This window comes from Synchiropus splendidus, chromosome 8, assembly GCF_027744825.2.
Source record: "Synchiropus splendidus isolate RoL2022-P1 chromosome 8, RoL_Sspl_1.0, whole genome shotgun sequence".
NCBI classification, from domain to species: Eukaryota; Metazoa; Chordata; class Actinopteri; order Syngnathiformes; family Callionymidae; genus Synchiropus; species Synchiropus splendidus.
Window position 1 is genome coordinate 6561374 of NC_071341.1, and position 281231 is coordinate 6842604.

Sequence of the window (281231 nt, forward strand, 5' to 3'; positions counted from 1 at the left end):
ACACTTCGAAGATATAATTCTTCAATAGTTTATTCCTGGGTGTTGCTCTTTTTATTTCCGGGCGTGTCCTGGTGCTGATGTCACAACCGCTCCCAAATTGTCAGCGATTTATTTCGACTGCAAGAAAGTACCAGGTTTCTGAGCACAGAAACAATGATTACCAGACAAACACTGACAGAAGAAGTTGTCTCACAAATTCACACAATATTGAAGACTTTGGTCACAAAAACCAATGCTAGTGTTCTAATAGTAACCGATATCATTTCAGAAGTGCAAACCTCTAAATGATAACTGATAACTGAAAAATAAACTGAGGCAATAAAAACTAAATGTGGCTCTCAATTACAGAGATATTCAAGTACATCAAGAGAAGAACGTGTATTCTACAGTATGTGTACTCTTAAGCATTATGTACTTATATTTGATCAAAACAGAGAGAGAAAGATAATGTGGAATGTGGGTCAGAGAGACGGTGTATTTGTGCTCTGATCAGAATCTTGGTGGTCTTCCCTGTTGAGTTTAAAAATTCAAATGTTAATATCAAGAACCATCTATTACTACATCTCTTTGGCCGCTTGCTGGGTGGATTAACGCTGCGACTGAACTCAAGTCCCTGGATGGAGGTTCGATGTTGGTTTGCTGTAAAATGTGTCATTCTACTAATCCATATATTGATTCTTAACTTGTGTGTCTGTTAATGTCTGTTAATATGACATATACCATACAGTTTCTTTCAGACATTATTATTCTAATATTATTCAGACAAGCTTTATAATAGGAGCAAAACTGTCTCGTATCTCCAATGTTGTTTCACAAATCATGACAAACAATAGAGAAGCGTTCCAGGCCACAATTGAAGCACGTTGCTCTTCCAGAAGACCTGAGATATGCTGCGAGCTGACAGCAACCATGCCACGCCGATTTGCAATTGGCAAAATCAAAATAAGTAAAAGCTTGAAATATATTGATTTGATGACTATTTATCTATATAATATGTGCCTTTCACCTTTAAATATGAGTTACAGAAATGCTTGCGCTTTTTGAGGATATTCAAATTTTTTTAGTACAAGTAACATCCGACTTATGACCTGCTCGTCTTATGCCCGCACTTATGACCACGGCCAGCAGATGTTTTTTTTTTTTTTAATTCAATGTCTGACAATGCAGCATGGAGCAGCCCAGCAACACGTACGACAGTTACAGCAGCACAGTATCCCAGCATCTCACTCTCACACGGCCATCTACCACTACAGTAGTACCTATGACCCTCGCGTCGACTATTTTGAATGGCATTCAATTTACGTCCAATCTGACTTACGACAGGTTGGTCGGAACCGATCCCGGTCGTAAGTCGGATGTTATTTGTAATACTACTATGATGACATTGTATGTTTCTTCCACTGTTCATTGCTTTGGAGCACGGTTTTGGTTTCAGTTGTTGACTTGACTTATTTTTGTTATTCTTATTATTTTAGAATGGATTCTTCTTCTGGGATGATGCTCATCATTTATTTATTTTGAAGCTACCTGTATAATTCAAATTTGTATTGCATATTCACAGTCAAACCTCATTCGGAGTTCAACTATCAGTGCGAGTGTGCACATCATCACGTAAAAGCAGGTTGGTTAACTAACTTGGATAAAGGTAGAAGCAAACCATTGTGTTGAAGAAACACTTCCTTCACAGTGTGTACCAGAACTTAAGTACATCAAATCACTGCAGCTTCCTCATTCTTCGACAAACCCATGGGTTTGTCTTGAATCAACATCTGCTGTTTCCTCATACTGATGTACTAAGTCCTGGGTTTGACCTTGAAGGCCACGTCATATGATTTTAAATTAATGAGTTCCAATCTTGTTATTCGGCGGTGAGATATAAGTCAGAGAAGGCGTAATCAGAACTTCAACAGAACCAGCTGGAGACTCGACAGATCACAGCTCGGTGAGTAACTTCACTTCCCGTCCTTACTTTTTCCTGGTTTCAATATTGCTCTCACACTTGCTACCGTCTCTTCCAGTTGTGTTGTAAGCCTCGTTCTTTTTCTTTTCATTAATTTATTTACTGTTTTTAAAAAAAATATTTAATTCAAATCATGAATTTAAAAAAAAAGTGAAGAAATCCAGTTATTACCTATTACCATGATAAATCCTGTTATCTTCAGATTTTTTGTTTTAAAAGTGGATTTTTTGTGTTTTTTTGTGGATTGTTTCTTGCAATTGTCATCCTTCTGATGATCCACACCCTTCAAACTGTTCAGCTTTTTAACATGTTCGCTCTGAAATTATAATACAGAAAGAATCTAATTCAATTAAAATAAATAAATAAAGCAAAAAACAAAAACATCGAAAAACTGTCTTTCAGGACTGGAGGCTTAAATGAATTGTGTTTTTTTCTGTCAATCATCTCTCTCTGTGTTTGATTTTCAGATCATTTGATGCATAAGTTATTAGTTTTGAATATTTGGACAATAAAGGATATTTGATCATTGTTTACTACAATAAACATTTTCTGTAGTAAGACACGAGCGGCTCATTACGTGTTGTTAGTTTGCGTCAAGGTGCCAGTGGATGACAATGAAGACCAGGAACCTCCTCTGCCTTCTTCCCCTTCTCCTTTTCCTCATTTTGAGCCTGCAAACTTCGGCATGTGGTGAGTCCCTCAGTCTTGGTGTGAATCATGTTTATTTGCATTTCTGTTGTGATCACAGTGACGAATCACGATTGTGATTTGCGACACTAAACCTGCCATGCCTTTACAGTGGCCCAGTCAGAGCAGACACCCATCACCATCCGTGTCACTGACACCCTGACAAACACCCCCAATAAGACCTACTCCACTTACGTGAAGTATCGAGGGATTCTGCTGGGAGGAATGAGGAGACTGCAGGAAACCACCAACAACTTCACGTAAGGAACATGAGCCTTGGTTTCATTTGGGTTTCCACATTATGAACACTGGTCCCTCCCTGTTGGCACATGCCACTAGTTTCCAAACGTCTATCGTGCCATTGAGTCTGCGGTTGTGTGTGTCAGGTTCACCTACTCCGAAAATGCAGACTATGGCCCGTACTTGGAGAGTGTCAACGGCCTGGCTGGGAGTGACTCGAATCAGACCTACTGGGAGCTTCTGGTTTCTACAGAGTGCGACCTCATTCGTCCTAATGTTGGTGAGTCAGGAAAGTTTCTGCTCTGACTCTGATCCAATTTTGACCCACCTGTGTGAATTTATATTGCAGGTATTGGATGCTACATTCCAGATGCAAATGATATGATCATCCTCAAGTACAGAACATGGGGGTGACCACAGTAAAAAATAAAAGACGGCAGAATATGTCGGTACAGTTACATGAGAATCACATGAAACTGATCAGCAAAATCAGCATGAAAGTTTCTTCCTGTATCCTGTAAGTCTTATAAAGTTGTGCTGATCATTTTTAGTCAAACTACCTTCAGAGCTTTGATCCAGCAAGCATTAAATATTCTCTTTTAGATTGTTCGATGCAACAATTGATTCTGAGATGAGCAAGTGAAGGACCGTCGCTGTTTTGACAACTAGATGGCCTTGTTTTTCTTATGCAGGTCACACACTTATTTCTCTTTAAGGTTCTGTTTCAAACCCTGAAAATGTAAACTCTGATTAAAATACGTTTTCCACACATTTCCTTCCTTCTTGTTTTAAATGATAAAATCTATATTAGTTAATCGGCATGGCTCGAATGCCTCCACGCTATACGCTGAATGTAATACGCTGCAACTGCTGTCAGTACTAGTATTGTCCCACATCTGCGATCTGCAGTAGCTGATAAAGGTGGCTTTGTAACGAACTTTGGTTCAAATAAGGCAGTGGTCAGTAGAGGGCGCTAGGCCGCCCTCCCACCACTGGTGTCTGAGAAGACGTTAGAAAATGAAGAAATAGATATGTCCGTATTTTCAGGGAGCAAGATACATATATTGACAATAAGTTGTTCCAGTCATCATTGTGTCATATCATTGACTACCTAATGAAGTGAAGAAAAAAAAGCAGACATGAATGTCATCTGAAGCTTCTGGTGAGTGCCATGAATGCCACCTGTCAAAACTGTTAAATAGCTTGGGAACACAAATGTCTGATGCCATTCCCACATTCTTCGACCGACAGACAACTTGCCAGGTTGATGGCAAAGGTCATGAGCTGAAGCCAAGAATCTGCCATCTTAGGCCCATTGACTTTCATGATTAATTTATTATTTCTAAACCACACAGCTGAGTTGTTTTCCCTTCTGATATGTCACAGCCGCTTCTGTCTTATTTGGACAGTGGTCCGGCCATGATTTGAATGGGGCACGATGTAGAGCATCAGGTTGTGACATCATACTTTGAAGTTGTCAATCGTTCTTAGCTTTGTCCAGCGTGTTTCTCTTTTTATTTCCGGGCGTGTCCTGGTGCTGATGTCACAACCGCTCCCAAATTGTCAGCTATTTATTTCGACTGCAAGACAAGAGCACGTATCTGAGCAATGGAACAACAATTACCAAACACTTACACTGACATTGTTGTCTAACAAATTAAAACAAGATCATTTCAGAAGCGCAAACCTTGAAATGATAACTAAGTAACTGAGGCAATAAAACCAAAATGTGACTTTGAATTACAGAGATGTGTATTCTATGTGTACTCATAACCATTATGTACTTACAGTATAGAGAGAGATAGATTGTGGAACGCCTCAAGGTTCATTTCCGGTACATCCCAAACTACTCAGCGTACTTTATAATGTGATGCTCAGAAAGATACTGAAAACATTTCAGCCAATACGTATCATCAGTGTTACATAAATCATGTCAAACTCATGCAGGGAGACGACTCCAGTGATCATGTGACGTTCCGAGTTGCATCCTCCAAATATAGTGGACCTTGAATGTTGACTGAGGCCAGTTCATGAGCCCAAGTAGCCGGTCATCAGCAGCATCCACAGACACAAGGCAGGAATCAGCACAGTGTGATGCAGGAGAGAGTCTGTGGCTCCACGGCAGAACTTGAACTTCTCTGAGGGGGAGAAGCAGGATAGGTGAGAGTCAACATCCACACCACACATGCCTTTCTTCATTCTTTTTTTCTGCTCTTTAGACAGTGTGTCAGTGGATCAGTCCATATCTTCTATAGACACCTGTACGAACAAGAATACTTTTTGTACACAAATTCCCTACTATATATTATCCCAGATAAAGATGACTGTCCCAAAGGTTCTTTTTAATCTAAGCATAAAATGTGATTCTGCATAGTTCTCATTCATAAAAGCAGTGGAGAAAGAACACACCAGGGGCAGATTTTGGATTGATGGTAGAAATTGAGTACATTTAATGTTTTTGCTCAACTGTAGTTGACGGAAATGTGCTTCTCCTCAATTCGGCCTCTTCGAGTCAGCGTGCAGGTGAAGTTGCTAGTTTTGTTGGCGAACAGCACGGGATGGTCCGGATAGTGGTAGGTGCACAGCCCCGTCGATTCTTTGGACGTCAGAATGCCTGATGACGATCGGATTTCACAAATAAAGGAGGGAGAGCCTTCACAGAACGTATAGCCGCACTTCAGCCTGAAAGGCATCAAAATCAAGGATTGATATTTCATCGTTCACTTTTGCTTTGGTCTTATGAGACGATTGGGTGACAGTCTGGTCAGAACCATTGTAGTCTTCCAGTCTGTTTTTGACTTTGAAATTTCAAGTTTTAATATCAAGAACCATCCATTTGAGCACGGCCTCCACTGCGTCTCGTCTCACTACTTGCTAAATTCTGTGACTGAAAACTAGTCCCAGGATGAATGCTAAATACAGTGATGACGCTGCATGAATATAAATATTTCTTTCCCTGTTTAATGATTTGTAGGGTGTTCATCTGTTTACAGAGGCCGGAGGATGGCGCTCTGAACTTTAAAATCTATGGATTTAAACAACTCTTAGGATGAAACCCCACATTATTTTTCAAACAATAGCGCCACCTACTGAGCTCTTAAAGTGACGACACTGTCAGCCTCCTCAGCCCACCGCTGATCTGCAGAGAGTCTGCCATCAGACCAAGACCTTGATGTCACTGGTATTGTTATCATGCAGTTGTTTCAATTTAAAATGCCAAGATAAGTTTTGATTCGAGTCAAATGACAGATCACCTCCACTGAAACTCCATTGACTGCATTAATAGAGAGGTTCCACCGACCTACCTGAGGCTGTTGTTCTTGACACATGATGTAAATATTCCAAAATCTCCTTGTCTTTCAGCAGAGGAAGAGCCTGTAAAAAACAAAGGGGCAGAAAAGTTTGTGTGAACTAAGATGTGTACAAAAGTGCTCCGTACTTTATCAAGTGAGGATGCAATGACTTGCTACAGTGCTTTAAACAGTCAAAAGTAGTATGTTTTGTCCATTTATATACTGTGTTCTCTTTTAGTTTTTTTTTTTTTTTTTTTTGCAGATGCACCATTTTTTCATGTACACGTACAGACAGTCACGGTAATACAATTAAGGATTGAAGATGTCCCACCAAAGAAGACGACAGTGACATAAAATCACTTTTTGACTTCTCTGGCATGAATACGTTTGGCATTAAATCAAGAAGTTAAAGGAAAAAAATAGGCTATTTTGGAGCTGCTGGAGAGTGACGGCATATTGATGATTTTACAAGGCACTTTTTCTTGTCTTCATCCGCATCATATCATTTCTTATTATTTTGCCATTATCCTGACTACCTTCATGCTCCTGAACACATAGTGTTGAAAAGAAAAAGGAGAGTGACTGATACTAAATGTGCTGTACTGGCTGAAGGGCCTTACAGAGTGTTGCCTCTGAAGCCAGAGACTTGGGTTGTTCTCACCACGGATGCACACACTATATTATTAATGTATTTTGTGCCTTTTAAAGGACAAAAATCCTTTTGATTGAAGTTTTAGAGATTTTTTGACACAATGAATATGACACTGTAACATTCCGTTGTATTCACTGATGCAACAATAAAACTGAGTTCATGTTGAGCTACAACGGTGCCACGATCTGAGGGTCAGTCAAGAGGCTGAAGCCAATCTGCCCCAAAGCAATTGTCACAATGGAACACTTGCATTATCGCACACTGAAGTCACATGGGTCTAAATCTGAATCACCAATTTAAGTCGTAATACAGTCAGCTTCACGTCTTACTGGGATTCTCTTGGTCCTACTTTGCAACACCATCCTCACTCAAACTTGACCATTGTGGCACGTCCATTTATGAGTCAACGTGTCCTAGTTATCGTGGAGATGATCAGAGATAATGCTTTGCTACTGTTGGCAGAAAATAAATTGATTCTTTAAGCCATTATCCAGACCAATTCGTTGAAATTGGATCATTTCCTGCAGCTCACTTCTCTAGAGGCACACTAGAGAGCCGTGGCACACTGGCTGAAAAACACCGATCTTGTGACTGATGAATAAAAGAATGGTGTTCAACCACTTCCAAGTCATTTGCTTTTAAAATAAGGCTACATCTACCTGCTGCATGATTTCCTTGGTTCCCAAAGCCCATTGTCAAGGCTCATGGGATGGATGGCACACGGCAATGGATAAATAATGCCTCTTCATGGAGCAACTTCTGCAACATGTGTTTTGCATTCACATCCAGATCCTGCATCTGCGATCATCTGCAGGCTTTTCTCTTTTTCTTTCTTTAGAGTCGCCAGTGATGTTTTCGCGCTGAAAATAAGGTGTAAAAGTGTGTGGTGATAGGAGATGAGTGGGATGCATGTAATATCTCATTGGTGCTCGGTCTGATGCGATAATGGAAGAAAAAAAACAAACCATAATGGACTGATGCAACTAGAGTGCGTGTGGACTCAAATAGGCTGTGGCTTGTAAATGATTTGACATCACAAACCTCATAAATATGTGTGAAAGTTGTACTTCAAAAGTGTATGTGCCGCACGTTTCGCTGGATAGAGGCCATTTTAAGATGGCCCACATATAAGTGGGAAGGAATTCCGGTTATTGTTATTTCTGGTCATTTTCTGTTTTCAAAACTGTGGACAGTAAGAAGCCTATGATGCCGTATGAGAAGAATTCATCCATTCCTCAGAGAGTTTGGTTCGCTCACTGGTTAGCCAGTGACTGGTTAGGCCAGAGAGCAGGAAGTGGCCAGTCCAAATCCTAGGATGGACCCTTGGGCGTCTCTCAGAAAAGCTGTGACAGACATTTACCCAGATTTTACAGACCTTCATGTTTTGGAGGATGCTTCAACATCAAGGGTGCAGCTGAAACTAAGGCCATGGTTGATGTGATAAGCTTTTTGCTGGTGAAGTCCCAGCAGATTTACTGAAGACTGACATTTGCATGGACCTAGAATACCATACTGTAGCTACACAAATGGGTCTCAAATAAGCGGCAATCCTTCTTAGAATTCCAGTCATCAGGAGTGAATGATGTTGCTGGACCAAAAAAAAAGGAAAAAAAAAAAGAAAGACAGAGCGGGGAGGAAAGGGAGGCTTTTTAATCTCTCAAAAGCACGACAGAGGAAATGCAGAGAAAAACAACAAGTATGTGTACGCAGGAGGGGAGGGAGTGGGCTGTGATGTACCAGTGACACAATTGAATCTCTAAAATGTGATTACGCCCCGTCCTGCCGATTGATGGGCTTGTTAGTGAAGCCACTGTAACCTCTGATTCTACATGAATGTACATCCACCACCTACTTTTAAAAATACTCAAAAATGTGCCGATGCAGTAGAGGAAAATAGAAAGAGACCAAGACTTACCCAGGAAGAGGAAGAAGAAATATGCGTACATCTTCTTGCTCTGTCTGATCGTGGAAGCAAAGTTACAGTGAATTAGCGGCGGCGATATTTCATCCCTGATGTCATCATCAGAGCATCATCCTTGTGGTTGCACTGGACACACATCAGGAAGGCAGACGTGCGTCTCTGTGGAGTGCAGCTATCAACAGGCTTTTAGACTCACCAGACCATTAACTCATAGGGAGTACAGGCTTTCTAAATTCCATTTATGTGATCACTAACTTATGGTTTCCATACAACATGACACCTATTTTAAATCAGGCGACTGGTCAGACACTTGATCCAACAGGTGTTGAACAATATTTCAAAAACAGTCATTCAAGCTGTGGATGGAAATAGATTTTAGTCCATTACCTGTTCTCTTTGTCTTCCGTGGGAAAACGGCTGAGAAACTACAGAAGCAGTGTGATGGGCGAGGCAGGGCATGATCATGATGCACACAGTTGGACTCAAGCCAGATGGGAGGGTCGGGGAGGCGATACACTTAAAGTGCACCTCTGTGAAAACCAATCGGTTGTTCCCAACTGAAATCGCTGGTGAAAAATATATTTAAAAAAAAACAATTTACAATTCGGGAAATTAGATGAGTTTATATGAACTGTGTTCTGTGGCTGCTCATGGATCTGTGCCTCCCAGTGGCTGGGCCAGAGGTAGAAGTTGAATTGGTCACTTGCAAGTCACTTCCATATTAAATGTTATGAGAAGTGACAGCACAATTTAAACTGCACTGTTCAGGCCAGGTGAATCAAGTATCATCACACACCTTAAATGAGTCACATTTCTGAAAGAGATGGGTTTTATTTCATTATTTATTTATTTTATTATTTATTATTTCAAGTGCCCTTCCTGTTTTGGCGCTTACTCTCGCTCTCCTGCTTGCTCACCCACCAGCTGTCTGCAGTCTCGACGAGTGCTGGTGCAGGTCACAGACTGACTCGGTTGTTTTGAGGGATCTTGCTGTTTGGCTACGATGACTGATGTCACCCACGCAGGTACTTTAAGGTATACCCACAATTGACAGAATGTCACAGCTTCAACAGTCAGTTTTGTTGTTTTGTTGTTGTTGTAAGCACCACCATTTTGTTGGCAAACAGGCTGTGGCTAACATTTGAAATGGATTTTATTTCAAATGATGATGATTTTTTTTTTATGTCTCTATTGGTAGAACTTGATAGTAGTTCTCTACCTTCACTTTCTTCACTTTCTCCCATGTATATTTAAAATTCTCTGTACTGCTGACAGTATTAAAAGACAAATATGAGAGATTGAGAGGAGAAGATGCAGATACTGGTTGAGGAGGAAGATTCGTGAGTGGAAGAAAGTGTACTGGGAGAAGATGGAGCAGCAGCAGAAAGACACCAGAGGAGGCTGGAAGGGCCTGAAGACCATCTCATGCTCAGACCAAGACTCTTAGCGCCTGTTTGACCAGCTGCCTGCCTCCAACCCCGCCCAGTCCTTCATGCTGCAGCCTCCATTGTGAGCTACAAGTCCCACTGAGCCTACACCCTCCAACATCGCTCCCCCTGTACCAGCTTGCACCTGACTCTCACCCAGGTGAGGGCCCAGCTGAGGAGGATCAAGGTGAGGAAAGCTGGATGTCCAGACAGCATCAGTTCCAAGCTTCTGAATTCCTGTGTGGACCAGCTGCATGGAATTGTCCAGCACATGTTCAACCTGCGCTTGAGGCTGAGCATCGTCCCTCAGCTGTGGTAGACATCCTACCCGAAGTAAATGGCTACCAAAGGCCGGTGGCTCTGACATCTCATCTGAAGAGACTCATCCTTGCCCACTGGTGAGCTCCTCGATGGACCTGCTGCAGTTCGCCTACCAGCCTGGCAGTGCCTGAGAAGCCAACTCCAGATCAACAAGCGTAAAACCAAGGAGCTGGTGGTGGACCTCTGCACCTGCACAGGTGAACATCCTGGGTACTGATGTCAAAAGAGTGGCATCAAACTGGACTGGACTGAAAGCAGGGATGCTCTTTTGAAAAAGGCGGGCAGCATTATGGAGAGGGACAGAAAAAGGCTAGGCAGACTGGTGAAGAGGGGCATCTCAGTCCTGGGCTGGTGGAGGAGGTTGGAGACAGGAGGACTGTGGGCAAGCTGTCATCTATGAGGGCCAACTTGTCTCACCCCCTCCAGGAAACTCTTGACAGCACTGCGCAGCACCTTCAGTGGCAGGTTGATCCACCCTCGCTGCACGAAGGAGTGGTTTCATCACTCCTTCGTGCCCATTGCTGCCAGGTTGTCCAACAGTCAAATCTAATGGGACTGATGACCAAAATAAAAACATCAGCCAGTCATATGTTGTCACTCAGTTTCCAGTTCTTGTTCTATTGGGGAATAGAACTGCCCACAGTGATGTAGGTCTACCTTCTCACCTCTGGTAGCATCACATCAAATAAAGTCTAGAGGCCAATTTCCCCTCTTTTTATTGGGACAAAATAACATGAAGTATTCAACATTTCAATTCTTCAATGCAATGACAAGTGCAGACACGACATAACATCATGCATCATCGTGCATCTCATTCAAAAGCTATTTTCTTAACAGTTTATCACTCTGTATTTCTCAAATACACTTTGCTGCGTGGAGCTGTCAATATGCAACTGAGTTGCTGATGTCATAGTGACCGCATTTGGGTCAGTTCTGTCTTGAGGACAGGAATGAGGTCGGCCATGTTGTCTGCAGTTAGGTACCTGTCGGTGAAGACGGCAGCAGCAGACTGATGTGACATTTACTTCCAATTGAAAATGATTTTTTTTTTTTAATTGTCACCAATTTTTCACCGCTCCCAAAACAATGCTTTTAGCAACACTGTCATCTAGTGGAGTGGTGTATGTGAGTAGGTTCGCTGTTTGTGGATCATCTTCTGCGCATTTGTGGATCTAGCAAAGAGTGTCTCTAAAATACGCCAGTGGCGAATGTGTGTAAATGCAGTTCCACAAATGAGTCTCATTTATGTACTTTTGTTTTGCAAATAAAAATGATATATTCACAAATGCAGTATTTGTAAAGACCAACGTATGAATTATAAATGTCAAATTTTCATTTGTGGATATCAAAACACAAGTGCAAACCACTCACTACTTTTGTTAATATTTATGTAGATGGATTGAATGTGTGAGTCCACAAAAGCCATGAAAGACAGTTTGGATTTCCATTAGTAGTAGTAGTAATAATATGTCCAGAATCTGTGCATGACATGCTGCCGCTCGATCGAACAAAGGCATGCCGAGTCCAGAGAATTTTTGGGTACTTAATGCAAAACAAAAGGACTCTACCATGGCTTCCTTACTGACTTCATGACTATTTTTATTAGCCATTAACTTGATGGTTTTACTTTAACCATAACACTGATAATGCTGATTTGTACCCGATTCCATTGTGCTGCTGCTATGAAGTTTGTGCCATTGTCCAAAGAAAATGGTAAATCCTCCACATCATGACAGCAGCTTCCGTAGAAGAGGAAGTAATCCTGAAGGACCATTGTGTCTTCTGCTTCTATTGAAGGCCAGGAGAGGGCTCTGTCCAAAATCTGGCTTTTGTATGAGAGTCTGTTAAGGCACTCATTCCTTCTTTTCTTTCTAGACTCCACCATAATCTCATACGCACACAACCATACCCCGCCCCTTAGATGCACTACCATACAGTCACACACACACTAGTATACCCTCCTACATGCACTACCATACAGTCACACACACGCTAGTATAGCCTCTAACATGCACTACCATACAGTCACACACACACTAGTATACCCTCCTACATGCACTACCATACAGTCACACACACACTAGTATACCCTCCTACATGCACTACCATACAGTAACACACACTAGTATACCCTCCTACATGATCTAACATACAGTCACACACACACTAGTATACCCTCCTACATGCACTACCATACAGTCACACACACGCTAGTATAGCCTCTAACATGCACTACCATACAGTCACACACACACTAGTATACCCTCCTACATGCACTACCATACAGTCACACACACACTAGTATACCCTCCTACATGCACTACCATACAGTAACACACACTAGTATACCCTCCTACATGATCTAACATACAGTCACACACACACTAGTATACCCTCCTACATGCACTACCATACAGTCACACACACACTAGTATACCCTCCTACATGCACTACCATACAGTAACACACACTAGTATACCCTCCTACATGATCTAACATACAGTCACACACACGCTAGTATAGCCTCTAGCATGCACTACCATACAGTCACACACACTAATATTCCTTCTTCCATGCATTATCATACAGTCACGCACATGCTTGTATAGCCTCTTTCATGCATCGCTTCTGTGTTAAATAAAAGATCTGAATGACAGTGAATGTAAGACAGAATGGTTCATAATGTGAATGAGAACAGTAGTGTGTGTTCGATTGAAACGTAAGGGATTTTGAATTGAACTCAAAGTAGTACCAGCATCTCAGTTCCCGATTCACCAGTGTAACTCTCTCAGCAAGGTGGCTGTGTATGGCTCTTTAAAGAGCAGAGTCAGAAAGTGTGTCACTCATGGCAAGTTGGTGGCATGATTATGCCACTATTTATGTGTTGTTATACTTACAGTGAGCTGGCCTATCTGCCAGTGATGTCATTGTGATTTGTTCTATTTATCCACCATGCGCCTTAGAAGCCAATCCATGGTTAAATCAGTGCCAGGAAGAGAGGGTCGATCTACTACAGCTTCACACAAAATAGATAAGCTGCATATATTAAATGCCACAAGAGAAGACTGTGACCGTTCTGGAAATTTGGGGGTCAGAGTACCACAAAACACAAGTCCAAACATTCTCAGCCCATATGTTTCTCATGATTTTATTCAACGATTACATCCCAGACGCCATTTACAGACAGTTTACATCCATTGGAGACACACAAAGAATTGTCAATCTGTAGACTCGGTAAAGTACAGGTGGTGGGCTCAGCTGGGCACTGACTGGAGGGGAAACTTGAAGTTTAATCTGCTGCAGAACACAGATTATTATTTACATTTTTCAGTTAGCTTGCTTTTAACATTGCTCTGTAACACTTGTACTTTCAATGTGCTTCAATTACCTTTTTTGAGAGTATACTCAGTTAAGAACTCGTCAGCTGAAAGATAAGAAAATCCAATGAATAAATAACACATCTCACTTCATCCTTGTTGAATTTCCCAATAAATTGCATTGGTGAAAATCTTCAGTGCAGTTCTGTATGCCATGGAAAGCTGTGTTTGTGGTTTTCCTATTGTGGGTCCATCATGTCATGGAGTCTCTAAATGCGAGTTGGTGTCTCATCTGTCGTCAAAAATGTTGCATGCTTAGTGGTTTATCATGTCTCTTTGTATTTTTGTCTAGGTTCTGACAATGTACTTTAAAAATTACTTGATTTTTGGTTATCATTCGCGCAGCTCAACTATAATGCACCTGCAAACCAACAGCTCACCGACTCAGTTTCACTTCTGGCATTCACCTCGGACACACTGACTGCCACCTTGTCTTCGGCCACATGTAATTCTTTGGATCACAACCTATTCCTTTCCTTGACTTTGTCTCCTTCTCTGATCAACAGCCAACCTTGTCCTTTGTCCTGTTTCTTGTCACCTTCAAGTGAGACATGTGCTACAACTGCCTCTTCTTTGCGCATGGGTTCCCATTAAACCCGTCTCTTCATGTGGAGCACTGAAGATATGTGTGTGGTGGCTAACGTGTATGCAGGAGGCAATCAAAAGTTCCACTCCCACCCGACTGCCAGCAGACTCTTATGTGGGAGTGTCTTTGAATGAAGTAAACCCCACCTATTCATTGCGCTACAAGGTGTGAACTGAGGGTGGCACTCTCTCTTCATACACAAAGCACAGAGTGACTGGGTAAAAGTGTATAGATGTGTCCACCAGCATGTGCACACACTCCTCTGTTTTATTGGTGCTGCAACCAAATGTCTCCTTCTCCTGCGATCTCATCCCTAAATAGTCTTGATACTTGTCTGCCTCTGTTTCCAGGCAACAGTTTTCTCTGTCTGCCATCATTAATTGTTTTTGAAGCATAAAATTAAACTCAAGTCTGGTACTTGTCTGGTAGTAGTCGTAGATCTTCACGACTGCTGGCTTCAGGTTCTCAACTGGCACGTCCTGTAGGATATGCAGGCTGTGGTGGATGGGAATGTCTTTGGGCAGCTGTTGAAGCAGAGCATGACACAGTTACGAGTCAGTCAAGGAGAGAGAAGCAGATCCTGTGAGAGTCTGCCTTACCTCCTCCAAGTAGATCAGGACATGGTCATCTTCATGCTCCACACGGTCCACCAGAAGAGCCTGTCTCAGCTGAGGACAGATTTGATACCAACATGAAATGTAGGTGGGAAAGATTGAACACCTAAAAGTGCTTGCTGCTTACATTCTTCAGAGTTTCAGGAGCAGGAGAAAATCCTGAGAGCAATTTGATGTCGATGATCACCATGTTGGTGGAATTCTGCTCTCCATTATACCTGGAAGGAACCAGAGGGCCGTAAGTTGCTGCTCAGCTGAACAGAGAAGAGTCACTGCTCAGTGTGGCCACTTACAGCGACGTCAGACTCAGCTTGAGCTTCGATCTCAGTGAGTTGGACTCATCCAAGACTTCAACTGAAACTCTCAAGGTGGAAGGGATAACTGGCGTCGGGACATTGTAATGGACAGCAAGCTGGGACACAGACAGAAAACAGCTCAAACTCAAAGCAAGTTTTTTGACAGCCATCAAGTCAGAAGATGGGACAGTACCTGGGCAGACGCACAGGCTGTGCCCTTAACCACCAGGTTGTGTTGTCCTGACCAATGTTCCAGCATCTTCTCCTGGTAAAGCAGCTTGTTGTCCTGGTTCACCTCAAAGAGCAAATCTCCTCCAGGAGACTGGAAGGTGACAGAGCTGGAGCCAGCAGGACTGAAAACCAGTGTTGAGTAGAGAGCCAGAGCCTGCAGGGCCACCACTGTGTCCTGCAACACACATTCATGGAGACACCACTTGAGAGGATGTCACACACTCAAATACATTCCTGCACAACAAGAAAACATACTCTCAATAGTCTCAGCCAGGAGCGTCTGAGGCTCTCAAAAGAAATATTCTCACTTCAGACATGAGCCAGCATGGTTTGACATGCTCTGAATTACAGCCACACACCTGAATGGTTTTAAACTAGATCACAGTTGACAGAGAGTTTTTGGAGCAGTACACAACTTGACCATTGGAAAAGGTTGTGTGGATAAAGCGTGCGCACCAGGGCTTCTTGGTTTTACCTGTGTGGAGGAGAAACCTCCATAGTAGTTCTGCTGTCTTGTCAGCCACCTGACGATGTTGCTGCTGTAGCCCAGATCTTCAGCGGAGGGAGAGGAGCTGAGTCTGGCCAGCAGCACGTAGGAGCTTATCTCCACAGACAGAGAGGATGATTTGTCAGTGGCATCCTGCTCCCAGTGGAGGAAACCACCTGCAGAAGAGGAGCCCAGATTCCTCTAGAACAGTTGACGTCCTTGACTGATAAATGTATTATTTTCCTCCCAACTAAAGAGTCTCACGAAATGAAAGATCATGAGGTCAGGTGGAAGATGACCAGAGAAACACTCACCCTCCCTGACAGCGACCTTGTCAAGGTGTTGGAGCAACAGATTGCGAGTCTCGACGTCTCCCGCTAAGGTGAAGACGTAAGCCATCAGAGCTGTGGTGTAGGTGTTGCTGTGGTCATGGGTGGACTGCCTCAGGCACAGGAGGCTCTTCTTCACAGCCTCCTCCTGTGGCACATGAAACCATGAAAAATAAGTTTTATAACTTTTTAAATCATGAGTGAAAGCATGGTCAGGATTCATGCAGGCATGCAGACACACACTCTCACACCACTTACATCCTCTTTGGCATTGATCTCCAGGAAAGCAGCAGTAATGTAGGCACTGAGAGTCACTTCATCAGACACTCCACCCTGGGAGGAGAACACACCAACATCATCAGTCTGCCATAACCTGACAAGCACGGTGACACGGCACCTTCATCCTGTTGTTGAAGAGTTTTCCAGACTGTTGGAAACAGCCATTTTCCTTCTGCATGCTCTTCAGCCAATTCTTGGACTCTTTAATCTTCTGAGGGTCGATGTAGACGAAAGACTTTGCTTTGGCGAAAGATCTCACCACAAATGCAGTCAACCTGATGAAAGATTCAGTTATTTATAGAAAATCAATAGCAGGTATCCACAAACATTTTACACTCCTCTCATACCATGTCAAAAATCATCTCATGAGAAGAGTTATATTCAAGTCCAAATACATGGTTTAAATTGCACATTGACTTTTATGACAATCAGGTCACGTTGGCAACTTATCCAGATATTGCTCATCGACCAGTCACCTTCTCTGACACCACAGTGTTTATAGATGTTGAGAGACTCACCAAGTATTCCCAGTTCCAGTGCCAAAGGTGCTGTATGCACCGTTGCGATGCTTGTAGTTCAGTTGCCTCTGGTATCCTGCCACCCAACACAAAAATAAGTTAAGCAACCATATGTCTAAAAAAGCATACTGGCCGTCGATTGGTCTCCCATGCTGGAATACATTTGTTTATTTTTAAGATTTCCACAGCTGTGTCTTCAAATGAAAAACCACCAGTAGTTATTTATCTTCCTCCTCTCTTAGTCTTGACCACAGTTCACCTTTGATCCTTGCAGGTCCTATCACCTCCAGAACAGCGAATCATTGCTGACATCAACCTGCTCTTCTCCTGCAACAGAGATAACTGGTCTCACCGCTGGTCAGGAAGTTGGTGGCTTTTTCCTTGATGTCTGGCTTCAGCTGCTGGGTGTTTGACAGGTACTGCAGGATGTAGATGTTTGGTGCCAGCAGAGCCATGTTCTGCTCCCCACATCCGTACGGCATCCGCAACAAACCATCCAGGTTTTGCATCGCCCTGCCCAGGATGTCACCTGCACAGAAGGTGCTCATGAGGCTTAAAATCACACGAATATCACAAACATATTGAGATGATGCGCGAAGTGAATGTTTAACCAATCCACAAGTTTAAAGAATTTACCAAGGACAGACACCACAGCACGAACAGATCCGTCAATCACATTCTCAGGAAGTTGAACGGTAACTTCCTCCTTCAGTTCACCTCCTATTGACACAAAAATCATTAAAAGAATTTGTATAGTGTAGTTTGCAACACAATCAGCATCTTATCCATCATCTTTGGACACAAACATGAACCGGCTTTTCTGTGACAGATCGACCCCTAAAGCTGCTCAAGCATCAGCCATTCCCCCCACCCCATCAAGAGTGACCTTGTGTTGGACCACATTTATTTCCCTTGGGTTTTAAGAGAAAAATTTACTCTCTCACCAAGTGAGCCCAAATGTATTTTGGTATCTGACGGGGCATTTATTTGTGTTGCACGACCTACACCGCGGCACTCACAAAACCCTCATGTAGTTCAGGACAGCTAAAAAAAAAAACAGAGTTAGCGTAATCCTCTGACGTTGCTTTGCTGAGATAAATCAATCACATTAATGCAGCTGAAAATATAAATATTGATACTGGTCCGCCATTACATGAACACAGCATACAATTAAATGAGTCAAACAACTTTCTTGACAGAAGATGTTTACAGGCTCACAGTACAATGGCCTCCAAAATGCCTGTGCACAAGCCTGACAACAAAAAAAACTGTTTTCGATTAAACTTTACACTTAAATGGAAAATATTCATTGATGTTAATCTTAATAGGAAATCCTCCATGTTGGACTTCTGATCGGCATTAAATGCAGAGACAGGGGGGTTCGGAGCATGTGCACCGGTGCATATTATGTTTTGAAGTTAAACGTGATTTAAAATCTCAGAACAATATTTTGAAATTTCTTGACTTAATTCCTGTTTGAATGACCATCTCAACTGCCACTTGACCAACACACAAGTTTGGTGGCTCATTTGGTGCCATTTCATAGCGGTGCCACGTGGCACCACACGGTGCCACTCCAAAATCGCATTCGGTGAGAGTCGGGGGAAAGAAGCAAATTGACCATATGACCAATGAAGTCAGAGTTGTATTTTGGACATTAAAGCGCTCAATTCGTGCTCCTGGAGCTCTGGGCTGCAGCAGCCACTGGCAGAGGTGAAAAGCCTACGCACAGACAAAAACATGAGACAGCATGAGCGCTTTAATGGAGATAAATCATCTGAGTTTCCATTGGTTTAATTGGTTGGTTTAGGCAAGACTCAACATCTTGGCAGCATGAAGCTTGGTTGAACTCCATACAGACACTGTATCGTTACTTAAACGGCAGGGTTCTGAGTGTGTGAAAAACATAGCGGATTATAGTCCAGATATTACTGTATAATAACAGACAAGTTCCATGAACTGTAGTTCCATGATGAACTGACCATTGGGGCAGAGGAGATAGTTGAAGTTCTCTGTCATCTCTGTTCCCTCAGCCTGGAGAACAAGCAACGCAAGTGAGTTTTAATCTGTATTTTCCGCAGGTCATTCAAAATTGCTCACCTTAACAATGAGGGACCGTGTGACCACATCAATACGGCCCTTTTCGGGCACACTCACAATCTCATTGTTGCAGGAAGTATGGGAAGTCACAGCTTCAGCAGTGACTGTGATGTTCACAGGTCCTATGGAAACACAACAAAGGGTTGAAACATGCCTTTTCCCAGACCTGGAAAATATGAAACCCTACTTCACTGGGAAAAATGCAGGCCAGCTAGTGGGCCACAGAGGATTACAATGATCTTATGAATCATATTATCACTTACCCAAAGAATTTGCGGAGAAAGCCCAGCGGAGAGTCTTGCGCTCGTTGCCACATAGACAGGACGTGTACTCCACACCAGAGTATGGAGTGACTGTGTATTCGGTTGAAGGTGAAGGATATGCACCAATCTGGTCAAGATGGAAGAAGTGATTTTTGAGGTTTGTCATGTATGATGATGGAGGTGTCATGTATGAAGATGGAGGTGGAAGAAGTTACCCGCAATGACATTGAAAATGATACATTAGACTACAATATGTCCTCACAACATTTGTTGCCATGGAATTAATATAAGGCGCAAGACAAGGCTTTATCACATGCAGCAGAGACAGACGGTTCAGGTCTGCCTGTGCTGAATCCATTCATATTTTGTCAATATAAGAATGAAGTATAAAATAATTTTTAAACTGGAATGCTTCTGCCTCGCAGCAATCTCTGCACCTGGGTGTGTGCATCATGCCTGAACACACGCCATTGCTTGTAAAATCCAGTAATTTCATACACATTTTAGCACAAGTGTTTCTTTTTGCGAACATGTAAACATGTTTGTACAATCTTTTGTAAGGTTGAACTGTTCATATATCAGGAACGAGGAATAAATAATATGGTCAGGCTGATCATGAAAGAGAAATATTTCCAATTGCATTTATGTTTTGTGTGCTTTTGCCGTACAAAATGTTCATGTGATGTTGGATGATGGATCTGAAGCTGTTTTGACTGTTGCTGTATTTGCAAATTTTTGTGTTTCTGACTGAGATTTTTTGGTGAAGTGTTGAAAGTTTTGAAAGACAAGCTTGTAATGGACACAGCACTGTATCTTGTCGCCAGATGCAGATGATATTGAGGTTTACAAATGTATCTTTTTATCTGAGAGATGGCCGGAGGACACTTAATGCCCAACTGCTAACATTATTGTCAAAGGTATTTCAAAGAGGTCGAACAGCTTTGATCTTATTTTGTCAGTCAGATAGATGGCTAAAGCAAACACAAAGATCAATGGAATAATGTTGTGATTTACCATGATGCAACTATCCATGTAGTTGAAGATGGTGGCCTTCAGGTCGAAGTTTTCTCCTCGAATGATGGAGTAGGGCAGAGAGAGCTCCACAAAGAAAGGCTGGAACACGGTCAACTTTTCGCGAGGAGCCAGGCCGAAACCCTCAGGTGACAAGCAGAAAGCCTCTGTCTCCCACGTGGTGATGGTGTCTGGGACTGTTACTGGAACGTCTGCGCTACCGGACTCTCTGTTGAGATAGTGAGCTGGTTTTCAGATGTTCCCTAAGATCACACAGTCACGACTCACATGTACCACGCATTTTAATGAATACTGCGCTCCATCTCTCACAGTATTAACCAGTCAAACATTTGTTAAACTCAGTCGATTCTGCTGAGTCGCCCCTTCAAACACCAGTGGACCACATCATCTAAACCAGGCTCACCCAACTTCCACCAGGTCCCATAGCCACGTCTCAGGGAAGAAAGTACGGACAGTCACGATTGGTGGCCGACCGCCGCCATAGTGACTTGATCCCACGTAATGCATTCTACTGACTTCCGGCAAAATGCCTAAAACAAATCATAAATAGAAACCTTCATGAGGCCACGGAATGTAAAAGATAAACACAACTAAAGGTCTTGCAATATAATTTCTCACCAAGATCTAGGCGATACAGTCTTCCTTTAAATGACATACACAGAGGTATTCGGATGAACAAATTTGTTGCCATCTTCAGACCTACGTTCTAAAAAGCCAGAGACAAATTATGCAAATAAGTAGACGCAAAAGAAATACATGTTACACTTCAGTATGTCACTGCGTGAAAAGAGCACCTGGAATACTGTGAAAGCATCGTCCCTGTCGGGGCCAGGGTAAGGTAAGATGGATCGCTTTGGTCTCACTGGCAGACAGGCCTCTGGGTCTCTAATATCATAAGGGATGTGGCTTGCTTTGGTGAGAGGCAGCAATTTGAAGATCTTCCATGAAAGTAGAATGACATGAATTAGATGAACACATGTTCAAGCAAGGCACAGCCGAAAACGGGAGAGGAGGGTGGAAAAGAATCTGTGTGACTGGATGTCTTCAAAATAATAATGTTGCTGCTGGTCTAACAATGTCCTTTTATTCCACAGCAAGTATAAACAGCTGGTACTGGAACTTTCAGCTGGAAGACCAGCTGTGGAGATGAAATATTTTAATACAGCCAAGCAACATTTTGACACTTGGTGTTAAGAGCGTTGCTTATTATATTATAAAAATGATAAAAACCTTTTCTGCATCCAAAGTCTCCCCGGGTCTCTCGATGAGGACGCTCTGGTCAACAGCGCTCACACCACAGAGTGAGTGGGGTTGGGCCTTCATTTGCAGGCTGCCCTGCTCTCCAGGTAAAGGTGAAACCATGGAAAACCTCAGGGACGCCTGGAAATCAAGTGATAGAAATCAAGACATGTAAAATGAAGCTTTGACAAAAAAAAAGAAATAAGCAGACTAACTACTGAGCGAATGAATGACAACAAAGGTAATTCTTTGTTGTAAAATAATTGTATCATAAAGCAATTTGCCTAAATCAAAGTAGATCCCCACAACAAGTCCTGAATGAGTGAGGGCAGAGACCATGAGCTGACAGGCTACTGCCCTGTTGCTAGATGATTTGAAATTCAGTGATTTCTCCCCTATCGAGTCTGGGATACCAGTTGAACGCTGTCTTCTCATCACATACTGCCAACAACCTCACTGTTGTTTGCGTTCCTTTAACGCCCCACATGGAGCTATACTCACTCATCACCCCATTTGACAAATACTGTATGTTCATGTATCCCCTGTCAACCACTAGTGTCACATACAAATATTTCCTTCCGAAGCTAAATCTAAATCTAAATCTAACCAATATTCCATGTTTATTACTTTAATTCATTCATGGTTAATGCATGAAAAGCATGAAAGAACCCAGGCTTTATACTCACTGACCTTGTTATTGAAGCATTTCTGTGTGGAGAAGTCTTCACTGTCAGCTATCACCGTCTCACTGGGAAGCACCGTATAAGCCACAACTTGGACGACAGGGGCCATGTCTGCGGTCACGCTCAGCGGGAATGTTATCTCACCCTTAACCACTGCAACAGGAACACAGCTGTAACCTTTGCATCTCTGATGTTATGTCCACTTTCAAACAAGATACAATGTTCTCACCTGATGCACTTGGAATCATAACCTCCTTAACTCCTTGCATGACAATGGCTCCTCTGGCTAACACCTGGAAAAAAGGGGAACTTCGCACTCAAATAAAAATGATGATGAAAACAATGCCCAGGACAGATTCAATAGAAAATATTTTTTTTAAATGAACTTCATAACATGTCTGAAAAAAACTCAACTCACCAGGTATACAAGAGTCGCAGAGCCTTGTGCTTCTCCAGCGATGGTGTAGTGGACGGAGATATCTGTGTCCTGGTCACACGGAATATCGTCTTTCTTCTTCTGAACCTCCAGAGAACTCACAGACTTTGTGTCCATGGAAGGTGATCGAAACATGGACACAGTTTGTTCTCCTGACTCATAGAATGGAACTCTGTGACCAGGAGAGGACAGAGACGGTGTGCTGCTGACCTGTATTAAAGAGCATGGAAATATGACACATTAGGTGACAATTTCAATCATTTGTATGCATCACCTCTGAAGCTCTGAAGACGCAGTGTTGACTTCTTCTACTTTTGCAGTGTAATAATGCAATATGGCAAAAAAAAAGATGGGTCTATGCCTTAGGTCAGGATTGTTTTCACAGAAAACTCTGAGCTTTAAAAGACTTTTGGCTCTGCTCTTTATTGAGGCCATGCTTCACCTAACCCCGACCTCCATCTTTCTTTCGCGTGACCCACTGACCACGCAGTCAGGATATGGCGAGACGTGTTTCAACTGGAGGCCTCATGCATCAACACGTAACGTCCACATTCCCAATGTCAATATATTACACCATGGGAGTGAGGATGTGTTGCTAGGCGTCTCAGCGCTCAGTACGATTACAGATCTAACTCTGGAACAACATCTCAATCTGTCACTGAGTAACACTGGTAAAGTAAATATGTGTCGAACATTATGAAGCAGCAGTCTGTAGCCACAGATAGACAGAGCCTGCCATATGAGGTGACATGAGACATGATATGATATGAAATTTGAACCACCAATCTACAAGTTTCTAAACAACACAACGAAATTACAATAATTACTTTTGGCTTTACAAGATGGACAAGCTCTCCAAAATTACCATTAAAAGTTCATCCACCTGTCAAACAATGTAGAAACACCAGCGTCGCGACTGTCAGTCAGACTGGTGACTCACATGGAGGTGCAAGTCCTGTTTGCGGTCGTCTGTGCTGATGGAAAAGGAGGCGACACCATCGTGGTCAGTCGTGAGATTCTGGAGATGGCGTGAAGACCACCTTACACCCTCAAACAAGTACAAGGTCACGTTGGCCATGGGGGTATTGTTGTAGTAGACACCCTTTACCTGTTGGACACAGAGCAGAATGTCAATAAACCAGGCAGGATACTGGTTCATTCAGACTTTTCAAACTTTTGCTCAGCCATGTCAAAGGAGCCAATGTCAGCATGATGAGAGACTCACCTTTCCCTCAACGGGTGACCCCTGGTGGAAAATCTTGGGCGTGTCAATAAAAGACAACTTTCCAATGGCATAAGAGATTTTTAATCTTTTGCCTTTTTCCCGAGAAATTTCTGTTGAAGGAGAGTGTATTTTAGGTTTCTGGTTACACTCAACTGAAAAGAGAAAAACCAAGCAAATTAGAAAAGAAACTTGCCTGTTCCCTCTTCTTCCAGCTTGGCTCTGATGTCAATATCTTCTTGAACAGCCTTTTCAGCCAGTTTGGTGAACGTTGACATTTGTAAAGTAAAAGAAGCGCAGCCAGTCTTGTCAGTCTGAAATGGAGATGAAGTGGAACCTGGTGTTTTAATCGGCAGAATGTTGTCCATGTCTAAGTTAAAGTATTAAGTATTAAATTATTAAAATGAAATCAACCCGAAATGTTTCATGAAATATTCTCTGAAAATGTTATATATTGACTACTGGTGGTGTGGATTGATCATCCAGCGTGTCATGTGAACACATGATAGCAGCATTTGTGGTTGTGAGTTGTCTCTCCGGTGGAACAATGTAGATCCAAAAAAGGGAAAAAAAATATAATTTGCCAGATTAAATGTTGAAATATTTAGAAAATGTGTTTTCAGTTTACAAATCTCTTTTGAGAAATACCTGTTTTGTCTCCTCGTGGCATGGTATGTCATGGAGTAAGTAACGGTTCAGAAGGCGACACACTTTCACCGTGGCAGATCCAGGCACAGGTTGTCCATATGTGTACCTTAACATAAACAAAAGAGATGTATTCCACACACATCACACATCGACCATGAACCAAGACGAAGTGTTCTTACTTCCCACAAACATCAAAGCTGAAGCTGTCCTGAACGATGGTGACTTTATCGGATCCTTTTAACGTTATGTCAAATTTAGGTAGAACTGGGGATCAAATATATTTGTCAGAAAGTGTTTGCGGATCAATTCAGGGCTTTAATATCACGTACCATATTTTTCCACCTTGAAGCTATGTTCTGTTCTCTGCCCGTCAGCAGTACTCACCACTAGACGGTAGAAACCTTCACGTGCCTCAGAGTTCAAGGCGTGTGAGAGCTGCAGTATTGTGCCGCTTGCAGTTTGGTTCAGCCACTGGCCAATGCGGTTGCGGTTGGAGTCCTTGCATTAACAGAAGTTGTGTTTCAGTTCTCCCTGTTTTTGAAGGATGAATCTAATTCACCTCTCTTTTGTTGCAGATTTTTCCCTAGTCCTTCTGTGTATTTCCCGGTTCGTGTTTTGGCTCCGGCGCCTTCAGTTCCTGTCTTCGTCGTCTGTGTTTATTGTAACTTGTCTATTAAATTTCTTAATTTAATCTCGTTGTCCGTGCCTTCTGTCAGCCTGCAATCATCTGCACCTGGGTCACTTCTTAGGCAATTATGACAAATCCTTTCTTAAACTGATAAGGCTCATGAATCCGTCTATTGTGAGACTTCATTTTGTCCACTTGAGGCCACCGTATTCTCTGGTGGTGACGCTTTCCATTCCCGTTTTAGACTTTAGACAATTCTGGAGGTTGTTGTTTATTCACAGGTGGAGACTGATTCTGTTCCCGTTTTGACTTTAGGCTGCATCCCATTCGTATTGGCACTGCCGTTTATTTGTATTAAAACTCATACCTGTCAATCCTCTGCGTTGCCTCTCGTACTTTCTGCTGTCCTGTCATCTCTAAGGCTTGTGAGAAAAACCATATGTCGAGAATTTAATCCCTAAAAGCCTTGTTATTCTACCTGTTGACTGCGCATCTGTGGATGAGTGTTTTGCTCACATTTCTGTTGTGTTCCATTTTCTCTCGTGCTTTTATTTAGTCATTGCCTGTTTGGTTCTGTGTTTCCGTTTCTTTGTTTTTCCCCAGCTTTCTGAGCGACAGGGCTATAATTTATTTGCTAATCAAGCTAGCATGGATTTGAACACCTTGGCTCCAGCTCGTGTCGCCAGATGGTTGCTTCGTGTCCTCAATGAAAATTCTCTAGACCCTCGCTTCTCTCGTGCTCCTATATTTCCAAATTCTGTGCGTGACGTTTTCTCTCAGCTGCCTCCTTAGTAACTGTTGTTCCTCCATTTTCGTTTTATTGCTTCTTGGTGCTGACAAGTCCCTCCTATCACACACCAACTCCACACCGCTGTGTTAAAGAAGCTGCCGATGATATATGTATGTCAGTCTTACCTGGAGTTCGATGATTTGGTACTGAAATGGAAGAAGACACAATGTAAGAGTCACATCAATCAGTGTTATGGCTACACAGAAGCAGATTCACGAGACTCAGAGAGTTACTGCTCTGTCACTCTGGTGCGGCTTGTTTCAGCCAACACCTGATTGGTTAAACAGAAAACCTGCACCAGAGTGAACCTCCTCACAGATTTACTTCAGGAGACGGTGGGTGCAAACTCAGGATAACCAGCACAGTCATATTGAGCTCTGCATTACATAGATTGCATGAACATTACAGACAGTTTGTGAATTTAAAGAGATATCAACAGCCGAGCCACTCACCATCTGTTTAGCGGGTCTAAACTTGATGTCCATGGAGACAACTCGGAAGTACACTAAAAGAAAATGTTGTTGAAAATGATCAGAAAACGATGTTCTCCTGCTTCCTTCCAATTGTATTGATCCAAAAATTTTATAATTTTCCTCTATCCCAAATCTTTTCATGGAAATATTTTAATATTTGGATTCCTGTTTAGCCCTGTGATGGCCATGGTGTTGACTTCTTCTTTGCAACATCAACATTTAAATCACATCGAAAAGGGTTGAAATTCTCTTTGCTCCACATGCTTATCACTGTTAACGTCATTTTCTGTCCTGCACACGTTCACTTGCCTCAAAATGATTCACACTGGCACAATCTCGGGAAAACATTTATTTTGTTTTCTGTGGTTATCTCAAGATGTTCTAATGGAATAAACTCATTTGTTAAGTAACAATTAAAACGACTTAAAGCTTCTTTCCAGAAGAGTATAAATAGCGGGAAAATGTGTTGTTCTGTTCTCACAGACATAAGACATAGGATACAAAGGAATTACAAGAATAATAGCTTTTGTAAATGAAGAATCTAAAATAGAATGTTTTCTGTCATATGGCTGGAATAATTTTCAGGCCGAGTCTACCTGTCTGTCCAGGGAGGTACAGCGGCTTGTCCGTCTGGATGAACGTCACAGGTTTGTATGATTTGATCTTGACTTTCCTCACTTCTCTGGAGTAAAAGGTTTTTCCCTGGACCACAGTCTCCAACATTTTCACCGCCTCGTCCGCCACTACAGGAGCCTACGAAAAATAGGCATGAAACAGAGCTTTTTCTAGACGAAATAATAGAAAAATGCAATTTTGAGCTCTGACCTTGAAGTCGACACATTTCTGATAATCAATGTCCGTTGTATCTAAGAAGAGGGTGGTGTTTTTCTCATGTGACTGTAGAGTGACTCTCATCTGCAGAGTCTCGTTGGGCTGCATGAGGTTGATGCAGAATCTGTTTGTGGCTCCCGCTTCAAGAACCGCAGGTATGGCGACCATGTACTGCCTAAAACAGTAACAAAGCACGTAATGATATGTAACTATCTGGAAAAACAAATCCATCGAACACTGACAAATTATACTACGTTACTTACGGTCCTGCCTCTATCTGACCAAAGCACACCCAGCTCAGGAGAACACACAGTGTTCCGGTCCATGACTGGATCCAGAGACGACCCATGGCTGAGTGGGACAATCCTCAGATTCGGCATCAGCTGAATAACATCTGTGGTCAAAGAACGTCCCACCTCTTGATCACCATCCACCCCCTGAGGCCTTAAACAAACAGCTGAAATTGACTGTCGGGTAAGAATGCAAATAGTGACTGAAAAACATCAAATATTTGTCAATAAACATTTCTGAAAACCTGAACTTACTGAAACTGATTTTTTTCAATTCAAAACATATAAAACTTGATTCATCAACTTGCATGTTATGCCATTGGGACAGAAACTGCTCAGACTGGGTGACAGTGGAAACAACTGTGTGGTTTTGAAACAGGTTCATTCATCCTCTATGTGCCCCACACAGTTCTGGATTCTGTTAATGACTTTGTTGTTGATACTGGTCAAAATATATCCTGATGTGGAATAAGCAAAAAAAAATGTAGGTTTTAATTTACATTACTTAAAATGTAACATTTGGCCAGCAAGAAATAAGGACAATGTAGTAATAAAATATCAGGAAATATCTCATTTCAAGACGAGATAATTTAAAATGTAACTTTTCACAGTCTCTAAATAAGACACAGACTAAAAAAATGTAAAAAGAAATCACATCCATTTACATTTATTTGACAATCAGTTTTAGCCGCAATGAGTCAGGGTTGTTCTTTACAATCAACTTAATAAGATATATGAAAGTCAAGCCCTTGTATTACAGCAATTCTTTTCATTCATTGTTATATATTTTCTTTTCATTTTTGCCCATCCTTCTTTCCGTAGTTTTGTTCATCAGGTCTGAAATGCCTGCTTCTGTTGTATTCCTCACCACAAAATATTTCAGCAACTGTTTACATATGTATACATATGCATATTTTTGTTTTTGTAAAAGGTGGACGCCTAGTTACATTGCAGACCTAGTCACCTGCTGAACTAGAGTGGCTGCAGGGGAGGCCAGTACGGGGTTCCAAGTGTTCTTATGAAAATTTTTTTTTGTTGTTCCGTATTAGACTGTATTAAATGTAAAATCCACACCTTGTGTTTCTCTTGGTTGTCTTCACTTCCACAGGTGGTTTCAATGGAGTTCAGTGTATTAACCACGACACATTACACAGCTAGCTTCAGATGAACTAGTTCCTGCCCTTTCACCTAGACCATGATGGATGAGACTCCGTTGCACAACTGCAATAATAAAATATCAAAATGGCTTCCATACAGAACCTGAATACACACACAACACAATACAAATCAGTCAGAACTTTTTGGAGAAGTTGGAAAAGAATTCTGCAACAACGCCCTTTGTCCTGTGAGGGCTTCATTAGCAAACAATCCTTCGCCCCAATGATCTTTTTTCAATAAGCAAACCAGTATTGATACTGTTGAGACACAGCGGATGAGTCACACACCATTTGTCTGGTAAAAAAATTAGCAGAGGAAGCAAAAGTTTAGTGCTGCAGCTCCATCTTGTCAATCCACAAGGCCTTCATGCTGAATTATTGTGGAACCATTCCATGACCCTGAGGTCTTGAGGAGATGGAGATTGTCAGTGCCTTTACCTCAGGGGAGAGCCAGCGGTCCTCAAAGGGCTGGGGTGGCCCAGGATTTGCTGGATCACCAGCAAATCCTGGGCCACCTGATAGGTCTCAAGGTGTCCTCTTGATTGGTTGGAAAAAAGACCTGCACCCACTGCAGCTCTTTTGTGGAACACTTTGTCCAGCCATGCCTTACCTGATCATTTGGATTTCTGGCGTAGGAGCTTCAGCCTGACAATCTCTGGAACAAGGCAAAGGTCCAGCAGGCCAACGATGTTGTCTAATGAGTGACTAGAGGACGTACACCCACCCTGAACCATCAGTTCATCGCAACCTGCACCAACCAGATGCTTACAGAAGCTGTTAAAGTACATCCACCTCAATGTACATTGGATGACACCCACAGATCACTCACGTGTTCACAGATGTGTTGTTGTCAGGGTGTTGTGGCAGTTGCAGTTGGGGGAGCATCAGTGGGATGATGTGAGAGAAATGTCAGTCAAAGCACATCAACTGCTGGGTGCAGATGTTCATCTATCTAGCGGTAAGACACCTGACGCCTCATCTGTCGTAGGGTGAATTCCAATTACTTACCTTAATCCTCAATCCTCTATCTTAACCATGAACCTCATAACTCAAAACCAAGTGGTATTGAACACAAATAGCTGAGGTTTAATTGCATTTTGGGTTCTCATCTCATTTTCAGTATTTTTCACTTCTGCTGCCTAAAATAACTAAATATTTGTTTTGAATTTTTATTGTGGCTCGATCACTGCGACTTCTGTGATTTGTAAGTCGCTCAAAAAATTGTGGGCATACGAAAGTGGTCCTGTTGAAATACAACACTAAATCGGTGCACGTGTAATTCAAGTTGAATCAAAGTGAAAATCGAAAACAAGCCTTTGTGACGTCACTGGAGGTGGATCCATTAGAATGCAGGTGAAAAAGCTTCAGTGTCAGAGGAGAAACGCAGAAGCGCTACTATGCCGAACCATGACAGCTGGATGTTCTAATGGTGCCAGTGAGCATATACATGTCACCTTTCCTTTCTGAGTGTTTTATTTTGTTGATTTCCTGTTTTCCCCTGTCACTTCCTCACTCCAGCAATGGCGCCCAGCTGGAACCACTCCTGCAAACAGTGATCAGCCTAAGAAGCTGCTAGTTCCAGCTTGTGGCATCACATGGGACTTGCACACTTTTTTGGTAATTTGCTAGTTGTTTCTTGTTGGTGTGTGTGTGTGTGTGTGTGTTTCCAAACCATTGAGGGTTTTTTTTCCTGCTGTTCAACAAGCACAAATGTCCTTTTTGAGCGCATCTAACTGTGGCCATTGTGATTGCAGCCGCTGCCATTTCTACCCTCTCACTAGTTTAACTTGTAGATTCTTTCTAGCCTTGTTTCTCCATCTTTATCTTCCCCTCTGAGGCAAAACACAATCAGAATTCAGGACTCTTTTCAGGAACTCACATGCCCGGTGTTGTGACTTGAGCTTGTATGGAAGTTAAAGGTGGTGGTTGGACGAAGGATTTACTCAAAACAATGGTCCAATTCGCTGTCAGAGAGTCTGAGTGCTTGACCTCCCCGACCTCTGAGCTGGAGGCTGGTACTCCGCTGTCAGCGTCTCAGTCTTCTTGTCTTTCTTTTTCTATGAATCCAAGTGTGAGAAGACTTCCTTGATTTATTTAAAAGCGGGCTGCAGGTGGCGCTGGAGTGGTATTTTAGTATTTCAGTGGCATTATATTTAATAATATGAGCGCTTGACAAATTTATACACACGTATGCGATATAAGTACATCAGCTGAAGCAGTGGTACTATTGTGTATCAGCACCCACCCAAAACGGAAAAGCTGATATGAAATGCCACAAGAGAAAACTGACTGTTCTGAAAGTGAATTGTAAAATACACCAAACACACAGTGAACACTGATGACACAGATTTTTATTTCCCAACTATTTCACAATGCATTTACAGAGCGTTTATCTGTAGAGTCGCACAAAGGGGTGGAGGACTCGATGTTTAACCTGCACAAGAACACAGATTATTCTTCACTTTACCTGGAGGTATGGAGGGGCATCAGTGAAAGAAACATATTCAATGTGGTTTAATTACCGCGTTTGAAAGTATACTCCGTTTTGAACTCGTCACCTGAAAGAAAAAAGAAGTAAATCAATAAATAACACAACTCCTTTGTCAAAACCTACAAAGAAAGCTGTTTATGAGAAGGCTGATGGATGATAGCAACCTCAAGTCCCCAATCTGATCCTCAACAATGAGACAGTTCTTTCCCTGTACCTGTGCTCCCACAGCTGCGTGAGAGTCTGTTGATCCTACTGTTTGTTGCTTTTGGTTTCTTTTCACAGGTTTGTGATTAAATGAATGTTTCTAGTATATATCTAGTAAAAGTATATAGTCTAGGTTTCTAGACCAGATATATTGTCAAATTGTGAAATGAAAAGTCTGGTACTTGTCTGGTAGTAGTCGTAGATCTTCACGACTGCTGGCTTCAGGTTCTCAACTGGCACGTCCTGTATGATATGCAGGCTGTGGTGGATGGGGATGTCTTTGGGCAGCTGTTGAAGCAGAGCATGACACAGTTACAAGTCAGCCAAGGAGAGAGAAGCAGATCCTGTGAGAGTCTGCCTTACCTCCTCCAAGTAGATCAGGACATGGTCATCTTCGTGCTCCACACGGTCCACCAGATGAGCCTGTCTCAGCTGACGACAGATTTGATACCAACATGAAATGAAGGTGGGAAAGATTGAACACCTAAAAGTGCTTGCTGCTTACATTCTTCAGAGTTTCAGGAGCAGGAGAAAATCCTGAGAGCAATTTGATGTCGGTGATCACCATGTTGGTGGAATTCTGCTCTCCATTATACCTGGAAGGAACCAGAGGGCCGTAAGTTGCTGCTCAGCTGAACGGAGAAGAGTCACTGCTCAGTGTGGCCACTTACAGCGACGTCAGACTCAGCTTGAGCTTCGATCTCAGTGAGTTGGACTCATCCAAGACTTCAACTGAAACTCTCAAGGTGGAAGGGATAACTGGCGTCGGGACATTGTAATGGACAGCAAGCTGGGACACAGACAGAAAACAGCTCAAACTCAAAGCAAGTTTTTTGACAGACATCAAGTCAGAAGATGGGACAGTACCTGGGCAGACGCACAGGCTGTGCCCTTAACCACCAGGTTGTGTTGTCCTGACCAATGTTCCAGCATCTTCTCCTGGTAAAGCAGCTTGTTGTCCTGGTTCACCTCAAAGAGCAAGTCTCCTCCAGGAGACTGGAAGGTGACAGAGCTGGAGCCAGCAGGACTGAAAACCAGTGTTGAGTAGAGAGCCAGAGCCTGCAGGGCCACCACTGTGTCCTGCAACACACATTCACTTGAGAGGATGTCACACACTCAAATACATTCCTGCACAACAAAAAAACATACTCTCAATAGTCTCAGCCAGGAGCGTCTGAGGCTCTCAAAAGAAATATTCTCACTTCAGACATGAGCCAGCATCGTTTGACATGTTCTGAATTACAGCCACACCTGAATGGTTTTAAACTAGATCACAGTTGACAGAGAGTTTTTGGAGCAGTACATAACTTGACCATTGGAAAAGGTTGTGTGGATAAAGCGTGCGCACCAGGGCTTCTTGGTTTTACCTGTGTGGAGGAGAAACCTCCATAGTAGTTCTGCTGTCTTGTCAGCCATCTGACGATGCTGCTGCTGTAGCCCAGATCTTCAGCGGAGGGAGAGGAGCTGAGTCTGGCCAGCAGCACGTAGGAGCTTATCTCCACAGACAGAGAGGATGATTTGTCAGTGGCATCCTGCTCCCAGTGGAGGAAACCACCTGCAGAAGAGGAGGCCAGATTCCTCTAGAACAGTTGACGTCCTTGACTGATAAAAGTATTATTTTCCTCCCAACTAAAGAGTCTCACGAAATGAAAGATCATGAGGTCAGGTGGAAGATGACCAGAGAAACACTCACCCTCCCTGACAGCGACCTTGTCAAGGTGTTGGAGCAACAGATTGCGAGTCTCGACGTCTCCCGCTAAGGTGAAGACATAAGCCATCAGAGCTGTGGTGTAGGTGTTGCTGTGGTCATGGGTGGACTGCCTCAGGCACAGGAGGCTCTTCTTCACAGCCTCCTCCTGTGGCACATGAAACCATGAAAAATAAGTTTTATAACTTTTTAAATCATGAGTGAAAGCATGGTCAGGATTCATGCAGGCATGCAGACACACACTCTGGACCACTTACATCCTCTTTGGCATTGATCTCCAGGAAAGCAGCAGTAATGTAGGCACTGAGAGTCACTTCATCAGACACTCCACCCTGGGAGGAGAACACACCAACATCATCAGTCTGCCATAACCTGACAAGCACGGTGACACGGCACCTTCATCCTGTTGTTGAAGAGTTTTCCAGACTGTTGGAAACAGCCATTTTCCTTCTGCATGCTCTTCAGCCAATTCTTGGACTCTTCAATCTTCTGAGGGTCGATGTAGACGAAAGACTTTGCTTTGGCGAAAGATCTCACCACAAATGCAGTCAACCTGATGAAAGATTCATGAGGCACTGATGGCAACACAATTCTCACGTCATGTCCTATTTATTCGAATTTAGTTTTAATTTGTAATCACAATATCTGTTGTACCCCCATGAGTCACCTGTGATCTTAACAGACCTGCCACACATGTTGGAGACCACAGCATCAACTGCCGTGGGTCCTCTGATTCTGAACTTCCAGCTACGTAGAGCAGAAGTAGGGAGAGAGACTCACCAAGTATTCCCAGTTCCAGTGCCAAAGGTGCTGTACGCACCGTTGCGATGCTTGTAGTTCAATTGCCTCTGGTATCCTGCCACCCAACACAAAAATAAGCAACCATATGTCTAAAAAAAGCCTGCTGGCTGTCGACTGATCTCCCATGCTGGAATACAGTTGTTTATTTTTAAGATTTCCACAGCTGTGTCTTCAAATGAAAAACCACCAGTACTTATTTATCATCCTCCTCTCTAGGTCTTGACCTGAGTTCACCTTTGTTCCTTGCACGTCCTATCACCTCCAGAACAGCGAATCATCACTGACATCACCTTGTGACCCCAAATCCAACCTGCTCTCAGTATTAAGTGCCCCTCTCTTCTCCTACAACAGAGATAACTGGTCTCACCGCTGGTCAGGAACTTGGTGGCTTTTTCCTTGATGTCTGGCTTCAGCTGCTGGGTGTTTGACAGGTACTGCAGGATGTAGATGTTTGGTGCCAGCAGAGCCATGTTCTGCTCCCCACATCCGTACGGCATCCGCAACAAACCATCCAGGTTTTGCATCGCCCTGCCCAGGATGTCACCTGCACAGAAGGAGCTCATGAGGCTTAAAATCACACGAATATCACAAACATATTGAGATGATGCGCGAAGTGAATGTTTAACCAATCCACAAGTGAGTTTAAAGAATTTACCAAGGACAGACACCACAGCACGAAGAGATCCGTCAATCACATTCTCAGGAAGTTGAACAGTAACTTCCTCCTTCAGTTCACCTCCTATTGACACAAAAATCATTAAAAGAATTTGTATAGTGTAGTTTGCAACACAATCATCATCTTATCCTTCATCTTTGGACACAAACATGAACCGGCTTTTCTGTGACAAGCAAGCAAGTGCACAGATCGACCCCTAAAGCTGCTCAAGCATCAGCCATTCCCCCCACCCCATCAAGAGTGACCTTGTGTTGGAGCACATTTATTTCCCTTGGGTTTAAAGAGAAAAATTTACTCTCTGACCGAGTCAGCCCAAATGTATTTTGGTATCTGATGAGGCATTTATTTGTGTTGCACGACCTACACCTCGGCACTCACAAAACCCTCATGCAGTTCAGGACAGCTAAAAAAAAAACAGAGTTAGCGTAATCCTCTGACGTTGCTTTGCTGAGATAAATCAATCACATTAATGCAGCTGAAAATATAAATATTGATACTGGTCCGCCATTACATGAACACAGCATACAATTAAACGAGTCAGACAACTTTCTTGACTGAAGATGTTTACAGGCTCACAGTACAATGGCCTCCAAAACGCCTGTGCACAAGCCTGACAACAAAAAAAAAAGCATGCTATTATTGTTTTCGATTAAACTTTACACTTAAATGGAAAATATTCATTAATGTTAATCTTAATAGGAAATCCTCGATCGGCATTAAATGCAGAGACAGGGGGGTTCGGAGCATGTGCACCGGTGCATATTATGTTTTGAAGTTAAACGTGATTTAAAATCTCAGAGCAATATTTTGAAATTTCTTGACTTAATTCCTGTTTGAATGACCATCGCAACTGCCACTTGACCAGCACACAAGTTCGGTGGCTCATTTGGTGCAATTTCATAGCGGTGCCACTCCAAAATCGCATTCAGTGAGAGTCGGGGGAAAGAAGCAAATTGACCATATGACCAATGAAGTCAGAGTTGTATTTTGGACATTAAAGCGCTCAATTCGTGCTCCTGGAGCTCTGGGCTGCTGCAGCCACTGGCAGTGGTGAAAAGCCTACGCACAGACAAAAACATGAGACAGCATGAGCGCTTTAATGGAGATAAATCATCTGAGTTACCATTGGTTTAATTGGTTGGTTTAGGCAAGACTCAACATCTTGGCAGCATGAAGCTTGGTTGAACTCCATACAGACACTGTATCGTTACTTAAACGGCAGGGTTCTGAGTGTGTGAAAAACATAGCGGATTATAGTCCAGATATTACTGTATAATAACAGACAAGTTCCATGAACTGTAGTTCCATGATGAACTGACCATTGGGGCAGAGGAGATAGTTGAAGTTCTCTGTCATCTCAGTTCCCTCAGCCTGGAGAACAAGCAACGCAAGTGAGTTTTAAAATCAATTTTCCGCAAGGTCATGGCAATTCACAAATGCTCACCTTAACAATGAGGGACCGTGTGACCACATCAATACGGCCCTTTTCAGGCACACTCACAATCTCATTGTTGCAGGAAGTATGGGAAGTCACAGCTTCAGCAGTGACTGTGATGTTCACAGGTCCTATGGAAACACAGCAAAGGGTTGAAACATGCCTTTTCCCAGACCGGGAAAATATGAAACCCCACTTCACTGGGAAAAATGCAGGCCAGCTAGTGGGCCACAGAGGATTACAATGATCTTATGAATCATATTATCACTTACCCAAAGAATTTGCGGAGAAAGCCCAGCGGAGAGTCTTGTGCTCGTTGCCACATAGACAGGACGTGTACTCCACACCAACGTATGGAGTGACTGTGTATTCCGTTGAAGGTGAAGGATATGCACCAATCTGGTCAAGATGGAAGAAGTGATTTTTGAGGTTTGTCATGTATGATGATGGAGGTGTCATGTATGAAGATGGAGGTGGAAGAAGTTACCCGCAATGACATTGAAAATGATACATTAGACTACAATATGTCCTCACAACATTGTGCAAGAAAAGGCCTTATCACAAGCAGCAGAGACAGACAGTTCAGGTCTGCCTGTGCTGAATCCATTCATATTTTGTCAATATAAGAATGAAGTATAAAATAATTTTTAAACTGGAATGCTTCTGCCTCGCAGCAATCTCTGCACCTGGGTGTGTGCATCATGCCTGAACACACGCCATTGCTTGTAAAATCCAGTAATTTCATACACATTTTAGCACAAGTGTTTCTTTTTGCGAACATGTAAACATGTTTGTACAATCTTTTGTAAGGTTGAACTGTTCATATATCAGGAACGAGGAATAAATAATATGGTCAGGCTGATCATGAAAGAGAAATATTTCCAATTGCATTTATCTGTTTTGTGTGCTTTTGCCGTACAAAATGTTCACGTGATGTTGGATGATGGATCTGAAGCTGTTTTGACTGTTGCTGTATTTGCAAATTTTTGTGTTTCTGACTGAGATTTTTTGGTGAAGTGTTGAAAGTTTTGAAAGACAAGCTTGTAATGGACACAGCACTGTATCTTGTCGCCAGATGCAGATGATATTGAGGTTTACAAATGTATCTTTTTATCTGAGAGATGGCCGGAGGACACTTAATGCCCAACTGCTAACATTATTGTCAAAGGTATTTCAAAGAGGTCGAACAGCTTATTTTTTTCAGTCAGATAGATGGCTAAAGCAAACACAAAGTTCAATGGAATAATGTTGTGATTTACCATGATGCAACTATCCATGTAGTTGAAGATGGTGGCCTTCAGGTCGAAGGTTTCTCCTCGGATGATGGAGTAGGGCAGAGAGAGCTCCACAAAGAAAGGCTGGAACACGGTCAACTTTTCGCGAGGAGCCAGGCCGAAACCCTCAGGTGACAAGCAGAAAGCCTCTGTCTCCCACGTGGTGATGGTGTCTGGGACTGTTACTGGAATGTCTGTGCTACCGGACTCTCTGTTGAGATAGTGAGCTGGTTTTCAGATGTTCCCTAAGGTCACACAGTCACGACTCACATGTACCACACATTTTAATGAATACTGCGCTCCATCTCTCACAGTATTAACCAGTCAAACATTTGTTAAACTCAGTCGCCTCTTCAAACACCAATGGAACACATCATCCAAACCAGGCTCACCCAACTTCCACCAGGTCCCATAGCCACGTCTCAGGGAAGAAAGTACGGACAGTCACGATTGGTGGCCAACCGCCGCCATAGCGACCTGATCCCATGTAATGCATTCTACTGTTTTTCCACAAAATGCCTAAAACAAATAAATAGAAACCTTCATGAGGCCACGGAATGTAAAAGATAAACACAACAAAAGGTCTTGCAATATAATTTCTCACCAAGATCTCGGTTATACATTCTTCCTGTAAATGACATACACAGAGGTATTCGGATGAACAAATTTGTTGCCATCTTCAGACCTATGTTCTAAAAAGCCAGAGACAAATTATGCAAATAAGTAGAAGCAGAAGAAATACATGTTACACTTCAGTACGTCACTGCGTGAAAAGAGCACCTGGAATACTGTGAAAGCATCGTCCCTGTCGGGGCCAGGGTAAGGTAAGATGGGTCGCTTTGGTCTCACTGGCAGACAGGTCTCTGGGCCTCTGTGGCTTGCTTTGGTGAGAGGCAGCAATTTGAAGATCTTCCATGAAAGTAGAATGACATGAATTAGATGAACACATGTTCAAGCAAGGCACAGCCGAAAACGGGAGAGGAGGGTGGAAAAGAATCTGTGTGACTGGATGTCTTCAAAATAATAATGTTGCTGCTGGTGTAACAATGTCCTTTTATTCCACAGCAAGTATAAACAGCTGGTACTGGAACTTTCAGCTGGAAGACCGGCTGTGGAGATGATATATTTTAATACAGCCGAGCAACATTTTGACACTTGGTGTTAGAGCGTTGCTTATTATATTATAAAAATGATAAAAACCTTGTCTGCATCCAAAGTCTCCCCGGGTCTCTCGATGAGGACGCTCTGGTCAACAGCGCTCACACCACAGAGTGAGTGGGGTTGGGCCTTCATTTGCAGGCTGCCCTGCTCTCCAGGTAAAGGTGAAACCATGGAAAACCTCAGGGACGCCTGGAAATCAAGTGATAGAAATCAAGACATGTAAAATGAAGCTTTGACAAAAAAAAAAGAAATAAGCAGACTAACAACTGAACGAATGAATGACAACAAAGACAATTCTTTGTTGTATAATAATTGTATCATAATAATAATAACATATTATTATTGCGCATCAGATTTCTGTGTTCTGTAAAGCAATTGGCCTAAATCAAAGTAGATCCCCACAACAAGTCCTGAATGAGTGAGGGCAGAGACCATGAGCTGACAGGCTACTGCCCTGTTGCTCGATGATTTGAAATTCAGTGATTTCTCCCCTATCAAGTCTGGGATACTAGTTGAACGCTGTCTTCTCATCACATACTGCCAACAACCTCACTGTTGTTTGCGTTCCTTTAACGCCCCACATGGAGCTATACTCACTCATCACCCCATTTGACAAATACTGTATGTTCATGTATCCCCTGTCAACCACTAGTGTCACATACAAATATTTCCTTCCGAAGCTAAATCTAACCAATATTCCATGTTTATTACTTTAATTCATTCGTGGTTAATGCATGAAAAGCATGAAAGAATCCAAGCTTTATACTCACTGACCTTGTTATTGAAGCATTTCTGTGTGGAGAAGTCTTCACTGTCAGCTATCACCGTCTCACTGGCAAGCACCGTATAAGCCACAACTTGGACGACAGGGGCCATGTCTGCAGTCACGCTCAGCGGGAATGTTATCTCACCCTTAACCACTGCAACAGGAACACAGCTGTAACTTTTGTATCTCTGAGGTTATGTCCACTTTCAAACAAGATACAATGTTCTCACCTGATGCACTTGGAATCATTACCTCCTTAGCTCCTTGCATGACAATGGCTCCTCTGGCTAACACCTGGAAAAAAGGGGAACTTCGCACTCAAATAAAAATGATGATGAAAACAATGCCAAGGACAGATTCAATAGAAAATATATTTTTTAAATGAACTTCATAACATGTCTGAAAAAAACTTAACTCACCAGGTATACAAGAGTCGCAGAGCCTTGTGCTTCTCCAGCGAAGGTGTAGTGGACGGAGATATCTGTGTCCTGGTCACACGGAATATCTTCTTTCTTCTTCTGAACCTCCAGAGAACTCACAGACTTTGTGTCCATGGAAGGTGATCCAAACATGGACACAGTTTTTTCTCCTGACTCATAGAATGGAACTCTGTGACCAGGAGAGGACAGAGACGGTGTGCTGCTGACCTGTATTAAAGAGCATGGAAATATGACACATTAGGTGACATTTCAATATTGTATGTATCACCTCTGAAGCTCTGAAGACGCAGTGTTGACTTCTTCTACTTTTGCAGTGTAAAAATGCAATATGGCAAAAAAAAGATGGGTCTATGCCTTAGGTCAGGATTGTTTTCACAGAAAACTCTGAGCTTTAAAAGACTTTTGGCTCTGCTCCTTATTGAGGCCATGCTTCACCTAACCCCGACCTCCATCTTTCTTTCGCTCGACCCACTGACCACGCAGTCATGATATGGCGAGACGTGTTTCTACTGGAGGCCTAATGCATCAACACGTAACGTCCACATTCCCAATGTCAATATATTACACCAAGGGAGTGAGGATGTGTTGCTAGGCGTCTCAGCGCTCAGTACGATTACAGGTCTAACTCTGGAACAACATCTCAATCTGTCACTGAGTAACACTGGTAAAGTAAATATGTGTCGAACATTATGAAGTAGCAGTCTGTAGCCACAGATAAACAGAGCCTGCCATATGAGGTGACATGAGACATGATATGATATGAAATTTGAACCACCAATCTACAAGTTTCTAAACAACACAATAAAATTACAATAATTACTTTTGGCTTTACAAGATGGACAAGCTCTCCAAAATTACCATTAAAAGTTAAAACATCCACCTGTCAAACAATGTAGAAACACCAGCGTCGCGACTGTCAGTCAGACTGGTGACTCACATGGAGGTGCAAGTCCTGTTTGCGGTCGTCTGTGCTGATGGAGAAGGAGGCGACACCATCGTGGTCAGTCGTGAGATTCTGGAGATGGCGTGAAGACCGCCTTACACCCTCAAACAAGTACAAGGTCACGTTGGCCATGGGGGTATTGTTGTAGTAGACACCCTTTACCTGTTGGACACAGAGCAGAATGTCAATAAACCAGGCAGGATACTGGTTCATTCAGACTTTTCAAACTTTTGCTCAGCCATGTCAAAGGAGCCAATGTCAGCATGATGAGAGACTCACTTTTCCCTCAATGGGTGACCCCTGGTGGAAAATCTTGGGCGTGTCAATAAAAGACAACTTTCCAATGGCATAAGAGATTTTTAATCTTTTGCCTTTTTGTCGAGAAATTTCTGTTGAAGGAGAGTGTATTTTAGGTTCTTGATTACACTCAACTGAAAAGAGAAAAACCAAGCAAATTAGAAAAGAAACTTGCCTGTTCCCTCTTCTTCCAGCTTGGCTCTGATGTCAATATCTTCTTGAACAACCTTTTCAGCCAGTTTGGTGAACGTTGACATTTGTAAAGTAAAAGAAGCGCAGCCAGTCTTGTCAGTCTGAAATGGAGATGAAGTGGAACCTGGTGTTTTAATCGGCAGAATGTTGTCCATGTCTAAGTTAAAGTATTAAGTATTAAATTATTAAAATGAAATCAACCCAAAATGTTTCATGAAATATTCTCTGAAAATGTTATATATTGACTACTGGTGGTGTGGATTGATCATCCAGCGTGTCATGTGAACACATGATAGCAGCATTTGTGGTTGTGAGTTGTCTCTCCAGTGGAACAATGTAGATCCAAAAAAGGGGAAAAAAATGTAATTTGCCAGATTAAATGTTGAAATATTTAAAAAATGTGTTTTCAGTTTACAAATCTCTTTTGAGAAATACCTGTTTTGTCTCCTCGTGGCATGGTATGTCATCGAGTAAGTAACGGTTCGGAAGGCGACACACTTTCACCGTGGCAGATCCAGGCACAGGTTGTCCATATGTGTACCTTAACATAAACAAAAGAGATGTATTCCACACACATCACACATCGACCATGAACCAAGACGAAGTGTTCTTACTTCCCACAAACATCAAAGCTGAAGCTGTCCTGAACGATGGTGACTTTATCGGATCCTTTTAATGTTACGTCAAATTTCGGCAGAACTGAAGACAAAATATATTTGTCAGAAAGTGTTTGTGGATCAATTCAGGGCTTTAATATCACGTACCATATTTTTCCACCTTGAAGCTGTGTTCTGTTCTCTGCCCGTCAGCAGTACTCACCACTAGACGGTAGAAACCTTCACGTGCCTCAGAGTTCAAGGCGTGTGAGAGCTGCAGTATTGTGCCGCTTGCAGTTTGGTTCAGCCACTGGCCAATGCGGTTGCGGTTGGAGTCCTTGCATTAACAGAAGTTGTGTTTGAGTTCTCCCTGTTTTTGAAGATTGAATCTAATTCACCTCTCTTTTGTTGCAGATTTTTCCCTCGTCCCTCTGTGTATTTTCCGGTTCGTGTTTTGGCTCTGGCGCCTTCAGTTCCTGTCTTCGTCGTCTGTGTTTATTGTAACTTAATTTAATCTTGTTGTCCGTGCCTTCTGTCAGCCTGCAATCATCTGCACCTGGGTCACTTCTTAGGCAATTATGACAAATCCTTTCTTAAACTGATAAGGCTCATGAATCCGTCTATTGTGAGACTTCATTTTGTCCACTTGAGGCCGCCGTATTCTCTGGTGGTGACGATTTCCATTCCCGTTTTAGACTTTAGACAATTCTCGACTTTGTTGTTTATTCACAGGTGGAGACTGATTCTGTTCCCAGTTTGACTTTAGGCTGCATCCCATTAGTATTGGCACTGCCGTTTATTTGTATTAAACCTCATACCTGTCAATCCTCTGCCTTGCCTCTCGTACTTTCTGCTGTCCTGTCATCTCTAAGGCTTGTGAGAAAAACCATATGTCGAGAATTTAATCCCTAAAAGCCTTGTTATTCTACCTGTTGGTTTTTGACTGCGCATCTGTGGATGAGTGTTTTGCTCACATTTCTGTTGTGTTCCATTTTCTCTCGTGCTTTTATTTAGTCATTGCCTGTTTGGTTCTGTGTTTCCGTTTCCTTGTTTTTCCCCAGCTTTCTGAGCGACAGGGCTATAATTTATTTGCTCATCAAGCTCGCATGGATTTCAACCCCTCGGCTCCAGCTCGTGTCGCCAGATGGTTGCTTCGTGTCCTCACGGAAAACTCTCTAGACCCTCGCTTCTCTCGTGCTCCTATATTTCCAAATTCTGTGCGTGACGTTTTCTCTCAGCTGCCTCCTTAGTAACTCTCGTTCCTCCGTTTTCGTTTTATTGCTTCTTGGTGCTGCCAAGTCCCTCCTATCACACACCAACTCCACACCGCTGTGTTAAAGAAGCTGCCGATGATATATGTATGTCAGTCTTACCTGGAGTTCGATGATTTGGTACTGAAATGGAAGAAGGCACAATGTAAGAGTCACATCAATCCGTGTTATGGCTACACAGAAGCAGATTCACAAGATTCAGAGTTACTGCTCTGTCACTCTGGTGCGGCTTGTTTCAGCCAACACCTGATTGGTTAAACAGAAAACCTGCACCAGAGTGAACCTCCTCACAGATTTACTTCAGGAGACGGTGGGTGCAAACTCAGGATAACCAGGACAGTCATATTGAGCTCTGCATTACATAGATTGCATGAACATTACAGACAGTTTGTGAATTTAAAGAGATATCAACAGCCGAGCCACTCACCATCTGTTTAGCGGGTCTAAACTTGATGTCCATGGAGACAACTCGGAAGTACACTAAAAGAAAATGTTGTTGAAAATGATCAGAAAACGATGTTCTCCTGCTTCCTTCCAATTGTATTGATCCAAAAATTTTATAATTTTCCTCTATCCCAAATCTTTTCATGGAAATATTTTAATATTTGGATTCCTGTTTAGCCCTGTGATGGCCATGGTGTTGACTTCTTCTTTGCAACATCAACATTTAAATCACATCGAAAAGGGTTGAAATTCTCTTTGCTCCACATGCTTATCACTGTTAACGTCATTTTCTGTCCTGCACACGTTCACTTGCTTGAAAATGATTCATACCCCTGGCACAATCTCGGGAAAACATTTGTTATTTTGTTTTCTGTGGTTATCTCATGATGTTCTCATGGTATAAACTCTTTTGTTAAGTAACAATTAAAACGACTTAAAGCGTCTTTCCAGAAGATTATAAATAGCGGGAAAATGTGTTGTTCTGTTCTCACAGACATAAGACATAGGATACAAAGGAATTACAAGAATAATATCTTTTGTCAATGAAGAATCTAAAATAGAATGTTTTCGGTCATATGGTAGGAATAATTTTCAGGCCGAGTCTACCTGTCTGTCCAGGGAGGTACAGCGGCTTGTCCGTCTGGATGAACGTCACAGGTTTGTATGATTTGATCTTGACTTTCCTCACTTCTCTGGAGTAAAAGGTTTTTCCCTGGACCACAGTCTCCAACATTTTCACCGCCTCGTCCGCCACGACAGGAGCCTATGAAAAAAAAAAAAATCTCAAAAATCCAACAATAAAATAAATAAACAACCAAAGAAAAACACAAGAAAAGGTGTCACATTTTGAGCTCTGACCTTGAAGTCGACACATTTCTGATATTCAATGTCCGTTGTACCTAAGAAGAGGATGGTGTTTTTCTCATGTGACTGTAGAGTGACTCTCATCTGCAGAGTCTCGTTGGGCTGCATGAGGTTGATGCAGAATCTGTTTGTGGCTCCCGCTTCAAGAACCGCAGGTATGGCGACCATGTACTGCCTAAAACAGTAACAAAGCACGTAATGATATGTAACTATCTGGAAAAACAAATTATACTCCGTTACTTACGGTCCTGCCTCTATCTGACCAAAGCACACCCAGCTCAGGAGCACACACAGTGTTCCGGTCCATGACTGAATCCAGAGACGACCCATGGCTGAGTGGGACGATCCTCAGATTCGGCATCCGCTGAATAACATCTGTGGTCAAAGAACGTCCCACCTCTTGATCACCATCCACCCCCTGAGGCCTTAAACAAACAGCTGAAATTGACTGTCGGGTAAGAATGCAAATAGTGACTGAAAAATGTCAAATATTTGTCAATAAACATTTCTGAAAACTTGAACTTACTGAAACTGATTTTTTTCAATTCAAAACATATAAAACTTGATTCATCAACTTGCATGTTATGCCATTGGGACAGAAACTGCTCAGACTGGGTGACAGTGGAAACAACTGTGTGGTTTTGAAACAGGTTCATTCATCCTCCATGTGCCCCACACAGTTCTGGATTCTGTTAATGACTTTGTTGTTGATACTGGTCAAAATATATCCTGATGTGGAATAAGCAAAAAAAAAAAAAAAAAAAAAAAAAAAAAAAAAAAAAAAAGTTTTAATTTACATTACTTAAAATGTAACATTTGGCCAGCCTAAATAAGACGCAGACTGAAAAAATGTAAAAAGAAATCACATCCATTTACTCATTTTTAGCCGCAGTGAGTCAGGGTTGTTCTTTACAACTTAATAAGATATATGAAAGTCAAGCTTTTGTATTACAACATTTCTTTTCATTCATTGGTATATATTTTCTTTTCATTTTTGCTCCTTCTTTCTGTACTTTTGTACTTCTGTTGTATTCATCACCACAAAATATTTCAGCAACTGTTTACATATGTATACATATGCATATTTTTGTTTTTGTAAAAGGTGGACGCCTAGTTACATTACAGACCTAGTCACCTGCTGAACTAGAGTGGCTGCAGGGGAGGCCAGTACGGGGTTCCAAGTGTCTTATGAAAATTATTTTTATTAATATTTATAAGTAACTCTGTTAAATGTAAAATCCACACCTTGTGTTTCTCTTGGTCGTCTTCACTTCCACAGGTGGTTTCAATGGAGTTCAGTGTATTAACCACGACACATTACACAGCTAGCTTCAGATGAACTAGTTCCTGCCCTTTCACCTAGACCATGATGGATGAGACTCCGTTGCACAACTGCAATAATAAAATATCAAAATGGCTTCCATACAGAACCTGAATAAAACACAATACAATTCAGTCAGAGCTTTTTGGAGAAGTTTGTGAAATTCTGCAACAACGCCCTTTGTCCTCTGTGGGCTTCATTCGCAAACAATCCTTCGCCCCGATGATCCTTTTTCAATAAGCAAACCAGTATTGCTACTGTTGTGACGCTGCCGATGAGTCGCACACCATTTGTCTGGCAATAAAATTAGCAGAGGAAGGAAAACATAGAGTTGCAAGACCATGGATGAACAATGAAGACTCAAATGCTGTTGCTGAAAGTTTAGTGCTGCAGCTCCATCTTGTCAATCCACGAGGCCTTTGTGCTGCATTATTGTGGAACCATTCCAGTCCTGCTTTTGCTTTTTTCCCCTCTGTTCCTTTGGCACACGGCTGGAGCCGATTAACCTGATGACTTGTCTACAAGAACACCTGGGCTCCAGCAACGTGTGCCAGACCGTTATATTTATTCCCATGATTTGTTCCCAGTGTTGTTCTTCGTTTCCATGTTCCCTGTGATGTGTCCACTCGCTCCTGTGTTTTTTGGACTTCTCGTTCCCCTTGGTAACTCCTGGTTCTCGTTGTTCAGCTTCTTGTTTTGTGTGCTAGCTAGCTCATTTAACTCCCGGTTCAGTGACGCTTTCAGTTGTTTTCTTGTTTAATTATTAAATATTATTTATAATTCCCTCCTGCCTCCTGTGCCTATAACCACTTGCACTTGGGTCCTACACCACGTCCCCTATACATGGCTTTAGCTCCGTCGTCCCTTCGTCTCGTGACAGTGTCCTCTTGATTGGTTGGAACAAAGACCTGCACCCACTGCAGCCCTTTGTGGAACACTTTGTCCAGCCATGCCTTACCTGATCATTTGGAGTTCTGGCGTAGGAGCTTCAGTCTGACAATCTCTGGAGCAAGGCAAAGGTCCAGCAGGCCAAAGATGTTGTCTAATGAGTGACTAGAGGACGTACACCCACCCTGAACCATCAGTTCATCGCAACCTGCACCAACCAGATGCTTCCAGAAGCTGTTAAAGTGCATCCACCTCAATGTACATTGGATGACACCCACAGATCACTCACGTGTTCACAGATGTGTTGTTGTCAGGGTGTTGTGGCAGTTGCAGTTGGGGGAGCATCAGTGGGATGATGTGAGAGAAATGTCAAAGCACATCAACTGCTGGGTGCAGATGGTCATCTATCTAGCGGTAAGACACCTGACGCCTCATCTGTCGTAGGGTGAATTCCAATTACTTACCTTAATCCTCAATCCTCTATCTTAACCATGAACCTCATAACTCAAAACCAAGTGGTATTGAACACAAATAGCTGAGGTTTAATTGCATTTTGTTTATCTCATTTTCAGTATTTTTCACTTTTGCCTAAAATAACTAAATATTTGTTTTGAATTTTTATTGTGGCTCGATCACTGCGACTTCTGTGATTTGTAAGTCGCTCAAAAAATTGTGGGCACACGAAAGTGGTTCTGTTGAAATACAACACTAAATCGGTGCACGTGTAATTCAAGTTGAATCAAAGTGAAAATCGAAAACAAGCCTTTGTGACGTCACTGGAGGTGGATCCATTAGAATGCAGGTGAAAAAGCTTCAGTGTCAGAGGAGAAACGCAGAAGCGCTACTATGCCGAACCATGACAGCTGGATGTTCTAATGGTGCCAGTGAGCATATACATGTCACCTTTCCTTTCTGAGTGTTTTATTTTGTTGATTTCCTGTTTTCCCCTGTCACTTCCTCACTCCAGCAATGGCGCCAAGCTGGAACCACTCCTGCAACCAGTGATCAGCTTAAGAAGCTGCTAGTTCCAGCTTATGGCATCACATGGGACTTGCACACTTTTTTGGTAATTTGCTAGTTGTTTCTTGTTGCAATGTTAGTTGGGGTGTGTGTGTGTGTGTGTGTGTGTGTGTGTGTGTGTGTGTGTGTGTGTGTGTGTGTGTGTGTGTGTGTGTGTGTGTGTGTAAACCACTGAGGGTTTTTTTTTTCCTGCTGTTCAACAAGCTCAAGCTTTTAGAGCGCATCTAACTGTGGCCATTGTGATTGCAGCCGCTGCCATTTCTACCCCCTCACTAGTTTAACTTGTAGTTTCTAGCCTTGTTTCTCCATCTTTATCTTCCCCTCTGAGGCAAAACACAATCAGAATTCAGGACTCTTTTCCGGAACTCACATGCCCGGTGTTGTGACTTGAGCTTGTATGGAAGTTAAAGGTGGTGGTTGGACAAAGGATTTACTCAAAACAATGGTCCAATTCGCTGTCACTGATGACACAGATTTTTATTTCCCAACTATTTCACAATGCATTTACAGAGCGTTTATCTGTGGAGTCGCACAAAGGGGCGGAGGACCCGATGTTTAACCTGCATAAGAACACAGATTATTCTTCACTTTACCTGGAGGTATGGAGGGGCATCAGTGAAAGAAACATATTCAATGTGGTTTAATTACCGCGTTTGAAAGTATACTCCGTTTTGAACTCGTCACCTGAAAGAAAAAAGAAGTAAATCAATAAATAACACAACTCCTTTGTCAAAACCTACAAAGAAAGCTGTTTATGAGAAAGCTGATGGATGATAGCAACCTCAAGTCCCCAATCTGATCCTCAACAATGAGACAGTTCTTTCCCTGTACCTGTGCTCCCACAGCTGCGTGAGAGTCTGTTGATCCTACTGTTTGTTGCTTTTGGTTTCTTTTCACAGGTTTGTGATTAAATGAATGTTTCTAGTATAAGGAAGCATGAGACAGTCAAAATATCTTGTGCAGTAACTTAAAGTTGACTTTATCTTTAGGAATTTGTTACATGACACGTGTGTGGCAACAAATGTTTGACAGAGAGAAAAAGAATCAAGTATCATTGTTGTACTGCAGTACAGTCAATTGTATATGTCTGAAACCATGTATTGATGTCTGGTTGCCCCAAATGTTGAACTCATTTCTACAACCCTGGCGACAGTGACGGTGTGCCATCACCTCGGGTTACATCGTCTCATGCTCCAGGTGAATAAGCCTTGTGTTTGAGATGACGTCAGATCGCCATTTGAAATTGCACTAGTTATCCAGTGTGACTGCATGTGTGATCAAAGAGGTTGCACTTCACCACTGAGTTTAAGTTGAGCACTTATTAGAAAAAAAACATGTCGTAACAGATTTTCATGTTGAAATACTCTGAAACAACTCCAAAGTTTTATATGTTTAGCGATGAAAAATAAATGTGTTGAACAATAAATAATCGTTCTGAAGCATAATATTTATGACCACAAAAAGACAAAAGTATAGGTACCAGCCGTCAGTAGTGTAGTGGCTCAAACATGAAAGGTACCCATCCCTACCAGTTCCTCTTCTTTGTACATCTGTTCCTAAATGTGTGCCCCTTTAAAGTGTCTCTGCTTGGGCATCTACGTATGAGACAGCCAGGCACGTATCTCTGAATATGTCTCTGTTCTCCGTTGTGTGTCTTTGAACGGTACTGTCTAAATCTCAAACTTGTGGCCCCCATGAAGTCGAAACAAGTATATAGTCTAGGTTTCTAGACCAGATATATTGTCAAATTGTGAAATGAAACTGAAATGAAAAGTCTGGTACTTGTCTGGTAGTAGTCGTAGATCTTCACGACTGCTGGCTTCAGGTTCTCAACTGGCACGTCCTGTATGATATGCAGGCTGTGGTGGATGGGAATGTCTTTGGGCAGCTGTTGAAGCAGAGCATGACACAGTTACGAGTCAGCCAAGGAGAGAGAAGCAAATCCTGTGAGAGTCTGCCTTACCTCCTCCAAGTAGATCAGGACATGGTCATCTTCATGCTCCACACGGTCCACCAGAAGAGCCTGTCTCAGCTGAGGACAGATTTGATACCAACATGAATTGAAGGTGGGAAAGATTGAACACCTAAAAGTGCTTGCTGCTTACATTCTTCAGAGTTTCAGGAGCAGGAGAAAATCCTGAGAGCAATTTGATGTCGATGATCACCATGTTGGTGGAATTCTGCTCTCCATTATACCTGGAAGGAACCAGAGGACCGTAAGTTGCTGAAGAGTCACTGCTCGGTGTGGCCACTTACAGCGACGTCAGACTCAGCTTGAGCTTCGATCTCAGTGAGTTGGACTCATCCAAGACTTCAACTGAAACTCTCAAGGTGGAAGGGATAACTGGCGTCGGGACATTGTAATGGACAGCAAGCTGGGACACAGACAGAAAACAGCTCAAACTCAAAGCAAGTTTTTGACAGCCATCAAGTCAGAAGATGGGACAGTACCTGGGCAGACGCACAGGCTGTGCCCTTAACCACCAGGTTGTGTTGTCCTGACCAATGTTCCAGCATCTTCTCCTGGTAAAGCAGCTTGTTGTCCTGGTTCACCTCAAAGAGCAAGTCTCCTCCAGGAGACTGGAAGGTGACAGAGCTGGAGCCAGCAGGACTGAAAACCAGTGTTGAGTAGAGAGCCAGAGCCTGCAGGGCCACCACTGTGTCCTGCAACACACATTCATGGAGACACCACTTGAGAGGATGTCACACACTCAAATACATTCCTGCACAACAAGAAAACATACTCTCAATAGTCTCAGCCAGGAGCGTCTGAGGCTCTCAAAAGAAATATTCTCACTTCAGACATGAGCCAGCATGGTTTGACATGCTCTGAATTACAGCCACACACCTGAATGGTTTTAAACTAGATCACAGTTGACAGAGAGTTTTTGGAGCAGTACACAACTTGACCATTGGAAAAGGTTGTGTGGATAAAGCGTGCGCACCAGGGCTTCTTGGTTTTACCTGTGTGGAGGAGAAACCTCCATAGTAGTTCTGCTGTCTTGTCAGCCACCTGACGATGCTGCTGCTGTAGCCCAGATCTTCAGCGGAGGGAGAGGAGCTGAGTCTGGCCAGCAGCACGTAGGAGCTTATCTCCACAGACAGAGAGGATGATTTGTCAGTGGCATCCTGCTCCCAGTGGAGGAAACCACCTGCAGAAGAGGAGGCCAGATTCCTCTAGAACAGTTGACGTCCTTGACTGATAAAAGTATTATTTTCCTCCCAACTAAAGAGTCTCACGAAATGAAAGATCATGAGGTCAGGTGGAAGATGACCAGAGAAACACTCACCCTCCCTGACAGCGACCTTGTCAAGGTGTTGGAGCAACAGATTGCGAGTCTCGACGTCTCCCGCTAAGGTGAAGACGTAAGCCATCAGAGCTGTGGTGTAGGTGTTGCTGTGGTCATGGGTGGACTGCCTCAGGCACAGGAGGCTCTTCTTCACAGCCTCCTCCTGTGGCACATGAAACCATGAAAAATAAGTTTTATAACTTTTTAAATCATGAGTGAAAGCATGGTCAGGATTCATGCAGGCATGCAGACACACACTCTGGACCACTTACATCCTCTTTGGCATTTATCTCCAGGAAAGCAGCAGTAATGTAGGCACTGAGAGTCACTTCATCAGACACTCCACCCTGGGAGGAGAACACACCAACATCATCAGTCTGCCATAACCTGACAAGCACGGTGACACGGCACCTTCATCCTGTTGTTGAAGAGTTTTCCAGACTGTTGGAAACAGCCATTTTCCTTCTGCATGCTCTTCAGCCAATTCTTGGACTCTTCAATCTTCTGAGGGTCGATGTAGACGAAAGACTTTGCTTTGGCGAAAGATCTCACCACAAATGCAGTCAACCTGATGAAAGATACCATCGCTTCTGAATTTTCTCATGAGAGTATTGATAACTCATCTTCATCATTTTACATTCCTCACCATCTGTTGCCATGATATGAGAAGAGTAAGAGAATCATGTGAACTTGACAATTCACCAATTCACTCACAGCCTCTGGCACCACGGCCTTTATAAATGTTGAGAGACTCACCAAGTATTTCCAGTTCCAGTGCCAAAGGTGCTGTATGCACCGTTGTGATGCTTGTAGTTCAGTTGCCTCTGGTATCCTGCCACCCAACACAAAAAACAACAGTCACACTATTGTTCTGTGACTACAAGTGAGGAAATCTCCAGTCATGTCAGGATGATAATCCTGAGACGCTTCATCGGCAGCACCTTGCATATCAAGCTGCTTGTGGAACTATATATCGAACACTAAAAAAGCATCCTGGCCGTTTATTAGTCCCCCATGCTGGAATGGATTTATTTATTTTTAAGATTTCCACAGGTGCGTGTCAGGCTTTCAGCTAGGATTTTACAAAGCCCCGCCCTCAGCCCATTCACCTCCCAACACACCATGTCAACGGCTGACTCAACAACTTGCTTCGTAAAAACAAGCTGCAAACATCTATTTGTACAAAAAGTGATAGAAACAAACATCTGAGTCAAATAGGCGTTGACAGAGATGAACGCAGTAGCTGTTGCCCCAGTAACACTTTCAGATACAGGGGTCTCCTGGGCAGCTGTTTTACAAGACTGACCGATTAATAACATTTTCACACATTTAAACATTTGTTCATTCAAACTAAATATATATGAAGGCTTGCCTCTTGATGACATAAATAGAACCACTTGAATTTTGAAACTATTTGGCTTGCATTCAGCAAGCTCAGTGTGCTATGTAGCAAACCACACCACTCCCCAGCGCAGCTCACTGCATGCCACTGGGGAACAGGAAAAAAAACAACAAAACAAAAAAAAAACAGCAAAATACTCATATGATTAAAAAGCTATGAGCTAACTGCAAGATTACGCCGGCCAAGCTACGACTGCAAAAGGATCGCCCACCCAGCTAAAAACCTGCTGTGTGTTCAAATGAAAAACCACAAGTACCTATTTATCCTCCTCCTCTCTTAGTCTTGACCACAGTTCACCAGAACATCGAATTGCTGACATCAACCTGCTCTCAGTATTAAGTGCCCCTCTCTTCTCCAACAACAGAGATAACTGGTCTCACCGCTGGTCAGGAAGTTGGTGGCTTTTTCCTTGATGTCTGGCTTCAGCTGCTGGGTGTTTGACAGGTACTGCAGGATGTAGATGTTTGGTGCCAGCAGAGCCATGTTCTGCTCCCCACATCCGTACGGCATCCGCAACAAACCATCCAGGTTTTGCATCGCCCTGCCCAGGATGTCACCTGCACAGAAGGAGCTGTGTGAAATGAAGCTTGTGGTCGTCATCTTTAACTTTGATAGTCTGCTGTTAGGTGACAGAAGTTTGGTCGCATAAAGGTTCATTGTTCATTCACAATAAAATCTTGTGCAGAATTGAAGAAACATATGACAGTTGACTTTTTAGGAATACTGCCAACTATATAAATGTGTTCCAAAATTGTTTTGAGTTGAAGGAGCAGTGAGTTTACCCAGGACAGACACCATGGCCCGAACAGATCCCTCGATCACATTCTCAGGAAGTTTAACAGACAGTTTCTCCTTCAGTTCACCTCCTATTAATGCAGAAAAAAAACATTATTACTCACATTGTCCATTACCAGCAAATTGGTGCAAGTACTTTTCTATACTGTCCAGACAAAAACACAAATTAAAAGTGCACCTGTATCAATATACTGCATTCACTGACTTTTTAACTCATGAATGATTTCATCACAATGACCAATAGATCATTTATCACATTGTTTAGATTACCAAATCATTTCTAAAATGAAACCTTTATGTTCGACATTCGTGCCACTGCTTTTCTGAAAAATTAAAAAATATATCTCAATATATTTGTTATATTCAGACCACCAAATGGTAAGATGTGATGAGACGTCGTCCACATTAAATTATTTCACAGATCATGTCAATATTTTCACTAAGGTCAAGTTTCTCATGACATGGTGGTTCCATGAATGGTGAACTGACCATTGGGGCAGAGGAGATAGTTGAAGTTCTCCGTCATCTCTGTTCCCTCAGCCTGGAGAACAAGCAACGCAGGTGAGTTTTAAATCTATTTTGGGCAAGTTTATGGCAATTCAAAAATGCTCACCTTAACAATGAGGGACCGTGTGACCACATCAATACGGCCTTTTTCGGGCACAATCTCATTGTTGCAGGAAGTATGGGAAGTCACAGCTTCAGCAGTGACTGTGATGTTCACAGGTCCTATGGAAACACAACAAAGGGTTGAAACATGCCTTTTCCCAGACCTGGAAAAAAGAAACCCTTCTTCACTCACATTACAATGATCTTATGAATCATATTATTACTTACCCAAAGTGTTGGCAGCAAAAGCCCAGCGAAGAGTCTTGCGCTCGTTGCCACAAAGACATGACGTGTACTCGATTCCCAAGTATGGAGTGACAGTGTATTCCAATGAAGGTGAAGGATACGCACTAATCTGTTCAAGATGAGAGGAATTTTGAGGTTAGTCATGTCCGACAACAAAGTGCATGAAGTCACCTTTCATGACATTTAAAAAATAGACGCCTGCCTTTACTCCATCACGACAACGTTTGTCACCATGGACCAACACAAGGAGACAGTATGTACTGTGTAGCACTGCAACAGCACCTCCGTCTGTGATGGTCTTTATATTAATCCAGCAAAATAGATTTAAAATATTTTCAAAATCGGAATGTTTCTTTTTCACAGCAATCGCAGAACCACAAGTTTATAGTTACCTATTTCTGTCCAAGGTTATGTGTGCGATTTCTCGCCCACTCTGACACCCCTAGGCGGAAATGTCCTCCCTGACTTTATGCTATCTGGTATATTTATTTGTTCATTTTTCAAGCCTATTTCATTCTTTTACATGAGGTTAATTTTTCTGTTTCTACAGTGTTGATTGTGTTGCTGCTTTGTCTGTTATGGGTTTACCCTGCCGTAACAACCCAAAGTTCCCCATTGAGGGAATAATCTAAGAAACAATGTGTGTTGGCTTAAATGGACTAATGTTGTTACTAAATGTGAATGTCATCTGAAATATTTACCATGATGCAACTATCCATGTAGTTGAAGATGGTGGCCTTCAGGTCGAAGTTTTCTCCTCGAATGATGGAGTAGGGCAGAGAGAGCTCCACAAAGAAAGGCTGGAACACGGTCAACTTTTCGCGAGGAGCCAGGCCAAAACCCTCAGGTGACAAGCAGAAAGCCTCTGTCTCCCACGTGGTGATGGTGTCTGGGACTGTCACTGGAACGTCTGCGCTACCGGACTCTCTGTTGGGATAACGGGCTGATTTACACAACTATGAAAACATGAAAACCACGAAAACACAATATAAATGTAGCCCCCATGAACCGCCTATAGAGCCTGCTTTCATTTAAACTTTCATATCTCAGAGACACAACGTACACGTAATTACTGACAGCTTCCACCTTGGCCAGCCAGTCGACCTTATCATTTATGAGGTGTATTTCTCATGTTGGCAACCCAATCTGTATGACTAAATTATTTCCCTGCTTCCAGTCACGACTCACACTTGGAGAGTTTTGTTTCGTGGCATGGTTATCAGAGTGCAAGGGATACCTCCCCAGAATATTCCCTTATTTTCACTTAAGTTCTGTCCACACAATAAGGACCCATCCACCATACAATTCAAATAACATTGAGTTCCACATCCCATAACATTAACAAGTATATCACAACATTTGCAGAGACACATCATCCAACATTGAGATTAAAACCAGGCTCACCCAACTTCCACCAAGTGCCATATCCATGTCTCAGGGAAGAACGTACGGACAGTTTCGATTGGGAAAGCAGCTCCAATAGAACCCATCGGACTAGCTGCAGGAACCATTTCCAAGTCCATCGCCAAACCATCTGGAGCAGCATGGTATCGCATATGAATTCCTGAGAAAAGGTCAAAAAAGCAATTCATGGATACAAGCCTTTATGTGGCAGCAGTTTGCTAACAAGAGAAATCAATACATTTGTCATAAAACAATGAAATTTCTCACCATGACCTTGGTGATACTCTCTTCCTTTAAACAGCAGACAAGGAGGTATTTGGATGAACAAATTTGTTGCCATCTTCAGACCTACGTTCTGAACAGCCACAGACAAATTATGCAATTATGGAGTAGATAAAAGTTACGTAAACGTGTTCAAGACAGGTGAGTTAACCGGGTACCTGGAACACTGTGAAAGCATCGTCTCTGTCTGGGTTGGGGAAAGGCATGATGGATCGCTTTGGTCTCACTTGTAGACAGGCCACAGAGTCTTGAACTTCATAAGGGATGTGGCTTGCTTTGGTGAGAGGCAACAAGTTGAAGATCTTCAATGAAAGTAGAATGACATGAATTAGATGCCCAACACGTGTTCAACCATAGAACAGCTGAAAACGGGAGAGAAGGATGCAAAAGAATCTGCGTGACTGGATGTCAACAGCAGAACTGGTTATTGGCATTGTCAGTCCAGTATATTGAAACAAACGGTCAAAGACTCCAAAAGCTGATGAGGATGTGGATTAGCCCAAGTACAGTACGCAGAGAGCTTCATGGAATGGGTTTCCTTGGCCGAGCAGCTGCATCCAAGCCATACGCCACCTAGTGCAATGTAAAGCACCAGATGCAGTGGTGTAAAGCAGCCGCCTCGGGACTATAGAGCAGAGGAGACGCCCTCTCTGGAGCGATGTATCACGCTTTTCCATCTGGCAATCTGATGGACCGGTCTTCGTTTGGAGGTTGCCAGGAAAACGGTACATTTCAGACTGCATTGTGCCAAGTGTGAAATTTGGTGGTGGAGGGATTATGGTGGGGAGTTGTTTTTCAGGAGTTGGGTTTGGCCCCTTAGTTCTAGTGAAAGGAACTTTGAATGCTTTCGGACACCAAAACATTTTGGACAATTCCAGTACCCTCAAAGTAGGGTCCATAAAGAGTCTGGTGAGGATGAACCTGAAGGGCCTGCACAGAGTCCTGACCTGAACCCAATAGAACACCTTTGGGATGAATAAGAGAGGAGACTGAGAGCCAGGCCTTCTCCACCAACATCAGTGTGTCACCTCACCAATGCTCTTCAGGACAAATGGTCAGAAATTCCTATGAACACACTCCTCAACCTAGTGGACAGCCTTCCCAGAAGAGTTAAAGCTGTAATAACTGCAAAATGTGGGCCGACATCTTATTGAACCCCATGGCTCAGGAATAGGATGGCACTTAAGTTCATATGCAAATACTGACCAAATACTTCTGGTAATACTGTGTATACTGTAGTATTATAGTATTTACTGTAGTATATATATGGGATTTTGAAAAGAAAAATGACCTTGTCTGCATCCAAAGTCTCCCCGGGTCTCTCGATGAGGACGCTCTGGTCAACAGCGCTCACACCACAGAGTGAGTGGGGTTGGGCCTTCATTTGCAGGCTGCCCTGCTCTCCAGGTAAAGGTGAAACCATGGAAAACTTCACGGACGCCTGGAAATCAATGCAAAGAAAATAGTTTACAATAGGTTTTTTTTTTGACAAAAAAAATTAAATAGATAAAATTCAAATTAAATAGATAACCACAAACAATTTTGTGTCACCATGAATCTAAACTATGTCTTCATTCTTGACCTGTTAATGGCACACACCTAACTCTGGCGCTGCCGTTCCTGTTTTGGTGTGTTCTGACTTTGTCATTCGGATATGTGTGCCTTAAGTTTGATTTGTGATTCTCTGTGAGATAGTACTGACAGCTACATGCTTCTGTTACCTTAGTTCACTGTGTGAGTTGGACCACCACAAGCAGGTTTGTTTGCTCTTTATTTTCTCTACCATGTGAGAGTTCTGACCTCCACGTTATTATATGTTCTATTTACATATATTATACGTTCTATTCTCATTGGCCTGTTAGACAAAAACAATCATAAATCACCAATGATGTTGTGAGACATGAAAACACGATGATCCACCGTAAACGGTGCCAACTACTGTACTTGGACCACACAAACAAATACTCGGTGCAGGGAAAAATACATGACACAAGTTTAGTTTCGGTCATGACACCAAGAAGCGCGCAGCTAACTCATTTTAAATCGTGTTGTGAAGTCTTAGGACCGCAACTCTGTCCGGCATTCAATGCGGAGGTGGGGTGCTCGGCGCTTGCGCACCGATGCGTATTGTTTATGTTTCAAAGTTAATAAATGCAATTCAAAGTCTTTGAACAATATTTAGAAATTTTGCTGGAAGTTCTTTTCACTTTCTCAACTTATTTCCTGTTTGAAAGACCATCTCAACTGCATCACAAAAATAGAATTAGATCCTATTTCCAGTGGCGCAGTGCGGTTGCTCGTATGGTGTGAGTCATTTGTGCATTTTGAATTCATTATGTTTTATTGCCACTCAGAAAACGTGATTGGTATGAGTCCATGGTAAGGGGTGGCGCTCCTTAAGGTTCCATTCTTCAAATGTCAATTCATGTCGCCCCGCGCATCCAAACATCAATCTTTTTTTTTTATGTTACAGTGTCATACTCTCAGATTTACAGGCTAAAAAACCTGACTAAGTTTTGGATTTGAGGTATATCAACTCAAAGATTCGGTTTTATTGGTGGTCAAACCATGTACGACATGAAAGAATCCAAGCTTTATACTCACTGACCTTGTTATTGAAGCATTTCTGTGTGGAGAAGTCTTCACTGTCAGCTATCACCGTCTCACTGGGAAGCACCGTATAAGCCACAACTTGGACGACAGGGGCCATGTCTGCGGTCACGCTCAGCGGGAAAGTTATCTCACCCTTAACCACTGCAACAGGAACACGGCCGTGACTGTTGTGTCCACTCTCATACACCGTACACCTGATCTCTGCTCACCTGGTGCACTTGGAATCTTAATCGCCTTAGCTCCTTGCATGACAATGGCTCCTCTGGCTAACACCTGGAGATAAAGGCATTTGACAAACAATTGAAAACGATGGCAATATTTGAAAATTGCCGGGGGCAGATTCTAGAGATATAATTCAAAAGCATTAGACTATGGATGGTGTCCAAGGTTGTACGGTGATGGATGAAGGTGGATGATTGGACCTTTTTATTCCTATCTTTTCAATCTTAAATGCTCATGTGAGACTGTGAAATGGAGCTGGCTTTTTTTTTTTCATCATCCTACATTTTTCATACATTTTATACTGGTTTCCTAATTCCAATGAAGTTGGATGACAATTCCATAAGCAAACTGAAGGTAGAGATCACATGCAGTCGCCTTAAATGTTACTTATTAACATTAAAGAAAATAGTCAACTCACCAGGTATACAATAGTCGCAGAGCCTTGTGTTTCTCCAGCGATGGTGTAGTGGACGGAGATTTCTGTGTTCTGGTCACACGGAATATCATCTTTCTTTTTCTGAACCTCCAGAGAACTCACAGATTTTGTGTCCATGGAAGGTGATCGAAACATGGACACAGTTTGTTCTCCTGACTCATAGAATGGAACTCTGTAGCCAGGATAGTCCAGAGACGGTGTGCTGCTGACCTGTATTAAAGAGCAGGAAGGTGGGGGCTTTAAATCTATATTTTCATTCACCATTTTGTATGTTCACCTTTTAAATAAGGAATCAAAGTCTATCTATCCTGTGAAACAATGTAGAAACACCAGCATCAGTCAGACTGGTGACTCACATGGAGGTGCAAGTCCTGTTTGCGGTCGTCTGTGCTGATGGAGAAGGAGGCGACACCATCGTGGTCAGTCGTGAGATTCTGGAGATGGCGTGAAGACCACCTTTCACCCTCAAACAAGTACAAGGGCACGTTGGCCATGGGGGTATTGTTGTAGTAGACGCCCTTTACCTATTGGACACAGAGTACAGACATGTGAAAATTTTCAATGAATCAAGCAGGGCTATTATGACTGGTTGCATCATTGCATTCAAACTCTGGATTCTGTTTTCAAATGTCGTCTGACTTTACCATTGCCATCATTACAGAAGCCAGCACTGCATCTGACGCTGACACGTTGACACGTCTGTCAACTGTCAACTAGACATTCATTCCAATGCATTCAAACAAAAAGCAATAAAACTGTACCAAGGCGCTGTAATACACCACCTCACTAAGAAAGGGCTCACTTTCCTTTGCGCTTGGTTTTCAGCAAACATTTGTATTCGCCTGTAATTACACACTTGGATACACTTGTCTCACATGATCATCAATCCGAAGATTAGTGTGATTTCTTTCTCTGTTTTTATGTGAACATAAGAGCTCCACTAACTTACACACTGAACTGCGCCGACATCTGGACATGTGACTCAGTTTGCTTTTTTTTTTAAGTTTTGTTTAACCTCATGATGCGTCCGTGTGCGATGTTTGATCTTTTGAAACCAGTTGTGCAAATGCCACAGCGCCCATTTTAATCACTTTTTTAATGTTAAAGTGAATGTTTTAAGCATGGCTGAAACTAATCCTTGATATCACTTTGAAAATAAAAAAAAGAGAGAACAATGTTTATGTGAAAAAACACTTACTTTTCCCTCAACAGGCGACCTTTGGTGGAAGATTGTCGGTGTGTCAATGAACGACAACTTCCCGACGGCATAAGAGATTTTTAGTCTTTTGCCTTTTTCCCGAGATATTTCTGTAGAAGAAAAGCGTGCAGTGCAATATTGACAATTAAACACAACTCCAAAGAAAAAACATCAACAGTTTTTCATGCCTGTTCCCTCTTCTTCTAGCTTGGCACTGATATCAAAATCATCTTGAACAGCCTTCTGGTCCAGTTTGGTGAACGTTGACATTTGGAAGGTGAACGAAGCACAGCCAGTCTTGTCAGTCTGAAATGGAAATGAAGTGTTTTAATCAGTGGAATATTGTGTGTTTTTGTCATTTCATGCTTGTTGATGTATAAATATTAGGAGTCCAAATGACTGAAGGTTAACTGGTTTATAAGATAAAACTGACGAAAGAACATTTGATTCTTTACCACAACTGGTTTTGCTTGTACTAAGGTCAAGTTGTGTCGATCACTTGAACTGAGACTCTCATATTGTGCCCACAAGACTACTTCTTGAATATGTCCGATTAAGAAGTCATATTTTGATACTTCTGAATTTTAAGTTTGATGGATAAAGAGTTAGGTATTATACCTGCTTTGTCTCCTCGTGGCATGGTGGAGATATGTCATGGAGTAGGTCTGAATCATGAGCTGAATACGTGTAACGGTTCAGAGGGCGACACACTTTCACCGTGGCAGATCCAGGCACTGGTTGTCCATATGTGTACCTTAACATAAACAAAAGAGATGTATTCCACACACATCACACATCGACCATGAACCAAGAAGAAGTGTTCTTACTTCCCACAAACATCAAAGCTGAAGCTGTCCTGAACGATAGAGACTTCATCGGATCCTTTTAACGTTACGTCAAATTTCGGCAGAACTGAAGACAAAATATATTTGTCAGAAAGTGTTTGCGGATCAATTCAGGGCTTTAATATCACGTACCATATTTTTCCACCTTGAAGCTGTGTTCTGTTCTGTGCCCGTCAGCAGTACTCACAACTAGACGGTAGAAACCTTCACGTGCCTCAGAGTTCAAGGCGTATGAGAGCTGCAGTATTGTGCCGCTTGCAGTTTGGTTCAGCCACTGGCCAATGCGATTGCGGTTGGAGTCCTGTTTTATTGAGGGAGGAAGTCATTTAACATTTCCATTTCTACATCGTATTACATCCGCATCCATCACATTTGCTGCTGACAATGCTGATCGGTGGATTTTATAGTCATTTCTACTTCCATTCCTTCAGTTTCTGGATAGGACGAGAAAATATGTGTTGTGATTTGCTTTTATCTTCTTTTTGTTTTTGTGTGTATCCAAGAGCAAGACCTGCTGATGATGCTATATCTGAGCAAATCATCGATTAAAACTTCACCAGCTTAAATGCCTCATTGTTCCTGTGCTGTGTAGCAGTGCAACTCTTGTGCAGGTAATGTGGCTCCATTGCATTATTCACGTTTAGTTTTTCTTCCTTCATGGATCATGTCTTTGGTCCTTAGGTTAGCTAAAATTGAGCTCATTTTTGAGGCTGTTTGAGGCCATGCGTGCACTCAGGATGTCCCAATCCACAGTTTTTCACTACCAGTCCCTGAATTTCAGTGACTACTGATAGCGATATTCCAAGTCAACTGCAGAGCTGTTTACATTATAACTATGATTATCATCATCATTAGTTTTGATTCTGCATTCGAACATTTGAAGTAAGTTTCAGACTATAGAATGGAGTCAGGCGACCAAGTAATCTTGTCAACATGGCCAATCCAATCTTGAAACCCCGGAAACCCCTCTGAGCATTTCTTACTGATAGTCAACATGTATTGACCATTGAGGCCAACATCAATTGTGTGTGTCTCTGTGACCCTGTGATGTAACACGACCAACATATATAGTTATCAAAGAGGCACCTGATCTCGAGATTTATTGTGTTTACATCTGGGACTGATGTGGCGTTGCTCTCTCTCGCAGCACCGCTGAGAAATGAGCAGCACAGCGGCTGCACAGTGAAAGAGTAGCGGCATTCACAATCTTAAAATTGTGATTTCAGTCAGAATACGATAAATCGGTTGAGGAGACGGAGGATGCATGAGACGGAGGATAAGAAGACATCACTGCTATTCCAATGTTCTGTTCAGTTCATGTTTGGTAATTTCATCATTCAGGAGAGGAAAAACGTATTTAAAAGGTCTGAGCTACGTCTTCACGGGAGCAGAGAATGTGCCCTGCTGTAAATAGATAGCAGTACTTGCAGTGATTCTGTTTAATTTTGTGTCTTGAATGTCTGCGGGTGTACTGCTTTGACCTTTCCAAAATCCTTGCTGTCACACACAAAACTCTACACTGCCGTCTCATTGAAACTGTGGGTGATATAAGCCAGTCTTACCTCCAGTTCGATGATGCCGTACTGAAATGGAAAAAGAGACACAATGTTAGCGTTAACACATCAGGCTTGTGTTGGAAACTGTAGTGGTTTGATGAGACCAGAGTTTGAGATCAGAGTTTCTGCATTTGCACAGTCACAGTTTTAATGATGATTTTAGCCGAATGTAAACAGATCCAGAGATTTAGATCAGGGGGCGGGGGCGCTCAGGTGACCTTTAACCTGAGCTTGATTAACCTCGGGATCAGCAGGGCAGTCGTATTGATCTCGGCATTGCGTAACTTGTGTTGTAAGGTATGAAGACTACAGTGAGTTTAAAGAGATCAAGAGCCGAGTCACTCACCATTTGTTTAGCGGGTCTAAACTTGATGTCCATGGAGACAACTCGGAAATGCACTAAAAGAAAATATTTACAAAGACAGTCAAAATACGATCTTCTCCAGCTCCTACTAGTGTGTATATATATATATATATATATATATATATATATATATATATATATATATATATATATATATATAAGCACATCCTTCTTCGACGGTATGTTGTTATTTTGTGTCAAAGTCATGTCTGGATGTTAATATTCATGTTTTGTGACTGGAAAAGCTGGGATTATAAAGTTGTCGTTGCTCTTTAGCTATAAAACTTCACACATTCACCAACCTGATTTCCCAGTGCTACAGTATGTTGTACCATGCTGTGAACAATGGAGTAACTACTGCAGCATCTTTTTGTTTTTAAATTGTGACCTCAATCAAAAAGAGCATGATGAGCAATGTTTGCTCCTGACTTTCAGCTCTGTTGGAGAATCTGAATAGAATGTGAATGGGTTGAATATACCGTCACACTGCTTTGCATTTCCGGAGGATTATGTCACTGTCATTCCTGTGCTGCACATGTACCTGTCTGTCCAGGGAGGTACAGCGGCTTGTCCGTCTGGATGAACGTCACTGGTTTGTATGATTTGATCTTGACTTTCCTCACTTCTCTGGAGTAAAAGGTTTTTCCCTGGACCACAGTCTCCAACATTTTCACCGCCTCGTCCGCCACGACAGGAGCCTATGAAAAATAGGCATGAAACAGCTTTTTCTAACAATAAAAAAATTAAAAATTTCAATTTTGAGCTCTGACCTTGAAGTCGACACATTTCTGATAATCAATGTCCGTTGTATCTAAGAAGAGGGTGGTGTTTTTCTCATGTGACTGTAGAGTGACTCTCATCTGCAGAGTCTCGTTGGGCTGCATGAGGTTGATGCAGAATCTGTTTGTGGCTCCCGCTTCAACAACCGCAGGTATGGCGACCATGTACTGCCTAAAACAGTAACAAAGCACGTAACAATATTATATAGGTATCTTAAAAAACACATACAAATAATCAACATGACAAATAAACTTACGGTCCTGCCTCTATCTGACCAAAGCACACCCAGCTCAGGAGAACACACAGTGTTCCGGTCCATGACTGAATCCAGAGACGACCCATGGCTGAGTGGGACGATCCTCAGATTTGGCATCAGTTATAGAGCATCGACAGTCAAAGTAGGCCCCACCCCTCAATCCGACTCCGCCCCCTGGCCTCTTGAACAAACAGTTCAAACATACTGTAGGGTAAGAGAACAAATGTCCGCAAGATTAACTGGCAATATGTGCATGGACATTTATTTTAAAAAATGATATTTTAAGCTTTACTTTTTTTTTAATCATTGACTAAAGCTTTGAGTCAATGATTACGTTTCAAGTGAAAAACAGACTAGACTGTTAGCTCTTTATTTGATCGCATTCCTTGTGGTCCGTGTCATCAAATATCTGATGAGATTATCTTTCACCAGACGGCTCGGAGTCTCTGCCGTCATGTCGGTGCCTCAGGGTAAAATGTCATTCAGAAACCAAAGCCATTCTGTTTTGCAGCGCATGACTAGCCCAAGGAACACTCCACTCTTGTTTAGGTCGAAACCAAACCAGCCCACTGAAAAAAATGGGACGCCTCCAAACACCACCGCTTGGTGCACTCGGTTTGTCTTTGACTAGAAATGAATCTGATCGGCCGCAAGACAGCGCCGTCCGTTTCTCAGCCTTTGCCTCTATGCCTTTGGTGGAAATGAGGGATTGGGGTCTTCAATTCAAGATCACTGGGGTTTAGTTACAATCTACAAATGGGTTATTTTTACCCAAGGTTAGGTTAAATATTTTGACCCAGCTGATTGAGTCACTTGGAGCAGGTTTTAGGACTGACACTGGCCGCCATATTGGACACTTCATTTCAGCTTCCTCATCTTCACTGGGACACATGACATTTGTGATAGTGACGACCAGCAGGATTTGAACCATCAACCCTTCTTGTTGTGAGGCCACAACACCCACGACTTGCTCCACTGCTCTTCGGATGTGCAAGCTTTATTTTACGACCAACCTAATGATTATTTAATAATAATAATTTTATAGCCATCTGTATACAAGTACAATCAAGGTGAAGCAACATTGATAGAAAATACAGTGCACTTGCACAGCAAGCAGGCTGCAGGTGCTATTCCTGACTGTGGTAGTAAACCCCCAGCAAATTCAACAATCATTATAAGTAGGATATGACCAACAGTTTTGTTGAAATGAAGTACTTTTTTTTTTTTTTTTTCATTGACAGCTGTGCTGGGCTTCTGCTGACATAATAGATGAAGCATGCAAAACTCATTTTATTGATCTACCTTATGAAACATTGTCACGATACGCAGTTACATGAGGCAGCCGTTAGAATATGCATACGCATGTCACAATTTCATACAGAAAGGATAAACACCATGGTTCACGGTTGTCATAAAGCACTGCTTGGAGTTTGTGAAGTTTGTGAAATTTTGCAAGGCTGCCCTTTGTTCAGTGTGGGCTGAGTTTGCAAACAATCCCTTTCTGTCCCAAGAAGTGTTCTTATTCAATCAGCAAACTATTATTGATAAATATGTCATACAAGGGGTCACAAACTGGTAAAAATACCAGAAAAAAAATACAGTTGTAACTCCATGGATCGCGGTTTTCTGTCTCCATCAGTGAAGACACAAGTAGTCTTTTATTACTTTGATTAAAATGTCTCAGGTTAGAGCAAACATAACTGGGGCGACAAGAGAACCAAGGACATCAGACAGACTATTTGATTTGGATATACAGTACAGAAGGTAAACACTAGAGAAGGAGGGTTCATTAGTGTGTGAGTGGGTTGGTGTGTTTTTGGCGAAATTCAAACAGTAGAGGAAAGGAAACATTAAAAACATTACATAAGAAAAGTAGTCAACATTAATCCCTGATGCGCTGTGGTTTGGCGGCACTTTCTACCAGGCGACAGGTTCCACTGGACCGTGGAGCGAAGGTGATCTCAACAGAAATGGCTGGTTCCACCAGACACCTCAATGGCTGCGCTGGGGAGTGGACTGATCCACTATTCACAGCGAGGGGCCGCATTTGTGGGGTTTTTTTTTATTGATTTATAACCACATTTGCAGGAACTGCCCGTTTAATATAGATGGATGTATTATATACAACTGTATGTTTGAGTGTCGTGCTGCATCCTCTATCCCTCTTAGCAGTTCAACTAAAAGTTTATTTGGACGTCTCATATATTTGGGGAGAAAAATTATCTGTCTGTCCAGCAAGATAAGTTCACTACAAGTTTTCTTGAATTCAGATTGGCATGACTAGAAATGAGATGATTCCAGGGGCTGTAAAATGAGTAAATTAATAAGAACAAGAATTGTGCGGGTATCAAGCTAAAATCTAACTTGTGACACAACAAAAATACAATATACTAAATGTGCGCATAAACAGCATAAAATATCGGGTTGTAAGGTGATATTGCAGATTGTAATCTAATTTGAGATTTCATTGAAAAGTCCAGCCAGAAATAATGAATTTATGTTAAAGCAAGATTAATTATCTATGCACTATGTAAATCTAAGTTCTTTATTGTTAAGACACACTTAAGAACCAGACCACACTGTGATGTGGGACCTGACATTGCTCTGTTGGTTTACATACCTCGCTGATGGTGCTGTGCAGAACTAAAGTGGGAGGGCTCTAAAAAGTATAGGTCAGGTGGCAGTGAATACAACACAAGTCGCTCCCATATTCTGCAGGGCTGCCAACTCTCACCCATTTGGAATGACAAGTATGTCACACTTCCCCTGTTACCCTGTGAATGACTGCATATGTGAGATATTTCCAATGTCAGTGAGGACTAGGAGAGTGCAATAAAATAAAATAAAATAAATTGACTGCAATACTGCAAAAAGGAAACATGATTAGACTCTGAACAACGTTCCCTCTAATTTTTCAAGTGTCTGAGCACACACAAACTCTCTATGCGGTCTCTTGGACCATCGGTGGACATCAGCTGTGGTGACTGCTGGAATAGCTTATAAGCGTTTAAAGCATGATGGGGATTCAACAATTTGCATAATTCACATTGAGGAATGGGAGATTTTTGAAATTAAAAAATTAAAAGAGGTCGTAATAAAAGCGTTTCAATTGTCTTTGAATTGTCTTGATCACTACATAGTCAATAAACCGAATGAGATACAGTATATATTCAAAATATGGATGTAGAATCTTTGAATACAATAAGTAACTCTTGCCGTTAAAGTCACATAACACCATTGTTAAAGAACTTCGAGCAGCATTTACAAATATTATTATATCTGTCTATTGTGAGACTTAATTTGTCCACTTCAGGCCACCATATTCTGTGTCCGCCGGCCCTTGGAACAGTGCGCCTGTGTGGATCAGGCGAAAATGAACGAGGAATCTTTCACTGAACGAATTGTTACGTAATTTCTTCACCAGACTAGGGTGTGGTCTCTGAAACCTGCACTGAATCAGTCCTCTCCCACGTTTCTCTCTCTCCTGTACGTAACTCCGCCACATGCATCATCCCTCCCTCCCAGCTGACTCAGTACTTACGCACATTTTGACCATCCATGAGCGACTTAATGATAAATCGGCTCCTAAACATCAGCGAGCTCCAATTGTTCACTTCATATAGGGTGCCCTTCTGGAAGTGGTTCATTCCATTGTGTATGTAGCAGTGTTACACTCTCTAAATACTCTGTATGGCGTGTGCTGTCCGCTCCCACAACCTGCTCATCGCGCTTCACCGGAGGAGAAGTGGTAAATGCGTAGTGTCTTGATGGTAAGAGGGTCCATAGTCCAGGGATATATTACAGTATTTCACATTCAATGCAGCATAGATTTTTTGCACGCTGAGACCGTATACGGAATACCAGCACACACTGAAAGCCTGACTGTGCTGGCTTCTAATGGGACAGTTGATTTAAATGAAGTGATGGCGAAATGACAAAAACTGATTTTTCACCCCACACATATGTACACACTCCCTCCTCCTTTGTTTGATTGGGATGTTGCAATCCATGGTGTTGCAACTGCATTTTTTTCCTCAGCTCTTTTGAATGCAACAACTTTATCAATAATAGTTCGCTTACTGAAACGAACACTTCTTTGGTAAACATGGGGAGGAGAAGGATTGTTTGCATACTAAGCCCACGCTGAACAAAGGGCAGCCTTGCAAAAACTCTTCCAAACAATGTTGGACAGTTGCAGCAACCACGAACCATCAAGATTTTCATCTTCCAAGTTCTCTGAATGTATAAAATGTCTTTGATAATGGCTGCTTATTGCTGCCATGGTTTAATAGTGTTCAGTGTCAGAGTCAGTTTTCACATTCCGACAGTGTTATGTAACCAGAATGCAGAAGATTCCACCGTTCTGGTGGTGTCATTGTCTGCGGAGCTCAGAAAAGTTTGGGATCCAGTTCTTGTATTGACTCATCTTGCTGACTCTATATAGCTCCAAAGGGACTTTTGTTTAAAAAGAACCTGTTTTGACTCAGACACACCCTCCTAACTGGTTCTTCTGGCACTTCTTTTTCGTCCTAACAACCCATTCACACACCCATGGCATCAGTTATCTTTCATCTAGATAAAGCGCAGCCAAGATCTGGATACGCCTATTGAGTCAACATGTGATGCTGAAGGTTGACTCTGTTAAGAGGTCACTTGAAAATGTTGATATTTGACACATTAGGTATCGTTAGGTCTGTCACGGTTTAGGACCCAGAAGCGGGAAACGGAGCAGGGTTAGATTATAACTATGGTATTTCATCCAAACAAAACACTTATAGGAAAACGCAAACGGAGAGTGAGGACAGAGCTAGACGTAGAAAGGACTTGATCTTGACAACTACACAAGATGTGACCAGGCGAGATGATGACTTGACTTGAAGACTGCACTTGACAAGGCAAGACAAGACAATGACTTGACTTGAAGAGACGGGGTGTGGCGATACTGTTACTTGACATAGAGACTTGACTAAACTTGACCAGATGACAGGTCGGATTTAACTGGACAGTGACTGACAGATGACTAGACCACATGGGAGTCGACCAAAGAATTTAGTGACTTGACGTGGAGACTTGTCTTGACGGAGCAAGACAATGCCATGGATTGACTACTTGAGACAGGACTTGACCAAACAGGTTATTGATTTGACGTGGAGATATGAGTAAACTTGACAAGGCGATGGTGGCTAGAGGAGGACATGGTGGCAGGAACACAGAAATTGTTCCAAAAAAGGACCCACGGCTGATGATAATATTTTTTGTTTTTTGTCTGCAAATGATAAATACCCTGGAATCTGTTGGTATCTGACCGACTCATTCAATTGAAACGTAAAACCAAAAGTTTGTTTCTTGTTTTTCTGTTGTCATTCACCACTCCCACTCCACTGGCTTCCTCAGCCGGTGATCCAGGGCAGCTGTCTGGACTGCATCAAACTCACTCCAAATCCTCTGTCAAATCTGAACCACACATTCTGAATTGCAGCTTTCCTTTCAGCGTAGTTTTTCTGAATGAGGAACACGTGAGCCCACCACAACCGTGCTCATTTTTGCCACACCGGTTGTCATAGACCTATTTTGCTGCCAGGAAGAGGCTGTGAAAAAAACATCACACTTTTCAAACTAGGCAGGAACTGGGACAGCATATACCTCTCTTCAGAAATATCTTATTTCCATCCACGCTATATTTAATCACCTGACACTATTGGCTACATGGTTTCCATCAACTGCCTTTGTGTCCATAATAATCACAGTGCAATGGGCCACTTCGGGCAGCAGGTGGCAGTAGCGTCACAGAGCACCTAACAGTTACAGATGTATATAGGAGGCTGCCGCTCAGTATATAGATAACAAAATCATGCACATTGATATTATTGTCAAGTTGATTTATTATAGCGATCCAATTGTATGTTGTGTTACTTTAAGTTAAGATGACCAATTTCTGTCTCTTGTAACTGGAGCTGGTCAGGTGGTCGGATGCGCCTTTCCTCTTATTGAAATAAATCCAAACAAACCCACCAAAAACCAAGTCACTTCTAAGGTCGCCCACTCCCTGCCAGCTCTGAGAGTGAAGTACGCTGTTGGTTTTTCTAGTTATAGTCTAAAAAAAAAACCATTGCACTAGCATACAATGAGAGCCCAAGTACATAACTTCTGCCAAAGCAACATCCATGTGGTTGATGTTGTCTACTGTACAATGGCAGCAATTATTTTCTCCCCTGAATGCAATTGCTTTTGCCACAATAGGTCCTGTTTGTGACGTATTAACCGCTTCATTGCTCAGCACATCCTGCTCCACTTTGCCTTTGTAGATGTAGTGGACACAGATAGTATTGGATTGGATAGGTCATCCCTGATTCCCTGCACTGAAAGGGAAAAACACAAAAAAAACTTTGGCAATTGCATATATCATTTTATATATAGTATTTCTTAAGTCTAAAAACATATTTTACTTCCATTTTAATAATTTTTCTTGTGGAATTCCTCCACATTTTCTCAACAATTGAGCCTGTTGACTGAACCACATAAAGATTGCTGCTTAAGACTGCAATGGTGTTTGCTAGGTTTGCTTGGCTTACTTCAGTCCACCCCCTGGTAAAGCCCCATACTTAGTCAACCCTACCTGTGACAGACAAACCATTGCATTGGGTCGGACCTGCTGAGAAAGGCATACACGCTGCTACTCTGACTGAATCCAGCATTGTTTACACAGTGCCAGCATCACAACCGACGGAAACCGGCAACTTTTCGGACAGGCCTCCAAAGTGGAAATGTTTGCCTGCTCTGGCTTCTGGCGTGAAAACGCTGCAGCTGGAACGCCGATGGGTTTACACCCATGTCAGTGTTCAGCTTCTGAACAACCCGCATCAGCAGCATGACACAGATCAGTGAGTGAATGTACTTTTGGATGACAGAAAGCCATCGGTTCACCACTAAGATATCGCCCACCTCATTCGTCCCTGCTTCAGTCTCCATAACAGTGCACCCAGCCATGTTTGTTGAGCGACGTCACAGGGAGTGTTTTACCTACCTGCTGGAACGGACTCTTGGTTGTATATGGAAACAAAATTGTATTGATATTTATTTTCTGTACTTATTTTTAGTATACACAAAATGCAAACACCATCTCTTCTAGAGAATTATATTGGTTGTAGATGGTGTTGGTGACATATCAAATGAACATCGAACTGCAGTGAATCAGGAATCAGGAATCAGGATCAGCTTTATTTGCCAAGTATGTTTAACAAACAGGGAATTTGTTTCAGGCCAATGGCGACTCTATTTTCAATAAGAAATAGAAGAATATATATTTACAGAGAAACAGACACAATAATAATAATGAGCAAAAATAAAAAAAATAAAAAAAAACACTGTGCAGACTGGACGTGCAAAAAGCAGAAAAAACTGCGGTGTGTTGGATAACTAAGTGTTCAATATGGTGAGTTTTTGCTTTCGTTTTTTAATAGTGCACAAATAAAAAATTAAAAAATGGCTCCTCCCGCCATGCTTTTATTTTGTCAGTCACTTCGTGCTCCTGTGTGTGTTGACGTCTTCGGCAGCTGGTTGACTGACGCACCTCCACCTCTTCAGGCGAAGCGGGAGGTTGACGCTGCGCCAGATCGTGAATGTGTCTTCATCGTGGTAAGCTTTGGACACCCGTTCTGAACATTCTGCTTCATCGTGTTTTTCCTTCCTGGTTTGCCCTTCCTCTTTTTTTTTGTTTGTTTGTTTGTTTTTGTTTTTTTTTGCCATAGCGCCTAAAGAAAGTTCATACGAATATATGCTTCGTCGCGTCTTAGTTCTTCGTCAGATGACAGTACAAATGTCACGGAGCCAGCCACCCGTCCGTCACCGTGGCTGTAGTTTAGAGACATTTCACCGCTCGGACTGCTGGCAACTTCACTTGCACCTTCCGGCATGTCTCCGCCCCCTCTTGAGTTGCCACGGTAGCTGCCAGTGCCAGCGTCTGAGCCCATGACGCTGATTATCCATCTGCTTTGAAAATGCCCCATCTGTATGTAATAAATAGTCTTTGATATGTTTTCTAATATATATATATATATATATATATATATATATATATATATATATATATATATATATATATATATATATATATATATATATATATATATATATATATATATATATATATATATATATATATGTATGTATATGGAAATAGTCATGTGCTATTGAGAACAGCATGCTTCACGGTCTTTGTTTTCGCAGTGATTCCCAAACCCAAGCAATGAAACTATCAGTGATAAAAAATATAAACCCAAAATATCAGGGTTAAGTATATTTGAAGTTGATGTTGTCAACATTTGTTTACTCACTCCACAGTGTGTTTGAGCTGTTTGTTTAAGGCCTCAGGGGGTGGATGGTGATCAAGAGGTGGGACGTTCTTTGACCACAGATGTTATTCAGCTGATGCCGAATCTGAGGATCGTCCCACTCAGCCATGGGTCGTCTCTGGATTCAGTCATGGACCGTAACACTGTGTGTGCTCCTGAGCTGGGTGTGCTTTGGTCAGATAGAGGCAGGACCGTAAGTAACGGAGTATAATTTGTTTTTCCAGATAGTTACATATCATTACGTGCTTTGTTACTGTTTTAGGCAGTACATGGTCGCCATACCTGCGGTTCTTGAAGCGGGAGCCACAAACAGATTCTGCATCAACCTCATGCAGCCCAACGAGACTCTGCAGATGAGAGTCACTCTACAGTCACATGAGAAAAACACCACCCTCTTCTTAGATACAACGGACATTGATTATCAGAAATGTGTCGACTTCAAGGTCAGAGCTCAAAATTGCATTTTTCTATTATTTCATCTAGAAAAAGCTCTGTTTCATGCCTATTTTTCGTAGGCTCCTGTAGTGGCGGACGAGGCGGTGAAAATGTTGGAGACTGTGGTCCAGGGAAAAACCTTTTACTCCAGAGAAGTGAGGAAAGTCAAGATCAAATCATACAAACCTGTGACGTTCATCCAGACGGACAAGCCGCTGTACCTCCCTGGACAGACAGGTACATGTGCAGCACAGGAATGACAGTGACATAATCCTCTGGAAATGCAAACCAATGTCAAAGCATGAAGGATCTGGCCCTTTTTGATTCTATGCAGAGTCTCAGACAAGGGATGAAAGCCGCAAGTAACCATGGCATATCAAGTTCTTTTTGTTTGAAGTCGTCTTCCAAAAAACGATGCAGAAGTTGGGTCAATATTCAGTGGTTACCTCCATCGTTTACAACTTGGCTTTACATCCGGCAAAAATCATCGGGGGGGACATGTGGAGTTTCCAAACTAAGCAGTGGTGCCATCTACAAAAGCCCTCTTTTTCCAATAGCAAAACATGAATATTCAGACCTAAAAAGTTCAATACAAATTGATGACGTGACCACTTAAGCTGCGAATGGAAAGGAATGGCAGGTGTTATCCTTCAAATATTAATGATTATGACAACTTTTTCTCATTGCAATGAAAAAAAAGTTAACACCTTGACTAGAATTGGCCTTGGCACGTTGTGAAAAAATAATGTCCTTGACACAAGACCCAGAATAACATGGACAATTAAAGAGGAAGCAATGTATTTTCGCATTGAAATGAAATCATTTATGAATGTATACAACTGGAAGGGAGCTGGGGAACATGGTTTTTTGACTGCCATTTTCTTTTAGTGCATTTCCGAGTTGTCTCCATGGACATCAGGTTTAGAGCAGCCAAAGAAATGGTGAGTGACTCAGCTCTTGCTCTCTTTAAATTCACATTGAAACCCATGGTATTGTTACATAATGCAGAGGTCAATACGTCTGTCCTGGTTACACAGAGCTTAATCAAGCCCAGGTGAAAGGTCATCTTTGTACCCCAGGGCCTCTTTCGGTAAATTTGTGCTGATGTCGACATTTTGTGTTGATAAGTTCACCAACCTTAGTAACAGTGAGTGTCCTCATTTCGAATTATTCTTCAAATGAAACCTCAGCAAAAGTTGTAACTGAACAATGACTGAGAAGAGTGTCATGAAACCAACACAAAGCCTGATGTGTTTGTATTAAAACACTAACATTGTGTGTCTTCCTCCATTTCAGTACAGCATCATCGAACTGGAGGTAAGCCCGGCTTATATCACCCACACTCATGCAGTGCTGTACATGATACAGAAGCTCTTTTTTCACTGCCTGCAGTCCGATTGGTTCCAAAGATGTTTGAAGCAGCATTTCGGCAGAGTGAACTTGTGATAAATGGCAAATAAATCACACATTTTGTGTCTGTTCTGCTACTGAAAGGAAGATTGAATCATTAGAAGATGCCTGTGCAGGTATTCTAAAGGATGTTCTTGACAGTATCTGTTATGTTGGGTTGTCAGAGAAAAAAAGTGTTGTGTAATAATAGATACAAAATGCATGATTAATTTACCAATAATCGCGAATAAAAGCCCTAAATTTAAGTACTGAAAACGGTATCACAATGTAGTTAAAATAAATATGGGACAGATGAGTGACGAATGTGTTAACTTTCAATATGGACGAGAATGTAGGATGTAGACCAATGCAGACGCACATGAGAGGAATTTCCTCTGCTGACAAAATTCTTTTTTTTAAATTGAGTGACTAAGAAAAATAAAAATCCACTTATCATTTGTTTTTTTTGATGATAAAATTAAATAAATCTTTTATATTTTATTTTTTTACAGTAGAGACGAGATTTGGCCCACCTTCTTCCATGAGACAGAATTTGAAATTACAACTGATCGAATAGCTAACAATGGTCTCGTTGCTTCTTTGTCCATATTTTAAATGCCTTCCTCTCTCAATAAAACAGGACTCCAACCGCAACCGCATTGGCCAGTGGCTGAACCAAACTGCAAGCGGCACAATACTGCAGCTCTCACACGCCTTGAACTCTGAGGCACGTGAAGGTTTCTACCGTCTAGTTGTGAGTACTGCTGACGGGCAGAGAGCAGAACGCAGTTTCAAGGTGGAAAAATATGGTATGTGATATTAAAGCCCTGAATTGATCCGCAAACTTTCTGACAAATATATTTTGTCTTCAGTTCTGCCTAAATTTGACGTAACATTAAAAGGAGCCGATAAAGTCACCATCGTTCAGGACAGCTTCAGCCTTGATGTTTGTGGGAAGTAAGAACACTTCTTCTTGGTTCATGGTCGATGTGTGATGTGTGTCGAATACATCTCTTTTGTTTATGTTAAGGTACACATATGGACAACCAGTGCCTGGATCTGCCACGGTGAAAGTGTGTCGCCCTCTGAACCGTTACATCTATTCCAGTTACGATTCAGACGTACCCCATGACATATCTCCACCATGCCACGAGGAGACAAAGCAGGTATAATACCTAGCTCTTTATCTTTCGAACCTTAACTACATAACATGAGACATTTTAATCAGGCAAATTAAAGTAGTAGTCATTGGTCTGACAACTAACAAACACATTTCTTCAAATGACATTGTATGAATGGGTACAAAAGTGTCACATACCCGTAACACGAGACTTGTACCGGTAAATAAATTGCACATATGCGTAACTCCACACTGTATTTGTAACCACAAGGCACATATGAGTAAAAAGATCTGTAATCTGTATGCGGACTTAATGTTTTTTCTACCGCACGCACACAAATCTTCAGTTACAAGTGCAAAGCTGTAGTGAGAAGGGAGAATAGCTCTACGCAACCACGGCTTGGGAAAAAAAGAAAGCCACACACATGCACATTTTTGCACCTCTTTTTGGGGCTGGACCAGGGACAGTTTACATTGGTGCTGGGTCTGCATGTCATTTGCATATTGGTGTAACATTCATTGTTCAACAGTGTTCGATGAAGGCCATGCACCATGGCGAATATGTCGAATTCCACTTCAAAACGGCATCTGCAGATCGCCAATCCAACCAATATGAAGTACTTGCAGGCATGACGTCACGTCCAGGTGCGCAGTATCTCTATCACTGCAGTGTTGCATACCCGAGAATCAACGGAAGGAAACATGACTTACCTGAGGTTTTGAAGTGGAATTCAACATCTTCAACATGGCACACAAGCTTCAGCGAACACTGTCAATCACTGAACGTAACGTCCAATGTACAAATGACATGCAGACACAGTACAAACTCCGCCCCTTCCCACTCCCTTATCATCCCCTCTGCCCCCTCCTCGCCTTGCACGCCAAAACAGTGTCACCTTGAAGAGAACCTGAAACACAAACATTGAAACTGAAAACCCGAATATTGGCCGTAAAAAAAAGCATGACAAAATTTTAAATGTAAAAAAAAAAAAAAAAAAGATATTGAAAACTAGAACAGTATTAATAGTATTAGTAATAGTAATAGTAACAGTATTTATATATATATATATATATATATATATATATATATATATATATATATATATATATACTCTGAGCACTCGGAGCATTCCCTTAACACACTTCTCTTTCTCTCTTACTGGCAAAAACAGCCTTAGCTAAGCTATTTTGTATTTGTGGATATTTTGTTTATGTTTCGCTATGAAATCACAGGGAAATACATTAATCCACAGCATTGTGCCAATTAAAACACCTGGTTCCACTTCATTTCCATTTCAGACTGACAAGACTGGCTGCACTTCTTTTACCTTGCAAATGTCAACGTTCTTCAAACTGGACCAGAAGGCTGTTCAAGACTTTTTTGACATCAGTGCCAAGCTAGAGGAAGAGGGAACAGGCAAGTTTCTCTTTTGTTTGTTTTTCTCATTTCAGTTGAGTGTAATCAGAAACCTAAAATACACTCTCCTCCAACAGAAATTTCCCGGGAAACAGGCAAAAGATTAACAATCTCTTACGCCATCGGACAGTTGTCTTTTATTGACACGCCCAAGATTTTCCACCAGGGGTCACCCGTTGAGGGAAAAGTGAGTCTTTCATCATGCTGATGTTGGCTGACCTCCAAAACAGGAGGCGTACAAGCCAAAAGAGGATGTTTCCAAGTGAATTGTTTGAGATTGTTGTCTCTGTTGTCTGTATCTGCATCCTGCCTGGTTTATTGACATTTAAATGTCTATCTACTCTGTGTCCAACAGGTAAAGGGTGTCTACTACAACAATGCCCCCATGGCCAACGTGCCCTTGTACTTGTTTGAGGGTGAAAGGTGGTCTTCACGCCATCTCCAGAATCTCACGACTGACCACGATGGTGTCGCCTCCTTCTCCATCAGCACAGACGACCGCAAACAGGACTTGCACCTCCATGTGAGTCACCAGTCTGACTGACAGTAGTGACCCTGGTGTCCGTTCTCACAGACACGCAAATGTCTTTACCTCACAGGGTCTCTATCTTTAGTTCCCTCCACAGATGACGGATACATCACTGAGGCCAAGTCATTACATTTTTGGTTCATCTGGCCAGATAACAGAGACAGAAGACATCTGATTTGATCAGATGAGCTTTCACAAGGCCTTCTGTGTTACTTGTCTGGAGGAATAGGTCTGTCTTCCTGCAGTGTGTAGTGTCCATTGGACTGTCTGTCCTGAGATATCGCCACCATCAGAGACCTGATTCACCAGAATAGCCCTTTGGTGACTCTTTTTCCCTTCCCTCACTCTCTCGCTGGCCTGCACAGGTGTCACCTTTGGCTTCCAACCATGTCCTCTGAGATTCTCCACAGAACTTGTATTCATTAATAATACTGAGTACTGCATCCACTGGAACTAGAAAACATTTAAATAGCCTTTTCCTGATCCAGATCCTCAGTTACCTCCTTTGTGTGACTGTCCACGAACTAACTACAGAGAACTAACTAACTACAGAGATCTAACTACTTTCACCTGTTGAATGGGTTAAAACAAATGGACATTACAAATGTGTTTTAGTTCAAACATAAAAGACTTTTTTCAACAATTATGCATCTCATTAAGATACTTTTGTCATTTCCAATCAAGAAAATACTTGATGAAGAAAAGTAACTAAGTGAAAAGGTGCCATTGGTATGAAATATTTTATTGTCATCTGTATATTTCTAATGGCCCCCACCTTTCTACTCTTTAATACAGGTCAGCAGCACACCGTTTCTGGACTATCATGGTCGCCGAGTTCCATTCTATGAGTCAGGAGAACAAACTGTGTCCATGTTTCGATCACCTTCCATGGACACAAAGTCTGTGAGTTCTCTGGAGGTTCAGAAGAAGAAAGACGATATTCCGTGTGACCAGGACACAGAAATCTCCGTCCACTACACCATCGCTGGAGAAGCACAAGGCTCTGCGACTCTTGTATTCCTGGTGAGTTGAGTTTTTTTCAAACATGTTCATCGGAAACGGCACATAAAAGACGGGTTCCAATAACACAAACAACTTATGTGATCGATCACATTCACTTTGTTTTAAATAAACAGGTAAAACCTTTGGTAACTGGAGGGTGATTACATGCGGATGGGGGATGGCTGACTATCATGACTGTCAGTTTGCTCATGACCTTGGCATCCCCTTGGCTGAGGAGTTTATAATAAAGAAAAAATACAGATTGACAATAAATTAACAATACAGAGATTTCTGTTATTTACAGGAGGAAGATGTTCATTACATCACTGTGCAGTTATGGATGCCTTTGATGTCATACACTGATAAAACAAGGATTTTTTAAAATTTCATTTTCCATTCAGTTTTTTTTTGTTGTTCTGCCTTGTCTCTCCAGGTGTTAGCCAGAGGAGCCATTGTCATGCAAGGAGCTAAGGCGATTAAGATTCCAAGTGCACCAGGTGAGCAGAGATCAGGTGTACGGTGTATGAGAGTGGACACAACAGTCACGGCCGTGTTCCTGTTGCAGTGGTTAAGGGTGAGATAACTTTCCCGCTGAGCGTGACTGCAGACATGGCCCCTGTCGTCCAAGTTGTGGCTTATACGGTGCTTCCCAGTGAGACGGTGATAGCTGACAGTGAAGACTTCTCCACACAGAAATGCTTCAATAACAAGGTCAGTGAGTATAAAGCCTGGGTTCAAACTAGTCCTAAGGGACCACATCACATACTAGAAGTAAATGAGTCTAAATTTTTACTTTTAAATTTTTGACAATAATATTACAATATAGTAAAAGTTCAATTTGGATTTCATGTTTATTTTTTATATTATATATATTTTACTGATGAAACATTTTACATGTTTTGATTATAAAAATGTAAAGAACCTATTTCTAATCATCTTATCGCCTTGTCTTCTAGGTGTCCCTGGACTTCACCATGGTTTCACCTTTACCTGGAGAGCAGGGCAGCCTGCAAATGAAGGCCCAACCCCACTCACTCTGTGGTGTGAGCGCTGTTGACCAGAGCGTCCTCATCAAAAGACCCGGGCAGACTTTGGATGCAACCAAGGTGAAGTATTACATCACAACTCATGCTGTGTCTCTATACGTTGAATCTGCATTCCTGGACAGCTGTTGATGCTTGCTGTGGAATAAACAACAGCACACAAAGACTGATGCTGGGAAGTTCAGCTATTTCACCATATCACTTTCTGTGGCGGTGCCATCAGTTATTGCATTGTATAGTTAATCTCATGGTTTTGTTCGCACCCTTTGCTCCCGTTTTTCAGCTTTCTATTAAGCACTGTGTTTGAAATTTTACTTTGAAGATCTTCAACTTGCTGCCTCTCACCAAAGCAAGCCAAGTTCCTTATGATGTTCAAGACTCTGTGGCCTGTCTGCCAGTGAGACCAAAGCGATCCATCATGCCTTACCCTGGCCGAGACCAAGATGATGCTTTCACAGCATTCCAGGTGCTCATTTTCCTGATATCAAACACGTTTACTCAACTTATAATAATCAATATTATGGTTTTATAAAATTTCTTTTTCTTTTTTTTTTGTTTCTGTCTTCATAGAATGTTGGTCTGAAGATAGCAACGAATTTGTTTATCAGAATTCCACCTTGTCTGTTATTTAAAGGACGAGAGTATCACCATGGTTATGGTGAGAAATTCCCATATTAATAGAAGTCTGTACATGCTGTCACATTTACGCTACTAAACAGTTGCTAAATTCAATTTTTTTCCAGGTATTCAATATGGATACTATGCCCCAGAGTTAGCCAGACTGCAAAATATGGACATGGGTGGATTTGGTACAAGAGGTTTGGCTGGAAGTCCCCCACCAATCGAGACTGTCCGTACTTTCTTCCCCGAGACGTGGCTTTGGGACCTGGTGGAAGTTGGGTGAGATTGGTTTTAACTATGTTGGACAATGTGTTCCTTATGCATTTGAGTCAACTAAGTTATCTGTTGAACGACTGCTGGACTGGTTATTATGCAATGTGGAGCTCAGTATCATTAGAATTGTATGGTGTCTGTGACACAATGTTGGACAGACTACGGAATTATATTAATATATTAGGGAATATTTCAGGGAATAACTTGCACTCTGATGATATGAACTATTTCAGACTAACATTTGTCACAATAATTTGTTAAAATTATTGAATTGTAATTTATTGTCTAATTTCTTGAAGTTGCTATGCACATTGTCGTCATACAGGGTTAAATAAAATAGTCTCATAATAGGAAGGAACCAGAGGAAAGTCGGCAAGGGCATGGTAGTTTACCGAAAGGGAACCATTCTGAATAGATTGTGTGACATAAATAAATATTGTATTTCCATGGTGTACTTGTGTACCATCTTGGATCTGAAAATCTTCTCGCTTCCTCAACAGAGAGTCCGGTAGCACAGACGTTCCAGTGACAGTCCCAGACACCATCACCACGTGGGAGACAGAGGCTTTCTGCTTGTCACCTGAGGGTTTCGGCCTGGCTCCTCGCGAAAAGTTGACCGTGTTCCAGCCTTTCTTTGTGGAGCTCTCTCTGCCCTACTCCATCATCCGAGGAGAAAACTTCGACCTGAAGGCCACCATCTTCAACTACATGGATAGTTGCATCATGGTAAATATTTCAGATGACATTCACATTTACATTTACCCCTCAACATTATTCCATTTAAAATGTGTCTGTCAAGCAGAAAGACACATTAGTTATGCTCGCAGTAGATATTTTATGGCAGCTTTGAGCTTCCAGAAGGAGAACCAACGCACAAGATCTTCAGAGTGTCCTCACCTCGGCCCCGACCCTTGCAGTAGTCCAAAAATATCACAAAATACCATGTCACATGGACAGACGTGATAATGTCATTAAATAATGAGATATATTATAGAAGATGAAGATTAAGATATAATCGCAAAACAACATGTTTCTGCCCCAAAGATCTCACTTTCTATCGCAAACTTCACTTCTACAGAAACACGTCATGATGAACTATTCCCAGAGTAATGTGTCTATCACAAAATGCCCAACACAAAAGAATCAGTATTATTGACAGTTTTCAGTGTTTATTAACTGTTCGAGCCTACTTATAGTTGTGCTTCCTGTGAACAAGTTGCACTAACTTTTCTGTTTCGCCAAAATTAAAATGCAATTTGGGTCTTTTACCACGAGGGCAGTGTGTTTGGGAAATGTAGTACGCACCTAGGTGCAGTGATTGTTGTGAGATAGAAGCATCCTAATTTTGAAAAGTATTTTAAGTCTCTGTGCTACATTTGTGGAAAACTGAGCCAGAGTCAGGTAAAGACCAGCACAGTCTCTAATGTGCATGACAAAGCACCTACTCTCTCTGTGGTTGTTCCACAGTGACAAATATTATCTTGAGGATGGATTGCAGGATTATATATTTTTGGAAATATTTAAATGCCATGTGATTAGGATGGAACTAATTCAGAAAAATACTAAGCAGCTTTTTCAAATACTCACGTACAATCTGAAGCTAAAGCCCTTTATTGTTTTCATATATGCCATTTCAAGCCTTTGTTACTGCCCATGGTTGTCACGGTGAAGTCAAAGCCCACGTTCAGAGACTTTTTCCACCTGTGTCTCTCTGAATTAGCCAACCAGGGAAAGGGCTCAATTTATATCAATTATTTGACAAAGAAAACAACTATTTTAGATTGTAAATCAAGAGCCAAGCCACGGACCGTCCTGTGTGGAAAATGTCTTAACTGTGCATTCTATGTGCAACCATGGATATAAAAGCTCCCAGAGGTTGAAGTCTAAATAAAAGACTAATCTCAAAATTCACATGTATAAAAATCTCCTCCTTGATCTTGACCAGATTGGTGCATATCCTTCACCTTCAACGGAATACACAGTCACTCCATACTCTGGTGTGGAGTACACGTCCTGTCTATGTGGCAACGAGCGTAAGACTCTCCGCTGGGCTTTCTCCGCACATTCTTTGGGTAAGCAGAAAGGTAGTTTGTAAATATAATATAAACCTCTGGACTGCATTTTTCCCAGTGAAGTGGGGTTTCATATTTTCCAGGTCTGGGAAAAGGCATGTTTCAACCCTTTGTTGTGTTTCCATAGGACCTGTGAACATCACAGTCACTGCTGAAGCTGTGACTTCCCATACTTCCTGCAATAATGAAATTGTGAGTGTGCCTGAAAAGGGCCGTATTGATGTGGTCACACGGTCCCTCATTGTTAAGGTGAGCATTTGTGAATTGCCATAAACTTGCTCAAAATAGATTTAAAACTCACCTGCGTTGCTTGTTCTCCAGGCTGAGGGAACAGAGATGACAGAGAACTTCAACTATCTCCTCTGCCCCAATGGTCAGTCCACCATTCATGGAACCACCATGTCATGAGAAACTTGACCTTAGTGAAAATATTGACATGATCTGTGAAATAATTTAATGTGGACGACGTCTCATCGCATCTTATCATTTGGTGGTCTGAATATCACAAATATATTGAGATATATTTTTTAATTTTTCAGAAAAGCAGTGGCACGAATGTCGAACATAAAGGTTTCATTTTAGAAATGATTTGGTAATCTAAACAATGTGATAAATGATCTATTGGTCATTGTGATGAAATCATTCATGAGCTAAAAAGTCAGTGAATGCAGTATATTGATACAGGTGCACTTTTAATTTGTGTTTTTGTCTGGACAGTATAGAAAAGTACTTGCACCAATTTGCTGGTAATGGACAATGTGAGTAATAATGTTTTTTTTCTGCATTAATAGGAGGTGAACTGAAGGAGAAACTGTCTGTTAAACTTCCTGAGAATGTGATCGAGGGATCTGTTCGGGCCATGGTGTCTGTCCTGGGTAAACTCACTGCTCCTTCAACTCAAAACAATTTTGGAACACATTTATATAGTTGGCAGTATTCCTAAAAAGTCAACTGTCATATGTTTCTTCAATTCTGCACAAGATTTTATTTTGAATGAACAATGAACCTTTATGCGACCAAACTTCTGTCACCTAACAGCAGACTATCAAAGTTAAAGATGACGACCACAAGCTTCATTTCACACAGCTCCTTCTGTGCAGGTGACATCCTGGGCAGGGCGATGCAAAACCTGGATGGTTTGTTGCGGATGCCATACGGATGTGGGGAGCAGAACATGGCTCTGCTGGCACCAAACATCTACATCCTGCAGTACCTGTCAAACACCCAGCAGCTGAAGCCAGACATCAAGGAAAAAGCCACCAAGTTCCTGACCAGCGGTGAGACCAGTTATCTCTGTTGTTGGAGAAGAGAGGGGCACTTAATACTGAGAGCAGGTTGGATTTGGGGTCACAAGGTGATGTCAGTGATGATTTGCTGTTCTGGAGATGGTCAGACCTCCAAGGAACAAAGGTGAACTCAGGTCAACCCTTTGGCGCCGGTGGTTTATTGCTCTTTGATAATACAATCTTAAAAGTTTGAAAAGATGAAAGCAAACTGTAAATGAAAAGACTCTTCCGTACCAGCTTCCATAACTGACCATTGTGCCCAAAAGCTGGTAAAACACACAGCTGTAGAAATCTGAAAAAAAGATAAAATAAGGCCATTCCATCATGGAAGACTGGAAGATGGCCAATAGGTTGTTAAGTATGAATATGTGGTTGCACAAATTATCATGTTGACATGACTGGGGATTCCCTCACCCGTAACCACAGAACAATAGAGGCACAATTTCCCCCAGAAGTTTGAACGTTCCTGGGAAAAACATTTTTTCATGTTGGGTGGCAGGATACCAGAGGCAACTGAACTACAAGCATCACAATGGCGCATATAGCACCTTTGGCACTGGAACTGGGAATACTTGGTGAGTCTCTCTCCCTACTTCTGCTCTACGTAGCTGGAAGTTCAGAATCAGAGGACCCACGGCAGTTGATGCTGTGGTCTCCAACATGTGTGGCAGGTCTGTTAAGATCACAGGTGACTCATGGGGGTACAACAGATATTGTGATTACAAATTAAAACTAAATTCGAATAAATAGGACATGACGTGAGAATTGTGTTGCCATCAGTGCCTCATGAATCTTTCATCAGGTTGACTGCATTTGTGGTGAGATCTTTCGCCAAAGCAAAGTCTTTCGTCTACATCGACCCTCAGAAGATTGAAGAGTCCAAGAATTGGCTGAAGAGCATGCAGAAGGAAAATGGCTGTTTCCAACAGTCTGGAAAACTCTTCAACAACAGGATGAAGGTGCCGTGTCACCGTGCTTGTCAGGTTATGGCAGACTGATGATGTTGGTGTGTTCTCCTCCCAGGGTGGAGTGTCTGATGAAGTGACTCTCAGTGCCTACATTACTGCTGCTTTCCTGGAGATAAATGCCAAAGAGGATGTAAGTGGTCCAGAGTGTGTGTCTGCATGCCTGCATGAATCCTGACCATGCTTTCACTCATGATTTAAAAAGTTATAAAACTTATTTTTCATGGTTTCATGTGCCACAGGAGGAGGCTGTGAAGAAGAGCCTCCTGTGCCTGAGGCAGTCCACCCATGACCACAGCAACACCTACACCACAGCTCTGATGGCTTACGTCTTCACCTTAGCGGGAGACGTCGAGACTCGCAATCTGTTGCTCCAACACCTTGACAAGGTCGCTGTCAGGGAGGGTGAGTGTTTCTCTGGTCATCTTCCACCTGACCTCATGATCTTTCATTTCGTGAGACTCTTTAGTTGGGAGGAAAATAATACTTTTATCAGTCAAGGACGTCAACTGTTCTAGAGGAATCTGGCCTCCTCTTCTGCAGGTGGTTTCCTCCACTGGGAGCAGGATGCCACTGACAAATCATCCTCTCTGTCTGTGGAGATAAGCTCCTACGTGCTGCTGGCCAGACTCAGCTCCTCTCCCTCCGCTGAAGATCTGGGCTACAGCAGCAACATCGTCAGGTGGCTGACAAGACAGCAGAACTACTATGGAGGTTTCTCCTCCACACAGGTAAAACCAAGAAGCCCTGGTGCGCACGCTTTATCCACACAACCTTTTCCAATGGTCAAGTTATGTACTGCTCCAAAAACTCTCTGTCAACTGTGATCTAGTTTAAAACCATTCAGCTGTGTGGCTGTAATTCAGAACATTTCAAACCATGCTGGCTCATGTCTGAAGTGAGAATATTTCTTTTGAGAGCCTCAGACGCTCCTGGCTGAGACTATTGAGAGTATGTTTTCTTGTTGTGCAGGAATGTATTTGAGTGTGTGACATCCTCTCAAGTGGTGTCTCCATGAATGTGTGTTGCAGGACACAGTGGTGGCCCTGCAGGCTCTGGCTCTCTACTCAACACTGGTTTTCAGTCCTGCTGGCTCCAGTTCTGTCACCTTCCAGTCTCCTGGAGGAGACTTGCTCTTTGAGGTGAACCAGGACAACAAGCTGCTTTACCAGGAGAAGATGCTGGAACATTGGTCAGGACAACACAACCTGGTGGTTAAGGGCACAGCCTGTGCGTCTGCCCAGGTACTGTCCCATCTTCTGACTTGATGTCTGTCAAAAAAACTTTGAGTTTGAGCTGTTTTCTGTCTGTGTCCCAGCTTGCTGTCCATTACAATGTCCCGACGCCAGTTATCCCTTCCACCTTGAGAGTTTCAGTTGAAGTCTTGGATGAGTCCAACTCACTGAGATCGAAGCTCAAGCTGACTCTGACGTCGCTGTAAGTGGCCACACTGAGCAGTGACTCTTCTCTGTTCTGCTGAGCAGCAACTTACGGCCCTCTGGTTCCTTCCAGGTATAATGGAGAGCAGAATTCCACCAACATGGTGATCATCGACATCAAATTGCTCTCAGGATTTTCTCCTGCTCCTGAAACTCTGAAGAATGTAAGCAGCAAGCACTTTTAGGTGTTCAATCTTTCCCACCTTCAATTCATGTTGGTATCAAATCTGTCCTCAGCTGAGACAGGCTGATCGGGTGGACCGTGTTGAGCATGAAGATGACCATGTCCTGATCTACTTGGAGGAGGTAAGGCAGACTCTCACAGGATCTGCTTCTCTCTCCTTGGCTGACTCGTAACTGTGTCATGCTCTGCTTCAACAGCTGCCCAAAAACATTCCCATCCACCACAGCCTGCAAATCCTACAGGACGTGCCAGTTGAGAACCTGAAGCCAGCAGTCGTGAAGATCTATGACTACTACCAGACAAGTACCAGACTTCAGTTTCATTCCACGCTTTGAAAATGATCAGAATTAATGATGACAGACTTCTTGTTTTTGGATATTTGTGTGGGTCATATTTGGAGAAATGCATACACAGAGAGAACTGTTGGTTGTCAGATGCCTGGAAACAAAAGTGGACGAATATGAAGGATTTTAGAGATGATATCCGTCTAGTAGGTCACATTCATTGAAACTCTATGATGACCAAAGGATGTGCACTAGAGATACAAGAGCAAGAACACATACAAGTCTTAACTTGACATTCAGAACTGCACTTGAGACTTGAAGCACAAACAACGTGAGATAAAATAGGTGAGTGTTCATATATAGTCCCAAATAATTTTGACATGTCAACAGATCCACAGAGATGTACTGAGGCATGAGTTTGTCAGAGACAGTCATGGAAGCCAGCAGGTTCATGGACCAGACGTCCAGTGGACTTTTGATTCATATGTGATCAATATCACACCACCTTCACTGTTAAGAATCCCATTTGGCGCTTGGGATTGTTTTCATCGATCGTCCACTCCTATGCATTTTTTTTTGTTGTACTGAAAAAATATATTTGGGAAACGTCACAAACTTGGAAGAGGGAATTTGTATTAATGTATTAATTTATGCCTTTTTTTGTTTCAGGTGATGAGTTCACAACAGAGTATACGTTCAAACAAGGTAATTAAACCACATACAATATATGTGTGATAACACAACATTTATTTATTTGTGAAAGTTCATTTATTGAAGTACCTCCTCCTCACACAACCCTACCCTGAGTTTCACTGGACAATGTCAATCCCAATCTGTGTTCTTGTGCAGGTTAAATATCAACGTTCCTCTCCGGTCATTGCCCTGCTGAACCCACCAGCTGCACTTTAGTGAGTCTAAAGTTTATTTGTGCAACTCTGCTGTTTATCTAAACTCTTGTTTGTCTGGGACTTCATTCTCAAATAAAATCATGCGGAAAAAATAGTTTGGAGTGTGTTTCGCAGCACTGTGATTGACTCACAGACTTCCACAGCAGTCATATGATCTTATCTTGCTGATGCACATCTGTGCCAGTACTGAACTGATAACAGCAGTGTGGCACTGACTGGGGTTCCATGCAGAGAGTAGCCTCAGCCACCGAGTCCAATTGCATCATTTTCTTCCGGTTTGCGTGCAGTGGAGATAAGTCAAATGACTGAATAATGCACTACTGCAGTGCACTACAGCACAAATCTGTGCCACCTCTGTAAATAGTATCATTCATCTACGAAATTATTTTAAGTTCACCTCTGCATTACATTGTATTTGTGTTCACATTAAAGAAAAGAAAAATTATTACAAGGCGGCAATCCCCGAACCCGGTGGTGGACACCGAAAGTAAGGGATGCCGTCAGGCTGAAGAAGGAGTCCTATCGGGTCTTGATGGCCTGTGGGACTCCTGAGGCAGCTGACGTGTACCGGCAGGCCAGGCGTGCCGCTTCCCGTGCAGTCTTGGAGGCAAAAACTCGGGTCTGGGAGGAGGTCGGAGAGGCCATGGAGGAGGACTATTGGTCGGCCTCGAAGAAATTCTGGCAAACCGTCCGTCGCCTCAGAAGGGGGAAGCAGTGCCTCACCAGTGCTGTTTACAGCGAGGGTGGGAGACTGCTGACCTCGACTGGTGATGTTGTCGGGCGGTGGAAAGAATACTTCGAGGGTCTCCTCAATCCCGTCGTCACGTCTTCCACTCAGGAAGCGGGGACTGAGGACTCGGATGGCTCTCTCATCACCCGGGCCGAAGTCACCGAGGTTGTTCGTAAGCTCCTCGGTGGTAGGGCCCCGGGAGTGGATGAGATCCGTCCGGAGTATCTGAAATCCCTGGATGTTGTAGGGCTGTCGTGGCTGACACGTCTCTGCAACATCGCGTGGCAGTCGAGGACAGTGCCTCTGGATTGGCAGACCGGGGTGGTGGTCCCCCTGTTTAAGAAGGGGGACCGGAGGGTGTGTTCCAACTATAGGGGGATCACACTCCTCAGCCTCCCGGGAAAGGTCTATTCCAGGGTACTAGAGAGGAGACTTCGGCCAATAGTCGAACCTCAGATCCAGGAGGAACAGTGTGGTTTTCGTCCCGGTCGTGGAACACTGGACCAGCTCTATACCCTCCACCGGGTGCTCGAGGGTTCATGGGAGTTCGCCCAACCAGTCCACATGTGCTTTGTGGATTTGGAGAAGGCGTTCGACCGTGTCCCTCGCGATGTCCTGTGGGGGGTGCTCCGGGAATATGGGGTGCGGGACCCTCTGCTAGAGCCTGTCCGCTCCTTGTATGACCGGAGCAGGAGCATGGTTCGCATTGCCGGCAGGAAATCAGACCTGTTCCCGGTGCATGTTGGTCTCCGCCAGGGCTGCCCTTTGTCACCGGTTCTGTTCATCACTTTTATGGACAGAATTTCTAGGCGTAGCCAGGGGTCGGAGGGGATCCGGTTCGGGAACCACAGAATTTCATCTCTGCTATTTGCGGACGATGTTGTTCTGCTGGCCTCATCGGACCGGGACCTTCAGCATGCGCTGGGTCGGTTTGCAGCCGAGTGTGAAGCGGCCGGGATGAGGATCAGCACCTCCAAGTCTGAGGCAAAGGATGAGATCGCGGATACAAGCGGCTGAGATGAGTTTCCTCCGCTGGGTGGCTGGGCGCACCCGTAGAGATAGGGTGAGGAGTTCCGTCATCCGGGAGGAGCTCGGGGTGGAGCCGCTGCTCCTCCACATCGAGAGGAACCAGCTGAGGTGGCTCGGGCATCTGATCCGGATGCCCCCTGGACGCCTCCCTGGGGAGGTGTTCCGGGCATGTCCTACCGGGAGGAGACCCCGGGGAAGACCCAGGACTCGCTGGAGAGACTATGTCTCCGGTCTGGCCTGGGAACGCCTCGGGATCCCCCGGGAGGAGCTGGAGGAGGTTTGTGCGGACCGGGAAGTTTGGGCTTCCTTGCTCCGAATGCTGCCTCCGCGACCCGACCCCGGATAAGCGGCAGAAGAAGGAAGGAAGGAAGGAAGGAAAATTATTACATTACATTAACATTGTTTTTGTATGTAACAGAAAAGACTTAAAGTGCATATATATGCCTGAAATTTAAAAAAAATCATGAGTGGATGTGCAATTACACTTTATTCTAGTACTGCAAAAAAGTATAGTATTGCTGCCTGTGCCTGGGTGGGTTTTCTCCGGTTTCCTCCCACAGCCCAAAGACATGCTCGCTGGATAAGCTAAGATAAGACTTTATTAATCTCACAAAGGAGAAATTCAAAGGAGCCCATAGAATGCACTGTGGGGTGCAAAAGGTGCAAAAATAAGCAAGTGGTGCGTGCAACATGTTGGTGCTCTGTACATTTCACAGTATCAGACAAGGTGTATATGGCGATGGTTGCTGGTTACAGGTTGTCAGTAGCAGCTCCTCCACAGAGTCCAGTGCACAGCCCAGGACAGAGCTGGCCTCCTGACCAGGTTCTTATGTCTCTTCCTGGCTCACTCTGTGCTGCCCGTGGCCCAGCAGATAGACACATAGAAGAACGCTGAGGCTACCACAGAGTCATAGAAAGTCCTGAGCAGAGGTCTACACACGCCCAAGGACCTGAGTCTCCTCAGAAGATGGAGGCGACTATGGTCCCTCTTGTACAGTGTGTCTGTGTTGTGGGTCAAGTTCAGGTTATTGTTGAGGTGAACACCCAGGTACTTGAAACTGTCCACTGTCTTTAAAGTCCTCCCCCTGGATGTTCACCAGCACATGTGAATGTCTACTCAAGTCCACCACCATCTCCTTCCTCTTACTGGTGTCCAGGCACAGATGGTTGCGCTCTCACCAGTCCACAAAGTCTATGATGACAGAATCGATGTATATATGTATACTAAGCTTCTGAAATCAGTAAAACAGATCTCATTCCATCAACAACCAGCCTGCTTTTTAAATAAATAATTTGGCTGGATTACTGCCGTGGTTCCAACAGAAAATCAATTAGACCTGAGTAGACGAGACCTGACTCGAGTAGACCTGACTAGAGTAGACCTGAGTAGACTAGACCTGACTAGACTAGACCTGACTAGAGTAGACCTGACTAGAGTAGACCTGAGTAGACGAGACCTGACTAGAGTAGACCTGAGTAGACCTGAGTAGACTAGACCTGACTAGAGTAGACTAAAATAGACCTGACTAGACTAGCCTGACTAGACCTGACTAGAGTAGACTAAAATAGACCTGACTAGACTAGCCTGACTAGACCTGACTAGAGTAGACCTGAGTAGACTAGACCTGAGTAGACTAGACCTGACTAGAGTAGACTAAAATAGACCTGACTAGACTAGCCTGACTAGACGAGACCTGACTAGAGTAGACCTGAGTAGACTAGACCTGACTAGAGTAGACTAAAATAGACCTGACTAGACTAGCTTGACTAGACCTGACTAGAGTAGACCTGACTAGATTAGACCTGACTAGAGTAGACCTGAGTAGACTAGACCTGACTAGAGTAGACTAAAATAGACCTGACGAGATTAGCCTGACTAGACCTGACTAGACGAGACCTGACTAGAGTAGACCTGAGTAGACTAGACCTGACTAGAGTAGACTAAAATAGACCTGACTAGACTAGACCTGACTAGATGAGACTAGACTAGACTAGACCTGACTAGAGTAGACTAAAATAGACCTGACTAGATGAGACCTGACTAGATGAGACCTGACTAGACGAGACCTGACTAGAGTAGACTAGACTAGACTTGACCTGACTAGATGAGACCTGACTAGACGAGACCTGACTAGAGTAGACCTGACTAGAGTAGACTAAAATAGACCTGACTAGACTAGACCTGACTAGATGAGACTCGACTAGACTAGACCTGACTAGACCTGACCTGAATTCTCAGTAGCTGCAGCTGTATTGCAAAGCAGCTACTGAGTATGTTTGGTAGTTGACCGCTGCAGGACCAGTTGCCTCATTTAAAAGTGAAGTGAGTGGTTGAAGGTTGGTCTGAAGGAACATCTTAACCTGTGGATCATCCTTAATTTCAGTTGCTATCATGATGATCAATATTTAGGTAAATTCAAATGTTTGACAATGTGGACAGACACGTTATATCATCCACATGGTTCAGGGATTTGATAAAAAGAGGAGCAGTGATGGAGAATTTTGAATCTGATGTGGAAGTGTGTGCTGATATAAAAGGTTTCCATGGTGACTTTAACAACTGCATGAGTCATGGAACAGACAGTCGCTGACCTCTGGCTTATTACAACATCCTTTAAATGACTGCATTCTCGCGAGTGCAAGATGAAGGTTGACCCCTGTTATTTATGCTGCTCAGCTGGCATGACTGGAAAGTTTTTAATACAACAACGCCAAAGAATCGAAAACTGATCTGAAACTAAATTTATATATGAAAGAAGGATATAGACTGACACCAGGTTTCCAACTGTTTATCCAGGGAACAATGAGAAGGGGCTGTTGTTCAGTAAAAGCTTGCATTGATCCGGCATGGACAGATGAACTTCGCGACTTATGGACGGAAAATATAAACGACCATGGCTTGGTGGATCAATCGAGCCATAAAGAAAACCCTTGTAAAAATGCGACACCTTGCACGAGCAAGTGGAAGGACAAAATACTGTTAGGTAGCCAATACCCCCACCTTGTGGACATCAGGCGTCTGTACATACACATTGCTGTCACAGATTTGGTCATTGGAAAGATCGGCGTGTATAGCGATTGATGTACAATCTAGCAAATCGTATTCATTCGTTGACCAGACTTTACCAATTCAATTTTTCCGGGCTGCTGGGAGGCTACCGTGAGATTCCGAGCAACAGAATGACGTCATGACCCAAAGACAAATATATTATTTGTTGATGATTTTCACCTTCGCATTCCTCAAGTGTGTCGCGCGGTTTATTTGACGACGTCAAAAACGATCCGAATGCAGTTGAGTTTTAGCTCGCGGTGACGTCACATCCGTAATGCTGGGGGAAGCGCAATGACAGCTGGTTTGTTTTTATCCACAGAAAACACAAAGTCAATATCTGAAGGTATGTTGAAGCCATTGCTTCTACTCTTGCAAGAACAAGTTGCTTGCTTGTTGCTGTTCTACGCGACTGAATGATGATGTGAATCGCTGCCATCCGTGGTCCGTCTCTGGTTTCATCGAGCTGCAGTTGGGGGTCAGACTGATGCCGAATCTGGACCCCGGACACCGCTGAGTCCTGCGCGGATGTCAACAACCTGCATCCGCCATTCGCAGGCCACCACTTCAGGATGTGTGCTATATGCTTTTGTGCAAATATATACTCTCTTTTCCTCATATCATTCGTTTATACTTTACATTGACAGACCAAACCTCTTTAGATATTAAGTTCACGTTACACTCAAACGACGAGCGCCTCGGGATTTAACGTACAGTAGCTATTAAAAAAAATGCAGAGTCATCGTGACATAACCAATTCATCGGCTTTAATTTAACCGAAGTGATGTTTTTGTTTTTGTAGTAAATTTCGTAATTTGTTTTCATGTAGCTCGATGTTGCCGCCATTGTTACTGACGGAACTGTCGCCCGTCCACATCCTTCATAGCTACCGATTTGAATATGAATACCATCCGTATAATCGTTTACCACTGCTTTAATGTCAACGAAATGTTAGCCGATATAAAGGATTACCTATATATATTCTAAGACAACCAGTGGTTGCGACTAAAGCGACAGTAGTATTTATTAAAACGTGTAAATACTTAAATTATGGGGCTTTCAAAGCGGAGTTTGACATTATGACTTTCAGGACTTCAAGACGAAAGCAAACGGAAAGTCATCTTTCGATGTCAATTCTATTCTATATCGAATTTATTTATTTATTTATTTTTTAATACAGCCAAATCGAATACACACAAATAAAAACATAATGGAACATTTTCATTATTAGCCCCATCACCCTGTAAAGTCAGTGGTCAGTCAATTTGTTTTTGTATCGTCTTTAAAGCCATTTGACATTTGAAATTGTATTCATGGCTTTGTCGGATTCATTGTGGGGCCACACAAAACCATTGACACTTCTCATCTCACCCACCTCACTTGTCTCTCGAGTGAGTTGGACTGAATTTCACACAAATTTCTTGCAGCTAATCTGAACTTCACTTTTTGTATGTTCCAGTTCAGGTTACTCAAACATGCTTGACGGTTCCGAGCTCAACCCCCGCCACGTTGTCCTACTTTTTTATGAACCTGTGTCAGTTATATTGATATTGTAAACCAAACGTGAAAGATAAGGTGGTCTTTGACCTTGTCAATGCGCCTGTGTCACGTACACTACTGTTTTCCTGCCGACTCTGTACAAACCCTGACAGCTGGCCAGAGATACACCAGGATTTCTAGGGCAAGGGCAGGAGCTGGATAAATAAATTAAAGTGTCTGTGGTTCATAATTCAGAAGGCATCTCTGAATTTCCCTTTCAGACTGCCAGCAAGGAAAAGACTCTGGTGGAAGACAGTGGTCAACTCAAAAGTTCTGCAGGTAAGAATGCTCCGTTTCCTGGCTCTGTTTAAATGGTGGATTTGTTTTATTTTGGCTTTATTTAATTGAATTGTCTTCTTAATAAAATGTCCAAATATGAGAAGGTGAAACTTGATTAAGAACAGTTGAAGACCCCATCTAAAATGACTAAAATGGTTCTCTTGTATAAACACAATAATGGCATTAGATTAGATTAGATATTCTTTATATGTCTGATGTGTGATGTTCAGGTTGAAGTGCTTAATATAGTCTTTTTATTTTTCATGAAAAAGATTTCTCAAAATATTTCTAAATAATAGAATAATTCAGAGAAAAGATTACAGGTCAAGTACTACATGACTTGCAAGAAAGTGTTGAATATGAATAAATTGTGCAGTGGGTGTGTTCAAGTTTGAAAGTACTTTGACAGATGGCAAGGTTTAATGCCGAACATACAGATTTGCTGATCCCCATGTGGAACAGAAACTCAACGTTTGTGTTGTAGCTCCATCTCACTTCCTGAATTTAGTATTCAACCATTCAACCAAATAAATGTTCTTTCTTTGATCCAAACATTTATCAGAACAACCATAATGTATTAAAATGAATAACAACAGCAACACTGATCATTAGGATGTCTGACTGACTAATATTATGACTGACTGACAAATATTTGTGGAGTCAACAATGGTCTGGTTCAGCTTTCATTATAGCTCAAAATATCAGTGGTCTGGATTGTTTTTAAGTTTAACCACTGCCTCCAGTAAAGGGCTGCAGACTGAATTTGTTTGGGGGATCAGATGTTATTGTTGATGCTTTGTTTTTTTTTTGTTTTTTTTTGTTTTTTTTGTTTTTTTTTTTTTTAATGTTGTTTAAAAGTTGTTCAGGACAGATACAGCTTTGTCAGGATTGGGACTGTCATTAGATTGACAGATATCTTGCAATATGATATGTATCCCGAAACAGTGGTGATACGATACAATAGATCAATGTTTTCTTACACCCCGAGTTTGGATTGTTAGGATGATTAAAAGCGTCATCCAATCTGTTGTTTGCGATAAATTGTTGAAAGTGAAATGCTACTTTTCCAAAACCTATGTGTAAGTAGTGTTGGAATTGTGTGCTTTGTGGAACACATCTAGAGAGGCTCCATAATAAAAACAGGTAATTTGTAAGTTCTATGACTTAAGTTATGTGATTTGGCCTAAAATATGTACATTGGAATCAGAAAATTTAATGAAATGGTGCCAATAGAGTTGATGAGAGAATGAGTGTAGAAGCTGGAGCTTGTTTTCTTTTCAAAATAACTGCTTTAAGAATTTTAATTTTGCATTTACAGGAGATTAGTACATGGCTTGTCTGTTTTTTTGGTCATTTAAAGTGAAGTGGGTTTTAGCCTTCTTTTTTTTTAGAATCATCATCATACATTTCCAGAGAAAAGTTATCACCTTGGATGTCTTTTGAGTTCAGGTTTCCTGATAATATCGTTGCCTTTTTTAAAGATATGACTTGTGCTTGCCAAGCAAATATTGCTCTTTTTGTGCAAATAGATCACCAATATAAGTGAGCAAACACAAGACAATGCCCTGCAGTTTCATTGCCAAAACAGCGGTAACATTATTAATATCAAACAAAACAAAGTAGTTGAGGAAAATACTAAGAAACCAATACTAGGTATCAGGTCATGGTTGTGATTGAAGATTAACTTTAAGGATATCTTCTTTCAATATGTTTGTGGCAAGATACTTAATCTGGAAAAAAAGTAGAAAAATATCTGTATACACTTAATGACCATACCAATATTGACCACACAATTGATTTAAAATTAATTGTTTTTGTCAGCTCAAGTATTGTTAGTTGATCAACATTTTTTTAATTGACTTAAGTTCTTCCACCCTTGTTTTCTCCAGATACAGGAAGATGCTGGATTTTAGATATTTTAGATATATTTCTCCAATCATCCTCAGTAATATTTATATTGACTAACCCCATTTTGTTTTCATGTTCAATGTATTTTTCCCCTTGTGCTCCATCAGCCTTGTACACAAGGTTGAAGTTTTTTTTGTTTTCTAGTCTTCAGTGACCCCGATTATGACTCGTAATATTCCACGTTCCTTTAAACCGTTTTCATTTCTCAATTATATTAGTCCCATATTTGCAGATATCTAAAATAATCGTCATTGGTTAGAGAGTATTTTTGTATAAAGTCTTGAAAATGCATGATTTTACCATTTTTATCACTGTATTAAATGTCTTCCTCGACTGTGATAAATTGTTATGTTTCATACACTATCCAATTTGACAGACTGTATCTATCTGTTCCTTCTCTATCACCTATCAAGCTTTTGCTTGCTTCCTTTGTACAGTACTTGTGAATTATTATACTGTAATTTCCTCGAGCACAGGTGTTGGGAATGTTAAAAGTCTTGATTTTAATTCATATGAAAAAGAAATACATTTGCAACAAATTGACTATTTTTTCCTCACTTGACTCCTGAAGTTTTCTTGTTGACTCTTGGCCAGCTGAAGGGGAGGCTGTGTAGCCATGGAGCCACCAGTGGAGAGTGAAGGTCGCACCTTTGTAGAGGTGATCAGTGAAAAGTACAGCCCCGAAAACTTTCCGTACCGTCGAGGTCCTGGGATGGGAGTGGTGGTGGTTCCTACTGCTAGTCCCCAAGGATCTCCAATGAAGGGTAAGAGTATGATGGTCTGTGGTTGTCTGGACAGAAACAAACAAACAAAAAGTCACTTCGGCAACAGATGTTGATAGAAAGCTGCAAACATTTTGAAGCAGTCAGGCACACTGACTTCTCAGGATTTATTCAGCTTCACACAACGGTTAACTTTTAATATTCTTCAATTATGATGTTACTGGCTTATGAAGTTGCTTATATTTGAAAGCCATTAGGAAATTGTCTACTTAAACTACGCATACCAAACCATGGAAGCGTGTGCATTGTCTTTCATAATACTTTCTTTCCCTGCGATTTTCCTCCACACTCAAGCAGACAGCCTTTACTTGTGAAGAAGATCATCCACAAGCCAGTTTTGAAAGGGGTCAGATGTGCCTGTCACTTCGGAAGTGCTTTTGTAGATCAGATTGCATTTCCTCCTATTTTTCTTTTTACAAAGAGGGTTGTCATGTGATGACTTCAGAACATACTCCAGTCTCAATCCCAGTGCTCACCTCTGTCAGTACAACATATCATCATAACTCTCTCATGCATTATTCCATGTTATTTCCTCCGCCTCAGACAGTACTCATGTTGAGGGAGGGGTGGCATCCCCCTGAACAAAAAAACGATCCCCCACAAGTGGTGGTCATCAGTCCAACGCCTCTTGCAGCAAACTACACCCTGCTCAAAACACACCCGACTATAGCCCACTACACCCACTATATTACAGTGGAAACCAAAGTTACTCCCGAAAGCTCCGTCGACATTTCCCCTCCCACAGGCGTATGCAGAGATATTTGGGGAGCTGGTGATCTGGCCAGAACAAAGGGCACACATCGCAAACATACTGCTATTGTTGTAGTCAATGACCTAACCTTTTATTTGTCTGTTTTGACAAATATATTGTAACGTCCTTCGAGGACCACGGCTTTAATGGCTGGTTTGTGCCCGGCCTCAGATTTTTTAATTTATTGCATGGAACTGATGAGAGAGAAACTTCTTTCCTCAAAAATCTAAGAATAAAGGGGCTATTTGTGTGTGTCCCACAGCATAACCCCCACCATTTCTTTTGGTGATAAGAAATTGATCCCCACAGCATCCTCTGTTGTTTTTTTTTTAACTCAACAACTGGCTACTTGTTTTCGACAACATTGGTTTGTCAGTCTTGTCCTGATTTGGATTCAGTACTTCCAGTAAACAGATGATTCCATTTTGTGAGTGATCCATATCCGTATCACCATCTGGATCCAAAAAAGATTTTCTTTGTTGGCAGAGGTTTGCACTCGCTGAGTGTGTTTTTTTAAGTATTAAAAATGCATAACAACAACAATAAGAAGATCATATATTCTAATATGATGCATAATAAGACCATATATTCTAGGTCATGTGATCATCGCAACATGTACTGCTATCTTTGGGCATACAATCTACTGTGTTCAGTTTATAAATCAAAAGAATGTAGAGGTTGACGGGGATAGTGGTGAAACTAAAGGTGGTGAGTTTTAGTACTTGCTGTGCTTCAGCCTTAATAACAACAGAACAAGATTCTGTGGTAAGAATCTGTCTGACTTGCTCATCTGAGTATTTCTGTTGTTTCCAAACAACAGACCGCCTGAACATGCCCAGTGTGCTGGTGTTGAACAGCTGTGGAATCAGCAGGGCTGGTGATCAGAGTGAAATTGCTGCTTTCTGTTCCCATGTGATGGAGCTGGACCTGTCTCATAACAAGCTCAAGGACTGGCATGAGGTGCTGTCTCTGGGTTTGTTGGTTTACTAATGCCTACGTTCATTCCATGCAGACACTGTCGGAGCTGAAGTTCATGGTCATGTGTTGTATTTCAGATCAGTAAAATCATCTCCAACATCCCCAACCTGGACTTCCTTAACTTGAGCTCTAACCCCCTGGCGGGAATCCCTCTTGAGCGACGGTGTGCTGCAACCTTTTCCAAGGTCCGACGACTGGTTCTGAACAATACCCAAGTGTCTTGGGACACCGTTTTGCTGCTGACTCGTGAAATGCCGGAGTATGAATTCATTTGGTTGATGGTGAGTGGATTTGCTATCAGTCCAGCAAAGTTTGAACCCTTTGCTTTGCTGCCTCCCAGGTTGGAGGAGCTATTCTTGTGCCTGAATGAGTACAGCATTGTAAGTGCCCCCAGTGTTGCCTGTCCAAATCTTCGTCTGCTTCACATAAACGACAACAGCCTTCAGGACTGGGCCGAGGTCAGGAAGTTTGGTGCTATGTTCCCCAGTCTGGACACTCTGGTAATGGCCAATAACAACCTGGCGTCCATCCAAGACAGCAAAGATATTCTCCAGCGGCTCTTTCCAAACTTGCGCAGCATCAATCTCCACAACTCAGGTCAGTATCCATCCAGTTATCTATCTATCTACAGTATCTGTCTGTCTATCATGACCAGCTCAATGATCAGATCAAGCGTGTAGTAAGTAGCTTGATCTATGGCGGCTTGAAGTGGACACAAAGTATGTCACACTTGAAAGGGATTCATGAGAAAGGATATTTACAGAAGTAAAAAAAAAAACAGTGACATTTGACTGATAACATTTAACAAGTCTGCGTGGCATATGCTTTTATTGTGGTCTCATTTAAAGCAAAACACATTATAATCATCATATCCATCACTTCTCAAAACAAACTGATGCCCTTCTATTCAACTCTTGTTGAACTCTTATAAATCTATCTAAATAACATCTACCTGCCACATCATGTTGTTCCTCCATTTTTAATACAAAATGGGAAAGAGCACTAATGTTTTTTGCAACATTATTTTGAAATGTCCTCCATCCTCACAATAATGGTTCCTTGAGCTCTGACTCCCTTCACTAACCATAAATCTCATTGTTTTCTTTTGAATATATTTTAAATCCCTGCTGTCTCACCATTGTCAAGTTAAGTTTTTATTCTCTCATTTTGTTTGATTTTGGTGTGTTTATGTGCCAGAACCCAGAAGCGTTGTGAAGATTGGCGATTAACCATTGACAGTAGCTGCTCCTTTCTTCTTTTATCAACATTTAAGGAATTGAAATATATACATGTGACTTGATTCAGTGATGGAAACAGTAGTGTAGGACACTCTTCTTGTTAATAAAATTCCTGCTTGCCTAGAATTGTCCTGCCCCCCACGCAACCTCCCCCTCTCACAGTGGTTCCATGGTGTAATGGTTAGCACTCTGGACTCTGAATCCAGCGATCCGAGTTCAAATCTCGGTGGGACCTGACCTTTTTTTTTGTGATTAAAATTGTCCAACAAAGAATTAAATAAAATAAAATACAGTCTGTTTTACTGTAGTTTACACTTCTCTCTTCAGTGGGGTCTTAAAGGTTCTGTATTACGCCAACAGAGCTGTGGACACAAATAGACCGAGAGAAGAAATCCCTTAACTCCTGCTACTGTAACCTAAAATAAAAATATTGGATGCTGACATTTGTGGCAAACACAGTCTTCAGGATGTGGCCATCCAAGCACACTTCGCATGTGGCATCAACGGCCGTTGGCTTACAAATGTTTATATTATTCAACAATACACAAAATTAAATCATTACTGTGTGAGTTTTTTGTGAAAACAATTTGTTCGCCATTTGTGTCAGCATCGTCTGTCTTATGCTGCAGGTCTAAATAAATGGGAAGACATTGAGAAGCTGAACTTCTTCCCGAAGCTGGAAGAGGTTCGGCTGCAGGGGATTCCTTTGCTGCAACCATACACCAATGCTGAGCGACGCAGCCTCTTGATTGCACAGTAAGTGTCTGACGCATTAGATGCCATGTGCCGAAGGAAAGGCAGCCATCATGTCTTCCTCTGCAGGCTACCCGCTATATCACTTTTGAACGGCAGCGTGGTGAATGACAACGAGAGAGAAGATGCAGAGAGGTTCTTTATACGCTACTATGTGGACTATCCCGAGGAGGCTCTACCTTGCAGGTAAAGGAGCATGGATGCCTGACTGGAGGAAGTGCCACACGTCAGATGAAGGAATGTGTATGTGGAGTTTTTGTACTAGGGTGTTTGTACTCTATGTAGTGGATTTTTAAGATGTACCAAAATTAGGATTCAAATAAAAATTCCACATAATAGTTTAACCTTTTTCCCATGTTTGTTAGTTATTACATGACTGTGGTGCAGGTAGTTACAGTCAATGATATATTTAAAATAAATAGTGTTACATAGTCTGTCCCCTGTTTAAATGAAGAATGGGGAATCTTAAATTCTTTATTATTTTTTCCAGTATCAAAATAGAGAAGGCTTAGCTTAGATCTGTTAAACATGTTATACATGCTCCTCATTGCTCCAGATACCACTGCCTGGTGAACAAGTATGGCAAGCTGGAACCTCTGGCTGAGATTGATCTTCGACCTCGGTATCACGCCCAGGTGGAGGTCCACTGTGAGGGAAAAGTAGAAGAGGTCAGTAAAGAACCGTTGTCCTCTTTGTCAAATAAACCATCTCTTGAAGGGGAAGTCATTTAATAGTCTCCCTTCTCATGCTTCACTTGTTTGAGGAGCAACTGTTGATAATTCTCTTCACAGGGAGCGTGTTTTGAATACATGTGTCAAATGCCAGAGTTAGTGGAATGTGGTGTTGTCAGGCCGCTCCCCTCACCCCCACAGAGTGAGGCTCATCTGCATTGTGGTCCCATGGTGTAATGGTTAGCACTCTGGACTCTGAATCCAGCAATCTGAGTTCAAATCTCGGTGGGACCTGAATATTTTCTTTAAGAACAAGAGCAAGTCATAGTCACTGCCATGATCTTATCTTTTGGTGGTGTTCTGTATTTCTTTGTTTCCTCATTCACTTCTCACTTCAATGTGACAAGAAAGAAAGATGTGAAAGAAGTGTTTTTCTGCTCCTGTGGTAAGGTTTTAGGTCTGGTAAGCTACTCTTGTTAGAGCTTTCACCAGTTGAGCCCACCAACGTGCTGTAGTCACTGAGCGTCGTCCACATTGCAAACGTTCAAATCCCAGCAGGGAGTTTTGTTTTAGCTGCTAGCAACACAATTCTTGAATCATGGAAATTATTTATTGATTTTGTTGTGTAATTTGTTTTCATGTGTCATATCCAATGAGCTACTTGTCAGAGGTTTCTCTGTGGCAATCTTGGTTAGTATTTGCTTTCATTCATCACAGATCCAATCTGCGTCCCCAAGAATGACAAGAGTCACACCCCTGACACCCTTTGTTGTGCATTTTCACGAGTCGTCACTGAGTTATTGTTGCCTGTGGGATGATTTGAGGTCTTCTTCTTATTTTCTCTGGCATTTCTATTTAACCTATTTTAATTTCCATCGTTTCACTTTCCGCAGTGTTTATTCATTTATGTAAGTACTGTCCTCTTCTGAAGTCGATGTCATCCGTTGAATCGACACTCAATTCATTCATTCATTTCATTCTTTTGTATTTGGAGTAATGGTGATCTTATCATCCATCACTGGACTTGACGTAGACCTCAGTGCCTGACCTCTTCTGCCGTTTCCAAACAAGCGTTGGATGCTCTTGGATGCTGACTGAGCTACTTTATACGAGCGTGTCTTGTCTTTGCACCACTGCCAGTTTATTTCCTGCTCTGCCTCTGCCTAAGTTTTAAGGGCTTAACCTTTTCAGGGATTTCAGTGTGTGAGTTCTTTCATGTTTGTTGACATTAATTGCTGCACTCACTATAGACTTTTGTCGTGAAAGAAGTCGGGATCAGAATACATTCATATAATAATGACTCTTTTTGCATCACTCATGATTTCCAATCTCTTGTCTCGGGATCTTATCATGCGTCAAATTGTTTTCCTTTCAATTATCATGTTTTCCCTCGTTTCACATCTTCCTTCATATCTTTCATCTTTATTTCCATGTGCGTCTTTGTCTTTCTTGGGTTTTGAATCACCTTTCATTGATAGATTTCCATCCTTTCTCTTTCAACAACTTAGCAAAATGTCCAAAATCAGAGACCTTTCTTATTTAGGCTGATTGTTGCTTTGGTTCACAGATATCTATACAAGTGGAACATGTATTTAAAATTGAAAGTTTTCTCTTGGCAGAGTGGGAAGTACCTCCACATATCAGCCCCTGGGTCCCACATTAATGATGACTCATCTTTGTCCCCAGCTTAGCATCCGTCTGGACCAGACTGTAGCTGAGCTGAAGAAGCAGCTGACAACGGTAGTCCAGCTCTCCAGCAACAGTATGCGGCTTTACTACATCGACAAAGGCAGTGCCTTCGGTCCTGAGGAAATGAAGTACAACACCAGAGCTTTGCACTCGTACACAATCCAAGATGGTGATGAGATACTCGTTGTGCCCAAGACCAAGTGAATGAATGATTTAGTGGATTATTCCGTTGTATGGCAACACTCGGGACTGACTAGTAAGAATATTTATTTGGGTTTGGGAGGGCAGGAAATGGAGCTGGAAAAGAGACAATCCTATCATGAATACAATACTTCTAAGGACGTCCACTTTGGTCACCTGACAGCACTGCTGCACCAGGTGAGGACTGCAAGAAGGCGGCTGCTCTCTCAGTACGGCCACACTCACAATCTCTCACAGCACCGCTTGCACCATAGTAGGCAAGTATTGTCCCACGCCTGGCTTCGATACCACAACAGCCACTAAAGCAGGTTCTCTTTCCAGACAGCACCATCAAGTAAAGACAAGGCGATGTGTTCTTACATGTGCTATGTTTATTAAGGGGAAAGACTGTGTGTATTTCTGGTTAATAAAACACCTAGGCTGAAGGAAAAGAGGATAAGCAGTGATGTGGTCGAGAATAACAAGGAGCCGTCCGGGAACGGTCTCTCACGGGTCCCCTGCAATCACATGTAGATCAGCACTTTTCTATAGACCAAATGAATGCCATTGTCCTCAAATGAATGCCGTGGTCCCATTAGTCCTCTTCTATAGCTTTCACATAAATAAGCAGAAGGATATATCACACGTGACTTGTGAGTTACCTTGGCAGGAGTTCCAGAGAGAGACTCGCTGTTTTAAGAGAGAAACAAAAACAAAAGATTAAAGTCTGTTTTAAATTTGATCACTGTGTTAAGTTTAACTCTGAATTTATTGTACCATTTATTTTGCTCATTCATTCACACTGCAGTTAATAGTATTTTTGTTCCTCTGTTTAGCTCTGCACTTGTATGAATGTTAGGGTTGTAGTGTACTAGTAGATGTATGGAAACATGAACCTTTTCTCTTGACTAGTCAGCCGGGTTCAAACTGCACTCAAGGGTTTACCTTCACTTGTGTGATATGATTTTCCGATTTTTTCCCCTCTGAAATTGAGCTGCAGAAAAACATGCAGTCCTTCACGATAGGGGGTAAGGGGAGAAGCAGAGTTACTGCTAGCTGAGCATCCACTCAGTTCTCACGTCACAGAACTGTGGAAACAAGCTTGTGTGCGACTTTTGAGCGCAGGTGGAACACAACATATTTCATATGTTATTGAAGTCGCAGTTCCAACAGTGTTAAGTGCTGGCATGGCACTATTTTTGTCTCAGTGCAAACAAAACAAAGGCTGTCAAGTCTGGAACAGTGCTGGGTAGGAACCCAACTTATGGACTTCCTGCTGCTCGGTGGCTTCATATATGTGTTGACACCACCGTTGCATTGGTCTGAGCTGTTAAAAACTTGAAGACATCCCAAACCGACTTTGTTTGCACACACAGTTATTGTGCTTGGTAGATAAAAGTGCATTGTTATGTTCATGGTTCAGTGAATGTGATGTAAAAAGGTCACTCACCCATTTTCAATATTTAAAATCATAAAGTACTGTTATTTTTGTTTCAACTTATTTTCTAGCCATTTTTTTTCTATTAATTAAACATTACCGCGACATAAATTCACACTTGGGAGTGTGTTCAAGAAGATGCTCTTGAAGGTGTAATCCAGGTTCAGATTACAGGTGAGGCCTCAGGGTTACTTATCCTACGTGGGCACCTCTATCTCTGTGCGGCCTTTTTCATGAATGAGATGCACATTTAGTAGCGACTGTTTTCTCCCACTTGTGAAGCATTTTTTTTGGCATCTTTTATTATGTAACCGACTGCTAGTGATGTCAAGTATTTTGACTGAAGCCATATGATGTAGTTGTATAGAGTTGGGTGATAACCTGCATTCAAAGCAGTGCAATGGCGCAGCCCTTCACTTTTAGGTTAGAAGAAGATGCCAGTTCATGTGTGGTTTACATGATGAATAGTGATCTTAAATGTCTGTTGAATTTAATTATGGCTCATAGTGTGGAAAACCTTCATGTCAGGCTTCAGAATCAGCCAAATGAAGTGTTTTTTCAGCATCCCACAGGTATTGGTGAAATCAAATATGAACAAGCCATAAAATCATTACTACTCTAAATATATGTACAATTTAATGACATTTCACCTTGCACTAGTATCTTCCAAGTAGATTACTTTTCAGTTCCTGTTTAGAAACCATAATATTATTATTAGGGCTTGTTTCACAACATTGTTTTCAATATAACATAGAATTTCTATGATGTATTTGCTACTTTTTAGCACATGTCCATCAGTTTAATGACAGTTCATTACCTGTGAATGGCTGCCAGGCCTTCCTTGTGCACAAACTCACTAGTGTGTTATGATGAATGGAGAACACATTCTATTGATTTTTATATAACCCGACTTGTGTAAGAGGCGCACTGATGTCGGTGCCATTGATTTTTCCTTTTCTCTGGCTGGCAGACTGGGGAATTCCTGATATGAATATGGAAAAACCTGATGCATGAAAGCCACAGAATGAAATATTCACATTAAGAGACTGTTTGGACTCAGACTGCTGTCTGAGCTGCAACATTCATCCACTCACGACAATCACTCAGAGGCCTTTTCCCTCTGCGTATTTCTGGCCACAGACCATGTACCGTTTTATTTTTTCACTTTTGTCTTTCACCTAAATAATGGATTCCTGTTGCCACTACTGTTGCAGGGTTTGTTGGATGATGAATGGCAGAATAGATAATGCATTAACCCTTTTTCTAAACTAAAGCATCATAGTATAAATGTAGCTACAGCACAAATAATCATTTAGAAAACCGTTTACTTTTGCAAGATACCATACCCTGTTGTACGTGAGCATAGGTGTATCACTGTTGGTAGCTTTCTATGACTTTATGCTGGAATAATAATGAAATAAAAAAGATTTTTGTCTTTAAACCTATCATTTATGTAAGGAAAAACTCAACACTGTTAAGTTCATCTTCTATTTTACAGAATACAAAAAGAATAACTGCACTCTCCAAAAGCTAATGGTCGGTTAGTTTTCTCATGAAGAGCTGTGGCATATTTTAGATACTCAGATGTGAACTACCTCTCCTCTAGGTTGGGGTGAGGTAGCTCAGTGCTGGCTGACGCAACTTGATGAAGAGTGTGGTGGCTTTAGAGGATCAAAAAATATTTTCAGTTCGCGTGTTGTGTTAACATAATCATATTGTTATTATAAGACATGCATCAGAATAGAAATGGAAAGAAAGAAATATATAATTGTTGGATATGAAACTATGATTTTAAACTCCAGAATATCTTAAATAAATTCAAGATAACATGTCTGTACATTTGATTGTAGCTTGGTTAGGATTGTGTTGGGGTCTCATGGATGTTGTTGATTAATGATAACAATGTGATTTATTTCTTATATGTTTGAGGGCCAATGCAGCAAATGTTTTAATCTAAGGGTTTAAATGTTAATTTCTGATTGTTTGGTTTGTATGTTTTGCACTAAAGTGTTTTGATTTTGTATACGTCCACTACAATGTTATCTCCTTTGTTGAGCTGTGCTTAATCCACACAACCGTCAACATGATCTTGTGTGTGTATGAAATGTTTTCTGTGTTGAGAGCTTATTTGAAGTATTGTATTGGAACGGTACCTCTCCAACTTTGTCGTTTGACATTTCCTGTCAAGGGTTGCCACCGCACGCCATCCTCCTCCCTCTTGCATGTCGTCCTTAGCCCTAGCCCTCCCTTCTCCTCTTTCTGGTATCTCTGTCCAAAATACGTATCAAAACCCACTCCCTGAGTTCCTTCCTTGTGTCAGAGCTAAGGTCTCTGAACCATAGCAGGTTTCACTTTGCCTGCACACTGCATCTTCTCTCTCCCACCTGCCTCAGTCTATGCATTGTGTATTGCTTCTTTTGAGCTTCATTCCTCTTTTCTTCAGCTCATACCTCAACCACCAGTTTGTCCTTTCTTACACTGCAAAATGACTTCCTTGTCAGCAAACATGGTTCATGAAGACTTCCATCTCACCTCATCTGTCAGTCTGACCATTACCATAGCAAACAGGAATGAGCTGAGAGCTGATCCCTGATGTAATCCTACTCCTGTCTTGGAATACATCGCTCCTCACCACTGTCTCACTATCCTCATACATGCCCTGCACAACCCTCACGTACTTCTCTGATGCTCCTGACTTCATCATACAGCACCACGCCTACTCTCTCATCAGGCATCCTCTCAGTTATTGAATACACATAAGTAATGCACATGAATATGCACATTTGTATTCATTTTTCTGTTTCAATGATGGGCAAATTTAATTTTGATATTGTATCAAACCAAATTAATATAAATGAATTTTTCTGGAAGGTCCTAGTATGATGTTGAAGATGAAGATTTTGGGTCACTTCAGGGATGAACATACTGTATGCTACACTGTGGGAGTGGCTTGTATGTTCAAAAAGAATTGTTTTGGATTATGCACAGATTATCTATGTCCCTATACATGTACCACTGTACCAGTAATCCCCACTCTTGAGCTCATGAGTTCACATGTTTGTGTCGCACTGGGCTTCTTGTATGTGTCCTTTTTTATTGGTCCATAAAACTATGAATGAAGCTGGACAAGTCATTACTCTTTGGCTTGTACAAAGTAAAGATGTACATACTGTATGGAGATGTTAATAAAGGGAAACTGTCTCATTTCACTTTGTTCCTCTGTTGAGCATCCAGCTACTGTGTCTGTCATTGTGTTTTGGACTGCATTGTGTGACTCATTCAGACTCCAACATGACTGATCACTGCAGTGCTTGTACTTGGATACGCCATATGCATATCGAAAATACTCCTGAGATGTGTGCGTGTGTGTGTGTGTGTGTGTATATATATATATATATATATATATATATATCTCGAAAATACTCCTGAGATGTGTGCGGGTGTGTGTGTATATATATATATATATATAGTGCCTGATTCTAGTTGGATATCAGCATGACATGTAAAGTGAATGAGATGAGTGGATCGATTTGGAAGCATGGATAAAGAATATATACAATAAAATAGAAATGAAAAAAGACGAATATATCTGCTAAACATTCCACATCGAAATGAGTTCAGACATTTTAAATGAATATTTTATCTTCATTAAACAATGATTCAGGACCATCCCACTGCAGCCGTCACTGGCGTCTGTTCTACGGTGTTTTATATAACGTGTTCCAACTCTCGGGAAGGCTCCAGTAAATCCTGAACGCAGCCATATTTTTCAATGAAAGAGAGCGCTCGTGTTTACGTTGGTCACCATGGCGACGGTGTAAAAGGCGGTCCGCGAGCTTGATTGATTACGCGCGTGGTCCAACATGAGCCAATCGGCGCCCAGTACAGCTCGCGTATTGACGTCACCGTTAAAGCGAACCGCTACTCGGTCGCTGAAACTCTACTACGGCTGAAAGGATGGAAGACGTGGCGGAGAACCAGCAAAGACTTGTTTAGAACCGACCGCGGGGGGTTTACCTGACATGAATTCAAGCTCAGCCTCTCTGCTAGGTTTCAGTAGCGGTCAGTGGATACGCAGCGAGAGCTGCCCGAACGCCGCTCGAGGGGGGGCGGTTCGATGCCAGCTCAGATCGAGACGGTCTCAAACTGTGTGGTGAGTGACTGCCGCTATCTTCACTCGACTTCGTCTGACACCTCAGAGTGTATTTGGAACAGCTCGCCAAGACACGCATCATAGTCTGGTAGAATCTCGACCTGTCGATCCAAACCTCGCCCCTTCAGTTAGTATGGTGACGACAAGTTAAGGATATTACTAAGGCGCGCTAGCTTACCTTTAAAGCACTCTAAATTCCGCTCTTTTTACTTTCACCATTGCGCGGTGTCTATTCCCAACGAGTTTTTTCCCCCTTCTTCCCCGCCCCCCTCGCTGTCATATCTGTCCCGCTGCCATTACCGAGCTGCTCTCGGAGGTCCGAGTACCTCTCGGTATACGTGTAAAACATGAGTCCTTAGTTGAGACTTGCTGCTTATTGAGTTCTGACACAGATGGGTTCGGTTAATACCAAACTGACGTCCACACTGCAGTGTTGAGTGTAGCTTCTGCGCCATCCCATCTTCTCTGTGTCATGTAACGTTATACCCCACTACGTCTGTCTTTTTCCACTGGCTTACAGAGATCACCTAAACTCTCCTGTCCCAAAATACGCAGTGGAAGTCAGTGTCATTGCCTACCTAGTACATAACTGAGGTTATTCCATTATTGAACCATGTATTCACCTGTGATCTCCCATATGAATCAATGTATTTTTCTAATGTATTTGCTCCTTGTTTGACTTCTCTATGCGTACACCTTTTATTTAATATTGAGATCCAAATTGTCAGTAGTTAGTGTCCCTTTCCTCAGACACAGCAGCAAGCCTAGTTTGAGAACTGCCACTCGAGTTGGTCTGCCTGTTTTTGCTGTGCGCTGAAATCCTCCAGAGGAAAGTAACCAGGTGAATTCCTTGCCAGATCTCCTCCCAACACATGTCGTGTCCTTCAACAAAAGGAATAAACTGCTTGCACCCTTTGTGTTTCCATGGGAGGCACCAAGAATCTGCTTCAGAAAGCCAACTGCTTTTTGGTCATCGCCCAGAGTCCATGTCTGTATTTGAGAGAAGGGTCAAAAGCAGTTGGTGGCTTTTGACTATTGATGGTCTGTTTAAACATTGATTATGATCAAATTACAGATTATGGTTTTGAAATTCAATAAAACACTCCCTTAACTAAACATGAATACTTACATTTAAATAAAGAACATAACATTGTTGGGGTCGTGGTCAATTACCCCCTCTAGCTTGAAACTCAAGGGTTGGCGTGGACCTGTCATCTTTCTGTGTAGGGTTGGTATGTTCACTCGTGCTCGCATGGGTTTCCTCCTGGTTCTCCGTTTTCCTCCCACAGTCCAACATTATACAGAGGTGAATTGGTCTGTAAGTGTGATTGTGTGCATGCTGGTTGGTTTAAAATGAGCCCTGCCACAGGCTGGCGATCGGTCCATGACTCGCCCGAGTCGATCGAGAAATCTCCAGCAGCATATTTAAAAATATCCTATGGAAAATATGGGCCATTGCATTGTTGACTCAATGATTGGATTAGAGGCAAAACAAACAAAAAAAACCTCTCATTCTATGCGTGGTACCATCTCAACTAAATATACTCGCAACAAATAACCAAGCTGGGATCTTGTCCAAGCCATCAGGATTATTTGAGAGGAATGTCGAGAGGAAACCTGATCTAGACAAGCTGTCATTTCACTTTACTTCTCTTTGGCTGTAACAGCAAACTACAACTTTCTGACCGCTTATATAAAGCTCTGTTACTAGTCCTTTAAGAATAAATTGGAATGCCACCGAGTGTTGGGTGACCTGGGGAGGTCATAGGTGTCCGCTATATTTACCAGCTCTGTAACTTGATCTGTAACATTCTGGATCGCTGCGCTCATACTATCTGCTCACACTCTGGGGCTGAAGCCTCACAGGAAGCACCAGGACTGTCTTTGGCTTGGCCTCGGGGCTCAGATCAGCAACACCTTTCTTGTGCTGGACTTTTATCATCCACGGATGAACTGCTTTTCTGAGGATGGTGAGCAAAAATGATTTGAAATGAAGTTCTGGAGTTTAACACTGTTGTACCCAGTCATAATGGCTGCCTCAAACAATTGTTGCTCTCAATGTAGCCCGATCTCTTTCTTTCCAAGTGGACCGCTCATGTCAATCCCTCATCCTAAATTTCAGAGTACATGAATTACTCTGCAGGACTAGCCTTGCATTAATGCATTTAAGTGTTCTCTCAGATACTCGGAGTTGCTGCTTGATGCCATATCTGGTGTCCTTGTGCTTCTTCAGGACTGATCCATGTCACTAAGCCCGCGCATGTGTGTACACTGGAGGGTAGCAACAGTAGAATGAGCTGCCCTGGAGACTTCACTGTGTATGGAGACTGACAACGGCACGCATTCAGCAGGTAACCACCACACACACATACTTTCCCAGAAAGCTTAAGCAGATCTCAGCAAAGATCTGGTTTCTCTTTTATTTCAACCGATTCATCATGACTTGCGTAGTTTATCCATGGTGTTTGCAAAACGACAGGGGATCATGCTGCGTATCAAATCCTTCATACCTGTTCTGCCTGTCAGTCAGAGTGTTGGGCTAAAACATCCCTGAAACCTTCTTCTTTGAAACTACCATGCTATACTGCTCCTAAACTGCAGTTACAAATGAACCTTTTATCCTTTGGAGATCCTGTATGGCAATTGATTTATGTATTTATAGAGAAGCAGTAGGACCCACTTTGGGACAAATAAAGGACAGCTAAACTAATATTTATGACAAAGCACTGTATATTCTTATTAATTTCTGGTAGGAACATCATTGCAGAACAATTCATTTTCAAGACTGTAGTGATCTTCCTATATGACAAAAATAATGGGTGCTCTGATCCAAAGCAAAACACCAGACACTCCAACCTGTTCTCCACCTTGTACCAACCTGTTCTCCACCGATGAACCATAAATAATGTATAAAAGAACTCAGGGGCCAAATCTGTATTTTGGTGTGTCCCCCCAAAAGAGCTTTCAAAGCCTATTATGGGCTGAAAATGAAATCCAATAATAATTTAGTGCAGTAAGAAGCAGCCAACTGCTTTGGTGTTATTATGCAGAGCCACAGAGATGTGTGACGCTAAAATTAGTTTCCAACAATCTAAAGGGAGCTTGATATTACATTCAGTTTAATGTGATACCAGTTATTGTATATCCATTTTGTTTAGCGCTCTACTTGGACTATATTTACCATGTTTTCTCCCCCTGAGAGATTGACTTCATCTTCTCCTCTCCCTGTTCCTACTGCATCTGTCATCACAAAGAAGCCAGAAGTATCTTGGGCGTCTTGACGGGATGTTGCCTTGTGGTTTACAGTTGTGCTGACTGGTGAGGTCATGAAACATGTGTTGATCCATATCATCTTAAATGGGTTTTCTCTCGAGCAGCTCCACTGCTGCTTTGATTTTATGAAAAATCACAGGCATTACTGTCCACTTACCTTGGAATTATGCGTTCTGCATTTGAAGAAATGGCTACTTGTGTGACCCACTGTGGTCAGATATTCTGGTGATCTACTAAGCAGGGTTGGCCCAGACAGGCCATTGACATAATACACAAACAAAAATATCACAGCAGTATACCTTCATCTCCTCTGACCTTTATCATCACATTCAACAAGTACTTTCATACCTGGAAAGTATATCCTTATGCCGTGAAACAGTTTTCTCCTTCTTCGCTTTTTGCTTTAGTGATGAAGGTCACTTGGTGGTTATCGTGTACAGTTACTGCTGACTTGAAACATGCCTGTAGCAAGAGAGTTATACTATACTATACTAGTCAAGGTCATGCATGTGGTCTTGTTTTTGTACTTTGTGGCACTGCCATCCCTATTTCTTCAATTGAATTTGTGTTTAGATTATCTAAATAGCATTAAAGGTCTGCGACTGAATATTAGCCAAGGTGAAATAAACTTTTTTGATAAGTGCTTTTAAGTATTTTTGCGCCGCTTCTCTGAGATGTTCCTTGACGGCTGTAGTGACAAAGACTAATGGTCACATCAGACGATAAGGTTGTCTACTCGGCCAAATGGATGAATAAAGACTCACACCAGCCGCCGCAGCATCAATCATTTTGTTACTCCTCCACGAGGTCAGTGTTGGCTTCACACACCAGCAGAAGGTGGCGATGGTGGAACTAATGATCTATTCCCCTGTCTGAATTGTTGAGTTTTGAAGGAGATTTCTGACTCATGTTGTTGTGTAGTAAGAGAAATACAGTTTTCATTTTATTCTGAAAGAATACTATTCATAGATATTCTTCAGAATGGTGTTTACTGAGTAATGAAAGTAGTGAAACTATAGAATGCTGCTGAAGAGTACATGATGTGGTTGGTAGTTATACTCAGTGCTTGGCTCAAAGACAGGCCAGACAGGCCAGACAGGCGTCAGTGTGGCTCACAAGAACTGTTATCTGCTCACATTTCGCAGTGAGTATATTTAGATGCCTGCAAGTAGCAACCAACCTCAGCACCTAGTGTCTCTGAGTATTATCCAAATGCCACTTCCCACAAATGTTTTTCCAGCCATTTTTAATTCATAGTCATCTGGGCTCTAATTCTGAAGCCATCAGTGTTTGGTTTACGTACAGATACCAAATAAATATCCACCACATGACCCGGTGAGCAAACCTACCTTCTCTTGTCTAACAATGTACTTATTCTTAAACTTGACTTTTCTTACCCTCGATTTCTACCTAGTTCCCTCCAAAGCTCAAATGCAAATCCCTTGGGCTGATGATATTCTGTGACCCGTTACTTGCTGTCCAAATTCAGCAGCCAACGCTAGACTTTTCTTTTGCACAATATCATGTAAAGAGGAAAAAAAGGATCCTTTTCTATTGGTTTTCAAGTGGCGTACTGTATTAGAGTTTACTTTTTTTGATTCATGACAAAAGTGTGAGTGTGAATTAAATTTTTCATGGAGTACATCTGTGACGGTTAATATAACGGAGCAGATCCGAGGCACAACAAAAACAAACGGAGAGTTTCCAAATGTTAAGCAGTGCTATAACAGAAGCCTGATCTATCTCGGAAATAATCCATGTTGCAGAAAAGGTGACATTCTGGCACAGTGAGCAGCATTTCAGGTGTAATTAAAGTACCATGAGGTGCAGCTGTGAGCTCAGTATGGGAGAGAATGCATGTGGAAGAACAATAAAATAAAAGCAAAATAAAGCAAGGCATGACTACATACCAACTAGGTCAAAGTTCATTATTTAAATGGATTCAGTTATATGTTATTATATAACATGGCTTCATTATTGCTACACTGCATACACGCCAGTCAATATTTCTTCTTGCATTATACAGAGAGAAAAGTTCTTTCCCTGTCCTTTAGTCCCACTTTTCACTATTTTTCCCAACAGGGTTTATGTCTAATTGTGTGTTGTGTTATACTGTGACTGTCTTGTGTCTGTGTGAGGTCCTTTATGTTGCATTGTGAAGTACTGTCAGCCTTGTTTGTGTTACTTATATAATGCCTATTAATAACAGCTTCCTTTCATTTCACCTTGATACGTGTGATGATGCTCTGTAGAAAGAATGCACCACTTCTGGGCACAGTTCAGCTTTGCAGCCTTAGAACACCTGACAAGGCATTAGGAAAGCACTTGTCTGGAAACACCTCTGATTCAGCTGAGAACGAACCTGAGTCAACTGTTTACTGCTGCAATTACAAATACACACACACACACACACACTCTCACACTCGATGCTCCATGCTTTTCTATCTGCGACTGCAATACAGTCTAAACAATCACCCCTTTTTTAATGCCCTTGGTCGAGCCAGACCTCATCCGAAATCACCTTTGTCAATAAGCAGATCCTGGCAGCAAGCAAAACACTCTGACAGTCACAGAGCCAAAGAAGACCACCAGAGACAATCCATGCTGACCCTACCTCCCCCTGGGGCGAATTGTGCCTCATTGGAAACATTCAATACAGCTTGGATCTGTGCTGTGTAATAAGCAGGCAGGATACCTGGGAGGGTATTATGGACATTTAGACATCTGACTCATTAAAGTGATGGATCTCTACCAGATGCATGTTCGAAAGTTAATGAGCCTAAGACCAGCCAAAGTCTTCTGAAATTCAGTTTTATAAGTAGTTTCTTTAAAATGTGAATGAAAGGAATTTCTTGACACTTTTGTTTTCCCACCATAGCCACATACCTACTTCTATTTGTCACTAGAATGAGGAATTTAGTGTCAGTGTCTGCCTCCAAAACTCAACCCAACATCTTCTGTGAGACTTATGTGTTGTATTTAATAGCTTGAATACTTTTTAAAGATGAATATGATGAATTAAATATGATTATCTTGGCTTGCTTTTTGACTGAAAATAGTAGCTCACGTCAACAGATCCCTCTTGTTGAAATGTGAATATACATTTAGGATCATTGTTTGATGTTCCAAAACAATCTTAACATTAGCAATTTTACACGATAGATAAGAATTTGACCACATGTCAATCTGTCTCCACTGAACATGTGAGCCATAGGTGAGCAGTGTTGAAGGAACAGATGACTTAAAATGGAGATGCATAGCAAGGACAATGCACCTGCATAATAAAGTCTTCTTACTGTGTAGTGCAACTGATGTTGTGATGTGCAAGAAAATAAAAGATGTGACCTTAAATGGCAGCCCTTCACTGGCTGCATGTGAGTCAGTGTAACCCACTGTAGCTTTAGATCTGCGTTTCAAACACGTGATGTATGTAGCTTCTCTGCAACACCCTGTCTGTTTGCCAACCGAGGATTCAAGATGTAAATTATTGATAAACCAGTGGTCGCGAGAGAAAAGAGAAACAAGATGGGGAAAGCTGGAGAGCCCAGGATAGTGGGGAAATTGCTCCACAGGAAATAAGTGGTGAGATGTTAGAGAAGACACAGCCTTAAGAGTCAGAGAAATTAGAGACCCCCACATTGAAATCAGCACAGATTTGGAACACAGTTGCTGACTTTATTGAACCGCTGCAGGACAGTCTTAAACAACTTGTCTGGGGGTGTCACCGTCAATACTGATCAGATTCACAGCTGCAGAAAAAGCAATTTTGTTTTTTTAAGACCACCAATCATGTCATATCACAGGGTCATATCGATGACCTCAGCCCAGACTGCTTGTTCCAATCCCAGATAGGTAACCAACGTCCGATTTTGCAGGGTTTGTAGCTTCGTATGCCTATGTTACAGTGATGCACTGAATAGGACCAGCAAAATAAAATAAAAAAAAACAATAATATGCATTTGACATTCTCTATGCTCTGTATTTCAGTCGATGCAGTCTTCCAGAGGCTATCCCTCCTTTTGGCTGAGAAACCAGCATCATCATGTCCCGAGTTTCCTCAAGCACCAAGCGCTACGCTGGCCCATCCTACACCAGCCACTACAGCTCCTACAGCTCCTCCCTGACCCCAAGCCTTAGCTCCTACAGCGATAGGGACAGGCTGTCCACCTACAGGTCTCCTACTTCCTCCTCTTCCTCAGGTTACTCCTCATCCAGCTATCTCAGCAGCGTGGCCACCCGCAATCGCAACTACAGCACCTCCTCAGACCCAGATAGAGACCGGGGTCGCACCGTCCCGCGCACAGACATCCTCGGAAGCAGTAGCAGCAGCAGCATCAGTAGCCGCAGAAGTGAGAGTCTCAGCAGAACTCCTGCTAAGAGCCACACAGGTTTTGGGCTTAACGGAGGGTCGACCTACACTGGCTACAGTTCTTACTCTTCAGCCCAGTCGAGCTACCTCTCCTCTTCACCGGTGGCCTCAAGCATCTCTTTAAATCGACGGAAATCTGTATCCCAGAGTGACCTAAGCAGAGACCTTGCTACCCTGAGCCTCACTGACACCTCACCATCGTCTTCAACCACACCTTCTTCCTCTAGTAACCTGAGGACCTACCGCAGTCGAACCAGTGATGTGACTGACTCTTATGGCTCCAGTGCCCGAACGAATTACTCAGGCCTGTTGCGGAGCTCGACTCAGGAGGCCCTTACACGGAGCTCTGCACAGGAGACCTGCAGCAGCAGCAGCAGCAGCAGCAGCAGCCGAGGGTTCAACTCCTCTTTGTGGGAGCCGAGCACCAATGGGATTTCTGACTCCACTGCCCGAGACTCCACGGTAAGACATTGTCTGCTGTTCTTGCATGTTGTTTCATAATGAGCATCTGTTATCTGATGTTGTGCCAAGAAGAAATCAATGGCCAGGGCTGAGTAAGGCCATAGTCATCACTTGCCATACTCGTTTGTTTCACTCTCGTTTGTTCTTCTTTGGGAGTTCCATTTTCCAACCAAATGGGGGCGCTGTTGTGTCATTAGTTAGGATAAAACTACGACCGTTAAATTGTCAGATTCTTTCATGAAACGATATACAACACCTTGGCAACCTGCAATATGTGTCCTAAAATGTGTTTCTCCTTGGCAAATGTCAACAGCTCTAAGGTTCACCTTTGACAATGAGGTCAATGACAAATAGCCAGGTGTGCATTAGGAGGCCCGGCACATCAGACCTTTCTTTTTAAGTGCAATCCAACCTTAGACTGGAAATCTAATCACCTGCTGAGGTGAAGATGTCTTGTGCAAACCGGCAAGTGGACAGCACAAGGTAAGGATTTGAATAAACTAGTGATGTCCTGGGTCAGGTACACCCCGTAAGACACCTGTGCTGAGCATTTGTTGCTTTGAAAGCTCAGACCTCGGCTGCAGTTCAAAAAGGGTAGAGAATTCTTAAAAGGGACTGTTTGTACAATTCTCTCCCAGAGAACTCTTGGTGGCAAAATTAACCAGTCCTCAAAAAGCTAGTAGTTTTTATTGAGGCACAGAGCCTGGAGAGGATGTTGAGAGAGAGGCAGAAAGTGTAAGAGATCTGCAGAAAGGATGGCAACATCAGCAGCCTGTAGGTCTTCATAGCACAAGAGGGCACTCTCTACAGCAGCATGGTGCCCCCTGTCTCTTTAGTTCAATCCAGATATGTATGCACCAGTGTCATGGCAAAACTAAATGATAATGACAAAGCAACAAGGCACCTCAGCAGTGTGATTTCCAACCATTCTGATGGCACCCCTCTGGTCTTCCCTCATGAGCTTCTCTGATTATTTGATCTCTGAAGCATTGTAATGCAAATTTCCGGCCAATATTTTCTTAATTTATGTGTGACTGTCAGAGCAATGCTCATTGACATATTTACATGATGTGTGCATGTTGTTGCTGTTTGAGATCCCATTGAATCCGTTTCCGCATAGTAATGTAAATTACACCTCCTAAATTTCTTTTTTCTTTTTCTTTTAATCTTGAATTGTAGTTCATTTATTGCTATGCAACAACAAAGGAGTGGTTAAAAAAAGGAAAAACAGAAGGATTGCAAAGGAAGATGATGATGATAAACATCCATGGCTTTAAATTGCATTAAAAATAAATTACTTCTTTAAAATATCATAGTGATAATTTGAAGAACAATCTTTTTTAAATGCTGACTCTCACCAGCAGTTCTATTTCTCCTTTTGAGGCATTTCAAAGAACCTCTTCTGCTTCCACTTTTTCCATACATGACAGCTCAAATGCGTGACTCAAAAATATTGAAGAAAAAATGTTACAGTTCAGGACTTCAGGAATGTTTTTTTTTGTGGACATTTTGAAAACGACTTGACTTGATTAAATAGTTTGATTAAGTTTAGTTTTTTATTTTTGTTTGTCTAACAAAAGTTGAATTAAGCTGTTCACATAATCAGTCGAGATCTTAGTATGACAGGAAAAGGGTGGAGGTTGAAAGATGCTGATCTGTGAATCACAGTCATAAAGTGAAAGGGGATGTGAAACTTTGCTATGTTTTATGTAAGATATTTATTTATTTACGGTAAGCAACTTAAGTCACAAACAGTCAGTACTCATGATTCTATGAACAAATATGGGGGGATTTATTGAATAAATCAAACTTTTTTTTCATTACTGAGAAAGGCAGTGGAAAAGAACATGCTGTGTCATTTTTCTGTTAATTTGCTCTACTTTTCAACTATGCCGATGCTGACCATCAGCTTGGTCCAACTATTTTCCTCCCCTGGTCTGTGGCATGTGTCTCTCAGCTGGCTGTACATACGCAATACACAGTATATGTATGAAGTATGAAGTAACAAACCAGCAAAATGAAACTGTTTCTGTTGGTTTGTTTGTGCCTTGTGTCTGCACTTTACCAAATCAATCACTTCTGTTTACTCCTTACAAGTGGGTGAAACGTGCTCAGTCTGATGGGAGTTGGCTGCTTTTTTTTGTCCAAATATGGGCCAACACTTTGAATAATGAGATATTTTGGGACCGCTTATGGGTCAGTGTGTCTCGGGTCATGTTGAATCAACGAAGAAATTTGATTCTCATTTGAAACAGGAGAGGTTCTCCTGGCCTGACCTTCCGTGAGCCAGAGACTATATAGCATTAGGTTTAGACGGTCCAGAATGCTACGTGCCTGAAAGGAATTTCAAGGTTGTCGGTAGGGAGTGTTACTACTTTGCTTTTATGTTTTTGGAGGAGTGAGCGGTGACCATATTATTCAAGTATGTACTGACATCTACTAAACAGTAATTCATTCCATTTCACCCAACTAAATGGGGTCATCATTTCTATCCCAGTTACCTGGAATATCACTGGAACCACTTTGAAATTGGAGTTTTCCACTTGAAGGACACCAACGCACATTGTCAGACGGTGTTACTCAACTGTTTGTTGTGTACACAAGCCTTAACCGGGATGCTATGGAATACCACTAAAGAATGTGTCAAGAAGAACAGCAATAACAAATGGCCCATGGGCGAAAGAAAGTCATTTATTGCAAGATAGTTTGACACTCATGTCATGGGTTTTGTGAATTCACCTTGAATTCAACATGTGGCAGATTTGATTCAGTGAAAAAAACAAAAAAAAACAAAATACATTTGCTGTTAGTTTTTGTTGATGGTGGGGTTTTAAATGCAGATGTATGTCCAGTTGGCTCAGCATGAATGAGCGTGTGCTTTTGATGTCCTTCAGAAAACAAACGGTCCAACTGGTTATTCATTCATTGGGGGGATAAAGGACAAGCACTGTTCAGAGTCACACGAGCCGCTTCCCCGCGCACTTCTGTGTTCCCTCATGAGTCTCCAAGCGTCGCCGTGATGCGAGGCGATCGTAGTCTCCTTGGCCCACACTGAAGTCCTTCAGGTTGGAGCCGCTGCGGCGTGGCGGAGGCTGGGTTGTGACGTCCAAAACACGACTGGAGGCGGCCGCTGACGTTTGTTCCAGCCTGCTATTAAGCGAGCCAAAAGGGGGCGGGACCTCCTGGAGCACGGAATGTGACCACTACATCCATTTATGCAATTTCTCCGGCAGCGCAGCCAGCGCACAGACGCCGTTCTCTCGTCACGCTGGGAGTCATTTCATACAGATAGTTGTTTCTCAATGGATGTTCAACAGTGACCGCTGTCTAGCAGAGGAGTCTAGGATCAGCTCGCGCTCGTGATCGCTGTCCGCCAGCATGCCCAGCATCAGGCAGTCGTACACGGTGACCGTCCCGGAGGAAGCCCCGGCAGCCGCGTTCCCCTTCTTGAAGACGGAGATGAGGAGGAAAGGCAGCATGTCTGGCTCGGTGCTGGTGTCAACTTTCGTAGGGCTTCTGATAAACCAAGCCAAGGTAGGACACCGCTGCGCTCAGGACCACCTCAGCGACACCACTGTCTCTGTCTCCAAACACCGTTTAGTTGCCGAGCACCCGGTCAAAGCTGAAGCGCGCGTCCCGTTTTTCATTCAGTGAATAATAGTAAATGTATTTAACGCAGTGGCGTGTCAACGAGAATCAAGGCCAGCAGGGGCTCATCACTCATAAAAACCGGGATGCATACGTAACGTTAAGCATGTGGTGAAAATGATGTCAGCTTCACGTCAGAGTGAGTCATTGGTGGAAGGTAAGCTCTTCTCTTAAGCCGCTGTACTTGACTGTGCCAGGATCAGTAGGCCTGCACTGGCAGGTCACTGCTTATATAACCACCATTTAATCCCCCAACATACACTCCAGCTGCTCTTACTACTCTGCTCTTACATGATCTATTGTCGGCTGAGAAATATAGACTTCTCATTCGCTCTTCTACTTTTTGTTGTCATGGTTTCCCTCACGCAATGCTGAAACAAAGACACATTTGGGAAGTGAAAGCTGTAGACTAGAGTAGCGTTATTGTTGCTTGAAATTCCATCAGGTTCAGTTGTTTGACTCTATATCCAAGCTGCGTTTCAGTTGAAACCCCTAAGGATCTGTTTCTGCTCCTGTGTGTAAGCAAACTGCAGCATGGAGCGGAGATGTGCCAGCTTGTGTTATGTAATATGAAATCACATTAGAATACATTATGGTTGTGTACCCGGGCCTGGCAGCTTGGAGCACTCCGTGGTTTGTTGTCACTGTGCACCTGCTTGTCCTGTCCTGTCACACTCATTCCCATCATCTGTCCTCAGCTCCTCCTCTACTGACGCCAGTCCGCATGCATGGCAGGGGAACGTGCTTCTAAAGCCGAATATTTGTGTGAAAGTGATCTGTGTAGCCAACGTGTGTGCGTGCGTGCGGCTGTTAGTGAAGTGTTACGAGGCTGTTTCCCAGAATAGAATGCATTTCACCACATTCAGAGACAACTGATAATGTGCCTTATTTTATTGATTTATTTTAAAAAGAACACAACATTTCTCTGGTGAACGAATAATTGTTGAGGTCAGGGTGACACTAAAGACTGCCCAAAGATGCGATGGCAGTGTAGAAAGCAATGCTACTTTATCACCGTTTAATGTCCTAAATGTGTCACACCTCAGGTATGAAACAGAGGCAGATTCCCTCTATTTAATCAATAAACAAATGTGAAAAATGCTTTCACCTACTGTGACGTAGAGGATCATTATGAAGTGAGTTCCTGATTTCTGAATGTTTTTTTTTTCCATAAATGTTGTAGTATGATACCTGATAGGCATGATTTATGTATACATCACCTTTTTTATTGTCACTTATTGTTATCACCAGAATCTGTATTATATATTATTTTCCCATTTTTATGGGTGACAGGTGTCATTGCATACAACAGGTCCTTGTTTCTTAAAACTTTTATTTTTAAACTGGAATCAAACATGAAGTGATGAGTATATATATATATATAAAATTCAAGGTTTAAGGTAATCTATGTTAGTGGGTTGCTGTGGCATGTAAACAGTCTTTTTTGTATCCTTAACAATATCCTCAAGTTGAACGTTTACTGCAGTCATATGTGCATATACTGGCTGTAATCATTAACATGTGTAATTACAGTGAAATCTCATAAATAAGTGATGTGATCATGACTAATAAGTGTAATAATCCAAATATCCCTGTTCTTTTTTCAAATGTGGCTGTAGATGTCTCAGTTTACCAGAACCAGATTATATCTTAACTGTAACCAGAAAGTCTCTTGAACGTCGTACTGTTATCTTTCTCCAGACTATGTAGGTTGGAGTCTACATTCCAGTAGAGAGGAGTTAAGATGAAGTTACATAAGAAGCCAGAACATTTCTCAGTGGTCACATGCTCTCCGGCTGTTAATGAAAACAGTGTGGAAGATAGTGTGAGCGTAGAAGTGTTTTCTCGGGGGCCATCATGTCTTGAGATGTGTCAGAGGATACTATCATTTTCCCAGAGAGGCTTTCAGTCTGCACAAAGAGGTGAAAACAAGGGTGTGTGCCTTTATTATCCAGCTAGCTCCAACCAGATTTATTCTCCTGTATTTTAGAGGACATGTTTGGGCCCAGGTGTCCACCTCATTTGGCGACCAGGACATTTCACGAAACCGTCATAGGTGTCTGACAGGCAGAGGCTGTTTATTATGGTCAGCCAGCAACAGAGCTGGATCTGAACAGACTGTTCTCTTTGACACTTCTGGCTAGCCAATCAGCAGTTGGCACTTCACGCTGCCAGGTGGATCTGGGTTGTGTTTACAGTTCAGGGACGCATGTGGCTCATGGAAGTGTCACTTGTGTTGACACTTTTGACTTTGTATAGGGTTTGATATGGTTGTGATTCAGAGGCCTATTCAGCCAATTCAGAGTTATTATTGTTGAGAATAATTTTGGCTTTGTAAACACCTCTGCAGGGCTTGAGTTCCAACACCAAAACACAGCGGTGAGGAGAGACATTATTTTAGTGTAAAATATAGTTTACTTCAATCCAAGAAACATTTAATTATTAATTGTAACTGAGAATCAGGGTTTCTGAAATTGGATCAGAACTATCCAAACATGATTTTTCACATTAATTTGAACTGTACAAAACTTCTGTGGTGTAGTTTTCGTAGTTTTCATTAAATGCTGTCGTGTCATTCAGTTCAATGGCGCGCAAACGTGCCACTATCATGTCCTCCACACTGGCGTCGTGTGGTGCTTGAATCCTTTTCAAGCTTTGGTTGGAAAATGCTTGGTTTTCTAGGTTTCATTTTCTATTATTCCACTGATGCTAATTCGCTGAATTTTCACGTTGACATCTGCTCCACATCTCACCCGCTGTGTCTGACCAACCCCTGTCAGTCGATGTGCCTCGCCCCCCATCAGAAGAACACGCGTGAAGAGTTGCGAACATGCAGGGAAGCAGCCATTACAGCCAGCATTGGCTTGATGAAAACATATAAATTTGGGCTAGCAGAATGACCAAATCTACCTGCAGCCTCTTCAAAGTCTTGCAGAGTTTACTTTATATGTGTGGAGGCCAGCCTAACATTACATACTTAAATTTCAAAAACGTGTGTCCTATATTTAATAAATCTAGTCAAATGAAATACACGCAGGCCTTAAAGTAAGTATCTTGTTTCCAGTTAAAGTTGAAGTGGCAAATTCATGATACATGGACTCAGGGCCTTTTTCATTTTTCATCCTTCTACATAAACATTGCTGCCACTGAAAACAGTTCTGGTTGTGTCTGTCTTTGTACACACGTGATTTACCACTGCTGCAGAGTGCTGGTGAATTGTGAAAAGGCACCTTGAAAGTGTTGGATAAGTGCTTGGATTTGACATGGCTAAAGGTGCTTGAACACTGTCTACTGCTGCTTTCAAGAATAACTCCACAATAACTAAACATAAAAATATGAAGGTCTAATGCAGTTTGTCAAATCATTTGTACTAAAGAAACTATAGTTAATTTTGATATAATTTCAGTAATTCATCAGTTAAATTTAGGCCAGAATGATTCTCTTGGGGACTGAGAAACAGTTGCTGATGATACCATTTCAGCATCTTGTTTTTGTCTCTGTTGTGACCAACTAATTATTAATGGATTACGCCTCCTCCTGAGATTTCATTCTGGCCTCTCACTGCTTCTGTTTATCTCAGAGGCGTTGCTGGGGCAGCCCTTCAGTGTGAAACATTTGAGCTTCTTATTTTTCCATGTTGCATTTGCTTCCGATCGCCGGGGCCTTTGCTTATGCCACGCTGAATAGTTCTCATTATGGATGTCAACAGTGAGTGCATGTAAACAGTCTAATCTACCAGCAGAGAGGTAAAGTTCAGAGCAGCTGCTGTGAGCAGCAGATATCTGGAGTCTGTCCAAGGGGCAGGGGAACTGTAATAGGCAAACAGGTTCCAGTTACATTCTTTGAAAGTGTTTAATAATAAACACGACTGGTGACTGACAATTAAAAGCTGCTTAAAAGACACAAGCTCACCCCCTTGTTCCCAGCATTTCGCCAGAGAGGTGCACCAAATCACTTTCTGCTATCTAATGTGCCATTCCTGCAAGTGGCTACCATGGAATGAATAGGAATGAATAGTGGTAAAAGCAGTAAACATGTTATATTTTCAAGGGAAACAAGTGATGCTTCAGTGCAGATCCAGGTTTCAAGTATCCTAGGATTATTAAAGCAAAAGTTCAAGTATCCAGTGTACATATACAGTATGAATGATGAAGTGTGATGATTTATGATACAAACTAATAAAAGCAAAATTCTGAAAGTCTTCCACTGACGTTCGTGACATGTGGCAGACCAACATGCAAGTGTTATTCCAGGCTATTTTCATTGCTTTAAGCAAGTCACTTGACTTCATGGTAGTTCAAAATGTCTGGATGAAAGTTGTGAAAAGACCCATAAAATGTATAAGACACAAAAGGTTCAATTTGGCGTTCTCAAACAGATTCACCATAAATATAACCAAATGAATGTGTAGAATTTCTTGCATTCTCTCATGTGGTTCAGCATCCTCCCCCTTCATCCTCCCCAACTTTCTCTGACCCACTTCTTCTGATAGAGCCTTTCATTCCTAAGGCCAGCAGCAGTCTTACCTGACTAAATTAAACACTGCGAATGGACAGAACCTTCTCTCCGAGCTGGTCACCCGCCAAAGGGACATTTCCTCTGTCTCTTATTTCCGGCATCAGGAAGCAGCTAAAGCTGGCTCCTGGAATGCTTTATGGTGCGGCCTCTCCGATCTTAATGCTTTTGAAAAGTAGCTTGCTTATAGCCCGGGGTGTTCTTGACTTTTGTGAATGAAGCATTATATAAAGTCGAACCCTCCCACCCTATGTTCCCGAGGCTAGGCTCCTTAGTGTACAGTATCTTTCTGCACACTCACATGAATCTTCCCAGTTTGTTCATGTTCCCTCTTGTGGCTCCCGCCTGTCTCTATAATACTGTGCTCCCTTTCTTCTCTGAAACCCTTACATTAGGTTATGTAACAGTGTATTTGGTCCCGCTTGAGAAGTGAAGTTCTATTTCTTACCATTGATGCAGGCTTTACCGTTTTTCTGTTCATGGATGTTCCAAGATTTTGCCATTTGTTTACACAATACTTGCTGTCGATTCAGGGATTTTCTATCCTACGTGTGCAAAGTTTCAGTCACGTTGAAACTCTTAAACACTTTTCTTGCATGAGCTCAGGTCGGACTGATAAAAGTGGTTCTGACCAAGTGCAATGTTAAAAAATACTGTCATATTGATGCTTGAATAGCTGGACATTGCTGGAATAGAAAACTTTACTTTGATTGTTTGATCATATTTAGATATGGAGTGAATGCCTCTTTATGTCATCATTTCAAACTATAGTTGTGCTTATTCTTTTGGCCGTCCACATCATCAGATCACAGCAACTCGGTCCGCTGCACCTTAGCACAACTTTTCTTCTCCATTGTGAAACCTATCCTCTTCGTGTTACCTGATATCTTCATCTTCTATACTCAGCAGAGCTACAGTAGTTGGACCATAACACCTGGTAGAAGTAATGTATTTATGCCCATATATATGCTTTTCTATAGTCGTACTGCCATCATATTGATTTGTGAACAGTTCTAGTTGAAGTCACTCTCAAGCGTTTTTGTCATTGCAATACTATTGTTCAACATTAGTATACTGTAGCTGTATGATTGTTGGTTGGATTTTGTTAGTCTGTCTTTGAGAATCTTACAATCTGTCTGATTTGTTTGTGTCACATGGTGCTGTCACCTCTACCGGTTGGTTTTGCACCTGATTGTGCAGCATTATTCACATATTCTGGTGATGGCAGCCCCTGATTAAAACCTCCACGTGTTCTTGTGTGACAGACAAACCCTGCTGCTCATGCTGGTTTTGTTGATTTTGACGTGGGTTTCTACCATCCAGCGGGGTTTGCGGTTTGCAGAAATAGACTGAATAAATAAAAGGACTTGCTATATATGTATAGCACATCATGATGGGATATATATATATATATATATATATATATATATATATATATATATATATATATATATATATATATATATACACTCGTCCTCAAAATTATTCATACCCCTGACAATCTTTCAACAAAAATGTGCCAAATGTGGTAATTTTTGTCTAGTACTGACTTCAAGATGTCACAATGAAGTAAACATTGTTGGCCAAATGTTAAAGTGAAAAAAGACATCTTTCCAGAACAGTATAAAAAGGGGGAAAGTGTTCAGGTCATTCAGCGAGGACCTGCGTCAGCGTCTTGTTTGTAGCCACAGTGAAGGAAAAGTTACAAGACTATTTCCAAGCAGTATGATGTCCCTGTTTCAACCGTCCAGAGCATCATCAACAAGTACAAGAGGTTCAACGCCGTTAAAAACCTCAGTGGCTGTGGACAAAGCATAAGGTGTCCCCCAAACTTGCGAGGAAAATCTGCCGGGAGGTCAACATCAACCCACAGATGACAACCAAGGCCCTAATGGAAACACTTGACCAGGCATGGACAAAGGTGTCACGGTCCACCATTGAACGAGTCTTGCGCAGTGGAGGTCTCCATGGACGTAAACCTTGGAAGACACCGCTGCTCAGTAAGAAACATCTGTCAGCTCGCCCGGCCTTTTGTAAACGTCATCTGAAGCAAGATCCCAGCTTTTGGTCAACTATCCTGTGGTCTGATGAGACAAAGTTGGAGTTATTCGGCCATATGGATGCTCAGTATGTCTGGAGGAAGAAAGGAGAAGCCTATAGGCCAAAGAACACTGTGCCTACTGTCAAGTATGGTGGTGGAAGCATAATGTTACGGGGATGTTTCTCCTCCAGTGGCACAGAGAATCTCATCAAGGTCCAAGGAACCATGAAAAAGGAGGATTACATCAGGATACTTGATGAAAATGTGCAGGCATCCGCTGTGAAACTCCGTCTTGGCCACAACTGGACGTACCAGCAAGACAACGATCCTAAACACACTGCCAAGGTAGTGAAGAAATGGTTCAAGGACAATGATGTCAATGTCCTGGAATGACCAAGTCGGAGTCCTGACCTCAATCCCATTGAGATCTTGTGGCATCACTTGAAGACCAGAGTAATGGCGAGGAGACCAACAAACCTGACCCAGCTTGAGGCATTTGCCAAGGAGCAGTGGGCCAACATCCCACAGGAGACACGTACAGGAATTGTCTAGAAGCGGTCATAAAGAATAAAGGCTATGCCATTGACTGTTAAATAAGACAATGGACTGGGGTATGAATAATTTTGAACATGACATTTTTTGGGACTCCATTAATAAAATACCCCAGAAATATATATATTTTTTAATTTTGTATTTTTGTCATTCTTTCAATTATTGGCCACATATAACTAACACATAAATTAGAAAAAAAAATCATTCATTTCATCACAAAATAGAAAAAGCACAAGAGTTAGCAAGGGTATGAATAATTTTGAGGACAAGTGTATATATATATGTGTGTGTGTGTGTGTGTGTGTGTGTGTGTGTGTGTACACACAATTGATATATATATATATATATATATATATATATATATATATATATATATATATATATATATACGACTGAAACTGAAGCTGAAGGTACAAGCATTTTTTTTTTTTCATTTACCGCAGAAATGGCTCTTTCCGCTGATCCAGATGCCAAGCATGATGGTGCCAGCCTTTACGTTCACACGTAATCCCCTTCACTCTTTGCTCTATTAAACAGCTTAGATGAGAGAATCACAGCTGAATTTACATAACAGAATTAGCTGTCATTACTGTCATGCTCCAGGCTCCACCGCAGTTGAAGCCACTGATTCATGTACCAATCCTGTTTGTCATGGGATTTAAGAAACATTAGCAAATAAGTGATATTTCTTAGTCTCTGTGAAGTAGACTTGCTTCTGTTTGCTTCCTTGTCTGTTTCAAAGTCTATTAAAGATGTCAAATGTCAAAGCGAAAGATGTTCGTGGTTAAACTGGTGTTTTTTTTCCCGACAGTTTCAACCGCTTTATTTAGAAAAAGACTGTGATGGCCTGTTCACTGAACAACAATTCCGTGTGTGCGTTTCTTAATGGACACAAAAACAACATTTGAGTGACTTGAGTGGATGTTGTTTCGGCTCTTCTCAGTATTGGCCACAGCCTTTATTCACTCAAAGCAAGCTCACCATAACTGAGCCAGCTGCAGCACCGACCTGCATACATGTTCCAGCACTGCTCCACGTTTATGTAAAAAAAAATTACGATTTGGGGTGAACATTGAGGATTTATTCTGCTTCCTGTCAGGAAGTTATGTTATGTGAGCAGAACTAATAAAGCTGCATTCACTCCACCGGACTTCAGAGCAGGATTATGAAAAGCAAGAGATGATGATTTTTTTTTTCCTTCTTTACATGCTTTACAGATTTTCTCCTACATTACAGAGAGATGGCAGATTATTTGCTCAAAAAATCGACAGGTGTAGATAGACAGCATCTGTTAAATTAATGTTAACAAGTTACCGTTTTCATTTACCCCACAAGAACGTTAACAATCATAATTTAGTAGCTGACCTAAATAGATGTGCCATATATTCATCTTTATCAAGCTCAGGGTTAAGAGTCTTCCTTAAAACGTGAAGTAAGGAACTATTATTCTGCATCAAGCTGTGATGTATTAAGTCTTAAATAAAGCTCAGTCTTTGTTTTAAAACATTTTTTTCTGAAATAATAATCACATAATCACCTTTCATTTCACATGATTTTGATGGTAAGGTAAAGCTGTGTGTCTATGGACGTTGCCCTTTCCCATTTCGTTGGACAGAAACCTTGTCACTTGCCTCTGAGAGCCTCAGCCACACTATCAAAACATCCCTGTTTTCCCTTCTTCCTGTCTGGTCATGATGTTACCCAGTTGTCTGCCGTCACCAGTGAACTTTCCATTTTCCTTAATAGGGCCATCATTTTCACTCTTCGCATTACCGCCAGACAGGGATGTCACGATGCTGAACTCTTGATCCGAAGATATTCGATACGAAACCATTTTTAATTCCGTGGGTCTGAGAAAGTATTGAAAAAGGCATTAAAATATCTACATCAATAAAATTACAGATACCACTTTCTGCCTGCTGAATGCATGTAGTGGACACTGTAGCCACACTCTCAGTGATATCAGTACCATGGCAAATGGTATGTCAATACTTTTTGGCGCACCTGTATTTTGTCAGCCAAGGCAGTGTATAAACACTGTTGGCACCGGTGTTCAGCTGGCTCCAATGTACTTAAAATAAACAGACTATAAAATGTAATAATGCTCCAGCAACATGCAAACATCAGTGCACACTGTGACTTGATGGTCAGTGATAGTTCACAACTAATTGAAACGCCAAGCTATTACCATTGTACACTATCAGCATATACAAAGCAGAACAGTCACTGGTAGAAAAGAAACCTTTGTTGTACACAACCATGATGGTGTGAGGGAGGCAGGTTCTTTTCCCTTCACAGCAGTTCTGTTAGAAGTTGCAGTCAAGAATAATGTATCAAGAGAAAAAATGTGAAAAAATACCAGTTTTGCATTTCTCAGAATAAATGACACTTCTGTGTCAGGCACCAAGTCATGCGGAAAAAGGCGTTTAATTCCTCATTATCTGTTGGGTTACAGTTATTTGCTGCCTGGAATCCTGCCAAGAAATGTTAAAATCATGTAACCAAACTATGATAACTTCACAGAAGAAGAAAATGCTAATTGCGACTTATTACTTGTGGCCCATATAACCCTTGTTCATTCGTCCTGTGCTTCACTGTGGGTGAAGGTAACTGGGAGCATTTAGGTGAGATAGGTTACCAGCAGCATCAGGTGGCTAGTGTTAAAAGCTTCAGTTACTGGCTCTCTGGCTGTATTTCTACGTGTTACATTTCAAAAACGCATTGCTTTTAATGCATGGGGAAATTCAGTTATTGGGGAAAAGTTTGTAATTTTTTCTGGAATTTGGAATGAATTGATAGCTTTCACATTTTAATATTTGACACCAGAATGATTGGATTTAAGTCAAATCTGTAGACATCATCTTTGGCATCAGGATGGAAGTGCTCCAGAGATGAGTGCACTCAACATTTTTGTTCTTCTATCTCGATCGATCTAAGATTTTTAAAAGTTACATTTTCCATCCGTCAGCGCAATCTCATTTAGTGTCATCATTAATTAATCATTAATGTTTTGGCTATGACGTCACACTTGGTGCACATGGAATTAGTGCACTGAAAAATGTTCCTAGTGAAAGAAAGTTTGTACCCATTAATAAAAGGAAGGAAGTCATTTGCATCTGGCATTTGTATTTCCTTCAATAGTCCCAGTCCATGTTCTAATGCTGGATGTCATAAATGATTGTAGGAGTTTTTTCTTGTTTTCTTTTTTTATCAAACATGTGAATTATTGCAGTTTTAGTGTCACTTTGATGCTAGTTTTAGGCTGAATGCTGGCTTTCAAAATAGCCTGCTCCTGTTAGCTGCCTCTGCTGCAGAGTTGAGGGCTCAAGAGCATTTCTTCTCCACCCCCATGTTCTCAGTTAGTTCTTCCTTGAGCTGCTCAATTATATAACCTCTCACTTGTGTAAGACTGATCTGCAGTATGTGGTGGAATATGTAACCATGGGAATGTTTCCAATCATAAACTCAACTTTCCTGTGTGTAAATAATTTACCACATGTGCAGTATTGGCCAGTTTATGAAGACCCATGCATCGTCCCTTGTGTACCAGTGATGCTGAATAAAGAGGCGAAGGCGCTGCCTCTTTGAGATTAACTCCAGGATGGACACAACAAACATCTTCATGTGTAGATGCATCACAGCTTTCCTCTCATGGTCTGAGGTTAGCACCTCCATTTCCCCTCCGTCCCCACAGAAGGCTGGGACGTTCTTATTCTGTGTTCGACTGTGTTCGACCAGTGGAACAGACTTAGACATGTAAACACCAAGCATCTATATGCTATTGCTCAACTCCCTCACAATGACGGAGTACAATTTAACTGGGTGCAAGTTGTGCGTATGTCGGTGTAAGAAGACTAATCCAATCCAGTCCAGGTATTGTGTTGTCTCAGAAACCCAGCACTGTATCGTAGAAACACTCTGAAAGGAAAAACTCATTTTTTTTGCCTTTTTTAAAAATGTTATTGTTCTTTGCCTTTCAGAACTCCAAGAGCGCCCAGGGCCTGGTGGGACTGAAAAACCTTGGAAATACGGTAGGTGCAGCCGCCACCTATAAATCTGTCTCTGTGACTAAAATCTGCTCAGCCACAGTGCGGTTTGATTGATGTGGGATTGAAAAGTGACATGAGGTTGTTGACGGTGTCCTTCCACACCACAGCAGTGGTCTAAGCACCACCATCTGCCAGGCAACAGGCAGAAGCACCGCTCCTAAAATAAATGTGTGTGTGTCTACATATATTAATGTTCTTGTGTGGTGTAATCTTTGAAAAGACACTGATCTTGTGAGGACAAAGCAAAGACGTCAAAACCACTCGGTTATTGGGATTGGGTTTACGTTTGGTTAAGGGTCCTGGTTGAGGTTATTTGTTTTGGATGGCTGGACTTAAGGTGAGAGGCTGGGGAAATCATTATGGCAGCGAAGGTTCAGCGCAAAGATACCGACGTGTGTGCGTGTGCGTGCTCGCGTGTGTGTCTGTGTTTGTGTACAGTAACATAATCAGCCAACACTGAACTGTGGACCAGACTACTCTCTCCAACCGGCCACCAAGCTGCACGTGTTGCATCACGTGACCATTACGGTGTTTTGTGTGTGTGCATTGTGTGCTATGTTTTAGCTTTTACATATCCTATATAGAGTGGTAGTCTTATGCGCTGTTACCAGTGGTGGATGTGCCTCCGCTTGTGGTGCTCATCTCTGTATTCAGATGATATAAATGTCACCTGTAGAGGCTTATTTGGTGTTATTCAAATACAATTGGAGTGGTCTTATTCAGGAGGAGGGATAGAAGTATTGTGTGAGCTCTATTTAAGAATCAAAACAACAGGGGCTCTAAAGCGTTTAACCCAAAACACCTTTGTGATAGTAAACGTGCCGAAAGGTGAAGCATTCCATCGCTTGTTGCCGTTTTCCAACCCGCCTTCACCAGCAATCCCTTTGCTTGGTGTCACTGTACAGTAATCCCTCGCCACACTGCACTTGACCTTTTGTGTCCTTCATGAAGAGCAATGTAAAAAGAAGACTAATGGCAGAAGTACAGATATGAATTAGAAGACGTGAATGGCTGAATCTTTGCATCGAGCATATACATCAGGTGTGATAGCTGTATACCAGGTAGCCCCCTGGTTTTTCAGAACTTTTCCCAAACCGCCCTGCTGGGAACAGCTAAAACGGTTGCCACGTGTGGAGGAGGTGAAACACTGTTCAGCACAGATCAGAGACGAGCTGGGGTCTGTTTTGCTTCAGTAACAAATGCAATAGAGAGGGCAAGTGCTTGCACAAGTCATGCGGTCGGCACTCTCACAACATGTGATTAACGGGAGACTATTGTTTGTGTTGGAGGGCTTTATTATCAGAATATGAGCAGCACGAGAGCCAGGTGCATGACCCAATGATTGTTGATGCTTGTGTGCTTGTTTTTACAATCGTGGGAAGCCTTTATCAAAACCAACAAGCTAATTTTGATGAAATGATGAACAAAAAACGTTGCTTTATATTCATATTCCGCTGCAAGTTTGGAGTTAGCAAATATTAGGTGCATCCCAAGTTCAAATGGAAATGGGTTAAATTCATAAATAAAAGATGTGACACTAGATGGCTGAATTTTTTTTCATTTTTTTCAGGCAGTCGAGCACAGAGCCTCTGCTACAATTGAGGGATCGCTGTATTGACATAATCGGTTTGGCATGAAGCTCATGGATCAGCATTTGTAAAGCTTAGGCAATTTAAGAAGCAAATAAGTCTCGGTTACAGAAATGAAATGGTGCCTATTGTGGCCCATTTTTCTTCTTCAGTAGTCGCATGTCACATAATAATAGCAGCTTTGCATCAAATTAAAATGTTTCTAATTTAAGAGTTATATCAAGTTTGAGTTTAAAAATGGCTGCCATGATTGAAAAGCTCCGTAGAGTGACAAGGACGACAAAGAACTCCAAAAATGTATGGATCGACTGATCACAAATGTCAATCACAGAAGCGATTAAGGCAGCTTAAACAAACCTGTTTGTTCATGAAAACAAAAGTGACTCATTGCGTCGTCTTCCACACTTCACCATATGTTAAGGCCACACTTCACCTATTGTTTTTAATTCATGACTTATCTCCAGGTCTGCCAGCACTTGACCACCCGCCAGGATCATGTGTCAGCATTGATGTGTGTGTGTGTGTAGTCATCTGCTGACACGCACACGACTACACATGCTTTGATAGCCTGACTTGGATATTGCGCAAATGTCATCAATCAACAGGTGTATTCACATGTCGCAGCATGTGCGTAGCTGCAAAAACATTTTTTTATTGCTATTACTTCAGATGAGTGAATTTTGTTTTGTAAACACATTAATGTGGCGTTTTATTGTGGCAATGATAATGACTGTTTATTACTTACTTAGCAGGATGATGCAAAACTACCTGACAGATTTAAAGGCACTGAGAAGTTCCACCAATAGTTTGAATAGAGACTGTCCACATAATGAATTATAATAGAAGTTGTTGATGCAACAACTTGTGTCTTACAATGCAACTGTGTACACAGTACGCAGAGTCTTGCACAGTCATGTACAAGTTAAGTCCCCGCTGAGTCCATAGGAATTGAACGCTTGGATCAAGTTAAAAAAGTGTTTGTATGGATTAGTGTGTAATTCAGTGTTGTGCTGTTTTCCCACAGTGTTTCATGAACAGTATCCTGCAGTGTCTCAGCAACACTCACAGCCTGAGAGACTACTGCCTGCACAACTCACACCGCAGAGACCTTAACAACACCCGCACCAACACAGCCCTCATGGAAGGTGAGAGACAAGTCCTGCTGCCACCTACAGTCTCAAGCGAGCACTAGTAGTGACATGATAAAGCCAGTTAATGTCAGTTTTTCCTTCACCATCCTTATCAGCCAAGTTGCTGTGCCTGTACCGCTCTCTTGCTCACAAGCACATTTTGTCTTGATAGAGTTTGCCAAGTTGATCCAGACCATGTGGACGTCCTCCAGTAGCGATGCAGTAAGCCCCTCCGAGTTCAAAACGCAGATACAGAGATACGCCCCACGGTTTGTGGGGTACAAGTAAGTTCAGTGGATGTGACATAGGTGCTGGGTCGACCTGAGACTAATCCAATGTCGTGGACTTGACAGCCAGCAGGACGCTCAAGAGTTCCTGCGCTTCCTCCTGGACGGTCTGCACAATGAGATCAATAGGGTCACGGTTCGGCCAAGAGGCACAGTGGAGGATTTTGATCACCTGCCGTAAGTCTATGTATATTCAGACTTATTAGGTATCTGGCAAGGGACCAAAATGATTTGATAAGAAACAAATATGGGAATAAATGAATGATTAAATAAGATAGATTAAATTATGAGTCACATTTTATATTAGTATTACTGTATTTGTGTTGTTGGTTTTTTTTTTAATTAATTTCTTCATTCATGCAAGCGTTTTAATTTTTTTTATAATTTCATATATTTTGTTGTTTTATAAATTAAATTTCATCCATGCATTGATTTAGTTCTGTGCAGTCCACACTATGTAAAGCAACGTATAAAACTAAATGTAGAAATAAATCTAAAAAATATACTGTCGTAATGACATAAAATAGTGGTGTAATAAATTATTTATTCATTCATTTATTATTTTATTTCATTCAACAAATCATGTAGTTATTTATTTATTATCATGTCATATCGTGTCCCTCATATCAGGAAAGATTGTTGTTGTGAACGTGTTTTAATGTAAGACGTACAAATGTCATGGAAATCTAAATATTTGTAATGGATACACATATTGTCACCATTTTTCTCCCCAGCTTTTATGCAACCGAGGTCTTATAATGTAATTGAGCTTGACTTAATTCTAAACATTGAATGGTATGCTGCCGTTATAGTCCTCGATCATTAAGCAGCCAGAATGTGATATCCTGTGAAAGTATGGTGTATGTATGCTGTCATGTGAGTGCAGATACTATTTATGTATTACTGATAACAACTGTGACAAAGCATCAGCTTCATCACCACCAGCCTGGGTCAGTGAGCGACTCCCAACTAAGCTTAGTGCCCCATTTCTTTTGGGACATAATGAGCAGTTGTCTAACTCCTGCTAAAAGGCTTAATCTCTGCAACTTTCCCAAACCCTCAATTGCCCTGAAAACAGCTGCACAACAATGAAAGTTTTTTTTTTTAAGAATGAAATGTGTTTTGGGTCATAATGTGTTTGTGAAACTGCTTTCTGTAATCCTTCTGGCACATTTAGTAGTCAGTCGGTCACCTAGTTTGTCAGACTGAAGTGGGTCAGGTCCGTAAATAGAGGCTTATTAGTTTGGAATGACTGGGTTTGCCCTCATATGCTGTCTATGGTCTGTTGTCTAATCTATTCATGTCTACTCTGTTTTCAGGGATGAGGAGAAAGGAAAGAAGATGTGGAGTAAATATTTGGAGAGGGAAGACAGTAAGATCGTTGGTGAGTTTAACTGACCTGGTCATGTATGATTTTATCAACATGTGGATCTGAAACTCAGCTTCATCCTTTCCAGATCTATTTGTGGGGCAGCTGAAGAGCTCCCTCACCTGCAGCCACTGTGGCTTCTGCTCCACTGTCTTCGACCCATTCTGGGATCTGTCTCTGCCCATCGCCAAGGTTAGCGCGCATACACACACACACACACTGTCAGCTGTACGTGAAACATTTCTCAAGGTCGTATGAGGTTGCAGCCAGTTTCACTTAAGTCTTGCAGTGATCTGAGTTCCTCTCTTCAATGCCTAATGGGTTCTCTTTGGTTTCCCCTCATGTCTCTGCTTTTCATGTCTGTCTGCGTGTGTGTGTGTGTGTGTATCATGCGTGTGGTGCATGCTAATGTCATTGTGTATATGTTTGTGCTCAGAAGGGCTACGGTGAGGTGAGCCTCATGGAGTGTATGCGTCTCTTTACCAAGGAAGATGTCCTCGATGGAGACGAGAAGCCAGTGAGTGTCTCATTTCATCAACCCCACCAGGAAATCCTTCCAGCATCTGATCTTACTGTGTCTTCTCAGACTTGCTACAGGTGTAAAGCCAGGAGGAGATGCACCAAAAAGTTCACCATACAGAAGTTCCCCAAAATCCTAGTGCTGCGTATCCTTTACCGGCATGGATGGGTGGTGGATGGATGGTTGGGTGGATGGTGGATGGATGGATGGATGGATGGATTGATGGGTGGATGGGTGGGTGGATGGGTGGTGGATGGGTGGGTGGATGGGTGGTGGATGGGTGGGTGGATGGATGGGTGGGTGGGTGGCTGGATGGGTGGTGGAATTGGATGGATGGGTGGTGGATGGATGATGGATGGATGGGTGGTGGATGGATGGATGGGTGGATGGGTGGTGGATGGATGGATGATGGATGGATGGGTGGTGGATGGATGGATGGGTGGTGAATGAGTGGGTGGATGGATGAATGAATGGATGGATGGGTGGGTGGGTGGGTGGATGGATGGATGGATGGATGGATGGGTGGGTGGGTGGATGGATGGGTGGGTGGGTGGGTGGATGGATGGATGGATGGATGGGTGGGTGGGTGGATGGATGGATGGATGGGTGGGTGGATGGATGGGTGGGTGGGTGGGTGGGTGGGTGGGTGGATGGATGGGTGGATGGATGGGTGGGTGGGTGGGTGGATAGATGGATGGATGGATGGGTGGTTTGGATTACTCACCACAGAACCAGTCTACAAATAAATGATTTTCGCTCAGATTGATCAAAGATGATGTCAGGAAAGCTTTCTTCTTAACTCCTGGCCTGTCCAGACCTCAAGCGTTTCTCAGAGGCCAGAAGAACCAGCAAACTGTCCACCTTCGTCAACTTTCCCATGAAGGATCTGGACCTACGGGAGTTTGCCTCTGAAAACAGCAGTGAGAACAAACAAGGCCAAATCGGCGCTGAATGTTCAGTTTTCATGATGAGTAATGGTTTCTCTCTCATGTGTCTCCCTCCCAGCCAACGCTGTCTACAACCTGTATGCAGTGTCCAACCACTCAGGCACTACCATGGGAGGTCACTACACAGCCTATTGTCGCAACCCCAATTCAGGGGAATGGTACACCTTCAATGACTCCAGGTAGGTCAATAAGACTCCTGATACATGGTGCGGCTGAAATGGGAGGTGGGTGCTTTGTCTACAGTAAAAACCTGCTGCTTTAGTTTAGAATATCAAATGTGAGTTCATGGGTTTTCATGGGATTTCTGACATTGGAGGGACTTTGGGTGGCACACAGGACAGCTCATCCTCACAGAAACATTTGTCCCTGTGACAGACATCACGTTCTGCGACACAGTGCAGCTAAGCAGCTCCCTTCCCGCTTCCACACAAGTCACTTGTATGGCCCTGGTTGGTGGGAACACAATGGCCATTCTAGTCCATGTTTAGAGTTTAGTCCCTGCTGAGTCTTTGCCACTGTCACAAGTGATCAGTGAAATGTGTATTTTGGTTGTGTATTCAATAGATGATCTGTAATTTACGTGTGTATAGCACCTTCGTGGTGGACACTGTCGACACTCATGTAGATAGATGATCTTCAGGTTGTCAATTTATATATTTTTTTTATCTATTGAGTTGCTTTTGTGTAGTAAATCAAGTCATCTCTTTATTCCATTTGCAGGGTCTTGAAGAGAGCTACTTGGTGCTAGCTATTTTTTTAAATGGTGTCACAATGATGAGAAATTCATTCATGAGTTGATTTTATCGTGCAGTAAGAGAGGGTGGCCTTATTGACGTGGGATAGTTTCAATCTCAGCTGACTCTATATATTGTTGTAGGGGGACATGTTGTAAAACAGCCCAACCATATCACAGTCCAAATTTTATAGTGGAGATTTGCAGCTCATTTGTTTTTTCCCCAGAAAAAAGATCATTTTTTAAAGCTAAATTAATTTTTCTCTTCTTCGGGGTGTTAACAAACAATGCCATTTAGCAACCTCCCAAAAGAGAGAAAAATGGCTGAAGCTTCATGTGTGTTTAGAGCTCAGGTGGGTGTTCCAATCCAAAGACTTCAGAACATAGAGAGCCATCTAGTGGGCTCTGAAAATGAGAACACTGTTTCATAAAGTCTCATCGGCCACTGTAGGGCAAACGACAAACACAAAAGAAAAGTACGACTACAAACCAAAAAGCACATTTACAGAAACAAAATCATCGCAACCTCTAAAACAGAAACACAATTACGAAAACGGAATCGCAATAACTTTGATGCAAACCGTAGGTAGGGGGCAACCTGCTATAAAGCCTGTTGTTGCTTGGACAAATTGCACAGCAACAGTTTGTTTTTGTGATTGCGATTCAGTTTTTGTAAATGCGTTTCTGCTTTGGGGATTGCGATTATGATTTTGTGATTCCGTTTTTGTAAATGTGCTTTTTGGTTTGTGGTCGTACTTTTCTTTTGTGTTGTGTTTTGCCCTTTGGGGGCACCATACATTGCAGTAAGATAACAGTTCTCTGGCAGTGTCAACCACATGAATGGACACACCCTCTCTTGTTTCAGAGTAACGCCAATGTCATCCAGTCAAGTGCGCAGCAGCGACGGCTACGTCTTGTTCTACGAGCTGGCGTCCTCCTCGCGCATGTGAACCCTCCAAGAGGAAGCCCACAGCAGCACTCTGCCCTGGTGAACTGATGGATGGAACTTGGGCCTGTTAATCGCTGGTCCTCTCTGTAATGAAGTAGTGTTGCCCCCTGGGCCAGGGCACCAGGGCACCAGGGCAATAGTCCACCCGACCGCTCATCCATCCCAGACTTCCCTCTCTATGCACTGCAACTTTTGTCCTGACTGCGCCTTGGCTTTTTTTTCTCTCGTCTGCCTCATATCATGTTTTTATTTTTGCAACTTTTGCTTTGAATTTATGTTTTAATGTTGTTTTTATCTTTGGGGTGGAGTTTTGACCTCCCCGGCTTCACCCGGTCGTGCGGACAAGTGATGTGTTTGTGACTGCGACGGGACTGCTCAATTCACAAGCAGCATGCAGCCCACTGGCCTGCTCTTCCACTGCACCACCACACTCCCACCTCTCCCTTCGCACCCTCAACGTTCACCTTTGATGACAAGCGTTCGGGAGGCCGACGGCACTGTGAGCGCCTCACCTCTCCGAAGGCGACCGTCCAGCTCTCGAGCATCCTTCCCTTGTGTGGCTGCTACTGACGTTTTAAAAGTGCTGTGAACGACTGAAACCAACCGTCCTGCTGAATCTGCCGTGGAGTCATTTGGAAGACGAGTTTATCAATAACCATTAGGTCATTTCTTCTCTCGTTTCATGCCATTGAACAACATGGAAAGAATGTTTTAAAGCAGAAATGAAACACACAAAATATCTGTATATTTTTATACCCTGATGCAATAGAGAATGTACTATTCAATGGTGCTGATCAAGACCCATAACTGTTTTCTTTTGCTTTCTTTACCAGGTTTCGAGAGAGAGATTATTTATGCTTATAGATGGTGATGTGATGGGTCACACTTTCTAACAGTGGCAGTCAAACACAAGTAAATATATAAATATATATGAATAAAAGTCAACATGAAAGTGTTTTACTTCATGTCTCTGTCTCTTTTTTATTGCACGTTTCAATATTGGCTTGCAATGTTTGTTAATGTTAACTAAACCACGCACGCTACGCTTCAATTCACACGTTGTCGGTGACGTCACGTGAAAGCAACCAATTGGCTTCTGAAGGTGGAGTGTCAACAAGGAAGTTACGATGCCAGCTGTCAAGTGATCTGAGCTTGCATCAACTTGGTTCTTCGCGGCATTTGTCATGTTCGGCGTCTTTCTCTGCGGAGCTGCCTTCTTCAGTGGACACTTCATCGGCCTCAGGAACATTTTGGGATCTGTTTTCCCGCAATGGAGCGAAGCTGACGTCGTGTCTGTCAGCGAGAGGTGCGTAAAGGTTCTGAACATCAATTTTTATTTTAGAAAATATCACAGAATAATTAAGTGCATAATGTATAATTCTACAAAGGTACAATTACACGACACTTTTAAGAGCATCTCCACGTGTGTATTCACCTGAAAACAATTGCCTGACCACAGACTGGTGTCCGCCATTCACGCTACTCTGGCTACTGCTGCGGGCGTCACTGTGGTGTCATCATGCCATGACGTCATGACTGACAGGTATTTTCGCCGTTGCTCTGAAAACAATCAATATTATGACACCCTTTCCGATGTAGTCTCTTCCAAAACTGCAGGTGTAAACAGTCAAATTGGTGACCAATGGTCTCTGAACACCTTGGTTTTGTACTGACCACAGCAAAAGAGAGCTGCAGTTTTGGAAACTAGGTGTGTGTTCATAATAACATGCTTGATTCCTGGAAAGTTATGTATTATTGTTCTGAAAACTGTGCGATGAAATGCAGCCACTGGCTGGCGGACACCTTCGTGGCCTTTGGAGCTCCCTACATGGCCGGCGACATCTACTTCATGTATCTGACCCACTTTTACAACCAGAGGGTGAAGGGTCACACAAGTCCAGAGACGACTCACTCCCTCAAGACGGTCAAGGCTTTTCTCATCAGGGAGTGGATGTTGGTCCTCCATCACCTCATTCTGCTTCTCGTCTTCATGCCCATCACTCTAGTGAGAGATCAGACATGAGTCATACGAGCCGGTCAACAGTGCTGACACCTGTGTCTGACCCTCAGCTCCTCAGGAGAGGGCTCGGAGACTTCTTTGTCGGCTGCCTTTTCCTCACTGAGCTCAGCTCGCCGTTCATTGCTATCGGAAGGATTCTTATTCAGGTAAGCAATTTGGACTGCGGGAGGAAACCTGAGTGCCCGGAGAAACCCTAACAACCAAACATGCATCAGACATGTTTGGGTTATATTAGGCGGGCTCTCATCTTGATGCAGTCGTGTGCTGGGTCCAGGGTATAAAACTGTTTCTCTCACACTCTCTCTCTCTGGTCTCTGACTCCAGCTGGGCCTGGACCACACCATGCTGCACAGAGTCAATGGCATCATTGTCCTCCTGACCTTCTTCACCTGCCGGATCCTCATCTTCCCCTTCATGTACGCCATGTACGCACGTCAGTTTGGGATTCCACTTCACAGGGTGCCATTTAGTCTGCCTCTGCACTGCAACCTGGGAAACCTGGCACTGCTGCTCCCGCAGGTGTACTGGTTCACCCTGCTGCTGAAAAAAGCCAGGCGACTCTACCACAGGCAGACCAGGAGGGACTGATTTAAAATCTGAGCCAGATGTCAACCAACATGTGCAGCTACTGTTGAAGGTGACTTTTGAATTTGCACTATATTGCTTGTGAACGCGAGCAGTTGGTGATGTGGCGCTAACACTGGACCTCTAGCTCCCTCTCGCGGTTTGTAAGCAAATAAAAAATATATTTTTAAACAAACAAAATCGTTGACTCTCAAATTTAATGCGAGTCTCAAACTGGTGGCAGGAAATTACAAATGTTCCTTTGCGTTTGCTAAAGACCTGTGTGATGATTGTGTGTGTGTGTCATGGTGTAGAGGTCATTTACTTTACTGCTCACGAATCTCAACACCTTCTGTTAAATCAAAATGTGTCAGTGGATAAGGAGCCCAACCACTGTAGCAGACTCATGTCTCCTTCCTGGTCCTTCTTACTGGCACTGGATCTCATTGCTGGTTTGCTCCTGAACTGAACAGCAAACCTGAATGGAGACGCTCACGATCCATGGTCATTTACACTGCGACGTTTTTGTTTTAAGATCAGCTGTTTGTTAGTCATTTTGACAACAGAACGTTTCCCATATGAGAAGTGCTTTATCACAACTTTATTAGTATCTTTTTAACAACATGAGCAAGTGCTTCAAAGGTTAGCTGGGGGAGGACACCAGCTGAGCGATCTTCTGCTGCAGTACTGTCTTCATCTCCTGGTTTTCCAGATTGTCAGTGATGGTGGAGAGGAAGTGCTGTGTGTTCAGGCTCTGCAGTGAGCTGCAGCAGGTGGGAAAGGCGGCCATGACGGCCTCATAGTGACTGATGATCTCCAAGCTGGACAGGAAAAGGGGCTCGCACTGACCCCCCGGCATCATCACCTGATGATCACACCAGAGAGTGTGAAGGAGAGAGCAGAGGCTGATGTGAAAGAGCGGTCAACTCACCTGGATGTGCTGGACGTGGCAGAAGAGCTGGCTGAGCACAAACAGAACTTCCTGGCTCCTCTCCTCTCCGGCTGCAGGGGTGGGTGAGGGGACCACAGGTAGCTTGACTCTCAGCGAGTTGATCATGTCCCTCACAGCCAGAGCGTACAACCTTCCCACATGAGCCCAGCCATCGGCCTCCAGCCAGCCGCTGCAGCTGGAGCCGCACAGCAGCTGGAAGACCCGCAGCAGGAGGACTGACATGCAGAGCTCACAGGAAAAGCTCTTCAGGTCCAGCAGCGGCAGGAAGTCCACGTACTCCAGTGAGAAGGGAACATGTAGGCGACCGGAGGAGATGAGCTCCTTCACGGCACCAAGGAGTCGGCTCCACTGAGAGGCCGTGCACCAGGGCAGGACCTGGGTCAGAGCCACCAACACACCTTTGCTGAACATGCTGAGGTGGCCCGCCTGGCGCTGGTCCAGGGACAGAGTAGACAGCATGGTGGACTGCAGGGAGTCTGACAAAGAGCAGCACTCCATCCAGGCCAGGAGGCCAGTACCAGGGCCGTACTGGGGCACTTCAAGAGCAGACCACTCCTGCGGCAACATGACCCACATGAGCAGTTGTTCCTCTCTTTAGCACTGGGAGACTCTCACCTGCTCCGGTAACTCACACACAGCCAGCAGAGACGAGGGCACCTCGTTCTTAAAGTGCTCCCTCCATACAGGCTTGAGCAGGAGGCTGACGGTCCAGTCCAGAGCTTCCACCTTGTGGTGCAGCCAGAACAAGGCTCTGGAGCAGCTGCTGGGGTCCGCCTCAGCCTCTGCACCCACCAGCTCTGCCAGCCTGCTCAGCAACGACCCCACCAGCTCCTTACTATCCATGGACCAGTGACGGTTAGCGCCCTCTGGTGGCTTCTCCCACCACCTGCAAGATGGTACATAAATATTATCTTAAAAGATGACATTCTGAAATAGTGAGTGGAAGGCAAGCAACAGTGTTTGTATGGTGTCCACCTGAGCGTCTGATGCTGCAGCTGTGCCAGAACATAGAGCAGAGGGAAGGCACAGCATTCCAGCAGCCAGCAAGGGCGCGCCACCTCCGGGTGAAGAGCTGAGTCGAGCAGCTGGAGGCTGAGCTCCAGATCAACCGACGCGTCCCCTGAATCCAACACACAAGTACGCATACTTTTAGGGTTTCACAGCAGTGAGATCTGCATGCTTCACTGTGGTTTGTTTTAAATTCAAAACATTCCAGTCATTATTGAAATGTGTGGCAATCTCACTGAAACATCTACACTTGGAATTAAATCAACAGGAGGCGTAGAAATGAACAAATAAGGGACATCTGCATTAAAAAAAAAACATTGGCACCAAAGATCTTTTTAAAACTGCCTTAAGTTTCATATTGACTGGTGCCGACCCACTCTGCTGATGTAACGGTGTTTTTGTTTGTTTTTGACACTGGACCTCCATGCAACACTGCATTTTGTTTGTTTGTGAGAAACTCTTACTCTATATATGAGATACATTAGAATGATGAGCATAAGCTCAGCCCACTTTCTTCAGCAGGAGCAGATATCTGGTATCCCCAGCCATCTGCACTCTCTTAGTGTTGGACTGATTATTGTCTTCCAAAATAGAACAAAAAGCATTCTGACCTAATGAGTATTATCACCTCATTTGACTGCAGTGTATAAAGTGACATGTAAAATTACACTATATTGTTAGCTTTCTGTTTTTAATTCTAATTTTATTGAGCTCATTTTCTCCCTCATCCGATTATTTTCAAATGTTATTTTCATCAATGTTTTACACCATTTGTGTTTTGGCTGAGGTCCCAGTTTGTAAGTTGAAATTGAAAAATAAAATATCTAAATAAACGTGCAGATAATTTTAACTGTCTTTGGTTAAACTCCAACCCTTCAGGCGTGTTTACCTTCCAAATGTAAGACTACAGTGGGCTACGGCTACAAATGTGTTGAACAGCCCTGACAGTCTCCTCACCTGAGCCTGAGATGTTTGGGAGCACGAAAGTGTTGACCAGCTCCTGAGGGGACACGAAGGCTTCCTCCTCATCCTCCCCTGGTCTCATCAACAGGGTGAGGAACTGGACCAGCTGCTCTTTCTCACCAGCAGTCATGGATCTGGACCCGATGGTCTCCTGCAGGCACCAGCAGAGTAAACTACCACCAACAACATCCTCAGAGTCTCTGCTCCTCCGGAGTCCCGGCAGCTTCTGCAAGATCCTGGCCATCAACACGAAGGCTCCTTTGTTGAAAACAGCCGCCTGGCAGCAGGACCGGACCGCAGCCTCTGGGTTCTGGAAGGCCACTCTGGCGACTAAAGACACGGCCGTGTCCAGGCTGCCTTGTGCTGCCTTGGCTCCTCCTCCTCCTCCCTGAATCATGCAGTTGAATGCCATGTTGAGTTCCTTTTCAAAGGCCTCAGAGAGGACAGAAGGGACTGGTTCTCTGAAAAATCCCTTGCTGGACACTCTTGTTACAGCCGCCAGAGTCTTGTTCTTCTCCTCCAGTGGAAGCATGGAGAAGATGTCCGTAACCACTTTCAGCATCCTCTTGCACTGGCTCACACCTGCACTGCCGAGTTTGGCAGAGACGGTGGTGACCAGGTTGACCACCGTGTCCTGCTGCTGGAAAGCTGCTCGGTTCTGTTCCAGACAGTCTATCCAGCCATCCTCACAGTCTGCCCAGCTCTCCTCCGCAGCAAACGCCTGAGCAAAGCCGTGGTAGTCGTCCAGGCGGTGGCTGATGATGCTGATGGCCACAGCCATGCTTACCTCAGTGTTGTTCTCAATGGCAGGAAACCTAAGTGAATTCAGGAGGTCTTTAAATGTCTCCAAATCCACACCTGTAGTGTCATGAGGCTCTTCCAGTGCCTCCAAGATCCTGTCAACACTGTGCTGCAGTTTGACTGCTGAACAACTGGGCACAGTGACGGTCAGAAGTCCACTCTGGAGCCAAAAATGAAGCAGCTCCAGGACTATCTTCAAGCCTTCAGAAAATGTCACCTGCTTGGACTGAAACCGAGCAGGTCTGTGAGCGGTGCTGAGGTCACACAGAAGCTCCTGAATCAACTGTGGATTCTGGTTCTTCACTTCTCTGACAGCTGCAGTCAGGAAGGAAAGCTTCTTCTTCACAGGAAGTACAACTGCGTCTTTGATCAGGAATGAAGTGTAGAGAACATCCAGACAAATGGAGAGCGCAGTGAGGCAGAGGTCTGAGGAGCAGACATCCTTCTTCATGTTGTTAAGTGTTTGGAAGAAGATGTGGAGGACATCCAGAGTTGGGGCTGACGGCAGGGACGAGTCCAGTCGTATCCTTTTTGCGGCCTGAGAGGTGCCACCAGATGGCTTGTGAGTAAGTAGAGCAAACTGCGAAGTGAACACCTCTTCCATGCTTCCATCTCCGTCTGCCCGCGTGCTCCTGCCTTTCCACAGTGCCCACCACACGTCCAGAAAGAGGCAAACGTCCTGTTCGCTGGTTGGGCTCTGAAGCACGTGCTGAGCCATCCTCTCCAGATCCACACAGACGTCACCATCAGGGAGACATAGCAGAAGCTGAACAAACACGTCAGCAGCTGACAGAGACTTTACAAGCTCCATCAGGACCACGTGGTTCACCTCCGGGAGACCGTTTTGCAGCGCGAACAGAGGATTCTCCCTCCATGATGTCTCCACATCCTCATCGTTCTCCCTGCAGAGGACCTTCAACCAAACAGCAGTGAGCAGTTTCTTGGTCCAGCGGGAGGAGTTGCTGCTCTGAGGAACACCAGTGATTTCTTCCAGAGCCTTGAGGATGGGCTGTCCCACCCGGCTCCAGTCAGATTTAGGAAGGAGCGACAGAGAGGCAGGATGACTGAGCTTGTCAGACAGCAGGAAAGCACCATGCAAGACGGCCGACTCTAAAAAGACAAACACAATTACATCAAACACATGGTTAGGACAATACAGCACAGAGATTCTTTCCTAGCTCAAATGAAGTCCACGAAACATATACATAACTTATTTGGACTTAGAATGTGCAATTTTATTAGTCACAAATGACTCATTTAATGAGTAGATAACAATGTTACCTACCTTAGCTAAAACACAATGCATGTACTAAAACACATTGACATTTTGTGACGTACCGTATAGACAAGTTAAAAAAGACCACATTTCAGTGAGTACATAAAGGCTCGGCATGCGCGACAACTTACCTCTCTCCATGACGGCCTACAGCGTGATATATATAGTTAGTCTGCTCACGTGCATTTGGGTTGCAGCGAGTAAACTTCTCTCAGACAACTTCTCTGAGATTATACGGGTTCACTACAAGAGAGTGTGCAACCGCGGGTCATCTTTTAACATCCGGCACTTCCGTGTTGTGCTCTCATCTCGCGAGATTAAGTCACCTCCCTTACTCCTGACAGCGCCCGACAGGTCAAACGGAGGACTGCATGTTTCAAAAATAATATTTCGGACCAATATGCGACAAAAACGTATTTCTTCTATTCGACCTCTTTGCGTTGAACGGTGCATATTAATACAAAAACGCAAACCTAAGTTAAGTTGTGTCTCAAGTAATGATGCACGATCATCGATCGTGCGAAAAAACAAACAAACAAACAAACAAAAAACACAAATCAACAATAGTTTATCAGCGGTGGGATTGAAACTGCAGCAGATATGATGAATGGTGACGGGTATGTCGCTCCTGTAATTCTACACCACGTGTCTATGTGCTTTCTGTTTCTCAAAAGTGAAAGTAAACAGGTTTGCCCTGTCTGGCTCAAGACGGCAGTCCCCAACCGACATGTCGCCAGCGTTTAAACTATTCGTGTACTTGTGTTTATGCGCAGGTAAGTCTGCTTTCCGTAAGATTCCTTTGCGACTCAGCTAATAAGTACGATGTTTCGATGATGTACTGACCTCTGCTTTACGTGGTGTGTGGTCTTCAGAGTCAGAGTCACTTGTCATTTCAAACAGTGAGAGTTTCTTTAGCAGGAGGCGGTCAAAACACTCGAGGTGGTCAGTCATTCCGACTACTTGGACTTTACCGTGACAAAGTCGCACGCCAACACGCACTGACTACACTGTGGGATTGTGTCAGACAAGACAATACTTTGTCTATGCTGCACTCAAGTGTCACCATTGTGCTAACGTGTGTCTCTCGCAGGTGTGCAGTGTATCCATCACCTGTCATGGCTGCCCTGCAAGTTCACCGACGAGCGCATGTTCGTCAACACGGAGGGTCAGCATGAGACTGACTTCCAGCACAGGGACAGCATGTTGCAGTTTGGCAAGGCAGGAGACCCTCCTGTCAACCCGCACGCCGTCACCTTCCTGGCCACAGGTACGAGCTGCAGCTCAACACTGGCTCTGTACCTTACACTTGGCTGAGTGTTTAGTGAGCAGGGTGGGGTTTGATCGTTTGCTTTTGAGAATGAAGCACTGCACCAATTACAAGTCAAAGTCCTCGGTTTCTAATAGGCAATTATGCTGTTATAACTCCTTTAGATTGGAGACAGCATCATTTAAAACAAATGGAGTGGTTGATGACTCAGGTGTCTACGTGGACTGCCACCGACTTGGGTCACTAACCAAGAGCACTTGTGACTTGAGCCTTCAATTTCTCTTCACTGGAACCTATTTATGTTATAATGTCAATTAATAATATTAATGAGTGCAAAAATGAACAAGAATATTTCATGAAATCTGAAAACAAAAGAGATAGAAAACATATATCCAGTACACTATTCTAATCCATCACCGGGTCACTCGGCCACTTTGATTTGCATTTATTCAAACTATAAATAAACTGTTATATTGTGTTACATGTGAGGTTCAAATGGCGAGTAAAGGGTTCCCCCTAGGTTTTGTGTTTGGGGTGGGGTAAAGCGATCGGTGTCAGCTATGGCGGCTGTTGTAATAGTTTATAAACATTTAAAACAGTTATGGGAATTTAGCAATTGGCATAATTCATTGCATTATCAATTAATTACATAATTGTTTGAGGAATAAATAATGTATGAAATAACAGCCATTGAATTGTCTAAGAACTGTACATATTTCTTTAATATGTGTTTAACTGAATAATAATGTATTATATTCAAAATATATTGTGTAGAATGTTCACATACAAGTAAACTGACACTGTCCCTTGATCTTGACATTCACATTAGTCACATAACAGTGAACAACATAATGTTGGACGTCAAAGAACTTGAGGCCACTTTTGCGATTTTATCCTCATGAATCTGTGTATTTTGAGACATAAATGTTGTCCACTTGTGGCCACCGTAGTTCTACTTGCCTGTGTTGTAGAGGCTAAAATGAACAGCCAATATTTTCTCTCACAGACTACACTTCATTCTTTGACAATTTCTTCACCTGCCAGCGTGAAGACTCTGTGGCGGGTCCATCTCTCTCGTTCCTGTCTCTCCTGTGCACGTACTTCTCCACTGTGTGTCACCCCTCCAACCCTAATTTGCTCAATGTATACCTACATTTTGACTTGACATGTTTTTGAGTTGATCTACAAGAAAGGGAACTTTCTTCCATTTCTTCCATGTTTAAAATTAAATTAATGTGGTCCTCCAGGGGGAGGACACACTGGCGTAATTCCATAAAATCTATTTTCACTTTCACTTTCACTTTCCCCTGGAGCCAAGGTTTGGCACCTGCCGTACCCAGATGATGCCCCTGAGTAAGATGCCATAGAAAAATTGTCAAATAACAACTCACACTTCTGTCCCAGGATCAAAGCTGGAACTGCGCCAGTACCTGGACAGCGCTGAAGCAGACAACATAGATTGTGAATTACGCCGGTTCCGCACTGAGAACACCAGTGTCCTTTGGCCCGGGCTGGACCCCCAAGAGTTCAGCAGCTGGTTCAAGTGCACCCTGAAACACACCAAAGAGCTCTTCACTGTCGTGGCCTTCCTCAGATTCCCTTCCAGTCTGCCACCAGCAGGAGAGGACCACCGGAACTGGCCCGCGATCAGTGACGGGCAGATGCTCACCACAACAGGTACATTGACACAGCCATTTCTCATCAATCTTTTCATCATTTGCTGGTGTCTGTATTGTTATTAAAATGAACTCCATGAACGTCCACAAACTAAACCACATGTCCTCGGGATCCATCACCAGGTGACCTTGTTGAAGCTACAATTTGAGGTTTTGAAATTTGATGCTCATGTTAGAATGTTAAAACTGTGCAATACGAAGAACATAGAACATGTCAAATAAAATCTTAAAATTTGAAGACCGTTATGCAATAACCTAATCTGAATGTTATTCATGGGATTTAATCCAAATGGTAAGATTTACAAAGATAGATAGACTATATATATATATATATATATATATATATATATATATATATATATATATATATATATATATATATAACCTAATGTGATGTCTCTACTTTTGTAGTCACCATGGTGATGAAGACAGAGACCCCACTAGTGCAAAAAGGCCTGGGGCTTCCGGTGACACTTCACTGCCAGTTCGTTGTTGACCACAAGAGGCCCAAAGTCTCAGTGGAGTGGATTCTGCAGCGACGTGGCGAGAGACGAAAGCTCTTCAGCTCTGGAGAGACTGAGGGAACGGGAGTGGACCGGAAGAGTCTCTCCCGTGGAGTGGCCTCCTATGAGGTCCCCTACACCAAGATTAACCTGGAGGGGACCTACATGTGTTCTGTGTCTGTGGCGCCCCTGTCTGGGACTCTTGACGTCGGCCTGCAAATCTTTGGTAAAAAAAAAAAAAAATCTTCGGCTGATGTTTATACTGGTATAGTAGTGATAAAAGAGTTGAATTGAAAGTGACTCCCTTTTGTCCTGTCAGAGGCCCCGCGTGTCTCCCTCAGTGTGACAACACCTGTCATCGTCCCAGAAGGCTCAGAGCACAAGTTCTCCTGCCAGGCAGAAAACTACTACCCTCTGGATGTGGAGTTCACATGGACTGAGACGGACCCAGCTGTGTCCGCTCAGCGTGTCGGAGCTCCTCTGCCCAAGACGCTCAAGAACGTCCTTCTGTCGAGCCACAGGAACAATGCGGACGGGACCTACACGTTGTCCGCCTTCTTCTACATCCAGGCTACCCGTCAACACTCAGGAAAGCAGTTCACGTGCATCGTGAATCACAAGCTGCAGCGACTACCCATCAAGAAGAACTTCGTTCTGATCGTTGAAGGTGAGGAGTCGCGCAGGTCTGTTGGTGGCCACACGGGGTCAGCAGAGCGACACTTCTCATCCCCGACATGTCTCACCAGAACCGAGCAGCTGGGGCTTTTACCTGGTTGTTACCGTCATCCTGCTATCATCCCTGGGCCTGCTGTTTATCATGCTCCCCTACCTGTATCGGGGTGAGTCCTCAACTGTTTTATTCTGTTTCTCAGCCATTTCATTTATCTTTTTTTTTATCAGAAAAGCCTGAATGATGTAAGATTATGAAATGTATTTTTCATTTCTTTTTAATTTCCCACTAGTGGTCAAGACAAATTGATCATTTCTGTTTCATTTTAGAAATATATTTGTGAGCTAGTTCCTCCTGGTGCTGTTTTATTACATATGTTGCCAGGCACCTTCTTTTCCTTAAATAGTTAATCATTATTCATTTTTTTTATTTCATCAATTCATGAAGCCTGAATGTTTTCACTTTCTTTTTCAGCACGGCGTCAATCAAATCAGGTGAGATGACATTCTGCTCTCCACATGACTGCGATAGGGAGGGATCCAACTCAACATGTATGTGTTTGTATCTCCTAAACAGAGGAAGCCATATTGACCATCCACAACACGTCAAGCGGAAACATTTTTTTTTTGTTTTCTCTGTCTGTTGTGTTGTAGTTTCTGTGAAACTGCATGATGTCTTATTTAATTGGACGCAGCAAATGGTCTTGAAAGTGATGAGACAAATGAGTTCAAATTTTCAATCAGCAGTCTAGTTTTCGCACATTGATCCGCACATTGCTTGCTTTTGACCTTTAAAAAGCTTGTTTTTGTTTTAGAAATAATGAATTCTGACCTTTAATTTCCTTCTGTGTTTAGCCATTTGTTTCCTTTCTTTCGGTCATAAATGCAAGCGTGGATAATCCATTCTTGCTCCTGGTCTACTGCACTCTTTCTGGAAGACAAGATGTGGCACCTATGAACACTACAGTGCTGTAGTGGTCAGTTCTCTGGGTCTCACAGCAAGGTGGTACAATCACCTTTTCCCGTGCTCCTGGGATTCTACCCACAGTTCAAAAATCAATCAGATCTGGGATCATTTTACATGTTTCCCAAATAAAAAAGTTAGTAGGTCATGACTAAATGGAAAGACACAAGAAGGTTTTTTTGGCCTCTTGTTTGAGATGAGTGAGTCATAACATGTTGTTGTTTATCGGAGTTCTGTACATCCGAAATTTAAACTTGAATTATTTGCCTGTAATGTTGAAGTGGTGTGTAGTCGCAGCATCATTTAGCAGGGAGAAAATAGAATTTTCATGTGTGTGCGTGTGGGCATGTTTTGCCATATTTGTGAGTACCAGGTCTTGACAAGCCACCTTCTTGTGAGGACAGTTTGCTTCGTGAGGACATTTCCTGTCCTCACAATGTTTAGAGAGAGAGAAAGTAGTTTATAATCATTAGGTTTAAATTTGGTTCCGAGTCCTGGTGAAGTTTAGCCATTCGTTTCGGATGGATAAGTTAAAGGAGAGAGGCTGGGGAAAGGGTTACGTCACTGAGAGGTCCTCACCAAAATCGCATAACACAAATGCGCGCGTGTGTGTGTGGCAGGCTGAACCCCTGTGGGGACGAAAGGGGCTTGTGTGTCGGTGTGTAGTTACTATTCCTAAGCAATCAAAGTGTAAACAAACAAACAGAGCAAAAGGTCATATCAATTTGGGAAACAACGCAAATGAGAACCTGGCAACAGCAAATTGTACTCACAAAGAAAAGATTGTGATGAAGAATAAAGGAGTCCAAAAGTGAAGAGCGGTGTCTTTCTTTTCTGTCCACTGTAGACGGTTTTTATTTGTGAACGGACGCAGTAATTCGACGGAATCCTGAATCAGGAATTGTGTTGACTTCCAGATGTTGCTCCTCATCTCAGTTGCCTTGTCGTCGAAGCTACCAGTGACGCTTGCTTTGCTATATTCCAACGAATGATCAGTGACCCCACATTTTGGCACCATAGTCATTAGAAAGTTGATGTATTTCAGTGATTTGAATGTATGTTGCATTTCATGAAGTTCTGAACGGAGCCTAGTGCACGAGCAGCAGCTGGGAGACATACAATAAAGTTACGCTTCGTGGAACAGATGATACATCAGCAAAAGTAGACATCCATCCTTTGTCCTGTTCCCAGCAATTCATCGAAGTACGTCAGATTTTGTTCTATGTTCCTATGCAAATAATCGCAGACTGAAGTATGACCTCCTCAGCTGAGGTAATGAATGCAATTGGAAACCAAAATTCTGTCATAACATTGCCAACAAGTGAAGTTTAAATGTGAATAAAAGATAAGTTACTGTTGTCATTTAGCTGATGCGTATCTTGCTGAAGCATGTAAAGCTGCCATTCTCCAGCTCAGCTGTGGACCTTCACGAGCCGCCAGGTCACCGACTGCTTCCCTGTGCTGCAGTGACAGACCAGAATAACACAGCTCACCAGTCCATCACAAAGGGTGTTTAAGAAAGCAAAGCGGCTAATTTCCATCTCTGTTCTCTCACTTGTCTCGCTTGTGTTTACACTGTCCTCGGCCCGTCTCTGGGCCGAGGGTCCGGTTTCACCTCCATTGTCCCTGAGGAGAGAAAGCAGCAGCTCAGATGCGGACGGCTCACTTTTAGGACACTGTGTCGACAGGTTCTTACAAAGCAGCGCCGATGGATGCTTGTGGTTTCATGTCCGGGCCTATAGGATTGTTTAAGATAGTTAAATCAGATTTATAAAGTGCGCTGAGCACCGGCGGGCTGTAAAACTGAACGGAGGCCCTGCAAGAGTGTTCAGCTCTTACATCAGCATGAAGCAAGTGTGGCTGAAACGTACCCACACGCAGTCCACCTGGTTCATCTTGGGACTTTTCTGTGGGACAGAATTATGAGGACACTGATTGCTATAACCCTTTCCCCAGCCTCTCACCCTAAACCGAACCATCCAAAACACATGGCTTACCTTAACCATGACTCTGAACCAGACTTAAACCCAATTATAATGACCCAGTTATCTTGATGTCTTCAGCCTCAAAAATTCAGGCCTAATCTGGGGACCGGCAAAGATGTCTCCACAAATAGATAAGTCAAGAATTTGTCCCCACAAGGAGAGATAAACAGGTACATGCACACACTTAGTAGATTCATATGTGTTGTTTGTATCAGCCATAACTCTTCAAAAATGTTTGTGCGTGTTCATCACTCAGGCTCCTCTGAGAATGTGGTGCACGAAGACGGTCTTCTGTTACACAAGTGTGTTGTGGTCAACAGTTGTGTGCGGGCCATTAACATTTGGAAACTGACCTCTCAGCTCTTTTCTGCGGCCTTCACACTCTGATATCAGATCCATGGTTGTCCATGTAAATCAGGAACAGGAACGGCTCCAGGGACATTCATGTGGTCACACAAACTCACTGGCATCTTGAGAAAGCACAGGATGAAAAGTTGGATAACGAAACACAATTTCTAGCATGAAGTGATTCGCAGAGTAGCAGAGAGAGAAAAAAAAATCAGTTTCACACAGGTGCGAAATATAAAATAAGGGTGGTTTGTCTTTTCATGACTTTCCATCCTTTGCACACTGCTCCACCCAATGTCCTTAGTCTTATGCCTATCAAGTCTTGAGCTTTCTGATACACAATATAGTCTTTAAATTAAGGGTGGGATTTGGCTAAAGCAATTATCTAGTTTATTCGAGAATTTTTGAAGAATTCATCTCAATGAATCGCAGTTTAATGGTAGAAGAATATTTGCCACGAGAAGCCACATTTTTCAATTTGAATGAATTTGTAATATTACTGAATCAAATGATGGAGCCATACATACATTTAAACAACAAACTATTGTTTATTTTACATCAGTTTGACAACAGCACAATAAATCACGATGGTGTCTATATTCAAGTTTTTATATCACCTTATTTAAACTAAAGCTCTTTTAATGTCTTGAAAATATTTGTGTAAGAATTTCAGTTTTATAAGAATTTCAAGTCCATTCAGAGTAGTGGAAACCCTGGCCATTGTGAAGTGAAAAACATCCCTGAACAAAAGCAAACAGATGCTTTAGTTTGCTTTTGTTCAGGGATTCCTCCATGTTTGTTGCTGTTGTTCTCATCCTAGCTGCGACGTGTCTTGTGCATCAGCGTGATCAGTGGACCAGGAACTCCTGCACTTACAAAGATTCCCTGTTTTCTGGAGAGCAAACTGTTCAATTATTTTTTTTGTTCTTGTAAATCATTAATCCTAATGAACTTGTTAAAGTCCCACCACTACTTTAAATATGAGTTGGCCGCGTCCAGACACTCCGTGCTCTGGCTTCTCTTGTCTTGGTTTCCAGTACCAGACCAGGTTAGTCTTCATCTTTCCAATACCTAATAACACAAACTGCATGTGTGTTTCTCACACATTAGTCGTAGTGTTGCCTAAAAACCTGAGTTCGGGTCAAGGTCACTCTCATCTTTGTAGCTGTTGACTTAGTGGAAAAACATAGCTAAAATCAGGCAGTTTCTTCACATGAAATTTCATGTCGCAGGTTTCCATCCAGCTGGCGGCTCTGAGAGAAAGGCAGCTGTTTCCACGTCTGGAAGTGAAGGGAACAAATGACAAAGTTATGCTTCATTTCCCGGAGAAATGGAGCTGACTGACTCATTAGGGCACTTTTGCAAGCTTGATCTTTCAAAGGTGACACAGTAGATTTATGATGTTAAAACATTGTAACTACATTTGCAGTTGAAGCATACACACATTTCAACACGAGTCCCAACTGGACATTACCTTTACAAGTCAGGACGGGGTCATCTTGTAATCTGACTTAAAAGCACTAGTGGATGTTTTAAATATTAAATATCCTGAATGCACTTCCTTTTTGTTTTAAATAAGATATTTTGGAAGATTAATAACAGTTCGGCAGGATGCAAAACTGACTTTTTCCCATGGTGCTTGTGTTGTAGGTGGCTCTCTCTCCTCTGTGATCTGTGGGAGTGAACAATTTAATTTAAATCTCACTTCATTTTTAAACAGACAGCAGCACCTACTGAGCTCTGAAACGGAATACTCTGTCCAGCAATGCCTCCTCAGCCCAGCGTTGCAGCCCCGCGTGGTCCACTGCACTCTACAAGTAATGATAATAAATAAATGGGTCTGGGCCGACAGCAGGCGTGTTACTAACATTGTGGCATTGGATCTATGGGAACACCAACCTTGGGTCCCCAGGCCTCATGAGCCTTGGGTAATCCAAGGTCCAAATGTGGCTCCCTAGAGCATTCAACTCATTGAATGGTGTTGAGTTAAAGTTCACGTTTACTAGAGTCGAAACTGTGCTCCATGAAGGCAGCAGTGTTCAAGCCTTGCAAATGCTAGCAGTAGATTTAGTGAGTAGATATTTGGTGGCTGTTTGGGGTCTTATTTCCTGTTGAAACAGGCTTTAGATAACTATATAAATATTCATTTTGCTTTGGCTGCTTGTGTGGGTGAGTTTGCGACCCCTGTGAACACCCCGCTCTCTCATCTTGAATCCTCTTTTTGTGAAATTATTCTTGCTCTCCCAGGTCATTTCGACATTCCCTACATATAAGTCATGTCCACGACTGCTTTCCTGGAACCCTGAAGAGATAAAAGTGTCTGACCCCGTGAAGCGTGTTGGTCTTGGTACTGAACAGTGTCAGGCCTCTTAGTTTTACTGCTTCGCTCATGTGTGAGGCGTGAATGGGAACATGGGGATTACACAGAGAGCCATTTGTCTGGTGTGAGTCAGACATGGCTTCACATGCTGCAAAGGATGTTTATAAAATCTCAGTCCTGTTTTGTATCTATAGATTCAAATAATGACGAAACCAAGCGACAGCTTTATGCCTCTCAGAATATGGAAACAAGGCAACTGGACTGAGGATTGGATCTTTAAAAGGTTTTAAGAAAGGCACTTGGCAATATATTGTGTATATTGTTTTACCAAAAATATGAATAAAATGAGCACAATGATCTGTCCAAGCACCAATATTATTTGTCTTGAATAGAAATCTTCCTTATTAGAGGCTAGATTTGGTAGTAAAGAGCCAAAATAACGTTTGGCAGATAACACAATGAATGGATGTTGAGTTTATGCTTAACCTGTCACTCAGTCAGGCTTATGACACCATCATGCCTGTGAATGTGACAACATGGAATGGAAAAGATGGAGAACAAGGCTCTTCTGTTGCAGAACACTTGTTCACTCAACAAGGTGATTTTCACACTCCAGAGGTGAGGATGGACTTTTCGTTTTCCACGCTCTTCTGTGCACTAACATCTATCTTGGCAGTCTATTGTGTGTACGTGAACATGGATTTCTATGACGCAGTGTCCACCCTGTTTATGTTGGCACCCTCCGCTGACATGACCTGCCATTTGCTACCAGCGATTGTTGATGCAGACGTGATTCACCTGAACTTTCCAGACTCTGAGTCTATGTATGAGGAAACAGTTAGCATTATTTAGGAATGACTCATCCGTTGTATAATGACACCCTCACAAGTCCCTGCTGTTTTGTAGTCAACAGATGTGAATGACAACTTCCCAGGTACTAAGTGAAGCATGAAGTGAAAAGTCACATCAAGGGAGACATTTTGTTTTTCCATTTCCAAACTTCATATACACATTTACACAGTGATATTATTTTTACAATTTAAGGCAACAAAAGTTGTGAAAAAACAATGATAATAATAATAACACGCAATAATATAAGACAAACAAGCAAACAGAAACACCCACAACAGACTAAGCCCTGTACAAAGACATTTTGAAATGGGTGGAGCTATTAGTTATTTACAATTCTGAAGGCTGCAACGTTTGGCAAGTAATGAAATGAACGCTATTATCTGTATCATGCTCCGTCTGCCAGTAATGTTGGGCGTGTAAAGCAAAATGCAGATATAGATAACCAAACACAGTAGACATTGTTTACCAAAACAGTATTTCTGCACTAGAAAGACATGTGAGTCGCAGGGAGAAAATTGGCATCTGTCACTCATCCCCGACATTTTTTTGTTTTGAGGCTGACCCCTCTGGATCTGGGAGATTACGAGAATATGTTTTGACACACCCAAAATTGAGGATCTGTAGGTAGCAAAAACAAGTGAGTTAGTATAAATTATTCAAGTCTCATTCCTTAATCCTGCCAAGAAGCAAATGAAGTACAGTAGGCATATCCATTTATCCTTGAAGTGATGTCTGAATTGACACCAAACTTTAAGTGCATTGTGGACAACTGGAGCAGACATCTTTTTAAATGCATGATGGTTACGTTGCCAGCTTGTGGTTGGATCGTATGCATGCAGTCTATAACCATCGTAACCAGCATATTATTAATCACAGCAACAACTGAAGATGAAAAACATGCAGTTTATCACCTACTGTATATAGTGCTGAGTTAGGTCAAAACAAAGTTCAATTGTGTGGTGTGACCTGAGGAGAGAAAACCATGTCACTGTTCTCACACAGAACTCTCCCGGCCAGAACCAATATTGTTGTTTTGTGAGTACCAAATCTTGACATGCCACCATCTTGTGAGGACATTTTGCTTTGTGAGGACATTTTGGCCTGTCCTCCCCTTATGATGGTTCAGAATCCTGGTTAAGGTTAGACATTTATTTTGGATGGTTAAGTTCACAGTGAGAGGCTGGGGAAAGCATTATGGCAGTGAGAGGTCCACACAGCGTGTGTGTGTGTGTGTCTGTGTGTGTGGCTGACTGCTTGGCGGCAGGATTTGGCCGAGAAACCCATGAAGTCATCAGCTCACTTCCAGCTGAAGGGCTGATCACTCCGCTGAAGGCTTGATAAAACGCAGTCGCTGGCGCATGCAGCAGTGTGGGAAAGAACAATTGAAAGATATGAGAGATGTATTTTGGCTGGGTATGACTGGATGACATCACCCTCTCAGAAACACAAATAAACACAACCTTGTGTAAGAATCTGTTATCAATGTGTTTTTAGCATGGCTCACCGATTAAGCCTCTCTTACAGTAGAATGGTGGAGGTGGTGTGTGTGTGTGTGTGAATTTTAAAGTAAAAGGCAACAACCTTACATCACAAGTAACCATTCCTGTAAAGTTACTGCTCCTGCGAGAATTCGGAGAAACACTGATGTCATGCTTCACGTCAGCGAGTTCAAGTTGCCTCTGTGTTTTATTGCTTCTTGTTGTTTATCCTCATGCACTTAACTTCATAAAGTCCCATCCAGATCATGGGGCCACATCCTCCCCTGTTGACATGGGGGAACAGTCCTCTGAGATGATCTAATCCTGAGGACGTAAATCCAGAGTCATGCTTTCCTCTGTCTTCCTCCACGTCACTAGGGCAAACATGGGACACTCACAGGGGAGGACATGAAGAGGATAAGTGTGAGATGGGAGCATGACTGATTGAAGTCAGTCCTTCTCAAATAGTGGGGCGGGCCCCCATGGGGGGGGCGTATGTGACCTTGGGGAACTTTTTTGCTAGTACTAGAATATCGTGTAATTGCACATCCAGTTTTTTTTCCCAAAATTGATGCACTTTAATTCTTTCCTGTTACAAACAAAAGTAATGTTAATAAAGTTAAGTTGATCTATATTACTTTCTTTTTTTCCTATTTTTAATGTTAACAAAGATACAATGTCATGCAGAGGTGTACTTAAAATAATCTTATAGTGTCTTATAGAGAATAATCTTATAAAGTGATACTATTTGCAGAGGCGGAAGAGAGTTGGGGGGGTGTGAAACGTGAACTTCTATCCCTGTCTGGAGTTTCAAGCTGTCATTGCCATCACATTCCATCCGGTTGCTAATAAATGAACTCATGAACATCGTCTTTTCACCTGTCCCGCCACCAATGGCTGCATCCAGCTCTCATAGCTCATGCTAACTGTGCTTCCATACATCTACAGCTCAGTGTCAACAAATGCACTGTCCCCACCTTTACTTTTACTATTTCCTTTAGCCAGCATTGTTACTTGCTAGTACAGTCTAGAATTGGAGATATCAGATCAATTTGATAAAAGATGGATGTGTTTTTGCTGTGGCGTTGGCTGAAAGAGATGGCGACAAAGTTGCACTGCATGAATTTTAAATGGTCCAATCTAGTCTGAGAACATGAGTCCCCATTCCTCCCTCCTGAAAGTATCGAAAAAGCAGATCTGGCAGTAATAAACCAGATGAGCTCAGCAGCGTGACCGTGGAGCATGCTCCGTATTTCTGCCAGGAACTGCAGAGTTTCTTCATTGTTGTTGGTCAGTGTGTCACAATGACAGCACTTCCCTGTGACTCCTGCACCTGAGGCAAGAACTATCCATATTAGCTTTCATGCTGCAGGTAGACAACAACAAGGCAGTGAACACTTCAATCTTCAAGAATACAATTATTCAGAAGAGTGCAACAACAGTCCCAAATTCAAAACGTCCACCAAACTGGGGAGAAAACAAAGAAGCAACCAAGAGAGCGGAAATCGAATAGCTCTGACAGAGACAGAGCCGGGTTCCAGATGCAGGGGCATCACGCGATGACGAAAGACACGACGTGTCTGTGGAGCATGCGCATCATTGCCTGACAGAACATGTCTGGGATTGCACCAAGAGATCCCAGGAGTGCGTGAGACAAAATGGCCGCTAGGTGCACACTAAATCACTTCATCAGACGAACATGGCGCCGGCGAAAGCGGCTGGCTAAGTGTTAGCCTAGCTGTTTTGGCTGTTAGGTCGCCCAGGTCTCCAGACACCCTTGATCCCCGGGACAATGAGCAGGGAGTTTACATCAAGCACCTGGTCCCTTTTAATAAAAGCACTTGAAACAGTCCGCACCCATCTCTCCTCCTAGTATCACCCCTGCCACCCGTAACAAACAAGGTGGTTGTCCAGTGGGTAGGCCGACTCATCTGGGGCAGCCTGGTTGAGCGGTCCTCCAAAACCAAGCGCATGGTCTCATCATCCTCCGGGAACACGTTCACACCCACCTCTGTTTCATAGATTCACTGTTCGCCCTACTCTGTTGTGTAGGAGGACGGGACTCGACTGCAAAGGCCACTAGCAGGTAGAAGTACAAAAACAAAAAGTTCCAATAGTTCGAGTAGCAACATGGGGATAGGGGAACAAGCAGGATCTTTACTGGTCTGGAGTCTGGAGGATCTGGCACATGAAACTAGAACCAGGTGGAATATATAGGTCGCTGATTGTTGGGGTCCAGCTGTGTGCCATAAGTGAAGCTTGAAAGAACAAAGGTGGAGAGCTGAAGCGCAGGAACAGAATAAAAACAAAATCAAAGCAGATCACCACAGCGTCTACCTTTGTTTTTTTTGCTGACAGTAAGTCACACTTCCAACAGTTTTGCTGAGATGTGAGACCATTTGCTGGAAGAGGATGTGACAGGAAACGACTCTCACATTGTGGCTTTGAAAACCCGTCTGTGTGGTGTCTTGAGTTTTCCCGCAAAAATGTGTCTGTTATTGAAATGGTGTGCTGCGTGTCGTTCTTCACTTGACACACACTTGGGTTAAGATGAGCATCACAGGGACTGAAACCAAGACTAATACTTTATTTCTCTGTGAATGATCTGTCCTCTCCATGTGCTCTGCTTTCTTCGTTCTCTTTTCTTGGGGTTTCAGCAGAAACTTTGATGTTGTGGGAATGAACAGGAATGATTTCTTTTGGCTCCATTTCCAGGTAAATCTCACTACCACAGATTCAGGAACATGGAAGTGAGTGTTTCAGATGTCAACCTGAGGAGGAGAAGAAGAAACGACATCGGAATCCTTTGTTTGGTTATCAATGTTCCAAACATTTTCTGAATACACTCAACATCAGTGTGACCTCAACTATTGACCACGCTGGGAGGGTTAGCGCCTTCCATTCAACAAAACCAGGGTACTGCCGTCTCATTCAGAGGCTTGCTTCCAACTTGGAGCGGATCAATTTCATTCTACTGGGAACCATGGCTTGTCTGACACCATGTTGTTCTACCATTCCACTAGCTGGCGCCATGCTACATGACAGTATACAACGGCCACTTCAGTGTATTTACAGAGTGCAGTTCTTTTGATTCCTTCTGTCAGCAGCACAGTGTTACTCCTGAATCAGTGGAGGTTCAACCTGACCCACAGCTGCAGTTACCTGGGAACTTTATGTTCCATAATGATTGTTTTCGGATCATAGATTCTTATTATTATTTACACATGACACTGAAACATGCTATCTGAATCAGACTTTTACTTTTAACCAACAACCATCCATAATCTAGGAACACCCACCAGCAAAGTGTGTTACCTATTTCTTTTTTCCACTTATTCACATCTGTAGTTTGCTTATTAGTACTGATTCACATTACTCTGAAATGAAATCCATCCATCCATTTGTGAGATTTCATTGAGAGATCAAAAAGTATAGACACTGTTTCATGAAACCTCATCAGCCCATCTCTAGATGTGAGCCCAGGAGTCCATTGTCTGGTGCTGCTGTGGACCACATGAAGTGAGTGTGTTTTCCTGCTCTGTTGGTCTGGCCAGCGTTCAGTCTCATCAGAGATGACCATGAAAAGAGCTTGTGTGACCCTGGTGTGAAATGAGTGCGGTGAGCCGTACGTGTGTAGTGACAGCAAGGGCATGTTTGTGTTCACTTAATAGCAGCGGTGACGCACACAGCTCTCTGTGGGCTGAAATCTCAGCCGACTCATTAATGTTTACAGCCTGCGCACAGCAGCCGAGCATGAGCGAAGTTGTGCAAGGCATCGCTGTTCAATACGTGCGCTCCCCGCGCCTGCTCGAGAGATTAGGCTGGTGCGGATGATAACGGCGAGGAAATTACGGAGGAAGCCTGCGGTCTTGTGTGGAATCTTCACAGTGGAGTTGGACTTACAAGAACATCAACAACACATTCTCAGACTGGATTGGTCAGCAACTTTCAACTGCTGAAAGGTCATTTCAAACGTTACCTGCTAAAGAGTCGGTGGTTTTGTTTTTTTACCACTTGAAAATGAATTCTCATCAGAGAGGAGGAAGCAGTTTTATTCTCATTTTAACAGAAAATTCATTGATATATATATAAAGCCACCAACATCCCAACTGTTAACCACAGTGTTTGACAGGTTCTCCTCCCAACTACTTCTGCTGGTATAAATCCTGCAGGACGGCGGAGTGAGAAAGCCCGGGAGACCAAAGATGGCACTGGCCGGAGAAGGCAAGCCTCTGCTAGTGTGCAGTCATTCTTAGAGGCTGCTCTTGAACTTGACCTGATCCGACCAGTGGTGATCACACCGATAGATGCCCAATGCTCTCTCCGTTGGCAGGTGGTTCCCAACTACTGCAGGTCCAGATCTTGAAAACCTTAAGCTCTTTCTTCGTCTGGATTTAGTTCAGTAACTTCCGGGGCTCAAAAGGGAACACATAGCTGAAACTCAGACTGTGAATAGTTAATTGTTCACTGTGAAACTATTAGACCCACAGTGGCACTTTTGCTGACCAGTTTTGGGACTTTTTAGACTGTTTTTTCTTTCTGGCACAATGACAAGAATGAGATTCATGGACTGAAGCAAAGCAAAGAACAGTGCACCAAATGCTTTCATCAGTCACCTCTGTCCGAAGAATGTCTGGCACGCATCCGGCAGCCATGATCAGGTTTTTAAAAAAGTTTAAATGAGCCAGAAACACTAGAAATGAAGGAGCTGATGCCACACATTGATGTTTGCAAAAGACATTTGTCATCAGGTTGTTTGCACAGTATTTGCCTGTTCCACAAAGACTGAGTGGGAAATCATATTTTGATTTTAAACATTTTTCTGGTCATTTTAGTTGCTTTACAATGTCACCAGTCTCTGATGAAAAGCAAAGTGTCCAGCAGCATCTGTTCGCTTGGCTCACATCAGTTGTCCAAGCCAAAGTCAGCTGGTTAAAAGCCACGGCTGAATCCTTGCTGCTGCCTTTCCACCTGAAGTCTTCGCCTCCTCCTTTACAGTACTACATACCTCACAATGCCTCGCTTTGCTCATATTCCAGCCAAATGTGACCAAGTGCTGTTACAGTCATACATGTACAAGACAGCAATGTAGTTTCAGTCTGATCAGTAGATCAGGGTGAGCTTATATCATGGTATTATAACATAACATTTCAAGCGCACACAGGTACTTACTTCCACCTGACTGTGCTGATTAGATCCATGATGGTTCCGTTTCATTTCAAGGCTGACATTTACAGTCAGAGTGAAACAGGTGAATCATCGACTGGGATCGCTCATGTGAAACTCCGACAAGCTACTGTCTCAGAGTGTTGCCAAACCTTGGGTATTCTCAAGACGGCAGTTTCGACTGGTTGACTGCACAAGGTAAGGAGCTAAAGTGACCTTTTGCTTGGGTTCATCTGGTCTGGTTTTGTTTAAACAAAGAACGACTTTCCTGCCTTGTTAAGACTCGGACTGTCACTCAGTGTGTAAGTTTTAATCGACCCTGACTTCTACCACACTCACAAATGTTACTGTATGGATGTGTGAACGTCATGTGATCTACCTCCACTAGATTTGTGATTGACTTGTAAGTTTAAGTTTAGTTTTACATAATGTCTATTACGTTAGGGGTAGTAGTTTTAACATCTTATTTTCAACTTCTGTCTGTCAAAGAATTCCTTGGCTACTCTGTCAAGGTGATGAGCAGAGTTGAATCTGCCTTATCCATAAAGTCGACCAATCAAATGTAACACTGTTTACAGTGGTTGGCTCGTCTTCATCCCAATGCATATTCATAACTATCATTTGTTTTCACCTTCACCAAGACACATGCACACATTTTGATGAATCTTTTAAGAGCCGGTTGAAAATGGGCTCACTTAAATGTGACTAGATTTCTGTGGTGTTCTGTAGTTTCATTTGGATGCTTTGTTTCGCCTGCATTTTTGTTTACTGTGGCTGTAGAAGCTCGATAGCACTACTGCCACCTGCTGTGCTATTATGTGCATTGCAATCAATAGTATTTATAATGCCAAAGAATATGTCGAATTATATAGATGAAAAATGTGGGGCATTAATAGTATGTTTATAAATATCACAAGGGTGGGTGGAAATGAATGTATTGTTGGGGGTCTGTCCTCATCATGCTCAAAGGCTAAGCCTAGTTAGCCAATTCAACTATAGCTGTGTGAAAAAAATTGTACAAAAATTGGTAGTTCATAATACTGCTTCCGGCTGTCATGCTGGTAAACTGGCTGGTAAACTGGCTTCCCTCCTGTACCCACTGCTTCTTAGTTTCTTCTCATGATTTGTATTCTGGTGCCTGCGTTTTGTTTTATTGTTTTAATTGTGAGCTAGAATTTATTGCTACATGCCTTCTGTTTCTCTTTGATTCCTTTTTGTTTTTCTTCCACCGTGCAAGTGATCTGACCTGTCTGTTTTTCCTATGTGTTGTATGTGTGTATTTTAGTGTTTATTCTTTTTGTTCCTTCATTTATCATGTGTTTTAGATATTCCCCTTGGTTCCATGTGTGTGTTGTTCTCTCCTAGTTTGGTGATGCCCATGCTTCTACTTCTTGTCTGTACCCGTTTCTATTTATTGGGTGTAATAAATAAACTTTACTTCTGATCTCTGTCTCTGCACCGTACACTACATGTTCCGCTCTGCCTGGTCCTTGACACTGAACCTATAACCAACTGCATGGCTGGAATTATTTTTGTTGTGTTTGCTGATGAACATGGATAAACTCTGGAATACCCCGCTGGAACTGACTGGAAATACCCTCCAAAAGTGTGAGATATTTCTCCTTAGTCATCTCTATGATAAACCTGACTCTGTGTGTGACCTGAGTCCCGCGCAGAGTGAGTCAGATTCGGACAAGAAAACTAATCTTTTCAAAACAATAAGAAAAAACAGCATGTGAACTTGGAGGTTTCGGGAAAGGAATGAAGGAGATGTGTTGCGATAGAAAGGCCCGGCTTTTGATTTCATCCCCCCCCCGACTCCTGCAGGTCAAAACATTATTACCTGCTGAGTTACTGTTACAAGAAAACAAAAAGTCCGATGACAAGAGGCGGGCTGCTCTGGATCAAGACACTTGAGCTGATTCGTACAGGGCGCTTTACGAACCTGACTAACCAGTGACATGCTCATGACGTGAGGACTCACTGGGGCATTAATAGATTCAGGTCAGATTAGATGACTTTCATGTCGGAGTGGTGACATAGAGTGGCTAGACTAAAACAAACCAGAGCAATTCTGATCGAGCCAGACAAACTGATGTAACAAGAGTTGAACATGACTCATACAGCGTGCAGTATAAAGGTGGCGCCCACAATTCAAGTGCTCATACTGATGATGTCGAAGCAGGATGTGATGTGTATGGACTTGTGGGCTGTCAATCTATTATGCAAAGATAACAGGAGATTAATATTTTAGACAGCAATGAAGCACTCATGGCTACATTCGAGAAGCTTTATTTTGCTTCATTCATTTTATTAATGCTGTCAGAAGTGCCTCAACATGTAAGAATCGTAATGTCAGAGTAGTACGTCAGCCACTACAGTGGACCGTGGTCAGTTGTGCAATGAGCTGCCACCAACTGGTCAGCTGTTGAATGTGCAAAAAAAAACAAAACTTCAGGGTTGAATGCAAGATGCCTGACGGAGAAAGTAAGGTGCAGTACAGGGGAGGACAACCTTCCCAATTATTCAGACAATACGGTGACATCACCACCTATTTAACGTAATAACAATGGGTTAAATTACGATAAACATTTCTTGTCCTTATAGAGATTGTCCATACAGTCTGAACTGTTGTAGATGTGGATTTGTCTCAGTATGACAACAAATTAAAATGTAAAATTTTAAAGTCTAAATAATGCCGCTGACCTTCCAGCAGTGGCAGTGTGCGTGTGCTGCGTCCCAGTAAGATGTGGATGTGGGAGGAAAATGTCATGTAAATCACCCCTCGCGACCACTCCCCGTCTTTCCTCTGTTCACTGTCTCACACACTCCCACACACACACACACACACACACACTCTGTTGACAGTAAGCAGATGGGCGGGATGTCAAAGTCTGCTTGTGTGTGGACACACTTAGGCACACACACACCTACTCACACACACAATTGCTATCTATAGTGGAATGTTTGCACTGTTGGGGTCCAGTTACACGGGGGAGGGTGCAGGTCCTTTGTAGACGCTCCGTCTGCCCTCCTGCCGTAGAATGAAGTAGAATATGACAAAAATGTGTCGGGATGATCAGAGCTTCACCACTGTTTCCCACACACTCTCATTGATTGTGGTCACTGCGGTTTAATGATTACTCCAAATGGGCTTCTAGGTGAAGACTGTGTTATTGACAAGCTGCGTTTTTTATCTAAGGAAAACACCATTAGAGTGAGTGAACAGAGAGATGATGAGCGAATTACAGTCAGAGAGTGGGAGAAAGCAGGGAAGGGGAAGCCTGTGTTTGCATTGGCTGAGATATGTTGGTCATGTACACAGTTCACAGTGGGACTCTATCAGATACAATCCGGTGTATTTGGGTTGGATATTAAATTTGGCTGTGAATCTACTGTGGAGCTGTTATTGTTGCAAACTTTCTCTCATCTGAAAACATCGGACAACCTCTTGCACTTTTCCAAATCGTTGCAGTGCAGCCCATCATCTGTGGGTCTTCATGTCTCATGTTTCTTGGTAAATGAATGTTCATAGAGAAAGATCTTTGGAGGTCCAAAATATAAATCAAGCCTCCTAAAACCATGCTCCAGATGAGTCTATAGATAACACAACTTAGACTCACGACTTCTTTCAGTTAGAGACTGAGGTAGGACAGGCGAAAGCATGGTTCCTCACACTGCACATTACTAGCTTTGCTTTGGTTTGCTGTATCTGCATGACGCGTCAGAAGAGCAAGAACAAAATGAAATTTAACCGAATGGAAACAGGTTGTTGCGCCAGGACGTGCACCAGCGCCTTTTCACTGCAGGAGAATTTTCGAAAGCCAATTTTTTTCTTCATTCATAAATTCTTAAGGAAAAGAGCGTTACTCTTCCAGCAATTGTATCCAAATGTATTTTGGCATCTGATGCATTTATTCCAGTTTTTATGAGAATCATAGCTCAGGTGACCAATTAGATTTCCCTGTAAGGGATCATTGAGCCAAAGGAAAGGAGGGACAGGATGTCTGAAATGATGAGAAATGAGAGGAAAAATACTCATTGCATGGACAAGACTCAGTCTGGAATGCTATCATTAATGCATTTTAAATGTCATATATGGTGTATATATTGTAATGTAATTCCATTCAATCTATATTTATTACATCTACTTTTGTTTTTAACCCGTGAATATCTTTGGACAAACGATGGACAAGCATGGAACTATGATATAAAATCATTTTTTTAATTCACTTCAATTTATTTCAAGGAACAAACAATACTCATGGAAAGATCTGAGAATTGAATTCATTGTCATATGTCAGTGTGACTGCTGGAGGGAAATAGGCAGACAAACAGTGGAAAATAAGAAACAAAAAAGACCCTGATACAAGGAACTTCAACAAGTTCTATACTATACTTATTTTTAACCTTTTAGAAACAATACTGTTTCTAGTTTTATTGTGCCCACGAGAGAGCTGCATCAACACAGTTCTGTTGAGTTTTTCCTGTACTATAAAGATGGTTCTCATTTTCCCCACTCAAATACATCCTCTTGTTTTGTTTGGTACCTGGAAGTGACAATGCAGTACCATATTAGATTACACAGCAATGCACTTGTGATTGTATTTTCCAGTCATTGTTAAATGTTTCTATTTTAAGGTTTCTACAGAATAACATGATGTATGGCTTTAGGAAAGAAAGAGGGTTTCTTGGGCTGCCACTGGTCCACGAACACTCATGCTCATTTACATCACCTTTTACTAAAGGTAAAGTGGAACCTACAGAGTTGTTTTGCATGTCAACAGTGTCTTATCCCTTCAAGTGCAATTGTCACAAAATTGTGATGGGCAGCATCACTGCACTTAAACAAGCCAAGCTGCAAATATGAAGCATGATATAGTGGTTACTCTAGTAGATGATGGACACCTGTCAATCTGAGCATGGACTTTGTTTCTAACAAAGTTAGAGTAAATAGAGATTGAAAATCTAACTCAATGCTTCAGAGATGGGGGAGAGTGTCTCCAGTGGATCAGATAAACATCTGTAGAACTTGTGTAATTCACTAAGGCTGCTGCCTGGTGACAAAATTACATGAGTGAATTTTATTTCCATCCCAAACTTTGGCTCACACTGAACAGTCTTCTCCTATACAGAATGCTTTTAGAAATAGTGATATCATTGTGTAATATTTCATTGAAAAAAAAACTCTGGTGCCTAAAGGGTTAAAGGAAGGACATGTGCATATACCAACATCTCTTGACAGCTGAGTCAGTGGTAAGCATATAAAAGTTCCCTGGCAGCGCCCCCCCAACACTCCCCTCACATTTACAACCTTGCTTCACCCCTCCTCCTTTTACTTCATCCCTCCCTTTCTCCTCCCTTCTTCAAAAGGAAGGAGTTCCCAACCTGAGAGTTAAAACAAACCAGAGCGGACAGCGGATCAGACCTGCTGAGGATGGTCTGCAGAGGAGGGACAATCTGACGTGTTACAGCTGTGAGTGAAGATGACATCATCGCTAGTTTTAGGAGAGTTGTAAAACAGACCATCATTGCTTTAGTTGTTGTTATTATTCTCTTGGGCTCTTGTTAAGCTGCTGTGCATGAATCTTCTCTTTAATATTTCTGTGACAGCTCTGACCATTTAATGTGACTTTCAAAGAGTTTGACAGCTGTTTTCGGGGGTGGCTAACCCTTCGTGTCTTTGCTGTAGGAGGGAGCATAACATCCACATTGGACGGAGTCGTGAAGCCAAGCAGGGGATAGAAATCAACAGACCTTTGCCCCCATCCCTTCAACCTTCCCCTCCTTCCCCTCCAGACAAGAGCCCAGCACTCTGGCTGCGGCCTCACATTCTCCAGCAGCCACCAACGCTGATAGGTTGTCCCCCGGGGGCAGAGAAGTTCTGATGGAAACCACCACCATGACTGAGTTTGAAGACTTGTGTCACCCCCGCTCCACCTCTCCTGAAGACGAGACGGTGTGCTCAGCCCTGGCCCGGCATGAGAACTCTCTGAGGGATGCCATCAGGGAGATTCACATGGACATTGGCGCCTTTAAGATGGGCATGGAGCGTCGCTTAGAGGAGGCAGCCAACCTGAGTGGACCTCTTGGACGAACCGTGGCACAGCTGCAACAAGAAAACCGACAGCTCCGGAATCAGCTGCAAGCCCTGACCCGGCAGGTGGAATTGCTCAGCGGAATGATGTGTGATCGCAGCCCTTCGCTTCACAATAACCACACCAACAACCACAAGAGCCACTTGCAGGACATACAGGAGAACCATCAGGAAGTCAAGGAGGTCATCTACGGCAAGGGAGAGGCTCAACTTCACATTCAGCCCTGCACCCTAGGAGGCCAGGGCCAGACGTACGGGGGTCTGAGCAGCCCTGCCTCCTCTCCCAGTTCCAGCAGCCCTCCGACCGGATCCAGAGTGTCGTCAGTGGTGACCGGAACCGTGCCCAGCAACAGCCCGTCCACCGCACGCTTCTCCAGCCGGGCCACCTTCGCCCTGTCCAATAAAACCAATGTGAGTAACTCTACTAGACACTACTACTGCTACTAGAGAGTTTATCGCTTAAACAATGTTCAGTTCGCTTTAGCACACCTTGTGATGTGTCACTCTACTTCTTAAAAACTGCCATGTCCATGGCATTAGTTAATACTAATGTATTAAATTGAAAAAAATGAACTGGAGTCATACTTCTCAACAAACCGAAGGTCATTTTTCAGTAGGCGCCTTCAAGTTTTCATTGAAATAGTTGTTGAAGTCAAAGATATTGCAGCAGAGGAGAATGTGAGGACAGTGTATCACGAAGCCCATTACTACTGGTGAGCCTAACCAATCACAATCTTGCACCAAGCTCCTAGGTCATGTATGGATTTCTAGGTGCACCATCCACAGCAGAAACCCCTGTGTTATTTAACAAGTTTATTTTATTGTGTTTGCATTCAACAGTTAACTGTAAATCCCCACTACACAGACATTAAACTGCATTGCCATATATATATATATATATATATATATATATATATATATATAACTATATATATATATATATATATTCAAGTGCTGCTCTTTCTCTTCTTTCATCTGTCATGAGTGAGGGAGCAGAATCAATTCAAACACTATTTTGCTGTACAACTGCAGATGTTTTACTACTGATCTACTGCGCAGTTGGATTCACCCTTCAGTTGTTAGGGAGTGGCCCTGATGAACTTCAGAAAATAAAGGGTTGTTTCAATCTAATACAACTCCTCCCACTTTATATGATGTCATCGTCTGTCTCCGTATTTGTCCTGATCCTCTTCTCTTGTTGGAGTTTGGATTAGGCTTAGAAATGTAATATGCCAGAGGTTATCCAGTATTTTTCCAGTTTACTGTGAGTATCAGCGTGCGTGTGTGTGTGTGTGCGCTCGTGTGGCTGTGTGGCCACTGTTGCACAATGGATCTCAGCTGGGATGCTCAAAGATTAATGAAGCACAGTAACATGAGTCCAGCATGCTCCTGGGAGGGGGGACTGGCAAGGCTGTGTGGCAGAGGTGCGGACGTGTCGGAGCAGCACTGTGAAACGTAGCCGCTCTGGTTTACCACCAGCATCCTCCGGGAAAATGTAGTTTTTGCTGCATCACCTGCATTATCACACAGTTTTATTCGCAGAACATTCCTACAGTGGATGTTTGAAAACAATCGAAATCCTACCGAATACACCAAAGAAATTTGGTTTCCAGGAACATGCAAGTGTTGCACTACTGCCAAGCTTCTGTTTGGGGAACGGATCAAGAGCAGACGGGATAAATCTCCTAGTTTTTAATTTGAATTAGCGGCTGCAGTGAAGTTAAACATGAGTAAAAGCCAGATGTGCTGATAGCTCTTACCGACTTGCACATGGCTAACACATGACTGTCTGACTGCATTCAAAGTGACTGTAAATGCTGTCATGTGACTGAAGGCGTTACAAAGCCAGGTCACTTCTAACATTCTTATTTGTTGTGTTATACTACTTTAGAAGGTTTATTAAGCATCTATAAATGCAGCAGAGCCAACAAGACATGGAATCTTCTTACTCATACAGTTGAAGAAGAAACTCTGAGCAGACTGGGAATTAAAGAGACTTTCCACTGGCTATTTAACCAGGACCAGAAACTGGCACAAGCGGAACATCTGTTCATTTTTTAGATGGATTTTGCTTGTTGAAAAAATATGAAAGGTTTGATCATTTTAAATTCCTGGCCATCAACTGTCATCTTTCATCGTTGGCCAGACTCGCCACTAGCATTGGATATCGACTATTCTCAAGTCGACTTTTGTGTCTAATACTGTCACAGAAGTCAGCCTTCAAAGAAGCCACATTTTTCATGATGTGATGCTCAAAAGGAGGGGTGGGTTTGAACGCTACTTCACAAAAGATTAGTCACTTGCAATACACGATCACCTTATGTGGCCATGGTGCATGTTTGATGGTATCGTGAGTGAAGCACATGTTCACTTGAGGTGCAATATTATTACGGTTAAGCCAGTCCACGCCTTAACCCTTACCCCAAAAACTGTTTTCCATTTACCTGATGCTCTGCAAACGTGCTTCAGTAGACAGCCCTGCGTCGAAACAGGACACTCAAGGATGCAAATATCCACTTTAGTTGACTCCTAAGGTGATTTATTTTTTTTATTTCATTTACTCTTCTTGCCTATCCAAAGCTTCTCAAAGTGTGTTGCATAAATCCACTGACATTTTCTCATTGTAGTCAGACTGAGAGTTGCGAAGTGATGTGATGTCTTTTTACAATAATGGATGTTCTGCATCTGACTTAAATGTCTCAATTTATTTGTATGGTTAAAAAAAAACAAACATGATAATAAGAGGAAATAGTGAAATTTAGTAGTAGTTCCAACAGTACTAAGGTTTTACTGCCTCCAAAAAAACTGAAACAACACAGAAATCCTTGACATCAGGCCTTCAGTTACCATCATACATCTGTTTCCAGTAAATGGGCCAACACTGTCCAACACTCTTGTTGACACATTTATAGCCAAATGCATTAGTACATCAATGATGACTTTACAATTTTACAGTTGTTGTCAATATCCCACTCATATCTGCCTTTAAAATATCCAAAGTGATGGAAAGGAGAGGATGAATGTTACAGAATGACTTTCTTTATAGTCTGCATTTGTCTTGAGCAGACTTCCTGTGTCATCCGCAGTAGTCCGCTGCTTTAAATAACTGTGAGGAATATGCTTTATAGTGGGCTCGGGATGGTGCTCGTGAAAGTTTGACCCTCGCTCTCGACCTACCTTGACACCTTGAGATTTATTGCTGAATCAATTGACACCGTGCATGGACGCCAAACGGTTTAGTTTTGCATCAAACCACAAAGGAAATTCTGACCCATCTGACTAAATATTTATCCACAAAGGAGATTACTCACCAGCTGCAGACAATTATCGTTTTTTTGTTTGGTCTTCATAGCTGGAACTGAAGTCTCCGGAGAGCTGCAACTGTGACTGCAGCAAATTAGACCAGACATTTCATTGGCTGAGTCGTCAAACACCAAAACTGCTCCAGTGAATACCTATCGAAGTGATATTGGACAGGATGTTGGACAAAAATGTCCCCGAACGACCGCATGAAGTGCATCTGGAGAACTGCGTCAACACTTGAAGTACAGTGAAATTCCAAGCCACGGCGGCGTTATTGTCATTTAATTGTTTTGTTTTTTTGGGAGGCCGCAGTCAAAACCACCATGTCCCCAAATGGGTGCAACTCACCCGAAATTCTATTTTGAGCAAAGATTCCAGAGAGGTCTAGAAGCGCAGTAATGTGTAGGTTTCTTTTCTATTATGGGAACATCTGTGTTGGTTTGTGAGATTAGCCAATACTTTTATAAAACCACAGCTGTCCATTGTGAAATAATCACCTTGGATCACTAGAAACATGTTGGAATTTGCACAAATAATGATGGCAATACATACAATAAGCAATGTATACTGCATACATTGCATTCAAGTCATTAGACTCAGACTATTCTGTATGGAAAAGCAAGCATCAGTAGCTGCAGAGGTCTTTGTAGCTAACAGTGCCATGAGTATTCCCCTCTACATTTAGAATCATGAACCTGCTCTGTGATCGGCCTCATCCTCAGCATCTCACCTCATCGTTCAAATCACGACTCACAGGCCACCCAGTTATTTGGAAAGGTGCAGCCTTTGGCTGATCTGAGGAAAAACCTCAGCACTAGCTGCTGCAGAACATTGGTGTCTCAAGTTCTTCAATCACACTCCACCATGTTCTACAAGCATCTCAAATTTAAATGTAGGTTTACAAGGATTTACATACAAGGGTCACAATGCAAAGTCTTTCTTGCTGTCACAAATGCTTTCCAGCCGACACATCAGTATATCATATACAGCATATCAAACACCTGCCAGACCGTGAGCTCTCTAACACATACTAACATTTAAAGCTAACAATAAAAAAAAATCATTACTTATTTGGGTTGCAAATGGCTTCTTGTGTTGTGGTTACACACGCAGGAATGCGAAGATCATGCATTCGGAGTTGAACAACACAAGGGTACCTTTGTTTCCATCCGTCTCTGTGGGAGATCCCCCGCTGTCAGTACATAGGAGTGACGCAATCCACGAGCTTTACACAGCATTAGGAGGGATGAAAACCTTCTTCATGTTTCCTCATTTTACACATTTCCAGTCGGATCTTAAGGAGCTGATGATCCAGGCCAGTGATGCCATGTGTTTGACAGATATTGATGCGTGGCCGAAGGAGAGCATCTATGTATCATATAAGTGTGTGTGTGTGAATATTGACATGTGTGGGTGTGTAATGCAATTCAGTGACATCCATTAGAAACATCTGTGGAGGTCTAATGTTTAAACCCTCTTTGCCCAAATCAATGTGAATTTCATCCAGATGCTGAGTGGTCCATTGGGTGTGCGTCCGTGTTTTGTCACCTGTGGTAAGATTGATGCTTAAGATTATAGGACGATGGGCAGATGAGATTGTGAGGTCAGGGGTCATCTAGTGTCATCGCTGAACCCAAAAGTTAGGGAGGGTTGGATTTATGACTAATTCAGCTCTTGCGTCAATGCTTATCTTGTTTCTTTGGGTCAGCAAGTTTGGTTATCCTCTGCTCTCTCCCCCCATGTTAAGGCGCACTTGTCTATTGCTATTGCTGTGTCTATTGTTGACTCATTATAAGGGTTGATATGTCCCAGAATATAGCATACAGTAGATGTATCCCATATTCTGACTCCCCAGGACACATATTCAAGTCTAAGTCACCAGTGTTCTTGGCCCCCCCCCTTCTCACTCGCGGCTGTGATAACGTAAGGGATGTGTTACTCTCATTGACCCCCTTAGCCCAAGCAACCACCAATGTTACTCAACTCAGGCTTATCTGGTTCTTATCTACACTCACGAGCCACAGACGTTTACCCCGCAGTGATTCAGGTCAGCCACACACAGAAAAAGAGCTTGATGGATCACATCTCTCCAAAGTGAATTACGCTCTGATTACAAGCTGATGATGCACGCACATGTACACACTTCTAAGAGTTGTGTGCTCGGTCAGGCAAAATGCTTTTCCTCGGGACACTGAAATATGAGGGGATTTTTGCCAGCTGCTCATGTTTTGCTGGATGACATCTTGTGTCTTTATTTAATAATGATGGAGAGAGAAACTTGAGGAGGTGAATTCAATTTTGCTATTTTCTATAGACCTTGGAAGTAAATGGAGAGAAATCCAGTTAGACTGCTCGTGTAACTGATAGTTTGGTGAAAGGTGGAAATTACTGTTCACCTTGGCTTCTTATGCTCGATGAAATGACAACTACAATAACACCCGTAGAGCGCAGACCTCCACCAAGCAGCTCATTTCACAACAAAGAGCTTCCGGCTTGGACAACAAAAGTGCTTTATTCAGTCCCCTCAGAAAACACCACCAAAATGTAACCATCTGTTCCTCGCTTCACCATCATTTCCTGAGAGGTTCAGGAAGTTTGGTCATATCTTAGATTAGATTAGATTAGATTGCCTTTATAAAGTCTTCAGTCCCTGAGCATTTACACATATCCTAAGACATTTACACGTCGCTCAGTGAAGCTGCTGCTTTTGTCTCCCAAAAGTCTCCCAAACTCTCTTCCACTGCCTTAGAGTGGAGATTTAAGTCTCATTCATTGTGTCTTTCAGGTTGGATACGTATGACTAACATACAGATGAATGAGGCCAGGTGTTGTCCTTTTGAGGCGGACCTATTTCTCACTTTTATTTTTAGAATAGTATGAATATGTGATGATGTAGGGGCGTCTAAAAAATTCCATCACTTGTTTACTTGCCGGCATCTAACTGGATGAAACTGATCCCCACTGCATCTGTTTGTATCATGCATCACAGAGTCACTTCCAATGAGGTTATTTCCGGAAACCCAAGGTGTTTTGTTATTGGGCTTAAAGAGTCACTGACACGCCTCAGGAACATTGCATAAATCTGCATTCTGAAATAATCATATATCTTCTACAAAGGTGATTCTGCTGAATTACAATGCTAAATAAGAGTAAATCTAGTTGTAGGTGAATCAAAGAAAAAACTGGAAAAAACTGTAGACGAGTCTTCTGGCGTCTCTGGAGGTAGATCCTGTTGGCGCTCCATTAGAATGCAGGTAAAAAAAGCTCTTCAGCTTCAGGATCAGAGGAGAGATGCCGAAGCGTTGCATGAGAGCTGGATGTTCTAATGGTGCCAGTGAGCATGGAAGCCTGTTCTTAAAACCCAAAGATGAAAAGTGTCATCTATCAGAAATAGGTTAAGAGAGTTTAAAGAATGGGGGACAAGTGTCAACCATCTGTGTATCGCTGCTTAGCAGGATTATATTGCCCTGAAAGTTTAGCTCAAACAGGTTTAGAAACCGACTGCAAAAGCCCTCTGTTTTCAACGTAAACCAAAACAATGCAGAGAAGCCTTCAAAAACATGAGTGAGGAGGCTTCAATACTCACCAGCAAAAGACAGAGTAAGTCTATCTGTTCACCAAAACGCATTATGTTTTTGTACTGCTGACCCTTCTTTAGTAAGTTTTACATTGCATTTGCATTACTGTTAAGTGTTGCCGTCCGTCTCTAACCTGTTCAGACACTCACAAGAGTCCGAGTTGTCGCTTCCACAACAATGTTGTTCAAATAAAAATAAGTCCCTAGTTTACATGAACCTGCTCTTTCTCAAAAACCGCTGACCATATTTGCTGATATAGCCTCTACTTCCACCGCTTCAGTCCACAGTGCCCCGATGTTTGGTGCCTCCAGTGACGTCACAAAATGGCAGTGGTCTTTGATTTACTTATGGGAACCTTGTCAGAATCACTTTGTATTTTATTGTTGTATTTTTGTATCCATGGAGTGACCCAGTACTTCTTTCTAATTATGCACTCAAAATCATAACCAAAATTAAATTCTGAAGTAATGTCAAGTTTGCACTGTGAATAATAGGACACACTGTGTTGGTTGTTTATGCTGCAGAGGTGTTGTGACCTCCAGTTTGTCGTTGAGTTGTCTGCTCACACGTGAACAAATTTTAATGCAATTGTCAGGAAATGTTGATATTGGGATGAAGTGCAGATGGAGCTCCAGCCTCACTACTGTAGGAACTTTCATGAGACTGTGGTGAGAAAATGTGTTGTTTGTCATTCAACAACACGTTTTAAGGGTTTAGGATCTTTAGAGCTGCTAAGATAACGCTGCACATGTCCTTGTGGTTAGCAGACTGCGCCCTGATGCAAGCAAGTCCTTTTTCCTTGAGCAAGTCTTCATTGGTGGAAGTTGTTTTATTGATTTAATTGTGTGCTTTATTTACATAAAGCAACGTGTTGGCTTATTGGTGTGAGTGTTTTTGAAGTATCTCTATCTGTTTGTGATGCTCATTTATACCCTGGAAATTCACAAATAGGTTTCCTTACTTTTTGAGGAATGTCTCTGACTGCGTGTTGTCATGTTTACTGTTGCTGCCATCTGACAAGTCAGAGATTGTGACTTGAAAAAGATGGTCGTACAAGCAGACTGATTCGAACAAGTGGCTTGCGGTGTAGTCGTCAGGAGTTTTCTCGGTCGCGTCTTCTTTCACGCTGCGATCCATATCTGATGCTGTTGATGGGGCACCCTCAACATTTTCTGAATAGAGAAACCAATTTATCATATTGCTCTCAGTCGCCCCTCCTTCCACCCCAGAACCCTCCTCCACCCTGCGCCTCATTTATCAGCTGCAATTAATTACCAAATTCCTGGAATTGCGCTGTGAAACACAAAGGGTGAACAGAACTGTCGCACAGACTGGGTCTGTCGTGCGTATGAACATTGTCAAACCTCTACTCATGGAATGTCAATTGCGAAGCTGAAGTACATGGAGTGATAGTGTGCGCTTAAAGAAGGCCACAGCTGAGGACGGTGTGTGTGTGTGTGTGTGTGTGTGCGTGTGTGTGTGTACACATGCTGGGGGTTTAACAGAGGTATGCGGCCACTCCCTGGCTACCCCTGGCTCTCGTAATGACTTCCAGACAATAGCCCATGTTCCCGTCATCATCTCTGTGGAAACTGGTTAATAAGTGACTGGCCAGTGGGACAGATCACCCTCGCTGCCCCCTAATCCTGACTGGAAGTTGACTTCAGGGACAGAGTGGCCCCTGCAGCTGCTTCAGCTCAGCCCACCCCGGGGACACTTCACCACACAGATCAAGTGTTTTGGAAGAACAACTCCGAGCCACTTGGGGCGGGTTTTCAAGGTTGGTCGGCAAAGTGTGGTGGGGAGAAAGAGGAAGAAGAGGGGGGTTAGAAGGTCTCCAACTTTTGTCAGGCATTTGGGTTTCTCACCACAGGAGGGTGGCCCACAGATGACTGCTTCTCCAGGCCAATTTGAGAGCTCAGCAGATGCTGCATTAGTTTGAATTAATCGCACGACCGAGTGTGAGGAGACTATCAGCACAAATTGCAGAAGTCACCACAACATGGAAAAAGTGGAGTCTCCAAGAGGTTGACAGGCAGATGGTGCAGACTGTGGGATTTAGGGCCAGCGAGCCTGTTATTCTGTGGCGAGGAAGGAGCCTGGTCTTTTATTAGGTCTGGTTTGATCAGTGAGCCAAACTTTCACCTACACTATGTATCAGATGTTGTTCGCCGTTTCACTCAGTTGATGGCTTTGCAAGACATCGTGGTGATCTTGGACCTGTTTCTCACGCAGCCACATGAGAAGCAAATGCTGCTCAGAGTGTAATACACTAAAATATATGCAGGACATACCAGGTAAAATGGAAGACACGCAAGAGAAAACACGAGCCTTTTTCTCAGAACTGCAACCATGAGGACACTACATTATAAACAACACCTAACTGTTAATAAAGTTTTCAAAACAAATGTAACCAAACTTATTTTTACAGAAAAAATGCTGAGTCATTCTCAGACAAACTGCATTCATTCAAGATAAACTATTGAAAACAACAGTCTTGCATCTGAAAACAAAACATCTGTTAAAGATTGTTGGGCAGAGAAACAAAAAAAATTGATAGCTGTTTCATTGTAATATTTGTGGCGTTCAAAACATGTTAGTGAAACAAAGGAAAATACATAGATTAACCCATAGTGGTGCCCTTAGTCCCAATTGAACAAAAGTGCTCCTTTTTTCCTACTTTTTCATAAATTCTAAAGAAAAAAGTTACTTTATCTTTCTCAACAAGTTTGCTCAAATCTATTACATTTTCTTCAAAATTTTCCCGATAGCTGCCCATTTTTCTGGCTTGAGCACCTGCTCCCTAAAATGCCTGTGCACATGGTGAAAGCTGACATAAAGTTATAAAAGTGAAACAATAGAAGAAGAACAAAGGCCACGTTTTGGTGACTTGATTGGTTAAGCATGATGGCATGCCCTCAACCTCTTCAAGGACAGTTGCGCTCATTATCCGCATGTGTACGCACAACCTCAAGATGGATCTTTAAGACAGAAAATAACTGTGAACTCTGAGGTTCAGAGAAAGCTATAAGACGGTACATCCATCTCAGAAGTGGGAACTGGAGCTTGGAATGAAGTCATGCTTGAACACTTGGATCCATGACGGTGCTGAAAAGCCAAAAGGAAATTTAGATGCCTCAGTGGACTTTCCGCTGGAATTCAAGGTAGACCTGAAAACTGTAGTGGTCCATCCTTTTCCCCGATCATTTCCCATAATCCAGTGCAGCAGAGACACATGATGGTGTCAGTTTTTAGTTGTCAACATCTCTTCCTCATGCCACCAAGCGACCAAACAAGAAAGTGTATTCTGTCATTCATAATGACACAATATGTCAAAACCAAGTCGATCGTCTTCTGTGGAAAAAAAGGATGAAATTGCCTCCTACTCATGAACAGTGGATGAAAGTGTTAGCTGGAAATGATGTCATGCCAGCTGGTGAGTGAGAGGAATGTCAGCAAGAAACAATGATGGTCTAGGCTTTACACTGTGAAGCACACAGCATCTCGACAACAAAGTCTATGAACTAAAACACAGTTATCAGAGTTGTGTTTCTAATGAAATGTGGTGACACCAAAGATAAACTGCAGCTCCTTAGATTTCCCTAACGTTACTGATATAAGGACGGTTTCACTTGGAATCCCAACTGTAAACTCAAAGGGAGACCACCATTTGTAGCGGATTAAATCTGATTTCCTGATGATGTCATGATGCTTTGAGCACTGCTGAGTCTCTTCCAATAGTCTCTCTGCACAGCTGCTCCCTCAGCTCAACAGGCTAGTTAACGCTGCATCACAATAATGGCAAATAAAGAAAAAGAGATGGTGGAAGAAGGCTGCCCTGACTCTGTGCCACGCGATGGATCTGATAAGTCTCACACCAACAGTAGCCAACTCTCCCATCACTCATCACAAAATCCCAAATCACCACGGTTTCTCAGTAGTACTTTAAGAGTTGACTAAAGAAAAGCCCAGAACTATCAAGTAAACAAATTTTTGTGACACAGAACCCAACTCTCACATCATGGGTCTTAACTGTTGGCTTGAAGCCAAAGAGGAAAATGGCAGTAGGTATGTGTTGACTGGTTAAGTACTGTATTAGGCTGCTTTTATACACGTTTACATACCGATACAGTGCCGCTGTGCATCTACACTGGAAACACAAAGTCACCACACTAGGTTTTCAATTGTCTCGGGAAATACAGAGTTAAAAGCAATTGTATGTGAAGTTATCCTTTTCAGCAGATGTCAAGCCATCCATTCTCTGCTGCTTGTTTGGGTCTGGGTCACAGGCCTGGAACACCTCCCCTGGGAGGTGTCCGGGGGGCGTCTGTACCAGGCACTCAGACCGCTCTTGGTTAAACAACTGTGTCTTCATACACCTGACTGGTGAGGAGGTGATCCGCTGGAACAAAAACCTACACCTACTGCGGCCCTTTGAGGAGCGGTTTGAGATCCCTGATGTTTTAATGCTGCACTTCCCAGCTTAGAGCCTCGGTAAGTCAGCAAGACATGAACCTCTTGTTTTGTCAAAACAAGCCCCACCCCCCAAAAAAAAGACATAAAAATGAAAGATGAAGAAAGACTCTTTGGTACAAAATCAAAAAGTAGTTCAGCACTGTAAATTACAGGATCTCTTTTGTTCCAGATGCTTTTTCACAAACATGCAGATGTTCATTTTAGATAATGAGTCTATCAAGAACAAGATGTTATGGTTCCGAGAAGAATCTGTTTCAGTTTTACGTCCTCCGCTGATGTATGTGTGGAGTTGCTTTCAATCAGTTCCAGCTGTTTTATTTTCTTCAAATGCCAACATTATTGTCACGTTTAAATTAGGCTTTTCCTCTTCGGAGACCGCACTGAAATCACAGCTGCCTGAACACCTTGACGACTCCTCAGTCGACATCTGGTGAAAGGTCTCCACTTCTTTCAACCACAAATACACACATATGCTTCTCATGCAGTGCACTCAGCTGTCCGTCACTGCGATCTGAACTGTCTATTATCCCTGCCCTTTGACCTAACAAAGGTCAGACTCCCCCACATCATCACTGCCAGGAACAGAGGAGCAAGGCCGAGGAGTGAGCAATGAGGTGGACAGAGAGGAGACACCTTCTATTGTTGCCACATGTTGGAGCTACAGTTTACATAGGAGCTTGCGGAGAGTGAAGGCTTCTTATATAGCCGGCCTGCGAGACACTGAGGGCTGATTGTTCGGCTCCTGTCTCTTCCAAACCTTTCACGGTGAATTATCCTGCAGTAAGAGTTTTATCACCAACATTGGGTTTCTGTCAAGAGCTCATTGGGGTTGATCCAGACCTCTGACAGGCGGCCCAGAGACCTCAAGACTGTGGTTGGTGTGGAGAGCGTCTTCAATGGAATTTGGAAATATTTCACAAAAACTTTGACTCACTGATGATGCATTCCTGATCGGTGGAGTCCACTGAGTCAGCAAAAAAAATGGTGTCATAGGTTAAGTCTTACATTTATTGGTACTGCATTTTAGCATGGAAATAGTTATGGAGTCAGTGATGTAAGCTCTTCATCTGACACTGTATAAAAATATCTATGGCCATCAGCCCTGGCATCCTTAGAGAGCCAGGAAACGGACGGAGACCTCGCTGTTGGTTGACCAGGAAACATAAGTCCATCCACTGTACCAGAATGAAGATTTTGTGGAACTTTGTACGACTCTTGCTCGTAGCATTGTACATTTTAACTGCCTGTCTTGTATTACAGTGCTGTTCAAGCATATAATTTCCGAGGAAGTGTGTGATATCGTGTCTCACAAGAGTCGGAGCAAGTCTTACGTGCAGGAGTTTCGGAACAGACGAATACATCCTCTGCCACCACCCAAGTGACTGACCTGTGCTGCTATTAGGTTTTTATTTCTTTGCTCTTCAAAGACTCACGACATATTTTCTCTCACCACTCGTAGTGTTATTGCCCGTCGCTCAGCAAAGAGAGAAATTGTAGGCTGCATGAACATGTTTGAGAAACAGGTGCTTCGAGTGAAGGCCTGTTTCCAAGTGGATTCCTTTTACACACTTTGGAAGAAATTATAGAGCAGCTTAGGATCTAGCACAGAACATGCCAGTGCGTGTTTCTGTGCCAGTCTTACACGCTACTGGTTCAGATTCAACTTTGTGTTTGCGTTTATGGCTGCCATGGTGATGTACAGGGGGACACTTTCATTGTGATGGGTGTCTTAAAGATGATGTTCAGTAAACCCAACAAACCTTTAGACTAGATCAGGTTACCAGCAACAACTGCACTGCCAGTTGAAAACAAAGTTTGAATATATTCGTATGTATTTGGTTATTGTACTTCAATATGTCATCAAGTTTAACATCTGAACCAAAGCATATTCTGCCTCACAGGAAAGAACATCAGTGTCAGCACTGGAATATAACTTCTAATGACTTTGCAACTTGATATACTGTGACAGTTTAGAGCATAGTTCAGAGGTCCTACTTTTTTTTATTAAGTCCCATTAATTTAACCTGGTTTGACTTCCTCCCCTAAATAAACGAAACTATGATGAAGCAATGATAAGGACCTCACCACGCAGACTAAACAGATTTAAGTGATTTTAGAAGTTTGACCCTGAGTTTTGCTTCTGTTCATCCTGCTGGATGACATTCTCCTGAGGTTGTGCGGCTGATGTTGCCCAGCAGATCTGACCAAACAAATCCCAGACTGACCTGGAGTTCAATGAGGTGTCAGTGACGAGAAGCTTCTGACTGAGAGACAATCTCTCAGTTTCCACAGTTTCCACGACACAGGAGGAGTAAGGAGTGAGGAGTAATCTACATGCATTGTTGTCACAGTGTTTACTGATGTTGACTTCAATTCTGTTTTCTTTGCTGTTCTTTTATTTTTATAAAATAAGTGTATGACATCTAGAAAATTCTCTATCTGAAAACGGAAAATAGGGGCAGTGTCACTATTTAATGGCTTAGAGAGTTAAAAATATGAGCAATACAAGCAATACACACGGAAACATGGGAAACACGTTCATGGACTGAGCTCTTGGATCTAATGCATGTTGGAATGCAATATGCGCAGTACTGACTGAGTGACTTTAGATGAGCATTTCTCTGAATATATGGCTGTCCAGCTTTCCAAATCAGAACCAGAGCAATGATCTCCAATAAAACCCCATGCATATTCATGATGCCTTGTCAAATGTGATAGGCACAAGTGAGTCCCACAGGTCCAGTGTCAGTGTGGAGTCCACAGCCATCAACAGTTTGTTCTGCCAGAAAATAAGACCTCCAGATACGAGCGGCTTTACAGGAACCCGCGGCTCTGTTATCAAGTTTCCCCACTCTGACCCTCTGTGGTCTGACTACTGAAGCCAGGAAGCGCCCTCCTCGACTCCAGGCATTCTGCTATTTGTCTCCCTCCTCCTCCAGGATTACCAGCTGTTTCCACGGCTCAACTCAGAGCTCTCTATTCCCGTAACTGTCCATACAACCTTTTATTATTTACTTACGTTCAAGATTTCTTTGTATCTTCTGCACCTCCTCCAGGTACAGTGTGTGTCCCACACACACATGCACACTGATCTTCCTTGTTTACCTAGCTGTTCTCTCCGCAGAGCCTTTTGACCAAACATTGGTTATTGAACTCAAGGTTAAGACAAGTATTTTAAATTCAAAGCGTTGGAGTCTCTTAAAGGTGACTCCAGTAAGACGCACCAGCACTGCTTCTGATTGGAAACAGGACTGAAGGCATTAAATAACCAGGCAGTTAACTGTTCCAACACATTTAACACACCTGAGTGGGTCTCTCCGTCAAACGTTTGAGATATGACCTCGACAATTGGAGCACAAGTGACCTGCGAGTGAGACTGTGGGCCACTGGGGCTGACTGTAAACACACTAGCTCCATATATCTCCTCTAACAGGCCTACATGGAAAGTGACAGCTTGACCCACAACACATGTGGGTCAGCAGCACCATGTGGTGAGGAGCTGGTGATAAAGCTATCTGCTCAGAGTGTAGGTCAGCTGCAAGTGCTGAGAGAGGACGGCGGGAAACACAGGGAGAAGAAGCGGGTTGTACGCTGTTGACACATGAGCCAAAGATACAGATGGTGTTTGACATTGAAAGTGATCTCAATTATGTTTGAGGCGAAGCTGCTGGGCAAACGGAGGAGTTTTGGCAGCTTGTCACAGGATGCGCTAGTGATGGCACCAATCTGTTATCACACACATACACAATCCAGTCGGTGCTCACACCGTAAACTAACCCAGTTATCCACTTATCTTAAGTGCACACTGTCAAATACTGGACTTTGAAGTTTCCCCAATTTGTACTGTTTTTTTTTTTTTCTTCCCCTGGACTCCTGACAGAAAAACATATGCTGGGGTGAACCACGAGTTTCCAGTGACATCATCAACACCACACATCTGGATTCCTTTCATTTTTCATTTCCATCAAACTTTGACCCAGGCGATTCAGGCGAACGGATCAGTCGGACAGGACTACACACACAATGGGGTCGTAAGCATCTGTGATGCTAAAACACAATGTTGATCAAATGGCATGATGATGAATTCCCCACATGCTTCTTTTCCAGACTTTTCCAGCCGGAATTATTCAGTGGAAACTCCTGGGAGACCTATTAATGGTCTCATGTGTGGATGACGGCATTTTTTTATTTTTTGATTTTTTTTGGAGGAACAGTCAGGCGTTTGGTTTTGTAGCTGAGGTCAAGAAAGTGTTCAGATCAGTCACATTGATTTAAGGAAGAGCTGACTAGCAGGAATAGTATGGTGGAGCCTGACATAATGTTGAAATTGAATGATACGTAATTAAAAAAAAAAGATACAAGGATGTAAGTGAATAACAATCATTTTAATAAAAAACAAATATTGATCTCCCTCTAGAAGCTTCTGTTTCCTAAACTTGGTTCTACTGTGTTTTCAGAGTGTTGAACGTGAGGAGCCAATAGAAGTGGACCCGGTCCCGACACGTGGAGGCCTGGAGAATGGACACTCCACTGCTGCAGGTACAGTGGGAACTCTTGTTTGCACTCATAGACCACGTGTACCATACAGCCAATCAGTTTAATCCGTTGAAGCAACAATACTCAGTATTATGTTTTTAAAGTGACAATTCACTGCACTCATATTGTGCAAACAGTCTGGATCTGTAACTTCTAAAGTCACAATAAGTGACTCTCTCTGAAGCCACTGGCCAAGGTTGTCACAAGTAGTGCACAACCTTTCTTTCTGTGGAACATTGTCATTGGCTTTGACTGTTGCTGACACGGATAAGTGCTGTCTTCTTAGATTGTCACAGACAGAACCCTGTTTGTTGAATTCTGGTTTTCACACACACCTAGTCACCCCAGGTTTTGACAGAGTAGCTTCTCTCCTCACAGCTTATATTGATCATGACGTGTCTGAAATGTGAGGCATGAAACAGTGTCCGTATAGTCAGATCTCAGCAGGTGGCACTCTTTGTTTAACAACAATCTGAGAGCAGCCAGTGCCATCTACCCTCTGAAAATGTTGACAACAACACTGTTACATGAAGCCTCAGAAGTCCATACAGAGCAGTGATGTTGGGGAACTGAGGAAAGACAGACACTATTTTAACTCCCTGTCTCTCATCCAACCAGAACATTCAGTGGCAGGACACGGGAAGACCTCTCCCCCAAACAACTTCCCAAATGAACACACAGCTCCTGTTGCCATGCGGATGCCTCACCTCCCCATTACGGCAACAACCAAAACAGCAGAACTGAGAGGGCTACCTGACTCGGACAGAAGCCCCACAGGGTCTCATTCCTCACCTTTCTCTGAGGCCTTCGCCCTCAACCAGACCCCTGCCAGCTCCAACCCTCAACAGCAAAGAGCAGAATCTCCGATTCAGCCCGGTAGATACACTTATCAGTACAATATATGTCTTAACTGGTGATTCTACTGACCGTCCTCTCTGCCCTCAGTCTCCTCCGTGAAGACTTGGACCCCAAATCCCATCAGAGCCATGGGGTCTCCACGCTTACAAGGTCAGAATTGGTTGCCAAGGTCCAGAGATCCATTGCAGGAGTTACACAGATTATTATTGGTTAAAATGAATAGTAATAACAGTAGCTGATAAATAGTTTTCAGTGATCCTAATGTGTGTGTGTGTGTGTGTGTGTGTGTGTGTGTATAAATATATATATATATATATATATATATATATATATATATATATATATATATATATATTGTAGCAAGCCTGAGTGGAAACAATGTCATGGATGTGAATGCAATAAGTCTACATAAGTCTACCTGGAATAATCATATTTAAACAGCACAAAAATCTGTCCTGCATGATTTCTCAATTGCGCCTAAGTATTGATGTCCCCTGGGTGTGGAGTGGAGGATGTGATGTGCTCACTCATAAGCCAAGAGGTCATCGGGGATTTATAGAAGTTACACCCTGTTTTTCCCAAGGGAGGAACTGAGTAGTGTGAAAAGAAGGTTGAACAAATCACCCCTGTAGAAGCCAGAATGAAAACAGAACTCGATAAAATCTATTCTATACTGTGAGACAGAACGGTTGTTCATATTTTTTTTTTATTTCTTATCCTTATTTGCTGGCAGTCAGACATGTGGTAGTTGGGAACTTGTTTTCCGGCTCTCTTTACAGTCCTAACTTACAGCTGCTGGCCCTGCATAGAACTTCTGTTTGATCGTTGCTTAAAAAAAAAGAAATATAAATGAAATATTCCATGAAAACTGGGCCGGTGATCAGACACTTAAATCCTGTCCTTCATTCAAATGTCTTCAAACGGAAGCCTTTGCTGGTCTTTATGAGAATACAAACATATGCATCTTAAACCCCTTGTTAGTATTGTGTTTAAATGATGCTCTTTATAAGAATCTTGAGCATAATATCAAATATATTGTCAAGCAGAGCTCAAACATTCAGCATTTAAAGGTGTGGCATGAATGTGTTGTTTATGATTTGTTCAGCTGAGACCAAAGAGTGAGTAGTAAATACTGGTGTCTTGCTCCACAGAGAGGGTGAATTCAGCTCCAGCCAAATCTGTCACCTACTCAGGAATATCTGAACACAGGTGACAAAAAGGTGGAGAGATGGTGCTCTTTCTGCTGATGTCTGACCTGCTCATTTGCTGCAGGGAGGTTGATGCTATGGACAGGTTCTCTGGCCACGGTTGTGAGAGGAGGCGTGAGCTGGTGAGGTCACAAACTCTACCTCGAAGCATCGGAGCACAGGCTCGCCGCTCCATCTTCGAGAGACTGGACACCGAAGCTATCAACGGGTAAACATCGGCAGGGGCGACTGTGCATGCAGGATTCAGAAACTCTAATATCTATTGTCACACAGGAGCCCCAAACATGTAGATCCCAAGCCCAAACTGAAGCGCTCGCAGAGTTTTGGAGTTTCCAGTGCCAGCAGCATCAAGCAGATCCTGCTGGAGTGGTGCCGCTCTAAAACCATCGGGTACCAGGTAAGTACGAGCGCTTCAAGCAGACAGAGGGAGAAGCAAGGCGTTGACTAGTGGAATATGTGTGTGTCTACATGAGATGCCTTTTGGTATTTAAGTAAAAAACAAGGGAGGTAAGAATCAAAGATTCAGCGAGGTATAATTGTAAAAGCAGTGAAAATAATAATAATAATTACAACCACAACAACAAGACGATACATGATGGACGGTAAACATTAGAAATAAGCATTTTTTATTTTTATTTTTTTCTGAAACCCGTTTGATCCAATCCATGAGCCCAAACATCCCCACTTTGCCTGTCATGCCTTAATGTCTTTTTGATTCTATACAATGGTGCATCAAACAAAGCATTCAGCCTGGTATTTTTGTTTTGTTGATTTCATTAGCTAAACATGGTGCACTTTCATTTTTGCTGTTCAAACTGTATGTTTTAAGCAAGGAACACAGTAAACAAAGAGGAAAATTAACATAGCTCGCTATAGTCTCCACAGAGTGATACATTTATCAAAAGATTTGTGGATCCAGATGGTTTCTCAGTTATTTTGCCGTCAGACACACATCAAGGTGAACTCACCCTGTTTGACCTCAATAGAAGATCCTATAACTTGATATTGTTGTTTACATTAATCATAAAACAGAATTCATTTTATATTTTCAATAAGAATTGACACAACTCTTGTTTCAGTCACTCATCGAATGGAACAACAAGCATTACAGGGGCCCAACTGAAGTTTTTTCCTTCAGTTATGAAATCTGATCAAGTTGTAACAGTGTCCCCACTTTGAAGGTGGCACTGTTTCTTTAACAATGTCATGAAGTTACATTGAAATGGGTGTATAAATCCAAACATTTTACAGCAGAGAAGCTGTAAAAGTAGGCTCTGAAAAAAAGGAAACTGTTCCATGAAGCCCATCACTAGTTACCAACTAATGCAGTATTTTGTTGAAATCTACAAAATGGCTACCTCACTTGAAATACTCTGATTTCCATTGGTAGAGCAACAAGAACTAGAAAAATATGGCAAACCCTCTTATTCACTTCCGTTACCTCGGCTCCAGAGGCAGGTGGATTTACAGCGCCCATCCAGGACCAGTTGTTGGCAGAGCTCCTTTATTGAACATGAGTGGTTGTTTGTGAAACTGTCTTCTGTGGAACAGTTGCTGCATCTTCACAAACTTGATCCACAGAGCCTTGGCTGAGGATCTTGAGGAAAGTCAAACACATGAAGCTCCCTGGGGGACACAACATCATGACACACATAAAACGTCATAATAAATGCTGTATAATGTGTCTTACCTTTCAACTGGTGATGGGCTGATGAGGCTTCATGAAACAGTGTCAGTACTTTCAGAGGTCAGTAGGCGGCCCTCTTCTTACAATGATGTTATATTGAAATACTTGTTCAACTCCAACTATTTTAGAGCGGAGAGCGTCATCTAGTGGGCTCTGAAAATGATGCCTCATAAGCCCATCAGTACTTTCATTAAATCGAAGGCTCGACTCTCCGTAGAGAATCTCTTTTAGGACTCAGAAACTAATGGCCAGTTTTGGTTTCAAGTTATTGATCAAGCTTTAGTAGTATTGTATTTCTGTAGCAAGTTATTGTTAAGAAAGTGTTTTTCAGGCATGTGTTTGGTGTGCTCATGTGGACTGTGGTGTGTAGGTGGATGAGGTCATGGTTAGAAGCACATTTCTGCGCTCCAATTTGCTCGTCTTCACCATCGCTGCACCCAGTGCCAGCTGCTGCATGTGGTTTCACTTAAGTTGAGCCCGAACCAAAACCAAGTGTCTTATTAACTTGGAGCACTCGTGCACGCACACACACTTCATCAGATGACTTGACATTTTGACTGCCATTCAAGGCTAACCACAGACTATTAAAGAGCAGCCTTGAATTGACATTGTAACATAGTAAAAAGTGATTTCTGTTCGTGGACTGCCAGTCATCAAGTTTGAATGTTCCATCTTTGTCTCTGCAGAACATAGACATCCAGAACTTCTCGTCCAGCTGGAGTGATGGGATGGCTTTCTGCGCGCTGGTCCACTCCTTCTTCCCCACTGAGTTCGATTACGAAGGGCTGACCCCCACCAACCGCAAACACAACTTTGAGCTGGCTTTTGGAACGGCAGAGTATGTGACAATGACATCAGAGTGAACAAAATGTTCTGTTTAATTATTCATCCATTTGAATGACTCGGCTTTATTGATGACAGCTCACCTTCACACTCCCATGGGATTCATGTCCACAGAAACAACAGTATTGGTAAAATCATAAAACTACACAGGATTAAAAGAAAAATAGCAGAGAGAGAGAGAAAAACCTCAGACAAATTGACTTTAATATTTATCTGAGAGAGTGAACAAAATTTTTTTATCTTCTAAAATTAACTTTTTTTTCTGCCAAGGAGGTGATGATCTTTTCTGTTTATCTGTGTGGCTATTTAAATAAAATGTTCAAGATACACAGATAATGGGTCAAAGAGCAGATGATTCAGCAGTTGTGAAGGAATCGTCATTCCCTTGAATGGCCAAAGACACATTCCGAACTAGCAAAAGAAAACATTAAAAAAAAGTCACAATGTTGATGTAACTGTGGTGTCGCTATTGTTTATGTGATGGTATTTTGGGGTTGCTAAATGATATCACTGTAGTTTTGACGACTCAGGAATGTTGCTAAGCAAACATCACGAGAAGCTGAGTGGTTCAGACTTCATTTTACCATTGCATTTCTTGAATCCTGTAAGTTATTTGTTTTTATTGTGCATTATACTGTGTTTGAAACATGTGAAACTAGCTGATTGGTGGAGGTGTTGTCTCCATGCTCTTCTAGTCTGTCTAAATAATAATCTGATACAGCTATATTTGATGATATATATTGTTGCTATTGTCCAGTTGACCGTTCGACACCATGTTACTGCAGCCAGATGCCATGAGGAGCTCTGATTTGGTCCGCCACACATTCCTCTGCAGTGACTCACTCCTGTACGCAACACATACTTTACTGTTCACTTCAGAAAGAAAAGACATAAAGAGGGCTTTCCGTCTGCCTGACGTCACACAGACCTGCAGCGAGCGCAGGCTGATCCGGAGCTTAAGACGGGCTCTCCGTGTTATTCCCCCAGAAATAATCTGATTGCACTTCAAAACGATATTCTCTTGAGTTTCCAATCCTTCTGGTGTCAGCTGTAGATGTGACCTCATAAAGAGATTGCAGAGCAGGGCAGAGCCTTAAACCGGCAACTTTATGAATGCGGGTTGCTTTAACCTGATGACTGAATAACATGTTTGTGGAGAGTGAGGCGAGTGGCAGGGTGGACTTACCACCAGGGAAAGCTGTTTTCATACTCAGTAACTGAATGAAATGGATACATAAATATTAGGAGCAAAGAAAATGGGGTGGTCTGAAATGCAAAAGCCATAAAATGGATGCAATAATAATCTAAACCTTTATTTAGGATGTTCTTTTGATCTGATTTTGATCTCAGATGAAATAACTAACTACTGCATTATTATCATTATTATTATTGTTGTTGTTGTTAAATGGATCAACGACATGGTTTTGAAACAAAATGTGATTGAAGCATCAATAGAAGAAAGATTTAAAAAAAAGTAATGTCTACATTGTGTTTATTCCATCCTGATTTATTTCAGCCATTTGTCAGCGTTTTACCCAGCTATATTTATCTCCCCTTATATCACAGTACTGGGGGGAAACTGCCATCATCGCAATCCCGCGCAGATGCTGGGCATGAGGTCACTGACATGTATTACCTTGTGTTGCCAGAGTGAAGGCGGGCTGTGATCGACTCATCGAGGTGGACGACATGATGATCATGGGCCGCAAACCTGACCCCATGTGCGTCTTCACCTACGTCCAGTCTCTCTACAATCATCTACGCAAGTTTGAGTGAAGACCAGCCGGAGGAGAGGAGAGGTGCTTTGGAGAGAAGATGTCGCCTCCTGGTGGCCGAGGATGTTTCACACGCGCCACGGTCATGCGTTTGTTGCTGAAGAACCCTGGGTGGTGTGCGCGCGCGTGTGCAAACCCATGCAATGAAGATAAACGTCATTTTTGTTCGCCCCGTGTTTTGATGAAGATGTACAGTGTTTGTGTGATGCTTTGGTTTGTCTCCCTCCCTGAATAACACGTGACAAGAGACGGTGCTCCTCAGATGGACTTCAGATGATCGGCAGTTTGCTGATCATGCGCAGTGAAACAGTCGTCTTCAGTGACAATGTGGCGAGTTCTGCGTGCGGCCGGCTGTGACGCGTGTGTTGATTCGAAAAAGCAATAAATGTAAATAAGTATTTTAAAGCAGCTGGTTTTGTTTCATCTCATTCACAGAGTTCCGCTGTAATTTCCTGTGAAGAAATCAATACCTTCATGTATATATGCTTGAAGCTCCACATAAATACAGCGAATCTATTCTGAAATCACCCTGTTATTGTTTCTCACAAACGCTCAATCGTATCTTAGACATCAAATAGTTTTAGTAGTTATTGCAATTTGGCGTATTAGAGTACATTTCAAAAGAATGATTTTTGGTATTGATAGAATGTCCATTCAAATTGTTCATTGTATTTATTTTCATCAACATTAAATATGAAAAAAATAATTGAATTTTAACAAAAAAAACAAAAAAACATTGGCATGATGAATGCAGAAAAAGTGTGGCATAAAATACCAAGAGAGAGATTTTGTATGCAGTTACACTAGTTGTTGGCTAATATTGCCATTTATTGATATTTATTTTTCAATAAGAATGGCTGAATGATTTAATATTTTTCGATAGAATTGCAGGCTCAATCCTTGTTGCACAGGAGCCGACTTCATCATGTGAGCAGCTGCTATAAACCAGTGTTCTACCGTGACAAACCCCCAACTAGTAAAGAGTTTGATTCGAATACTTTGGTCCTTGTGGATTGTAAACATATTTGTGTGAATGAGGATTATAGGCTGAGGTGCTGGTCACCTGGGAGCCCCGACTGGTGTTGTGCTGGGGATATGAGGGTGTGGCGAGGATGTGGCGCCCCGCCCCGGTATAAGAGGAGGGTCCCTCTCTTGAGCTGGTGGAACATCAGTGTGGGCACGGAGAGACATGAATCTGCTGCTGGATGCCGACTTCTCTCTGCACAAACAGAAGCAGAGCAAGGATGGGATGGACCTGAAGGTTCTGTTCGGGGAGCAGCAGGAGTACAAAGGTCAGACATGATTTAGCGTCTTGTGCTGGTGGAAGAAATGGTCAACATTCATCTCATTGTGTTTTGATCATTCAGTAATATGCAGTATTGCACCATTTTGAAATATGTAACTGTATACTTTGATTAACTTCATTCTATTTCATTTTATTTTGTTAAATCTGGGATAAAGCAAGTATATAATCTTAGACCCCCAGAAAGTCACATTGAAAACTAGTTGTTCATGTAAGTATCAAATAAAAGAAATCAAAAATAAACCAATAAATACATATTTATCTAAACAATACTGATTTCCTTTATGTTCATTATTATGCAAGATACATTATACATTATGAACAATTCTTAAAAATTCCTTTTTTATTTTTATTAAATATATATATTCAGGAGTTGAACTACAGCTCCTTGGCTAAAAACCTTTTAACATTCTGTTAATATCTTTTGTACGAGCATTTCCAATTCATTGAATCATTTTCATTTCAAGTACAGGTTTAACTAAACAAGGATGTTCTTTCCCGAGAACTACTTTCTGTTGGGTATTCATTTATGTTGTTTGCCTGCTTTGAAGACCCGCACGGCGGGAACATCCAGAGTTCTCCAGACCAGGAGCTAGAGCTGGACCGGACTATGGGCCTCCTGGAAGGTCAGAGGAAGAGGAAGCGGACCATCTTCAGCCGGACTCAGCTGTCTGAACTGGAGCATGCCTTCGCTGTGACCCCGTATCCAGACATCACTCTGAGAGAAAGGCTGGCTGCTCAGACTCACCTACCTGAGAGCAAGATCCAGGTCTGTCTCACACCACCTGCCATTGTGCCGGGTCCAAAAGAGTCAAAGTCCACCTTCACTTTAATGAATACAGTAATTTTCACTATTTTACAATACGGTGTTCTGCTATATAGTATATTGCATGGTAACGCTGAGCAGCACCACACCCTGTTATCTCTTTTGAAATCCTCAATTTTTCCTCCAGGTTTGGTTCCAGAACAGAAGAGCCAGAAGCATCAAGACTGGAAGACACTTCAAACCAACCAAGTCACTTCTCAAAGGACAAAGAGGTGCCGTCTCGCCTCAGGGACTCCTGTCTTCTTCTCTCACTGGACCAACCACACTAGCGGATCTCTTCAGACCAGAGCAAAACTGTGCCACTGACGACACATCGCACATCTACTCAGACTGGATGCAGATCTACAACAATCAGCATACTTGTTCTTCCTCCTCCTTACACCACCAGCCTTCACTTAGCTCCCCAAAATTGTCCGAGCCTCGAGTCTGGGAGGAAGAGCAGAACCAGTCACAGCATAGGAGCAGGCCCACTGGCCCTTTCTTTCAGCCTCATCACCCAAACTCCAGGAGTTCCTACCAAAACTTCAGAAACTTCTCTCCAGGGGCTGTGGCCCTAGCAGGATCTCACCCGAGCATCTATGGAGGAGGCCACGCCTCGGTGGATCAGGTGGTCCCGTCTCACCCTCAGCCACTGTACTGGGATGTAAACCAGGGTCAAGGACACTTTCACCTCCACTCCCAACACCAGCAGCAGCTCCATCACCCCCAAGTGGGACCACAGACTTCCATGGGATACATCTCGGACCTCATTTACAATGCTGCCATCGTGACCAACTTTGTGGAGTTCTGAGTATTGTTTCCTCGCACATAGCTGTGTGTTTGCGTCCTTAAAGTAGTACTTGTGTCAGTAACATGGTTTGTCTTTCTTCTGTATGCGTTTCAAAGGAATCAATGTGTAAGAGAAATGTGTACATCAGCAATAAATACAGCATGTTTACATGTCTTTAGTATTTGTCCTCAAATCTGGAGTCCAGTGTGCATCATCAGCCACTGGAGGAAAAAGTGTCATCACTTCTCACAGCATTTATACAGGAGTCTCAGGTCTTTTGCTTTTAGTGTCTGACACATGCTCACATGCAAAACAGGTTGTTTGTCACGCTAAAAAAGAATGTTCACCAAGTGACACGGCGATATATGTGTGGCGTCACGTACAGCAAGCCCTAAGAGCCGACTCTTTGAGGTGAACTACAGGAGAGGGCTGATGTTTAGGCTCCAGGGCTCGCCAGTGACCTCAGGCTACAGTGGCCTATAGAGGACATAAAGCAGGTCTCAGATCTATTAATGAACTTCATCAATCAGAAAGGATAAACATTTTTAAAAATTTATTCAAGTTCTTTAATATCCAGTACTTCAAATGAGTAATTTCAATTTAATATCAAGCATACCTCATTCACGTGAAGATTCTTCTATGCATATTTTCTATATATCTAATATATATTACCTTATACATTACCTATTTGCACATTTAAAAAAAACACTATATTGATTAATTTTCCTCCCTTTGTTGTTGGTTATGCTTTATGTTTGTTAAATTCCGTTCATGTACTTTTTACTGCCATCGTCTAAACAAAAGAGCCCTGTTTTATACATGAGGAGTACCCTGTTTTATACCCTTCAAGTAATAAGCACTCGAGCTCAAATTCAACACCTCATGTCTGAAGGGCTTCTATGGACCCATTGACAGGCAACATCATCAAAAATATGGAGGCACGTTTCGATTTCAGCACAAAATAGGTGTTGCATGGTCACTGATCTGGCCTGGGACCATCTGTCAGTGTGAGCTGACTGTGAGCAGTGCCAGCTAAAATGTAATACACACAGCCATCAACACTATCGAGAATGTTTTGATGGTTTCCAGGTTCCAAAGAAGATTTAGAGAGGTGAAGGGTGCCTAAGGTCTCAGGTAGGTTTCAGTTACAGACAGGCATCTAGAGGGGTGGGGTGACGCGTCCACCTGATTCGCTTCCAGGGGTTGCTTTGCCCCCACCACACACAAATCCTGTCTAGCCATTGTAACCCTGGTTATTTCGAGTGGTATAAAAAATTCCGACACTGGCGAAAGCATCGTGTGCATGCACATACGTTGCTCAGCCATTACATGCATACTCCCGCTGACTGTCACATGTAAAAGAAATGTATTGTTTTTTAAATTTCATCCTGATCAGTCTCAAGCAGGTAACAAGTAGCTTGATCTACGGTGGCCTGAAGTGGACAAACCCTGTGTGAGAAAAGAGAAATATTTACAGATTTTTTATATTATATATAAGTTATATTTAAATTTAAATATTTAGCAAGTCTGCATTGCAGTAGTAAGCTAAGTAAAAGTAAAACCCATTATAATCATTGCTCTGCTCAATAGTCCCTTTTGCTCATAACTCTTGTCACCCCACTTCTGAAAACAAACCGATACACTTGAGTATAGGCTTCTGCAAGTACAAATCGAGTGGTTCCTTGATAGCATGAGAACTAACCATCACTCGCCTTCTTGCCTCTCTTTACCTTGGCAGGTAGTTTGTTTGTGGGCTACAACACTGTATATGCAGCCAAAATAGTCAATAGACAGTTGAAATACTTATTTTGAATTCTTACAAACAAGTGAGCCAGAGGTTCAGAAGTCATGTACTAAACTTGTCACAGCTGTCGGTTCCTCTCTGTCTGTGAGCTGAATGGTATCGTGTCTAATGCTGCAACCCAGCGGGTATTACTCTTCAAAACATCCCGATTAAAGTGATTCTCAGTGGTTGAGATACCGACAAGAATAATTATTTCCTGAGTCAAAATATATTTTCATCTCTCCCTGTGCTGTAAGTATCAGTAGGAAAAAATGAAAAATAAGAAGTAAATTAAAGAGAGAGCTCAGGCTCTATCAGCTTACTGCCTGTGTAATTCTGCCTGGATTTAAGTTTGGGAATATTACATGAGCAGAATAATACCGAGGCAAATATGCCAGACTGTAGTGTGTCCAGTGCTGGACACTGATCTCTGAATATCATAATCATCTTTAATACCAAATAATCTTTGAATAAACCTTTAATCCGGGTGTCAAAGCTCAGATCTTGGGGAAGGTAATTTTATTTGTACTCCAGATGTAGTTACATCTTTTAATCCCACCACTGATATGACAGGATAGTTTACACAATATACGACTTTACATCTCATATCAAATAGATCATCGGGGTTTGGTCAGATATTGTTTTGATTTTGTTGTCGCACATTCCCCTGAGCCAATGGTTTGTTTTTCATGTGTTGGGGTTCCTGAAAATTTATTTGAACATGGATATGGGTCTTATTTGAACACCGCAGCTGGCTGGAGTCAAAACATCTGGGACTCAAAATACTGGAAACAAAGTTGCTGATGTTTCAGAAAATATTCATCAAATCGGGCTCAACTCGAGTCTCTGATGGATGACTGAATGAGAAAGCGGCCACCTGTCAAAGCTTGTTTCAGGTGCTTGTATATGTGATGTAATTTTGTTCTTCAGGACGTACATTTATAGAACAGAGAAATAGACTTGTTTGTGTTTGTGTTTCGTAGTTATTATTGATTTGTCCTCCTGGTTTAAGTGGATGTATACCTGCTCTCTCCTGGGGCCCTTCCTATTCATCATACAGTGGCAGAAATATATTCGATTCAAAGGATGTGACTGCATTATAAAGACACAAACAAATACAGATTATATATATATATTTTTGTTGTTTACAAGAAAAAGCAACAGAAATTAATTCTTGACAGTTTCATTCTGTCAGTCCTCAACATTGTTGGTATCAAAGTCAACAAAAAATAGAGAACGTGATTAAAACTGAACAAAAACAAATAAATAAATAATAAAAATAACTATCATGTTATCAGATGAACCTCTTAGATCCCCGTACACCAGTGGCGAGCCGTGCATTACACACCTAGGCCTTCAGTCATGTACACCCCGCTGGACTGGATGTGAATTCTAATTGGATAAAAACTCACTGGGATATACTGTGACATGAGTATGATTATTATATATACATTAAAAATGAAATTGACTTTTGTCAAATATGCTCATGATTTCCACTTATGTTAGGCCAGCAGAGAAGGCCTTGCTGGCCCTGATGGCTCGCCACTGCCCTACACATAGGTGGACATTTTTGCCTTTCAACAACGCATGTTATTTTGTTTTTTAAAATGTTGATCTCATAGCCACAATGAGGAACGCTGCCCATATAAGGATGGTGCACATACTGACACACCTGAATGAAAACAAAATAGGATAGAACATTCGGTTCAAGTTTTGAGAATGAATCTAGTGTATATTCAACATGTACAATAAAGTCTCCAGCTTCATATGACATGGAAATATCATACAGTCAGACTATCATTTACATTATTAATAATTGTCCACAAACATGGTCATTCGTTGTAGCAAAATCAACTTTCCTTTCAAGTCTTTTTTTTTTACTCCTAAGCACTTTCTGTATCAAACTGCAAAAAGCAAAACTCAAGAGAAGCTCAGGTCTGAAAAGGTTAATATTTAGTAATGCACATCCATTAGCGTGGGGTGTCCGTAAATATTTTTCCACCACTGTAATTCTCCCTGTGAAGCTCATATTCATATTGAAAGGTCATCTACTTCTTCTTTGTGACTCTGGCTTATTATTTATTTTTCTCTTCATCTTCACCTGTACATGTTTCTTTTCATCTTGTATGCTTCATAAAGTGACGTGGAGCATCCTAATTTTTCCCAAAAATACTTTAAATGAAATTTCAATGTATACTTTTTTAACTTTATTTTTTGCAAGACAAATACACTAAAAAGATCTAACACATTCAGATGAACACCACCGTTTTTGGGCATAGAGACCGAAAGTCGGAGTTGAATGGCTGTGTATATATTTCTGGAATACCTTCTTGTGTGTTGTCTTTTGTAATTTCACATTTAAAGAACCGACTGGTTGTGAAGGGTTTCAGGTTTTAAGCAGGATACAGTGTCTGGTGAGCAAGGATGTTTTGGCTATTGTTTATTTTAACTGAACAATGTTCCAACTGATGCAGTCCTTGGTCTGGGTTTCAAATAGCAACCAAGTTCTCTCGACGTAAATTATTGAACAAGAAGCGTGAAGTAGTGACATGGAATTTCAGAGGGCTTTTAGGCAGTGTAAAAATCTTCTTACATAACCAGCTCCAACAATTGTGACCCACCATGGTGCTAGGAAAACACACAACAGGACAGTTTTGAAAGAAAAAAAGACTAGCTTGGCATTTCCACACGACACCCTCTTTTTGGACTCTCCATTTATTCACCACTGCAGTGTTTTTTTTCCAATATAAAGTGAAGTTGGTTGACTATAGACTATAGCAGTATCCAGTTTGTTTACAAAAACTCAGGCCAATGCTAGAATAGAACTTGTTATATTAAAAAATAAACTATATCAACAATATTTTTATTGAATTTGTTACAAGGGTGAAAAGAAAAATAAATAACTGAGAATTCCCTTACTTCTTAATTTGTGAGTTAAAAAACAAAAGAACATCCTCATTGGAACACTAAAAAAAAAAAGGAAGGTGAGGGCCACAGATCCGACGTCCAACAGATATTCAGTACACATTCAGATCCATTAAGCTGCTATTGTCCATCATTGCTCCTTTTCCTGTGGTTGGTGATTCTACGGCTCCCCAAGTTCCCCCTCCATCGTCCGCACCAGGACGTAGAGCTCAGCAAGTCCCACAACAGAAGCAGCGATCACAGCAGAGATCACCCGCTAAAACAGAGCAGTGCAAAGGTTTTCAAACACTAGAAATGAGAGCTCTTAGGGGAAAAAAATACAGCAGTTCATTGAGAAATATTTTCTTACCGATGTCGTCTCTGTGAACAAATACTGACTGCCCATGTAGGAGCAAGCGAATGTAGCAATAATTGTGACCAGGAAGTTAAAAACTGTCACAACAATTGCTTTGGCTGACCGTACTGCCGAGAGAAGACAAGCGATCATTGACCAAGTAAGAAAACACTGATTCACATAATGTGGAGTACAAGGGAGGGTCATTTACACCACATTTAATTCATTTTCTCACCTTGCTGTCCAAATTCTGCCAACGTTCCACTGCGGTTCATTTCCTGAGGAAGAAAATGAGCCAGTTGTTGATCAACAGTGAGGCGACACAAAGACTTTCACCAGTTAAACATCACCCAAAACATATACGTGATCTAGTTTGTGGGAAGCATGAGGGCAATCCAATCTAATCTATAACTAGTCAAGTTCTTTGTTTGTGTAGTAATTCCTCTGAGACTGCAGGGGGAGAGAGAAAGCAAAGCATCACAGAGAGGCAGCAGATGGAGATGGTACAGTGGTACCTCGGTTTTCAAACCTCCCGGAATTCGAAAAAAAAATTCTTCTGATTTTGAACTAAAATCAAGGACTCGAACGCCCCCGAAAAAAGCTGGAAAAAAAACATAACGTGCACGGACCGATCAGCTGACCCACGACGTGCTTTGTTATTGTGTATAACGCAGCCTCTGTATGCAGACGTGTCCCGTTAGCTACATTTACTGACTGTTTTTTCTTCATGTTGAGGTGTAAAACCTTTCCTGTCTCCACACTGGACCGTGGTAGAGTGTCACAGGGGAGGCGCTCGCTCTCCACACCTCCAAAGCTGGAGCGCTCACTCCAGGGTTTGATGTCCTGTTGTCAGCTGGAGCTGGGACAGCGATGAGGCGAGTCTGGGACAGAGCCTCACTTGGTTTGGTAGGCCAAGCGCACATTCAGAGCTGGACACGCACCGGGCACCTCTTCACTTCTGGAGAGACGTCACTCACTCGGCAACCCCTCCCACATGCAGCGGCCACACACATAGAGGAACAGCGCACCTGCAGCAGACACTCTACATTCACTCCTACAAAAGCCTATTTTAAGGCTCGGAACGCATTTTTTCTTTTTCCATTAATTGTAATGGGAAAAATTTATTCAGATTTCGAACAAATCGCTTCTCGAACGGCCGTCTGGAACGGTTTGTGGTTGAGAACCGAGGTACCACTGTATTCTGTTTAGACCTAATAAAAAAAACAGTTTGTGAAATTAGTTTTATTTTAAATACCCTGGACAATTCTGTTAAAAAATATTAGTTTAATGATTATGATGTTTGACAGTATCATTATTCAATAAAAATCTAAATTACATGAAACAAAAAAAACAGTAAAATCTAGTTGCTCCTGTCAAGAGAACATTATCAGATTTTTTTACACCGTAGCCCTATTCCTGGGGCTATATACCTGATTGTTGACGTTGCGTGTCATCCGGTTGTATTCTTCATTGGCCAGTCGTGCTTTAATCTTCTCCAGGCGTGCAACTAGTTGCGGATTCTGTGGGGGAAGAGAATGTTGCTATGAACCAGCGTCCCCTCCATACAATATTCGCACATGATGTCACTTACTCTGGGGGGCTTCACCACCTCAGGCAGATGCAGGGAGCTGTCCTCCAACACTTGGTACAAATAGAAGGGGTGTCCTGCAAAACAAGACTCTTTCTACTTCGATTTGTTTCATTGACTCAGCCAGAGAATTATTATAACCATACCGATACACTGTGAAGATCAAGACTTGTGCTTACAACTGTGAGCTTTTTAGATAGAATGAGCCGTTACCTTCATCCTGCAGATATTTCTTGAGCTGTCTTGCTGTGCTGAAAGAAAGGACGCTGGGCTCCGGTTTCTCAATAATATCATTCAGCTTAACTCTCAATTCTTGAGGCAGATTGGAATCAGTCTTTTTCAGCAGCTCTTTTATTTTGACCCTGAATTTATCCCCCACTACAAATGAAGAAGCCATGCTTCTATCAGTCAGGTGGCGACCTTACAATGAAAGACTTACGTGAATAAATAAATCTCAACGAAAACGGCGGATTCAAATGAGCCGAAAACGCTACAAAGAAAGAGTAAGATCGTGGCTTGCTAGACCAAATTCGATGTACCGATCTTAGCGGCCATATTGGAAGTCTTGTGACAGGGTGACGTAACGACTCACATGACCATTCGTGTTTTTTTTTTTAATCAAGCACACTTAAGGAAGTGTAATTGAACAACTTTAAATGAACACAATTTCAATTCTATTACATTTGGATGTAATTCTAATTGAAAATTTACTGCTAGATTTATTTAGTTTTGTTTTTTTTTCATTCCACGTGAGCTTAGATGATGCCTTTACTGTGTCCCTGTAAATGAAGGCGTCCTCGTGACCAAGTTTTTAAAAGTAGCATTTGCTGTTTGACAGTTTGTATTTAGATTGTTGGGTGATATCTATGGTAGTTTCAATAAGCCATTAGGCATATAAATTGTCTGTGAACATCTGAAAAGCATTTTTATCCTTCATAGTGAAATGTGGGGTTCCTGCAATTTTCGATTACGATTGTCTTTGAAGGCATCAGCAGTGCACAGCCATACATGCGTGTGGTGAACGTGTCTGGGAGGGAAAGATGGCGGCCTGTGCTTTACGCCGGGGTCTGCTGAGCACTGTCAGCAAGTACAACAGGAAACATGCACACCGAATATTAGGCATAACTGACAGCTGCACCGGCTTTGAGTCGTTCAGACCCTGGCCTTCGTGTCGGGCCTGTGGTGTGAGCAGCAATGTCCAGCAGAGGCGGTTCATGTCGTCACGGTAAGTGTCCTACCTAGCTACAGACTTTAGCAATGGGCCACCTTCTAAACACGCTCCGAGCGTCAGTTGTCACCGCGGTTTGACGGAAAGCAAAGTGTTCTGCGGTGCAGCTTGCGTTTGCAGGTTATTTACAGACAGCAGATGCCGTTTTGTGTTACCAAATACGAAAAACCCTAGTTGTCCTCTGCGTGTTCGCTAATGGGGCAGCTAGCCAAAACAGTCCTGCGTTAGGCAACAACTGGCGCAGTTTGGTCGAGTCGCACAAGCCCTCCTTTTTTTCATTTAACCTGTTATGTGTTCCACCTTACGACATGGCGCTTCGCTCATTGTTTTCGTTCTGTAGCCGTGTCTAGCATTTCCAAAAGAAGGGTTCTGGATTGACGAGTGTAGCTGGGCAGATGCCATCGCGTCGGTTATTGGGATCGACTGAGTAAATACCGTGGCTGAGTGATGGTGCCACAGCTGGGTGTTGTTGTTTGACACTCAATCACTGCTCAGATTGATGAAACGTCAATTGGAAAAACTGCTTATGTTCATTTAAAACCAGAAGTTTGTTCCCAAACATACCAAAAAGTATATAAAACTCAATATACAATAAAGGGCATTTCAAACGGATTCCAACCCTCCTGTGTGAGATGGCAGCAACGGTTGTGTGGTCTTGTGAAAACTATCATTCCAGCCAATGTGTATTTTCTGGGAATAGCAATATTTTATTTTTATTTGTGCATATCTGGTTTTCTTGCCACTTGTGTCAGTGCCAATTGCAGTATTTCTTTAAATTATGAAAACTAAATTGTATACAACTTAAATAGAAATATACTTACATTTATTTAACACATTTCCTCAATAGTATACATTAAATTTACAACCGTCAAAAATTGTTAACTTCTTCAAAAGTAACCTAAACTAGTTATCCAAGTGGTGATGCTTGTTCACACAACCGGAACCCAGAATTAACCGCCCGGTTCAGGGTTTACCAGACAGTTTAAAAGTTAAGGTGGTTGCTTGAAATGCCACATCTCTCTCCAAGAATCACAGAGAAGTAGAAGAACACACTTAACAGGGAGGCCTGTCAAAAGGTTTAGTAGCAGGCTTTTGAATTCAAGTGTATACTGAAGACATGCAGTGCTGGATCCTTCCAGGTGCTAACTAAAGAGAGCTGTTCAAAACCATGGAACTCCATGGACCAGACAGTGGACTAGTGACACCGATGCAGCCCATGGTCGAGATACATTCCATGCTTTGTAGAACCGCTGTGACATTAGTTGTCAAATGTATATTCGATCCATCCAACAGCATCTTCCTCAGTTCTGCTGCGTCCTGGATTCTGGCCGCTCACTGACGCTGCAGAGTGCCGTCTCTGTAACAAAGATAGCAATTGGTCATCTAATCCAAAAAAATAACCGATCACACAGTCGACAACTAAAATAGTCATTTTACACGGAGTTGGGGACATTAGTATTATCCACGTGTATTATCAACACATACCTCTGTACAACGCTTTTTCAGCTTCAGAACGTCACCGACTCTCATGAGTCAAAAGCCGTGATAACTGCTTGTTGGAGATGTTCCACAAACCAGTTATTATTTGGAAGTGGATAAGTGCATCATAACAGTCGCTCACGCTCAAAACTGTGACAGCGTAATACACAGAGTCCTCCTTGTGTCGTTCATCTCACTGACGTGAACAGCCGGAGGGACTGCAGAAAGAGCAGTCAACTATAGAACCTTTGTAATGGAAGGAATCACTCTTTCTCCAAACCATCTTAGGAAAAATGATTAAAAATGCTTGAAATGCAAAACCAATGCGGGTGTGGTGTCTTGATTTCCTGTGTAGCTGTGAAACTGCCAACTAGCATCGCCACTTGGATAACTAGTTTAGGTTACTTTTGAAGACGTTTAAAATGTTTGACGGTTGTGAATTTAATGTATACTATTGAGGAGATGTGTTAAATACATTTTAGTTTTTAATTTGTATACAATTTAGTTTTTCATAATTTAAAGAAATACTGAAATAAGTGGCAAGAATACCAGATAAGCACAAATAAAAATAAAATATTGCTATTCCCTGAAAAAAAAATTGGAGCACATTTTATTCTACAGCCAACTGACACAAACTCATCATCATTTCCTACTTTCCATTGATTGACAGCTACAGCCAGCCTGTGGCAGACATCCAACTTGCGACATCCTTTTCTATCAGAATGTTTTTATTTTTTTTCCAAAAATGTGGTTTCCACGAAACCCATAATCATATACTGTGAATACTGAGACATGTGGCTTGACTATCGTACACCCCTTTAAATATGTGCTTTTGGTTGTAGCAGTTTCTTTTGTCTTGGAAAATATGCATGAAAATGCACCCAACCTTTTCTTTAACCTTTTCTATACATTGGTCATGTATTTTTGCTTGATTGTCTATTTCTATAACAAACAAAAAAGTGTGAAACCTTTTGTTGATTTTCATTTTAAATGGGAAAGCACAAGTTTAGCAGTGGGTATAGCACTGGTGGGTTTAGATTTCTGCCTGTGGCACAACTTCAAGAGAAACCCTGACTGTACTGATACTAATGCATCATTATGCCATGAATCTACTAACAAAAAAGAGGTATTCCATTCCATTGTAGACCCATTGCCACTCGTATTTCTGTAATTGTAATCTCTTTGAGTTCCAAACTGTGTCACAGTTAACATATACCAGTTGGATCTGCTTGTGTGAGTATGTGAAAATGACCTGAGAGCAGCTCGAATAGGACAGTCACATTGATTCAGGTTAATATTCAACTCAGCCCTCCATAATATTCACATCCTTAATCCCACTACTTCATATCGATGTGAAGATTAGCTTTGCAGCTGGCGGAGGAGTCTCCTGTTATTTATTGGATGTGACCAGCTGTTGTTGTCATTGCAAGTTCATGTGTGGTTATTGTTGCATGCCTGAAGGCCTCCACGACGAGATTAGGGCATGTCTAGGCCTTTTCATACAATCTTGTCAGGATTGAGATTATGCCACGCGGGATGTAAATCATATTAAGAAGTTGTTTATGTAAATCACATATTGATAATATTTTTTTCCCTCCAGTTTGCACTGCAGATCAAGTCTTCATTAAGGGGAGCAGGTGTGTAACAGTGTGTGTTTTTGGCAGGAACAGACCAGAGGGGAAGATTCTTGAAACTGTTGGCGTGTTTGAGGCTCTGAAGCAGCATGGCAAATATGAAACCGGACAGGTATTCCTCACCCACCTCTTACTTGAGTCGCTTGCTGATAGAACACTGAATATTGCTTTTATTTATTGTCTTTCTGTGTAGTGCTGGGTGATGTGTCTTGAAGATTTTATTCATATCCAGTACAGAAAAGGTACATTTGATTTTACTGTCTACGAAATTCATTCTTTCACTAGAGCACTGGTTACATAGGGCAGTAGGTTAGCCACTCTGTGACTAGCATTGGGAACAGGGGCAAAGGAGTGAGTTGCTAATGGTGAATACGAGCAAACAAGCTGAATTTTTATCCTTGTCACATCAGCCCAATTAAGTTACAGGTGTTATATTGACGATAAAGGCCCATTTATCCTTCCTTTACATGCGAAACCCATCCGTTTCAAATAATGTTACCGTCACTGATCACATGCTTCTATGTGTTCTTTGCGTTGCTATTTCTGCTCACCAATATAGCCTCCAGGGGGAGCAGCCCTCAGTCAAAAGTTTATGACAAGGACAAACTCCAAAACCAAGATGGCGACTGTAGACGATGACTGCTTCCGTTTTTTTCGTTGAAGGACGAAGTATTGTATGAGGCAGTGGATGAGGAGGCCATCAACTACAGTATATTGCAACTGGAGGACGAAGAATTTCTGCCATTATTATGTCTTCTTTGTGGCTCATTAGAGCTACGTATTGGGTAGTAAAAGCAACACTGCCCCCACGGTTTTCAGTGGTACAGCTCTGTTTGACCCAGATCCATAAGCTTTGTGGAAACGTGCTGAAATGTGGATGAAATGAACAGATTCATATGGAACATTGAGCATAAATGGGCCTTAAGGAGCTCAAATGTCACCTTGGCAACTTCTCAGCCGTTTCAGCACGAAGTTCTGGTCTCAGCAGAGAAGTTGGACAGTTAAATTAAAAACAGCCCAGAGTTAGTCACATTTTATTAGTCTTGATATTTTCAGGATTTTTCAGAAGCTTGAAGGTGCTTTGCGTGTTGTGTCTCTGCCACCAAATTGTAGCCTCTTTTTCTGAACCTGCAGTTCAGACAGGAAGAATTAACAAAGAGTCCTCCATATTTATAATATATGTTGTCTTGGTCATTGGTTATTGGGTACCCATGTCCAACACCAAGGTTTTTCATTGTGCATTTGCTTTTGATTACCTTTTGTGTCATGGTGTTTGAGATTGCGCCTATTTATTAAATTTGTTGTTGTTGTTTAACTGTATTTCGGTTAATATAGGGAGCATACTTTGTTGTTTGCACAAACCTGAAATGTTGAGATTATAATGAGACTAAAATATTTGCAAATGTCTGATATATTTATGTTATATAGTAAAATAAACGTTGATAATGTCGCTCATTTCTTCTGGTTCCGTTGTATACAATTGTTAACTTTAATATGATGAATATCAAATTTAGGGCATATCACCCAGCACTATGTCTGCATTGAATTCACAAAACCAATTCTCAAATACAGTGGAACATCATGTAGTAAGTTAATGCTCATCTAATTTTTGTTGTTGGTCTCTTCTCAGCTCTTCCTTCACAGTGTGTTTGGCTACAGAGGCATTGTTTTGTTCCCGTGGCATGCCCGACTCTACGACAGAGACATCACCCCCCCTGTGTCCGACAGGTTAGTTGGGCAAGATCCAGAGGGCCCTGATTAAAGGATAAGCTACCAGAACACGTCAATAAAGCAGATGTAGTTCAGTAGTTAGTTTTTAAAAAATTGTTTTCATTGGAATTCATTGATATTTTGATTTATGATATTTTGCATTCAATGTCATCTTAATAGACAACAAAGAGACAAAGTAGATATAATAATAATGCATCACTCTGCTAGCACAGTAGACAGTGGTGCCTTACTGGAAACATGAGCCTGACTAATATGCCAACATGACTGTTGACTTCCAGCAAACCAGAGCCTCCTGGAGCCCATGGGTCTAAGGAGGTGAAAGGAAAGACTCACACCTACTACCAGGTCCTGATTGACATCAGAGATTGCCCTCACATAGTAAGTCATGTGATCAGCACAACAATCCAGACATCTTGAATGCAAGAATATATGCTAAAAGCAAAGTGTCATCTCTCATGTGTTCCTGTTTGACAGTCTCAAAGGTCACAAACAGAAGCAGTGACTTTTCTAGCCAACCATGAAGACAGCAGAGCCCTCTATGCCATCCCAGGTGGGCACCTGCCTCTCGCTAGCTACCTCGCGCGCACGGTCTCCGTCTCTGTATCACAACATGTTTGCTTTACTCAGGTCTGGACTACGTGAGCCATGAAGATATCCTGCCCTACAACTCCACCGAGCAGCTGCCCATCCACCACGACTTGTTTGAACGCTTCCTGATGTACAACCCTGCCAAATGTGAGCTGGATTTCCTGCTTCTGGGCTCATTCAGTTGTTTATTCAGGTTCTGCATGCTGTTTCATGCTGTTGAAGATTTTCTGGTTATACTTCAGCAGGGAACCATGTGAAGGGAGTTTAGTTCAGAGTCTTTGTGCTGTAGTTTCTCAGCTTTTCCCATGTATATTTGTGAAACTGCACAGTTCCTACAATCATGTTGAAAATGCTTGCAGCGCCACCATTTACACCGCGGGACACCCTGAAGGCATGGCAGGAGAAGAACCACCCCTGGCTGGAGCTGTCGGACGTTCACAGAGAAACCACTGAGAACATCCGTGTCACAGTCATCCCCTTCTATATGGGGATGAGGGTGAGTGCATTCATTACATCATAGGAGTAGACTACGTTCAGGTACCTTCACACCAACCGTAATAGCGAGTCTCAACATCTGTACGTTTGTAGCGGCAGTTTCAGCCAACATCTAGCCAATGGTCTGGTGTGAACGTACCTTGTATGTATGATGTATGAGTATAACCTGCCATGCAAGTATCTCACTTTGTTTTGTTTTCAGGAAGCACAGAATTCCCACGTCTACTGGGTGAGTAGGAGCCAAAGCTGTGGCACTTACTGCAGTACTTGGAGCTGCATTAAGTATTGTTGTGTGCTTGTGTTTCTATGTAGTGGAGGTACTGTATCCGCCTGGAAAACATGGGCAATGAGGTGGTCCAATTGAGAGAGCGACACTGGAGGATATTCAGCCTCTCAGGAACCCTGGAGACAGTCAGAGGGCGAGGAGTCGTGGGCAGGGTCAGTTGACTTGCCATGGCACATGCCGTCAACTGTCTCCTTCATTGGTGTGTTTTCGTGGCGTACAGGAGCCGGTTTTGTCCAAGGAGCAGCCAGCGTTCCAGTACAGCAGCCATGTTTCTCTACAAGCCCCCAGTGGTCACATGTGGTGAGTCTGTTGCCAGATGACCTGCTGCTGTGGTTCAGTCCTTCACCATATAACTCTTGGTTAGAGCAGTTTCCACTTTGCTTATTTCGTAGGTATTAATGGATAATCCACACTGAACATTTGTCCACTTCCTTTAGGATATATTATTGCAGAAGGGCTCCACAATTCTATGCAGGCAGCAATCTGTTTCCAGGTCCCAGTGATCTGACTACATTTCAGCAACTTCTTCCAAACAACTCATTTACAAACTCTCAACACGCTTCAATCGAACAGTCTCTATCCTCCCCACACCTTAGTCTCTTTATTCCCTATTGTCCCTATTTTCTTCATGTAAATCTGCTCTTAATGTCGACCAAAAATCAAATGCTAATTTGTTTTCATGTGCTTATGTCCAGGGGGACGTTTCGTATCGAACGGACGGATGGGTCCCACTTCGATGTCCGCATTCCTCCCTTCTCCTTGGAGAGCAACAAAGACGATAAAGCCCCCCCTGCAGGCTACACTTTCTAATTGCAGGCGGTCTCTGCAGCCACACTTGACCCTCGTCCTTCAGAATAAGAGCAGTTAGTCCAGCAGGGTGGAAGAATGAAGAAAACAAAAGCAGGTCTTCCACGTGTCCAACTCTCCCCCTCTTAAGTGAGATTACAGCAACATGCCAGTAGATGATCCGAAACAGAAACTAACATTCTGCCCTGCCTCCACACATGACTTTATTGTGACGGCCGTCAGAGAGTGTTGAACCTTCCCCAGGGAGTGTGCCGGTTATTGATTTAGCAGGTTTCCCATCAGTATTCTACAAACATTGGAGAGGGCGTGTTGAAACACAGCACTCGGAAGAGCAATGCTGTCCAGGCGGACAAATGTACGCATGAACTGATTGGATGTCTCAAATGGCTCACTAGTTCTCAGTACATTTGTTTTGTTCAAGAAGGACGATCTAGAAGGTCATTACAGTTTCCTTGATATAATTCATGTGAGTGTGAAAGGTGAAACATGAACGGTCAGGATCACTTCAGGCTTGATCAAACCAGTGGACTGTGCTTGTGGATATCGGCCTTGCTCTCTGAAACCACAAGGCTCTCCTGCGGTGGTCCTCCAGCCCCCTGTTCACTTGATAAGCTACAAGTTTTACAGAGGCTTTGGTTATAAAATGAAAAATAAATCCTTTTTTTTTTCTTTTGAACAGTGATTTCATGCCTGTGGCTTAATATCTACTGTACATAGAGATGTAATTAAGGCTGAATGAATAAATATTCATTTTGAAATTTATAGCCTTGTCATCTAAATGTATTCATTCAGTAGCATATATATATACGCAGAGTCCACTTCTGTTTCGTGTTTCTGATCCTCCTTTTTAAAATGAGCTTTCAAAGCATTTACTATTTTAACACATTAAGTCGGTGACAAAGTTTCACATCACTTTCTCTTGGCGATCATTTCTGAAGGATAATGTACTCGAATATTAACGCTTTCATCGTACAGTTGGACAGTTTTAAGTGCCCACTGAAATGGAGATGAAAATGCTCTTAAATGTAATTTCAACCTTGTCTTCGACTGTGCCGCTGAGATATCGCTTCATATGCAACTAAAGTGGTGATATCAGCTGCTTTTATCACCATTTCACAAGCTGTCAATGTCTTGAATCATTATGGACTAAAATGCCTATCAATCCATTTTCCCCACCATGCTCTGACTTTGTTTTAGGCATCCTCAAATCCTAGACAGTTTGACTCTCAATATTTTTGCTTTGCTGTGCTTACCAATTTACATTGGACAAAAGGAAAACTTTTTTTCATATTGCATCATATATACATACATATATATATATATATACACATATATATCATATTGTGTTTTCACATTGTATTAAAAATGTTTCTTATTTCCTCCATTCAATTTCTAGAGAGCCACATCATATACTGTGGCTCTTGTGAGGGACCATCATGCCAAGATAAAGATGGCCATGTCTGTGAGTCACGTCGGGGAAAAAAATCCTAAGCATATAATTAAGTAAATGGACCTAAAATGATTTGAGGATAATAAGAAGCGTAAATATGCAATGAGACTTTTATTTTATTTCAATTGATTTTTTTAAATAATTTCGATTAATTGTATTTATTAATTTATAATTTTTAATGAAACTATGGACTAGATGTCAAAGAAAGATAGTAAAAAGTATTTCTAAATAAATTTTCAGTTTTCATTCAATGTATTTTAGGAACATAAAAATGGCAGAAACCTGAACATGCTATATTTACTGTAGTACTGTTGAACTAGTAACTAGTAAAAAAATCTGGAGAAAAAAAATACTACATGTCAGTAACAATTTTCTCCTTTCATAAACTTTTTTTTGTTTACGTTTTCCGGTTGTACTGAATTTTCTTCTCTCTATTTCGCAAATTATTGTTTCAGAACTCAGTCACCAGGGACCCAACGGAAAAGTGGTCTACCTCGCTAAGACCATCATTAAACACTATTTCTGCGACAACTCACGACGGGGTTTGATCGAATTTCTTCACGACGTTACCAGAACAACCACCAGATGGCAGCACGGTTCAGCGAAGCTTTGCTGCACTGTCGTCAAGTCAACAGTGAATCATGTGACCGCTGCTGCACTGCCTGCAGGTCACCCGAAACACAGTCTTTTCTTACCTGTAAACACATTTTTGCTCATCTCAGACCAGATACGTCGACCAGAAATGAGTTGTAAGTACATTTACATTGCTCACAAGTGCGGCTGACAACACTTAGGCGATGGTGTTTCATCTGTCGGTTGATGCAACAGAAAATCCCAGGACTGAAGTTGTACGGATTCTTTCCCATAAATGATGCGTTTCTTCAGCAGAGGAAAAGGTGCTGCGAACTCGCGGGCGAGAGAGGGAATGGGGGTGTGTGGTCTGTCGCTGACGTGCACCCGCGGCGCGCTCCCACTCACTTTGAACGCTCAGTGACGTCCATAACTGAGAGCAAGCCCGGGGACACCTGACTTTCTGTCCAGCAGCGCGGATGCTCGGGCGCGGGCTCCACCCAGCAGGAGCGCGGTCGGGCGCCGTGTGTTGTTGACTGCAGGACTTCCAGCGGAGGCAGAGGAGGAGCGGGCGGAGAGTCGATGGAGACGTAAACATTGCCATGCCCTGCTCGCTGCAGCAGCCGCGCGCCTGCTCGATCGCCCTCGCTCCGGGACGGGAGGCTCCGGTGTAGAGGAGACGGAGGCTGCTCGTCGAAGGTAACGAGCTGAGCTGAAGTTGTGTTCGGGACAGGAGGCTGCCACGCTCTCCCCCGGCCATGCTGCAGACCTGCGACCTCTTCCCCACTTGAGCCTCTCCTACTGGGATGAACAAGTTTCACACTCCAGGACTTCCTGTGGCATTCATCCTCACCATTGGCTTCTCTCAGCCAGAACTGTAGACAGATGGAGGGGAGCGTGAAACATTGAGGAGCAGCATTGTTCCCTTCATTGCTCGAGTTCACAGCCACCATGGGGGCAAAACAAACCAAGGGCCAAGATTCTGCAGGGGCCAGTCCTCAACACAGCTGGAAGAGGACGCCCACCAAAGAGCGGGGGGACATCCTGGCCTCCCTCATGCTCAAGTCGGGGGACCGCCTGAGCCGTGGTGGGACGCCGCCTCCCTATCAGCGGCGCATCGGGATGATCCAGGAGATGATGATGATGGCCAAGCAGGGCAAGCAAGACGAAGCGACGGAGATGCTCAAGACGCTCAGACAGGTATGCGCCTCGGGTGGTGCGTCTGCATGGCACTTTCATTTGCTTCCTGAATCTATTCAGTGCCACAAACTTATGAACAAGCTGTCAAAGTATCTTCTGAAATGCCGTTTGTTGACACCAGATCAAAGCCTCACGGCAACACCAGAGTGCCCACTTTTTTTTCAGAGAAATAAAAAATCTTTTACACTGTAAAATACCTTTAAGGTCTATGCAAACATGTGTTCTTATTAAATAATATTAAAGAGCTTGTCTCAACCACTTGACACAAAAGATGGTCATAGATTTTGATGGATTCATCTGTGCACATGATACTACATGCTGCCTAGTGTCGCCAGGTTTCCTTTTGTTGTGTGTGTGAAAAGGCTGGAGAGGTTTGCATCCCGGTACACCAGCACATCCAGCTGTGGAGTGTTTTGTCAGGGTGCAGTAGTGTCTCAGTAGTGTCGTATGAGCCAAGGGCCGTTCCATCCGTGCCTTACCAACATTATGAGCTTACTTTGGAATCACTTTGGATCACATGCATATTGCTACATTTAATTGTGAAGTCTTCAAGATGTTATAAGCTGGTCTATGATATGCAACCTGATAAATACATGGTAGAAAAGTCACTACATTTGCTTGAAGAAACTAGATTTAGTGGCCTCCAGAGAAGCCCTCACACATTTTTTCATTCTTGACACATTGAGTTTCTTCTTGTGATTGTTCTGGTCTGAATGGTTTGATCGCATCGTATTATTATTTTTTTTTTTTTCAATAACAATATTCAACTTTGATCTCACTGTTTTAACAGACTGTAGCTTCAACACTGAAATGGAGTTACAGTGTAAAGTGTGACCTGAAGTTTGGCACTGAAGTAACCGCGCTCATCTCATGTGTATATTATGACGTCACCAGGCGCCGGCCGTAGTCAGTTACATAACTTTTACAGATGTTTATCTGATGCCCTCGGGACATTCTTCCTCATCTCTCAAGCAACAATGATGCTGATGCTGCCTGAGCATCATCAATGTCAGTGGGAACACCAACACTGCATCCACCGCTATTCACACTGTATTTTCACCTGCTATTTCTGTTTTCTTTTTCCATCAACCATCAAGCCACTCATTTCCACCCAACATCGGCTTTCTTCAATCCAGTATTATTGTCCTACATTCGTTCTTTCCGTATTAAACAATACTGCTTTTAGCCTTTGAAATATCATTGATGACAATGGGCTGAATTGGTTGGCAGTAGCCCCACAGAACTCGCTCACTCAACACACACGTACACACTGCAAACACTGCGAGTTGTTTGAGCTGCAGTCCACTACCGACAGTGATGGAAGCAGTGGTGGATCCAGATGGTGATCCAGAACACCACCATCCCTCTTTTTCTTTTCCTGACAAGGTCATTTGAATCTCTACTTGTGTGCTTGAGCTATTTTCCGAGCAGGCGGACTCCCACGTGTCCTTGGCGGACGTAAACTATGAATATCAAACTGTGCACGCCCAGCTAGAAGCCATCAAAATGCCATTAACTGGAAACAATGGTATGAATAAAAACATTTTGCCCTGAGTGTAATAAAACCCAAGATCTAAACACGCTGAAGGCTCTCCCTGAAATCACAGGTGAGGGCTGGCTCTGAGCTGATGTCAGCACTGATGCTGCAACAGTTACCAGGCTTCCTTTTAACTCTTCATCCACAGCTACTAAACTAATTCTCTGACGTGATGAATGCACTGGCTCGGCCTGGCTGTGCTGCATCTGGAGTTGGTGGTTTTCCACTGAGTCCACGGAGAACCTGCGGATGCAGTTACCACTCAAACCTGAAGAGAAGAGAAGGGTGAGCTGAGAGTGAAGCGTGGCTATTGTCAGGAGAAGCAGGCAAATTGAACCTGCAGGCAGAAACGGATTTGCATGCCGTAAGTGCGGAGAAGATACAGTATGATGCCTCTGTTGACGTTTGGTTCAGCGATGACTCAACCATTGCCGGGGGACGCTGTGCTCCAGCGCACACAGAGAATGATGGCAGTTTATTGTTTGTGTTTCCCTCAGCCACTGTTTAGATTTGTTTATCATCCAACCAATTTGACAGTTAGGCCATAAAGCAATAGCAAACAGTGAATCACCGCATCTAAGCACGAGGACACCTCATGGGGACAGGTCAGTACTGCCCTCCTTTAATGAAATTCAAGCTCTGCACCAGTCGCACGTAGCCGCTAGTTGTCTTTCCACATGAAGGCCATACAGCCATACTTTGGGGGGCTTATGCCGTTGTACCTTGATGGGAAAGAAGCAAAACACAGCGCTTTTCCCGTCGTCACACATTTCACATCAGTGGAACTGAATCATCTGGCAAGGTAACAAACAATTATTAATTAGTTATTAGTTAATTCCATCACACGGAGTCGGTTCAGCTGTTCAAGCATTCAGACTGTGCACCAGTTCCATGGAAATTCTGTGGAGGTTCAAGGTGAAATCAAGTCTGTCCAGAGCTGCACTTGTTTTGAATAGTGACATAAGGATTATGAAAAGGGGAGGCAGTTCAAACGCATGACATACATAGTTCTGGTGTTTTCCAGTTTCCTTCCCTACAAAAACCCAACTAAACCTTAGCAATCCCTGGACTCTTTCTGTTCACTTTTGTTGCCGCCACCTCAAAAATGAGTGCGAGATGAAGCATACAGTTATTGGTTTCCACTTCTTAATATACGTTTTCAATCCACTCATCTGTCTTGCTGCCTCAGCAGTTCCGCAGGTTTGTGTTCATTCTGTAAATCAATGCCCCTTGACTTTAACTCAGACATGTGTACTGTATTCCTGTTATATAGTCTCTCATGGTTGCTTGCCAAGTTTTTCCTTAGTGGAGAAGGATGTCGAGTTTTCTCAAGATATATTTTATGACTTTAGGATGAACACATTACATTTCAGCTGACAGTCAGATTCCTGAGATCTGCATACACGATAGTGATATACTGAAATATAAATTAGGAAGACTCTGCAGAACATCATGCTACTCTGGAGAATTACTAAGTCTTTCGTGCAGATACCTTTTGTTTTTCACTTTCAGCCACAGTATTATGACCACCGCCTGGTTACTGGTGTCTACATCCACTGGATCCAGTCAGTGATACTCTGATACACAGTACTTAATGTGTAGTTGTTTTTTGGAACACATTTGATTCCTATCGGAAAACTGTTATAATAGTGGATACAGTGATAGTTAGCATCAATAACATTTCAACCACATCTTTCTGGAAGCGATGACTTGAGAATGAAGGGTCTGATGGTCAAGAATGAAGACTATAAATAAAATGTGAAATATATATTTAAATAAATAAATAAAATGCATGCAGGTTCACAGATTTATAGGTTAAAGAAAATAAACACTAATGTAGAAAGAAATGTCTTGAGCTTTAAGTTTAAACAGGGCCAATTGTCTCATGTGTAAACACACTTGGATCGCAGCTTAAAACATAAACAAACTTACTCTTTTCTCTCTTGCTGTTTTGATGCATAACTAGCTTTTTTGTTTGATTTGTTTTGGGGTTTTTTTAAACAGTGGCAGTGGCAGTCAGTTGGTTTGTGACAAACTCTCTGGCATGTCCACTTCCGAACTCATGTATCGCAGGTGAGTCAGCAGTGAGATGGTCATGGAGCCCTTGCTGCATCTGTCTGGTAACTGGCAATATCAATATCATAACAAGAATATATCTTTGTGAATGCTCAGTGCAATGTTTAATTTCCACCGGTATATGCTTTTCCATTTGGTTGATAGTCAATCCGAAAGAACAGGAGACATTCAGAAGAACTTTCAACAAACCAAAGCAAGGATGTTTTTCAAGGAGAAAAACTGAAATAAGATGCTCTAACATCCTCTTCTGGATCACAAGGCATCGTGGATACAAATTTTTAAACATTGTTTTGCTGCCAAAATTGCTGCTTTTAATTGCACACCCGTGGTCACTGGACTGCACCCGTCAGCTTTCCGAGCAAGGAAGGAAGTCCAGTGACAGGATTTTAGTGCGAAGCATATTAAAGCATGTGGAGAAAAGCTGACCTCTGGGCATGCGAGCATCAGTGAACATCAGCCACCCGTGACCCCGACATCAGGTCACTGCTTTTCCTTCCTCTGACCGCTTTTGAACGTTTCCATTACCCGCCCAAGGGTACCACATTTTAGAGACATCACAAGCTCCAGAGATGCACTCAGACGTCCTTGGGAGGTGGATAAATGATCACTCCAATGAATTTGACACCAGCCCAGTCCTCCACTGGAACTGCTCTCCTGGTGGGATCAAGCTGAGACAACCAGCACACAGGCCTGTAAAGCTCCCAGAAATGCTTTTACTGTGCTACACTTACGTTTTAACTTGTCTGGGCTCACACACAACACACACTCCCATCTATAGATTTCCTCCAATTTGTTTCATAGTTAATCTACTTTTGCTGACGTTTATCCTGGTCTTACTGCCATCTAAACGTCACCGTGAGCTGTGTCCACTTTGATGTGACCTCTGTGTGGTGTTGGTGTCAAACCGCTTCTCTACTGAGAAGCTGCATCACAGAGATACTTGAGGGTGAAACATAATCCTCCATCAGCATGGAAACGTGGTCATCCACGGTTGTATGGTGTTGCAGCTGATGAGAACCATCTTCATGAGAGAAGCAGACGCTTGAAAGACCTCTGATGCTGGAGTCATCTTTTTCTAAATGCTCTAAAGGCGGATGATTTAAAGCACAGCGGGACAATACATACTCATACTCAGAACTTGAGTCGTAATTGAGTACTGTGTCAAACATGAGCAAAAAGCAACTCTGACAATCTACTGACTTAATTGACACAGATTAATGAAGCCAGAGCTCTGCTCCCAGCTAATGGGAGCTCCGCCTCTTAATCACTGGCCTTCAATTAACTCGCCACCCGAAGCGTCTCTAAACCATTTCCCAGTAAAAGCTGCCTCTCAGATGATCTCAAAGCTGTAAATGTAGCCGCTGCAGTGGTCACTCTCCGTGAGGCTGTGGCTGCCACCTCTAGTGTTTAGGTTTCACATTGGTCTCTTCATTCACAGACGAGTGAACAGGAGAGTTTGAACCAGAGTTTGAACCATGTATCAGCACAACTGTAACAAAAGTAACGTATAACTTTATGAAACCAAACATTGCATCAAATATCATAAATCTTGTCACAATAACAAATTCATAATGCAGAAAACACCTGAGGGGATGGAGGTATATTTCTCGAGCAGCTGCGAAGTCAAATTCAGCAAATCCACTTCTTCTTCTTCTTCTTCCGTGGTGATGGAACCTCTTCCTTGCTTCTCATGGTCTGATGAAGGGATGGGACTCTCTCCTTCAGATAACTGACCCTGATGAATTAATAATAATATTTATTTCCCTTACTACTATCTCGACAACAGTTTTCTTCCTTCGTATAGTGATGCAAGACAAGCACGGAGTTGTATCAGCTGTGAATCTGTGATGGTTTTCTGAACTTTCACAGAGTTAAACATTCAAACACAAAAACAATTCTGACCTGTTTTTCCTTCAGGAAGGAGCTGAGTGTTGTCTGTCTTGTCTAAATCATTTTTCACACAACAATTTGGTTTGGAAAATGTTTTATAGCCTTTACATGAAAAAAGGACGGCAACAACTCTATATTTCTCTATAAAATATGTACAAGTTGTTCATATGTTGTTCGGCAAATGCTGCATGAACTCCCCAGCGCAGTTCTCGCTATGTGTGTATTTATTGCATTAATGCCCCGTACATTATGATAAAGTTTACAATATAATATTCATGTTAAGGTTTGTTATCAGTGTTGATATTTCCTCATTCAACAAGAACAAGCTTCTCAGACACTGTGTAACGCACAGGTTGATTCGTGAGCTAAATGTCACTGGATAAATCATCTTTATCCAAATGTATACTACGAATACTTCTCTGTTACATCCGACCGTCCTAGTGAAACGAATGTTCGTGTCGTCTGATGAAGCGATCTCCATCCTGCCGTGCACCCGGGGAGGATGAAGCAACTCATTACAGCTGCATTAACCTGAAATAAAATCCTAATGAAGGCAGATTCCAGGTAGCGCTGATCAAAGTGGAGGCACAGCAGCGTCTGCTGGCGATGTGATCTTTGACAAAGGTCAATATCTCAAACATCTAAGGTCTTCCTGTCCTGTCTCGCCGGCTATTTCCTCTCATTTAGCAAAGAGGCTTGTGTGGCCCCATCTTTGTTTGTGAGCTGGCTGCCGTGCCGACATGGAGCGCCTCATTATCCAGGAAAGAAAAGCGTGGCCGGCGTGGACTGCAACTTAAAATCTGTTAGTGCAGCTGTGCTCTCTGAAGCGTCCTCGCCGAGTTCATTAAGTGGCTTTACGTTGTTGCCCTCTGTTATCGTGTGTGTTTCAGGGACACTTTTAATCATATACTGTTGTTCTGAGTGTCAACAAAGACGCTTTCCGTCAAGCACGCACACAGAGTATATTAATAACTGTTGGGATTACAGCGCGCTCTCTTCCTCAGCCACCGAGAGTGGATCTCATTTGCATATATGCACAAATCCTTATCGCTCAGGGGAAGGCAGTGTGTGTGCGCTCGCTTGCTCTCTGACTCATCGTCATGTAGATACAAACACCAGGGACTTATGGGATTCTGAGATGTGCGTGTTGCTCTCAGAATATGCTTTTTAAAAATGTGATCCAAGAAGCCTCCATTTATCTTACTTGATGCTCGAGGCATTTTACAGCATTCAGGTTTTACTGCATTCACTCTTACATCTTTTGTGAAGGAAGTTTTTAGGCTCTTAAGCACCTGAGTAGCTGGGATATCTTCCAGCTGCTGCATCATGTGGAAGCTGCAGAAAATCAATCAGTGAGGTGTGAAAATAGCACCACAGGCAAAATACAGTTAAAGTATATGCTCAGTAGTATTTAGGGAAGAATAGTGGGATTGCCAAAAGTATCCATCTCATGTGATCAGACAGGAAAACAAAACTGACTTTCTTTTAAATTGAACCCAGTGGTTCTGGAGGCAGACATGGATTGTCAGGAACAGCTTTGTTTTGGGTGCGCTCTGCCACCAACACTGCGCATGTCACCATCCACCTGTTGATGCAGTGTCCTCTCCTCTGCTATGCTGCTGCTGATATTGAAAGTCCTGAGTGTCATTAATGAAGCTGGTGGCGGGTGAGTCGACCTCCTGTCTGGGTTTTCAACGACCTTTCTGCAGACACCTTTGTGAGTCATGCCCGCTATGGAGGAGACCCGTCTCTCTGAACAGGCTTGGTAACACAGAACTGGCTCCCTGCATACAAGCTTGAGATCTGCATCCTCCTTTCAACACACCAATTTACTTGCATTGTCAAAACCTCTACGACTTCCTACTATTTCAGACTATGTCATGTTGCTTATAGAGGGTTTTAACGGCCCGTCATCAAACCCAGAAGCCACCATGTTGGAGATATTCACTGCTCAACACAGAATGGTACTGAAGGCGATTCTGCAGCATTTCCTGAAAAAAAAAGGTTAATTACTGTTGTGTTTTGGGCTGTATGAAACATTCGGATTGTGAAAAACATTTTGAATTTTATCGACTTCCAAAGGTTATCAAGGAGAGCAATGCCAGAAGTTGTCGGAAGAAAGGAGGCGCTTGTGGTTAGCAAAGCTGAACCCGGACCTTCGTGGCAAAACTGCGGATAACAGCCAAATATTTTGCTCATTAAAAATATGACTAGAGTAGTACCTCGGTTCTCAACCACAATCCGTTCCAGACGGCCGTCCGAGAAGCGAATTGTTTGAAATCTGAATGGATTTTTCCCATTACAATGAATGGAAAAAGAAAAAATACGTTCCAAGCCTTAAAATAGTCTTTTGCAGGAGTGAATGTAGAGTGTCTGCTGCAGGTGCGCTGTTCCTCTATGTGTGTGGCCGCTGCATGTGGGAGGGGTTGCCGAGTGAGTGACGTCTCTCCAGAAGTGAAGAGGTGCCCGGTGCGTGTTCAGCTCTGAATGTGCGCTTCTGTGCAGTTTGGCTGTGACAAAGTCATAAACCAAGTAACGCTCTGTCCCAGACTCGCCTCATCCCTGTCCCAGCTCCAGCCCACAACAGGACATCAAACCCTGGAGTGAGCACTCCAGCCTTGGAGGTGTGGAGAGCGAGCACCTCCCCCTGTGACACTCTACCACGGTCCAGTGTGGAGACAGGAAAGGTTTTACACCTCAATATGAAGAAAAAAACAGTCAGTATATGTAACGGGACACGTCTGCATACAGAGGCTGCGTTATACACAATAACAAAGCGCGTTGTGGGTCAGCTGATCGGTCCGCGCACGTTGTTTTTCTGGCTTTTTTCGGGGGCGTTCAAGTTCTGGATTTTCGTTCGAAATCCGAAGCAAAAAATTTTTGTTCGAACTCCGATTTGTTCGAATTCTGGGACGTTCGAAAACCAAGGTACCATTGTATATATTTGCATTATATTGCTGTACAAGGGAATACACAGAACTTCTAACAAACACATTTTTCAGAACAAACCCTTAAAAAGCAATCTCACTCACACACAAAAAATACTTAAGCACAAACTAAAATAGCACACAAACTCAAAATGAAATGTCAAAATATTTAAATACGTCACATTCTCATGTACGGTGCAAATGTCGTTGATGACTTGGTAGAACAGTGTCCTGACCCATCTGGTTATACGCCTCCAAACGCCGGTGACATTTCAGATCCTCGGCGGTGGTTGGAATAGACAAAAAAAAACAGGTGATTGACAATATCAGGATACGTCACCGTTGGCAGACTGTCCGGGTCGTCGTTCAACATGTCCTGTCACTCCCAACCCGTTTCATGGTGCCTTTCTTTTTTTTTTTTGCCGTGTTTCCATCGCACTCCATTCACAGTCTATGCGGGTGTTTACAAAGAGTATGTCCAACATGGTGGCTTCCGGGTTGGATGCCGTGGTGATGACGCGCCGTGAAAACCCTCTATAACCTGTGTGTCAGGGGCAACCATTATACGCTAAAATGGCTGAGTGATCACAATGCTCTTGAACACACACTCACTAGCTGCTTGGATGCACCTCTTTTTCCCTGCCCACCAGAGGTTTCCGTGCCCTCAATCTGACTGATGATGAAAAAGACTTGGAGAATGTAAAGGTTGAAAATGTAGCATGTGCATTCTCTTGTCGCTGGAGTGAGGCCTCAGGGAATCTCAAACCAAAATTGACAGAATAAACTTTTCAGTGTTTCTGTCAACTTTCACGGTTTGTTTTTTGTTGTGTTTTTTTTAATAATAAAAAAATGGTTTCTTGGTTTGTGAACTGTTTCAATAAATGTTTCCCTAGTTTTAATATCAGATGCTTAAAAATATTACATTTTGAAAACAATCATTTAGAAAATCAAAAGTCTCCATGAGCACACATGGATCCCAAGGCAGCAGATCATGAGTAGATCCTAATATCGTTGGTGTTTCATGAAGCATCATCAGCCCATCTACACCAAATAGAGAGTGAGGGTTTCAAAGTTTCTATGAGGGAGAGCAGAAATATGGAGCCTGAGTAGTCTCTCTGTTCCATGTCTCTGTTTGCTAAAGCTGTTAGCCTCAGCTGTGGCTACAAGGCAGTCAGTGAGCCTGTTCTAGTAAAACTCTGGACCCTTGGTGAGGTCAAGCAGAAGAGTAAGGGCCATTTCATTTGCTGGAGTCGAGGCACTGTTGACCTCAACTATAGAAATTGTTGGAATGGGGAAGGGCTGCTTTGAGGGCCTCCTCAACAACTACTGTGGTGTCTTGGAACTGAGGGGGGTGAGAAGGGTGAAGAAATATTATTATTCTACATTTTACCTCTGCCAGGGAGACTATTGGATTGTCAGCGTTTTTGCCTGCCAGTCTGCAAAATAAAACAGTCCAACAGATATCAATGACATTTCAAGCAAATGTTGATGGCGTGATAAGGAACAGAGGATTAAAGTTGATGTTGCTCTGAATTATCAGAGAAACCCACCAAACTTTTAATGGATTCTTCACACGTACTCTGTGTGTTGTGCTCGCTGGTATGTGAGCCGTCTGTCTAATGTTATGAAAATGAATGTGTGAAATGAGGCATTTGGTAGCGGTCTGTGGTCTGGGAGTGCTTTTAAACTTGATTTATTTTTACAGACTTCAATGAGACTGTGATTGTATTAGTAGGTTTGTTGAGTCATTGTCCAGATAGGTGATTGTTACGGGTGCTACGATCAGGATTTTTTTCTGCCGATCACCGATACCGATCACATGGATATGAACCATTAAATCTAATTTTAATTCAGACACGTTTTTACATACCTCTTCAAGAGGGCAAAAAGTAGAAAAACCTTGCTGACTGCAGCTATTATTCTGTCAGAAGGACAGCTGAAAAACATTTCATTCGCAGGTGAATCTCTAGAGACTGTGCTATATCCGTGAAATATTTACATACTGTAGCGGGACTCCGAGACAGAGAGCACTGTATTTATGAAAGTTTCCACTGTTTGTGTTTGTATTGTTTTGTTTTTGCCAAAGAATGTGCCGCAGAATGCAAACTTTACATGACAGATTGAAAGAGTCCACTGCAGAGTAAGCTGTGAGTCGGGAGGAGCGGACGCATCACAACCAGCGGGGCTTCAACAGAGCGCCTGCTGTTGTCATCGGCAGTAACAGTGACAGGCACCGATCACGATCCGTGACCGATCGATCGGAGAATCCCTAGTGATTATTGCTAACCAATACAGCATATAGCACTTTCTGTACCCCAACATAATAAGCACCTCATTGTCGCTTTTACAAAACATTGCTGTGAAGTAAATGAGGTCTGCATGTGGCATTTCAGTGAAAGATTATGAGATCAATGTTGAATATGAAGTGCATGCCGCACCGTGCATGTGTGAAATCTCATCTCTAATTCAACAGATTTCTGCTGCAGGTGGACTGTATGGATGCTCCATGGTATGAGCGATAAGTTATGACGACTTCTTGTTTACGTGCAGGACCTTGGAATGGAGTCGACGTCTTTGGATGACGTGTTGTACCGCTACGCCAGCTTCAGGAACCTGGTTGACCCGATCACACATGACTTGATTATCAGCCTGGCACGATACGTCCACTGTCCCAAGACGGTAAGAGGCACACACGCACACATCAACAGCACATAGGGAACTCTGGCTAGCTTTGCCAAGAACAGTCAGTACAGACAACACGCACACTCACGCTGATGCTCTGATATCAGATGAGCCTTTGTCCCATCTTGCCTCGTGTTATTTGATTAGGAAAGTGCTCTAAGTGGTTGTGTAGATGTGTGTTTCCCGCAGGGATCTACAGACTCTTGTGTTTGTTCATTCATGTCATCCACTCACTGAAAGAAGGATGCTGAAAGGAGGCATGACAGCAGCCATGGTGGATGAATAATGCACATGGTGGAGTAAGGAGATGGAGAAAAGAATGCTTTCCATTTCATATGCTTATTTCTATCTACCTAAATGGTCGGAATCTATCTATCTGTCTATCTATCTATCTATCCATCTATCTATCTATCTATCTATCTATCTATCTGTCTGTCTATCTATCTATCTATCTATCTATCTACCTGTCTGTCTGTCTGTTTGTCTGTCTGTCTATCTATCTATCTATCTGTCTGTCTATCTATCGATCTATCTATCTATCTATCATCTATCTATCTGTCTATCTATCTGTCTGTCTGTCTGTCTGTCTACCTATCTATCTATCTATCTATCTACCTATCTGTCTGTCTGTCTGTCTATCTATCTATTGATCGATCTATCTATCATCTATCTATCTATCATCTATCTGTCTGTCTGTCTCTCTATCTATCTATCTATCTATCTGTCTGTCTATCTACTGTATATCTATCTATCTATCTATCTATCTATCTGTCTGTCTATCTGTCTGTCTATCTAACTGTATATCTGTCTATCTATCTATCTATCTATCTATCTATCTATCTATCTGTCTATCTGTCTGTCTGTCTATCTAACTGTATATCTATCTATCTATCTATCTATCTATCTATCTAACTGTATATCTGTCTATCTATCTCTCTATCTATCTGTCTGTCTGTCTGTCTATCTAACTGTATATCTGTCTATCTATCTATCTATCTGTCTGTCTGTCTGTCTATCTATCTATCTCTCTCTCTATCTATCTATCTATCTATCTGTCTGTCTATCTACTGTATATCTATCTATCTATCTATCTATCTATCTGTCTGTCTATCTGTCTGTCTATCTAACTGTATATCTGTCTATCTATCTATCTATCTATCTATCTATCTATCTATCTGTCTATCTGTCTGTCTGTCTATCTAACTGTATATCTATCTATCTATCTATCTATCTATCTATCTAACTGTATATCTGTCTATCTATCTATCTATCTATCTGTCTGTCTATCTAACTGTATATCTGTCTATCTACTATCTACCTATCTATCTATCTATCTATCTACCTGTCTGTCTGTCTGTCTGTCTATCTATCTATCTATCTATCTATCTAACTGTATATTTGTCTATCTATCTCTCTATCTATCTGTCTGTCTGTCTGTCTATCTAACTGTATATCTGTCTATCTATCTATCTATCTGTCTATCTAACTGTATATCTGTCTATCTACTATCTACCTATCTATCTATCTATCTATCTACCTGTCTGTCTGTCTGTCTGTCTATCTATCTATCTATCTATCTATCTATCTATCTATCTATCTATCTATCTATCTATCTATCTATCTATCTATCTATCTATCTATCTCTCTATCTATCTAGTCTGTCTGTATGGTAATACAGGTACAATATGGTGCTGTTATTGGTAGGAATAAGAAACACTTCACAAAGCGTCAAACGTTGAGACTAGAGCTTTGAGTATGGCAGAGATGGGTGTAGTTCTGTCAGGTCACAGACAGAGGAAGTGCTGATGAAGGCAGAGAGGTGTTGCTGTTCTTCCTCGTCCATCCTGTTTACATGTCTGATTTTTACTCCTCGTGCTGGAACACCTCATGTGTAGGTGCACGCTCTCATATTTCACACATCATATTTGCCATCAGGATTTGAAGTGTTTGTCGATCCAGACGGAAAATTGCTCCACATTATTGTACACTCATGTGAACCAACTGCACTTGTCCACAATGGTGTCCACAGTGTCTGCACCGTGTTTCATTCATCAATGTTGTCTGTCTGTCTTTGTTCTAAAGTGCTTCCTCTATTTCTTTACATGTGGATCCACGACCTCAGTCGCCTGTTGTGAGTACTCAACATCAGCATGCTCTTTGTGCTCTCTTTGTATTTTTCCTCTCGAATTCAGGGATATAACTGAGGCAAAGCATCACCAGGCGTGAATTGGTTGCTCAGATTAATTCAATTACTTTGAAAGCACAACAGAATTAAAACCACATTTCCCTGATGGAACAAAAAGCCTCTCAACCCTTTTAGTTAAGTGACAAGGTTAATGTTTTACGCCATCTAGCGAGGCAACGCACAAGTAGTTGTTAACCCTATTAACAGATACAGTCATTAGGAAAAAGGGACCTGGTGTGTTGTTTTTGGGAGCCATTTTTAAAATCTTTTTAGTCTTTTAGATTAAAAATTCCATTCCATTACAGTCAGGTGCTGTAAAAAATAAACAAAGAATTAATATGGGAAAGATCAAATCAGGTTATTGTGAGCTTGTAGATATATTCAGGAATAATAAAAAGCCATTGAGAAATGGTATTGAACAGCATTTCACCCTGTGATAAATACTGTCTCGTACAAGGTTGGGTGTTTTACATGGATGGAGTGGTTACAGTGGAGTCAGTGTTCATTTGATACTTCGATTTGAGGGCTTTATTTCTCTCAGCATGAAACAATCACCGCACTAGCACAAATACTATGAAAATGTTTCATTAGCAGTGGTACATATACTACAGTTTACCATTAATAATGAAATCGCTGATAGCAAAATTGGCCTCCAGATGACTTCTGAAGAAAGTTCTTTTCTCCCGCCAGGTTGCCCTTTACTGGTGGTTTGAATCTGAGGGGATACTATAGCTCTGTCTGAGATAAGCAGCGTGAGCCAAGCTAATGCTAGCAGCAGCCCATTTATGGACGGAGGTATGTGATAAAATAAATATCAAAGAAAAATAAAATCTGGCCTCAGATTATAAACAAAGTATTCCCATAGATCACTGCGTCATTTAGATCAGTGTTTTTCAACCTTTTTCAAGCCACGGTACACTTTGTTCATTGTATGCACACCACCAGCGGTACTTTGGCCAGAGTACAATTGTGCTTAGTCAGAAGCCTTATAGAAAATCCCTTTTCATTTGTGAAAGACACTCGGCAATTTTGTTTAAATCTGTTTCCAGAAAGGGGTGGGAACTATGGCAAAATTGCATACTGATTTACGCCACAAAGCAAACTTTGACACTTTAGAAGTGTCAATAAAGTTTTGAAGGGAGGCGATCTCTGTTAGCTCTGCAGCCCAGACTGTCTTTGGTGTCACCGTTCCAAGAAGCAATCCATCGTTCTGTTGTGAAGGGAGTGGACAAGTTATAGGTGCATCAGGTTTAAAACAACTCAAAGTTACACGTTTGACTGGCTTCTTTGCCGTGAGTGTGTTGGACGAGGAGCATTGCGAGTAGTGTCATCATGCATCGGCAGTGTACAGAAAGAATGAGACTGAATCCATGTAATCTCCTCGTGTTGGTAGATCATCAACAGGTTCTAATTGTTTATGACTTCATGTCATCATGTCCTCCAATTCCGGACACATTGGGTGAAGCTGGATAATTTGCCACTGCACGACTGACAGACTCTCGCAGCACACTAGTGCACCACGCCACACTAGTTGAAAACCTGTGACGCGGCAGCAAGCGTGGTGGGCGTGTCCACACAAGGACACTGCAGCTGATTCGTATTGCCTCCTGACAGATGGATTACCTTCATAGAAATGTCATGTATTTTAGACGTCCGACAGCCCACATGAACAAAAACTCACACACGCTATCGTTGTGCTCTCAGTACTGTTATCATCATGAATAAAGTGTTACCAACTGAATGACTGCGTCATTTTTAAGAAAAACATTGCTGGAGTCCTGCTGGGTTTGTTTTTAGGAATCTGTTATCCAGAGTTATGGACAGAGATCAAATGAGGTGTGGAGAAGGGTGGAGACAACTGTCAGGGGTGATCCATGAGCGGCAGGAGTGTAAGGGAAGCTTTGTTCAGCGAAAGAGGTGCTGCTCTCCAGAAGCTACAGTGGGAAATGAACAGACCAACTTAGGTTTCTGCCACATTTTCATGACAGCGACCCAGAAAACTACCTCAACAGTCTTCTGTTACGGTTCCCCAAACACAACCTTAAAAGCCACTGACTGTGTGACTCATTTGAAGTAACAATCCCCAGTAGTGTGATTTCATTGACATGTTTCAGGCATCCTTCGGTGCATAAATCACTAAAGTCGAAATATCTGAACTCGGGCGACAAGTCTTTGCGCATTAACCAATTAGAGCTCAGATTTTTCGCTGACCAGATCGACCTACTTTTTAAACATCATTGGAAGCCAATCCCTCCTGGTGTAAGGGCTGCGATAAGTCTCACCAAATTGCGTTTGGTGTGAACGTGCTTTTCGTGGTGTTGTAAAGCCTGTGGTCAGTGACTGAAGACTCGAACCACAGTGTTCCTCTGGGTTGTCTCTAATAAGGTGAGGCAGAACTAATGCAGCATTATTGGTCTCCTGGTGATCGATGCACCCGCGGCACGGCTCTGGAAAACAAGCAGCTGGAAACCTGAGTGGGTTTGACTCCGAGGGTCTTTAATCGAGGTATTGTGTTCTTTCCACCACGAGTGACGAGTCGGTTTATAGCGAGAGCACATCCGGTTGTGACTGCCCAGTTAGTTTGACCTCATTTATCTGCTTGGGTTGGAAACTTTTGGTCATGCTGCCTGGTAAACTGTTAACTTTGAGGATTAGAATCCTGAAAGGCTTATCTGCTCTTTCACCTTCCTCAGCTATGGTGACGTGTGGATTATTTGAAAGCTGCTGAACAGGAAGATTATGGAAATAATGTTAAAAGCAACCTTGACTGGATCTTTGTTTTCAACTTTCCTTTTGAAGTTTTGATGGTACTTTTTTTTTTTTTTTTTAAATAACCAAAAATCACCAAGATCCTCATCATAATACACATTATCATCCTTCAGGTCATTATCGTCATTTACATTTGTTTCTGAAATAGCCTGGTTACATTTGAAAACCTGTGGACTGCGGTAGACACAATGACTTCAGGAGGTTTTTTTGTGTATTCAAGCTTCACTCTCTGATCTTAGTTCTGGGCAATACTGCTGTAAATCCATGTGGTATTGGAGGGTTCAGTATTCAATACTATTTGTGCAAGCAGCTTGTACGCTTCTCCAAACGACGTGTAGTAGTCATTTATGTTATGTTTGTTCCATCTTCCAATTCCATACCAAATGAACATGAACAAAAACTAACTGGAGCTTCGCACATGTAACTGTCATCAGTGTAGCCTTCAGCACTGCTGCAGTAGGACTGGCATTTTGCTGCCGCTGCCGTTTTCAACAGGCGCATCAATTGATTTCTGCCGCCTTGTCAGATTTGCTCCCAGCATGCATTGCATTAAAGTTAATGCTTCTCATTGTAACCATACCACTGTTCTGCTATGAAACAAAGGAACTAACTTTTAACGTCTGCAGAAACCCGTGAAACTCTGCAGGGAGCAAAAAATGATGGGCATGACGGTGTTGGTGAGCGGCCCGTGTGCAGGCCCTCAAATTTTCTGAGTCATATTGTGTGTTTCATTATGTTGCCAGGCGGAGGCCACAGTGAATGACACACTGTACTTTTAGGGGCTTTTCACGCTTTCGTTTCGGGTGGCCTGAGTTCTATTCGCCCCCTGCTGTGCAGCCTCGCACCTCTGTGCCTCAGGCGATGTCCTTTTTTTCTTCTCAGCTGGCGGCATTCCACGCAAAATAGTTGGTTTTGACCCACGATGAAGCAGGTCTCAAGGAAGCTGTCATCAACCACGCGACAACCTATGTGCCACCTCCGGCTTAACCTCCTTATTTCCCTGTCACTTCACCTGCCTTCACCTCAGCTATTTACCGATGACGGACCTCCACCACGGCTATAACAGAATGTGGCCTTTCACAGCCAAAAGTAAACATGAAAGAGTTGTGTTTATTTTACAAGGAAATAGCGGAAACAAGGTGCATAATACGGAGCGTCTGCATTAATCCAAGATGCTCTCACAACACGGTGAACAAAGTGAGAGAGATTACTGACGGTCGAGAAGGTTTTTGTCAGTGATGTACAGATCCAAACATCAAAAATGATCGACGAATAGTCTGGTAATCTTCAGTAAAAAATAAATGAATAAATAAATAAATAATCTTTCCTCCTCATTGTTCTCCTCATGCTGCTGCACAGCAAGATCATGGCAGTGAAAACAGTTACTGTAGAGTGCAACTAAATCTGTCTGTCAATAAAATCAGATGTTTGTAAGCCTAAATAAGGCAAAAACATGTGATCAAGCACATTGTGAGTCCCAGACCGCTGCGCTGTTCTATGACTCCCATTCCGCAGCACCTGTCTGCATCTATCATGTTTGTGTGGAGTCGCGCTGTACACGTAGTTTCCAGCATATAGCACAGAGTTGCCTGAGGTACGAAGCTCACCCCCCGCAGAGAGCTTCCCAGGACGAGGTGCAGCTCTCCAGGCAGGATCAAGTCTTTTTAGATGAACGCACAGACAGAGTGCACAGTGTGAAGAGCCCCTTACAGATGTTTCTGTAATCTACTGGAAACACTCTTCCTCATCTCTTAAGCTTCAATGATGATGATGATGGCTGTCATCATCACTGTTCTTTGCAGCAAGACCCTGAACACCATTGCTGCTATTTGCCTTGTATCACTGTGTCTCCTGCATCATTCCTGCTACCTCTGTCTCCCACTATTTTGACTGTGAGTCCACCACCTGCCAGACTCAGCGAAGAACCTCTTTTATCCCCTTGACCGTAGCGCAGAGGGGTTTTCAACCTTTATGCACTACAAAATGTTGATAGGCACACGCCCACAAATGTTGCCCCTGTCATCTGATTGTACAAAGTTGTACCTACGTATTTGTAGCTTGGCTTGTTTAAATGCAGCATTGTTGGCAACTTCGGTGCTGAAAAGGTTAAGACTTGTTTGTGTTGTTTCACATTGCATGCATGAGTCTCACTTAAAAACATGCTGCTTCGTCTGTGACAGTGAAAAGGTCACCAGGTGAGACACCTGGAGATTACATGGTTAAAATGGGCAGAATATCTGAATAATATAAATTCAGCGGCCCTTTTCAGTTCGTTTTCCAGGTTCTTCAGTTTCAAAGCAGCTACAGTGTCTCAGTTACCCAGGCGGTACATAGAAGTGCAGATGAAATCGGAAAGAACTTGAGGACCACTGTAGCATCGGTCGATCACCTTCTCTCTTCAGGCGTTTCATTGGTCATCCTGAAGACTTTTTAAACGTTAAAGTTAGTACTTCAGCAGCTAGAGTTAGTATGTGAGTACTGCTGTGAGTACTGAATTATACGTTGCTATACTTATTATATTTACCATATTTATTATTCAGTTTTTAGTCACAGACCAGACAAGGTGCACTCAAACACTCATGACCATGTATTTATTTTCTCCAATGAATACATACACATTTACTTTTTTAAATATGTGAAATGATGGCAGCTAGGAGTTGGAATTAAATGCCTTGAGGGAAAGTTTATTATTGAATATATGTAGAATCCGTCAGTACATAGGAAGATTTATCATTGCAGTTGGTTTGTTCATGCATTTTAGAGTTCTTATCATGCTGAACAAGATGAAAAATCTCTTTTTGTTTTAGCCATTTCTGTTTTAACTCGACAAACGTCATCCCAGACAGATGTTGATATGCTGCTCTGTTCAAAGCTCAGCTCTCAACATGAATGTAGAAATCATGTTTTATGATGTAGATCTGCTCCTCGGTTCTTCACTACCTCCCTGGCTTTGCCGCCGCTCTGTGCGCAGTGATTATGTATTTCCTTACACTTGTCTACACTTATCCATGATTGGATAGAGCACATTTTGCAAGTCGCAGATAAGAGGACCTGAAGCATTTATTGCAATTGACAGCAGCATCTCTGCTTAACTCCGTCTGATAGAGCGGAGCAGGTGTTTGCCTCTCCTGATTGTCAGAGCAACACCAATCACCAGATCCCAGCAACTTTGGTTTTCCTCTGCTGCTGCGCTTGCTGCCGCTCTCCTTTCCCCTTTCATAGCCAACGGTAGCTGTGCTGACTGCAGGTGTCACAGCACTTTTAAGACTGGATTCAGTTCCTGTGTGAACAGGTCCAGACATTTTTCATCAATGATTTGAGATTCAAATTCTCTTTGAAAGGATTTCGTGTAGGAGAGTAGCTCAGAACCTGAGAAGAGGATTGAGTGTGGGATCAATAGGTGCATTGGTCTGCAATATTGAGGAACCTCTGGAGAAAATATGAAATCACAATTGCACTGGTTTTCCTCTTGGAGCTCTGCAGTGAGTCTTGTTTGCTGATCCCAGGCGAAGGAAAGATGCTGGATGCTGGATGGCTGAGCGTCACAGTAGTCTGGCCCCGTCAGAGTCTGAGCTGGATCGCTGCGATTCTCTGTCACACAAATTGGAACAGTGACAGCAGAAGCAGTGATCGTGTCCATCATCACTGGCAGGAGAGAAGACTTGGTAGGTGGAAGCCATTCTATCATGACTCAACCTGTCTGGTGAGCAGACTGATGACTCGACACCACTTCCTGAAGAATGAGCCGGTGCAGAGATCAACTGGTGTCACAAACATTTATTATTGACCAGCTCTTATCGTGATAAGATGATATAATTCATCTGCTCTATCCTGTATTGTCCTTCACCGTATGCATTTATGCGTGCTGAGAGCAGTCACTCGATTTTGTTAGTGTCATTTCTTGCTTTTCTTCTTCATCTGTCAATCTTGTGGCGCCAGTGTTACTCCAGAGTTCCACTGTCTTTCTCGCTCCTTTAAGGATATCTTCTTTCCTCTACTGGTCCCGTGGGCCTCCGCAGCGCTGCCCTCCCTGTGATCGGTCAGCCACTGGTTCACTGCGCCTCTTGGCCAAAGAGATGATGTTTGTCTGAGAGCAGCTGCTGCGCCCACATCCGCATTGACAGGATAAACAAGACAGCTAACTCAATTTTTTTCTTTATTTTTTTTTCATTTCTCATTTGACTATTAATTATTACAGGCCTATTTGTGTGTGTGTATATATATATATATATATATATATATATATATATATATATATATAGCAGGCTGTTGATGATCACGCAGGTACGGGATCTGGATGTGATGGTCTTGCGCCCTTGTAGCAACACGTTGTCTACACGCAGGTTCTGTGAACAGCTCATCGTTGAATAGTGCAGTGTGCAGGTCCATGGATCAATTGGTACCGGGCCACACAAGAAATAATTATTTCAGTTTTGTGTATGATCTAAGTCTGAAGGATCTTGTATTTTGAAAAACCTATTATTTTGAAAAATGACCGGTTAAGCCTCGGTCACTTGAGAGCCAAAATTTAACCCACAAGCTCGCAAAATGAGTAGAAAACAGTTGTTTTTTTGCGACGGGGAAATGGTTCAGTGAAGAGACAGAAGAGCCTACAACTTCCAAGAGGAAGAAAGTTTTTTCCAAGCAATACCAGGAGTCGAAATGGATTTATCGCGGCTGTCTACCCTCACTCCCAGATAGGACCGTCTCATTGCAGAGAAACAAGCTCAGGGCTCCCATTGATATGACCATATGGTGAGTTAAAATTTTCATGCACTTTATAGTCGGTATTGTGGTGTATCTATATGCTATTTTGAAGGTATGTTTAAACGTTACCATAGCGACGAGAGTCCGCGAGCATTAGGGCGCTGGTCAAGAGGGGGAGAGTTTGTTAGTCTTAGCGGTCACACAAACATGCAGAGGCCTTATATGACGGGTCAAAGTGGCAACTTCAGACCCCAATTGTCAAGTGTTGACTAGTCCGCAGTGATAAACAGGTTGGGGACCACCTAGATTCCCAGCAACTGTCCTGCTTGTTGAGCATGTCTGCAGGACACGTGTGGTTTGAGCCTCAGATTTACTCCTCACTTTACATTCCGATCACAGAGAACAAAGACAAAATAAACCCTTCCAAAATGGCTCAGTCTGACCATAAGTGTCTTGTAAATAACAGCCTTCCTGGCTGAAACACCATGAGAGCAATAGGCCTTGCTACGTTGATTTTGTTCACTATACCTAGATAATCCAACAGTCTTTGGATGCAGTGGCCTGCTGCACTGGTTGACCAGTGGAGGTTAACAACTGAACCAAAGACATTTCAGTGACAACATGTAGCCAATAGTTGTTTTTAGTTCTCAATTAAATAACCTTATTTCATGGTTTAAGGAATTGACATAATCTTCTTCGATCGTTGGAACTCGTGTTACCTGTGTCGCTAGCACAACATAATTAACGCTTCTATTTTCCTCAGAGTAATGTGAGTATCAAGCATTTTGAATCTGACCCCAAAATAATTTTAGCAGTTCAAAGACGGTAACACGATTCTTTACTAAATTATTTATTTTTATTGTATAACAACAGAGGCAATAATGAATTTTGCATGAATTTACTGTTGGAATTCTAAATAACCAAAAACAAAGAAATCTATTGGAGTCATTTACTTTACTCTAGATTTATAGGAAAACCTGAAATGACATGGAATGAAAAAGTGGCACCTACTATGGCGGGGGATGCGACAAAAACATTCAAGAATTTGTTTTGCCATAGGCTGCAAGTATTCTGGGACAGCGGCAGCAGTTGGACAAAGCTGCTTAGTGGAGGTACTACATCACCATCATTCCCCACCGGAGCAGTCTGTGCTGCATGTGTGCTACAGCGCTGCTGCGCGTCCTTCTGATCAATGTGCCGAACCCCTCCGGCTGTGTTTTAGCTGCAACTACCCAGCGCTGCACAGTGGATACGAAAGCCATACTTCTACTTCTTCATGGGAACTCTTGGCATTATTAAGGTGCACGTAAACATGGTCAGTCGTGATGAGCTGATGAGGCTTCATGAAACAGTGTCCTGATTTTCAGGGGCCAGTAGATGGCACTCTCTGAACAGCCATTTCATTGAAACCATTTTTAAACCAAGAGCACCAACTGCTGAGCTTCATGAAGCCCCTGATGGTCACTAATGGCAAGGTAAACAAAGCCACATCTGTTGTGGCCTCTTTCATACACAGTTTATGCGCCATGTACACATTTGTGATATTGAAGTGGAGAAATCCGTCATTATTCTTAAAGGGAAAAGATAGCACAAACTCTCTTTTACAGATGTATCAAATGAAAATGTGGCAATGAGGCATTGCATTTGTACTGCCGAGCTGTGAAGAGTTTGTTCTGATGAATGGTGGAAGAATCATGCCACTACTACAGTAGCACTTGCTGCAGGGATCCTAGATATTCCAGGCTGCTGCTAGAATGTCAGCCCTCCATCGTGTCCTCTGAGTTTTACCTTTTTGTGTGTGCAGAGAAGATTTACATCTTCAAAGAAGATACATTTATTTTCACTTTACATTTCAGAAACATTTCCTCACACAAAAGTTTTGTCCAATACGCCTCTGTTAAGTGAAAAACACGAATTATCAGTGAGTTTAATTTGCCATTTTGTTCCCTCTGTTAAAAGCCACAGTCTATTTTTGCTCTCTTCTTTGAAACGTCTATTTCAGCACTACAATTTGCTGGAGAATATCCGCCGCCTTTGGATGAATAGATGACAAAAGTGCAATTCAAATGGAATTCACTTCTGTGCTGCTCACAGAGGCTCTCCTGGAGTGTGCGTGTGCAATCGGCTTTCTATTTATTGATTGGTAACAATAAATCCTCAATTGTGAGCGCCTTAGTGTCAAACATCCGAGGGCAGATTCATCACTCCAGAACCAGTTTATGGATTTGCACTCAGATACTGTGAGCTCTATGTAGTTAGCACAGGGACACTTGAGCCTTCTGAACTTGTGTGTTTTGTCGTTCAGTTTGGTTCATCGCTGTGTCATGCACAACACACTACAATGGGAACATCTGACATTTAGATTTGAAACTGACTTAAAGAGTGAAACCTGCTCCCAACCAAAGCCCTGCCCTTTAGCTGTGACATGGTCCATTGCTGCTGAGATCCAGAGGGCTAGTTGAGGCACGACCATGAATCAAATCAAATACCTCTTTTTTTCCGATCTAGTTCATCTGAATAACTTCTTTCTCACATCCTGTTGATCCCTGATTTGCTGGGTGACACGAAGGTACAGACATTTCTCATGCTGACAGCTTCATGAAACAGTGCCCTCATTCTCAGAGCTCAGTAGGTGGCACTCTTGGTTTTAAAATGATGTAAGGGTTCATTGAAAAGATTTGCTCAAATCCAAAATTTTAGGTTCAGACGGTGCCATCTAGTGGGCTCTGAAAATGAGGACAGTTTCATGAAGCCTCATCAGCCCATCATTACTGACAACAAAACTAAATATGCTTAAATGAAGCATTTATTTATTTATTTGTTCATTTATTTATTTACCATGAACCACACAGTGTTTTTTTTTCTCACTTATAACTTATTTCAGGACCAAAAGTGTTTTTTTAATTAAGAAAATGCAAATATATACGAACTAAACAGAAATAAACTCGACTTTTCGAAGGAATGTTGACATAATGAAACATTATGCCAAACATTTTAAACTACTTTATAAATAACTTAAACAAGTTATTCAAGCTGTTATTCACCTGACACATCACATGGTTCTGATGTAAAAAGCTGTGATTTCACGTGTCTAGCATTTTTATAATTTTTTCGTGAGATTTCTATTGATTGAGAGTCGAACTCACTCGATGATAGAAACGGAGCAGCACATTGCTATTTCACGACATTTTTTAGGAGGGAGTTCAGTCTGTGTCTTGTGGTTAGCACTGGCCATGTTGTCGCGGTCCCTCTATGAAGGCAAGGCAAAGGGGCAGCGGTGGGGATATGGCTCGATTACCACATAAACACAGAAGAACCAGATGGTGACACCGTGTGAATTGTGAAAGGTGCCCATCCCTACCTCATGGAATGTGAAAGACAGATGTCCATTCGTTTCTGAGTCAGTTGTTTTTCAGAATTCGCCTGCTCAATACATTTTCACTACATCATCTCATTACATTTTACCTAAGTGACTTGACTACTGTTCAGGTGTTCTGACTTTGATACTTGAAATGATACTTTTTTTCTGAAGCAGCCATTTTTTTAGGCGGCAGTCAGGTGTTATCTAACTGTACTTATGCAGCTGACTTTCCGCAGGGCGCAAATTCAGAGACCTAACCAAGACTGCTTTGCAGAAAACCAAGGAGCTTTTTTTCAAAGACCCGTCCTCGGTTTGAATCAGTGAATCCATCTTTCAACTCCTGCCACTAAAGTGGATGCATGATTTTACCGCACACTAAAACCAATAAACACCCTCTGGATGAACAACACTTTATGTTGTCTGCAGTAACTCATTACTGCTCCGTCCAGAATTCAGCCATCTGCAGGCTGACTCATTGTGCGATCATTTGAATCATGTTTCACCTTCCTGAGGCCGTAGGCACGTATAAAGTGAGACGGTGAGGAGGAAGCACTTGAGAAAACAGTGTTGGAGAGAGTGTGGCGAGACAAAAGCAACTGATATATTTTGTACCTGTATTAAAGTGCATACGTTCTGGGCCAAAGTTGTGACAACACATCCTCACTCGCATGGCGTCATATATTGATGTTGGGAAATTGTGCTGCTTTTTTCGCCTTCAGCGTCACATATTGACGCATTGGCTGCGCGACACATGAAAAAAAAGACGTATGTTAGGGTTACGATCATTTATGGGATGATGCTCCATTCAATCTATGTTTAGCGACAGAGGTTGGGTTTAGGGTAAGGTGCGAAGGTGGGAAGATGCTCTACATTTAATAGCGTGTCACTAACGTGCCATCACTACGGAGAGCCACCTAAGGGGTTAGAAGTAGCAACTGACATCCAGTGTGATTCAGTGAAGAGGGCTCCGCAACGTGCGCTCCACACCCGTGTCCAGAGCTATATAGAAGTGAACTCCATGTGTGCACCTATGCTCCACAGGGCCCTGCGCAACACATGATCCACCTCACCTGGACCACTATGGAAGGCTAGCATTCGTTCCGTCATTTGAAAGACCCATGCGAAACATTTAACGCTGCAGGCTGCCATTTTCCTCAGTATCGGACGCATATGTTCGATATGGCTGTTTTTGTAGTCCGTATTGCTTTACGTCTTTTATTAGGGGTGATGTAAACGTTTGCTAAATGTCACTTGATAAATACAAACATTTAAATGGTGTTTTGATGTAGCGCTATTCCAAAAGTATGTGAGACTATATTTCCTTTAGATTATTTTTACTACCAATTGCTGCCCTTATTGTTTTAATATCGGATGTGTTTATTTAGACTGTGTTTTTTCCGTAATTTATTTTGTAATGTAATGATGAAGAATAATGCTCATTCATGTAGCTGTAAATGTTTGTGTCGTGTCCTCTGGTGATGCTGAGGAGTCTTCCCTCAGCAGAGTGTCACCACCTGCTGTGTTTCCAGGCGGCTGAAGCGTTGCATGATCAAAACACTTCTATCTGTGCGACCACTTACCAGAAACATTTGTGGTTTTGTTTTGTAAAATGACTTCCTCATCCAGCTGGCCCGGGGGCTGGAGATAGATGGAGGATGAATAAAAGAGAGCGAGGGAAAAACGGAGAGAGGTCATCCGGCCTCCAGAGACTGGAACTGGACTCAGTGATGTTTTCGTCATCAATAATTCAAATAGAGACCGAGGATGGAACAGAAAAGTCAGAGGTAACAGTGATAGAGTTGAAGCTGAGGGAGCGGTGGAGGAATGATGGACATGAAAGTGTACTGAGATGATGAGTGAAGGCTGGAGCTGCGGCTTCCCATCGACCCGAGGTCTCTGATTCCTCTTTACTATTCCATTGCAGCGACTTTATTGGCATGATGAGACTCATGATGACCCAAGGCCTCTGTACAAACATCAATGAGTCAGCCAAGCCTGCCACGTCAGCTAACGTTAACTTCAAATATTAAAGGTAGATGACTCTCTGATGTATAGCTCAGTGGTTAGCGATGATGGCAAGACTACTGCAGGTTGGAATCCAACTTGCAACAAAAGTTTGAACATGCCCAGTTGGTTTGAATTGCCATTCAAACCGTTCTTGCCTGATGTCCAGAAAACTGATCTCTCTCACAAATGTTGTAAATTCAACTTGAAACAACAAACTTGAAGTTATTTACCGCCATCAAGGACTGGGAATTTTGGGTGTGATCCACACACAGTAAATCAGTACTAGTAAACCAGATCATGAGTAGGTCAGTACTAAATGCCATTTATTCTTCTTATTCTTTATTGCTGTTGTTACCATACTCCCTGGTGGTGTAGGGGTTAGGATTCAGCACTGTCAGCAGGTTCACTTCCTGCCCTGGGAGTTAATTTTTTCTTCTTTAAAGGATTTTTTACTAGTGGAGGTATGTAATCGATGAGTGCTTTTCTGGTTGGTGTCTGTTTTTAGGTGTGTGTGTGTGTTTCTAGTTGACTGTGGGGAGACGTTTCAGAGACGTTTTGGATTGGTGATGACAGATGTTGTATCTACTGGACCATTATTCTAAGTTTTGTGATTGATTGTTGTACTTATTATATCATTGTATTGGGGGAAATTGAGGGATGAATTTTGGACTGAATAATGTACATAGTATGGATATATTTTTGTTTCTTCTTCTTCTTTTATTTATTTATTTATTTTTTTAGTGAGGTTTAAATTCCAAAAAGAGAAAGAGAATATATGGATTAACAGATGTGACAAGGTTTTCATGAATTGATGAACAAAATGAAGGACTGCTATTGTGCATGATGAAGCACAATGGTAAGATGGAACAAGTGAAATGTATTAGAAATTTGTCAAACATTCCTTCCGGTAGAGGAGGAATCAGGTTAAGGATGATATATTGCTCGATTGCACTGAATTAAAACATAATCACAGAGTATTTCTAATACTTGGAGGAGTTTTAAACATCTTGACAGTAAGGTTTCTGTTCTGTTCTCGATGTGTCCTGTCAGCCCTTCCACACTACAGTCGCTTCCTTCCTGTCTCTGACCACAGTCGATATATGTTGTTCCATTACTATCAGACTATTGGGGGAAAACGACTCTATTTCAGCTGGATTCGTTGAGTGGGATAAAATGCATTAATATCGTGCTGCGGTTGATGTCTGTGATGGTTCAGGAAACTGGAACTGGACTACAGGTAGCTGGTGAGGGCTGGAGTGCAGGAGGATCAGACAGTCTGCAGACAGTCGACAGAGGAAGAGGAGACGTGAGGAGGTGGGATGAGAAAAGCCCAATGTTAAGAGAACACATTTTCAAATTCAAGTTTAAAGATTACAATGAAAATGAAATAAAATGGAAGTGAAAATATTTTCCTGGTTGCTAGTTCACCAAGCACTCACAAATCAGTGTGTAGGAAGATTTAAATCAGTAGGTTCAAGGAGCCTCGCCAATGACATGCAACACACTCTCACACAGTTGCAGACTGCTGAATATATTTATTTTGATTATTTCTCCCTGCTTCATCTGTTTTCTGCAGATAAAAGAGAGCTGCAAACCTGACTCACCAGCTGGATTCTTGTTTATTGTAATCATAACACACACACACACACACACACACACACACACACACAGAGAGAAAGAGAGCAGGGTTTTATGGACAGTGCTCGCCCGGTGACTCTGTCTGATTGCTCTTTTGAATGCCATGAAAACTCAGCAGGGTCCTCAAGTTGTACCCGAGAGATTTTGTTTTCTTTTGCCGCACTTCCAAAGTGTTAAATTATGTAACTGAAAAGTTTGTCAACCAAGTGGAATATTGTTAAGCGAGCACTCTTACATAACTGCTTTGACTAAATGCATATGATCCTTTAAAAAAAAATGCCCATTACAGAATAGTGTGTGTGTGTATCTGGGCATGTTTTGCCATACTTGTGAGTAACCAAATCTTGACAGGCCACCTTCTATTGAGGACATTTTGGCCTGTCCTCACTAGGTTTAGAGGGTTAAAACCTTACTAAAAGTAATTTATTATAAATGGGCTCTGGTTCAGAGTCCTGGTCAAGCTGAGCCATTTGTTTTGGACGGTTAATGGTGAGAGACAGGGACAGAAAACATTATTGCAATGAGCGGTCCTCACAAAAACTGGCAAAACAAACGTGTGTGTGTGTGTGTGTGTGTGTGTGTGTGTGTGTGTGTGTGTGTGTGTGTGTCTTGACTTCGTCTTGACATGACAGAATACACCTTTTCTAATTCTGCGCTCCAGCAGCCTTGAAGTCTTTAATTACTGCACCGTAACACTCACTTGTCTCTTCATCGCGTCTCAATTGACTGCACTGTCAAACTCTGTGTTTGTGTCATGTCTAACATCCTGTCAGCGTCTCTCCTCCCAGGGCATCGCTGATTCTTAGTAAACCTTCTCCGAACACCCACTACATGGTTCGGATACCCATCATCCAAAGTCACTGATGCATCAGCAACAGATCACTTTATCTGGGGAAAAAAGTGACACCTTAGTTAGAGGTTGTCACTTGTGAAGAGCAAATGATCACTATTCATCATTGAACCTGATGTGTTTAGCTCAGACCTCTGCAGCGCCATCTAGTGACACCAGCAACCATTTAAACCAGGGATGCCAAACTTCAAATTTCTAACTCTCAAACTGTCACAAGTTGTGTTGGATATTTTTTCCCAAAGAGGCCAAACATCCATCCACCTTAAAGAAATTCCCGCTATATTTCAATGTCCAGATTATTTGTGGACACCATCAACAGCATGAATAACAAGGATATCATTTGTCATGACATCAGCATGTATCGCCAAGGGGCAAAAGAAAAGAAACTGCTTCTTAGTTTTTATGTGTATGTATGTATGGATTAGCCTAAATAAAAGATGAGCTGTGAGCAAAACTGATGCTTTGCAAAATTATTTATTACGTGTGTTGCACTTTGTCATGACGCTATAAAGCTAGTATTAATAATCTCTTTGTCTGATTCGATTGCATGTCTGGCTTCTGCCAATGTGCGGGTGCTAGACGTAGTCTTGAGAAGCTCACCAGCACTTTGTTCCTGTGTTTCCAGGAGGGCGACTCCCTGGGAGCGATGGAGAAGGTTTGTCGTCAGCTGACCTACCACCTCAGCCCCCACTCTCAGTGGAGAAGACAGGGTCTACTGAAGAGGAAACCTCAGGCATGGTGAGTCACCGTGCTCCGGCATGTGCCTCTGTTGTCTCACTCCGCGTCGCCCCGCGTGTCAGCATCTGCTGCCTCTTTCCACACCAGTGATGACAAAGGCCTGTTGATCCTGTCAGAAACACACCAGAACAACGACGCCTCACTGCATCTTGTTGCAGTTTAGTGACCTCTACTTGTCCTGAAATAAAGGAGGCCCACATTAATGTAGCAACCACATGGAAAATAATTCAAAAATAACCGATGCCTCACTGTGTTTGCGCCAGTCTGTTAGTACACGATGAGACAAGTATGCCCTTGCATTTTTACCCTGTAGCAATAGCTGTTCCACTGCGTTGCTGATGCAACTGCACTTCCATTCATTCTGCTCATCGAACTGCCTCTTGCAGACCTCAGCATGTACACTCCTTAATGGTGTCCTGTCACCTTGAGTCTTCTTGTATTGCCGCTAAAAACAGCTCTGTAACTTGACCGTAACTTGAATTTGTCACATGGTTCATGCAGAAGATGCTGAAGACTCTGTGAAAGGGCTAAACTGATATGTTCCTCTCATTCCTCCAGACTTATATGGACCTAGAAAACAAGCACATCAATAACAATCTGTTTTTAATGTGGTCCGCTTGCGTATTATGCACATCAATAATGTAGCACTGCTTCCTTATTCGCCACCAGCATGCACTAATTAGAAGGTTTTCTGAGGCAAAGCCTTCAATCACATTGGTTTGTGGAGACCAAACTGATGAAAAGCTAATGCATGTTGGAAGCAGCCTTCCGGTAAACGTTCTACTCCTGTTTTTCAAGGGAAATTCTTACCATGTCATTTTCAGCTGTATCAGATGCCCTATCTTGACGCGCTGCCAAAACAGGAAGTGGTTGACTGTGAGCTACAATTCACATGATGATGTGTTCTATCGTGAGACTCTGCATCATGGTGGAAAGACGGGAATATGTGGATGCTGCTCATTTCTGTAGGTCGAGTACTGTTTCGTCCTACACTAAAGGGTAGCTCTTGCTCATGCAGCACTCAATGATGGGAGTCAATGGTAAAGATTTCTGCATCCTGAGGCAGAAATATGTCAATGAAATGACAACTTATTGACTACATAATATTTATCTTGCAACACTAAAAGTACCAACACATTGTTCTGAATATTATTTTGGGTTTTAAACACATTTAGTATTTATTCATTTATTAAGGGCTTCAACAAACTTTGGTAAGCGGTGGAGAGGCACTTGTAGGAGAGAGATTACAGTTGCAAATTTCTTACATATTTTGTGGCTCAGTGAGATAAACCCTTCATAAAGTGAGCCATTGTCTAAGGGTGACCATTTACACATTTGCTAATTCCCTCAGGTGTTAAAAACTGCACAATAAAAAATCTCATTAAAGGAAAGTAGAGCACACAGACCTCAGTTCTCTACATATTGTCATTTTATTGTTTATTATTTGAGCTAATGTTATTGCTGTATTTTTATGTGTATAATAAGGTGTTTTTTCAGTTGAAGTGTCAATGAAATCTATTGGACAGCAGGGGTCAGCCAGAACTTGCTCACACAACATACACGAGAGGAGAAAGTGCTGCAGCTCTCTCTCTCGACAGAGAGTGATGAGTTAGTTCATAGATAGTTGGCTTCAGATAGTCACTCGAAACACCTATATTTAATCATCCCTCCTCCCTTCCACCATTTCCTTAAAATCTCTCCTTGAGTCATTCTTATTGTAGAGTTGTTTGTGAACAGACAGATGAAGGCTAATGATGACAAAACCACTTTGGCGTGGGTGATGAATCTAAATACATTGCTGGAATACAAATGCATGGTAATGAAGTACTCAAATGAAAGACTGAAGATGTGCCAACTTTCAAAAAACCCTGAGGAATAAAGCATTTCAAACACGAGCAAACCAGTACAGCGTTCTGTACACTGGTGCTGAAAAGCTGTGGGTCTTTATGTGGAGAACTGAAATTAGACACACTGGAACATTCTCGCATGATGTCATCCATGTTATTCCTGTCCATTTGTTTGGCAAGTGTGATCATCAAGTCACACACTGAGTTTGAGGACGAAGTGTTATACATGCTTCACTCATACAGTGTGGGTTGGTGTGAAAATAGAAGTCTGATGAAGTGGCGCTGCATATGTTCATCTCAACACTGGTTGCTGGCGTTAATCCATCTGGGCTTTTTGCAGCATGCATATGTTTCAGCAGTTATTGTTTGAGCCTGGAAAAGAAAGAAGAAAGTCTGTTTTACCTCTGGGCTCAATAAATCCTCTTCTTTTGTTCTTTGTTAGATTTATGTGTGATCTCATCCTGTTTGCTTCATCTGTCTGTGACCTATAGCCCTTTTTTCATGAACACCATGAAGTCAGAGGGAAAAAATGTGGTCTCATTTTGGGAAGATCCTGTGTTCTGGCTTATCGATTGTGGCAAGGGACAGCAGAACTCAAGCGGAAAGCAATGGCAATGTGGTCAATGGGGTCACTGGGGCACATATCATAGTATATGGTAAAAACCAATTGATGCATTGACTTATTGTCTTAGTTAGTGTCCAGATAAATTTATAATATATAAAACACTGGAAACTGCTTCCATTTCATTACCTGCTTGTGGGGCACTGGAAAAAAAGCAGCTCTGTGACAGTCACATGACACCAGAAATTCATCCAATCTTTTCTACATCTTTTCTAGAACCTCCGTTTTAGTGATGGAAGCTCCACATTAATTCAGTAAGAGGTCTTCCTCTGCTTCAGAATCAGCTTTCATGGCATGGTCAGCGAGGATCCCACTAACTAGGAAAGTGTTGTGGAATAACGTGCAAACATGAACAAAAACATAATAAAACAATAATAAAATTAAGTAAAATAAACAGTAATAATATAAGTAACTACTAAATAAATAGATTAATTGGTGATGGTAGTGGTCAGGTTGTAAAGACCCCACCAACAAAGCAAGAACCAACTAGACGGACTTCATCTCCACTCTCATGTTGGGAAGTTGCTGATGGAGAAAGTTCCACTGACACCGGACTCATGTTATTGTAAAGTGTGTCCCAGTGGCAACAGATGGTGAATTAATGCTCCAGAAGCTGCAGAATCAGTGGACAGGTAAACTCAATTGTCCTGGGATGCTTCCGGATGCGAGTCTCCTCAAGTGTCACAGCAAGGGAGCAGCGATTGTTTGGAAAGAATGAGTCAAAATTGTTCCAAAAGTTCTCCCATTCAAGGGAAATATATATTTGTGAAATGCAAACACAATTTAGCTTTGTTATGAGGATGACCGTCTTCCTTCCTAATGTACTGGAAACAGTGTTCCTTGCCCCATCATTTCCAAACATAAGCTCTAAGCTGTGGTTTTCTATAGTATAGTATAGTATATAGTATAGTTTCTAACCATAATTAATCCTTTAAAAGAAGCTCTTCAACCAATTCTGCAGATGATTCATCTTGGTCAGATTTTTAATGAGGCCTGCAGATATGGTGACAAAGCTGCTGCCTGTATAATCCATCTATTTATTCAATATTTGTCGGCTTGGCTCATCAACAATGCAGTAGCCTCTTCATTAGAACTTTGGACTCGGGTGCTGAAAACCACCCTCCCTCAAGTGTGAGTGGATGTGTGGTCTCATCAGCCTCCGCTGCTCAGCCTCCACAGTGGCCAGTGTAGGACTACTTCAGAAACATCTCAGATATCCACAGGCTGAATAAACAAGCCGGCGTCTGTGTGGGAGTTCGCTCCAGGTCGACATGAGAGCATCAAACTGCCACTGCACATCACAGGAGTTAGATCTGCCTCATATGGAGATGGTTGAGTTGTGTGACCTCATTGTTCTGGAACCCTCTTCAGTATGATTCCTGCCTCAGAGCCATGAGTCAAACTGATCCTCAAAGGGCCACAGTGGGTGAGCGTTTTTATTCCAACCCCGTTAGAACCAGTCAGCTGAAACTAGCAGCGCCAGACTGACGGTCAACTGGTGACCGACTTTAGACACCTGAGATGCTGAGCGCATCTAGTCAGTGTGTCTTTCTCCATCTTGATATTCACTTGACCATATTTTCTTCTTACATCATTTTGAGAAAGATGCTGATGAGATGATCCAAACTACAGCAATAAAGAAAGACCATGGTAAACAGAGCGAAGGTTTAAGGTTATGTATTAAAACTCTGACAGTTTGCATCATCTTATCATTGACACCAATGTGCTGCATTAAATATATAATCTGCCTCCATGGAGGTCTGAGCAACAGATTATGATATTGTTTCTATTCAGGAGGAAGTGGGACTGAATTGTACTCCGCCCGCCTGACAGTCATTGATAGAGCAAGTGTGGATGTGAAAATGAACAATGCTCTCTGTTCATTCTCTGGCTGTTAGACAACAGGCTCTTTGAGTTTCTCCTCCGTAGCTTTAAATGAGGCTTCTGTTGCTGTGGCCACTGCAGGACCCCCGCAGACTGAGCAGCACACGATGCGACTTTTGTCTTTGGACACTCTAATTTTGCCATTCACAGATTTCAGATTCGATTGCTTGAATAACTCCTATTATTATTATTATCGATTATTATAACATGTCATCTATGATGTGTCGTGCTCATGGTACATGTAATGTATAATGTATGTCAATGCAAGGTAACGTCAACAGATACACATTTACTGGACTATAGATAATGGATTGCATTCATAAATCTATTGTATTATTAAAAACTGAAAACTCAAGGACATTTCACAGTGAACAAAACAGTGGATAAAAGCAGCATACAGACAGAGGTAGGTAGGGGTCATAAGGTGGAGTGATGCAGAGGTTCTGAGGAAACTAGCTGGAGTAGGTCTATGAACGCTGGCGGGGTGAGGCTGTGGATGGCTGTGAAGGTGTACAAGAGGAGGTTGTAATCGATTTATAGTTTAACTGGGAGCCAGTGGAGTTGAGGAAGGATGTGGTCTGCCGGAGATTCTGGTGCTGGAACCGGAAATTGCGCACATTTACTGGTAAGCGCATGCCTACACGGTTATATCGCGTTTTTTTATTTATGAAATTGTTTTTTTTTACTTAAAATTTTAAGTTTTTATCTAATATTTTATTTTAATCCAACAACATAAACAGACTCAGGCACAGCACCATGGTAGACATCAAATACGTTGATGGGCAGAAGTGGTCACTCATGCTCCTGTTGAATCTATGTGAAACAAATGTAAGAACAAATGTTTCCCATACAATAATGATAATGTATCGGAAGCAGGTCAAACGTATTGGTGGAGCTTGAAATGTTTATTTAGTCAATAATGCTGGATAGAAAAAAGAAAAAAACACATCAGGCAGGCGGACCAGATCAGTCAGTGACAGGTTGTTCTGGGTTGAGTTGGGAACATGGCAGAGTTTGAAGGGAAGGGAGACTGAGGTGTTCTGTTTATTTTTGTTGGTGGTTTTGGTGCCAAAAATGAGGAAATCAGTTTTATACCTCCTGAGCTTCAGGGGGTTTAACCTCAAATCAGCTTTGATTTCCAAAAGTCAGGAGGTGAGGAAGCAGGCCTCTGGTGTAGAATTAGATTTGTGTGAAAGTTAGAGTTCAGAGAACCAGAGGAAACTGAATTTACTGGAGGTGGAAGAGGAGGAGCTAGATGATGAAGAGGAGGTGCCTGCCTGGTCGGAGCCATGGGGCACACCATGGCAGTGCATTTCAAAGGTGGAATCATATTACCTTTCTGTCACTGATGCGAGAATGAACACAAATGTTTTGATTTATGTCTAACACAATAGAATGAAGAAATTGTCTCCTTTGCAACTGAAATGTGTCACCTCAGGGTCCTCCAGTTAGCCCAAGTTACGAAGTCCCAAACCACAGAAAATTGCTCCTTTCTAAAGTCAAACCTTTGAGGAGAAATGGAAAGCACAGTAGCTGTGACTTCAGCAGTGCCAAGGCTTAAGGACATGTTGTCACCGCACCATTCATGAGTGGCTTCATGTGCGGCACTGTGAAGTGGATAGCAGTTTGGTACTCATCTCAGTACTGGCCATGTACAAGGTTAAGTGTCGACTTAAACAGTTCTGACTGATCAAAAAGGTCTAAAAGAAAATGCATTACACAAAGCCATAAGTTTACACGGTACTTAAAACTGTAGTATGGCCCAATACCAGGAAACCAGTCTGAAGGAAGCATGTAGTTCAGGAGGGTCAAGGAGGTTCTGCTGAAAACATCAACTTATTCAGGTTAGAAAGAACGGTTCTCAGGCTGGTCCTAGGGTTACTGTTGACATTACTTATTGACCTTCCAACAGGGATGCGAATTGTGGCATGCAGTATGGAAGTTTGACAATAATTTATGGGTGTGTGAAGAGCTTCAGCAGGAAGGATAAGTGGTTAGTGTGAAGGCCACGAGCTACAATTGTTGTTAGCGATGATTATTAGAAGCGTTTGGATCACAGTTTGTGTCACATGAGGTGCTGCCGTTGGCAGTGAAGGAGAGCTTGACAAATCAGTGTGGAAAAGTGAGCAGAAAAAAATGCATCATTATATGTGGTCTCATACCTGAACACTACTATCTGTTAGCATATGAAGAGAAATGTAAATGCCGTAAAATTGTTCTTATAAATGGACAGTGCATCTACTGCATGCTCACACAGCTCTGCAAAAAAATCCATTAATATCCAAATAAAATTATTTTTTGCGATGCAAAAGCATTCAACCCACTGAAAAAGGCCCCTCACACCCACTTTCACTTTCTGAGAATCCCTTGGTTGGAGAGTAGTGTGTAAGAATGTTTGAAAACTGGAGCTTTTCTGTTTAAAACGTTACTGGATACTAGATACTGATCTTATCAGAATTGATCTGACATTGACAGCGTTGGAATTGTTCAGCATATGCACTCTAGATGCACGTGGTTTAAGATATTAGAAAGCAATGCATGAACATTACAGTTGCATCCTGAAAGTTGTGAATCATCTAAGTGCTTGTTTGTTGTTCTCATTAGGACATGGCACTCAAAGGTGAAGCCAAGTTCTGCTTCTCACCGAGGTTACCAGATGAAGCAGCTGTCATCTGTCGTGGCTCCAATGGTGCCAAGCATTTTTAAACCCTATCTGTGCTGATTATAAGGGACAGGATCTGGCATTCATGGCCAGACAGCAGCCGGACCCGGACCAATTCCAGCTACAAGTCATCACATCCACATCGGGATCAGACATGCAAATTGCTTCCACACCAGATCCGCCAGACGGATATCCAGTGTAGAGTGGGCCAGATGTGGCGTGGGATACGGGACGGATGTGGCCCAGATCTGTAATCTGTATCTGTATATTAACATGATTTTGCTACTCCCGGTCAGTCCTGTTTCAGATCCGGCAAAAAGATCCGTAGAAGGTTTTGCCCACTGTTCAAACCTGTGACGGAGCAGCTCCGACAGTCCGTCACCGAGAGCTCCTGCGCGCTCTCTATTTTCCCCACCTGCTCAGTGGCTGCAGGCAGACGCACGCATAAACGCACGCACGCACACACACACACACACACACACACACACACACACACACACGATTCCACAACTAGTCCGGTTAGCGATCACAAAAGGTCTTCAAACCTAATCCACACTGTTCTGCTAGCATAACCGAGGGTGCACACTCGGTTGTCTGACTTTTCCCCGCGCAGACATTTGAGAATCACACCCAAGCACACGAAACTCACCGCAGCCAGCGGGATGCATCTCGCAGTCCGCCAAGCAGAACGCGCATGTTCCAAACAGGAGCGGTTGTGCGGTTTGTGTCAGACATCTGGAAATTATATTTACTGTAATTTAGGCATTTTCTCGGAGAAATGGCCTCATAAAAATAAATATGTGGAAATAGTACACTTTCAAACCTTTTAATTTCAAAATGGAATGTGATGCCTTGTGATTCGTACAGGGGAGCGTAAAAGGGGTATTTACGGAATCCATTTTGTATTGTTGGAGGAGTGTGTGTGATGGTGGCAGACTACGGAAGACTATAATATACTACTATAATATACTATAATAAAGCTATCTGCTATCTGTTTTTCTGCTTTTTGGAAAGCTGACTCGGTTGTTTTTGTGGAACTCCGTCCAGTTTTCCCTATACATTTTGTAAATACCTTCTTTGCTACATTTTTCCACTTTTTGTAAAGAGCCACTGAGATCACTGCACTTTTTGGGAGAAGACCACAATAAATTGCACCTTTTGTCTTTGTTTTTTTTTTTACAACGCCATTTTTTGAGTGTGGACAAGAACCCCGCATGTGACCAGGACCCAGAACGGATCCCAGAATACATTCGTCCAATGTCTGGGATAGATACATTTTACTATCAGGGGGAGTTTTGCTTTCCGCTTTGAAGACAGTTGAAGACTATCCCAATAGCAAGGCTAACTGCTCAGTGGCTGAAGAGTTTGTTGATGTGTCAGACATATACACTCACCTTAATACAGCTATAGCTGAAAAACTGTTCTTTTGTTGGTCCATCTGTTGTTGTGTGTAGTGTGGTTGTGTATTGATTGTTGACCATTTCATCAACCATGCTCCCCAATGATGACAATGAGGAGAATCCTCAGACATCTTTGAAAACAGCGGTGTGGTTTAGCGTGCCAATTGATCCATTAGAATCATTAGAATTGCTTGTATTAATGATTCACGCATTGTAGCGAGTTTTGCTGTTAAAGAATGCAATGTAGTACATTAGGGAAACTCATAGGGAATTGTTTAAGGCTTGATGTTTTTGTTTACATTGGTAGCATAAGTGCTGAAGATGATTTGTTGTCTTCAATGTCTCAGTTGACTACACGACTAGTTTATACTGTGAAGTTTAATTTGTAGGTGTAATTTGCTGCTGTTTCCTGGTTCAGAAAATTGGAAATACGTTAAATTGGCAAGTGATTCGAAGGTTCACATAAACCGCAACCTTTTTTAACAGGTGCTTACAAACAGTGTGTATTGTGAACGTGATTGTAGTGAGACACGACATATTTATAAATATTTGCATGTTGTCGTATTTTTATTCTCACACAAAACTTTGGCAGACTCACAGAAAGACCACTGCAGACACAGTGCTGGACTCCTGCAAAACAAAGCACTTGAACTATCTCTGTGCCACTGTGTTATAATAAGGGGGGAAGATTTTATGCTTTTTTTATATCACGCAATTAAACTGTTCCAAAGCACAGTGCAGAATTTAACTGTGCTGTTGATTTATTTCTCACAAAGACACTGGTGAAGAACATTGAGATTTAACCTTCTTATTCAGGATTGTTTTTTGGGGGTGTTGTATTTTCTGCACTGTTAGATGAACTGGTTTTAGTGCTGTCCATGGTCCTGACGGTGCTGTGCTGGGTGAGACGTTTTATGAAGTTGGCTTCCTCCACCTTGTGCCTGCACCACTTTGCTGCATTAAATTGCATGTGTTAAGCTTCATAAGTCATCCACATTCCGTTGGTCTGCCTTTCATGGCAAAGTCCAGAATAGTGTGAGCTATTGTCGACACACTATCTGGGATCTTAATGAATAAACCACAGTGAGGGTTCACGTTTGTGTGCCTTGTATTTCTCATCACAAACCTGAAGCATAGACTGGAGGAAGGTCTGTGAAACAATGTTGTTTCAGGGTTGATAATGTCATCATGCCACTTAGATAATAGAGTAAACAAAAGCTTGACCACTATAAACAAACACCTTCTCTGTGCTGAGCTGGACACATTTTCATTACCGGCTGTGCTGTTTCTGCACAGCATTATGCAAAACCGAAAATGCGGCGATGCTGACTGACAAGTTCCCAGTAAACAAGTCTGCGGAGTCGCCTCCTGCAGCACTCTCAGCTGTGTATATTCCAAACGGCTCATTTCATTTCACTGATCAGTTAGATTTTCTGATGGCCATCGGACTTTTAACTCATCATCTCCTGCCGCTCCAATTGCTGTGTCCCTCCTGTCTGTGCGTCCAACTTATCGTCTGCCACCTGTGGACCGGCTGGCGGTCGCCGCTACATGGAAACGCTCGCTCAGTTCAGAGCTGACAGCCCACTCACAGAGAAGTTGAGAGCTGGCACACGTTGTTGGTTCTTCTCCTCCCACCCTCTGTCACTTCACCCACTTTCCAGCTCACTTATTAGTTTACAAAAATGTTTAGGTTGTGGAGGTTCAGTCAGTCATTCTAGCTGTGCATTATTTCTCAGTCATATTCTCATTGTGTGTGAGTTTATTATGCAGCGATATGTAACTACTGCTGGATTCAGAATAATATAAAACATATGTATGTATACTGTACACTGAATTTTTCTCTATTTTGTATGCGGACAGCACATCATGCTCTAGCATTATTAGCAGTATGGTACCTTTACAAACCTATCTATTGATTCCACTGCATGTTTCTGCGGCGCTATCATCACAATGTGCTTTTGTGTCGGGATGAAAACATTTTTTTGTATTTTAGATTTGAGCATAAGTGACCTACAACTCTAAAAAGCTAATGCAGGTATCAATATAAATATTACACATCCTGCTCAACTATAATGATTCAGCAAGCTGCACGTGATCTGAACCCCCAGCAAAATCAAGTGAATAAAGTGTATTGTACGATATTGTACGCAATAATGTTTTCATTCATGCCATGGCTCTGTACTTAGTAAATGTGACCCTTTACAATCATACAAAAGGTACATTCAAACCAAACATGAATTAAACAACAAAGGCAACTGATTTACATGTCAAGTCCATGTGCGACCAGATGCTACAAACACTTGTGCTACTGCGACACACTGGAGCGACGGGGTTCAACGTGTTTCAAGCGACTGTCACATCAACTCTGTGATCGATCAGAGCAGAGATTTGACCGTGACGTAAGCAGAGAGGGAAAATTCATCGACAAGAGGAAGGAGACCAGACAGCGGCGTCCAAATCTTTATTTTTGTCTTTACTTTTAATTATTGATGAGCTGATGATGCTTCATGAAACAGTGTCCTCATTTTCAAAGACCACACAATGGCACTCTTGCTTCTAAAGTCTTTGGATTTGAATAACCAATTCAATAAAAGCTATCATAGTTATTAAATCAAGAGCTCCACCTACTGAGCTCTGAAAATGAGGACGCTGATAACCCACTTTTAATGAACTAAAAAGAAAAAGGTCTAATATTTTGCTGACCAATGCTGACTTCCCACTTACTTTAGACCCACCTACTACAGCCAAATGATTTACTTTTGTACCACGACTTCATCATTAGATTTAATTTTAGTTGGTGGATGATTTTGTGTATCAATGAAAAAAGAAGAAGCATTTTTTATAAACATGCTCTAATGATGACGGTGTGGAAGGTTGATGATGTCATGTCCGTTTCTTTGGTCTTTTTTATTACCTGTCTGTTACAATGAAACTGTCAAGAATTTAGTTTTGTGAATTATTCTAGTAAGTAATTGACAAAAAATAATCTTGTTTGGCCAAGATTTCCCATTATAACATAAGGGGTTGTGTCAAATTTTGAATTCTGCGCAAAACACATCTAAGAAACCATATATTTTCCGCACACAGAAAAACCACTGCTTGACTCAGGTACAGTCCTGTGTAAGCTATGCCTCTTTCCATTATTCACCTTTTCACTGCTCATAATAACCTCTTCCATATCTATCATAAGTAGAATTGTCAAGCGCTCTTCATCCTTAATAGAAAAGATATATTCAATATATCCCATTCATCTCATTGAAAGAAGCCCCGTGTAGAAGACCTTTGCTGGCTGTCAATGCTGTCATCCTTTAAAGCAGCACACCAGCCATCAGTTTGTCATGTGAATGTCTCCTGGCTGTTTTTATGTCAGAGTTCACTCATCTGGAAATTATATCACTTTCTATTTCCCTACAGCTGTCAGCCATCAAATCCCATCAGTGGAGAGTGATGGCTCCACTCTTGTCTGTCATTTAGTTGTTGTATGAGTGTCACTATTATTGTTGCTGCATGCTGTTTATTTGCCACCAGTTCTCGAGCTCTGCTGTAGCCAAAATCTGAAGTTATGTTAGATATGACTGCATTTATACCTCCCAGAGAAAAAGATCATCTTCTGATCTCACCAGGTTTTGGCTCAATGTGCTCTGCCGTCTTCAATCATCATCCATCTTTCTTTCGTGCCATCGCTATTGTAGTAAATCTCTGACAATCACATGTAACCTTTGCTGTCTGTCCCAGTGATGCACGGCCCACTGTGCACCGAGGCAGGACTCGCCACATGCAGTGGAATCCATGAAGATTTAAGCCCCATGAAACACAGCCTGGCCATGGCTCTCCCCTGCCTCGTCTGCATGCATCTGAGTATGACTCATGTGTATTCCCAGCAGACCAGTGACCCATGGCCACAGTGTGAATAATGCTGTTTCCACCCTGCTGCTGACATAGATAAAGCCTTGTCTAGCGTCACCCTCCATTGTTGCCTGTGTACTTTGTCATAAAATGCTGCTGCTGCTGCTCCTGGAAAAGAGAAGCATCTACCGTGAACACATCTCTTCTACCGTCACGGAATTAAATTTATGCATCAGATCAGCTTTTCCGTGAAAAAAATAATAATAATAACTAGAAATCTGGGTGGTCAGTTTTTCCAAACCAAGATAATTGGCCTAATCTAACTTTTAGGATGCATTTGAGCCCCTCCAGCAGACTAAGGGGGAGACATCCTAATTTCTCGTAGTCAGACTGAGCCACCTCAATTACCCAGTTGATAGCTGAATTAGGACTGGAAGCAACCGGGACACGACTCCTGTGGTGCCTCCTAAGTACACACAGAAGTGTCCACTCTTCAGGAGGAACTGAGGACAAACAGAAATATGCAGTACAGAAGTAGATGTACTGCATAACTGCTAACACCAGCATTCAAAACATTTATCTGTTACATGAATATTTTCCAATCATGTAGCTTTTAAATATTTATGTATTATTCTTTTGTTCAAGTTGGTACTTGTAAGTGTAAACTCTCAAGGACTCTAGGAGTTGGATGACAGCGCCTGTGACTTTTCTGTAATAATTCATAAATGTGTGTAAATACTGATGGGAAATATATTACATTGTGAATATGCTTTTCAAATATGAATTTAGATTGAATATATTCAAAATGTATTTAGAAGGATTGGGTCATCTTCTCATGCATAAAGTAAACTGGCGCTGTTCTAGCTGGATATTGAAGTCAGTTTACACCTTTTTGAACTCATTGATAAAGCTCATGAGTCCATCTATTGTGAGACTTGCTTCATGTCCTCTATGGACCACCGTAGTCTGAGATCACTGGTGTAAAAATGTGCACTGACATCAGCTACTGAGCTACTTGTGCAGCCAGCTTTGCTGAGCAATTTAAAATAAACACGCGAGACTTGAGAGCCTTGATGTCGCTGACTAGGTCAGCTTCACTGAAACAAGTGGTTCTACAGACGTCTATAGTGTTCTGAGGCCTCATTTATAGAGCTTTGCGTTAGTTAACATACTATGTAGTGTGCACGCACGTCCTACACTTGTTTCAGTGTATAAATGACAATCTGTCCTGAAGTTGTCGGAGAGGAAAAAGTGTTTAACATGCCCAAATTATGCCCATATAAGGTGATTTAACATCCATAATTATTATTTAAAGCAGCTCTGCCGTGAGGCGGAATCGTTCCTGTGCACTGTGGTGACGGAGAGAGAAGGGAACACAGAGGCACTGCACACACTAGAGGCACCAGAACAAGGTCGTTTTGTGATCTTGCTTGAAGGTAGAGAAGTGAGTGCAGCAATGCTTTGTTTCACCTGCAGCTGCTCAGTGTCAGACCCCCAGACATCAGGTCTTGGCTACAGTTTGTTTACCTGCATTTTGTTAACCTGAAACGGAAGACAAAAACAACGGACAATAGATCTATTGGCAATGTTTCTATCAAAAATAGCATGGGAACCTTAAGCTTTAAGAAAGTCTCCACAGCCATCAGTTTCTTATTTGTGGCCTGGTCAATTATTATTATTATTATTTCCAAAACGAGATTCCATAGTTTGAGAATAAGATGCATATATTTTCCACTCACTATATTCTGTTAAAGTGAACGATGGAGCACTGAAATATAAATGCACCAAAAAGTACGATATAAATGGAAATAATAAGGAAGTGAAAAACAAACAGTGAATAAAGGCAAAGATAAAATGGAAATTCTATTTTTCAGATTACAATTTATGTTCATTCATGGAACTGTTGTGTAATTTTGATTGAATTTTTTGATGCCAATGAATAAATAAAAAGTGATCTTATTTTATATTTAATGTTAGGTGCTTGTACACACTGCTTAAAAATAGTCAACACAGATATGTATGTACACGTATCACTGCATAGCTCAGTGTCACAAGGCTCAAAATGTTCAGCTGTAGTGATGTAACTGCAGCAGCTGGAAGCCTCACCCTTCCTTCCTCACCAACTCCCTCTGTCGTCCTTATCAGACCCATCAGATTCAGGCAAGTCTTTTGATGGCTTTTGATGACAGCCAGTAGTTTCAGAGGAAGTCAGTGGAAACATGTCACGACAGACACTTTGACTCGTGTCCTTATTATCTGTCCTGTCCACACGCACTCTTGTATTTGACTCATGAACACAGTGCTGTTTAACTACTGCTGGATTCAGAATAATATAAAACATAAATCAAGGAATATTTGATATATCAATAATGAAATGACATTTTAGTGAACAGTCTGGCCGTCGGAAGTGAAAACATGCGAGTTTGCGTGCTTGGGAGCGGCACAAAATTGATCCTATCAAAAGGAGGTTTTGTTCCATGAAGCCTACTTCATATGTGTTCAAACCTGGTGCAGCAACGAATTTAGATCCTCTATGAAAACATACAATTGTTATACATGAATCACAGACATGATGAGAAATGTCAAAGAAAATGATCAACACAACTCGAGCCCTGTGAGAACAGTCATGGATGAACGTCCGAGTCAATGTGAAGCAGTGGTTTGCCCACTGTTCGACCTCGTGACAGAATGGAGAGCGACAGGAGGCTTCTCACTGACCACTGGTGTCCTTGAGCAGTAAAGACGCTCACTTACCACTGACTGGTGATAAATGATCTCTCTGGACAGATCGAGTTGGGCAGAAGTGAGGACACCACACCAGCGCCGGCTGAGTAAACCCTCATATCACAGTCATTGAACATGCTACCAGTGTCTCGTGTAATTAATTCATCAAAGGAGCTGTAGCAGGCCCTGAACCATGGCTGCACCGGATACATCACATAGGGTTTAATGACTGACATCACATGCGTGTAGAATATGCTGATAGGCCAAGCAAGTGATGGATCAATTTTCCATCTGACGAAACTCAATTGATGCTCAAAGGTCATAGTGTTGGCTGGTAGGCATGCTTTTGTTTCATATCTATATCTATATCTATATCTATATCTATATCTATATCTATATTGGATTATTTCATCTTAGTCTGCACATATTCTTTATCAATATATTTCTGAAGATGTACTCTCTGTCATGACTCTGTGGGTGTGTGTGCACGTGTGTGGGCTTGTTTATCCTACTTTGGTGGGACCAATTCTTGACAAACACTCCTTGTGAGGACTTCAAAATAACTGGGTCATTATAATTGGGTTCCAGTTTGGTTCAGAGTCCTAGTTAAGATTAAACATTTGTTATGGATGGTTAGGTTTAGGTTCAGAGACTAGGGAAAGCATTATGGCAATGAGAAACCTTACAGTGGTCCCACAGGGATAAAAAACAAACACATGTGTATGTGTGTGTTTTGCCATACTTGTGAGTGCCAAATCTTGACAAGGCGCCTTCTTGTGAGGACATTCGATAAAAAAAGCACAATAAAAAAAATAAATTGTCAACCAGAAGATTGACTATGAAAAAGATATTTGCTGCTCTGGTTTATGATCAAACTGTAGCTGCTCGAAAAGTGTCTTTTTTCTAGGGCCTCACTTTTTACTCTGAAATTTTTATCATTATTCCTGGATTTCAAGAGGAAGTGAGTTCTTTAGAGCAAGCATTTAGAAACTGCTGCCTCAGAAGAGTATTATATAATATACATAATATATTATGATTTTTTTTCCTTATTCTAGTACCTTATTTCTCCATCACTTCACTCCCCCAAACATTTAAAATATTGTCATGCCAACACAATTGTTGTCAATAATGACATGATAATTCTTCAGTAATAGCATATCTGTCCTCTCGAGAGTGTTCAGAAACATGTTGGATCCAAACGTAGCAAAGTGATATTGAGCCTCCTGCTGAGAATCATTCTGAAGTAGTTTTATTAAATATCTCTTTAATTACTCATCCATTTATCTTGCAGCTCTGAGGCCAAGGAGGGTCGCAGGGATTCTTCAGAGCCTGCGCTGTAATTTAATATATCATGTGGAAATGTCATCAGGCTATTAGCTTGAGAAAACTGGGCTGCAATTCTTAAGGAGGATGGATGGTCGTAAATCACTCTCAGTCACATGATGATGTGAAAAGACAGTAAAGGATCGAGCCAAGGGGGAGATGATGTGATATAGTAAGGAGGTGTTGACGCCCACCTGCTGTGAGCTGCTGTCAAGTTAATGAAACCCCTCTAGTCTCTAGGACTCTCTAGTCTCCTGTGACCCCTCTAACAATGAGGAGAAAAGCCTGGAAATGTGCCTGGAATGGATTCATTTAGTTCATTCTTCATGAAACATTTCCCAAGAGCTTGGTGATGAAGATGGGGATCATCATCGATCACCACCAGGTGTTGTCGTCACTGTAGGGCTGACACTACTGAGGAGTTTGATAGTCTTATACCTGTATAAGGCAAAATGCCCTATTTTATCTATGCCTTTGATGTTTCCGGTGGCCTCAGACATATTTCTCTCCAGGTTGGTTACCATTCACTCGCACATTTGTTTGTCACGTACTGCCGAGTGATGACGTCACTGACTAGTCCGCAGCTGAATTCCCCTGCAACTGCGTCTCGGCTCCCCTCCATTATGGAAAATTGTGATTACACGTTTGAAACGTTTGCAATCATTTTGAGGTAAATCCTCCTTGATTAGGAGTTGAGTGTGGCCTTGTGAAAGACATGCGGGGCGCTTGATTTAACCACCAAAGCAGCAAATGGCGCTCAAGCGATTGGTCTAATGCGCAGTGGTTTTCGCACTTGTGTCTACCCTTAAATCAGTATTTATCCTCCGCACGTCTCCAGCAAGCTGACGTCATAGCAGTTCTGATTCAGGACGCTGCATGAGTGTCTGCTCCTGAGAACTTGTCGGCCATCTTAAATTTACCATCACAGTTAGAAAGATTTAGATGAGCTTGCTTTCTAGCGTGCAATTGTCCATTTAAAAGTCCAGTCCAGATGTTTGTGCAATGATAAATAAAGTAAAAAATCTGCATGTCAGCCAATCATCCTGCATTTATCTTCAAACCAGGAAGTAGAGTGGACGGGAACGTAGAAAACAAAGGTTGTCTTTTGTTCGTGAAAATGTGTGGTAGAAAGTGTCCTCAGATCCTTCATTTGAAGTATCATTCCCTCAAAAAAGGAGGGATGTCCCAGTAACTTTTTGGCTGACTGAATACAGGTACGTGTGCCAACATTTGAGTACTTGCTGATACTGAGTACCGATACAAGTATTAATAAAACCCTGAACAAACATGACAGCACACTCTCAAGTTTAGAGTGGGCAGTCTGTGTATATGCTGATGTATATGAATATGCTAGATAATATCTAAGATCCTGGTACTGCATACTTGCTTATGAATTCAGTGGTCCTTCGCTGGGTTGATGTCATGGCTGTCTGAGGATGGACCAAGGTGCTAGTAATTGCAGGCTTACAGATGGCACGGAGACAAGGTTAAATTAAGAAATTTAATAAAGACGATTAATACAAACACAGACAATAATAGGAAACTGAAGGCGCCGGAACCAAAACATGAACCGGGAACTACACGTAGGGACTGGGGAAGAATCGGTAACACGAGGAGACCATCTGGTGTTTGCAAGCTGGAACCCAGGAGAAGATATCCATGGAAGGACTGATGATGGGATGAGTTCCAGCTGCGCAGCCATTAAGCTGACACTAAGGCAGGAAATGGAAACTACAGAAAGTAACAAAGTAAGAGCACAGGGAAAACGCGGCACAGACAGTAAACAGAATGTGCGCAGAGAGTGCAAACATGACAGTTGAAGCACCGTGATGGAAGGAAGTAGCAGCACCATCATGTGACCCCAGGTTAGCGTGGCGTAGCACAGATCATCAAAGTCTCTGGAACTACTAATGTGATCATTGAGCGTTTTCTTGAATTAAACACGTCTACGATCATAAAATATATCCTCCAGTATCTCATCAGGGCAGGCGTGCGGGTGTATCCCCTCAAATCAACAGTGTGAAGTGTTGACTTTCTGGTGTTGAAAGTACAGTTAAAACTATGATCATGAACTCTACCAAACTCAGCTTTGGTGTGGCCAGTTTGAAGCGGAGAGCAGGTCCACCACGGTGTTACGCTTCTGGGAGTAGATTTATTCCATGAGAAAAGCTAGTGTCAACCCAACCTTATTTGGGTGAGCGTTGTCAGCTCTGTAAAAACGATGCTCTGCTGGTGAAACACAATCCAGCGGGGGAACACTGTAGTAGGTATCGGGTGCTGTCATGACCTAGTATTTGCAAAACAGGCCAGTATTGGTCCGAGTATAGATCGATATCGGGACATCCCTACAAAACGCTTTTGCAGAATCTGATTGTAACTGCAGAACGTAACATCCTCACTATGCTGTAGCCCACACACATGCCACAGGTCACATTTGGTATCTCCACTAACACTGCCTAAATGGGCCTTCAAAACAAGAGGTTGTGAAAGTAAAAGACCCTGGAGAATATGCCCATAATGCTCCTCACCTTAGGAGATGTCTGTATTGTCCATGTTATGGTACCCATTACTAATCCTTGTCCCGTAAAATGATAGACAGTGCCCTGCAAATGAGCTTCTCTTGAGGGTTTTCAAATAGAAACATTAGCAGCTCACACTTCAACAAGATGTTTGGGCACTGCTTCATTATGACCAGCATGTACAGAGTAGCCCACACTGTGGAGCTTTGCATGTAGGGCAGGACCACAGATCGTAGCTGAGTGACAAATGGACAAATCAGACATTGTGCGTTTCATGGTTTGGTCAGGGCGAGTTTGGAAAGATACAAGTGGAAGAAGCCACTTTTCAAGGTCGTAGCAGCTGACAAGCAGTCTGGCTTTACACACACCCACGCTCGCAGCCACTGACTGAGGTAAAGCCAAATGAATAATGCAGAGAATAACTGCAATTGGATGTCAGGTTGTATCCACAATGTTTTTCACAAAAACCTCTGCAGCGCCACCAGATCCAATATTATCTTCTTCATGTCCCCTTCTATCTATCTATCTATCTATCTATATATATATATATATATATATATATATATATATATATATATATATAAAACCAACCAATCAGATGTAATGACTTAGGATACTGTGTCTGTGACTTTTGACTGTCACCATGACATAACAGAAATAACAACTGCTCTTTCCCTCTTTCACCTCGGCAAACAATTTAGACCGAGTGTGCTGTGTCTAGGAGCCGGGCAGCGTGTGTAGAAAATATCAATTATCCCCACTGTGGGACTAATGAAAGGTTTCTTTTTCTAAAACTTGCACACAAGCACATGGATTCTTACTGTGAGGCGACAATATCGACCACAACAGAGTCATGCCCCGCTCAGGCTCTAGGTGTTATTGTGAAGGTAATCATAAAAAAAACACAACCCGAAGCTGGAACCAAGAATCTCAACCTGTTGTTGTTGTTGTTGTTGCAACTATTAAACATATATCTTGCTAATTGTATTTTCTGATATACTTTTTATTTAAAATGTGTGTGCAAATTCCCAAAAATAATAATAAAAAAGATTCCTCCAAAAGTTAACTGCTATCAAATTATTATATTAAATTATACCTTTCCATATTAATAAAGTCCTTTCTTTAAAGTGCATATTACTTCATCCAAAAAAATATTTTAGGGTTATGTCCTTTTCTGTTTCCAGTATAGATGATGAGTCATTTTGTGTTCTGTGAAGTAGTGGCTCTTCCCTGAGTGTCTCCTGAGTGACAGGGAGATTCTGGCCACCCGTCGGAGAAAAGTCATTTCAGCCGTTTTTATCTGGGATTTTGTTCTCTCTCTGCTTTTTTGCTTCAGCTCTCTCATACACACAACAGTGCCGTTGGGCATCTGCAGTACCACCCTGCTCTGCTGATTTGCCGACCAATCTCAAAAACTCTTACACCCTCAGTCGAGAACAAGACCGCAAGATAGATAGATAGATAGATAGATAGATAGATAGATAGATAGATAGATAGAAATTCATAAAAGCCATTAAATTGAGGAGTTTTTTTCGGCCATGTTTTGCCCTGGCAATAATTTAGTTTCGACCAGCCATGCTGTTCACACAGGGCCGTTTTATAAGAAATTGCACTTGCGCTGCCCTGAGATTGTTCTCCCCGAGAGGCTTCTTCAAATCCCATCACAGGACTTCGATGACCAACAAACACAACTGATTGTGAAAAGAGGAAAGGTCAGATGAGATGGCAAAATGCCAATATGTTTGCATTTACTTTCTTTAAACAGAATGAGCTAAAAAAAAAGGCAACTTTGAAATAGCTTGGAGAGGAATAAGTTCTAGAACAGGAGCCATTGCTGAATAAATACAGTGTGCTGTGCCAGACACCAGGCTAGCACACAGGTTAGAATACTGATGTCTATCTCAAAACCTCCCGGTTTGTTTTAACAGTTTCATTGAATAAATATGTGTCCTTTAAATTCCTCAGGTCATCTGACTGTCACTCACAGGGGTTTCTCAAGGATCCAGTCTGTGAGTTCTTACAACTAAAGCATGCTCAGCAACTGTAAAAATAATGTGAAGTGAGCGGCGCTCGGTTGGAGCTGCCAGGTTGGATAAATAAACACCAGGCTGATGACTGTGACATGCTCACTTCAAAGTTTTTTTTCAAAGAATTTGAAAGAGAAGAATCAGTGCGAATCAATGAGAATTATGCAGAATATTAAGATCTGGGATGACATGGTCCGTATTAGAATTTGCATTGCTTTTTACCCAGAATCTCCGATTTTATTGAATTAATTTATTAATCTTTTGGAATCCTGAAAATATGGAAAATTATTCCAAGGAGCATATACTTGTCTCTACAGTGAGAGACATTGTCAGTTGGATCGATAAGCACCAAGTTTAGAAGGTTGAAAGCAAGTTTGGGTGGCGGACGGGTCGGCCGACTGACCCCCACGCTCAGAGAGGAGCATGCTGTGAGGATTGCAGTCCAACAAATGGGAGAGGTCTGTCAAGTTTTCTGCATGTCTCACTTCTGTGGCCTTGCAAGGGTCTCCTTTAAAGTGCGAGATATTGATGCAACTTGAGAGATGTTCTCAACCCATTTGTCCTCTTGGAGTGTCCTTTCTCTCACAATCGCCAATGAAAACCATCAGTCGTGAAAATCCAGCATGTTTTTTTTGGAGAGGCCCCTGAGGTGTGTGAAGTGTGGGTTCATGTGGGATTTTATGGCGTAGTGGGTCTTTGTTTCGTCTGCTGTCTTTTAAGCCACCCCAACTCTGAGTCATCTCCAGTGGCCCAATCATGTCATGAAAACTGCAGACACATTTCACAGCTGTAAATGAGTGCCGGTGTCTTCATGAAGATGTTTCTTCATGGAGAAACACTGAAGCAGCCGCTCAGAGACAAACTGAAAGGCTATTGTGACATAGTGCTGACAAGAAAATTAAAAGATCTATATTCTGCCATGGCTGATTTTCCTCCGACACGCTTGATGGTTTTAGGAAAACACGGCTTCCTCTCTGTCCCTGACTGAAAGGAATAACCAGATGAACCACTCCCTGTTTACAACACAGCAGGTTCAGACCTGTGACTCTACATACATGGTGGCTCCTTAATTCGTTAGACAGCATGTGTCCTCCAATGGACTGTTACTGTAACCATGGAAACGACTGTATTAAAAGATGGTTGCTTCAGTATCGTTCTTTCCTGACTCATGACTCATGTCGCTAATAAAAGCAGACAGCGAGACACATGGTCCTATCTGACGATGAACAACAACAGGTTGCCATAACAATGGAGCGTAGTTGTGGATTATGTCTGATGTGTCTACATTGCATATACGTACTGAAGACATCAGATATATGGAGCAGGATATATGGAATCATGTAGCAAAGAAAAGACTGTTAAGTAACTAAATATATTCCACAAAAGATGACTTAAAGTTGCCATGATTTCTGGCTTACTTGGCAGCGCTGCAAACCCTTGGCCTTTTTAATGAACTTCCTGATGTAGTCACCTGTTGGAAAACCATTTCAGGTGACTACATCATGAAGCTCATGGCAAGAATGAGCGAAGCAGTCAGGCTATTTTGAAGAATCTAAAATATAAAACATGTTTTGGCTAATTCCACTCTTATTTGTTGACTACGTAATTGCATATGTGTTCATTCATAACTGTGATGAGTTTTGGAAAAATCTATCTTCAAATGTGACTGCTTAATAGGAGGGACACATCTTTGTTAAGATAGTCATCATGTTTTCAACACAAATCCACTTGTGCTAGCTCTGGGTTATATGTATGAAAATGTGATTTATATTTCTGCTATTTCTCCTCACCGACCAGGCCCGGTCTGCCCCATTCTTAATTGTTGGCCAATACTAAAAAAAAAATAATAATAAAAATCCTGGGTTTATTTTTAGCTTTGGACCCTGCTGTGAGGAATTCAGCTTGGAAGTTTTCGCCTCGCTTCACTCTTTTATCGTTTCATAAACTTCAATATTCTTAAGCCCTTAAGCTTTTCCTGTGTGTGCATGTGTGCCTCTGTGTGTGAGGGTGTACACGTGTGTGTGTGTGTGTGTGTGCGAGAGTGTGAAAGAGAGTCAGAGAGAAAGTGAGAGAAAGCATCTTCTCTCTTACTGTTACTGCCTCCGATTTGGCCATAACATCCATGTGCTCTGTCTCTTTTGCATCTTCATGTTGCAGCGTTTTGGCGGCTCATTGTTCTCATTAAGGAAGAAAGAATTGCTCAGGCCAGAGAAAATAAAACCGGTGTCTGGGGGGTGTTCATGTGCTCATGTTGTCATGATTTCATTGGATGTTGTTCGCACAGCTTTTGTGGCCATGAAACTGATGATATGGATGCTTTTTATGATTATTATCTTGTTCAATGTGCGCACATATTTACTTTATGGGAGCTTCGTGGAAGGTCAGTAAACAGCTGAAGAAAAACACAGGTGATATCACTGGAGTAGTGTACGAAGTCTCCCCCGTCGATGGATGTTTTGGTTATGACATCGTATTTGGATCCATCTTCAGTCATCATTCACCTCATTATTGTGAATTCTGTGTCTCCAGTTTGAAGGCGGTGTTGTCGGCTCCGCCGTCCAGTGGGGCCTTGGATCTGTCCGGTATCCCTCTGGCTGCTCGGGACATGGAGCGTCTGTGTGCTCACCTGCAGCGACACGCCTCCAGCGTGGTCAGTCTGGAGCTGGGCTTTACTGAGTTGACAGATGAGGCCTTCCTCCTGCTGCTGCCCACCCTGGCTGCCCTGCCCCACCTGGAGACTCTGGCCCTCAATGGGAACCGGCTGACCAGAGTCATTCTGAAAGAGCTGACGGATGCCCTGAAGGTGACTACGCTCTTCTGTTGCAAAAATCAAATAGCCAGTTTAGGACTCTAATTCAAACATTTTGGGCTCTTGTTCATGACTCAGGCAAAGCCAGAGTTAAGCCAGGCAAAGCTCTCGATCTCCATTCTTCCTGGCACCTGTGGTCATGAACTTTAGATTGTAACAGATTCAAGTGACCTAGAGTTGTTTCCTCCGAGTGGCTGGGCTTTCCTTCTGAGCTAGGTTGAGGAACTCAGTCACCTGCGAAGGACTCAAAGTACGACCATTCCTCATCCACAACAAGAGAAAGCAGTTTGTTAGAATGGGTCCGTATGGAGTCCCTGGGGTCAACACAGGACACATTGGAGATACTATGCTTCTGGTGTGGCCTTGGACGCCCACAGAGGAGCTGGTTTAGGTTGACAAGCAAAGCCATGTCTGGACCTCTTTGTCCCAGATAGTGCCCCCGCAACCCAAGCTCATATGAGCTGTAGTAGACTGATGGGTGGATGTACAAATCTGAAATGTTTTGGAATTGAATGCCCAGTGCTTCCCAGTGTGGCCTGTGTGGACCCTGATGTGACAAGTTTGGTGGAATACAAAAAAAAGTGTGTTGATAATGAAGAAGCCAACAATATGCATCTTTCAGTGCAGTTAGTCATACTTGGCAAAAGAGTGTTGCCATCTGTCATTTGAAATACGGGCTTGAAATGAGTCCCTTGCTAAAAACAAACATTTCTTTGATGGGTTGTAGCGCAAACAATCATTATTTTGATTATTAAAATATGAGCCTCACAGGAATGTGATAGATTTTTCTGAAAATTGTATGTATTTTTGGTGCAATATACTGAAATACAAAATGATTCCCATGGCATAGTTACAGAACAAGAAAAAAACAACATTCGCCTCCCCATTTTTTGTACAGCGGAAAACCACTTACCTTTTCAGCATGATTAAACAATTATTATTTTCACGATTCAGACGCTCCATTGAGGCAGGCGTCATTCGTCTAACTGACTTCTTTTCACCTAAAATGAGGTCATCTGAGGCTCCTTTACATATAATGTCATTGAAATGGAAAAATGGAACTCTACTGTGTATTTGCTCAAAAGAACGTGTGAGTTTTACCCTGAAAACCCCAGCCATGTAGGATATCTGGCAGGCTGTGGAGTGTGGATGAATTATATTTTGAATTCTTCTACTGGATATTACTCAACTTCTTCCACCTTTTAACACCAGTGTGCCACTGCAGGCCTGCAATGTCATGCCTTTCACAACAACTGAAATTTGCAGAATACCGGCTATAAAAGCAAAAGTAATTCATATACTTTTGTTTTATTGTATTGCTTTTCTCCTCACAGGATCCTGGCAGTTTCCCCAGTGTGACATGGATCGACTTGGGCAACAATGTGGACATCTTCTCTCTACCACAGCCCTTCCTAGTCAGCCTGAGAAAGCGCTGCCCCAAACAGGGGAACCTGCCCACCATTCTGGAGTTTGGCGAGAGTCAGGCCAGTGACCCGCCGGAGAAGTTGAGGGGTCTTGGGGAAGAAGAGGAAGAGACGGACGACACCAACAGGACAGAGAGTCTAGGGGACCTGCGGTCCGAGGTGGAGGAGGAGCTGGATGGAGAGATGGAGATCGAGGACATGATGGAGGAGCTACTGGACTTTGACAGAGAGGTGCAGGGGAAAGAGGAGGAGGAGGAGAGCATGTGGACCATGGAGGAGCAGAGGAGAGGGGGCAGGAGGGCCAGGGCGAGGTCGGGTGAGGATGATTCGTCACAGAGGAAGCGCCAGGAGCGTAAGGCGGTGATGGCAGAGGACGAGGACGACACACAGAGCCGCTCCTCAAGACTCTCCTGCTCCAGCCAATCGCAGCTCTCGTCAGCAGCCGCTGAGCCAATGAAAGCAGAGGAGGATGACCTAGACGACATGACAGACCAATCGGAGCAGTTGACCTGAATGCTCTCTCCTCTGCTCCGCAAACACTTCCCCTCCTGCGTGTGAGGACACGCTGAAGCAGGCAGCCGTGTTGACAGGAAGTGATGTAACTGAGCCAGCACGCCACATGTCCTCTGCTCATCTGATTGATGTCTCTGCTGCATGTGGACTCAGAGTGACCAGCTGATCCCAGGTCACTTCCATGAGTGCAGCTGCCCAGCTATAACGGGACACAAGGACCCCCTGCAGGACTGTGGTCCCCGTCTCTGTCCTGCTTTAGCCAAACTAACCGACACGTAGAGTAGACCAATGAAATATCTCATGATGCTTTTACGTCTCAGTGGAAATGTCTTTTCAGGTTGGTCCACCGCCAATCCCAGGACGTCCTTATGTGCCTGTAACACACCCTGTTTGTGGACTCCAGGGCCTTCTGCATTTACAGTCTGCCAAAAACCTGGAGGAGAAATATAGATGTTGCACCCCACCAAGAGGACTGGCAGCCAGGTGGACGGGACAAGCCGAGCGTCATGAGTCCAAGCAGCAGATGAGAGGACAGATAATACTTGATCGATGAGCTGCTGGACATGAAAGCAGAGGGTTGAGCGTTGTGAGAAGACGTCAGCAGAAAACTAAAGGGTACATTTTGTAGCATTCAAGTCCGATTTTGACTTGAAACACCAGTATAGTGATAAAATCTACCTCAATTGACCACTGCAAACACATGAAATTACTTTCAAGAAATTGCAAGACTTTTCATTAAAAGATGAAAAATTATTACTTTTCCAACTGCAATTATTTCTAAGTATGTTGGGGTTTTTTTGTAAATCATATTGGTCTTAACCAAATTAGCACTATTGCAGGCTGCTCTCATGCCAATGAGGGTCATCAGAGCCACGTAGAGATGACCACAAATCAATTGAAATGGGTGGCGAGCTTTTATAGACACCCACTGTCCCTCTGTCACTGCCTGAAGATTCACCTTTTATCCTGCTACTACAAACTTTTCAAAGGACACAAACTTCTTTATGAAAAAAAAATCACTGACAAAATCCTAAAACATTGCAACTCAGATGTACTTCAAATGATAGAGGTTTCAGTTACATACATAGCTGAACATCCAGTCAGCCAGCCAGTGGCCTCCTTATAGTCAGCTTCAATTTCAAATGAAGAATTGCACAAATGTATCAAACATGCATGCGTGCAAAGTAATCTATATTTCCCATAATGAAGGAGAATACATCCCTCCTGTTTTGAGTTCAATTTGTGGTATTATGTAAATGTTTTCCATTATTCTTTTGTCCACAAAACCCATATAGTAGTCGTGTTTCATATCTTTCATATCTTCATATAAAGGTTCTAACACTTTTTTATTGTTGTATTATGTCAAACATATTTTATATATTTTAGTAATTCCTGGGGCTCATTTGAGTCTTTCTGTATTTTTATTAAATCTTGTCGTTTTGTGTGTTTGTACTCGCATTATTGCTTTATTTTTAAGTTTTATTTTTTTATTCATTTTATAAATTCTGCATTTTATGAATTATATTTTCCATCCATTTTTATCTCCCCCTTAAAACACGTTAATGTCTACTTATGAAATGACATAAAAATATCACTGTCTTTTCAACGAGATCCAGTTCAGTTCATCGCACACGACCCCCTTGCTTCATCTTTGCTGGTACAGTTCATTCACAATCCCAATCTGCTCTACCAAATGAGTGGAATTCCGAACAGAAGATGGCGAGCTTGTGTGCTTACAAAATGTACCTTTAATGCGAGGAGTGGTTTATCCAGGTGACTGTTGGATGTAAAAACATTTGACTGAAGGTTTGAAGTATTCTGTGGCTGACTGAAGAGGCTTGTATCTCTTGCCAGTGTGCTGCAAAGCTCATGCTGCTGTGTTTATTTTTAGGCCACAGGTACGATCACACTCACACATGACTGCGAGAACTTGATACCCTGATGTAGTGCAAGATGTAGCTCTCTCCAGCCTGTGCTTTCTTTCCCTCTGTCTATCACCTCTGGGCTCAGACTCTACATACTTTATATACAGCAGTCCTCTTCTGCACAGCCAGTGCACGGGTGCATCATTAAGATCCATGCTGGCAGTGTTATTCATGACCATAACTCATGCATCTGATCATGACAGGGCTTTAAACTTGTGTCACAGAAAGAGTCACACTGGGTCGGTGGACGGAATATTAATGAGATGGTAAAAGGTGAATTAGATTCACAGATGGCGCCGCAAGCATGAAATACATAAATTAAAAACCTTTTTGTGAATCAAAATGAAGGGGTTAGCTTTGAATAGAGGAGTGGAATATGATGTGGAGGTGGAACAGCGTGAACCTTTGAGATACAACAATGGAGAGAGGTCCAGTAGAGTTCACTGCACACACCTGCAGAACGTCACTCTCATGTTCAAGACAGAGGAGAGAAGGGAGTAAGAAGGTGTAGGAGGGAGGAGGCTAGGAAAAGAAAAAGGCACAGAGAGAAAATGGGAAAAGGGTGAGGGGGTGATAGATAAATACAAAACAGAGAGGACAGGGCCTAAATAGAAATGAGGATGAATGTAAAAATGAAAACCATTAGAGAGGAGAAAGATGGTAGAGGGTTGGGAAAACACAGAGCTGGGAAGGAAAGGGCAGATCAGAAGAATCAGAGAAGAGATGGAGACAACAAGGAGTTCATCAGAGTCAACAGAGAGAGAAAGATAAGACAGAAGGAAACCCAATGATGAAGTGAAAAATCACTACAAGTGTGAGAGAGATGGGAAATCTTTGAGAGAAGTCTGTCTTCCCATGTTGTAAATCTCTATTTGTAACATTGGCCATACTGTTGCTTCTTAGCTTGGCCACTCTCTATTAAGAATGTGAGGAGAATAAACCCTCCCGTCCTCAACTCAACAAGAGAGAAATCCACTGGAATTTAACATTGAAATCGTATTTTTGTACTTCACTCAAATCATGAAATTTAAGCAGTAGTGGAGAATGAGTGGTGGAAAGCATCATCCAGCCAAGAAACGAGGAGGCGCTGACGTCGCGACGTTTTGAAAATAATGCCAGCAGGTTACGTTCTACACTTTCACCAGTAGAGGGCAGCATTGGCCAGAAACGTATTTTTTTCTGAGCGATACTGCAGTTGTGTGTACCCGTTACGTTTCAACGCTGTAAATGACTTGTTATATAACACTTGTTACTTTAAAATGGATGGACCCATGCACCTGTTATTAAAAACGATTAGGTTTAATGTATCTTGGGCGATTATTTGTAGAGATGCAACATGATAATGTGGTGAAAATGAAACAGTCTTAGCCACTTGGAAATCAGTGCAGTACAAAATAACCTTTTTAAATGTGTAGTGTGAGCATTTAGTGAAGTCAAATGGAAATGTTACGTTGGTTAAAAAAGCGGGTGCTGCGGCACAGTATTTGAAGTCCATTGAAAAGTTAAAGATTTGCTTACAAAGAAGAATTCAATTGCAGGAAAAAAAATATTCCACACGAAATGTCACTGTTGTTCCATTCACTTGCTCCGCTACACTGTTGACTTGTGTATTGCAATTGAAAATTGTGTGAAATTGTTCAGTGCAGTTGTGACCTGGGTAAAGAAGTCTACTGATTTTGGCACTCAGTTCTGTCCAGGGCCGATCAGAGCTAAAGCAGATCTACATCAGATCACTTCAACAGCTACATCAATACAGACCAAAAACAAAATAATCCTTCAGCTTTGTCTGGTAAGGCCTGGCGAGGACAATCAGAGGGTCAGGACAGCTGTGTATCAGAGCTTGTTTGAAGTTACTGCGAGAAACTCTGCAATCTTCTAAGATCAGTGGCAATTGTTTATCAGCCTTCCCGTCATCTTCTCTGTGCAGGAACGACTTTGTACCGTGCTGGATATCACCAAACTCTACGTCCTCGCTGATATGCCAGCAACAATTACATAAAGGTTTATCATCGTGGGTAGTTGCAGTCTAATCTGATCTTGAATGTGGATCATACCCACCTTAGAGCTTCTGCATTGCAGCTCACACATACTCACATCTGAGCTTGTGCATACTAACCAGCCTGCAGGAATCTACTGGTGTTTCATCCAAAGCCTCCCTTTAATATACCTCACAATAAGCTACCGTGGCATTTACGCACTGCTAAATTGCCATTCCTAGTGTAACCCTTTAAAGAAAGTAGTGTAACCATGGCTGTCTGTTACCAAGTGATGCTATTGTGAGAGTTAGAACTCTGTGTCAGCATCTTCCTCTGCATGTGGCTCTGCAAGTTATCAAAGATGTTGGGTTTTGTTTTGTTTTGTGAGCACAGCAGACCAGCGTCTGCCTCATTACATACTGTAGCTAAACCAGTTGCAAAGAACTTGTGCTTTAGACAATGTGACATGGTTGCTGTCCCCTGCCCTACAGAAACATTTGGTCTCCAAGGCAACCTCAGGACTGTCCTTTATCATTCACTCAGTTTGTTAACCGTGAGTACACAAGTTCATAATGTACTGCTTCGGTTGGTTTTAGTGGTTTTAGTCATGATTTCTAAGAAAATTCTGAACATGGCTTCATAGCATTTAGGAGTCTAGAAATGAAATGCTGATATCAACCTGAAATCTGAAACCTTTTGTACTTTCTTTCTTTTTATCGCTTCACCATGTGTAAGGTTGTCATCATTATTTTCCTCAAGATATTCCTTTCTCACACCAGATTTTTATGTTTAAGCCACATAATAATGTTGAGCTACTAGAAGAAATACCCTGTATATTCATTTAATGTTATGTCATGGGTCTCTGCGAATAAATACTATGACAGAAATAATCATCCTGACGTGATGGTTGCTTATTAAATAGTCTCCGATTTTGTTGTGTAGATGTTGTCCATAATGAATCAGATAAACAGATCACGCCATGGTTCAATCCAGATTTATTTCTTTGATGACAGTATGAAGATTGTAATGTCGACTATTTCATGTCTTTGACTAGCATCTAGTGGTAACGCTGATGAACTACGTTTCCGTTCAACTATATCCGTTTATATAGCATATACATCACTTGTTGTTGATAAGGTCTGCGTCGAAGCAAATAAACGGATTCTCACCAAATAACTACATAGTTGCACAACCAGCGATATTTCGCAATTATGGGACAGGTAAAGATTTCACAACACAAGTACAAGTTGTTGTCAAGTTAGAGTTAGTGCGGCGATAAGGGAAACGGCTTTCCGCCTTTAGAGCAAAAGCCTCCACCTAATTACCAGAGATTATGAATATTAATGACCTGTGGACTTGAAAAATATTTTTTCACGGATAAAGCTTAACAAATTCAATAAGTTTTAGGAAGGTGCATAACCAAATGGCAATTGTAGACTCCAAAAATCTTATTTTTTATAATAACCGGATGTTTCTCGGTTTAGGGTTCAGGTAGCTTTACTGTGGCGCGGCGGGTCTCACAGTCGTTACATCACATCCGGTGAGTGGGGTCTTTTTTTTTTGTTTTCCCGTATCCGCCATTTCAGTTTTTGAAGTTAGTTGTCATCGTTGGCTGGATTTTTCCTCTAATACAAACGCCTGAACCAATTATATTCTACGCATTAGACACAAATTCTACTTACTTGTCTCGCGAGGGCCGTTTTAACTTGGTTACCGTGGTCCTAGCTAGGTAAATTGATGTCTAGACGGCCGGCTACGGATGTCGTGCTCTAGGCGCTAAAGTTTTTGTATGAGTTGAGGGTTCGCCTCCGGATCACAGGAGGGAGAGACGGGAAGGCCCGCTGCAGAAGCTACGGCTTTGGAGTGCTAAACATGGCCGGAAATTTTGACGCGGAGGACCGTGGAAGCTGGTACTGGGGTCGGCTAAGCAGGCAGGAAGCTGTGTCTCTGCTGCAGGGGCAGAGGCACGGCGTGTTCCTTGTCCGGGACTCCATCACCAGCCCCGGAGACTACGTGCTGTCTGTGTCCGAGAACTCTAAAGTCTCACATTATATTATAAACAGCATCAGCAACAACCGACAATCTGGTCCAGGTAAGTCAGCGAATGTGGGATTTGGGGAGCTAATGTGACCGTTCTTGCATGACTTGCACCAAACATGACAGGCCAAACGTGTGCGAATGAATTGAATAAGCCTAGCATTGTTTTTGAATTGTGTGCGTGAATCCAATATTTGTCCGCGTCATGCTTTAAGCATGGGAAGCGTTGAACAGGGTTCTAGCGTTTAGTGATGATTTAGTTGCACAGCACATCTTGCACATCTTTGCAAATGTCACAGTTTAGAAATAAAATAAATACTCAGAATACTCAAACATAGCCAAGTTAGAAACATTGTCATTTACGTTTTTAACCATCTGGTTTAACTGAATCCAGGTTGCCATTGCACTGTTGTCTTTTGAAATAATGTCTAGGAATTCTGCCCAACTGCCTTATATTACCTAAATGTTGAAGAAGAGTTTAAAAATTAAAATGCCAATTATATTTGGTTTCACAAGGGGTTAACAAGGTCAGCTTTTTTTTGAAAGTTTTGAAAATTTCTTTCCCCCAGGTTTGGCCCATCCGAGGTTCCGTATTGGGGACCAGGAATTTGATGCACTTCCTGCTTTGCTAGAGTTCTACAAAATACACTATTTGGACACCACTACATTAATAGAACCCATCAACAAATCCAAACACACCTCCTTCATCAGTGTTGGACCTAGCAGTGGCCCACCACCCCGCCTTGAAGATGAATATGTGCGAGCACTTTTCGATTTCCCTGGCAATGATGAAGAGGATCTCCCATTTAGAAAGGGTGACATACTGCGTGTCCTGGAGAAGCCTGAGGAGCAGTGGTGGAATGCTCAGAACTCTGAAGGCCGGCCAGGTATGATCCCTGTGCCATACGTGGAGAAATACCGACCTGCATCACCGACTTCGGCTGGAGGGCCCGGCATTCCTGGGGGTGCATCAGGAGGGATGGGGGTCAACTCTGACGGCTCCACAGTGCAGACAGGAGCTCCATTGCTGGGAGACCCAAGCCAATACGCCCAACCCACACCTCTACCAAATCTACAGAATGGCCCTGTTTATGCCAGGGCTATCCAGAAGAGGGTTCCCAATGCCTACGACAAGACTGCTCTGGCTTTAGAGGTAGGGATGGCATTGTTTTTAAAAGTCAAACTTGTTTTGTTGTCTTTCAGGTTGTTTGACATTGTGTGAATATCGTGAGGAGGATAATGTTGATTTAATGTAACATTATTGACAATGGACCCTCAATGAAACATTTGATGAGGCATGTACTTGAAGTCTCCAAAGAAAAACAAAATAACTTTAAATCACTTACAAATAATTTGAAAAATGACCAGAGCTGAGTTTGGGATAATTTTGTGCATTAACCTCAACAGAGGTAGTAGATTCACTTGATCATAATTTTCTTTTTTTTTGCCATAATAGACCAGCCCTAATGTTGGCTGTAGTTCATGGTAAATGTCACAATGATAATTGAAATGGCTACTGAACTGGACCATGGGGTCATTGGTCATGACCTGTAGGACAATCTAAAGCAGGTGCTCATATTGCCATGGCTAGCCGATGGATTTTTTTTATTTACAGTGGAATCAATCCCCTACAGTGATGTGCTTTGAATCCCTGACCCAAACTTATAAAGGGCCATTAAACGCTCTTTGCTTGGACTTGATGGTTCTGTTGCTTAACAGCCCGGAAGCCAGAGCAGGCTCCCATAGAGCAGGTCATTGGGGGGGAAGGAAATAGTTTGTGTTCGGGAGCGGGGCCATTTCCTCTGCTTTCTGAGAAGCCACTAGTTGGACTTGTCCCTGAGAAAGAGCTATAATACTCAATTGAGCTGCGTTTACAAGATTTACAAGTATGGCCTGTCTTTTGTCTTTTTGAAAGCTCTATAATAAGTATGTGTAAGTTGACTTAGTTAGTCACTCCCTTTCTCACCTGTCGTTGCTCCTCATATCTGTCCGTAGAGTGACTCAACAGGTGCACAAAGACCAGTTAATAATTAGCCCTGGTTTCCTCATATCCCTGAATCCTACATACTCATACTGTGATATTGAGTTCCAAGTGTTAGGATTATAAATATCAGATTTACAAAATTTGCTGAGCAGTTTTGAGGCTTCTCTAAATTGCTGTAGTTTATGTCTCGAACTTGATTTGCAGCCCAGACGGTTTGCTTCACATCTGTTATTGCCACCCATGTTGGACCTGCGTCAATGGGCCTCCTCTGTGCCTCTTGTTGTCGTATGCTTTTGTCGTTTTTAAATCATGGATGCACAGTGCAAGCAGATTTTAGCTCTACAACTCAAAAGGTCAGAACCAGAACATCAGCAGTACGTAGTTCCTGACATTACAGAGCTAAAGCCGCAAAAGCTGGCTCCAGACTAGCACTGGCTCCAAGTAGCCCAACAGCTGCAAGCTGAAGTGCTTTGGCCAACTGATGTAGTGTCATTCCTATCTCAATTAAAAGACAAATAACTCGGTAGCATATTTTTCGCCACTGTTGGAGCTATTTGTACTTTAAAGAGGAGACGCACGGAGAGGGTCAATCGTAGGAATGAGTTACGTCGTGATGTTGAAGGATTATCTTCCCTTCTGATGCAGTAATCCATTCAATGTCTTTCTGTCTGGCCCTTCAATCTGTTCTCTGGAGAAAAACATTCTGCGTTCTTCTAACTGTTCCACTGAAGGCTTCACAAGCTGACCAGTGCTTTGTGTCCATGTGACTGGTCACGTTTGATTTAACCTACAACTATTGATTTTGGTGTGCCAAATATGTTCTCATCAGCATGGATGCCCCTTGTCTCCTAAACACCATCAGTTGTTCAGGCCATATTGTTACATGAGCTGTGGCGCTTTTCTAAATGAAACATTAGTTTTGTATTTTGTTATTGAAGTCAGGTATTGATTGTATAAAAACTAGACTATGTTCTCACAAAAGTTGCTCATAGAAAAATGTGGAAACACAGTATGTTGAAATTATTTTGGTTTCTCTTCATCCTCCTAGCCGCTTCTTTGGAAATAAAACGATAAAGTGAAAAGCCACAGTTTCTCATTTTATGCTAGTCTGAGGTCAAACATCATCCTGTTCATGTGAGTGAGTTTGTGCATGACAGCTTCTCCAAATGCTTTTGGAAAATCGCTTTCAATGAGAAATCCCCCAACCAGACCTCGAACTCAGTTGTTCATCTTTGGAGTTAAATAGTCAAATATCACAGCACGCAACTTCCACATTTCTCTGGTTGGTTGTATCCCTTCCTCAGCGCTGACCGCACTTCGACTGGTAAAAACACAAGTACCGTTTTTGTATCATCTGGGTTTTATATATTGGTCTTTGGGATGTCAGCATGCACAGAAAAGCCCAAATAAAGCCTTCCTTGTATTTTTCAGTTGAATACAGATGGTTGACGCACCTGGTCGAGGAGTTTGCAGTTGGTGGTTCAGATTTTCTCCTGTTTGCTATGACACAACGCAGTGGTGTGTTTATGTCCAGATGACGTTCAGAAGCGTGCTTACACACAGCAGCATGTGTTGTCTTAAGTTAGAAGAGTAAATCACAGCTTCTGTTCAAAGAAAAACAGGCATGGAAACAGTGCTGCACAGCATTGCTACAGACATCAAACTCAAGTACAGTCTGTAGTTATTACAGTTACAGTTCCAATATTCTTGTTTTTGCTCTGTGAATACACTTTAAATTCCTATATAATGTCAAGATTGCACTTTTGTGAGTAGAAGTTGTGATCCCAGCTTATGCCGAGCCACTTGTGATATTTTAAGTGCATATTGAATAGATTTGTCCAAGATACCGAGTAGTTATTGCGACAAATGTTGTAATTTTGGTGATAACGATAATTATCATGATAGATACATTTTCGTTCTGTTCCATGTGTTGGACACCACTTGAAACTGTTTTATGATGAAACTTATTAGTGGAGTTTGTCTCCAACATCATTATTGGTTTATGTTTATGATATAATAGTTAACAGTTAAATAGTTAACACTAGTTATATAATAGTTAATTGTAGAGAGGAGAAATTCAATGTTTCAGGTCTCTGGTCGAACCTGCTCGTGTCTGACAGACTGCTCTGCTAGCTTCCCCGCGCTACTACCTTGCCGTCCCCACCTCTGTAAAGAATATGAACACTTCATCTTAACACATTTGTGTGCATACGTTTTTGTTATGAAAATGGCGCTCTTGTGATAGTGAAATTGGTGGACCTAATAATCGAATAAGGCCCTTGGTATGACGCGTTTGTTTGGCACTCACATTTTTCAAATGCAAAAAAATGTTTGCTTCAACAAGCTTTCAAAAAGCTTTGTCACATTTTTGAGTCAGTGCTAGTCTGGCTCCAGATTGATCTTTGGAACTGTGTGTTCCAGCTTGTTTGCTCAGGTTCAATGACACCGCCACAGCAGCCACTCCTCTTTGTCAACTGTAACAACTGCTTATATAATGTCCTTTTTTCTTCATCTGTCCTTTTCACCTTCAGCCTTTAACTTTTCCTCTGTCCTTGTCCAGGTGGGCGACATGGTGATGGTGACCAAAATTAACGTGAACGGCCAGTGGGAGGGCGAATGTAAAGGCAAGCGTGGCCACTTTCCCTTCACTCACGTTAAACTGCTGGACCAGCACAACGCAGAGGACGAGCTGAGCTGAGAGTGGACAGCCAGGCATGAACTGGACGCTAGTGTTAGACCCTGCCTCACCTCAATGACACCAACTCCTCCCTCCACAAGCCTTGTGTCTGCTCCAGCTCTCACCTTCACAAAGAACAAATCTGAACCGATCCGCATCTGACCACTACAGCACACCCATCCTTATTTGTCCATCCTTCGTCCTGTCTTCTCAGTGATACCGAATTATGAATCTCACAAAGGAAGGAAGTATGGTTTTTCACTTGGATTTTGGGAAACATATTTTCAATCTTACCAAATCTTATCCCTTAATCGTTGACTCCTACCGCACAATTTTACCACTTCCTCTTCCCGTGTTGGAGAAGCCCAGTTGTGTGTCATCTCTCCTCCTCACCCAACAACTATGACAACAACACTGTATGATCATTCATGCTGCTTGGTTCTACTCCGGAAAATGGTATATAATTACAGTACCCTGACTAAAAAAAGGCAATGAATGACTACCGGTGTAGTTTGAACTTTCATATAACTGTTCTAACTAAATGAATAGCACCATGACCAAGGCACATCTATTGACTTATTTATTCTTTTTTTTTCACTACACAACTTTACAGCAGCTGGTTGGATCATTATGGTCAAGTCTGGGTTGGATAGTTTCATGCAAAATATGATCACTTTTTGAGCTTTATTCCATACATCACTGGTTGGAGTTCTAGTGGAACCACAGACTTTCTATATAACAAAAAAAGTGATTGTGAAATATTATTCCCAGATACATTACACAGAGCTGAGGGAAAAAAAGCAAGTGGCATTTTTGTTAAATCATGGCTGTATTAATTTTGTCATTTTTCTTCAAAATTTCCATCATATAATGTTGGTCTTACTTCAATATTCACAACCTCTACCATCTTTTTTCTATATTACACACACAATCTAAAAAGGTGAGCTGAGGAGACTAGTTGCTCTTTGTTGGATGACAGACTTGTGTTTACGATGGATATTATGACACAACATGATCTTTTCTCACCAAGTAGTCCTTTGTAAGAACATAATTTTAAGAAATAATGCAATATGTGATTAATATAACATGCTACAATTTTTAGTTTTTGTTCATTAAGCAGGGTGGTTTTTGTACACTTCATGCTGCAGCATGACACAGAAGCGATGGGATAACCCTGCTTTTACAGGCCTCATGTATTGTCTTTTTTTTTTTTTAATGAAGTCGATTCAGTTTGTCACCGCCTTTTTAGCCCGTCTCTCCACGTGCATCCTTGAAAAATAGTTATTTGTGTTGAAATTTGGTGAAATGTGTCCAACAAAACAGTGTTGTTTTCTGCCTTCCCTCTGTTATTAATCTTTTAATAATCGTTTTTAAAGCCTTTTTATGTTAACTCCCCCACGTTGTTATCGGTCCGTTTACATTTATGAAGAACAAGCCGACATGAACTGTCATCTCTAGTTGATTTAACGTCTGTGTCGTCAAGAGATCAACCCTCTAGAACAGTAGTCCGTGTTTGTTTATATTGAGTTTAAAACTTTTATCACACATGACAATCACTGCCCTCATTTTTGGTTCAGTAGTCTAGTTGTAATGAAACCGTGTAGTGGACTGCTCAGACAGAATTACCCAGTTTCCAGTATATTTTATGCCTGTACAGTTGTCTGCAATACACCTTATGACCTTTAGGTGTCACTTTAACGGCAGAGACAGGAATGCACTTGGTACATCAATTGTTCATAGTTGCGTCTGTTCTTGATTGCTTTGTTTTCCCCATATTCACACAATCTCACACCAGGTTGAAAAAAATAATGTAATATTTGGCTCAACTTTGGGCCTCATATTTTGATTGCCAGCTTTATAATTTTTACTGCCTCATTATAATCGGTTTGTTCCAGAGCTACTGTACTATTTCATGAAACGAATGCACATTGACAATGTCACCACCTAAAAGTATTTTAAAGTAGCCCTGCATGAAAGCATTCCAGCTCCTTTACAGCGAAGGAAGAAATGGCAAAACAAGCCACTGGGAATTGTGTTAATATCCAAATGTGCCATTTTATTATAACACTATATTCTTTCAAGACGATTGAAATTACCTTTTTTATTTTCTGTAGCATGTAATGTGTTAATATACTAGTAAATAAAGTCTTGACAAACAATGTTTTGTTTTTGCTCCCTTTCAAGAAGGTTCTGCTGATCTTTCACCAGTATTATTCCATCATTCCTGAGTCTGTCATCAGGTTCATCATCCATTTCTGAGTGGCAGATGTGATAGACCCTACAAACACGTGCATCACCTGTATATTCCTGCTCTGACTTCAGGAATATAGGATATTGCGTAGCCAAATGGAAAATGTGTTACTTTAGACATAGCCACATTTTAGCAGGAAATTGGTTGGGTATTAATCCCATCGATCCCGTTCACAACCTAGTGATTTTGCTTGAGTATGGACAGTATTCTCAGAGCTAATGTTG

General features: G+C 42.3%; 15 protein-coding genes and 2 non-coding genes across 28 annotated transcripts; 12 read left to right on the plus strand and 5 right to left on the minus strand.

Moving 5' to 3' along the window:
• Window positions 1-13639: 13639 nt before the first annotated feature.
• LOC128763738 (alpha-2-macroglobulin-like) lies at window positions 13640-27991 on the minus strand. Its single transcript, XM_053872875.1, has 36 exons — window positions 27827-27991; window positions 27558-27738; window positions 27329-27485; window positions 26712-26764; window positions 26385-26405; window positions 25171-25339; window positions 25021-25105; window positions 24842-24947; window positions 24390-24507; window positions 24197-24306; window positions 23912-24079; window positions 22954-23181; window positions 22765-22828; window positions 22543-22688; window positions 21844-21993; window positions 21408-21551; window positions 21232-21319; window positions 21017-21143; window positions 20596-20821; window positions 19582-19708; window positions 19319-19440; window positions 19201-19252; window positions 17855-17938; window positions 17571-17747; window positions 17219-17294; window positions 16819-16975; window positions 16680-16754; window positions 16407-16569; window positions 16081-16268; window positions 15568-15780; window positions 15372-15490; window positions 15206-15296; window positions 15064-15132; window positions 14883-14988; window positions 13890-13925; window positions 13640-13798 (listed from the first exon to the last, which is right to left on the minus strand). The coding sequence occupies exons 1-36, from the start codon at window positions 27910-27912 to the stop codon at window positions 13791-13793; spliced, it is 4290 nt and encodes a 1429-aa protein (XP_053728850.1). The 5' UTR covers window positions 27913-27991; the 3' UTR covers window positions 13640-13790.
• A 3431-nt stretch (window positions 27992-31422) lies between these two features.
• On the minus strand, window positions 31423-45011 carry LOC128763397 (alpha-2-macroglobulin-like). Its single transcript, XM_053872160.1, has 35 exons — window positions 44818-45011; window positions 44568-44748; window positions 44316-44472; window positions 43693-43745; window positions 43368-43388; window positions 42163-42331; window positions 42013-42097; window positions 41834-41939; window positions 41382-41499; window positions 41189-41298; window positions 40904-41071; window positions 39946-40173; window positions 39757-39820; window positions 39535-39680; window positions 38800-38949; window positions 38380-38508; window positions 38204-38291; window positions 37992-38118; window positions 37585-37810; window positions 36598-36724; window positions 36335-36456; window positions 36210-36261; window positions 34870-34953; window positions 34582-34758; window positions 34194-34269; window positions 33810-33966; window positions 33671-33745; window positions 33399-33561; window positions 33073-33260; window positions 32573-32785; window positions 32377-32495; window positions 32211-32301; window positions 32069-32137; window positions 31888-31993; window positions 31423-31568 (listed from the first exon to the last, which is right to left on the minus strand). Exons 1-35 carry the CDS (start codon window positions 44901-44903, stop codon window positions 31525-31527), a joined length of 4275 nt encoding a protein of 1424 aa, XP_053728135.1. The 5' UTR covers window positions 44904-45011; the 3' UTR covers window positions 31423-31524.
• A 3249-nt stretch (window positions 45012-48260) lies between these two features.
• LOC128763396 (alpha-2-macroglobulin-P-like) lies at window positions 48261-64218 on the minus strand. The gene is made up of 36 exons (XM_053872159.1): window positions 64101-64218; window positions 63835-64015; window positions 63606-63762; window positions 63047-63099; window positions 62707-62727; window positions 61277-61445; window positions 61127-61211; window positions 60918-61053; window positions 60488-60605; window positions 60300-60409; window positions 59458-59625; window positions 59084-59311; window positions 58653-58716; window positions 58439-58584; window positions 57122-57271; window positions 55989-56132; window positions 55816-55903; window positions 55549-55708; window positions 54846-55071; window positions 54127-54253; window positions 53903-54018; window positions 53779-53830; window positions 53277-53360; window positions 52875-53051; window positions 51849-51924; window positions 51504-51660; window positions 51365-51439; window positions 51093-51255; window positions 50767-50954; window positions 50254-50466; window positions 50059-50177; window positions 49908-49998; window positions 49766-49834; window positions 49585-49690; window positions 48451-48486; window positions 48261-48362 (listed from the first exon to the last, which is right to left on the minus strand). The coding sequence occupies exons 1-36, from the start codon at window positions 64184-64186 to the stop codon at window positions 48358-48360; spliced, it is 4344 nt and encodes a 1447-aa protein (XP_053728134.1). The 5' UTR covers window positions 64187-64218; the 3' UTR covers window positions 48261-48357.
• Window positions 64219-71612: 7394 nt separating this feature from the next.
• LOC128763637 (alpha-2-macroglobulin-like) lies at window positions 71613-87512 on the plus strand. Its single transcript, XM_053872644.1, has 37 exons — window positions 71613-71735; window positions 72441-72644; window positions 72714-72894; window positions 72967-73123; window positions 73775-73827; window positions 74183-74203; window positions 74916-75084; window positions 75148-75232; window positions 75306-75441; window positions 76695-76812; window positions 76890-76999; window positions 77168-77335; window positions 78137-78364; window positions 78777-78840; window positions 78909-79054; window positions 79300-79449; window positions 79709-79852; window positions 79957-80044; window positions 80130-80286; window positions 80781-81006; window positions 82226-82352; window positions 82480-82601; window positions 82674-82725; window positions 83144-83227; window positions 83453-83629; window positions 84138-84213; window positions 84441-84597; window positions 84662-84736; window positions 84846-85008; window positions 85147-85334; window positions 85635-85847; window positions 85922-86040; window positions 86116-86206; window positions 86280-86348; window positions 86424-86529; window positions 87180-87215; window positions 87360-87512. Exons 2-37 carry the CDS (start codon window positions 72559-72561, stop codon window positions 87362-87364), a joined length of 4347 nt encoding a protein of 1448 aa, XP_053728619.1. The 5' UTR covers window positions 71613-71735; window positions 72441-72558; the 3' UTR covers window positions 87365-87512.
• Window positions 87513-92420: 4908 nt separating this feature from the next.
• On the plus strand, window positions 92421-103021 carry LOC128763388 (tubulin-specific chaperone cofactor E-like protein). Of its 3 annotated transcripts, XM_053872145.1 has the most exons (10): window positions 92421-92572; window positions 93987-94044; window positions 96547-96716; window positions 98306-98445; window positions 98541-98722; window positions 98804-99060; window positions 100331-100457; window positions 100524-100640; window positions 101011-101122; window positions 102812-103021. In XM_053872145.1, the coding sequence occupies exons 3-10, from the start codon at window positions 96569-96571 to the stop codon at window positions 103016-103018; spliced, it is 1290 nt and encodes a 429-aa protein (XP_053728120.1). In that variant the 5' UTR covers window positions 92421-92572; window positions 93987-94044; window positions 96547-96568; the 3' UTR covers window positions 103019-103021. The 3 variants fall into 3 exon arrangements, with proteins under 3 accessions (XP_053728120.1, XP_053728119.1, XP_053728121.1); XM_053872144.1 differs by having other exon boundaries at window positions 92423-92572; window positions 98541-99060; XM_053872146.1 differs by lacking the exons at window positions 92421-92572; window positions 93987-94044 and having other exon boundaries at window positions 96700-96716; window positions 98306-98458; window positions 98541-99060.
• trnaq-cug (transfer RNA glutamine (anticodon CUG)) lies at window positions 99865-99936 on the plus strand. The gene has a single exon. It is a non-coding gene; the product is annotated as a tRNA-Gln (tRNA).
• trnaq-cug (transfer RNA glutamine (anticodon CUG)) lies at window positions 101348-101419 on the plus strand. Its single transcript has one exon. It is a non-coding gene; the product is annotated as a tRNA-Gln (tRNA).
• Window positions 103022-104507: 1486 nt separating the features above from the next.
• usp2a (ubiquitin specific peptidase 2a) lies at window positions 104508-139978 on the plus strand. 8 transcript variants are annotated; one of them, XM_053872138.1, is made up of 15 exons: window positions 104510-104606; window positions 110819-110936; window positions 111840-111903; window positions 115846-116689; window positions 131426-131476; window positions 134108-134228; window positions 134386-134497; window positions 134567-134677; window positions 135820-135884; window positions 135958-136061; window positions 136306-136386; window positions 136456-136534; window positions 137205-137309; window positions 137395-137515; window positions 138935-139978. In XM_053872138.1, exons 4-15 carry the CDS (start codon window positions 115901-115903, stop codon window positions 139017-139019), a joined length of 1824 nt encoding a protein of 607 aa, XP_053728113.1. In that variant the 5' UTR covers window positions 104510-104606; window positions 110819-110936; window positions 111840-111903; window positions 115846-115900; the 3' UTR covers window positions 139020-139978. The 8 variants fall into 8 exon arrangements, with proteins under 8 accessions (XP_053728114.1, XP_053728113.1, XP_053728111.1 ...); XM_053872136.1 differs by lacking the exon at window positions 111840-111903; XM_053872135.1 differs by lacking the exons at window positions 104510-104606; window positions 111840-111903 and adding an exon at window positions 108346-108585.
• A 128-nt stretch (window positions 139979-140106) lies between these two features.
• On the plus strand, window positions 140107-141754 carry LOC128763389 (TLC domain-containing protein 3A-like). The gene is made up of 5 exons (XM_053872147.1): window positions 140107-140324; window positions 140478-140561; window positions 140804-141023; window positions 141089-141184; window positions 141363-141754. The coding sequence occupies exons 1-5, from the start codon at window positions 140203-140205 to the stop codon at window positions 141624-141626; spliced, it is 786 nt and encodes a 261-aa protein (XP_053728122.1). The 5' UTR covers window positions 140107-140202; the 3' UTR covers window positions 141627-141754.
• Window positions 141755-142202: 448 nt separating this feature from the next.
• On the minus strand, window positions 142203-146882 carry gemin4 (gem (nuclear organelle) associated protein 4). Its single transcript, XM_053872791.1, has 6 exons — window positions 146734-146882; window positions 144520-146436; window positions 143530-143674; window positions 143170-143440; window positions 142534-143109; window positions 142203-142467 (listed from the first exon to the last, which is right to left on the minus strand). Exons 1-6 carry the CDS (start codon window positions 146741-146743, stop codon window positions 142246-142248), a joined length of 3141 nt encoding a protein of 1046 aa, XP_053728766.1. The 5' UTR covers window positions 146744-146882; the 3' UTR covers window positions 142203-142245.
• Window positions 146883-147281: 399 nt separating this feature from the next.
• LOC128763698 (tapasin-like) lies at window positions 147282-152489 on the plus strand. Its single transcript, XM_053872792.1, has 8 exons — window positions 147282-147375; window positions 147693-147869; window positions 149274-149546; window positions 149957-150274; window positions 150368-150715; window positions 150795-150887; window positions 151193-151212; window positions 151295-152489. The coding sequence occupies exons 1-8, from the start codon at window positions 147330-147332 to the stop codon at window positions 151307-151309; spliced, it is 1290 nt and encodes a 429-aa protein (XP_053728767.1). The 5' UTR covers window positions 147282-147329; the 3' UTR covers window positions 151310-152489.
• Window positions 152490-163947: 11458 nt separating this feature from the next.
• Window positions 163948-192591, plus strand: smtnl (smoothelin, like). Its single transcript, XM_053872940.1, has 11 exons — window positions 163948-164028; window positions 169204-169306; window positions 169523-170338; window positions 185742-185823; window positions 186439-186696; window positions 186766-186828; window positions 187830-187887; window positions 187951-188094; window positions 188160-188283; window positions 190260-190411; window positions 192066-192591. Exons 3-11 carry the CDS (start codon window positions 169718-169720, stop codon window positions 192190-192192), a joined length of 1629 nt encoding a protein of 542 aa, XP_053728915.1. The 5' UTR covers window positions 163948-164028; window positions 169204-169306; window positions 169523-169717; the 3' UTR covers window positions 192193-192591.
• A 784-nt stretch (window positions 192592-193375) lies between these two features.
• On the plus strand, window positions 193376-195110 carry sebox (SEBOX homeobox). The gene is made up of 3 exons (XM_053873432.1): window positions 193376-193483; window positions 194046-194263; window positions 194448-195110. The coding sequence occupies exons 1-3, from the start codon at window positions 193381-193383 to the stop codon at window positions 195108-195110; spliced, it is 984 nt and encodes a 327-aa protein (XP_053729407.1). The 5' UTR covers window positions 193376-193380.
• A 3133-nt stretch (window positions 195111-198243) lies between these two features.
• tmem199 (transmembrane protein 199) lies at window positions 198244-202297 on the minus strand. Its single transcript, XM_053873733.1, has 6 exons — window positions 201933-202297; window positions 201723-201796; window positions 201562-201651; window positions 200367-200409; window positions 200147-200259; window positions 198244-200053 (listed from the first exon to the last, which is right to left on the minus strand). The coding sequence occupies exons 1-6, from the start codon at window positions 202114-202116 to the stop codon at window positions 199958-199960; spliced, it is 600 nt and encodes a 199-aa protein (XP_053729708.1). The 5' UTR covers window positions 202117-202297; the 3' UTR covers window positions 198244-199957.
• A 420-nt stretch (window positions 202298-202717) lies between these two features.
• poldip2 (polymerase (DNA-directed), delta interacting protein 2) lies at window positions 202718-210729 on the plus strand. Of its 2 annotated transcripts, none has more exons than XM_053873731.1 (11): window positions 202718-202944; window positions 206091-206172; window positions 207691-207788; window positions 208070-208169; window positions 208266-208341; window positions 208419-208526; window positions 208739-208875; window positions 209077-209103; window positions 209187-209312; window positions 209381-209460; window positions 209856-210729. In XM_053873731.1, exons 1-11 carry the CDS (start codon window positions 202760-202762, stop codon window positions 209968-209970), a joined length of 1134 nt encoding a protein of 377 aa, XP_053729706.1. In that variant the 5' UTR covers window positions 202718-202759; the 3' UTR covers window positions 209971-210729. The 2 variants fall into 2 exon arrangements, with proteins under 2 accessions (XP_053729706.1, XP_053729707.1); XM_053873732.1 differs by having other exon boundaries at window positions 206097-206172.
• Window positions 210730-212138: 1409 nt separating this feature from the next.
• lrrc75a (leucine rich repeat containing 75A) lies at window positions 212139-272983 on the plus strand. 2 transcript variants are annotated; one of them, XM_053872986.1, is made up of 6 exons: window positions 212148-212166; window positions 212303-213187; window positions 224168-224296; window positions 242442-242554; window positions 265941-266214; window positions 267555-272983. In XM_053872986.1, the coding sequence occupies exons 2-6, from the start codon at window positions 212939-212941 to the stop codon at window positions 268155-268157; spliced, it is 1368 nt and encodes a 455-aa protein (XP_053728961.1). In that variant the 5' UTR covers window positions 212148-212166; window positions 212303-212938; the 3' UTR covers window positions 268158-272983. The 2 variants fall into 2 exon arrangements, with proteins under 2 accessions (XP_053728960.1, XP_053728961.1); XM_053872985.1 differs by having other exon boundaries at window positions 212139-213187.
• Window positions 272984-273581: 598 nt separating this feature from the next.
• crk (v-crk avian sarcoma virus CT10 oncogene homolog) lies at window positions 273582-280909 on the plus strand. Its single transcript, XM_053873671.1, has 3 exons — window positions 273582-274150; window positions 274665-275248; window positions 278640-280909. Exons 1-3 carry the CDS (start codon window positions 273931-273933, stop codon window positions 278775-278777), a joined length of 942 nt encoding a protein of 313 aa, XP_053729646.1. The 5' UTR covers window positions 273582-273930; the 3' UTR covers window positions 278778-280909.
• The last annotated feature ends 322 nt before the right edge of the window (window positions 280910-281231 follow it).

Coding starts and splice junctions, on each gene's coding strand:
- LOC128763738 (XM_053872875.1), bottom strand. CDS start 27,912: ATGGGTCGTCTCTGGATCCAGTCATGGACCGGAACACTGTGTGTTCTC. Junction 21,994..22,542: donor AGAAATGCTTCAATAACAAG/GTCAGTGAGTAT, acceptor CTTGATTTCCAG/GCGTCCCTGAGGTTTTCCAT. Junction 14,989..15,063: donor TCCTGATCTACTTGGAGGAG/GTAAGGCAGACT, acceptor CTGCTTCAACAG/CTGCCCAAAGACATTCCCAT.
- LOC128763397 (XM_053872160.1), bottom strand. CDS start 44,903: ATGGGTCGTCTCTGGATTCAGTCATGGACCGGAACACTGTGTGTGCTC. Junction 38,950..39,534: donor AGAAATGCTTCAATAACAAG/GTCAGTGAGTAT, acceptor CTTGATTTCCAG/GCGTCCCTGAGGTTTTCCAT. Junction 32,786..33,072: donor GAGGTTTCTCCTCCACACAG/GTAAAACCAAGA, acceptor TGTGTGTTGCAG/GACACAGTGGTGGCCCTGCA.
- LOC128763396 (XM_053872159.1), bottom strand. CDS start 64,186: ATGGGTCGTCTCTGGATTCAGTCATGGACCGGAACACTGTGTGTTCTC. Junction 63,100..63,605: donor GTACCTCCCTGGACAGACAG/GTACATGTGCAG, acceptor ATTTTCTTTTAG/TGCATTTCCGAGTTGTCTCC. Junction 53,052..53,276: donor GGCCATGGTGTCTGTCCTGG/GTAAACTCACTG, acceptor CCTTCTGTGCAG/GTGACATCCTGGGCAGGGCG.
- LOC128763637 (XM_053872644.1), top strand. CDS start 72,559: ATGGGTCGTCTCTGGATTCAGTCATGGACCGTAACACTGTGTGTGCTC. Junction 78,365..78,776: donor CTGCGACTCTTGTATTCCTG/GTGAGTTGAGTT, acceptor TTGTCTCTCCAG/GTGTTAGCCAGAGGAGCCAT. Junction 78,841..78,908: donor TAAGATTCCAAGTGCACCAG/GTGAGCAGAGAT, acceptor TTCCTGTTGCAG/TGGTTAAGGGTGAGATAACT.
- LOC128763388 (XM_053872144.1), top strand. CDS start 96,569: ATGGAGCCACCAGTGGAGAGTGAAGGTCGCACCTTTGTAGAGGTGATC. Junction 96,717..98,305: donor CCAAGGATCTCCAATGAAGG/GTAAGAGTATGA, acceptor TCCAAACAACAG/ACCGCCTGAACATGCCCAGT. Junction 98,446..98,540: donor AGCTCAAGGACTGGCATGAG/GTGCTGTCTCTG, acceptor GTTGTATTTCAG/ATCAGTAAAATCATCTCCAA.
- usp2a (XM_053872139.1), top strand. CDS start 115,901: ATGTCCCGAGTTTCCTCAAGCACCAAGCGCTACGCTGGCCCATCCTAC. Junction 136,387..136,455: donor TCGATGGAGACGAGAAGCCA/GTGAGTGTCTCA, acceptor GTGTCTTCTCAG/ACTTGCTACAGGTGTAAAGC. Junction 137,310..137,394: donor GTTTGCCTCTGAAAACAGCA/GTGAGAACAAAC, acceptor TCTCCCTCCCAG/CCAACGCTGTCTACAACCTG.
- LOC128763389 (XM_053872147.1), top strand. CDS start 140,203: ATGTTCGGCGTCTTTCTCTGCGGAGCTGCCTTCTTCAGTGGACACTTC. Junction 141,024..141,088: donor TCTTCATGCCCATCACTCTA/GTGAGAGATCAG, acceptor TCTGACCCTCAG/CTCCTCAGGAGAGGGCTCGG. Junction 141,185..141,362: donor TCGGAAGGATTCTTATTCAG/GTAAGCAATTTG, acceptor CTCTGACTCCAG/CTGGGCCTGGACCACACCAT.
- gemin4 (XM_053872791.1), bottom strand. Junction 143,441..143,529: donor CTGCAGCATCAGACGCTCAG/GTGGACACCATA, acceptor ACCATCTTGCAG/GTGGTGGGAGAAGCCACCAG. Junction 143,110..143,169: donor TGTGTGAGTTACCGGAGCAG/GTGAGAGTCTCC, acceptor ATGTTGCCGCAG/GAGTGGTCTGCTCTTGAAGT.
- LOC128763698 (XM_053872792.1), top strand. CDS start 147,330: ATGTCGCCAGCGTTTAAACTATTCGTGTACTTGTGTTTATGCGCAG. Junction 147,870..149,273: donor CGTCACCTTCCTGGCCACAG/GTACGAGCTGCA, acceptor CTTCTGTCCCAG/GATCAAAGCTGGAACTGCGC. Junction 149,547..149,956: donor GCAGATGCTCACCACAACAG/GTACATTGACAC, acceptor CTACTTTTGTAG/TCACCATGGTGATGAAGACA.
- smtnl (XM_053872940.1), top strand. CDS start 169,718: ATGGAAACCACCACCATGACTGAGTTTGAAGACTTGTGTCACCCCCGC. Junction 186,697..186,765: donor AGAATCTCCGATTCAGCCCG/GTAGATACACTT, acceptor CTCTGCCCTCAG/TCTCCTCCGTGAAGACTTGG. Junction 187,888..187,950: donor TCAGGAATATCTGAACACAG/GTGACAAAAAGG, acceptor CATTTGCTGCAG/GGAGGTTGATGCTATGGACA.
- sebox (XM_053873432.1), top strand. CDS start 193,381: ATGAATCTGCTGCTGGATGCCGACTTCTCTCTGCACAAACAGAAGCAG. Junction 193,484..194,045: donor GGAGCAGCAGGAGTACAAAG/GTCAGACATGAT, acceptor CCTGCTTTGAAG/ACCCGCACGGCGGGAACATC. Junction 194,264..194,447: donor TACCTGAGAGCAAGATCCAG/GTCTGTCTCACA, acceptor TTTTTCCTCCAG/GTTTGGTTCCAGAACAGAAG.
- tmem199 (XM_053873733.1), bottom strand. CDS start 202,116: ATGGCTTCTTCATTTGTAGTGGGGGATAAATTCAGGGTCAAAATAAAA. Junction 200,410..201,561: donor CACGCAACGTCAACAATCAG/GTATATAGCCCC, acceptor TTTCTTCCTCAG/GAAATGAACCGCAGTGGAAC. Junction 200,054..200,146: donor TGTTCACAGAGACGACATCG/GTAAGAAAATAT, acceptor GCTCTGTTTTAG/CGGGTGATCTCTGCTGTGAT.
- poldip2 (XM_053873731.1), top strand. CDS start 202,760: ATGGCGGCCTGTGCTTTACGCCGGGGTCTGCTGAGCACTGTCAGCAAG. Junction 202,945..206,090: donor AGGCGGTTCATGTCGTCACG/GTAAGTGTCCTA, acceptor TGTTTTTGGCAG/GAACAGACCAGAGGGGAAGA. Junction 208,527..208,738: donor GATGTACAACCCTGCCAAAT/GTGAGCTGGATT, acceptor AAATGCTTGCAG/CGCCACCATTTACACCGCGG.
- lrrc75a (XM_053872985.1), top strand. CDS start 212,939: ATGGGGGCAAAACAAACCAAGGGCCAAGATTCTGCAGGGGCCAGTCCT. Junction 213,188..224,167: donor TGCTCAAGACGCTCAGACAG/GTATGCGCCTCG, acceptor GTTTACGTGCAG/GACCTTGGAATGGAGTCGAC. Junction 224,297..242,441: donor ACGTCCACTGTCCCAAGACG/GTAAGAGGCACA, acceptor CTGTGTTTCCAG/GAGGGCGACTCCCTGGGAGC.
- crk (XM_053873671.1), top strand. CDS start 273,931: ATGGCCGGAAATTTTGACGCGGAGGACCGTGGAAGCTGGTACTGGGGT. Junction 274,151..274,664: donor CAACCGACAATCTGGTCCAG/GTAAGTCAGCGA, acceptor TCTTTCCCCCAG/GTTTGGCCCATCCGAGGTTC. Junction 275,249..278,639: donor AGACTGCTCTGGCTTTAGAG/GTAGGGATGGCA, acceptor GTCCTTGTCCAG/GTGGGCGACATGGTGATGGT.